General features: G+C 40.3%; 1 protein-coding gene and 1 long non-coding RNA gene across 14 annotated transcripts; one reads left to right on the top strand and one right to left on the bottom strand.

Annotated features, from left to right (window-relative positions):
- Positions 1 to 7,307: 7,307 nt before the first annotated feature.
- On the top strand, positions 7,308 to 8,461 carry LOC117594785. Its single transcript, XR_004576026.1, has 4 exons — positions 7,308 to 7,389; positions 7,798 to 7,881; positions 8,018 to 8,155; positions 8,352 to 8,461. It is a non-coding gene; the product is annotated as an uncharacterized LOC117594785 (long non-coding RNA).
- A 41,542-nt stretch (positions 8,462 to 50,003) lies between these two features.
- Positions 50,004 to 228,739, bottom strand: farp2 (FERM, RhoGEF and pleckstrin domain protein 2). Of its 13 annotated transcripts, XM_020044319.2 has the most exons (31): positions 228,617 to 228,739; positions 227,286 to 227,387; positions 217,623 to 217,882; positions 181,942 to 182,046; positions 181,624 to 181,666; positions 181,459 to 181,537; positions 180,677 to 180,774; positions 173,514 to 173,628; positions 159,790 to 159,937; positions 159,389 to 159,484; positions 156,712 to 156,875; positions 156,485 to 156,553; positions 154,987 to 155,044; positions 154,570 to 154,852; positions 135,214 to 135,404; positions 134,013 to 134,102; positions 133,658 to 133,791; positions 133,396 to 133,477; positions 129,220 to 129,457; positions 125,765 to 125,895; positions 108,491 to 108,559; positions 106,233 to 106,322; positions 96,997 to 97,017; positions 95,372 to 95,454; positions 85,763 to 85,881; positions 54,546 to 54,709; positions 53,172 to 53,205; positions 52,554 to 52,693; positions 51,546 to 51,653; positions 51,213 to 51,364; positions 50,004 to 50,980 (listed from the first exon to the last, which is right to left on the bottom strand). In XM_020044319.2, the coding sequence occupies exons 3-31, from the start codon at positions 217,821 to 217,823 to the stop codon at positions 50,890 to 50,892; spliced, it is 3,396 nt and encodes a 1,131-aa protein (XP_019899878.1). In that variant the 5' UTR covers positions 217,824 to 217,882; positions 227,286 to 227,387; positions 228,617 to 228,739; the 3' UTR covers positions 50,004 to 50,889. The 13 variants fall into 13 exon arrangements, with proteins under 13 accessions (XP_019899878.1, XP_019899879.1, XP_012988301.1 ...); XM_020044320.2 differs by lacking the exons at positions 96,997 to 97,017; positions 227,286 to 227,387; XM_013132847.3 differs by lacking the exons at positions 52,554 to 52,693; positions 53,172 to 53,205; positions 227,286 to 227,387.
- Between the last annotated feature and the right edge of the window lie 59,619 nt (positions 228,740 to 288,358).

The raw sequence follows: 288,358 nt of genomic DNA, 5'->3' as shown, positions 1-288,358 counted from the left end.
GAGACAGACAGATCAATTTGACCCGCAACATAACGTTAAAGGGATAGTTCATTTACAACACATTTAGGCTATAACATTAAGTCTATACATTATCATCAAATCAATTTTCCCGAAACATCTTTGTAGGTTATCTTAGCTTTTCTGCTCTGATTATCCCTACATGGTAGTTTTGGCCCATAGAGGACTACGGCACACTTCAGCTGGCCCTGGGTCTTGGTCGACTTCCACTAGTTCTGTGTCTTGGTCATCTTCATCTGATTCCTTATCTGGGTTCTCACCCTCTCCTGTCTTGCTCACTGGACTCTCATCTTCAGAGAACTCTATGTCTGAATCTCCCTGGAAAGTATTCTCTCTGACAAAGAGCTGTCTACTTAAAAAAGAGAAATAATCATGAGTACAAAGTCCCGATGTACACTACAGTGAACATGAATTAATTAGTGATTTTACTATGAAACTAAGTAAGTTCAGCTCCAAACAACGTACTAAAATTACTCCTTAGATGTTTACTTACTAAAAGCAATCAAAATATAACACTCAAAATCATGTTAAATTAAAATGTTATGCTTACATTTCTTTCTTCCATAAAATGTGCCAGTGCTGATGCCAGCCATTTTGAAAAGACAGGAGAAGGGAAGTTGGCAAGGCCACACCCCCACACATGGGGTATCAATTTAAAGCTACAGTTGTTCACTCTAAGGAACATCCGGACTTGGTATGTGGTATGTACACTATTAGAGTTATGTGCAAAACCTGAACATGCACTACAGTGTACAAAAATGAATTACCAGGTCTCAAGAGGATATATATCCAATTCATATTTTAATTTAATGAAACAACAAGTTTAGAATAAAACACACAGATTTATGAAAAGTCAGGGTCCTATAGGTACATGGGTTTCATTTCAACAAAGTAATAAAAAAAACTTGGTAGTTCTAGTGTACAAACAATGCAGTTATTCCATTATAACATGGTGTTGCTGCAAGAAAGCAAAGACCCATTATCTTTGGCACTGTTTAATTCATCTTTGGCAACTTTACTTTGTCTGGGATGAAAGTTAGCAAAATAAATCAGACATACCGCATTTGTTTCTATGTTGAAATCAAGACAGTCTCAAAATCGAACAAGAACTTATCCTTCTCAAACACTTCATTGGTAACGGACCATTAGCACAGCCTCGGGAAACAACCTGTACTGCTATTTCATCTCACTTACCCCAAACATCCAACAGTCTACATTGCCTGACCAAAAATGCGTCACCTTTTGGATTTAAACAAGGAGATACTTAATAGCCTATGATTGAATAATTAATGCAATGATTAATATGTTTCAGCTGGTTACCATTTTCCCCCTAACTTATGCAGTGAGTAGCTTCTAATTTCTTAAACGACCATGTCGGAAGAAATGCGGTGGTTGTGATAAATATGTTACTGTGTTTCAGAAGGTTGATATTATTGGCCTGCATCAAGCAAAGAAAACAACTAAGGAGATTACTGAAATGACTGGAATTGGGTTAAGAACTGTCAAATGCATTATTTAAACCTGGAAGAAAAGTGGTGAACCTTCAACTTTGAACTGTCAAGATTGGACTCCGGGGCAATGGAGAAAGGTCATGAGTCAAGACTTAGCCTATTCCAGAGCAATGGCTTTGTCGGGGTAAGAAGAAGAAATAAATCCCCTGATGCATATTGGCCACTGTACAAGCCTCTGGAGGCAGTGTCATGATCTGGGGTTGCTTCGATTGGTCAGGTTTAAACTCAGCAACGTTATTTGGCAGTAAAATGAAGTTAGCGGAGTACCTGAATGTACTGAATGACCAGGTTATCCTATCAATTCATTTTCTCTTCCCCGATGCCATGGGCATATTCCAGAACAACAATGCCAGAATTTCTCAGGCACAAATTGTGCTAGATATGTCCAAGGAGCATGAGGAATCATTTTAACACATTAATTGGCCACCACAGAATCCTGACCTTAGCCCAACTGAAAGTCTTTGGGATGTGCTGGAGAAGACTTTAGAGTGGTTTGCCTCTCCTGTTGTCAATACAAGATCTCATCCAAAAATGTATGCCACTCTGGACAGATATGTGAGATGTTGCACAAGTTTGTTGAAAAGATTTCACTGCGAATGCACACGGTCATCAAAGCTAAAGGCGGGCCAAGGAAATATTAGGGTGTGCAACTTTTTGGGGGGCCAGTCAGTGTATTTCTCAAGTCCACTCATGAAAGACATGTGAATAGCAGACACCCAATCTGGTCAACTGACATAAAAGTTCCTGTAAGTGCTAACAGCTACGCATTTAACATGATCAGATCAAGTTACAATGGTGACTCTGGACTGCTTCGCCCTGCACATAGGCCAATGCTTCTGACGCCACCTACCCGCCAAAGATTACATTTTCAAAAACCCATAACTTTTGCCCCAATTGTGGTACAGACATAAAACTGGTATAATATGATGAGGAAACAGGTGCTGTACAACTTTGCAAAAGGCCATTTTCATTTCTGCCAAAATACATTTTCCTCTATTTAGAATTTTCTGAAAAACTTACCTTTGAGAAGTAATCCTAAACAGTTCGTCCCATTTCCAAGAAACTTCACAAATAGAAACTGTGGATACTGCCCATCAGTAACTATTAACAATAGTACTAATTTCAAACACAGCAGATGTGATTTGTCAACAACTTCGTGAGTCCTAGAATTTTACAGGAAATTAAAGCATATCTCCCACAACTGTTTTTCAGATTCTCACCAAATTAGGTATTCATCATGACAAGTTAACCCTTAAATGGGCAAGCACATATAAATAATCAGGAACATTTATTAATGACCGTATAATGTGATTTTCTGGAACAGCGCCCCCAAATGGCCAATTGGCACCACACACTGCACATGTCCGAATCGGTTTCTGTATCTTGGGGGATACAGTCTATTGACAGGCTGTGGGGGGAGGGGCATAATGTGTGTGTACTTCATGAGATACACTGAAGGGGGGATGGGTCAAGTATTCAGGTTATGTGACTTTATGCCAACATTCCAAACATTTGTATCAAATTCCAAAATGGCAGGGTATGTGGACAAAGACACTGGCCATGTTATTTTTTCATGTTTATTGTACTGTGGAGTGATTTTGTTTAAGAGAATGTTGTTTTTTTAAAGATGGTTTGATATGTTCTTCTTGAAAAATAATGAATTACCTTTGATAATTAGGTATTGAATGTCTGTATCCTGGAGGATATATTGCCCAGATAAGGGTATCAAACAGGGATGATCATTCACATATATCTTTTTTTTTAGGCCTAAACTATACAGATTATCAATAAGATAAAGTTGTGAAATATTGATTACTGTTTATTTAACTCTTAAATGTGTATTCTTGATAAATTCACCAGTGTACACATGTTTTCAGGGAATTTCTGTCAGCAGTTTCTACAGTTCAAGAAAGCAAGAGGTGAAGTCTATAGTTTTGCCACCTGATGGTTCATCAGATTCAGAGGAGGGAACCAGTGAGGAAGACGAGGAAGTTGAGCTGTATAGGCCTACAGAGGGACAGTGTGAGGATGACAGCAGCAGTGACAATTTGATTGGTAGCTCTAGTGATGAGGCAGAGGAGGGACCAAAGCAGAATAAACGAGGGAAGATGTTTAGGTAATGATTAAAGTACTGCAAATTATGTGAAAGATTCTAGTGGTTTTGCAGTACACAGGGAAGTCTACATTTGATGGTGCTCCTCAAACTCTAGGCAAAGAGTTTGGGTTAGGTGCAAATGTTGTTCTGCAGCTGTGTAGAACCATCAGAAACCCCTGCGACTTTGTTGTCTACTTTGACAACTTTTTCACATCGTTGAGTTTGATAACTCATCTAAAAGAGTCTATGGGACTCAGAAGTTTGGGCACCATTCGAAAGAACCGCTAGATGGGTTGTAGTTGTCGTGGAAAACTCAAGTCCACAACGACTAAAACAAAGAGCACTTCAACTCAGAAACTTGTGAATCCAATAGACTTTAATGAAGATCATACAAGAATGACATCTTTGGAGAGTCCCCTGAGGTGCAGCCCTCTCCCTTGTTCTCTAGTTCTTCCTGCATGTTCTTAATTAAGATGTGCTTACTATTGACAACCTTATGGTTCCCTTTTCGGTCGCCCCTCCAATGAACTCATCATAGTCATACATTTTCAGGTTCGCAACTGTCCGTGTACAGGAAGATACTATATTTGGGAGTCTTCCTATGGTGACCCCTGGGTCAAGATGCACATATCATGGTGAGGGCTCACTGTTCAGCTGGGTGTGTGGGTGGAATACATCATGTGGGGAGTTGCTGCCGGTGTGTCTGGGCTTCGCATTAGTAATATTTCATAAACTTAAACATGCATAATGATATATTCATAATACATGGGATTATAAGCAATTTGCAGAAAATTCCCTCACATAGTTTGGAAGAAGATCGAGACCTCCTACCAAGAGGAAGAGGCAGCTTTGACTTCCATGTAGACAACAATGCAAAGCTCACTATTGTCAAATGGGCAGACAACAAAACAGTCACCTTGGTGAGCTCCTGTGCTTCTGTCAACCCTGTTGCCCAGGTAAGACGTTACTTTAAGGAGGAAAAGAGGAAGATAAATGTGCCATGTCCAAAGATTGTCTGATTACAACAGTCACATGGGTGGAGTGGATTTGGCTGATATGATGATTGCCCTGTATCGTACTCCAGCAAAGTCCTACCGGTGGTACCTGTGCATATTTTGGCAGATGGTTGACATTGCTGTCAATAATTCATGGTCAGAAGCACCAGTGTCTGAAGGACTTTAGGTTGGATGCTGCCACAGGACTTATCTACCCAGAAAAGCAGAAAAGAGGACGTCCCTCCAAAGGAAATGAAGACAATACACCACCAAGTGTAAACAAACAGCCAAAAGTACCCAGGCCTGTGGATGACTTGAGAAATGACAAGATTGACCACTTCCCTATCCTGTCAGTGAAAGGCCGATGCAGGATGTGCCAGGATGGACAGACATCCATCATGTGTCAGAAGTGCAAAGTGAGGCTTTGCATGGTCACGGGTCAAAACATTTTCTCAGCTTCCATTGCCGATAGGATATTGCTAGTGTGGGGGCACCACAGGGAAGATTTTAGTATAAAAACAGGAATAAGTTGGCGCATGAGCTGTTAAAAAAAAAGGTAAAATCGTTCAATTCTTATCCTACATATGCAATGTATCTTTGGAGACTTTTTTTGACTTTGTATACAAAAGATGAATGAAAGTAGGTAACTAATAGTTTATGATGTTTTTAAAGTTGGCACATGAACTATAAAAAAAGGGTAAAATGTATACCCTAAATGGGCAATGTCTCTCGGGAGATACAGAGTGTAATTTAGAAAATAAAGATCAGATTTTGAAAAAAAGCATGAACTTGTGTCATTTTAGCCTAGAAAATAGCATTTAATCCTGAACACAAACAGGCCTATAAAACCTATAAGGCCTATCCTCTTATGGCATTCTTATTGCTTGGACCCTTTAATTGCTGCTTGCGGCTACATTTGTTATTATTATTTTCCTTGAAATTGCTGAATAACTCAAAAAGTCCCTGGTAGAAAATGCTGTAACTTTGCACACTGAAAATATAGACCCAGAGTACCTACCATGCAGACACCCACCCCGATTCTTCCACCAGGGGTGCAACAGTACACAGCCCAATATGCTAATTTCAAAATGAGGGCATTTCCACCCTGGTTGACCTACAGTGCTGCAGCTTTGTGTCCATGCTTCATTTCCCATGAGGAACAAAAAAGCCTAAAATCCGCCAACTTGGATTTTCCTGTACAGTGAAAATGTGGCCATACCCCTCCTCCACTAAATGGGGCAAAAAAATCAATCAGTTCAATCAATCAGTTTAAACAATCAGTTCAAGTTAAAAACTCTAATATAATAATATAGTTGACTACTGACTTTTGACTATGACTTCCATTACTCTGGATGAAAATATGCTGTATTTCACAAAAGTTGGTATTTTTCCATATATACACAACACCCATGAATTCATGTTTTAAAAATATGAGAGGAAATATTGTCCCTCAAAATGTAATGGTGAAGTGATATTTTATGCTGAATTTAACATGCATTGACTTGTCCCACCTTTCTCAATACCATTGACCGTACATAGTCAACTATATTATTAGCATTATTCAATGATTTTTATGAGATTATGAAACAACACCCTAACACATTCTGCCAAAAAAATGCAATAGTACTCTACGGTTGAGCAGAAGTTCTACTTGACCATTATGACCTGTACTTTTTCCTTCCTTATACTTCTTCCCACCTTGGGGCACCATTCAGGTTAACTTTCAGCCCATCCTACTTGCTTATTTGTATACATTGTAGGCCTATACTTGTGCATGATTTAGTCCATGTTATTCCTTTTTTGATGATGAATAGATACCCTTTTTCTTTTTTTCTACATTAAGGATGCCTTTTCATCTAATTGAATTTCAAGCAAGCGAGGACATTGCTGTTGTGCCAGTTGACTGGTATGATGACGGGATGGTGTACTGGCCCAGCTTTAAGAGCACTGAACGTGTGAAACGGGCAGCTGCTAACGAGGAGAAGCATGAGCCAAACTGGCCAAGATATGACGTAAAGGTCGTCAGAACTTGTGGTATGCCAATTCATAAAATTATTGTTTAAAAATAATTTCATGGTTGCTTCTCCTTATGCATGGAATAACCTAACCTTCTAAAAATGCACATGAAATTGGCTTTGCCTTGCATTGTTTAAAATGTTCAATTTATATCTGTTGATGCTATTCTTGGCCAGGTCTCTCTTGTAAGAGATATTGTGTTCTCAACGAGACCAACCTGGTTAAGATAATAATAATAATAATAATAATAATAATAATGATGATACTGACAATTATCATCATCATCAATAATAATATTCTGTGCAGCTCTACAGCTAATTTGAAACTATACAATTTTAGACAACTACAAAGACGCCATCAGGCAAATGAATCAATATGAGACCGGCTGCAATATTTGGCAATTTTGGGATTGCAATAACCAAAATGATATGGTTACTTAACAGCCATCGTTTTGGGCACTCTGATGAGAGTGAAGAAGAAAATTGTGACTAAGCTTCTCTGAGGTCGCCACGACCTTCCAACTCGGCTGGTGTATCAGTTGGAGCCTCAAGCCCAAACCAATTACACTGGCAGAATAAGGAATAATCTCTTAACATCAAAATAACAAAATCATAATATTAATAATATAGATATGGTTTACCTTGTTAGTGCTAAAGATATTCCCCTCTCCTTGTATCCATTCCTCTGCCTCCACCATCTCGCCGAGTGCCAGGCAGCAGAGTCACTAATCCTCAACCTGGAGGAAACTGTCTAGGTAAAGTGGCCCCATCTAGATTAACACAGCAATGGTCACTCTGTTTCAAATCAACAGATTGCATCTGCATTACCATATCAGATTTTCTGCATACTTTCAAAAGATCAAAACCTCAGCCAAATATTTTGTCAGTTAAAAACATCTGCATTCATGCAATATTGCCTGAAAAGTCTCAGCATCCAGGATGCAATATTAAATTCATCATCATAAAATTGCATTGAAACATTGTTTTTCAATGGCAATCCATTCATGGGGTTGAAATAGATAGTTCATACCAAAATGTTGAAACATACAAATTTACGTTCCCCATGACCAGAGTTGTTGGTTTGTCATTGTTTGGCCCTGTAGCTCGCAGCATACCATTGGTTAACAGATCACAACCATTTAATAGCAATTTCTCTCCCTTAGCACCTGACCATGGGGCCGGACCGCAACACCCTTCACCACCTCAACTCCCTGCACCTGCATTTAACATGAGGAGAGTTACTCAAGGTAGGGACTGATTTCTGAAATATTAGTGAATTGGAAGGCCCCAAAGTGTATTATTAGTCATGGTTAACAGATGACTACCATTTAATAAAAAATAAAATTCCCACTCTCTCACACCGCCCAACTCACTATGGGCCAGGAACGGCAGTCCCTCCTCAACTCCCTCCACCCCCCGTACCAGCCCTCAACATGAGGCGAACAGAGGAGCCCTCTTCAAGCCTGGCCTACAGACCAACATAGCGAGGGGGAAGAATGACCGATACCATTCCCTGCTCTGGTGAGCACTAACTGACAAATCCTCAGACCATTGAAAACATCCCACAACCATTACATATTTTCTTTAAATTTTGTCAATAATTTGTCATTAACTATTGTCAATAACTAAGGTCAGTATTATGAGTAATGAGGATAAACACTGAAACGTGATATATTTTATACACTACATTTTAGCTATATTTCATGTGTGTCAACAGTGGCTGAGGTCCACATCCTTAGCCTGCTGGAGACCATTAAACAGCAACAAGACCAGCTTGTGGCAAAGGTGAACTACCTCAGCAGCAGGCTGAACAGCACTCCGTGGGCCAGATGTTGAGATGCCGGACAATATCCAGTTTCCCCTGGAACAATTGGAGGCAGTGGAGGTATTTGAAATGTTTTTAAAGGAACCGTATTGAACAGCCCTGAACAGGCCTGTCCTGATCCGCCTTTTCCCAGTGGTAAGATTCTGTCAGTGAGTGACAATCTCCCTCTTTTGACATTGTGTGTAAAGGTGGCACAGGTTCATGAGGGTGTGAGCCAAGTGCATGTTGAGACAAAAAATAATCCAAGAACAGGATTTTTAGCAAAGAAGTTTTCTATGTCTTTCTACATTTCTGGACGCTTTCAACAGGAACTAAAACATTTTAAATGCACCTTTAAATGCAACTTAAGGTTATAAATGTTTTTCCTTGCTGTCTATTTAAAACAAAAAGTCCTTCAGTAGGATGGCAACGAAGATCTTGCTTTTCAGTAAATATATACTTCAAAGTAATATTAAATTCGTTCAAAGTCAATAGTTTGTAAATGTTGGGGCAGCCTTAAAAATCGTAACAACCATCTGTCAATATGACCATGTAGCCTTTGTTAGACTGGCTACTATACCATAAACTTTTTTTTTACGTTTGATGTTTTTTTTATCTTGAAATGACTCCGTGAGCAGCTGATGGCTACTTTGCATACGCACATTTTCAATCAGGAAGGCATATGCCTGATTTTCTGTTTAACACAATGCAATAGGTAGTGCGTCTGTGAAAACCTGAGACGGTCATTTATTTAGATGGGGAAATAGGCTACTAAAAATATTCCTGTTAACAAAAAGGGCAGTGCAATAATGATAATAATTAAAAGCCTACCTTTCTGACATGTAGTACATTTTTTTAATTGCTGTGGGATCCCCTCTGCTGTGAGACTCCCTCCTTTTGATTCCTTCAATTTGTCGCTGGCACTGTAAACAGCGTTGACCATGGGTGCGCTTCTAGAAAGTGGAGATGCTAACTTCCGGCACAAACTTTGGCAAGACAGTGGCATACCTGTATTTGTGCGTAAAAGCGCAACTACAGTCGAAGTTCGGGGGTTGGAATCACAGTGGATTGTCATGTCAAGAGAAACACACCCCAGGTGTGGGCAACAGGCCCATCATGTTATCAAAGTAAACGCACGCAAATGTATTGGCTGCCTGGTGGTTGTGATAGCTTCGCTCGCGTACATTTGTCTTGGCTCTCCATAATATTAATAATAATAAACACTGATGGAATGCAGTTTTGTGTGGGTTGTAAATGACCATGTGAGTTGTATTTTAATTTAGTGTTGCTTTTGGAATGGTTAATCTAACACTAAGGTCTCTGTTGCAACATATAGCTTGAATGTTAAGTTGCTTTGGATAAACGTATCTGCTAACTGACTTAATGTAATGTTAACCAGGGCTGTAGTAGAGACTAAACGCAAGTAAATGGAGTTTACCCACCGCTCAAATGTCAGAAATAGAGTTTATCCATCTGTTAAGAGTTTACCTCCAAATAGAATCTATGTAGAACCCTACCAAACTTAAAACATTACACAACCACACTGATTTATCCACATACAATTGTACTCTGATCAAATAACCATTTAATACCACTGATATTGTTTGAACATTTTGGATGTCTTTTTTAAACATCCGATAGTGAAAGGTGCGGCAAACCTTACCCTGATCACAAATTCATAGTTTACCCACCTCTTATTTTAACCACCACAACCCTGTTTATAACTTTATAATAATTTATAGTTATTTTTTTTAATCTCTTTAATACCTATCTCATATATTGTATTGTGTAAGCATACTTGGCTTTGGATGCCACATACCATAAACATATCTGTCTGTTTGATTACAGGTGCTGTGAGGAAAAACACAGTGACACGGTCAGCCACGGACGCAGAGGTCACCAAGCACGCAATCAGGTGGTTCAACCTGGCAGCGGATCAGGCAACGAGGAGACGTGTCCCGCCTCAAGCCAGACAAACGGAGTAATAAGAGAAATAAACAATATTTTTATTGAACTTCTTGTCGTTCACCAGTTATTCATTTTCTGATATTTTAACTGTGCATTTCATTAAAGTTTTAGCCTAATGGATAAAATATTTTATGTCTGCACCGACCTAGGCATATAAAGCACTAAATTAGGTTTTGACCACAAAATGAATGTAAAGTAGCTTAGCCAACATAGGCTACTTAACAAAAACAGAATAGGAAGAGCTTATAACTTTCCATTAATGTAAATGACAATTTTATATTTATTACTTTTATATTACTTTTGTACAGTAAATTGATGTCTTGACTTGAACCATTTCTGTTAGGCCTATTGACAATATTGTTAGGTTAAAAATACAAGGCAATGCAGATTTAAGATTAGGCCTATATTGCTGGAGTAACCTAGACTAGGCCTAGTGATAGAAATCCTATGGTTTAGTTTATCCTATTTTATCCTACAGCAAGAACAGAGGGGATTTTGAGAAAAACAGGACCAAAACGGACCCGGGCCAGTCCATTGCGGAGGCAAGGTTTTAATCGTGGATGCGAAGCATGTTTTGTGAAATTTTAAGTTTCACAAAACATTGTTTGGTTTTATAAGATAAATAAAAACATGCACTGAAAAGTTATGTAGATGGTTGATTATTTGTCAAGCTAAGTATATTTTTTCATAGATTAAAATACCTTTAAAATTACGCAAACTGGCAATATTAAAGCGGTTTAAAACATTTCCCCTTAAAATGCTATTAGTCTCGACTATTTAAATAAAGTTCAGGGAATATGACTCGGCCTAAAAAACATTTTCAGTCAGAAGATTTGTTTTCACTTTAATCCCTGTGTACAATATAAGTATGCAAAATATTCATATTCGCATTGCCTTATGGAACAATAACCAATGAACTTCATATTCATTGTGCCTTCTGACATCACCCCCTTATAACGCCATGTGCATTTGTTTGTTGATATCTCAAAGGATGGCAAAACGGCAGCTGAACCGTACATCAGATTTACTTGCCAATACATTTCCAGACTCAAGGCCATAATTCTGATCAGGGTTGATAAGTTGCTATGTAAAAAGTCAACTGAACTATGATTTCACAAAGTTCTCCCTTTATGCTAACTCTAATGACCACTGTAAAAATTGCCTTAATAACAGCCGGTAGTCCGATTGACCTGAGTGTTGGTGTACACATGCCTCATATGTGCCTCCCTATAGGGTGGTAAGGAAAAAGAGATCAATTGCAAGATGGCGGAACAATGACCTCAGTAAAAAGGTGTTTAATATAAGTCCATTGGACCATACAAGGTTGGTGATATGATGAAGTATGCAACTTCTATGTTATATGTATCTCTTTGTCTCTCTCTCTCGCACACACACACAGACACACACAAAACAGACTGTCCTACAGGTACAAGTGGACTCTACCCAGGGGTGCCGCATGTCTACAGTAATGCCTGGTTCCTGACAGCTGGACTAATTCTAGTCCAGATGATTCTGCCATGAGATGAAGGCAACCTCCAACCGTGAGGTTGGGATCTAAGGAAAGCTCTGGTTCTGGACAACGTTTACTGGGGGACCAACTGCACGACATCATGCCACGCTGATTGGGTCCATACCAGGTACATCTCATCTGCTGTCCAGGTAGCTGAGAGAGGAACCTGGGGACGATGACACACGCTACAGGAGCGTTTCAGTGTTTAAAGATTAGGCACAATGAATATAGAGTTCTTAGATAAAACTGATCACCTTGGCATTCACAAAGGAGAGCACACAGATTCTCCTGACCTGGCTGATATAAAGCAGCTAGAATGGAGACAACTAGAGCTGTGTCATGGTAACCTGATTTTGAGCTATGAAGGACAACACCTTGGAATATATGTCTGACTTTCACGTTCTGTTACAATGGTCTGCCAAAAAATGGTTCACAACTGATTGTCTGACGTTTGGAGGAGCAGAACATTTGTGATGACTTTGGAAGTACATCTAATTGGAACCATGAGAGGACTTTTCAGTGAATTGAATAATTGGCATGAGAGGACTTTGTACCAGTGACAAACTGAAGGATGTATTCAGTGATAGGTGTTTACACACCTACTTGTCGATGTTACATACCCCATACTGTCAATATATGTGTCACTTGAATTAATTTCCTTTGACCAATGATTTTAACATAAAAAGGTTTTGCTGTGCTATGTTATAATTCTGTATAATGAAAATGTGTGGTCTTGGAGTTAATACGAAGGTAATGGTCTAGAAGCATGTAAATGAGGATGTCCCCATGTTTGGATAAGAAAAGGAATGTAGGAGAGGGGGATCTGGTGTTTAAGGTCATTATTGACTGGTATCAGCAGATTATAGGGTTACTAGTAAATCGCTAAATCTGTATACCCCATCAGTGTCTATCTGTTGTTTGTCCAGATGCTGTGAGTCTTCTCCTAGAGTTGAAGAGGTTACCCATGTGGGGGAGGATAGCTTGCCCCTTGTGTGAAGCCTAGGTAGTAATAGAACAAAGGGAATGTGTTCTGTTGAGTTAGGACAGCATCTTGCCACACCCCTTTTTCCACTATAACTACTGATGACTGTTTATATGTTAAGTTAGAGACTCCTCGGATGATTATGTTTGTATGCATTTGACACGTCTCTCTATTCGCAAATAAACTATTAAATTGTGCAAGAGAATTTTGTCTCTGTCCTTACTCCTTTAAAGGTTCTCATCGATGAAATTGCCATCACACAAAGCATGTAGAAGTCTGTAATTTTTATCATAGGTACTCTTCAACTATGAGTGATGGAATCTAAAACAAGAATCCAGGAAATCACATTTTATGACTTTTAAGTAATTCATTTGCATTGATGTGTCCACGTTTGATGTTTTACAACGATTGATAAACACCCTGGACAAGTGTTATAACAGGTGCCTTATGTTTGATGTTTAACAAATGGGTCTTAGGGTTCCCGGAATGTTAAATTCCCAGGCAATAAATAAGTGTTATATCAGGGGCAATATGTTTGGTGTTTAAAAAAAGTGCGCCAGGGTTCAGCATTGCTATAACATTGCTATAGCATTTTATGTTCTGATAATTGCTACAACAGATGTCTTACAACCGGTGGGTATTATCCTTCATGTTTTATGGTATGATTGGCGTGGTTAAACCATGGTCATTCAGTATTACCTGAGTAAACGTACCTACACATTACAAACCATGGCAGATTGTGCAGCGATCAGCGTTTTGGGTGAAACACCATTGAAAGCTAACAGCTTAACTGCAGCACAGCGATTCGGCAAGAGATTACAAATGGACAGCAGAAACGCAATCAACATGCCAGCCCCAAAGAAACCGATGCAGAGTTTAACCTGAATCCAACTACACCAGGATATGTTGGTACAGGATTGGAAGTTGGACAACGGACAGATCGGTGGATACAGTTTCAACCCAGAGATACCGGAGATTGCATTTTATGAATTACCCGAAGGCCAAGAGTTTAAGGCTGATGTGACTGATCAAATGGTTTTTAATGCCAGTTTATGGAACACCTTTCGGAAAGTGTTTTATTTGGAGCCAAAACATGGCACACATAATACGGTAGATATACTCTCTAAAGGTGTCGAAGGACTGAAACAGTATGACACTGTTAGATTGGAAGTTTTTCCAGAAAATGTCAGCAGGTTAGATTGTTACTGCGACTGCGGATTATTCGACTGACGTAAGACCCTGAAGCCCCGCCTCAACACAGCATAAAAACAGATGTGACTATCAAGCAGTCGGAAGAATTTATGAAACATGTATCAAGATTACAACCAACCGGAGATTGAAGGCCTGGCTCTGTGACACCTTGGATGACAACGCTAAAGCCTTCTATCAAATGCTGATAACAAAGACTTTAAAATTGGGCACCTGTTATGTTTGTTTACGTATGTAACAGATGTTTGTGTGGTAAAATTGTTGAGTAATAATGCTGTGGATGTAGAATGTATTTCTAAATTGTTTACAGATTTTCTAATCAGCAGAAATCTGAATGTTTGTAACTATTCTGAATTTCCCTGGATGACGTGTAATTTCCAAAACTCAAATAAAACATTGTTACACATGTATTACTTCTCATTGTTGCCTGAATGCTCTACGATGTCTGAACAGGTTATGAAAAGTATTTACTACGACCTGGCAAACCCTGGTGCTTATGTGGGTAGAGAGGGATTGAAAAGAACATACTTGGAGAAAACTGGGGAGATCCTCAAAAATGGCGAGGCAGATGATTGGCTACTCACCCAGAATACATACACGCTACACAGGCCTGTAGCTATACATTTTCAAAGAAATAGAGTTATCGTTCATGATATAAATTCACATTTCAGCTGGATTTTGGTTGACATGAGTGCTTACAGTGTGGAAAACGATAACATGAAATGTATATTAACATGCATAGATGTATTAAGCAAACACATATGGATTTGTGTGCTGAGAAATAAATGTGATATCGAAGTAAAGCAAGCTTTTGAAGACATTAAAAGAAGGAAGAACACCACAAAAAGTCCAAACGGACAAGGGGAAGGAGTTTTTTCATTCACATTTTAAAATGTAAATGAAGAAGTACATCATAAGACATTTTGCTACAGGAAATGATGTCAAAGCAGGTATTGTTTTTATGAACAGGAATTACTGAAAATAATCGTGGCTAAGGATAAAACTTTTAAAGTGGAAGCAGTTCTGGATGAGAAAGTACAGAAAGGGAAGAGTCTTGACTGTGAACAGCATGGGTGAGGGTGGTTTCTACATAACGCTGCCCAGTAACTCGTCAAGACATGTCTATCCAAACAATTTGAGTGAGCTATACCACAAAATTTGCCAAAGGCATAGATCTGAAATGTGATTGGGAAGTATCTTTGATATAATTCCAATACCCGCATACGTGGAAGACTTTTACATGGGGTGAAAACGCATTTGAACTACATGACCCGAAACACGACAAAACTTGGAAGTATAAATTCAACACCGGTTATTACAACGGCATAGGAAAACTAGTGGCAGAGATCAACATTTATATAAAGCCACATGGTGTATGGGCAGGGTATGATGAATTTTAAAATAGAATGTTTCTAAAAGGCGAGACCCATTTTAGTTTGAAATTTAGTGCAAAACTGGAACAGATATTAGGCTTAAAACCAGGCAACCGTTGGTACGCCCCATGGTACGGACCATTCCCCACAGATATTCAGGCAGGATTTAACACCCTATACATTTACACAGATATAATTCATTATCAAGGAGTTGGTGACAGTCATGTCTTGCTGTTGAGAACTGTACATATTGCAGGGAAAAAGAACGAAGTTGTCAGTGACATACGACAAGCCAAACTACGTACCTCTTAGTTAGAGTCAGTTTGATGATCTGTATTGAAGTAAAAGCTGATCAGAATCAGCAGGTTTCATTCATAGTGGGGAAGGTGATTGCAAAATTACACTTCAGACCCATCAAACAATATTTTAGACTATAAGATGCAGCCTCAGAAACACTACGATGACCTAGAAAGGTATGTTGAAAACTACACAACATAGGCCAATAACGATTTACCAGGGTGTCATGGTAGCGCTGCAATGTATGGGGCTGGTCTAGGGGGCCTTTTCCGAGGGCTTTTCCGGATGGCAATACCTTTGTTGAAGTGTGGGTTCTCAATAGCAAGAATGTAGCGAGGAATATAGTTGGCGATGTTGTCAGCAGTCTTAAACCTAAATCTTGTCAATGCGAGAAACAAGACAGTCGTCTGCAGCCAAACAACAAATTATGACGGAAGTAAACAAGCAGCTGGGTGAAACCAATGCGGCCTTGACTCAGGTCATGGATGATTTAATGGCCAAATATTTCAAAGAGGCCGACGTGAAAGCCGAATCACGCTTCAACAGGCTTGAGAAACGCATTGATAGTATGCATTTAACCTTATCCAAGCACACCGAGGAAATACGGAAAATACGTTCAGATACTATCCAGTTAAATGAGCATGTGAATGAGGCTGAACAAACTGTCTCACAGTGTGTGGAAACAATGCACAAATATCAAGCAAAACTCACAGAAATTGAGGATTGCGCACTAAGAGACAATCTGCTTAATTTTAATCTAAAAGAAGGAGTTGAAGGTGCAAATGTTCTGGATTACCTGCGAGAACACCTTCCCAAGTGGTTTCCTGCTCTCGTTGACACCTGCCCGGTGCTGATGCAATGTCACCGGCTTGGACGCTTGCCAGAGCGAGGCACTGGGAGTGAGCCGCGGAGACCACGGTCGCGGATCGTAAGATGTCTCCGGTATACTGGCAGGGATCGTATTCTCAAAGAATCCAGGAAAAATCGCTCAGAAGTGGCTAATATTCAACTTCAGTTTGCCGCGGACTAAAGCGAGGCCACTCTGAAGCGTCGTAAATTACGCTACAAGGTGATGCATGAAGCCCGTACAAAGGGGTTTCAGGCTTTCCTTCTGTACCCCGCGACAGTAAAACTCACCAAAGGGAATGTCAGGCATTTATTTCAGGACGCATGTAGTGCTGAGCTCTTTATTTCAACTATAGAGGATTAAAGTAACTCCTGTGCAGTGACTTGGTAAGACTGCTATAAGGCAACTTTTTTTTGTGACTTTTTTCTAGAGCTTATGAAATGTTTTTTTTATTTTTTGGTTTGTCATAATGACTGTTACTTTGATAAAAATCTTGGGAGATCGCTATTATGAGCGCTGACTTATTTTATGTATGGGGGGGTGAGTGGGGGGAGTGTGGGAAGGGAATGTTTGAATCACCAATATTTTGTTTTTGCCTGTCTTTCGAATACATCTATGGATATATGGATGATATTTTGAGTTGTTTTTATTTAAAACTAGATAAGTATAACCCTGACAAGATTTGATACAAGAGAACTAAGCATGTATGATTTTGATAAAGACCTGGACCCTGATAGCCATGGTTTGAATGAAATATGTGACACCTCTAAATATTATACTGACCATGAATTTAATTTAAATGTTAATTCAAGGGACAGTCCGTCGCTTGTTCATTTCAACATCAGAAGTCTTTATGAAAATTTCAACAAATTGAAGGATTATATTACTACATTTACAAGTCGATTCAAAATAATAGCACTTTCTGAAACATGGATTAGCAATGAAAAGGGTATGGACTTCGAAATAGAAGGATACAAGCTATACCGTGTAAATAGAATAGGAAAAAGAGGTGGTGGTGTGGCGTTGTATGTCGATAGTCATTTGAAAGGCAAACTTGTTGAAAAAAATTCTATTGCAATAGAGGGAATCTTTGAATGTGTAGCTGTTGAAATCGATATGGGGAAAAACAGGAATGTGATTGCTGCTTGCATTTACAGAGCTCAAGGATCTAAAATAGATGTTTTTCAGGACAAATTTGAACAATTACTTGACACACAGAATAACCACAAAACATTTTTAATAAGTGGTGATTTCAATATTGATTTTCTCAATCGATCTAAATGTAAGTTTACTTCAGATTTCTTAGATACATTGCAAACTAGATCTCTTTTTTCTCTAATTACACAGCCTAGCAGAATCACTAGCTTGTGTGCCACATTAATTGATAATATTGTCACAAACGATGTTCAAATGATTGTTCTAAGTGGATTATTGATAAATGACTTAAGCGATCACTTGCCTGTTTTTACCTTATATGGCATGCAACCTGAGATTTCCCAGAGTTCACATTAGCCTTCAAATTTTAGAGTGAGAACCGAGAAAACAATAAATGACTTTAGGAGTGAGCTTTCTCAACAGGACTGGTCAGGTGTCTATGTGACTGATGTGAATACAGCATATGAAACCTTTTTAAACATCTATATAACTGGCTACAATAAATGCTGCCCATTAAAGCTGTCAAAGAAACTCTCTAAAAGTGATAAACCTTGGATGACTTTAGGATTAATTAAAGCATGTAAAAAGAAAAATCGATTGTTTAAAGACATCTAATTGTGAGGCCAAATACAAAGCATACAAAAACAAATTGACGACAATTTTAAGAGAAACTAAAAGGGATTATTACAATAAACAATTGAAAGATAATAAAGGAAATATGAAAACAACATGGAAAATATTAAATAACATAATAAAACCAAATTCACAACATATTAAGTTACCTGAATATTTTGTGGACAATGAAATTGTTATTAACAATAGTATAGATGTGGCCAATGAATTTAATTCATTTTTCATTAATATTGGGGAGAATATTGCCAAATCAATTGATACATCTAACCAGAATCAAAATGATAAGTAGAATAATGCAGTCCATGTTCCTGGTTGAGGTTAAGGAGAATGAAATAGCGATTATTGTAAGCAAATGTGAAAATAAAACATCTACTGATAGTGACGGACTGGACATGACCATTGTAAAAAGGACCATGGACTGTATTATTAATCCTCTGACTTTTATTTTTAATTTATCTATACATTCGGGTGTCTTTCCTGAGAAGATGAAGATCGCTAAAGTTGTGCCACTTTTCAAAAATGGAGATGTGCATCATTTCAATAACTATAGACCAGTGTCGTTGCTCTCTCAGTTCTCTAAAATTCTTGAAAATGGTTTGCTCAAAAACTAAATATTTTTTTAGACAAACATGAATTAATTACTGAAAAGCAATATGGCTTCAGAGCAAAAAGATCAACATCTTTGGCTTTAATTGAATTCATAGAAAAAATTACATCTGCAACTGAGAACAAGCAACATACAATGGGGGTCTTCATCGACTTAAGTAAAGCATTCAACACCATAAATCACAGTTTTGGTGTATTTGTGTCAAGCTCCCCCTGTCTCACAACAGTCAAAAATCTTTTTAAAATGGCAGAGTATATTTTAGCTTTCTCATGTAAATCCATATCAGGCTTCAACAGTATATTACGAATTGAGTCCAAAACATTTTCAACACTTTCTTACGCCAGTGCTAGTCGTTTTGAATTCTCACCGTTTTTCTAACTGATGTTGTGGCACCAGAAACATTTTGTGAGCATGATCCATGTTGTTTAACTGTGTCTTGATGCAATTTGACTGGTTAGGAATGGAACTGCAACACTTAGTAACGGTAGTAGAAAACCTCCAGATTGGTAAATATTTTCTTTGCGACTGAAGTGTTCTTTCTTAACATGTATATCATTTGGTCTTTTTGTCTCTTTACTTTTTGGAGCTGCGATTCTGTTAGGGGTATATTTCCGTGCCTTAGATTAAGCGCTATTTCACAGAGAGACAGAATGAGGTCGGTGGATTCTAAAATGACTTTTCGTTGATTTAGACATGGTCAAACTTTCATAGGAATGTACACCACAGGCCAGTCCAATGAAAATAACCCTGTTCTGAGACGGTAGTCTTCTGGTGTTGTAGCTTTAAAGTCAATAAGTAAATATCCAAAAGGCGGATGTGTTGCATCTTTAAAACTCTCCATGAAGAATCAAGAAAGACCGGGGTATGTCTGTCTGCCTAAAATACTAACCTGCTGATTGTCACAGGGGTTTTTAAACAAAAAGAGGTAGTTTGTGTTCAAGTTGATAGTTCTACTAGATTTGACAAACATGTTTTGTGTGAAAACTCTCTCCATCTCCAAACTCTCTCATGCACTTTTCATTAAATCGTCAAATAATTAAAATGTTGTTTTTCTGAATTGGTAGCAGATTGTCAACACACAGCGATGTTGGTAGACCTATAAAAGTAATCTCCCTCACCTTCAACATTTTGTCATACAGCGATTGCCAACATGAGTAAACCCAGACGATATTCTGAATTTCTTTGGAAAAAACAACATCAGCATTATCCAACAACATCTCCACAGCTGAATGGGTGTTGAAGTCGCGGGTCAAAACTGCTATCCATCCTAGAATGTGATTTAGTACCCGTAAGGCCTTGTACTATAATCAGGGAGCAGTACACAACTCTGAAACGTTTAGACAATACTTGGTTTTTCAATGTGAATGTTCATTGATCTCTCACATTTGTGTCATCATCACCACCCTCCCCCCGTACAAAGTTATCAACCAGTCGTATTAGCGTCTCCAAGTTAACAATAGTTGTGTTGTAGCTGTTGAGTGGAATGCTTTTTGCTTTGAGACAGATCAAACCTTTAACGGTTTCGTAACCACATGTCTTTGGCCCACCACTAACAAATTGAGCAATGCTGTCACCATCTGGTAACTCATTGGTCAAGTCACCCAAGAATGGGCCCAATGGGGGCACCTAATTCCCATGGCGTGTGACAAAGATCACTGAATCAGTGTCTGTGTAGAGTACACGTCTATCCAACCTCTCCAAGAGTGAATACAACTCGAGCATAAGCGGTTGTGTACGCGGCAATACAATTTTTGCCGTTACGTGGTTTGATTGGTGTCTGTTTTGTTTAATGCCACTGTATCATTGAAACCGTGTCTGAGATGAAAGAGAAATAACCAACTTTTATATCACTGGAAAAAAGGTAGTGGCTAAACTCCTCCAGATCTGTAATTAGCATTGTGTTCATAAGGTTAGACCGCTCACCCATCTTACCCCAAAGACAATTCATTGCCAATTTAGCCAAAGATCGCCTAGCACTGTTCACAACAATGTTTTCCTTGTCAAGCTGCACACAATCCTTTTCATGAGGATCCCGAGCATCCTGAAGGTCAAGGTGCTCTGGAGCATCAAAGGTCTTCAAGAAAGCATTGACATCTGCGGATGTGTTTTTAAGCTGATTCCACTCACACTCTCATATGTATTGAACATGTATGTTGTGTTGTTCTTTTAAAGCCTCAAGCTAAGTCAGCCATTGTTGGTGCATCAACCTGTACTGAATCTTCGTCACCGGATTGGTGCTTCATAGACTGTGCACACCCCATCGCGTTCAGCATATCCATCAACATAGTAGGCCACGATTTTCACTTCACCCCTGTTCAGGGCGTGCTGTATTGATATATTCTCATCAGAGGCCACATATTCTAGCCATTGCATTGAGCTGTTTGAGAATGTCTTCTGACAACGGTTGTAGTTGTCTGAGGGGACCAATGCAATGGTGTCCTTGGTGAGGAATCTGTTGAAATAGACTTTCATGCAAGCCGAAGCAATCATAATTGACCGGAATGGGTCAACACCACCACATTCCAGGAACTCGAGTCTGTAGCGCATACAACCCTCTCTCAAGATGACCACATCATTCACACAGTAAGCCTTTATTTCATCTTGCATGACAAAGGGGTCTGTGGAAACAGTTGCATACCATTGCAAAACTCATCTTTTTCTTTAGCCATCATGGTATTCACACCGTAGTAATGCGGTTCCGGATGTGGTTCTCCTTGATGTTAAACTTGTATGGAAAGTAGCCTTTTTTCAAATCCTTAAAACCCATAGCACGTGGCAAGGCCGCCAGCTTCATCTATAGGAAGCAATGAATATCAATGTATCTCTGATTGAATGTGCTGTCTGTAAAAATCATGAGCTTGCTACCATTAGCAATAAGTGTAGTGCCAACACCATTGTTAGCAAGGAACTGCATTAAGATGTAACCAAGAAACCTTTAGAGTTGTGTGCTATAAATGTGTGTTGTCATTATATTTTGGTTGCCAAAATTTTTGGACAAAAGCAGCAACACAACCATCTCCGGCTGAACACCACGTCTCGTTATCAACACTTATTGCGCACACAAAATGTCCATTCACCGGATTGGCAATAGTCTCAAAATCATAAAATATGTAGCGCACGCTGGGGTCCTCAGGCTTAGACGGTTTTATGAAACACTGATGATTCATTTCAACCGACAGATCCACGTTACTGTTGGGACACATGTTAGCCATGCACATGTGCGCTTTATAGTTGTTAATAGCACCAGTATAGCACCGGTATAGCACCAGTCACAGACATATGACACACGCAGAAAACCCTTCAGATTCATGATGCCGTACAAATGTTTATTGTGTAAGTACATAAAGACGGTTCTAGGGTGGGTGTCCTCGCTGTTTTGAATCCTGTGTTCTATGAAAGACAACAATTTTCACCTTGTAATTTTTTCAAACCGAACAATATCTGTGAATGCCACATAATCATCTAACGCTAAACCAGCTCCCGTATGTAACTCACGACCACTAACCAGGGCTTCAGCATATGTGTACTGTGGGTTCAACATATCCATCAAACAAATGGAAAAACATGTAGAATAATTATTCATAGCCACATATGAATGCCTTCTTTTTTTATTGATAACCTGCTCTATCAACAGTGTTTAAGCTTTACGTCACGGGGCACCACCCTCACGGTTGTTGACAATTTGTACCACCAGTTCTAGTGACTCATCAATCATAATCTCAGCATTACTCTGCCTAACACTTTCAAATAAATTACCAAACGTGCGTTCATTATATTTATCTCCTCTCATGGTCACATGTACAGGGGATATCAGAGATTCACCAATCAACTCAATCTGCAGACGATCACCAAGCCCGGGTACAAAGTCTGAAGCTCTAACTATGAAAGTATCCAAGCCTGCCATAATGATTGCATAGAATGTGCCAAAATCACTTCACCAGTATTGTGATGGCAATTTATCGATCAGAACTCTTCAAATGAGGAAGTACAGAGACGAAATTCTCTTTGCACAATTTAACAGTTTTATGAATTATTTGCAAATAAGAGACACGCGTCAAACGGTTACAAACATAATCATCCGAGGAGTCTCTGAAGTAGATACATGAACAGACCGTATTTATTACAGTTAAAAGGGGTGTGGTAAGTTGTTGCCCATCTGTCTCGTGTCACAAACGTTTTTACCCAAAGGGCGTGCCGTCTCCCCACCTTATCCTTCCTGCCATAATGTTTACTACTGTGTTTACCTAAACAAGCCAATTGCTCTTACTTCCCCCCAAGGACCACATTCCTGAGGAACAAAAGGACTGACACCCTTCTTTGTCTAGGCAAGAGAACATGGTCAAAAGTACCTAATAATTCTCTGATATTATACAGACATGTGTGTCACAATCAAAGTAAAGATTTACACGCATTACGTTGTATACATCTAACATCGCCATCATTGCAATGAGTTTGCATCAGAGAGCTCAGAGGAGAGTCAACCAGATCATGTGAAAAATGGGGGCTACTAAGCTTGGTTAACAAACTTTGCATCTGAGGATTATTGTGTGCATCGCTGTGTAAGTAATGGCTGGTTCATTTGTATTACTTCAGCTTTCATGCATGAAACAAAACAATGAAACAAAAATCCCTTGATGCTGTGCAGCCACAAGGTGGGGTGTCTGTAACTGAAGCCATTATGGTGATGTACTCTGTATCTTCACAGAGGGTTCTCAATCTGTTGGTTGGTAAATGGAGTACAAAGGTTCAGCTGTATGCATATTGTCGTAATTGTTAATAACATTTTAGTACAAGACTAAAAATGTCTGTAAATAATTAGACTTACAAAAAAAGTATCTGTTCAGGTTGTGTAAGATCACAACCGCCCACTCCAACTGACACTGATGCTGGTCACTTGGTCTGAAATAATTACAAAGAGGGTTAACAAGCATATACAGGTAATTAAAGCTGATTAACAATAATGTCAAAAGTCTACTTACCAAGATTTGAAGGCCCAAACATGGCTGGGTTTAATTCCGCTCAACCTAAACCAGAGATATAAACAGACAATATGAAAGACAGATAAAAGCGCATGGATTGCTCAATCTTAAAATTGATTTACACATTCTTAAAAAGTTCAAATTAGTTGTTTTTTAGCATTTGTAATTGCAACACAATTCAAATCAATTACTTCAAATAAAATAACTTACTCTGCACTGGAAACAACAGCTGACTTCTGTGGAAGCCACAGATTTATTATTGTCTTTACATCGCAGCCGGGGCGCCTCTAGCAGGTCACGCCTCTTAACTTTGTCATTGGTTACATGTCATCGTTCTTCACCTTTGATTAAAATTGTGTATAAAGCTTAACTAGCTAGTTAAAATAGTTGTTGACGTTTGACAAAAACAATGTACCTAAATTATTGTTTTTATTTTTAACAACATTTTAAACCCAACCAAGGCCATGACTGTTCCTTCTAAATTATAGCATTGCTCATGTGATGTTTGTTTACTGTAGTATTGTGTTGGACTACAAACCTTGTGTGAAACACAGGATTTTTTTCAACCTGCATGTACTATAGTTTGTATTAGTGGTTATTTAGGGACCAATACTAAGGGAAGATCTGATCATAAGGCCCATCTCTTGTTAAAAGGAAAAATGGGCTGAAACTGTCCAAAATCGTAACTCTCCAAAAAGCATGTCTCCCACACGTAATTCTGTGCTTGCGCAAAAACACCATGCTACACGCACACTGTAAAATATGGAAGGTTACCACCAACTGGTTGTAGGATCTGTTGTAGCATTTGTTGGAACATAAAATGCCCGGGGGTTTTAGCATTGCTGAACCGTGGCACCCCATTTGTCTTGCCGCTGATATAAATAATAATAAACACTTATTTATTGCCTGGGAATTTAACATTCTGGAACCCTAAGACCCCCATTGTTAAGCATCCAACATATCGCACCTGTTATAACACTAGTCTGGGTTGCTCATCAGTCGTTGTAAAACATCAAACATGGACACATCAATGTAATCATGAGTTACAAAGTGACCGGATAGGCATACGTCATTCCAGAAGTCCCACCCTGACACACGTCAGACAAGAAGTCCATACGTCACACCGGAAGTCACACCCTGCAAACCTGATGTCCCGCCCACCTGTCAAATCAGTCTGGAAGCCCTGCCCACCAGGGTCATATATCACCAAAGTGACACAATAGGCTCTGTGCACCAGCATAGTAACAAACTTCCACTTTTGTCTAGAAGTCTTTACTTTCTAATACTCATCCGCATTTGTAAACACCTAAACTCACAACAAGATGAGTGATGCTGTTGTACGGGAAAAAAAAGAAATATAATGTACGTGAATTTTCAAGGTACAAGTGGGTCATTTTAATCAGGAGAATGTCCTCTTTTTAACAAAATATGGCTTGCGCAATTCAATTACTTCAAATGCTAGACTAGAAATAGTCAGAAAAGGCGCTTTTTCATATACTTCCACGTAACGCAGGTTTAAGCGCAATTAATATCATATATATAGGACCAGATGTTTACTCCCTATGCCAGTTATTTTTCAGTTTCGTTGTGAAATGAGGTTACAGTAGTAAAATAAAAGAGGAGACCTGTTTTGGTGCTTTTTTGGAGGCTATGAGATTTTAAGCTTAATTCAGGTTAGAAGAGGCTAAAAGAAGGTTTGTTTCAATCCACTTGCTATGGGGACGCGCTAGCGTTCCAGCTCAGCCAGCGTTCCAGCTCAAGTCAGCGTTCTTTGGTCGTTTTTGAGGCTAGGGTGAATTTTTATGCATTCTAGTGTCCTGCCTAATACTACACTAAACATGAACACATTGCTAACTAGCTTTCACCACAGTAAACTACTTACCCTCGTAGTTGTGCAGATAACTCGATACGTAGAGTTTGAATCCCTTGTTCCGCTTGCTTGTTGGAGCAGGGGACCAGGCATCAACAATTCGATTGACATCACTAATGCTTATTTTAGGCAGGTCTTGGGAGACATCTACTAAAAACTGACATTTTGGGCGACGCAGTTGATCGAAACACAAATATAGTATGATAATTGGGGCATTATTACATTCTGTTACACATTTATCATGTGGCTTAAAAATAATTTTCATTCAACTGATTGAACATTAGCCATTATGGTGTAAAAAAAACAAAAAACGGTTGAAGTATTCCCTTGGTCTGTAACATTGTGGGCAAAGAAAAATATCTGCTTTGTAAATAATGAATTTAGAATATGATTAATGTATCATCTTTAAGCTTCATATGAAAATTAAGAAGTTTCACATGGTTAATTTCAACAGCTGATTCTATGAAGCATTTGACAGACATGCAAGCTGATTGAACAGATAACTGTACGGTAGTAGGAAGTTTTAGTGAAATGTTCTATGGACAGTCTGTAATGTTTTCCCCTTTTTCTTGTGTTCTGCTCTGATTGGATGTGAATCCCTTGTTTAGGTAAGTAATAATGCAACACACCCTAAAGTGTTACCATGTACACTGTCTTACAGAAACACAACACACCACGCTCTAGTATATGCACAGGGTATAAAAGTTATGCTACTGTTATATTGTTCCGTAAGATGTATTTGTTATTGTTAACAGATTAGAATATGTTGATTTTATTCTCTTGAAACTTTATATGACAATTGCTGATAATTACAACATAACAAATGGGTTCAGCTTCTATTATTATAGTGTTAACAGACATGCACGTGTAATATGTGCTCACATTGTTTAATGATGTTTTCCCCCCTTTTCCATGTGTTCCATTAAATTGGATGTGGCTTTACTGGTCACCCCTCTGAGCCCGGGTCCTCTCTAGGTTTCTTCCTAAAATTCGACCTTCTTAGGGAGTTTTTCCTAGCCACTGAAATTCAACACTACTGTTGTTTGCTCCTTGGGGTTTAAGGCCGGGTGTCTCTGTAAAGCACTTTGTGACAACTGCTGTTGTAAAAAGCGCTTTATAAATACATTTTGATTGATTGATTGATTGATGGATTTCTTTTTCAAGTAAGTCATTATTCTACTCACAGTAAAGGGCCTTCATGGACACTTTCTATAAATACAAACCATCAGTTAATAATTGTTGTTATTATAGAGAATAAAATACAGTGAGGGAAAAAAGTATTTGATCCCCTGTGGATATTGTATGTTTGCCCACTGACAAAGAAAATGATCAGTCTATCATTTAAATGTAGGTTTATTTGAACAGTGAGAGACAGAATAACAACAAAAAAATCCAGATAAACGCATGTCAAAAATGATATAAATTGATTTGCATTTTAATGAGTGAAATAAGTATTCGACCCCTCAGCAAAACATGACTTAGTACTTGGTGGCAAAACCCTTGTTGGCAATCACAGAGGTCAGACGTTTCTTGTAGTTGGCCACCAAGTTTGCATACATCTCAGGAGGAATTATGTCCCACTCCTCTTTGCAGATCTTCTCCAAGTCATTAAGGTTTCGAGGCTGACGTTTGGCAACTCGAAACTTCAGCTCCCTCCACAGATTTTCTATGGGCTTAAGGTCTGGAGACTGGCTAGGCCACTCCAGGTGTGTGTTTTGGGTAATTTGCATGCTGGAATACCCATCCACAACCCATTTTCAATGCCCGGGCTGAGGGAAGGAGGTTCTCACCCAAGATTTGCCAGAATATGGCCCGTCCATTGTCCCTTTGATGCGGTGAAGTTGTCCTGTCCCTTTAGCAGAAAAACACCCCCAAAGCATAATGTTTTCACCTCCATGTTTGACGGTGGGGATGGTGTTCTTGGGGTCATAGGGGCCATGAGATTTTGCTTGGTCTGGACATCAGATAATTGACATGATACACTGCAAAATATTACCGTAATTCCCCGTGTATAAACCGCATTTATAAGTTTCTATGTATACAAACCTGATTATTAACCGCACCCATGTATAAATTACGTTAACTACTTCCCTGCATTTGACTCCTTTTATTGACACACGCAACGATGACACATTGTGACACTTCCGTTCAGCAGCTACCTTTTTACAAGATGTTTTGTACATGTTTGGCAGCGCAGTTTAGGGAAAATATGTTCCCGATGGCACAGTTTATCTTCTGTCGAGAGTTTTAACGAGGTATTTAAAACTACAGCCTCCACTGTAACTATGAGAGCCATGCCCTTCGCGATGTAATAACAAATGCATAGCATAGCATCATCTTCCGCTTATCCAGGGCCGGGTCGCGGGGGCAGCAGTCTAAGCAGGGATGCCCAGACTTCCCTCTCTCCAGACACTTCCTCCAGCTCTTCCGGGGGGACACCGAGGCGTTCCCAGGCCAGCCGGGAGACATAGTCCCTCCAGCGTGTCCTAGGTCTTCCCCGGGGTCTCTTCCCGGTGGGACGGGACCGGAACACCTTCCCAGGAAGGCGTTCCGGAGGCATCCGAAACAGATGCCCAAGCCACCTCAGCTGACCCCTCTCGATGTGGAGGAGCAGCGGCTCTACTCTGAGCTCCTCCCGGGTGACCGAGCTTCTCACCCTATCTCTAAGGGATCGCCCAGCCACCCTGCGGAGAAAGCTCATTTCGGCCGCCTGTATCCGGGATCTTGTCCTTTCGGTCATGACCCAAAGCTCATGACCATAGGTGAGAGTAGGAACGTAGATTGACCGGTAAATCGAGAGCTTCGCCTTGCGGCTCAGCTCTTTCTTCACCACGACAGACCGATACATCAACCGCATTACTGCAGAAGCTGCACCGATCCGTCTGTCAATCTCCCGTTCCATCCTTCCCTCACTCGTGAACAGGACCCCTAGATACTTAAACTCCTCCACTTGAGGCAGGCACTCTCCACCAACCTGAAGTGGGCAAGCCACCCTTTTCCGACTGAGGACCATGGCCTCGGATTTGGAGGTACTGATTTTCATCCCCACCGCTTCACACTCGGCTGCAAACCGTCCAAGTGCATGCTGAAGGTCCTGGCTTGAAGGGGCCAACACGACAACATCACCCGCAAAGAGCAGAGACGAAATCGTGTGGTCCCCAAACCTGACACCCTCCGGCCCCTGGCTGCGCCTAGAAATTCTGTCCATAAAAATTACGAACAGAACCGGTGACAAAGGGCAGCCCTGCCGGAGTCCAACATGCACAGGGAACAAGTCTGACTTACTGCCGGCAATGCGGACCAAGCTCCTGCTTCGGTCGTACAGGGACCTGACAGCCCTTAGCAAAGGACCCAGGACCCCATATTCCCGAAGCACTCTCCACAGGATGCCGCGAGTGACACAGTCGAATGCCTTCTCCAAATCCACAAAACACATGTGGACTGGTTGGGCAAACTCCCATGAACCCTCCATCACCCTGTAGAGGGTATAGAGCTGGTCCAGTGTTCCACGGCCTGGACGAAAACCACACTGTTCCTCCTGAATCCGAGGTTCTACTATCGGCCGTATTCTCCTCTCCAGAACCCTGGCATATACTTTCCCGGGGAGGCTGAGAAGTGTGATCCCCCTATAGTTGGAACACACCCTCCGGTCCCCCTTCTTATAAAGAGGGACCACCACCCCGGTCTGCCATCCCAGAGGCACTGTCCCCGACTGCCACGCGATGTTGCACAGGCGTGTCAGCCAAGACAGCCCCACAACATCCAGAGACTTGAGGTACTCAGGGCGGATCTACCTCTGAGCCCTCATCCTCTGCTTCCTCAATGGAAGACGTGACGGCGGGATTGAGGAGATCCTCGAAGTACTCCTTCCACCGCCCAACGACATCCCCAGTTGAGGTCAACAGCTGCCCACCTCTACTGTAAACAGCGTTGGTAGGGCACTGTTTCCCTCTCCTGAGGCGCCGGATGGTTTGCCAGAATCTCTTCGAGGCCAGCCGATAGTCCTTCTCCATGGCCTCACCGAACTCCTCCCAGGTCCGAGTTTTTGCCTCCACAACCACCCGGGCTGCAGTCCGCTTGGCCTGTCGGTACCCGTCAGCTGCCTCTGGAGTCCCACAAGCCAACCAGGCCTGATAGGACTCCTTCTTCAGCTTGACAGCATCCCTTACTTCCGGTGTCCACCACCGGGTTCGGGGATTGCCGCCTCGACAGGCACCGGAGACCTTACGGCCACAGCTCCGAGCGGCCGCTTCGACAATGGCGGTGGAGAACATGGTCCACTCGGACTCAATCTCTCCAGCCTCCCTCGGGATCCAGTCAAAGCTCTGCCGGAGGTGGGAGTTAAAGATCTCTCTGACAGGAGACTCGGCCAGACGTTCCCAGCAGACCCTTACAGTACGCTTGGGCCTGCCGAGTCTGTCCAGCTTCCTCCCCCGCCATCGGATCCAACTCACAACCAGGTGGTGATCAGTTGACAGCTCCGCCCCTCTCTTCACCCGAGTGTCCAAGACATGTGGCCGCAGGTCAGATGAAACAACAACAAAGTCGATCATCGACCTGCGGCCTAGGGTGTCCTGGTGCCACGTGCACTGATGGACACCCTTATGCTTGAACATGGTGTTCGTTATGGACAAACTGTGACTAGCACAGAAGTCCAATAACTGAACACCGCTCGGGTTCAGATCAGGGGGGCCGTTCCTCCCAATCACGCCCCTCCAGGTGTCACTGTCGTTGCCCACGTGGGCGTTGAAGTCCCCCAGTAGAACGATAGAGTCCCCAGTCGGAGCACTTTCCAGCACCCCTCCCAGAGACTACAAGAAGGTCGGGTACTCTGCACTGCCGTTCGGCCCGTAGGCACAAACAACAGTGAGAGACCTATCCCCGACCCGTAGGCGCAGGGAAACGACCCTCTCGTTCACCGGGGTAAACTCCAACACATGGCGGCAGAGCTGGGGAGCTATAAGCAAACCCACACCAGCCCGCCGCCTCTCACCATGGGCAACTCCAGAGTGGTGAAGAGTCCATCCTCTCTCAAGGAGTGTGGTTCCAGAGCCCAAGCCGTGCGTAGAGGTGATCCCGACTACCTCTAGTCGGAACCTCTCAACCTCACGCACCATCTCAGGCTCCTTCCCCGCCAGCGAGGTGACATTCCACGTCCCTAGAGCTAGTTTCCGTGTCCGGGGATCGGGTTGTCTAGGCCCCCGCCTTCGACTGCCGCCCGATCCTCTCTGCACCGGCCCCTTATGGTCCCTGCTGTGGGTGGTGAGCCCACGGGAGGGCGGCCCCATGTCGCTTGTTCGGGCTGGGCCCGGCCGGGCCCCATGGGGAAAGGCCCGGCCACCAGGCGCTCGCGAACGAGCCCCAAACCCGGGCCTGGCTCCAGGGTGGGGCCCCGGCTGCGCCATGCCGGGCGACGTCACAGAACACATGATTTTTTTCTTCATTAAGGGGTGTAATAACAAATGGCATCAGTTATTTCTTTCCATCTTATTGAATCCTTTTCATAATGTGTAACATTTGGAAATGCTTTTGTTATCGACACCTGCTTTGTGGAGGCACATCCCAGTGAACATGGCATTTTGCTGCTGGCGGGCCGCCAGCGGCTATAATGTTGTACAGCCAGCGGGCCACCAGCTTTTGCCGCTTATTTCCTGATCTCAATTTGCATAAGCTAATTTGCATCTCAGGCGGCTTTCCACCAGCGGCCCGACTGTGTTACGCTGGCGACTAGCCGCCGAAAAGAGGGCGTATGCTGTGATCTGCTGTATCTGCTTGTGTTGCCATTTTTTCGAGCAGAGATACTGTTGTACCCTTTTTATTCTTGTACTGATTATTTGATTTATTTTAATATTTTAAAATATTAAATGTACAGAATTTTGGTCAACATTGGTAGTTTATAAATAAAATAGACTTTGACTATTGCTTGTGTAAAGGACCTTTGTGTAGACATGTACAGTAAACACATCTTGCCATTGCTTACCATAATATTTTCCCGAACTAATGGCCATTTTCCACTGCATGGTACCGGCTCAACTCGTCTATAGCCTCGACTTTAATGATTCATGTTCTTTACTGTGTTTAAACACAGCCGTGTCCGTAGATGACGCTATAGCGAATTGCACATGTGTAAGGCAAGACCATATGCCTATGGGCAAGACAGTCGCCATTTGGATCCCACACTGGAAGGAACATTAATTTTAGCAACTTGGTTCTCTCGTCAACTCTTGTTCAAAGTGTATAAGGTATAAGCTCTGAATTGGACAATACAACATGTGGATTATCACATTGTTTTGCTACAATGTGATGAACTCCCGAAACAAACGAAGATCAAGGATTTTTTGGACATCAGACCGAAAATTGTTGAACGCCGAGTCACCACCATAGCTATGGTGAGTTCTGTTCTGCTATATTATGAATATATAAATATTATAAAAAGTGTTATTGAGTAAGAACGTAATGACGGTTTTGTATTAAACAATGACTGTTTTCAATATTATATTAACATTCAAATTCTTGACTTGACTTTAGTCAAGTTACTGGTAGCTGAACGCAAGTTCTAGATCATTGGCGGGAGCTGAGCTTGAAAAAAAAACAGCGTTGGCCTGAGATTAAATACCCACAGTAACCCTTGTTTCTTCGTGTGTCCACAAGTTTGGTTGCTTACTATTTTCTGTTTCTTCGTTTATCTTCAAATTTGGATGTTTTGTGCTTCTTCGCATATCAACAGTTGAACAGGTATGGTAACATCGTTAGCTAACTTGTCTAAATCGTGTTTCTTAGGGTATCAACAAGTTTGTATTTTATAACATGTGCGTACTCCTTTATCAACTGATACGTAACGTTGGCTAAATCGTGTTTCTTTGTGTAACGTTATCCACATCATGTGGATAACGTTACTCTTGGCAGTAAATTTAGATAGACTAGCTCAAGCTGGACCTGTTGAAATTCCGTTACTGAGGCGTCTGTGTATTCACATTGTTCTTAGCTAGCCTGTGTGTGTCTTATGCTGCCGGTTTTTTAGGTGCTTTCAGGTGTTGATGTTTTCTGTAGTTTTGTTCCCGGAGGAGGATGACTGTGTGGCGACAGTTCCACGCCAGGTATGGGAATTACTTGTTGATCTCGTAATTGCTGCAATGTTTATGTGGTTTCACCATATTTACCTGTTCACCAACTTTTATGTTTCTTTTTAGGATGGAGCAAGCACAGTACTCCAAGGCACCAGAGAGGTACTCCACACCACCAAGTAGAGGATTTGAGTTCTGATTGTAAAATAACCAGATATTTAGGTCTTTACTTTCAGAAGATTTGGAGAAGATCAAGTGGCTGACTGAAGAGAAGGTCAAGCTGAGGGCACAGCTGGCTCTACAATCAGGTAAAAACAAGACTATAGTTACACTAGCATCTTGTCTTAATGAAACTGCATTTGTCTGAACGTGAGCCCTTTACTGAAATACAATACTTGTACAGCCTTTCTGAAATTACATGTATATGGCAGTTTTGTTTATTTCACTATTAAGCTATTGACATTTCATTGTGCTTTTTAGCTTCTGATAAACGTCTGACTAAAAAGAATGTCAAGCCGAGGGCACAGCTGGCTCTACAATCAGGTAAAAACAAGACTATATTTACGCTAGCATGTTGTCTTCATGAAACATTTCATTTGTCTTGGGATGTCATGCAATTCTCAAAATCATGTCAGACCATTTAAGTACAATATCCGATTACTGTATTACAGGAGCCGTAAGGAAGAATCTTTCCAACCGTGATGCCACTGACAAGGCTGTCCAGAACCAGGTCCCCAGGTACCAGAAAGGGGCAGCTGACCGTGCAGGTGGGAGATGTCGCGGCGGTACAAGGGACCTGCCATGAATATGGATGACATCTCCAGCACAACCAATATTGCTGCTAAGCTGCAGTACTGTATTTCTTTTATTTCTTTATTTTAACTGCTGCTATGTACATTGTTATATAGATTGCATTATCCTCTTAATATATTTATAACTCTGTGTGAATGTTTTTAATTCTGACTGTAGTTGTAGTGTTATGCCACCATTCATAAGCTTATTGCACTGATGTATCTATGATTCAATAACTATTGAAGTCATACTTATGTATGTTTATGTATATGTATGTTTATGTATATATATATATATATATATATATATATATATATATGTATATATGTATATATATATATATATATATACTTATGTATATATATATACTTATGTATATATATATACTTATGTATATCTAGCCCTTGTTTATTTTGTATTGTATTATGTTTATCTTGTACTAATTTTACTATCTGTTGCTGGACATGCTTGCTGTATAATGCATTTTTTTTTGTATGCATTTTGCACTATTTGCAATAAATTGTTTAGATTTTATTCAGTTAATTGTCATTTGTGATTTGACCAAAATTATTATAAAGGATTATTATAAATAAAACCAAATATTGGGGCGTGAGGCATCCCGCTGGGTTTATTGCATAAAAGCAGCTAGCTGCCGTTGGGCCGCTGGTGAGCCGCTTATCAGGGTATTGTTAGATGGCATTGTCATGAAAGTGGCCCACCGGCGGCCCGACTGCGGCTAGCTGCTTTTTTAAAAAAACGGCTGCCACCCAGCGGAAGCTTTGCAGAAACCCTCGGGGATCGCAGCTGCAAAAAGTTAGTGGGCCGCCGCTGGGCCACTGGCGTGTTGCTTGCTGGGATGTTGCTACGCGCTTGTCAGTCTCTTTTATTGAGCCATGCATTGTTCATATTTGGTAACGTGGTTGTGCTAAAACAGATTGGTGGTATTACCTTTGGTCGCTGAAACAGTTTTTCTGCAGTGTTTACATTTGACCAAATTTTGTTAGGTGTTGTCTTTACTGAAGCCAAAATGTGTCCAAACGACAGACACTGCGTTTTTCTTTGGGTACAAGTTGCTCAGTTGACTCTTGTAGATATATTGATTGAATAAGTTGTTCAACTGATGTGCAAAATATTAAGTGTCTACACATTAGCTGAAACTGAAATGTTACAAGTAGAGAACAGGAAGTTTAGGAGAGCAGACAGCCTGTCTTTGACAAAACAGGAAACAGGTTAACGACACACACACATAGTCTGGAACAGGGCTGAGTTCAGAATAGACACAAGACAGATAACCACAAAGGGCAAGAGGATGCTTGTGCTGCATTTATACATATAGAACATAAATTGGACCAATGGCACACTTGCTTGGCTAGCTTAACGCCTCCACTTTTTAGGCGTGTTTGAAGTATAAATAATGCTGATGTGACTGTTGAATTTCAGACATTGTGCGGCGACACTTGTCTCCAAAAGCTTTTGTAATAAACGGAATATACGATACGGTAATTGACCTGACTCCTGTGTGTTATTCTCCTATCCATTGATAGATATTGGGCATGAAAAGTAGCTGAATTACACAATGTATGAGAGTATTAATGATCTCTGTACGAAGGACACTAAGTAGGAAATATGATGCCCCATTTCTGATGATTTCCACACATCCTGTCCATACCTCCTGATAGGAGTTTTCCATCTGACTGTCATAGACCCTATGAATAGACCCATGGACCGTAGGTTGGCACATACCATTGTGAGGAAACCTGTCTGTACCTGATGATATGCATGTATTTTAGTTCTATTCTCTTGTTAGAGGAGTGGTTCGTTATCTTGTGCTATATGAGGTACCGTATCACAAGCAGTTGGTATCTACTACTGAGGGGCCTCACACAACCTGATAAGCTGTGGAGCCAAGAAACTTAAGAAGGGACACTATTAGGCCATGTAAGGTTAGGATGTAGAATACACGTATGTGATTGGAAGACAGCCAGATATTGGTGGGGATGTGCTGGGACATAAATACTGTGTCCACTTTGTAATCATTGGAGAGAGAGAGAAATGAGAAACCGAAGGAAAACATCATAGACTCATGCTGAATAAAGATGGATCTCCCCTGACTTCTGGTTGCATTTATTTTGTTCATGGATCAAACTTGGACAGAATCTAACACCATCAAACCAACTCGGGGAAGTGTTAGACTTCAACACTCTGCATTTGAGTTCTCTTCCACGTTGCTTCCATGCCGCTGACCTGACGGTGCGAAGTCACGTGACTGCACACACGGTAGTATGTTTTTAAGGGGATAAAAAACAGGATAAAAAAACTGAAATAACCGATTTCATTAACCTTCGATTTATGTTCTGCTTGTTCAACAGTTGATAAATTGCTATTAAATACATTCAGAGAGGATTTCAATTCTTATCATTGTGGCGCTGGTGATTTTCCTTTGGCTCCCCTTAAAACCTCTTTGGGAGGGTGCCAAAAATTCCTCTATGCAGGAAAAACCCTGCTTAGTTCTGAGAAAAGAGGCTTGAAAGACTCACACTTTCCAGAGAGCTGGTCTTTGATTACGCCCATTCAGCGTAGTTCACACCCTCTTACCCAGATACCAAAAAATATCCGCACGGCTTCTTTTTGCCGCCGGCCCTAAGCTGTCGGCTATAGGTGCGTCCTGCTGGCAGGGATGAAACGTTTGCCGCCGAATACGTCACTCCCATTTCTTGCGAGATTTCTTGACTGCTTCATTTTCTCTGGCGGTTGCCTCGGTCTAAAGGACCGCGGTCGTCCGGCGGCAAGACGCTTTTAAATACAAGGCTACTCTCCAAATCGACCGGCCATGTTGGTTTGGACACACATTCGCATCAGTTCGTCGCTCAATCGCGAGATACAGCCTGCAGTTTGCTAGCTAGCAAAGTCATCGACTACCATCGTTTAAGTAAGTACATGTTTCCTTTTTGTGTAACGCAATATTATGTTTACATTGTTTTTAGTTTATATATTTAAAATGTGTAGTCATCTTTGTTATTGCCTAACTAGCTAAAGTAGCCTTGTTTACGCAATGTTGTTAGTACATGTAGAATTTTAACGAGCTATAATAGGTAGCAAAAGCTTTACATCTAGAAAGACTAAGTTTAACTTTTAGTGTTTTCTTACAAAAATAACGATGTATATATGTTGTTTAAATTATTTTGTTTGCCTGAACAAGTATGCTGCTAGTCCAGTAGCTAGTTAGCTAGCACATGCTGTTTTGCCTTTGTTACAGTACAAACTGTGGCTAGCAAGTTTTGTGCTGTGTTGCTACTGTACTGGATTTAAGGCGATTATGATTTCTAATTCTCTGAACTGCTGTACTTTTTATGTTTGAGGAAAATTCTGTGTTCACGTGAATCACAACACTCGGTGAATACATTTTATTTTTAACAATTTCACTGTTCCACATTTGGCTGATAATGTTTCCCCCCCCCCACAGCATAGCTACTGTATATTCCTAACGTTAACAATCCGGTTTTGTTCATGTTTTCTTGCAGATACCTTGGCCAGAACATAACTGGTTATCTTCACCCAAGAGACCTACTGTTGGTCAATCGTTTTGGTTTTAAAGGTAAATGCATTGTTAATCACAATGTCTAGTTACTGGGCCAAAAGGAAAATAATATTGAAAAGAGTTGAGAGGGACAAACAGGACATTCACTTGAATCACTACATGCTACAGAAGTTGCATCGATTCCAGAAAACCAGGAAAATGTTGAGCCATCTGTAGTTTTCAGAGCTGGTATGTAAAATGTATTGCTGTGATGCTTAATTTGTGATCCTGTAACTAAACTATACACTTTGTTAGATTTTCAAATTTCTGTTCCCTCTTTCTCAGAACCAGGTTTCTCCCCAGTAATCCACACTCCACTTCACAGAGCCAAGAGTTTGAGGACAAGTAAGTGATGTTATTTGTGAAGTTTTTTGTCTTGGAAACTATTGCTTCTATTTAAGATTAGTAATCCTTTTATCCATAATCTGTTTTTCATTAGGGCACTTGACTTTCTGGATAAAAGGTGTCGAGGTGTGTTGTACATATCATTAGCTTTGCACAGTTCAATTATTGTTTCATTACTGAATATGCAATCTCTGCAGTGAAATTAAAGCTGTTATGTTTGTTCCCCCAGCTCGTCAAGTACTAAGCTTTACACCACCAGCAGCAAATTTACCCTGGCAGCATATGGGTGAAAACGCTGGAGGTATGTAATACGTTGCGCTAAACTAAGTTTTACATTTAAGCCCAATTCATTAAATGTATGCAATTACTTCACACATTTTTACGTCAATGATTATCAATAGGAGAAAGTCATCGCTTTGTTATTGGCCCTTGGACGCCCCTGGCAAGTTTTCAGCTATGAAGGTATATTCTAGGCCTATGTCTTATTGTCCAGTGTTTTAACAGTATTGAAAATATTGCCTTTAGTAGCTGTTTTTTTTATTTTTTTTAAGTAGATTTCCAGTGACTCCAGAATGAAAACCAAGCTCTGAGGGAGGAGAACAAAGCCTTGAGGGAATGCAATGCACAAGCAGGTGAGAACGTGCACTCTTTCTTAAATTTTACTTTTTTGTGTGTGATGTAGGTTCAGAATTACCATATGCCTTTGATTTTGTAGCTTTGGATGACAGCGGCTCACTTCAAGAGCAGGTGAAACAAGTAGGGACAATGTTGAAGACGTTTGCTCTCACTGGGCAATCAGGTACAACTTGCAAACAACACCTTTGGTTGTTAGTTTAATACCTGTACATGTAGTAGACCTAGATATAAATGTCGTAGTTTAGTATTTGAGGGACCAGGACTGACTACTTTATTCTTTTATTCTGGGAACCCCTGTAGGTGCGTTACCTGAAAGGAGCATCTGACCGTGAAGGCAGAAAAAGCCGCACAGCTGAGAAGGACCCACAGCCGACCCCTTAAACCTAGGCTGACTACTGACACCCGAGCATCACTGAACTGGAACACTTTCTTTATCCTGCAGTCAGTAACATCAAGAAGCCAGAAGTGCCAGACTACACTCATCAAATCCACCCTGTTTTTTTTTGTATTTTAACTTTAGTATTGGCTTATTTCATTCCGTCTTAACGATTCTATTATAGTTTGTAAATCCTATTTCATACCTGTTACTTGATATTGCACATGAACTAGTACCAAAATTCTACTTTCATTTCATCAGTGTGCTTAACTGTTATTCTATTAATAATAGCTTGGAAGTACTATTTCGTACCTCTGATACTTGATATTGCACATTACCTGGTACCAAATATTCTACTTAACTCTGTTTTTAACATCAGCATTTTTCATTCCATCACAGTGCTTAACTGTTATTCTATTGTTAAATATAGCTTGTAAATCCTTGTGCCACAGGTCAGCATTGCAGTTATAATGGTCTGTTCTACTACTGTTTTTACCTCTGTATTTATATAAATATATATGTCAAGTTTTGTTTATCACAGATACAAGAGACACAGATATTATTGCAGCACGGAGTAAATCTTGTGCTCCAGGTCAGCAATGCCATTATAACGGTCTATTCTACTCTAGAGCTTTACTCTAAATTATTACCACTTTTCCTAATGTTAGAAATGGCTTGAAAATGTGATGTTATACCTCGATTTATTTGGTATCCTGCACATTCTTTGTTACCAAATATCCTCATTACTTATGTTTACTGGTAATTATTTTCATCCCAGAGCTGACCTCTTTATATTATTAACAATTATTGTGTTTGTGTTATAATTTGCTTGTATGGCTGTTTTTTTTAACCAAAATTTAATTGGAAACCTGCAGTGTGTATATGTATATTTTTTTCTGCCTGTTATTTATTTCAGTGATCTGACACATCTTGTTTGAATGACAGTTACTGTACTTTGAAATGTGGAATTAAAACACCAAATGGAAATTTGTCTGGTTTGATCAATCATTATTCTCGATAAATTGCATGCTGTAAATATTAAATATATATATATATATATATATATATATATATATATATAAAAGCGGCAGATCGCTCGAAAATAGCGTTTTCCGCGGAAGGTCCGCCTTCTGTATAATGGCGGGGGAACGGCGGTTGGCCCACGGGCCGGCCGCAGAACACAGGCGGTGAGCCAGCAAACGTGTTTGCGATTTAGACATTCTGACGCTTCTACTGTCTCTGGATGACCGCTTCCGGTCCGTCGACTCATTGCTATCTGGGTAGGCCTTAACCCCACCCAGCTATTTAAGTATTCAAATTGGGACACTCTAGCCTTGTGCTAAACTGGTCTAGCTGGTCTCTAATAAACACATAACTTTAATTGTATTTGGTTTGATATGGTTTCTTCACATGGACTTCATACATCACGTATAAACAGTACAATATAAGGTAAAGTAGTTTAGCAGCAGGACTCATTAAAAACAGTCGCAGCAATGTAAGTGCAGATAGTTTGAGTGCATGTGGACAGCCACTGAGCCGTTATAGGCTTATATATTATGCATAATCACACACACCTGGATCAATGAATCAATCAGATTATCACACTAAGTGACTTGTTCACTTTTGGGAAGACTATGCAAACTTAATAGCTAAGCATAATCACACACAAGCTAGAAACCAGGAATGTTAGCTAGCTGGTAAGTCAGTGTTGTTACTTAGCTAGCTAAAGTTAACAGTAATGTAATTTACTGTGCAAACATAATAGTTAAGCATAATAACACACAAGCTAGAAACCAAGAAATGTTAGCTAGCTGGTAAGTTGTTATTACATAGCTAGCTAACGTTAACAGTAACGTCAGCAGCTATAGCTAGATGACTAGCAATACAAACGACTTGGACAACCTTTTGAAAGGGAATTATCTGTAGCTATTTAGCAAATGTTACACTTACCCATATAAATGTAGGAATGTTTCGTGGCATAATTATATTCTTTGATTATATACAAAATCCTTTGTTGTTTGCGTTTAGTCGGATGACGTTGTTTACAATGCGTCTTTTCGCTACCTTTCAATACTCCAATATTCTATGTGTCTTTCATTGTCGCTATCATAACGGCCATGATTGTCCTTTTCTTGTAAATGTAATCTGTAGACAGCTGTTTTATACAAGAGGAGCTAGCGTTTTCATTCCACCATTGGCACTGCAATGAAATGCCTCAATTTTGCCTGAAAGTTTTGAACAGTATCAAATTCTGGGATTTCCTCATCGTTGTCGGATTCATCTTCTGAGTCAAGGCATCATTGTACTCCAGAAAGTAGTATCTCACAACTTCCTTGATAACACCAGCAAAATTCAGGGCAGCAATGTGATACACAGCTGCAGCAATGGGATCGCAGCTGTCCATTTTTGAAAATCCTGGGATCACAATGATTTATTGACCAAGCAGTTGTGTTATGACAAAACATTTTTACAAGATAGACCAATCAGAACTCAGTATGTCAGCATGTCAGCATGTCCAGCCCCTTCATTATCTCAGCCAATGGAAGGAAAAGTCCTGTATTTTCCACAGGTTAAACAAGGGTTTCAGTTTTACATTTTATTCGCATTTACACTTCGCATACTAGTTTGTTATTAATTCACATTAAAGTTCACATCTTCAAGAAGGCACTTCTGCAAAAAAGACAAAATGTCCCTGAACATGTTTTTCTTCTTACAACCGACTCTCCTGAAAAGTAGTGACATGCGACATAAGCCCAGTATCCCGAATTCTAAATAACAAAGAATATCTACAATTTGTCGAAGTTCATTAATTGAAATATTATGTGCACTTAACTCTCTTACTCAGGAACAACAGGGTCGAGCTAGCATGGTTGCAGCACCAGAGGGTTACATTGCTCTCCCCCATTAAAAAGATTTGATAGAAATTTGAAATAATTATCTAAGTGAAAAAAAAAAATATCACAGCCAAAACAACTGGGGAACCCAAAGGGATTGTGCTACATACCACTACATTACATTTTGTGATGAATTTCAGTTGCAGGTTTTAAAAGTTGACCTTTTCTAACATATCATCATATACTGCTTGAGGTATTTCAAGTAATGTTCTGCATTTTTGGACCTCCCCACAGTCACATGATCCAGTTTTGGACCTCCCCAGAGTAACAGAGTACAGGACGAAAATATTCTCTCTTTATACACTTCAGGAAAAAAAGTTGCATTTCTCTATTTTAATTAATAAGTACTTTGTAGAATTAGCACAATAAAGTAAGTAGAGACATTGAAATACAAAAGTTAACACTGGGAAATACATTATTTTATTACCAAAATACAGAACTCATTATATAATTAAGTTGTAAATGTTTTTACTGCATGTATAATGCTATTATATGAAAGGAAAGAGCAGCATATAGAAGTGCAATGCCACATTAAGGAAATTAAGGAGGCCTAGATTAAGGTCACCCCCAGAGCCTAGTTCCTCTCTAGGCTTCTTCCAAAATGTTGGCCATGTTTAGGAAGTTTTTCATAGCCACTGTGTTTCAACACTGTCGTGTCTTGCTCCTTGGGGTTTCAGGCTGGGTGTTTTGTAAAAGCACTTTGTGACAACAGCTGATGTAAAAAGGGCTTCATAAATCAATGGGATTGATTGATTAAGAGCTGCGAAAGACTGCCATTGTATTGTGAGGAAACAGCTTTCATTGTAAATGCTGCATGTGCCGGTTCAATGTTATATTTCCTTTAAATGTCAAGCTTGCAAAAGAAGATATGTGGTGCTTCTAATTTAGTCTACCTGCTAGCCTTTTTAAACCAGACAGATCTCATTCGGTTTCAGTCTGGGTTCAACAGGCTGAAGAAAACCTGGACCTTGGTTTTACATCATTTTTATTTGTTAAATGTTCAATGCAATAACATGAGACTACATGCAAAACAGAAGAGCAACAGTTACATGCTGTTTGCTAAATAATAAATACAAGTACAATTCTTCTACAATTAGACAGCGGGGGAACAGTACAGTTTTGGTTGGTTTGCAACCCTTGACATAGAAACTAGTCACAACTGGCAACCATTCCCTAAACACTGCCCTTCATTAGAGCTCTATAGACTTGTCATTAGAGCCATTCAGGCCTTTGTCAGAAATATAGTTATTTAAGGATCAGGGTGCCATTTGGGAAGCAGCCAAAGAGATTATATTCCAGTCCTTGTAGAAATTTCACTAATCTGCAGAGTCTCTGCCAATACTTCCACAGCCACCACCTATGTTGTCTTTGTAAACTTTGCTTATACCGATCAGCCATAACACTATGACCACCTGACATATATTTTTGTAGGTCCCCCTTTTGCCGCCAAAACAGCCCTGATCCATCATGGCATGGACTCCACTAGACCTCTGAAGGTGTGCTGTGGTATCTGGCACCACGACGTTAGCAGTAGATCCTTTAAGTCTTGTAAGTTGTGAGGTGGGGCCTCCATAGATTGGACCTGTTTGTCCAGCACATCCCATAGATGCTCGATTGGACTGAGATCTGGGGAATTTGGAGGCCATGGGAATTTGGAGGCCATCAAAGTAATATCCACATGAACAGGGTTGGGAAGGTTACTTTTTAAATGTAATTCATTACAGTTACAAGTTACCTGTCCACATTGGTAATCAGTAATGTAACTTTTTGATTACTTAAACTCAGTAGATTACTTTGATAATAAGAGGCATTGGAAAAGAAAAATAGGAATAGCCTACAACCAATTGAACATCTGGTTATGCGAGCCCACCTTTGCGTGCATGATGATCACACACATCTGAGGCGCGCAATGCTTATTTTGGTTCAGATAACGATGAATTTAAAAATAAAAAAGATAAACTCAAACATGCAAGACGTCATAATTATTTCACGCACCAATTATTTTTCAATTGAAGATAATTGGTGCGAAAGTATCTGTAATCCGATTACAATATTACCGATTGCCACACAGGCCAACCTTCACTCTCCATGTGCATCAATGGGCCTTGGCCCATGACCCTGTCCACTGCTTTTCCTTCCTTGGACCACTTATAGGTACTGACCACTGTAGACTGGGAACACCCCACAAGGGCTACAGTTTTGGAGATGCTCTTGTCAATGGATTTGGCCCTTGTTAAAGTCCCTAAGATCCTTAAACTTACACACTTACAATTTTTCCTGCTTCTAACACATCAACTTTGAGGACAGAATGTTCACTTGCTGCCTAATATATCCCACCCACAGACAGGTCCCATGATAATGAGATTATCAGTGTTATTCACTTGACCTGTTAGTGGTCATAATGTTATGACTGATCAGTGTATAAGGTAATATTTATTATTTGTACGGTGATAATCTGTTGATGATCAGGAGGGGCATTATACATGCAGTGTCTTTAAATAGGAGCACTGATCTAGCATCTGTTTCCCACTCTTATTATGATCAAAAAAAGTAAATGAAAAAAAACACTCCTACTCTTGAGACTCTGATTACAGACAATTATGTTGCATAGTTTTTTATTTTACTAAACAATGACAAGAACCATTAAGCCTCAGACAGAAACAGTTAGAATCACTTAATAGTTATAGCATTTACGAACATCAGCTCATAAGCTGGTATGTTTTCAGTTCCGACTCTAGACTTCTGGAGCCCCTAAGCTACATTTTATTTGGGGCCCCCTCTCAACTAGTGGCCCAAGGCCCCCTAGCAGTTGGTGCCCCCTAGCATTCAGGGGCACTAAGCGACTGCTTATGCCTGGAAACAGCCTTGTATGTATACCAAAATGCGTATTCTGTGCTCTTCAGCCATGAAGACATTTAAAAAAGCCATCTATGACTTTCATGGAATATTCTAAAATAAACACTGCATTGTACGTTTGCAAGTGATCATCCTCCCAATGTAGAAGAAAAATAATCTATCTTTCCAAAAAAGTTGGTACGCTGCGTAAAATGCAAATAAAAACAGAATCCAATGATGTGCAAATCATTTAATCCCTATATTTAAATGAAAATAGAAAAAGACAACATATTAAATGTTGAAACTGAGAAATAATATTGTTTTTGGAAAAATATGCCCATTTGGAATTTCATGCCAGAAACACATTTCAAAAAAGTTGAGACAGGGTTGTTTATTTCTGTGTTGCATCTCCAATTATTTTAACAACACTAAGTGTTTAGGGACTGAGGAGACCAATTGCTGTAGTTTAAGTGAATTGTTTTTCCATTCTTGCTTGACATAGGATTTCAGCAGCTCATTAGTTCAGGGTCTCCTTTGTCATATTTCTGGTTTCATAATGTGGCAAATGTTTTCAATGGGTGACAGGTCAGCACTGCATGCAGGCCAGTTTAGCACCCAGACTCTTACTACAGAGCCATGCTGTTGTAATACACCTCTGGAAAAAATTACCACAGCACCTTTTTCTTTCCTTTCCAAAAAAGTTGAACAGTTTTGAGTGAGGAACAAGAGGCGTTCAATTTGCTTAATTTTAACCCTTCTGTTCCTCACTCAAAACATTTATTTTCGACTTTTATGCAAAGGAAAGAAAATGATGCAGTGGTCAAAAAAATCTCCGGAGCTGTATGTGCAGAATGTGGTTTGGCATTTGTTTTAGGGAAATAAGCAAGGCATTCCCTGAAAAAGACGTTGTGTGGATGACAGCATATAGTGGGGAGAAGAAATATTTGATACACCGCCAATATTTCAGGTTTTCCCACTTACAAAGCATGTAGAAGTCTGTAATTTTTATCATGGGTACTCTTCAACTGTGAGTGACAGAAACTAAAATCCAGAAAATCACATTGTATGATTTTTAAGTAATTAATTAGCATTTTATTGCATGACATAAGTATTTGATACATCAGAAAAGCAGAACTTAATATTTGGTACAGAAACCTTTGTTTGCAATTACAGAGATCATATGTTTCCTGTAGTTCTTGACCAGGCTTGCACACACTGCAGCAGGGATTGTGGCCCACTCCTCCATACAGACCTTCTCCAGATCCTTCAGGTTTCGGGGCTGTCGATGGGCAATACGGACTTTCAGCACTCTCCAAAGATTTTCTATTGGGTTCGGGTCTGGAGGTTTTGCAATACATGGCCCCATCCATCCTCCCCTCAATATGGTGCAGTCGTCCTGTCCCCTTTGCAGAAAAGCACCCCAAAGAATGATGTTTCCACCTCCATGCTTCACGGTTGGGATGGTGTTCTTGGGGTTGTACTCAACCTTCTTCTTCCTTCAAACACGGTGAGTGGAGTTTAGACCAAAAAGCTACATTTTTGTCTCATCAGACCACATGACCTTCTCCCATTCCTCCTCTGGATCATCCAGATGGTCATTGGCAAACTTCAGACAGGCCTGGACATGCGCTGGCTTGAGCAGGGGGACTTTGCATGCGCTGCAGGATTTTAATCCATGACAGTGTAGTGTGTTACTAATGTTTTTTTTTGAGACTGTGGTCCCAGCTCTCTTCAGGTCATTGACCAGGTCCTGCTGTGTAGTTCTGGGCTGATCCCTCACCTTCCTCATGATCATTGATTCTCCACGAGGTGAGATCTTGCATGGAGCCCCAGACCAAGGGAGATTGACTGTAATCTTGAACATCTCTTCCATTTTCTAATAATTGCGCCAACAGTTGTTACCTTCTTACCAAGCTGCTTGCCTATTGTCCTGTAGCCCATTCCAGCCTTGTGCAGGTCTACAATTTTTTCCCTGATGTCCTTACACAGCTCTCTGATCTTGGCCATTGTGGAGAGGTTGGAGTCTGTTTGATTGAGTGTGTGGACAGGTGTCATTTATACAGGTAACAAGTGGAGAACAGGAGGGCTTCTTAAAGAAAAGCTAACAGGTCTGTGAGAGCCGGAATTTTTACTGGTTGGTAGGTGATCAAATACTTATGTCATGCAATAAAATGCTAATTAATTATTTAAAAATCATACAATGTGATTAGATTCTGTCTCTCACAGTTGAAGTGTACCTATGATAAAAAATTTCAGACCACTACATGCTTTGTAAGTAGGAAAACCTGAAAACTCCCCACTGTATTTTGCTCCAAAACCTGTATATATTGTTCAGCAATAATGGTGCCTTTACAGATGTGTAAAGGCACCCATGCCACGTGCGCTAATGCACCCCCATACCATCACAGTTGCTGGCTTTTGAACTGTGCACTGATAACAAACCAGATTGGTCCCTCCCCTCTTTAGCCCAGAGGATGTGGTGTCATGATTCCCCAAAATAATGTAGCGACCTTGGTAGGGCCGCTACTCACCCGGGATATCCCTATTTGGAGCAGTGACGCTACATTGGTGTCAGAAGCGCTTTCGAACCGCCGCCTTGGTCGGAGGGCTAGTTTAGTCGTCGGATAACGTACTCTGAGTCGCGTGAGGGAAGATGCTGGGCGCGAGACCTAAGGAAGAGCAGGCTGAGGTCAGAATCGACATGGGGGATTGCAGGGCGTCGGGCACATCGTGGTGCTCCGCAGGTGACACTGAACTGAGGGGGAGAGATAACTTCTTCATCGGTGCTTTACCCGCCAAGCTGGATCTGACGCAGCTACAGGGCGCCGCTCCGGACATGAAGGACCCAATGCGGACATCACGGCGGGACGATTAGCATCACTATGGCAATGTCAACAAAGATGGCGCAGTACCCGGTGGCTAACTGTAGCTTGAAGACACCCAAGTTCTCCGGTGATGCTGACTTTGAAGCTTTCATGGCCCAATTCGAACTCTTAGCAGACTCGATTGGCTGGAGGGAGGAGCAGAGAGCGCTGCAGTTAGCGATGTGCCTATCCGGAGAAGCAGTAGCTTGCCTGATATTGCTTAGCCCGGAGCAAAGACGTAATAATGGGGCGCTAGTCGGGGCACTTACTCCGAGATACGGTCGTGACAGACGTCCTGAACTAATTCTTCCGGCACTGGGCCGTAGAGTAAGGTTACCGGGAGAATCGCTCAGATCGTTGGTTAACAACATCGAGGGCCTGACCCGGCTAGCTTACGGTCACGTCACCGATCGTGTAGGATGAACTAGCCCGTGACAATTTCATCTTGGCTTTGGCTCCTCCGGAACTGCGAGCACAGACCCAGCTGGTGGGTCCACGTTCGCTGCAGGAGGTGTTCGAGGTAGCGAGGAGGAACGAGGTCATCTGGCAGGTAGTGGTCCCAAAAGCTTTGCAGCAGACAGTGTTAAGCCAGTTAAATGGGGGCCTAGGCTCTGGGCACTTTGGGGCAACGAAGACGCTAAGACGACTTAGGAAAGGGTTTTACTGGGGGCGACATAGACGTGACGTAGAAGACTATTGCAGACAGTGTGACAGCTGTGGAGCTAGGAAGGGCCCACCAGGCCAGTCACATGCCCAACTGCAACAGTTCCCTGTGGGGTCACCTTTGGAAAGGGTGGGGGTGGATGTAGTGGGCCCCTTCCCAATTTCAGACAAGGGAAATAGGTGGGTGTTGACTGCAATGGACTATTTTACAAAATGGCCTGAAGCATATGCCCTTCCTGACCAAGAGGCTGAGACAGTTGTTGACACGCTGCTGGGGGGTTTTATCAGCCGGTTTGGGGTACCTGAGGCGATCCACAGCGATCAGGGGAGGAACTTTGAGTCAAGGGTGTTCACCGAAATGTGCCAGCGACTGGGTGTGGAGAAGACCCGCACCACCCCTCTTCATCCTCAGAGTGACGGTCTGGTGGAGAGATTCAACCGCACCTTAGCTCAGCAGCTGGCTATGGTAACGGCAAAACACCAAAAAGATTGGGACACTCACCTTCCACTGGTCCTCATGGCTTGTCGGTCGGCTGTCCAGGACTCCACTGGCTGCTCACCAGCTCTCCTTATGCTGGGTAGGGAACTCCACACCCCAGCTGAAATGGTGTTCGGTCACCCGCCAGAGGGAACACCAGTGCTGGCCGGCCTAGACTATGCCCGGAGGCTACAGGACCGGCTCGAGTCTGCCCACGCCTTCGCCAGAGAGCATCTACTGAGTGCGGGCGCACGACATTCTTAAATTGTTGCAGTGCTGCCAGTGCGGTCTTTCACAGAGAGGTGAAACCCAACCCATCTTAACTTCTGAAAGACTCATCCTCTCGGGGATGCTCTTTTTATATCCAATCATGTTACTGACCTGTTGCCAATTAGCCTATTTAATTGGAAGATGTTCCACCAGGTACTTCTTCTTGTATTACACACCATTCCAGCCTTTTGTTGCCCCTGTCCCAGCTTTTTTGAAACGTTTTGCTGGCATCAAATTCAAATTGGGCATATAAAGGAACAGTAAACATTTTCAATTTCAACATTTGATATGTTGTTTTTGTACTATTTCTATTGAATATAGGGTTTGAATGATTTCACATCTTTGCATTCTGTTTTATTTAAATTTTACACATTTTTGGAAATGGTGCTGCACAGAGAGACACTGCTTTTATACCCATTTCAGTGACTTAAAAGGACATAATAAATGCAGTTGTACCGCCCTACTTAAAGTATTTGGGTCAACAAGTTATGCTTCCTTGTCTATCCATGCAAGCTCTGCACATTCCATGCATCTTCTTTGTCCTCATCCACCTTCCAGTTGATTTCTAAGCCTTTATCTTTGTGTCAGACAATACATAATACATTTGAAACATTTTACAGACTAAAGGAAACAATAATATTTAGACTAACCCTGTATTTTCCCTAGCTATTCCTCAAATGTACCCATGATCTGGTTTCTCAAACAGAGTTCAAGTCCTAAAAATCACTATGAACTAAGCTAAATCTTTGTCTGGAAAACCAACCCATGCCATCTTATGTAGATTTGTCATGGCTGCCTAGGGTGAGACGCTGAGTTGGTCTTACTTTAATATAGTTAGGTCTGGAAATATTTTGACACTTAAATTATTTTCATAATTTTTGAACTAGTCAAGATGCAATTGAAGTGCAGACCTTCAGCTTCAATTCAAGGGGTTGAACAAAAATATCTAAAGGAACATTTAGGAATTGTAAACATTTTCATACACAGTCCCTTTATTTCAGGGTTTCCAATGTAATTGGACAAGCACAATTAGCAAAATCATAAATAAAATGTTTATTTTTAATACTTTGTCAAGAATCCTTTGCAGGCAATGACTGCTTAAAGTTTGGAACGCATGGACATCAAACATTGGGTTTCCTCCTTTGTGACGCTTTGACAGGCCTTTACTGCAGCTGTCTCTAGCTGTTTGTTCGCAGAACTGGGCTGGCTTTTTTTTTTTAAAGTTTTTGGCAAAGTCTAATCTGGCCTTTCTATTCTTGAGACTTATGAATGGTTTTCACCTTGTGGTGAACCGTCTGTATTTGCTCTTGTGAAGTCTTCTCTTTATGATAGAATTGGCCCTCTTCTTCTATTTGCACTACTGGTTTGATGCTAACTGCATTGTGCTGTACTGTACTCGTACTGTTCAATGACAAAGTTGAATCTAATCTAATAATGATGTTCCTCCTAATGTTCCTACTATCTCTGATGGATTTTTTGTGCAGCCTAAGGATGGCCTGTTTCATTTGCATTGAGAGCTCCTTTGACCACATGTTGTGGGTTCACAGCAACAGCTTCCAAATGAGAATGCCACACCTGGAATCAACTCCAGTCCTTTTACCTTCTTAACTGACGAAGGAATACCCCACATAAGTCCACGAAACAGCTTTTGAGTCAAATGTCCAATTACATTTTGTCCCTTGGAAAAGAGGGGGCAACATATTAAAGAGATGTAATTCCTAAACCGTTCCTCCAATTTGGATGTGAATACCCTCACATCAAAGCTGAGAGGCACTTTAAGCCCATATTCATTATTTAACTGTAACTTGAATATGTTTTGGTTAACAGCCAAAATCACAAGACCTGTGTCAGTGTTATTTCAGGACCTAACAGTACATTTCCATAATAATAGTACTACATATACTTTCTTGAACTATATAATATGTTCACCGCTTTTTACATGAACAGATATACTGATGGTCGATGAAGCCTGGGGGCAAAAATTACTGTATGAACATAAAAAAAACATCTAATGAAAATTGTATTTTCAATAAAATTAATCCATGACTGTCACTTTAACATGACAATGAGAACCATAGTTTCAATATTAATTGACTGAAAAACTATGGGTCCCAGCCCCTAGCTCTCTAGGATTGTGTCCCACAAAGAACCATATTCCCAATTTAGTGCAAAATATAAAAATAGGCTGACTTTGGGAAGCACACAGTAGATTATAGGCAGGAGGAGCTTAGTTCCCGTTCCTCTCGAAAGGACCTTTAGGCATGAAGAGACATATTCGGCCTGTAGCACTGGCCGCACTCTTAATCACCTCCATCCATCTGAAAAGGAGAAAGGGAGGGAGGGCAGGATGAGAGACATAGGAAGAAGAAAGAAGGGGGGCGGAGTAAGAGAGGGGGCAGAAAAACGGAAATCATAGCAAAAGAGGGTACATCAGAGATGTAACAGCCACACGCAAATCTCCCCAACACTGACCTTCTATCCAAAAACAAGAAGCAGGTTTAAATGAAAAATGAGAATTATGGATAACTAAAGCAGATTTCTGAACTGTACCTCTCAAATGTGTACTCGCTCTCAGCCCGGAAGAAATAGACGTGGGACTTGAACTGCAATTTGAACACATATTCTTTGTGAATAGTGTCTGACTCTCCTGGAGTGCTCACAGTGTAGCCTAGTAGCGGGAGGCTGGCCAGTGGGAAGTCATCCTTCATGCAGGCAGATGAAAGGAAGCAAACTTTGAGTTTGCTGTGATTCTATACAATTAGTGTTCTTCTCAATAAAACTCAGTTTCCTGCATTGGGCTAAATATGCTGTGAATTTTATTGTAAAAAAAAAAACACTGCATTATTAAGATAATTAGTGACTTGTTTTGTGTGAGGCAAGTACCTGATGAGTCTTGTAGAAGAACAGGCAGAAGTTGGTGAAGACCACCCAAAGCTTCTGCCAGCCGTTGCTGTTCTTGAATTTCCGTAAGAGATACCCTGAAAGCTGGTTCTGAAGACAAGACAGAACAGGAGAAGGGAAATTATGGGTGGTTATTGAACTAACATCTTTTATAATTCATTCTTGAATCAATAGGTCAATCATATAATGCTGACCATAAATCAGTCGCAATTTGATTTGTTAAGATGGTTGCTACGTGTCAGATTTTCCGCAATCCAAATTCTGCTAAGATTAGAAAATGTATGAAATGTGTGACAATTTTATGTTTTTGGTTGTCTGTTTAACACATCCATGTGCTTTTACAGAGGTTGTACTTTATATACAGCATCTTGACAAGTGGTGCCTCTTTTCAAATAGCGATAACGTACAATGCGTCTTTGCATTCACTTAATTTAGCTGACACTCTTATCCAGAGTGACTTAGAGGAGCAATTAGAGTTAACGGTCTTTCTTGAGGGCAAACAAAAGACATTTTCATCTTGCTGTCTCTGGGTTACCTTCCAGTTACTAGTCATATATTCTATCTACTATGCTACCTGGCACCCCATTGGTGACAGACTTTTTTAAATGAGAAAATCTAATACTAGCCCTCAAGCCAAATAAACCATACAATGACAACATAGACCATTTTAATAATGTATGTATGATGTACAGTTAAATGTAAACATAATCCATGAGACATCAGATTACTTGGCCCATGAATTTGAGCCAATTAAATTCTATATTTATCCAAATATGTTTTAAATAAAATGGAATGCTAGTTAATTATCGCCAGCTCTGCCCTAATTCTGATTGGTTTGTTCTCAGCAACCCAAAGAACTGGACTAAGTTGGGGGAAACCCAAGTGTGTTTGATTCATCCAGACTAAACAAACTAGATGTGAACGCAAACCATATCTAGTACCTCGTTCTGGTCTAGCAAATTGTTCTACTACCCTGATTCTGTCTGGTACCTGGTTCATGCGCAGGTAATCAGTGAGTGAGAGGTTCTGGTTGCGGTACCAGCAGACATGTGTGATGGTGTTGGGTCTTTGGCCTTGACCGAGCAGGTAGCGAGGTGGGAGCTCTGGAGACACGGCAGGAGAACTGAACACTGATTGGAGGTTGGGTAAGCAGAGAGGGCAAGCCAGCAAGAGGCAAGCAGGTACAGATCGAGTGAAAGAAATGTGGGTAGAGAAGGAATAAAGGAAAGAAAAGTAGACATAATTTAGTAACAATTAAAATTGACAGAAACAGAATAGGAAGAAAAAGAGAAGTTTGATTATAAAGTGCTTCATTGAGGACTGTAGAGAAGCGGGCTGTTCCCAACAACTCGATGCATGCAGTTTTCTAAAAAAAATGGAAGAAACAGGGCTTAATGGGAAAATTTACCGATATTAATTTATATTTTTCTCTCTTTCCGCTTGTACTTGATCCCCCCAAAAGTGATCACTCAGCAAATGTTAAAACCAATTTTCTCTGTAACAAAAGCGCAAAGTAAAAACATTTTGGGGATCAACTATAAGTATAAAAGATGTAATTAATGCAACCTGTAAAAAAAATTGACCTGTGCTTAGGTGCTTGTTTCACACCTGTTACACCAATGCATGAAGAATCAGCAAAGGTCTGAAATCAAACAGAGAAATCATTGTTAGAGAAGGAGAGCGGTCAGAATGTTAACCATGGGAGATCATGGGCCAGAAAGAAGCAAGAAATATGTGATGGGATGAGGTGACGAGGACAAGTCATGTGTGTATCCGGAGCACAATGCTGTAATACTGCATACCTATCTGATTTATACAACTGAGAGATCAATTTGCCACTAACCACCACTAAATGTATATCTGTGTGTGTGTATCTGTGTGAGACACAGTTGTGGCCAGACGGATTGGCACCTTTGCTGTTTATATGGACATAAAGTATAATTTCCACTAGAGAACTGTAGAAATTCAATACATTTTTGGTATCCAATTATGTATTTAATTGGTTTGCAGTTGAACAAAATCAAAAAATCTGAATAATTAAATCCAAAGAAAGCTTGAAATGGTCGAGACAAGGACATAATTTTCCACAAATAGTAAGCAAGTGGTTCTCTTACTTTGCAATTGAAAATATCTGTGCTGAGTTGCAGGGGAGTGTAATATGAAAATAACTAATTTAACCAGTTTGAATTGATAAACATGTCACTGCAATGAGAATTAAGAAAACAAAGAAAACTAGAGATTTGTCTGACAAGATTATAGCCAATAATTAACATCAAGAGTACAAGTCCATCGGCAGTGACCTCGATGTTTCTGTTTCCACTATACATAATGGCATCAAAAACGTTATGACCCATACCACTGTAACGAACCTCTCTTGACGTGGCTGCAAAAAAAAGTGAAGGATTGTTTGAATGGTAGAGAACCACCTTGAATGGTAGAGAACCACCTGCCAGATTAAAGCTGACCTTCAGGCACAATGTATGATAGTGTAAGTTGAAACTACCTGTCACCAAGGTTTGGTAAAACACACCATCTTTATGCTTACAGAAAACAAAATGAAACCTTCAAAGTTTCCTTGCTGCTTCTGCCAGAGTGCCTTGAATGTGTACATGACATCAGGAGAATGCCAAGGCATTTTGAAGAACAATGTGGAACTTTCAGGAAAGGTTTTCCATTGTGGTTCCAGCAGGACAATGACCCCGAAGAGACTTCACATAGCACCCAGGAATTGTTCAAGACAAAACGCTGGACCGTTCTGAAGTGGCCAGCAATGAGGCCAGATTTCAATCTTTTTTCTAAATTACAGTTTTGTTCATTTTCTGAGTATGTTTAGGTTTTTAAAACAAAATGAAACAAATTTTGGAGACAATATACTCTGGCAAATTTGTACTTATTTTAGAGACAATTTTGATTTATTTGACATGCATAGGCGCCAATACTTTTGGCCACAACTGTATGTTCTCAACCCTGTGTGTTCTCTACCTCCACAGCCAGGCTGTGATCTGACATGGATACACTGGTGTTGCGGTGCCAGCAGACATGCATGGTGGTGTTGGCACGATGCTGGGTCTGCTTATCCAGCGAGTTATGAGACAATGACATGTCATCCTCCGACTCCGGTTCCAGAGAAACCTCATCCGATGACCCTAAGGAAAAGGGTTAGGGATAAATATATACATCCATTAATATCAGCAGTTGGAACAGTGCTGATATCAGATCCATTAAGACATACTGGAACAAGAGAAAAATTATGTTGTGGCCAAAAAGAAAAACCTTCATCCATGGAAGTTGTTGAAATTTGTCAATCCAAATTGTTCTTTAATTCAGAACCTTTTAATCCCAATGTAACCTAGCGGGCTTGGGACAGACAAAGATCAGGATAGGAGTCCAATGAGCCACACACTCCTTGCTAACTCGGAACTCAGATACACCAATGTGTTAGACAAAACTGTTCGATTTACAAGTTGGCTTGCAGGTGCCGTCCTACCAAAAGTAGATGCTAGAGCACGTCTTTTTTTCGGCCAGAGCTCAGTGTAATATCCAGTATGTAGACTAACAACCAAACATGCAGATGGATATTACATCTTTCTACCTTTGTATACATAGACTATACATAGAGGATACATCACCATGAGGAGAAAGACATTCATGATAATACAATGCCTTGCTAAATTATTCAGACCCCTGACTAATTATCCTATATTAATCAATAACAAATAGTATATTGATATTTTGTTTTTTTCACTTTAAAATACCGAAACTCAAAATCAATTATTTTAGGTGACATTGGTTTTATGTTCGTAAGTATTTTTAAGATAAATAACAAAATAATAAACACTGCAGTTCATAAGTATTTGAACAGTGGTTTTGACTGTACTGTGGGACATCAAATTTGAAATGAGACCGTAACAATGGAGTTGAAGTACAGACTGTCAGCTTTAACATGAGAGTATGTTAGTATTACATTAACCATTTAGAAATAACAGCATATGCAAAAATTATACATAAAAATATCCAAAACTTTAGGTGTGTCAAAGGTGTTGATCACACTTGGAAAGCACTGTACATAGTACAAATCAGGTACCCATGAGGTATTTCTGTTTTCATAGCTCTTTTATTGGTTGTTAATTCACTTCAGCAGCTGTAGAGCAACAGCCAAAACTGTTTTTTTTCAAACTCTGAAAGGTGACATACAGTTTAAGTCAGAGGTTTACATACACCTTAGCCAAATACACTTAAACTCTGTTGCTCACAATTTCCTGAAATTTAATCCTAGTAAAAATTCCCTGTCTTAGGTCAGTTAGAATCACCACTTTATTTTAAGAATTTCTGAATAATAGTAGAGAATGAATTTCTGCTTTTATGTCTTTCATCACATACCCAGTGGGTCAGAAGTTTACATACACTCAATTTTTATTTGGTAGTATTGCTTTTAAATTGTTTAACATGTGTTGAACACTTCGAGTAGCCTTCCACAAGCTTCTAATATGTTGGGTGAATTTTGGCCCATTCCTCCAGACAGAACTGGTGTAATTGAGTTAGCTTTTCAGTTCTGCCCACACATTTTCTATAGGATTGAGGTCAGGGCTTGGCCACTACAATACCTTGACTTTTTTGTCCTTAAGCAATTTTTATACAACTTTGGCAATATGCTTGTGGTCATTAATGATTTGGAAAACTCATTTTTGACCAAGCTTTAACTTCCTGACTGTTGTCCTGAGTTGTTGCTTCAATATATCCGCATGAGATTCCTTCCTTATGTTGCCATCTATTTTGCGAAGTGCACCAGTCCATCCTAAGCACCCCCATAACATGATGTTGCCACCCCTGTGATTCACAGTTGGGATGATGTTCTTTGGCTTGCAAGCCTCTCCTTTTTTCCTCCAAACATTTCAATTTACGTTTCACCAGAACAGAGTACATTTCTCCAAGAACTACGATCTTTGTCCTTATGTGCAGTTGCAAACTGTAGCCTGGCTTTTTTATGGCGGTTTTGGAGCTGTGGCTTCTTCCTTGCTGAGCGGACTTTAAGTTTATGTCCATATAGGATCTCGTTTTAATCGGGATACTAGGTCGTTTGCTGTTGTTCCATGACTGATTTGCGCTTTTCACACCAAAGTACGTTAACCAAAGTACATCTCTAGGAGACAGAATAACTTCAGCAAGATGGACGGAAAACTAATCATTTTAGCATGCATGGCTTAATAAAGCTATATAATAGCAAAATACACAGCTGTCCATCAAATTTGAAAGCTTTTACTAACTATATTTGTTACACATTCTTTGAACCTTAGTGCTAACATCATTTATCAAAGCATATGTTTGATAGTATTTGCAGATCAAGGCAAGATAACTAATAACCGTTGGGAATGTAGTGATGTACTACTGGGAAGCATTGAAAATGTAAATGTCTCTATAAAACCAGAACAGTACTTTATAGGCTATATGCCTGCCATACTGTGTTTGCGTTAATTATAATTTGTGACGTTTAGGCTACTGGTTCTTTTCAAAACAGACCTAGTAGAACCCCCATTAACAGCATAGCCAACAGCACTGTCAGTAGTTTTGAAATAAATCTTCTACTACAGAGTAATCATTTGATCAAGTCATCAATGTTTTGTGATTATTAGAGACATAAAAATGTTAACTAGCTGGTCATTTATTACCATTTCTGATACTTCTGTGACAATGTAAACATTTTCAGCAAGGTGGTTAGCAACGAATAGTACATAAAAAATACAACCACGTTCCCAATAATATGTCTACCTTACTACTTTGTTCAATTACATTATATTTAGTTTTTATTGGAATTGCAAATGACTGATCATAGTCTTCTCTGAAGTATCCACTAGAAAGATGTAGCTTCCTTCCTTTCCGGTAAAGAAAAATAAGACTGATCAACTTTACATTACATGATGTCTGGTCTGTCATGCAAGTGGAATTTCAAGATTTGTAACTTGCGTTGTACTACTCCAATGAATGTTTTTTAATTTAATAGGTCTAAACCCCTGTCAATCAAAAGTAGTGTATATATATTCAAAAAATATACAGTTAGGTCTGGAAATAATTGGACACTGACAGAATTTTTTTATTTTTGTCTTTTTATCAAAATATATTCAAGTTACATTTAAATAATATAGTGTATATGATAATAATAATAATATATATAATAATATGGGCTTAAGTGCAGTCTCTCAGAATTTATTTGAGGATGTTCAAATCCAAATTTGAAAGGGTTTAGGAATTACAGCACTTTTCTATGTAGCCCCTTCTTTTTCAAGGGACCAGAAGTAAGTGGACAATTCACTGAAAGCCTGTTTCATGGACAGGTGTGGGCTATTCCTTCATTATTTCTTCATCAATTAAGAAGGTAAAAGGTCTGGAGTTGATTCCAGGTGTGGCATTCGCATTTGGAAGCTGTTGCTGTGAACCCACAACATGCGGTCAAAGGAGCTCTCAATGCAAGTGAAACAAGTGAAAAAATAATCCACCAGAGAGATAGCAGGAACATAAGGATTGACCAAATCAACAGTTCGGTACATTCGGAGCTCAGCAACACAAAAAGGCCTGGACTTCCATGGAAGACAACAGTGATGGATGATCGTAGGATCCCCTCCATGGTACAGAAAAACGCCTTCATAACATCCAGCCTAGTGAAGAACACTCTCCAGGAGGTAGGGATATAATTATCCAAGTCTACCATAAAGAGAACACTACACAAGAGCAAATACAGAGGGTTCATCACATGGTGCAAACCATTCTTAAGCCTCAAGAAAAGAAAGGCCAGATTAAACTTTGCCAGAAAACAGAAGGATGGGAAGAAAAAAGTATGGAGAATGGCTTGGAATGGGTCAGATGATCCGAAACATACCACATGATCTGTAAAACACGGTGGAGGTAATGTGATGGCATGGGTATGCATGGCGTCCAATGGCACTGAATTTGTTCAGGATAGAAAAACACTTTGCTGGCTACAAACCTCAGTAGCTATGTTATAGTAAGCCTAAAATAAAACTGATTACGGTTATATTGCGAGTATTTCAGGTGGATTTTCAAAGTATGCATCATACTATCCAAAAGTAAGTTATCGTCACCAATATTGATAGTTATTGTATCAATGTCATTCATGAATGAAAGAAAAATGAACGTTGTTGTGCCATGAAATTAAATAGCTTTGGCAGTGTAAAGTTAATTTTCAGTCTCGCTAGCAATTGCTCAAATCTTATGACTATTCAAAGTATTAAGTAGATATTAGTAGGCCTATTACTGGCTAATAAGCTTTCAAAATGGCCAGGGGCAAAAGCCATTCAGTTCATAGATTCTATTTCTAGTTTAAGTAAACTTAACAAGAAACGTTAGTCAGTTTAACACAATGCTTAATGGGGTCTAGCTAAATATTCAAACTTAGCGTGATGTTAAACGCATGACAAAATGATCATATGTCAAGATGCAATTTTATGACGAGGTAGTATGTCCCAATAGGTCCCAATACTGGCATACTAGCTTACTACATTTGAAATTGTGAGATTTTGGCATTGATTTTGAAAATATGACTGATCATGCAAAAAACCTGTCTTTTATTTAAGGATAGTGATCATATAAAGCCATTTATTATCATAGTTATTTGGCGGCTTTTTAATTCATAATGATAACAGAAATCACCCAAATGGCCCGCATCAAAAGTTAACAGTCTTGAATGTTTAGCCTTGTTACAGACTCACAAGGTGACACACATAGGTGAAAATGTCAATTAAAGGTAAATTTCCCACACCTGTGGCTTTTCAAATTGCAATTAGTGTCTGTGTATAAACAGCACTGGGGAACACAATTTTCTTTGAGTTGATCTGGTTTTTGGTTTTTGACTAACATTTGGCATCTGAATCCAAAAATGATTTTTTCCTATCACATCAACTTTTGAGCTACAGGATACCCTTGCTTTGTCTCATGAATCAGGACTGTTTAGGCACTTGCGAAGAGAACTAACAAAGGCAGCCATGATCAAGTTTTCCTCCACCACAAATAGCATCTATGAACTTTATGGCTTTTGTCAGTGGCCGTTTTAACAGCTTATTAGCCATTCGTGAATGAAATTCATGCAATATCTACTGTATCAATATAGGTGACGATAACAGACTTTTTCATCAAGTGAAAAGACAAGAGAAACGTATAGTCAGCAAAGTTTTTGTCCATCTTGAACAAATCCTAATATCCACCAGAACCGTTTCATTTTAGGCTTCCGATTACGTAGCTACATAAAGTTGTAGCTATCGAAGCTTTTCTCTGTCCTGAACACATCCTGAGGCATAATATGTTTTGTCAGTAATGGGAGGCGAATGCAGGACCTGTTGTTCCGTAGTCTGCGACTCTAACCACTACGCTATTTAACAAGGGTACTCAGTCACTCAGTCAGGCACTCACACTGTAAGAGACATTCACTCTTCTAGGCCAGCTCCGCTTACGTGGTCCGGCAAAAACTTGACGTGTTCGAAGAAAACTGACTGTATTTTTAAAAATGCCAAATTTAAGTGAAAAATCCTACTCTACAGAAATTACGTTCAAAATTGTTTCCCAGTGTAGTCAATGAGTTTGTAAGCTCTCACATGGATCCACTGAGCAGGCTAGATACTGAGCCATGGGAAGCAGAAAATAATTGTCAAAAGACCTGCATAACAAGGTAATGGAACTTTATAAAGATGGAAAAGGATATAAAAAGATGTCCAAAGCCTTACAAATGCCAGGCAGTATTGGTTAATCACTAATAAAGAAGAGGAAAATTCGAGGATCTCTTGATACCAAGCCAAGGTCAGGTATACAAAGAAAAACCCTCAGGTAAAAATACGGTGTGGTTGTTTCTGTTAAAGATTAATTTATTACCCTATTCTAATTGTATCCATTATTCTGCAAATTAACTGTAATAGATGGACTGTTTTAGATTAGGCCTTAGATTGCTTTAGACTGTTCATGGTTGCCACATACAGAAGACGACCTAGGTCAAAAAAACTGTAAAAAACCTGCGTTACCCTTGACCCTGACATATATAAAATATGTCTCAAGAGTTGCTTATTTTCATCTTAGAAAGTTTCAGATTTTTGCAATGTTTCGATCAATAACGGATGCAAAAAAATGTATCCAGAAAAAGCTTCTAATCTAGAAGCTTTCGTTACTTCTAGACTAGATTACTGCAACGCTCTTCTTTCCGGTTACCGTGACAAATCAATAAATAAACTTCAATTAGTGCTGCACACGGCTGCTAGAATCATAACTAGAACACATTTTTTTGAACACATTACTCCTGTCCTAGCGTCCTTACACTGGCTGCCTGTTAGGGTTAGGGCTGATTACTGTTAACCTATAAATCCATACATGGACTAGCTCCTACTTACCTTGCTGAAATGATCCAGCCATACATACCTACAAGTAACCTACGATCGCAAGATGCAGGCCTTTAAATTGTACCTAGAATTTCTAAAGAAACAGCCGGATGCAGGGCCTTTTCTCATAGAGCTCCACTACTTACTCCGAAAGGCATTGGAGGGAGGGCATCCCAGTGGCGACGAGAGCCCACCTGGCAAGACAGCAAGGGTGGACAGTATCAAGCCTACCGGTCACCTTCACTCCCCTGGGCCAGGCTACAACTAATTATAAACCGTGCTGAGTTTTTAGTAGACACTTGAAAGTTTGCACTGAGTTTGCATTTCTAACCTTAATTGGCAGATCATTCCACAGGAGTGGAGCTCTATGAGAAAAGGCCCTGCCGCCAGCTGTTTGTTTAGAAATTCTAGGGACAATTAAAAGGCCTGCATCTTGCGATCTAAGGTTACTATAATTTTTACGGATTCTAAAACAAAAAGCCAGAAAATCTAATTGTATGATTTTTTAAGTTATTATTTTGCATTTTATTGCATGACATAAGTATTTGATACATCAGAAAAGCAGAACTTAATGTTTGGTACAGAAACCTTTGTTTGCAATTACAGAAATCACAAGTTTCCTGTAGTTCTTGACCAGGCTTGCACACACTGCAGCAGGGATTGTGGCCCACTCCTCCATACAGACCTTCCCCCATATCCTTCAGGCTTCGGGGCTGTCAATGGGCAATACGGACTTTCAGCTCCCTGAAAAAGATTTTCTATTGGGTTCACTCCTGGACCTTGAGATGCTTCTTACGGAGCCACTCCTTAGTTGCCCTGGCTGTGTGTTTCGGGTTGTTGTCATGCTGGAAGATCCAGCCACGACCCATCTTCAATGCTCTTAGTGAGGGAAGAAGATTGTTGGCCAAGATCTTGCCATACATGGCCCCATCCATCCTCCCCCCAATATGGTGCAATCGTCCTGTCCCCTTAGCAAAAAAGCATTCCCAAAGAATGATGTTTCCACCTCCAATGATTCACGGCTGGGATGGTGTTCTTGGGGTTGTACTTATCCTTCTTCTTCCTCCAAACGAGTGGAGTTTAGACCAAAATCTCTATGTTTGTCTCATCAGACCACATGACCTTCTCCCATTCCTCCACTGGATCATCCACATGGTCATTGGCAAACTTCAGACGGGCCTGGACATGCGCTGGCTTGAGCAGGGGGTCTTTGCATGCGCTGCAGGATTTTAATCCATGACAGCATAGTGTGTTACTAATGGTTTTCTTTGAGACTGTAGTCCCAGCTCTCTTCAGGTCATTGACCAGGTCATGTCGTGTAGTTCTGGGATGATCCCTCACCTTCCTCATGATCATTGATGCCCCACAAGGTGAGATCTTGCATGGAGCCCCAGACCGAGGGAGATTGACCGTCATCTTGAACTTCCATTTTCTAATAATTGCGCCAACAGTTGTAACCTTCTCACCAAGCTGCTTGCCTATTATCCTGTAGCCCATCCCAGACTTGGGCAGGTCTAAAATTTTAGCCCTGATGTCCTTACACAGTTCTCTGGTCCTCGGCCATTGTGGAGAGGTTGGAGTCTGTTTGCTTGAGTGTGTGGACAGGTGTCTTATATACAGGTAACAATTTCAAACAGGTGCAGTTAATACAGGTAATGAGTGGAGAACAGGAGGGCTTCTTAAAGAAAAACTAACAGGTCTGTGAGAGCCTGAATTCTTACTGGTTGGTAGGTGATCAAATACTTATGTCATGCAATAAAATGCAAGTTCATTATAAAAAATCATACAATGTGATTTTCTGGACTTTTGTTTAAGATTCGGTCTCTCACAGTTGAAGTGTACCTATGATGAAAATTACAGACCTCTACATGCTTTGTAAGTAGGCAAAATTGGCAGTGTATCAAATACTCCCCACTAAACTTTAATTGGCCAATTCTGTTATTTTAAGTGTTTCCCAAATATGTAAAAAAAAAAATATATATATATATTTAAGGTGTATTTGTTTTCCGTGATGAGAGGTGGTGGCAGTATACTAGTTCCCACCCAACATTGATTTGTTGATCTGCTTTATTTAATGCTTCTACGATTAAATTCTGTTTTTTATGAACAGCCCATGCAATTCTATGTTATTAAATCTCAAATTAATAAACACCATCTGTAGAATCCACACAGACCTTCTGATATACACCCACACCTGCACTGACATACCACGTACACAAGAGACTAATAACATCCAAGACTAAGTTCTAATAGAAGACCCTATGTTTGACAAGTTTCTTCTTTTCACCAGGGGGCCAACGCGCCAGACTGGTTATAAGTATAGGAGAGAGGTTTGCTGGTTTCCTGGCCTACCAAGAGAGACAAAGTATTGTTAGCAGTATGCGCCTCAGTAGCGCCTCCAATGTTGGATTGATAAGACCTCACCACAGAGATAACCATATACTGCTTCTTAAGACCATTTGTTTGTTCTAATAAGGCGATACGCTAATTCTCTCCCTTTACCTGGCACATAGTCCTGTTGCTGTCCATTGATATTGACCCAAAAGGCCTCTTTGCCTCAGTCTTGGTGCATTACACAACAGTCTCATCTTCTTCTGTAGTAAGCGACTCTGTGCCTCAGATCTGTTGCTGTTGGGCACAAGGTTCAATTTCAAGTAGCGCCTCCAAAACAGCTTCATGGGACCAGGAAAAGAAGGAAGCAGTTATAGGCAACAATTGCCCAGAGAGAGTAATGATAACCCATGTGCCAGTAAGATATGAAGTTAGAACGGTGTTCTACTGTATTTTCTACACCCCTGAAAGAACTCCAAAACAAGAGAACCGGGTGATTCGACCAGCCCACCAGGTGGTAGTGGTAAACTGTAACAGACCCAAGGTAACCGACACAAACCTTGATTCACCCAAGGAGGTTGGTCACACTCCGCCAGCCTCTCTTTTTGTTCAGGACCATGCCGTTAAAAGGCAGGACTAGTAATTTATATAGCCAACTTGCTCTCGCTCCTGCAAAAGCCATAAAGAAAGGAAAATGCGTAATATGTGGGCTAATACCACACAGTTCCACAGGGGTTGTGCCCCTTATGTCTGTTCCAATCTCTGACTGTGACACGTGTGCTTTATTGTTTCCCAAGAGTACCCAGCCGGGTAAATGTGGGCCAAGCCCAATGGTGAAAGATAACATAAGTCCTGGATAGTCTGGGTAGTCTTTGAATGGATTGGTATAGTCATTACAGCCATAGTGGCCATAGGCCTGTTAGTACTCCTCCTACGTGCCAGTTGTCGAGTAGCCCTGAGTGTATTGTGTTACAATAATAATCAATTTGGCATAGAGCTAAAAGACATGCATTAGTCTAAGACATCCCAATGTTTAGAAATGATCTACTGATACTGACTACCTCACAAGTCCATGGTGGTGTAAATGTTCACATAGTTAACCTGGAGTTGTCACAATGGTATACATCAAACCCAGAAGGGGCCTTGGCCCAGTGTGGTGAACCACAGGACGACTACGATGATGGACCCTCCCATTACAGAAGAACCAGATCCTCCTGCTTCAGTTCTTTGTATTTTGTATAATTTGTATAACCATAACAACTGTCTTGATTGACAGTGTTTGATTCATATGTAACTTATTTAAAGTAACTGACTTCCTGATCCTTAAGATCCAGGATGTTTTTGATATGTAATTCATCTGATATATGTAATTATTTTTAATAATTCTCTATAAGCATTCTTGTAATAAATTAATTTTGTTTATATTGTCCCTGTTGGGACAAAGGGGAGGAATTGTTAAAGATGAATTAATTACCCTATTCAATTTTATCCATTATTCTGCAAATTAACTGTAATAGATTGACTGTTTTAGATTAGGCCTTAGATTGCTTTAGACTGTTCATGGTTGCCACATATAGAAGACCTAGGTCAGCATGCCCTGTTCTTAGAAGTGATTAGGGCCACAACCAAGGCGCCAGGCCTCAACCCTATCTTATCTACAAACCGGTTCAGTTGGCTCCAAGGTAAAGTTGCCTGTGTCTTCTCTGTATTCTTCCGTTTGTGAAGGACACTAGGGGTAGCTCAAATAAGGAGGTCTGTTAACTCTGACCGAGAACTATGGTTGCCATGGCAGTATAGGGTTCTATCTTTTTTTCCTATTAGTATGACGACTTGTTTTGTATGTATTTCATAGCATTAGAGACAGGGGCGTAGTTTATGGGGGGGATGGGGGGGAGGTAACCCCCTCAATATTCAAATCCATCAGTTACAACCCCCCCCCAATATTTCGACATGAGAATTACAGTAGATCAAATGAAAAGTATGAAGAATTCATATATTTTGTAACAATAATTGTTCCTACTCAAATATGAGTTTGTCCTAATCAAATAGGAAAAAAAAATAATAATAATACTCCCCTCCATTGAACCGATTGGTAACGCCCAAGGCGCACTTTTTCCAAAACAACGCGAGTGGAGAGCACACGAGTCACGACGACGGGTAACGTTCAAAAATGAAGAGAAGCGCTGCACAGCGGACTTTATTTAACTGCTGGTCAGAGAGGGATGTAAAAAAACAACAACCATGTACTGAGAATGAGGTATGAGAATATTGTGTAATAGCTAAGTACACACCAGTGAAACCAGATATATTTTAGCTAGCTAATCTCCATTTCAATGTATTTAACTTATAGCTCACTTATCAGTATAACAAGTTACCAAATCAGCCGTCTGTTTTGCTAGTTCATTTTTCAATAGTGTCTGTAATTATCAATGACAAAAGTATTCACATCGGTGTTTGTTTTCTTCCTAAATTAATCTGACTTTTTAACGAATTGGATGGATGAACGATTTACTGGCGGTTTCTGTACTTAAGGCGAGACACGGCAGGCAAAAACATCGTTTTTTTCACTGGTCAATGTTGAGATTTGGGGCTCTATGGGGGCTATTTGTCTTCAATAACATGACTTCTTTCAGACTTGTGGTGTAAAAAAAGTCAAAAATACACATTAGGTCTTTATTTTACTACATTTCTAGTCTATTTGAGTCTCTTGATTTCGCCTAAATTCATCAAAAGTTGTCGTTCTAAATCAACTTGCTGCTCCGCGCTATCGCTGTTTGTACCCTGTCATATCATATATCACTGGAAAGGTCTCTCTCTCATGGTGAGTGCTGTCGGGTCTAAATATGCTAATTTCCTTTTTATCAGCAAGCAATCGTCAAATTAAAATTGGGCATTTTGCTCTAGGATCTCAAGAATTTGTTGTTGGTTGTGAGAGACGCAAGCAGATATTTGGAGCTTTCATTTAAACTGTGTAATCATAATCACTGTTCTGTGCCTTTGAGCAAGTGGTGTATCTAAATTTAATGTTTACAGTTGTTCAAGAGCCCATGTGTTTCCCTTTAAAAAAATTAAATGCATTAAAATGGAATGTAAAAATCTTAAAATAAATGTCTAAATTTTGTCTCTTTCATATTTGTATATGTTGATTTTGTAATCAGTTAAAGCATATAGAAAGAAAGAAAGATGATCCAATAACAATACACATGAAAAAAAAAACAGGCAGCACACAACTTTAAACCCCCCCAATGTTCAAACCAAATCTACGCCCTTGATTAGAGATAATATTTTGGGGGCTGATAAGGGGGAGTATAAAGAGCTAGAAGCCATAATAGGTCATCAGAACAATTGTTATGACACTACTCTGTTGGTCACTGTACTTATACTCTGTTTTGTGAAAGCAATTGTTCCAGTGGATCCACAAAATTAAACTTGAAATAATCAACTGTTATACCAGACTCTGAGAAGATTTTTTACAAAAATGATCTGCATGGTCGAGTTGCCAGAAAGAGGCCTTTACTGCGCCAATGCCACAAAAAAGCCTGGTTACAAAATGCCTGACAACACCTTGACACACCTCACAGCTTCTGGCACACTGTAATTTGGAGTGATGAGATCAAAATAGAGCTTTATGGTCACAACCATAATTCAATTCAATTAAATGTATTGCCATGTCAACAAGTTGATAGGAATTTGTCTTGGTACAACTCTCAGACATAAAAACAAAAACTTAAAAGACAAACATCATAAGTACAAATGGGACATTAGACCAAAACCCTGCATACAAAAGACAATACCCCACGGCAATGAAGAGCACAGTTGATAGAATGCTGCAAATAATCAGTGCAAATTCAGATGCCTAATAGCCAAAGGGTAAGTGCTGTCTCTAAAACGTGATGTAGAAGTCTTAATACTCCTATATCTTCTTCCTGATGGTAAGAGATTAAATAGATAGTGAGCAGGATGAGAGAAGTCCGCAATGATGTTTTTAGCCTTCCTGATTATTCTGGTGGAGAAAAGTGAAGAAAGTGAAGGGAGGCTACAACCTATGATTTTTGATACTCTGCGTACCACTTTTTTCATTCTGATTTTGTCCTGAGCGGTTGTGTGACCAAACCAGACAAGCATTGAAAAAGTTACCTCCTGCTCCCTTGATAAAGATTCCTGGATTGTGATCCCAAGGAACTGGAATGAAGTGACCCTCTCCACCTCCACTCCATTAATGGAGAGCATAGGGAGGGGACTAGGGGTCCTTCTAAAATCCACTACCAGTTCCTTGGTTTTAGAGATGTTAAGTGTCAAGTTAAAAGCTTTCGCACCATTTCACCAGCCCCTCCACTTCTCTGCGGTAGTCAGACTCATCTTCGTTAGTAATAAGACCAATTACAGAGGTATCATCAGCAAACTTAAACAAAAAAACTGAACTGGTGTGATTGACAAAATTGTGTGTATAAAGAATACAGTAGGGGGGAAAGGACACAGCCCTGATGGGCGCCAGTGTTCAAGATTTTTGACTGTGAGACGTAATCACCCATTTTAACCACTTGCTTCCTATTACATAGGAAGTTGAAAATCCATGTTCTAACACCTAGCTCCTGTAGAGTATGAATCAACTTTACAGGGACGATGGTGTTGAACGCAGAGCTAAAATCCACAAAGAGGACACGTACATATGTAGATCTTAACTCCAGATGTTGAAGAATAGAGTGCAAACAGAGTAAGTGTTATGTTTGGAGACATGGCCCCTCACCAAAGTTTTTTGGGTACCCTCAACATAGGGTTTCTTGGATAAACTAATTTGAATCAGTAACTGACCCTTCCTTTTAGGACCAGCCTTGGTATGGCATATAGGGATTCGTCAACCACTGCTATTGCAACCTACCAAGGGGAGTAATGTGACCCACACCTGTCTAATCGCCTGCAAGGGGACTCTAACCACTCAGCGGCAGTTAATAACCGGTCAGCTAGCTCCCTCACTTATACGTTTTTGGGAGTGTCGAAACAGTTATTCCCTCACATAACAGATTTTGGGAACCCCATATTGGCTATACTATACGTTTAGGATTTATCTTACTGATATCAAATAATCTGTTACATCTATTTTTTTGTTCTTTAACTTCTTTGATTACTTCATGTTTAATTACATAGCACCACAGGAACAACCGTCACAATACTGACAATAGTGTCATGATAGATTGTTCTGATTGTGCATTTCAAGTTTCAAGCTTATATTCTCTTCCAACAGTACAGATGACAGAATTAGAATTTGCAGAATGTACATACAAGGAATAGTAGCCACTATGAGGTAGTCTAAAAATACAAGGTTGCACAAATGGCTCCAGGAGACAGAAAATCATAGAATGTCGGTTGCCCAGACAGCCCGGTCAAAGGCTGAGATATATCTAATCTAGACAGATACTATATGGGGACTCAAGTTTACTATGCTCTTCCCCATAAGGAATAGAGCTCTGTTCACCTGTAGGATGTAAATAATAATAACCCCCTGCTGTTCATGAGCTTCCTCCTAGAGAAGAGTTTCTTATGGTGGTTTTATGGCACAGGCAGAGGTCTGTTTCTCTTACTGCTAAAAGGAGCCAAGGCCCTGCTCAGCCGACATTCCATTCATCACTGCCCCTGAACACAAGACACTGGCCTTATAAGTTGGAGAGAGAGACTAGCTTTTCAATATTTGTGTAATTGATCAAACATACAGAGTACAAAGGCCTATAGTGAAAATAATACCATCCCCACTGTGAAGCATGGTGGTGGCTCACTGATGTTTTGGGATGTGTGAGCGCTAAAGTCACAGGGATTCTTGTGAAAATTGATGGCAGGATGAATGCAGCATGTTATCATACAATACTGGCAATTTGACAATTTGCATTCTTCTGCACGAAAGCTGCGCATGGGACGATGTTGGACTTTCCAGCACGACAATGACCCTAAGCACAAGGCCAAGTTGACCCTCCAGTGGTTACAGCAGAAAGAGGTGAAGGTTCTAGAGTGGCCATCACATTTTCCTGACCTTAATATCATCGAGCAACTCTGGTGGGGATCTCAAACGTGCGGTTCATGCAAAACGACCAAAGACTTTGCATGACCTGGACGAATGGGCAGCTATACCACCTGCAAAAATGTGGGTCCTCATAGACAAACTTTACATCTGCCTATACTGTTCTTTGAGTAAGTGCGCTTCAGTAAAGTTAAAACGTGGAAATTGCAAAGATTAGTTGTGCATATCCAGTCTCAGATTACTGCCAAATGTCTTGTAGGTAAATAAAGCGAAGTGCACACCTGTAAATCACAATCCACCCGACTGTGAGGGCTGGGTTTGCCTTTTTGTTTTGTTATGTTGTTTCTGCGCTTTCTTGAACGTAGCCCGCTTTCCTGTATTAGTCTTCCTTAGTTTCACCTGTTTCTTTTCATCTGCCCCCTCTCTGTTCCTGTTTAGTTAAATCCTGTTTGTAGCGTCCTTTGTTATCTACTGAGCCTATCGTAGCTACTCTATTCCGGTGTTTTGCTCTGTGTACCAGGCCACCTGCTAGCCCATTTGTATTTAGACCTTAATTTTCTCTCTCGTCCTTCTGTGCCACTGCATGATTCTGACCGACCTGTGTACTGACCCTTGCCTGCCCTGTTTTGCCTGCCTTGTGTATTCTGGATTGTTATTAAATATAGCACTCTGCGCGTGGATCCTCTACCCTGTCGGTGTGTTCATGACAATGACGGTTTTGTATTTTGTAGTTGTATTTAAAGATCTGTGAATGCGTAATTTAAGACTTGGAAAAATTTAACATTTGAGTCTTTACACATTTTTCTTTGGCAAGTATTCACAAAATGTTTGGTAACACTTGAAGTGTAGTGTCATAACATGGTCATAACCATATCATAAGGTGTCATGTCTGCTGGAATAACATTTTGAAATATGAAAGTTTTTTTTATGACTGGTTATGATACCTATGCAAATCTATCAAAACATGACAAACCATTCTTTAAAACCAGTCTTCTTATAAAGAGTATTTTTATATTGCATTTCATTATAAATGATATATATTAATATAATTGTGTGTAACATGGTTAGAATATGACCCTTTATGTATGTTAAGTTTCTTCATAATTGAGCAGCCACAATTGTGCATTGTTAATAGGGAGCCACCTGGTGGTTTTTGCATCTGCACTTTGCACAGATATTCGCATGGTCACGTGAATCTTCAGCAAAACTAAGTTGCATTGTTGAAGGTCTGTATGGTGAACCATGCAATCTGATAAAGTTTTATATATTTTTCTAATTAAACAAAATACCACACACACATACACACACACACACAGACAAACACAGAGCAACTTGTCCTTGTCCAAGGGGGCCATCATGCAAATGTGAAACAGCCATAAACTGCCAAAAGACCAAACTGCCAGAAAGCAAAAAAAAAATTTAGTTTTTAAAGGAAGCACACAACTATGCCTCACTAAAAGATTTTCAAGCTGTGTAAATTAAGTTTACAGAAAACTAAAACAAATAAATGTATGCAAAAATACACACTCCTCTTTCAAAAAAATAATAAACACATTAAACAAATACACATCTCACTGCAACAGCTGCCCACCTCTACTGTAAACAGCGTTGGTAGGGCACTGTCCTCAACTGGGGATGTCGTTGGGCGGTGGAAGGAGTACTTCGAGGATCTCCTCAATCCCGCTTTCACATCTTCCATTGAGGAAGCAGAGGATGAGGGCTCAGAGGTGGACTCTTCCATCACCCAGGCTGAAGTCACAGAGGTCAAGAAACTCCTCGGTGGCAAGGCACCGGGGGTGGATGATATCCGCCCTGAGTACCTCAAGTCTCTGGATGTTGTGGGGCTGTCTTGGTTGACATGCCTGTGCAACATCGCGTGGTGGTCAGGGACAGTGCCTCTGGGATGGCAAACCGGGGAGGTGGTCCCTCTTTTTAAGAAGGGGGACCGGAGGGTGTGTTCCAACTATAGGGGGATCACACTTCTCAGCCTCCCCGGGAAAGTCTATGCCAGGGTTCTGGAGAGGAGAATACGGCCGATAGTAGAACCTCGGATTCAGGAGGAACAGTGTGGTTTTCGTCCGGGCCGTGGAACACTGGACCAGCTCTATACCCTCTACGGGGTGTTGGAGGGTTCATGGGAGTTTGCCCAACCAATCCACATGTGTTTTGTGGATTTGGAGAAAACATTCGACTGTGGCCCTCGCGGCATCCTGTGGAGAGTGCTTCGGGAATATGGGGTCCTGGGTCCTATTCTAAGGGCTGTAAGGTCCCTGTATGACCGAAGCAGGAGCTTGGTCCGCATTGCCGACAGTAAGTCAGACTTGTTCCCAGTGCATGTTGGACTCCGGCAGGGCTGCCCTTTGTCGCCGGTTCTGTTCGTGATTTTTATGGACAGAATTTCTAGGCGCAGCCAGGGGCCGGAGGGTGTCAGGTTTGGGGACCACACGATTCCGTCTCTGCTCTTTGTGGATGATGTTGTCGTGTTGGCCCCTTCAAACCAGGACCTTCAGCATGCACTGGGACAGTTTGCAGCCGAGTGTGAAGCAGTGGGGATGAGAATCAGTACCTCCAAAACCGATGCCATGGTCCTCAATCGGAAAAGGGTGGCTTGCCCACTTCAGGTTGGTGGAGAGTGCCTGCCTCAAGTGGAGGAGTTTAAGTATCTAGGGGTCTTGTTCACGAGTGAGGGAAGGATGGAACGGGAGATTGACAGACGGATCGGTGCAGCTTCTGCAGTAATGTATCAGTCTGTCGTGGTGAAGAAAGTGTGAGTTGAGCCGCAAGGCGAAGCTCTCGATTTACCGGTCAATTTACGTTCCTACTCTCACCTATGGTCATGAGCTTTGGGTCATGACCGAAAGGACAAGATCCCAGATACAGGCGGCCGAAATGAGCTTTCTCCGCATCGAGAGGGGTCAGCTGAGGTGGCTTGGGCATCTGTTTCGGATGCCTCTGGAACGCCTTCCTGGGAAGGTGTTCCGGTCCCGTCCCACCGGAAGAACTGGAGGAAGTGTCTGGGGAGAGGGAAGTCTGGGCATCTCTGCTTAGACTGCTGCCCCCGCGACCCGGCCCTGGATAAGCGGATGATGACGATGACATCTCACTGCTTATTAACAAGAATAATAAACTTATTTTATGTAATCCTGGGCACTTCAGGGCATTCGGCTTGTTTTATGTAAACCTGGGAACATTTAAATTCATCCTCAAATATGCATGTTGTTCTTTAGGAACAGGAACTGATCAGCATGCTCAGTGGTGAATGCACTCCTCTGAGCAGTGATCATGTCACCAGCAGTCGAAAAGATTCTTTCTGCAGATACACCAGTCCCCGGGACACACAGATACCTTTATGCCAACTTGGCAAGGGGTGGGTATACTGGTGCCTGAGACTTTCATCAATCCCAATGGGTTATCTGTCAGTGGTAGAGGTGGAGCATCTTGGTAATGTCTGATCTCTTTTTCAGCAATGGAAGTTGCCGAAACCAAAGGTGTCCTGGTGCTCTTGAATGTCTGCCTGAGGAGGTCAGGGAGTGCAGATTTCCTCTTCTTTGTGCAGTGGAAGGATCGGTCCCATTCCCACTGGTGTCCAGCCATTCAACAGCACTCGGCTCAGTGCTTCTTTCCTTGTCAGTAGAGCTCTCTTGGGAATTATTCTCCATTTCCAAGTCTGCATTCTGTTTTAAGAAAATGAACAGTGACACCATTAACATTATAATAAAAAAATATGTTCACATCAAGTCAAATGTTTTTATAAATTTAGAATTCACACATTACTTTTTGCATATGGATTGGATATACATGGATTATGACATATCTATCAGTAGTCTGGTGTAACGGCAATAGGCATGTCCAGAGAACCGATACTTCGGTACCAAGTCGATGCCACAATTCTGAAAACTGTTCAAAAATTCTCATTTTTGAACAGTACCGTAGGTACCGGGGATCCAATATGTGAAAGATGGCGGTAAGTGCAGCTGCAGCTCCACCTTGACTTGTCTAAAAGAAAGTCAGTAAGAGTCATGCATGGAAGTACTTCGCGTTCGAGGCGGATGGTCAGTGAGTAATACATTTGCAAAAAACAGTATGCAAACTGTGCCTTCGAACATTCACAACTAAAGGAAACACTCCTTAAACACTATTTAAATAATTCACGGGGCGTGAGTTTCAATTCATGTTACATTAACAACGTATCCAAAGTGTAATCGTTGTTATATTCTTATCCTGAAATACACTTTACCATTATTTTTGTTTGAGACAGCTGGCATTGCTGTGTAGCCTATCCAACTATGTTCCATACGACATTTGTAATGGCTAAACGCTAAAGCCTACCATGTTAAGGCAAACGTAATGTAACCATAACTCGTAGTAGTACGCTACCATTCTTACCATTCAGTCTGTCATCTGTAATCAAAATATAACGTTTTAAATAAATATTTCCAGACTAATGGTCTGTCACCATGTCAGTAAATTTTAACTACTGTTTGTACTCTGAGTAGAGGTGTGTGTGTGTAGCCTCTGCTGTTTTTTAAGTTATTCAGGCTGATCTCAATTTTCCTTTCACAGTATCATCCAGAGGCTACATGCCACTGTTGTTGTTTTTTGTAATGTTCAAATGTTTCTATTAAAAGGAATGTATGTTGAAGTACATGGGATTTATTTGTGTTTTTTACTGTGGTATCAAATTGAATTGTGGAACTTCACTGGTATTGGTATCGACTACTAAATTTCACATCAACACAAAACTGAAACTAAGAATTGAGATGATCTAATACTGTTCGTAGGATGTAATTACCTTCAGAGCAGCAGCATTTGACACCACTTTGGCATACGTCTCCTGTATATCTTGTGGCAATAGGAAGAGCAGAGATTTAAACCTGGGGTCAAAGGCAAATGTGATGTGCAGGTAGTTCTCCTCTGTAGAGTAATATCTCTTTGATAGGTCTTGATGGATGGTGCCTTTTATCTCTCTGACAAGAGGGGAATCCTCAATGGTGCTGATTGTGTCACTCAAAAGATGAGCATGAAGTGGAGCAATGAACGATATTGTTGGGCTCTTCTCCTCGCAAATGTTTGTTGCCACCAGCATTGGCTTGAGGGCTTGCACAACCTCATCAATATTTGAGACGTCGGTCTCAGTTAATGTGCAGTCAGTGACAATTTCTCACCTTTAATGAAAGAAGAGGGCAGAATGGAACTTTCATTGAAAACAATGTATATTTTGTGAATGACATATCCTAAAATATGAATTGATGATTTTTAATTAGTGTTATGCTGAATTAATAAAACTATATAAAATAAATGTATTTTGTTATATAATTCACAACCTAGTCATTACTAAAATGCTACTTACCTTAGGTTAAATGCAAGAACAGAGCAGCGTAGCACTTCAATAAAAAATCATGAATTAATATATTAACTAGATCTATAGAAATCTCATTATTTGTACACAATCTATATGATATACAAACAAATCAGATACATACAGATTTCTTTCTACACTATCAGTAACAATGCAAAATAAACAACTTACCTCAGGAGATAAGAAGGCAGCACAGATGACAGGCTGCTGCTCGAGAAACCGAGAGAGCATCTCATAGGCTCCGTTATAAGCTTATGTTGTGGAAGGTCCAGCATCCTCTGGTTTCTCTTCAGTGCATCGGCAGCTATGGTGCTTCTGTGGAAGAAAACGGAAATTCGCCGAACTTCCGCAAGCAGTCGAGCAACGGCTGTCGGTTTCAGGGCACGCTGTGATGCGAGGTTCTGTATATCATCGCTGTTGGGCAGAAAACTTGTTTCTCCAAAATCCAGGAAATGAAAGAAAACTGTATTTTTGAAATAATTGAACACAGCACATTCAAAGTTGTTATTGTGTCTTTATATATGGGCTGATACTGGCATCTATCATTAAAAAATTATTATTTTACCAAAATCAAGCTCAAATGGAGTTAAATGGTTTTTGAATAGCGAATGGGTAGATACGTGTTTTGACCATCATTGAATGGCCACACCTGAAGCAGTAAGTGAATCACATTGTCAATCTTCAACTTGCAGGTTACAAAGCTTATTATAGTTGCATGCTCTCAGTTTTCCTGTCGTTGAATACATTTGGCCAAAATCTCTTGTTATAATAGATTAAGTGCTATGAACATGCTAATGAAGACAGTATTGTGCATGAGTGGACAACAAATGCTAGACTAATCTGCACTCCAACCCAGTGTTGCCTGAAATTCCAAGAGAAACAAGCAATCGGCGAATACAAAGCTTATGGAAATGTGTTTGCCGTTGTTTGCAAACAAAAGTGAATTGAATGCACCTCTAGCCACTAAACTAATTTGGGGAAGGGAAACAATCGCAGTTAGTAGTAGCTAGTAGTTTAGATGTACATTAGGCAGCAGGACTAGAAAGTAGATGTTTCAGATATAATTTAATTAAAAAGGTCTCTGTTTTCATATGCCACACGGTTAAAACAATACACAAGCCCAATTAAGAAACATGAAATATGTTCAACTAGGTACAACATATCTTGGTTAGATCGAAGCATTTGTCAAAAACCTTTTTTTTCCCACCAGACTGTATGGGCGAAGGTCCTTGCAAATAAACACAGCGACAGATTCAGTAATACTGGTAGCCTTCTGGGATGTAAAAGGACATTTTGCTTCAAAAATGTTGTTATTGTAGGCTCCTGATTTCTAGTTGCTGTTTTCTCCACGACGAGATCAGGATGATGATGATCAAGGAGGCTGTGCATGTTCATTGTGTTACGTGTGTACTTTAATTTTATGAGACAGTGCTTGCAGATTGCTTTGTCTTAATCTGTTCCCAGTGTTGTAAAAGCCGAAGTGGGCCCAGACTTTTGACTTAAAAGATGACTGTGCCACTCTGATTTTACCCGATTTCTTTTTATAAACGTCACCCTTAGGATTAATGAAATAGTGACTGGTAAGTCAAATTGGCATAGGAGTCCGTTTAGAATGCCTGCAAATGTATTAAAACATTTATATTTGGCAACAGTGTATCGATAATGTATTGCAAAAGGATAAAATACGATATATTCCTGTATCTATATTTTGTCCCAACCCTAATACACTCACCTAAAGGATTATTAGGAACACCATACTAATACTGTGTTTGACCCCCTTTCGCCTTCAGAACTGCCTTAATTCTACGTGGCATTGATTCAACAAGGTGCTGAAAGCATTCTTTAGAAATGTTGGCCCATATTGATAGGATAGCATCTTGCAGTTGATGGAGATTTGTGTGATGCACATCCAGGGCACGAAGCTCCCGTTCCACCACATCCCAAAGATGCTTCTATTGGGTTGAGATCTGGTGACTGTGGGGGCCATTCCAGTACAATGAACTTTGTCATGTTCAAGAAACCAATTTGAAATGATTTGAACTTTGTGACATGGTGCATTATCCTGCTGGAAGTAGCCATCAGAGGATGGGTACATGGTGGTCATAAAGGGATGGACATGGTCAGAATCAATGCTCAGGTAGGCCGTGGCATTTAAACGATACGCAATTGGCACTAAGGGGCCTAAAGTGTGCCAAGAAAACATCCCCCACACCATTACACCACCACCACCAGCCTGCACAGTGGTAACAAGGCATGATGGATCCATGTTCTCATTCTGTTATCCCCAAATTCTGACTCTACCATCTGAATGTCTCAACAGAAATCGAGACTCATCAGACCAGGCAACATTCTTCCAGTCTTCAACTGTCCAATTTTGGTGAGCTCGTGCAAATTGTAGCCTCTTTTCCTATTTGTAGTGGATATGAGTGGTACCCAGTGGGGTCCTCTGCTGTTGTAGCCCATCCGCCTCAAGGTTTTTGCGTGTTGTGGCTTCATAAATGCTTTGCTGCATACCTCGGTTGTAACAAGTGGTTATTTCAGTCAAAGTTGCTCTTCTATCAGTTTGAATCAGTCGGACCATTCTCCTCTGACCTCTAGCATCAACAAGGCATTTCCTCCCACAGGACTGACGCATACTGGATGTTTTTCCCTTTTCACACCATTCTTTGTAAACCCTAGAAATGGTTGTGCGTGGAAATCCCAGTAACTGAGCAGATTGTGAAATACTCAGACCGGCCCGTCTGGCACCAACAACCATGCCACGCTCAAAATTGCTTAAATCACCTTTTCTTTCCCATTCTGACATTCAGTTTGGAGTTCAGGAGATTGTCTTGACCAGGACCACACCCCTAAATGCATTGAAGCAACTGCCATGTGATTGGTTGATTAGATAATTGCATTAAGAAGAAATTGAACAGGTGTTCCTAATAATCCTTTAGGTGAGTGTATACAAATATGTATATATATATAGCATGTTATGGAAATATTGAACTAAGGTGCATTTGAGAAATGTCTGTCTTTCTATTGGCTGATATGTAAATCTGTACTTTCATTGTGACACACGTCTGTATAATATCAGAGGATTATTAGGTATTTGGGCCATGTCCTCCTGCCTAGAAGAAGGATGTATTCTTTATCGTCCTATACATGTATGAATGAGTTACTAGTTACAGATACCGAGAGGGGTCTGGTGTTTGAATAGGAGACATCCTTGACCGGTACGGGTGGATTAGAGGGGTACTTGTAAATCTGTATAACCCTTTAGTGTCTCTGTTGACTATCCAGACATTGTGTCTCCCCAGGAGTTGAGAAGGATAAGGTGGGGGGACAGCCAGCCCTTTGGGTAAACTCTTGTGACAAGACCGATGGCAGCATCTTACCACACCCCTTTTCTATGTAATAAATACGGATTGTTCATGTCTGGAGTTAGAGACTCCTCAGACGATTATGTGTTGGTAAGCGGTTGACGCGTCTCTCATAATAGTCTCTGTGCATAATAATTAATAAAACGGTTATAATGTACAAAGAGAACTTTGGCTCTGTGTCCCTTACTCCGAGTGTCGATACATTGGAATTTCCATCACAAGCACTGGAAAAAATTAAGAGACCACTCCTAATAGGCTCTGTGCACAAGCGTATGGAAGAACTTCCGCTTTAGCCAGATGTCGGCATATCAGTTTCTGGTTTACTTAAGGCAATCACCTGTTTGGCCGAAAATTGCAGTTTTTAGTAGATGTCTCCAAGACCAACTACGAGGGTAAGTAGTTTACTGTGGTGTGCCCGCCAGCTATCAACTAAGCTAGTTAGCGACGTGTTTCTTTTTAGTGTAGTATTAGGCAGGACAACGGAACGCATAAAAATTCACCCTAGCCTCAAAAACGGCAAAAGAGCGCTGGCTGAGCTGGAACGCTAGCGCGTCCCCATAGTAAGTGAATTGAAACGAACCTTAAAATTCCATAGCCTCAAAAAAGCACCAAAACAGGTCTCCTCTTTTATTTTACTACTGTAACCTCATTTCACAACGAAACTGAAAAATAACAACTGGCATAAGAAGTAAACATCTGGTCTTATATGGTATTAAAGGAGCTTAAACCTGCGTTACGTGGAAGCATATTAAAAATTGAAGTCATTAAAAGAGCGTTTGAAGTCATTGAATGGCGCAAGCCATATTTTATTAAAAAGAGGACATTCTCCTGATTAAAATGATGCCCCACTTGTACTTTGAAACTTAAACGAGTCACGTACATTATATTTATTTTTTTCCCCGTACAACAGCATCACTCATCTTGTGAGTTTAGGTGTTTACTAATGCGGATGAGGACAGGAAGTAAACCGGAAACTGCAATACCGACTTCTAGACAAAAGCGGAAGTTCGTCACTACGCTGGTGCACAGAGCCTATTATTTTTAAAGCAGCCTCTCTATATGTATGGTAGCTGTTCCATTCCAGTGTTTATTAAATTCCAAAACAGGCACACCTCATTTTATGTAATGAGGTACTGATTAGGTGATTACCTGAACCAAATCAAATTTAATGAGGAAAAGCATAAAAACCACTGTTGTGGTCATCACTATGCTTATCAGACACAACAATGAAAAGTTAGGCCATCAAGGACGACATTTGACAGGAGCAGCGTTAAGGGCTGCAGAATTTTGGGTTGTTGGAAGTAAGCGGTCTGTTAGCAGCTTGGTCTACAATTGTGTGACGTCGGAGGCTGCGCGACAAACAGGAGGAGCAGAAGATGGAGAACCTGTGTTATAGAAATGTTTTGAACTAATGTGTTAGTGCCTTTTACAGATGTATAGGGGAGTAAAGAATAACTGGTTAAGTATTGGGCTAGAAACCTGTATTTAGCCAAGTAGGAAGTTTGCAAGATATGTTCTTGCTGTCGTAATTAAGAGAGGGACAAGACAAGGGTGGATAATTGAACTCAAGAAGTATTTGTAAAATGCAGGTGGCCTTTGGGTGAACCTTGGGTGGAGAGCGAAACTGATCACAGGAATAAACATAACTGGTTTAGACCAGATTAACATGTATTGATGAAATGTCAGTTATTTTGTGAGATGTTGTAATACTTTTCTTTCTGTCTCTATTTGCAACCAGTAAAAAATGTTATGTTCTAATTCAGTTTGTTTATATATGACAATCACATGAATGACCTGTATACACACTCATTTTCGGGTCATGATTTTTCCTTAGAATATAACATCAGCACCATTGTCAGACTGTGGCAGAACAATTAAAACTACTGGACTATGTCACTGCCTTGCAGTGTCTGATAAGGAAATTGTCAGTTGTTACAAGTACGTGTCTACCTCGATAATCTCACTGCTGCTATCCCTGCATTTCAGTTGCACATGCATCTTGCACAATCAATTTGCATTCATTGCACATTCAGAATTTCCATAGTACTTACATTCTTCAGTTGTTACATACATCTACCTCGGGGACCTCATTGCTGCTAATCTCTGCATCCCAGTTGCACATGCTACCTTACTCCTTCCATTTGCCTCAAATGCACATTTAAAACACCATAGAATTGCCATTTGTACCCGCACAAATATGTATCCCACTTGTACAATACACTATACTTAATACTTTTTCTGCCCTCCTCTATTTGTCTTAATAGCACATTTAGTATTGCCATTTGTACTCCATTTGCCTTCACTGCACATCTATACATTCCACTTGTAATATAAATATACTTAATATATTTTCTGCCCTCTGCTATTTGCACTTCTGGTTAGACCCTAACTGCATTTCATTGTACTGTACTTGTTCAATGACAATAAAAGTTAAATCTAATCTATATCAGTATCTGATGTAACTACTGTTACAAAATGTAATAAACACATTATTTATTGGTAGCTATGTTTGCCTTGATTAACTAACAAGATATATGTTACTAGCAGCATTTGTTATGACTAACGGTGAGGTATGAGATTAACTTAGAAAATATGAGGTTACTCTACTGTTATTTAGCAGAAACAATTGTTAACTCAACCCACACAAGTAGCTACATTCGGACACTATCTAACCTTTTGCTGTCACACAAGTCCATACAACGTCTCCCTATGCTAATTTGGTTTACATACAAAAACATCTAGACAGCTAACACATATAATACAACTGTAATGATGTTCACTTATAAAGCAACTTTACCTAAAGCTCTTACCAGAATCAAACAGATGTGCAAAGCAACCACGTCCTGCATGCTGACTGCATGGAATTCTTCTGAAGTATAGCTAAATGTCTGCACGTCCCGTAAATTCCCATTGATCATTTGTAGTAACCTGACATTTGGTGCTAAAATTTCGCAACAGTAGATTTGCAACCTGTATAAACAGCTTTGTATCTGCAGACAGTGGTTGGCATTCATAAACAGCAATTTGTATCCGTAGACAGCGATTTGTAACTGTATGCAGCGATTTGTATCAGTAGACAATAGGGGTGTGTCCATTTTGACTGTGGTGGCCAAGGTGGGGCTCCGTAGGGGGGCCATAAGACTTTAAACCATAATATATTTTTGACATTAGAATTTTAATGTTTCAACACATTCAAGGATTCAGCTTATAATTTGATCCTTTCCCTGTTCAAATGAAAAAATTCCAAATGTATTGTTAGGATTTGCATTCAAGGTCAGAACTGTATATCATTGTACCATATACTGTATCGTATCAGTTCACTTGAAAGAGTTATCACTACCAACTCAGCTATTTCAAGATTACTCAAGATGCAACATTCTACTTTCCACCCATCATAATTGTATGAAAGGAATTTTGCATTAAGTCAAATCTTACCTGGGAATACCCATCTGTCTAAAAAAATTCTACATTTTCTAGATTTTCTCAATTGCTCAGCTGAATCAAGCAGCCAATTTGTTGACAAGTTGATAGAGGTGCCCTAGCTCTGGAACACATCTAATAAATGGAATGGGGCTCCCCAGGAGATAACGGTGTAACGGTACACATATCCGTAGCATATGGTACAGGACGTTTGGTTCGGTACACGTTATGTTCCGAATGAATAGAGTCTATTTTTAACCACACACACACGTTACATTTTTGTGTGCAAAACTAACATTCTAAACTCAGAGTATCCCCCCAGAGAGGGATCTAGGAGCCGTAACTTAAGTAGCCTAGAATATGTAATGCAGCCTCGTAAATAAATACGGCAAACTCAAGCAGCAAGCCAAAGCTTGAGGACCCTCCCACATCCTTCAGGTCTCCTGTTTGGGAAAATGTATAAATGAATAAACTGAAAAGAAGCGAAAGAAGACAGACTAGCTCTCTATAACTAGCAACCAGGAACCCTAAGATGATGTTATCAAGGCTAACAATAACGTTGAACTTTGAGGTAGCGCTTTTCTTTTTGGAAAAAGTAATTATATTTTTCAAGTTATTATTCCGAACTTTATTCTCTATTGGGCATTGGTGTAGAACCGCTTTCTGACTAGTGAGTAATTGTAAAACGCTGTAATTTTTTCCCCTGAAAAAATCCTTTAACCCTTTAACTACAGTGGCAATGGGCAAAAGTTTATAACTTCCTAATAAATTAAAAGAAATGTTAGGTTTTGCATGTCTTTTTATTCTGTACCAAAATCATACTGAACCGTAACTTAAGATTTCCAGTAAGTACTGAACTGTGACTTTTGCGTACCATTAAACCCTTAGTACGTAATATGTGATTTGAGATTCAGCCCTAGGCAACTTCAGTTGCTAAGTTACAGCTCCTAGCTCCATCTCTGGGGGGAGTTTTGAATTTTAGTTCCGAACACAAAAAAGTAACGTGCATAGTTAAAATTTGACTGTATTCATCCGGATTACAGCGCATACCCGAAAACTTAACGTCCTGTACCAAACGGTATGGATATGTGTACCGTTATATCCCTACCAGAAGAGATTTGAAAACCACTGCATTAAGGTATTCAAGCAGATCTAGAGCTGCACTAATGGCCAGATGTAACAATGTCCATTTCCCTACTGGTATTACAGCTTACATCTCTTTGCAGGTCAGCTTGCCTTTTTTTTAGGTTCATCCTTAGACATGACGATATTAGCATCAGCAAAGTATTTATTTGTTTCACTTTATTAAATACATGTCAAAACTTAATAATCAAAGTCTAGTCTGCTTGTAGGTTTTTAGTGTTCTATGAGCAAGCTGAAATACAATCTGCAATCTGATGGAACAGAGTAAAAAATGTGTTCTGACTGTTGGCAAAGTAAGTAAAATAAAAAAAAATTCTGCCTTTAAAAGAGAAACAAGCCTTGTTCCAAAATAAATAAAAGTGGAGTTCAGCCTTTTGTAAAAAAAAATCTAGATCATTTATATAAATAGTGAACAATTGTGGACCCAGTACAGAGCCCTGGGGTACACCATTTCTAACAAACAATGAATCAGATGCAAGCCCATTAAATTGAGATTGATTTGATAAATAGTTGACGAACCATGAAACAGCATGCTGAGAAAGAAGAAATAAAAAAACTCAGCGAACCAACCACTTCGTATATTGAAGACATGTGGTTCAAAACATCTGCAAATGATACATTATCAAGATGATGTGGTGCTTATATGCTTTAGAACACCTGCAGGGAGAGTGGTTCTGTTGGGTGGCGTAATGTGTTTGGTAATTTGACTATTAGGTTCATTGTTTGTAACTGAATGCAAGCATTATCAAAAACAAGATATGATCTAGACATGCCTTTGGGTGATGTGAGATTGTTTCCATGGGTAAGAGGCTCCCTTTCACAGTTGCCACCCAACTGTTGTGCAAGCCCTGGAAAAGGGTTCCTGTTTTCAATGTCAGCATGTAGCTGGTCATAAAGCATCTAAAGACAAAAATGCAATCTGTTACTAGGACACCAGTAGGTGAACCTGAACATATTGTGTTCAAGTTAGTGTTAAAACTTTTGAAAGGTGAGATGAAAACAACAAAAATGGGAAAAGCCTAGTTATCATTCCTTAACCTACAATTTTCACAGCAGTCTGTGCTGGAAAATTGTATCATCTCGATGGCCAGATAAAGTGCCTTATGACCAAAATGGAAACTGTTATAATGACAGCAATAGGTGTGCTTAGAGCTAACACTTATATTTTGCTTAACATGTCAAATAAAGAACAGGTTGTGTAAAAGGGTGTTTAACATTTAATATTGTTGAAGTACTGTATTCTTGGTTAGATAATTCTGTGTGTGAAGAAAAGCTAATGTTGCCTTGGTATATCCAGTGCCCAACTCAAAACTAACTAGACAGCCGGTTAATTAACTTGAGGTTACTCACTAATATTAGTGTACTGCAGCTAGCTAGCTAAAATTGCTTTGTGTATACCATTACTGTTAGCACCAGAGAAGCAACACGTCATATTTCTGAAAAACTATGATCATGCCAAACGAGTTGCAAAGTCAACTTTAAGTCTGCTGGTTATCATTATTAGTTAAAACACCAACATTATACAGCATTGTGATGGCAGCATCATGCTTTGGGGCTGTTTTTCTTCAGCGGGAACCTTAGCCTTAGTCAGGCTTTGCTTCATATTGGTGTAAACAGCAATCGCTTGTATCAGCTCTCATGTCTCATATCACATACAAATCTGTAGCATTAATCAATATTCTGAAGTTACATTTACATACTCTGTACATAGATAATCTGTAAAATACTATTATTAGATTTTTTTTTTTATTCAGTTAAGGCCATTATAAATACCAGACCAACTGGCCCGAAAAAAAGTTAGCGTTGGAACCTGTAGCTAATGTAATTGAGAAAGCTGGACAAAACGTGATACTAAACAAAAGGGAACGGGGATGCTGCTTACCTCTGCTGGAATATGAATGAATATGTTACACTAAAAGCTATCTACATAGCTAACTACTGTGGCTGGGGACTCCCTAAAAACACGGCATTTCACCCTAGGGTAGAACCTTATGTCGTACATCACTTCGAGAGCAGTGTGCAGGATCCATGTTTCATGAAGTGGAAAATGTAGAAAAGATAGGGTTACAGTTTTTCAAAAACCTGTTAGAATTCCCAAAAGCGAGTAACTGTTGTTGAAGCTAGTGTCTCTGGATGAACCTATCAGCAGCTAAAGACCACCCACTTTTATTGATTGACATGTCCCTTGGGATCATGACATACGCAATTAAATATAACACTCAATGATGAAATATACCAGGAAATTATTAAATAAATCACAATATTATGAAAAAGGCCATGGTATAATGGAATACATATATTTATATATATACAAAGATTGGGAAGTACAATGTATTATTATGAAATACATACTTTTTAAAATTATTTCATAATAATGTGCCACTTAAAATGATAAATTAATTAATTTAATTATTAAATGTTTTATATATTTAGTTATTTCATTTTGACACTTGGGTCCTCCATATAAATAACCCCAAAATGTTGAACGGTGGGTTATTTTTAACTGATGGTGCCAATCTTGCTAAATCTTTTTATTGTCAATTAAATGTGTAGTTTGAACTGGGCCTAAAATGGAGAGTTTCTATTACAGAAACATTTCTAGCCTCTCTAAGTAGCATGAGGCAGGTTGACTGTACTGTCTTCCTACTTCACCAGGGTGATACAATTTATTTAAGTGCAGCTGCCATTATTATGAAACCTTTGCATGCTCTCTATTGTGATGCCCTTTGTTTTGTTACAGGCAACACTAATCAAAATATCCTGTATCAAAAGTGAGGTATGACCTAGTAAATCATTACTCTCTATTGGATCACAAAACCCTAGTGAATAAGCTTCTGAATTACCCAACTCTGCTGCTGAAGGATAGAAACTGGAGTTGCCAAGCCTGTTCAAAGTTCCCTAAGTGTCCACAAATTTGGGAAAATCCACATTAAGTACTAAATCATCAAATTGCAAGAATAAAGTAAAAAAACACTCTACATCTTTATGTTATTGTACTGCTCAGGAATGTGGCAACTTTCTTTTAGGTTGGAGGGGGGCAATGGACTAAAATGACTCCCTACCTAAATTAATGTTGAACAATTAAACATTTGTTGTGTTTGGGAATTTGGTTTACATAGGCTAGATTGAGGTAGATGCATAAGCACTGTACATCTGTATTATAAAAGCATATTATAGAGAGAAGAAATGCTATGTCTTACTGTTAGAGCGATCACACAGGCCTTGGTCCATAAAGATGTCAGATTTCTCCTGACATTTCTTGGCCATCTCGATTGCCATGTTGAGATCCTCTATCCACTTCCCCATCTCAACCTTGGAGCTGCAATTACACAGAAAACATTAAAGCTACAATCTCAAGCACACACAGAGGTTCATTGTAACATCGTTGCCAGGAAGGGTTAAAACATAACTCTCAAAGGCCAGATCAGAACTGATTTATACAGTTATGCTCATAAGTTTGCATACACTGGCAGAAATGTTGCCATTGATTTTGAAAATATGACTGATCAAGCAAAAAAACTACAAATCCGATTCCAAAAAAGTTGGGACACTTTACAATTGTGAATAAAAACAGAATGCAATGATGTGGAAGTTTCGAATTTCAATATTTTATTCAGAATTCAACATAGATGACATATCAAATGTTTAAACTGAGAAAATTTATCACTTTAAGGGAAAAATACGTTGATTTTAAATTTCATGCCATCAACACATCTCAAAAAAGTTAGGACAAGGCCATGTTTACCACTGTGTGGCATCCCCTCTTATTATAACAGACTGCAAACATCTGGGGACTGAGGAGACAAGTTGCTCAGTTTTATGAATAGGAATGCTGTCCCATTCTTGTCTAATACAGGCTTCTAGTTGCTCAACTGTCTTAGGTCTTCTATGTCGCACCTTCCTCTTTATGATGCGCCAAATGTTTTCTATGGGTGAAAGATCTGGACTGCAGGCTGGCCATTTCAGTACCAGGAACCTTCTTCTATGCAGCCATGACATTGTAATTGATGCAGTATGTGGTCTGGCATTGTCATGTTGGAAAATGCAAAGTCTTCCCTGAAAGAGACGACATCTGGATGGGAGCATATGTTGTTCTAGAACTTGGAACTGTCAGCATTGATGGTGCCTTTCCAGATGTGTAGGCTGCCCATGCCACACGCACTCATGCAACCCCATACCATCAGAGATGCAGGCTTCTGAACTGAGCGCTGATAACAACTTGGGTTGTCCTTGTCCTCTTTGGTCCGGATGACATGGCGTCCCAGTTTTCCAAACTTCAAATTTTGATTAGTCTGACCACAGAACACTTGTCCACTTTGCCACAGTCCATTTTAAATGATCCTTGGCCCAGAGAAAACACCTGCGCTTCTGGATCCTGTTTAGATACGGCTTCTTTTTTGACCTAAAGAGTTTTAGCCGGCAACGGCGAATAGCACGGTGGATTGTGTTCACTGACAATGTTTTCTGGAAGTATTCCTGAGCCCATGTTGTGATTTCCATTACAGTATCATTCCTTTATGTGATGCAGTGCCGTCTGAGGGCCCGAAGATCACGGACATCCAGTATTGTTGGCCTTGACCCTTACGCACAGAGATTGTTCCAGATTCTCTGAATCTATGGATGATATTATGCACTGTAGATGATGATGACTTCAAACTCTTTGCAATTTTTCTCTGAGAAACTCCTGATATTGCTCCACTATTTTTCGCCGCAGCATTGGGGGAATTGGTGAACCTCTGCTCATCTTGACTTCTGAGAGACACTGCCACTCTGAGAGGCTCTTTTTATACCCAATCATGTGACCAATTGACATAATAAGTAGCAAATTGGTCCTCCAGCTGTTCCTTATCTGTACATTTAACTTTTCCGGCCTCTTATTGCTTCCTGTCCCAACTTTTTTGGAATGTGTAGCTCTCATGAAATCCAAAATGAGCCAATATTTGGCATGACATTACAAAATGTCTCACTTTCAACATTCGATATGTTATCTGCATTCTATTGTGAATTAAATATAAGTTTGAGATTTGTAAATTATTCCATTCCTTTTTTACTCACAATTTGTACAGTGTCCCAACTTTTTTGGAATCAGGTTTGTATTTTATTTAAGGATAGTGATCACATTAAACCATTTCTCATCACATAGTTGTTTGGCTCCTTTTTAAATCATAATGATAAAAGAAATAACCCAAATGGCCCTGATCAAAAGTTTAAATACCCTTGAATGTTTGGCCTTGTTACAGACACATGGTGACATACACACTTTTTAAATTGCAATTAGTGTCTGTGTATAAACAGTAAATGAGTTTGTAAGCTCGCACGTGGATGCACTGAGCAGGCTAGATACTGTGCCATGGGGAGCAGAAAAGAACTGTGAAAAGACCTGCGTAACAAGGTAATGGAACTTTATAAAGATGGAAAAGGATATATCCAAAGACTTGAAAATACCAGTCAGTACAGTTCAATCACCTATTAAGAAGTGGAAAATTCAGGGATCTCTTGATACCAAGCCAAGGTCAGCTAGCTAGACAAAAGATATCTGTAAAAACTGCCAGAAAAACTGTTCGGGATACAAAGAAAAACCTGCAGGTAACCTTAGGAGAAATACAGACTTCTCTGGAAAAAGACGGGGTGGTTGTTTCAAGGAGCACAATACAACAATACTTTAACAAAAATGAGCTGCACGGACGAGTTGCCAGAAAGAAGCCTTTACTGCGCCAATGCCCTTAAAAATCATGGTTACAATATGATAGAAAACACCTTGACACACCTCACAGCTTCTGGTACACTGTAATTTGGAGTGACGAGACCAAAATAGAGCTTTAAGGTCACAACCCGTTGCTTAGTAGTGCAATTCAAACCAAAGAATCCAGCAAGGGCAGAAAGGTACTTTCAAAATATCTACTAGATGAAGTTGTGGAAAGGGGTCAGGGGATGGATGTAATAAGATATCAAAGGCTTTGTCTATTCCTTGGAGCACCGTTAACACAATTAAGAAGTTATATGGCTCCACTCAGACCCTGCTTAGATCAGGCTGTCCCTCCAAACTGGATGACAGAGCAAGGAGACTGATCAAAGAGGCTACTCAAAAGCCAATGGCAACTTTAAAGCAGCTTCAGGTTTTTATGGTCAATATTTGCATGTGACCACAATATCACAAGCCCGGTTGGCAAGAAAAACCTTCAAGCAACATCAAGTCTTGTTTAAGCTTTGCAAAAAAGCCCATTGTAGATTCTTAGGCCAAGTGGCAAAAAATGCTGTGGTCAGATGGGACCAAAATGTAACATCATTTCTGGGGATGTTTAAGCAAGGCTGGAATTGGGCAGTTTTGTCTTTCTGAATCAAGCCAAGGTTATCCTGGAAGAACACCTGCTTCCTTCTGCTCTGACAATGTTCCCCAACTCTGAGAATTGTTTTTTCCAGCAGGACAATGCTCCATGCCACACAGCCTGATCAATCAAGGTGTGGATGGAAGACCATCAGACCCTGTCATGGCCAGCCCAATCTCCAGACCTGAATCCCATTGGGTTATTCCACCAAATACTAATTTCTGAAACATTAGTATTTTGTTGTTCAAAAATTAATATGAATGTTTTCTTTGCATTATCTGAGTTCTGAAAACAATGCATACTTTTTGGGGTTATTTTGACAAGTTGTTATTTTCTACAAATAAATACTCTAAATGACAATATTTTTATTTTGAATTTGGGAGTAATGTTGTCAGTAGTTTATAGAAAAAAACAAAACTGTTTATTTTAGTATTTGATACACTGCCGATTTTGCAGGTTTTCCAACTTACTAAGCATGTAGATGTCTGTAATTTTTATCATAGGTAGTCTTCAACTGTGAGTGACGGAAAAACTAATTAGCATTTTAATGCATGACATAATTATGTTTGATTGATTGAGTTTGATTGAGTGTGTGGACAGGTGTCTTTTATACAGGTAACGAGTTCAAACAGGTGCAGTTAATACAGGCAATGAGTGGAGAACAGGAGGGCTTCTTAAAGAAAAACTAACATGTCTGTGAGAGACCGAATACTTACTGGTTGGTAGGTGATCAAATAATTATGTCATGCAATAAAATGCTAATTAATTGTTTAAAAATCATACAATGTGATTTTCTGGATTTTTGTTTTAGATACCGTCTCCCACAGTTTAAGTGTACCTAAGATAACAGACCTCTACATGCTTTGTAAGAAGGAAAACATGCAAAATTGGCAGTGTATCAAAAACCTGTTCTCCCCACTGTACCTATGAATAGTAAAACCAGAGAAACTGATCATTTTGCAGTGGACTCTAAATTTTTTCTAGAGCTGTATGTAGACTAATATATATATATATACACTCACCTAAAGGATTATTAGGAACACCATATTAATACTGTGTTTGACCCCCTTTCACCTTCAGAACTGCCTTAATTCTAAGTGGCATTGATTCAACAAGGTGCTGAAAGCATTCTTTAGAAATGTTGGCCCATATTGATAGGATAGCATCTTGCAGTTGATTGAGATTTGTGGGATGCACATCCAGGGAACAAAGCTCCCGTTCCACCACATCCCAAAGATGCTCTATTGGGTTGAGATCTGGTGACTGTGGGGGCCATTTCAGTACAGTGAACTCATTGTCATGTTCAAGAAACCAATTTGAAATGATTCGAGCTTTGTGACATGGTGCATTATGTTGCTTGAAGTAGCCATCAGAGGATGGGTACATGGTGGTCATAAAGGGATGGACATGGTCAGAATCAATGCTCAGGTAGGTCGTGGCATTTAAACGATGCCCAATTGGCACTAAGGGGCCTAAAGTGTGCCAAGAAAACATCCCCCACACCATTACACCACCACCACCAGCCTGCACAGTGGTAACAAGGCATGATGGATCCATGTTCTCATTCTGTTTACGCCAAATTCTGACTCTACCATCTGAATGTCTCAACAGAAATCAAGACTCATCAGACCAGGCAACATTCTTCCAGTCTTTAACTGTCCAATTTTAGTGAGCTCGTGCAAATTGTAGCCTCTTTTTCCTATTTGTAGTGGAGATGAGTGGTACCCGGTGGGGTCTTCTGCTGTTGTAGCCGATCTGCCTCAAGGTTGTGCGTGTTGTGGCTTCACAAATGCTTTGCTGCATACCTCGGTTGTAACGAGTGGTTATTTCAGTCAAAGTTGCTCTTCTATCAGCTTGAATCAGTCAGCCCATTCTCCTCTGACCTCTAGCATCAACAAGGCATTTTCGCCCACAGGACTGGCCCGCATACTGGATGTTTTTCCCTTTTCACACCATTCTTTGTAAACCCTAGAAATGGTTGTGCGTGAAAATCCCAGTAACTGAGCAGATTGTGAAATACTCAGACCGGCCCGTCTGGTACCAACAACCATGCCACGCTAAAAATTGCTTAAATCACCTTTCTTTCCCATTCTGACATTCAGTTTGGAGTTCAGGAGATTGTCTTGACCAGGACCACACCCCTAAATGCATTGAAGCAACTGCCATGTGATTGGATGATTAGATAATTGCATTAATGAGAAATTTAACAGGTGTTCCTAATAATCCTTAAGATGAGTGTATATAAACATATATAGTACCAGTCACCTATTCATTCAAGGGTATTTCTTTTTATTATTTTGAACATTGTATGAAATAACAAATATGAAATCATGTAATGACAAACATTTATTTATTTATTAACATTTTAGATTCTTCAAAGTAGACACTTTTGCCTAATGACACCTTTGCACACATTTGGCATCCACTCAACCAGCTTCATGAGGTAGTCAGGAATGCTGGAATGTTTTTCAAACAGTCTTGAAGGAGTTCCTACTAGGGCTGTCAAAATGTGTTAACGCTTGCAATTAATGAAAATGCTTAAGCCATAGAAGTTTTTTGTCACCATTAACACATTTTTCTTTTTTGGAGACTCAAAACCAGTTATTGCACATTGATCATCACACTGATTTGCAACAGTATACAGGTAACTTTATTTGCCACTTGACTTGTGCTAGAGTGGTCCACAGAGCTTCAAATTAACTTTTTGCAGGACCACGTAAGCGGAGCCAGCCTAGAAAAGTAAATGTCTCTTACTGAGTACGTCCATCTGTCCCTGACTGACTGACTACCCCTTGTTAAATAGTGTAGTGGTTAGACACGTGGGCTACGGTACAACAGGTCTCGTGTTCGACTCCAGTAGAAGTCAACACACATGATGCCTAAGGTTCAGGACAGACAAAAACTGCGCTGGCTATAACTTTTTAGGAAGCCTAAAATAAAACAGTTCTGGCGGACATGAGGATTTGTTCAGGAAAGACAAACACTTTGCTGCCTACACGATTCTCTCGTCTTTTCACTTGACAAAAAAGTCAGTCATAAATATACCGTCACCTATATCGATAGATACTCAATTTCATTCCCGGATGGCTAATTAGCTACTAAAACAGCCAGTGGTAAAAGAGGATTTGTTCAGAATAGACAAATACTTCGCTGGCTACAACCTTCTGTAAACAAACCTTCCTAAAATGTAACTCTTTACTGTAGTGAAACAAGGCTTCATTAGCATTATTTTAGCAGCAGGATATTATGCTGGCAGCACTCAGATTTTCATTATCACAATAAAAGCCATCATTGACATTTAGGTCATATAGTTAATCTAGTATGTAAAAAAAAGAACAGGCAAGAACAACATTGGAACAGACATTAAACATAAAATGACAGACTAGCTTGACAGAAAAGATTGTAAACTATATCACCTCATATAATTCAATGATGGCTTTTATTTTGCTAAAGAAAATCTGAGTTAGCGCTGGTAGCATAATATCCTGCCGCTAGTAGAACGGCCATCACTAGTTTACTGTTATATTGCGACTATGTCTGGTGGATTTTTTACATGTCTTAGCATTTCTTCAGGATAGTCAAACACTTCGCTGGCTACACGATTCTCTCGTCTTTTCACTTGACATGGAAGTCCGTTTTCGTCACCTATATTGATACAGTAGTTATTGTATCAATGTCATAGATACTATGCATACTAGTTCATAGATACTATATGTGGTGGAGGTAAACATAAGAAACGTTACTCAGTTTAACACTATGGTTAATTGTGTCTAATGAAATATTCAAACTTGACTTCATGTTAATGCATAAAAACATTATATAATGTCAATATGCTATACTGACACCCGGCAAATGGTCAGCTCTGTGGTGTTGTGGTTAAAGACACAGCCTTTCACGTGGGCGAACTAGATTATAATCTTGAGATTGCAGCAATGATCAACACTTTCTATTGCGGGCCGGCTAAACTAGGCTTGCCTTGTTTCAATATAACAATGCAGAGAAGCCTATGCATTCATGTCGTGAACCATGTTTACTCACCCCTCGTCTGTGAATCCTGCCGTTAAATGGAGGGCTTACACTTTCAATAACAGCATGCCGTTTGTGTTTCAACAGGGTGTATCAGCACGTTAGTTCTCATATTAGAACACAGTCTGTACTAAGTTGGAAATTGGAATATCTACAAGAACAGCCGTGCCTTTTTCTGAAATTGATCCCTGTATGCTGTGCATGCACAAATCAACCTAATGACCTTGTTAAACATGGTAAATAATTTTATGTTGTTGCTAGCCTAACTACACATTAATTTAGTCGCCAGTCACATTTCAACTAAAACTTATTATAATCGTGGAACTAACAACTTCCATGTTAAGCATAAACAAATTACATATCTGATCCTAATTAATGTTTGTGTATAAACATTTTTGCCTACCTTATGCATTTGCCTATTTAAGTAATCTACCTTATGGCATTTGGAAATCATTTAAAAAATACAAGTATTTGGTTGTGGCCAAACACCTATCAAAAAAGCTACTTTTTTGCAGGCAATGACCTGATCCTCATTCTAACCACGTTGCAGCCTAAAGTACAATACATCAAAAAGCATAGGTGTGTTTGAGCATTGGATAACATTCCAGCAGCTTACCAGACAGAGGGGCTGATGGGTGTTTCTAACTGAATCCTAACATAGTTATTAATGTACTTGGTTCCTTGATCAAGAGCACAATGGTAGAAGATGGTAGAACTTTTAGATCATAGACTAGCAAATTTCTATTTAGATTCACATGGGATACCAATAGATTCTGCCAGTCATTGTGATCTTTTGAGGGAAGACATTTAAGGGCCATGACATACCCTGTTCTAAAGGACCGACTTGGAAAAAGACAGCTCCTGCACTTATTTCCTTTAAAATCAAGCACTGTCCATAGTTTACAATAAAACAATGTCTTTAACATTATGCACTGCTTTTTAAACAGAAAATAGTATATTTGCCATTAACAACTTACATTTATGCAATCGATCGCGATTAATTATTTTAAGAATTTGACAGCACTAGTACTGAGCACTTGTTTATTACCTTTTCTTCACGTTGTGGTCCAAGTTATCCAAACCATCTCAACTGGGTTGAGGTTGGGTGATGGTGGAGGCCATTTCACCTGATACAGCAACATCACTCTCCTTCTTGGTTAAATGGCCCTTTATGTTGTCCATAAAAACATATGATGATCCCACAAAGTGCAAACCAGACAAAATGCCGTATACCAGCAGGATGCTGTGGTAGCCATTCTTGTTAAGTGTTATACAATTCTGAAATAAATCAGTGTCACCAGCAAAGCACCTGCACACTATCACACCTCTTCCATGCTTCACAATGGGAACCACAGATGCGGAGATCATCTGTTCACCCACTTCGCAACTCACAAAAACACAGCGGTCAGAACCAAAAATCCAAACCAAATTTGGAATCAGACCAAATGCCTGACTTCCACCGGTCTAATTTCTCGTGTTCCATCCAAGCAAGTCTCTTCTTCTTATTGGTAACCTTCAGTAGTAGTTTCTTGGCAGCAATTATGTCTGTTACTTGAACACTGTGAGGCATTTATGTAAGCTGTAATCTGAGGTGCAGATAATTGCCAAATTCTGGGTCAGGTAACACTAATGAACTTACCCTCTGCAGCAGCGGTAGTTCTGGGTTTTTTATTTACGGTGACGGGCATGAGAACCAGTTTCATGATTGCACATGATGGTTTTTGTGACTGCAGTTTCAAAGTTCTTGAAATGTTCAGAACTGACTGACCTTAATGTCTTAAAGTAATGATTGACTGTCGTTTGTCTTTGCTTACTTGAGCTGTTTATTAACATAATATGAACTACTACAGTACAGACATAATGGTCTTTTTTATGTCAACCCTAACTGGTCACAACAAGCTAAAATGCATGGTAAAAAACTCCACAAATTAACTTTTAACAAAGCACATCTGTTAACTGAAATGCATTCCAGGTGACTACCTCATGAAAGTGGTTAAGAGAATGCCAAAAGAGTACAAAGCCATTTCCAAGGAAAATGGTGGAAACTTTGAAAAATCTACAATATGAAATGAATTTTGATATATTTAACACTTTTTTGGTTACTATATGATTCCATGTGTTATTTCATAATTATGATGTTTTCATTATTATTCTACAATGTGGAAAATAAATAAAATAAATGATTGAGGGTAGGTCTGTCCATACGTTTGCTGGTAGCCTATACATATATATGTGTGTGGATACATGTGTGGCATTATATATATGCTATTTTAAGCTTTAATTGACAGGAAAGTAATGAAGGATAGAGTTTTCGCTGAAAAAGCAGAGAGTCAGATTTAAACCCATGCTGCAGCAGTGTATGTATTCAGGTGGTAGCAGCTTAGACCACTTGAACACCTTATGCTACAGAGACTGAATTTTTAAACCCTGGGCATGTGTGTTATGTCTCTGTCCTACCTGGCTGCCACCACGATAGTCCTCTGGGCAGAGTAGATTGTAAAACAGTGCGGGACAGACCATTCATTCTCACTCTCCTCCACCTCAGGATGGAAGGGAGGCATGAAAAAAAGGGAGAATTATGAGAGACACAGTAAGATGGGTAATAAAGTGCAAACATTTGCCTTTGCAGAGACTCTACTGGTAAAACATTTTTAAACAGTAATTACATTATAAAATCATGCAAATTTTAGCCACTATTAGCGCCTTTTTTGACTAAACGTGGGTGCCAGTAATCTTAGTGATAGTTCTGCTATAAATACATTGGAAAAAAGTGGAAAAGTTTTCTTTTCTTCTGTAATTCAAATCTAAAAGTGACACCATATATTCAAGAATCTTTACACAAAGTGAAACATTTCAAGCCTTTTTTGTTTCAATCTTAATGATTCCGGTTTTCAGATCATGGATTTTCAAATCCAGTAAACCAAAATATAAGAATAAAAAATGTAGAATACAGAAATGTCAACATGAGAAGAGCTCTAATAAGCTAATTAACTCAAAACACCTACAAAGTAGGTGAATTTATGTACTCAATATTTGGTCTGGGCTCCTTTTGCCTAATTAACAATAGCCTCTTTATCAAACTTTTGAATTTAGCAATTGCTAGATGTTAAGTTTATAAAAGCAAGTCTCTGTAGTTAACCTTTTGTGTAGGGAATTAAGAGACCAGTCCATCAGACACATCAATTACAAATGTATTTCTGTCACTGGGAGATAGCTATGACACATTTGCATAAGCATTTGCCAATGTGCACTGCAGTGTTGGAAATAAGGCTCCCACCAGCCCCATCAATGTTTTTTTTTTCTATAATCCTGGTAATTGCATATACCACAGAAATATTTTGGGATGCTACGATTGTAGGAAAAAATATATAACGCCCAGCCCTAACATGAACAGTCCCACATAGATGCTGGGACAAACTCAGAACTTTAGCTGTCAATGTGGGTATAACCCTATACCTAAAGCATTCCATAAAGTATTTATAACAGATTCTAAAATATTACACTTGTAGACCTGGATGTAATTAGGAAATAATTTTTGATCACGGAAATAAGTGTGTGTAATGAATTGTCTCATTTAAAAAGATGAGGAACAAGATATGAAGGAAAAAAAATGTGTTACAGCACACTGGAGTGAACAAAGTGTTGCTGTACTGTGAAAACAATACATTACAATAAATCTGAAAAATGTCCAACCAACGTCCAGCCAAGACACCCTAATTGTTCCTGTAAGTTGCTCTTAATGAAAGGGACAGGGGAGTAGATTTAGGGGTGGTGGGAGGTGGACGGTTATAACCGCCCCAATATTACACATTACAGACAGGTCCACCACCCAGAATTAAACGGAAAATCCCAGGATTCATTGAACCGGACCCCGCAAATATGCTATAAAAACTATAATATTAAATGCTGTTGGGAAAGATTTCTATGGATCAGTAGGACAGGACTCTTACCCATCTTGTCAGAGCCCAGTTATAAAGCACTGTTTTGTCTACATGAACACGATAAAGGGAAAATGGGGTGGGGCTAACTAGCCAACAGACCAAAGTACAGTAGAAGAGTAGGCTTTAACCATGAATACTCACCGGTGCATCCAGTACTATGAGCTGCAGCCATGGTGAAGTGAAGAAGCAAAGACTGAAGTTAGGAGAGCCTCATCGAAGACTAGTCAACTAGACTCAGCCCATCCCCCACACTGAACCTCCATCCCCAACTTCAAACATACAAGCTAAATGATATAGCCCCAACTCCCTCTAACCTCCCTGAACTAACTGCCACACACCCAACCTCTTGATCCCCAACTCAACACACTAACACAATTTATTACACAATTTCGCTAAACTCATAACCCTAACACAACCTCCCCAACGCACACTTCGGTTATGTAAATACAGATTTCGCTCATATATTTCCAGTGGCAAGGTGGCGGTCCGTGACAAGGCATGCCTCGTTATTGACCTTATTCACCGCGCCTCCATCTTGAAATCCAAAACGAGGCTAGGGGGTACACTCTAAACCGGAAGTTCATTGACAGAGCGCAGCAGCGGGCGTCTGTCATCATGGCGATACATGTGTGGACATCAAATCTTTCATGTCTTCCCGAAATAACAGTGGACTATGTCGAAAAATGGGCCAATAAGGACTGCATGATTCCCTGGGATGTTTTGCTGAAAGGATACAGCAACTGGTTTTAGGGATACGTGCACGACGTGGAAGGTAATGCACGTGACAACATTACAAGCTGATGCTAAGCATTGTTAAGATATATTAACCACACCAGACTGACTGTTATTTTGAGTGTTAACAAAAAATTATTTTACAGACAGTCAAGAGGAGCGAGACAGTCAGTGTGAGAGCTAAGTCTTTTCGCTCAATGCGAAAAAACGAGGCACCTTACAACATTCAGGTATCATGACTGTGGATAAACTGCTCAGTTTGCGGAGTGGTAGCACTGCTAGAACAAATACGCTAGCTAAACGTTCAAATGTTCATCTTGATCGTTCATATCAACAGTTCATCTTGATCGTTCATATCAGCAGTTCATCTTTCCATGCTAGACTAAAAATAACATGTTATGTGCAGTTGATGTGATCTTTAGCTAAAAGTCTATTGGACCCATCAGTCAAAATATCTTGTTTCCAATGTGTCACTACAAAGCAAGGCAGGGTGCTACTGTTGGTTATTAAAATTAATAAATATTAAGTATAAGTTAATTTGTTTACATGTTACGTAGGGTTGGAGAAGGTACTATTCAGGTCTAACAGGTAACACAGATGCTAAAAACGAATCAGTAATGTCGTCTACTGGGATGCAAAAACCCAGTAAAATGGATGTTACTGTTTATACGTAGTTGTGTGCTTAACATGGTCTAGATTAGCAATGGTTATTATCATAAACATGCACAGATCACGTCTTGTTTATATTTTGCTGTAAGTCACGGCGGAATGGACGTTAGCTGCCCAGGCTAGTAAAAAGAGCAACAACTTGCTTAACGTTACCCCCAAATCAGCCCTTTGCTTGTTATAACTTAAAAAGGACCGGTTCGTGGCTAATCAAGTCATGTCTATTTAGTCAGAAGGTTTAGCTAGCTATCTCTATGACAGTTAACGTAAATATGGCTAACGTTAGCATCGTAAACTAATGTTAATATCTTACCTTGAAATGGCGACCGGGATCTCTTCTTATTTTATAAATCCATTCACGGCAAAGTACATGATCTTTGGGGAAACGATGGAAGGTTTGACCTGTATAGGATTTCTTTCTCTTTGAAGACGTACATTTGGGAACACAGTCAGTCTGGTGTGGTTAATATATCTTAACAATGCTTAGCATCAGCTTGTAATATTGTCACGTCCTGTTGTTTTATCTAGCTAACAAGCTAACTTTAAAAGTAACGTTAACTAATGTTGATTTCAGAAAAAAAGCTGTGATCGTCTGTGCATTACCTTCCACGTCGTGCACATATCCCTTAAACCAGTTGCTGTATCCTTTCAGCAAAACATCCCGGGGAATCATGCAGTCCTTATTGGCCCATTTTTCGACATAGTCCACTGTTATTTCGGGAAGACATGAAAGATTTGATGTCCACACAGGTATCGCCATGATGACAGACGCCCGCTGCTGCGCTCTGTCAATGAACTTCCGGTTTAGAGTGTACCCCCTAGCCTCGCTTTGGATTTCAAGATGGAGGCGCCGTGAATAAGGTCAATACCACGGCATGTTCCAGTGCCATGCGGCAAAAACAAAAACATAAAATAAAAAATACAAATGGCCACCAGGGGGCCATCTATGAGACCGTCGACACCAACTTGAAACTGCTGTCATTAAAACAATGTGGTGTTTACTGCTTTTAATTCAAACCTGCGTCTGTTTTTAGATGGCCAGAAAAAAATTTCTAATAAGCTGAATATTGTGTACTATAATCCTATTCATGGATTGCTATGTTTGATTCCATAAACTCCCAACTGTCACACAACCTCTGACATTACTGAATCATATTTGTGTAAAGAAATACATAGTTTATTACACTTCACTTTGTTTTAAGTTTTAATGATTTAATTTAACTGTTATTTCTGAGAACGTAAATATAATAATAGGTTTACACACATAGCATAAATATTTTCTTTTATCACAATTATTTAAACTTTGACAGGGCCAAATGGAATTATAGCTGTCGATTACGACAGTCAGGGTCGGGAAGGTTACTTTTTAAATGTAATCCTTTACAGTTACAAGTCACCTGTCCACATTTGTAATCAGTAATGTAACTTTTTGATTACTCAAACTCAGTAACATAATCCGATTACTTTGAATTACTTTTAGATTACTTTAATATTAAGAGGCATTAGAAAACAAATAGGAACAGCCTATAACCAATTGAACATATTTTGCAGGATCAATCAATGTTAGAGTTTACCTAGCTGGCCAAAAACTGAAATTGCATAAACTTGTGTACACTAAATCTGCAGTAGTCAGATGTTTTTCTCCACAACCACAAACATTGTCAAAACGTAGCAAAATCCCCAGGTACGCGAACGCACATTTAAAATCTTGAACACCCGCACACAAATAAATTTTACCCACGTGAACGTAACCTGCGATTATTAAGCCCACCAGTGATGGATTTTCATAACAAATGAAATAAATAAACTGTGATTATATTCAATGTGGTCAGCAGCCAATGATAACCACAATTTTCTGAGATGCAAAGTAAAAGCAGGATCACATGGCCTACCTGTATGGACGGAGTTGAGGTGGCTGCGTCCAATGCAAATCATCATCCTTTGGCAAAGTGCTTCCCAACACATTTTCTCTCCAAATGTCGTGATAAATTCCTTATAATGTTTTATCTTGAAGGTAGCGCCATGTTACAGCTATCAAACAGTTGCCTAATCTTCTAAACAATTCCTGTCTTAGTTGTTTAGTGCAACGCTTCCTGGCTGTGTTTTTTGGTGCGTTTGACAAATAGACCTTGAAACACCAGGTAGGCCTATCGCCTATCATTGTTCTGAGAAAGATGCGTAGAGTGGATAACTAAATCACATTATATATGTGTAGGCTTATATTATCGTAGAAACACTGTTTTTACCAATTAAACTAGCGCTTCCTTGGTCACTAATCTGGTTATGCACGCCCACCTTTGAACGCATGATGATCACACCCAACAACTAAGGCGCGCAATTGTCATTTTGGTTCAAATAACGATGTTTTTAAAACATTATATAAAAAATGCTGCATGTCATAATTATTTTGCAGCATGTCATAAATATTATTTACAATTGAAGTAATCCAAAAGTAATCATATATTTTTTCAAAAGTATCTGTAATCTGATTACAATATTTGAGTTGGTAATGTAAGGGATTAGAGTTACTGTTTTTTGTAATCCGTTACATGTAACAGATTACCGTTACTCCCCAACTCTGACGACAATAAAAACATCAAAGTAATGAGAAATTACTTTTCACACCACATTTCTTTGATAAAGTACTATATGTCACAGTAGACCCAAACGAAAATATAATTCAAGTATTTAACACACCGCATTTATATGAATGACGTTTCGGTTGTTAAACGGAAGGACGTTTCGGTTATTAAATGGGCAACAGGCTACACATTCAACCCATCATTGTTTAATGAATATTTTCAGAGGTAAAGAATGATTGATTAAAAAACAATTCTAATAAAATGGCATTTGAACAGAGCATGTAATTAATTTTTTTAAAGATGACTAAAGTCGACACATTACTGTTAATCACTCATTAAACCAAGGAGAGAGAAGGGTGAGACAACGTGCTTGTTACAACATTTGTACTGTCACTTACCTAATCAGTTAACACTAGAACAGCCAGATAAATTATATGAAGAAGAATTTCATTGTTTTTTATTGAAGGTCTTATAAAACATTAGAAGAAAAAAAAAAGACTGCTTCAAAGAACACAGGCTATAGTATTTTAATTAGTTTAATAAGGCACAAAACATCTATAAAATTGAAAATCCACTACATTTAAATTCTTGATAGATAAATCCTTTAGAGTTTTTTTATTACTAGGCCCAATACAGATAAACCGATTTGCATAAAGCTAACCTAATGTCAAGGATATAATTTTTATTTAATTTGACAAAAAGTGTATTACTGTATAACCTTTGATGAATTACAGAGGAAGCTCGATCATCTTCATGGTTCTATAAAATATTTCGCAAAATTTCATATAATTAGATTATATGTTCCATATTTTTTTTCTCTCCTAATAAAAAAAGGAAATTCATGAATAAGACTGCAATAGAGGTGAAAAGGATTTTATCCTGCTGCATATGATCATTATTGATCAACTATGTCATCAATAATGTACATCTTCATTCTCATTGTTAAGTTACACATTCAACCAGAAAGAGTATTAACTTTTGCCCATTCAGAGTGATTAACGCCTGCCTGGTTACCAACATCTGCCCAGATCTACGCCAATAATGCCTACGCCAATAGGCATTTGAGTTTGTAATGAAAATAAAACTGCCATTTTGAAAGCTACACACTCCTCCTTGTTTGACTTTCCTTAATATAGGCATATATTACATTGTTCCGTTGTTCCGAATTCTAAATTCACAAATGGAAAACTATTTAAATAGTTTTTTAACCTGTTTTCTGACTAAATCTGCCATCAGAACTTGGCGTTGGTACACAGGCAGCCGCTTATAGTACCCAGTTGCTATTCACTCACTAAATGCATAAAGTCAATGGATGAATATGTGATACTCCCGGATAAATGATAGAACCTTGGTTGAATTTGAACGAACTTAAAAAGAAAACACAATAAGATTTCTAAGACCATTCAAAAATGTAATTTGGTTATTGAAGCATTATATAAACAATATAAGCACCTCGACAATTCAACATATGTATCACACTTTGTTTTTCAATAGGAGATTCAGCTTCTTGTGTAGGCTAACTCATCAAAAGTAAATCTAAAATGTAAATCTAAATAATTATTAATGAAATGAAATACCAGACATTCTTTACCAATCACCAATTAGCAATTCAACAAAGGTATAACACACACTACTGTTTTTATTAGAGAGAAACAAAATCACATACCTATCATCTCTCTTAGAATTTTCCCAGTTTTTTGCACATTCACACATCCCACACATCCCACATATATTGTTCTTAATTGTTTCACTTGTAAATGTTTTGCACTCTTCTATTTGCACTTCTGGTTGGATGCTAACTGCATTTCGTTATACTGTACTTGTTCAATGACAATAAACTGAACCTAATCCAATCTAATGAATAGCAATGAAATAGTAATGATGGCAAGGGATGAATGAGCGATAACCCTCTGATCAGCCTAGACACACTTATGCATGTGACTCAAGTGTAATAATGAAGAATGATGATGAGGTTAGAAATGGTATATAATCTGAACTCGGTGAGCAAGTCCAAACACTAAGGCAAAATTTAAAGCATTTAGTTCACAATCAACCCAATGATCCGATGCCCTGACAGTACTGCAGATGCTGCAAAATTTAGATGAGATGGAGTCGGTTGGAGGATCAGAAACAGATCCCGAAATCAATGGGTCGGATATTGGGTCTTCATCTAAAAAGGAGCCACCACCTCTAATGCCTGAGCCGCCTCACAAAAAAAAATAAACAAGTACCAACGATGACCGCAAATGCCACTGCCAGACAGTACTGTAAGTTACCCTTCGATCATCCTTTTACTCTGCTAATCGAATTTACATTAAAAAAAATGTTGTTATTCATGTATGCCATGGTCTGGTAAGCAAGGAGCCTAGGCGCAGGATGAATAGCAAAACAAGGGGTTTACAAAGCTGAAAAGTGTAATGCGTAATACAAACAATGAAGGCCAAAACATCTCTAACTGATACAAAAGAGCAAGTGCAATGGACGTGGGAAAACAACGGACAACTAGCAGACAATACTCCACTAAGACACTGACAAACACAAGGGCAGTTATAGGCTGTAGAAGCGAGGATCCGGTGTGCATAATCATGGGAAGTAATGTGCGTAATAGTGGGGAATCCGGGGTGTTCCATGAATGCGGTGCTAAAAGCTGGAAGAATGGACGATGGTAGCTAATAGGCCAGCGGCAGGGAGCAATGTATTCGAGCTTCCCCAGAGGGAGGTGTGATCACGGGAGGCACCGTGACAGTGTAGACTACTGTAAATCATCCTATGATCACCCTTTTACTCTAATTAAATAACAAATAAAATTCATTGAATAATACACTGCATTGTTTTTACTTGGAGAGAATGAAAATAGTAGTGGTTCCCAACTCCGGTCCTCGAGTACCCCCAACAGCACACATTTGTAATGCAGTCTTGGACAAGCACACCCAATTCAACTAAATGAGAGCCTGATAATTAGATGACGAGTGGAGTCAGCTTTGCTTGGCTGGGGCTACAATGAAAATGTGTACTTTTGGGGGTGTTTAAGGACCGTAGTTGGGAACCACTGGCATACAGTATAGCCTACTGTAGGTTTTAAAGTCAATTTGCGAATTGTAATAAGATGTGTTCTTCTACCATACTATACTCCAAAACCATGATCTAAGAAGCTGTGATTTGTATTATTTGTATTATTATTAAGATAATTCAAGTGTTTAAGCAAACAGTATTTATTTTTGTGTAGGCTATTAGTGGATTTCTTTATACAAATATTTTGTAATCATAGCAGTGATTATGCAACTGGAAACATTTCGCTTTAAAATGGAACCTGTTAAGTTAGGAGCTGTAATGTTAGTAACATTGAAGACATTGTGTGCTACTATTGTTAAGAAAATTATTTTCAAGAACTAATACTATTTTCAGCATTCTAGCTCCCCAATGAGTTTGGAATAGTGCAATCACAGTTTGACACAATCTAACGCATATTGACGCAATCTACCTGATCTTACCGCGGTAAGAAAACGCTGTAATTAGATGAGCGACATATGTAATGAAATGCTCCATGTCTCCTGATCTGCACCTGGTTTAAGTTACATTTAAGTTTCATGCTTAAACTTTTCAGAAACATTCCTAAGAGTAGTGAGTGAACCCTTGCTCAGAGATATCCCATTTTCATTGTGTAACTTGCTGAATGAAATAGTCCCTCAAACATTTGTCATAATGCAACCCAGATAAAAGTAAATACAACTGTAAACGTACAATAGGGCAGCTAATTCCCAGGTTTTCCAGATGTCTCAGTTGGAAGATTCACAGAATAAGGAGGATATACAGTGAGGGAAACAATTATTGTATACCCCTGTTTGCCCACTGACAAAGAAATTATCAGTCTATAATAATTTTAATGGTAGGTTTATTTGAACAGTGAGAGACAGAAAAACAACAAAAAATTCCAGAAAAACGCATGTCAAAAATTGTATACATTTATTTGCATTTTAATGAGTGAAATAAGTCTTTGACCCCTCTGCAAAACATGACTTAGTATTTAGTGGCAAAACCCTTGTTGGCAATCACAGACTTCATACTTTTCTTGTTGTAGGCCACCAGGTTTGCACACATCTCAGGAGGGATTTTGTCCCACTCTTCTTTGCAGATGTTCTCCAAGTCATTAAGGTTTCGAGGCTGATGTTTGGTTACTCGAACCTTCAGCTCCCTCTGCAGATTTTCTATGGGATTGGCCAGGCCACTCCAGGACCTTAATGTGCTTCTTCTTGATCTATTCTTTTGTTGCCTTGGCCATGTGTTTGGGTCATTGTCATTCTGGAATACCCATCCACAACCCATTTTCAATGCCCTGGCTGAGGGAAGGAGGTTCTCACCCAAGATTTGACGGTACATGGCCCAATCCATCGTCCCTTTGATGCAGTGAAGTTTTCCTGTCCCCTTAGCAGAAAAAGACCCCCAAACATAATGTTTCCATCTCCATGTTTGACGGTGGGGATGGTGTTCTTGGGGTCATAGGCAGCATTCCTCCTCCTCCAAACACGGCAAGTTGAGTTGATACCTAAGAGCTCAATTTAGGTCTCATCTGACCCCCACACTTTCACTCAGGTCTCCTCTGAATCATTCAGATATTAATTGGCAAACTTCAGACGGGCCTGTACATGTGCTTTCTTGAGCAGGGGACCTTGCGGGCACTGCAGGATTTCAGTCCTTCACGGCATAGTGTGTTACCAATTGTTTTCTTGGTGACAATGGTCCCAGCTGCCTTAAGATCATTGACAAGATCCTCCCATGTAGTTCTGGGCTGATTCCTCATCATTCTCATGATCATTGCAACTCCACGAGGTGAGATCTTTCATGGAGCCGCAGACTGAGGGAGATTGACAGTTCTTTTGTGTTTATTCCATTTGCCAATAATCGCACCAACTGTTGTCACTTTCTCACCAAGCTGCTTGGCAATGGTCTTGTTGCCCATTCCAGCCTTGTGTAAGTCTACAATCTTGCCCCTGACATCCTTAGACAGCTCTTTGGTCTTGGCCATGGTGGAGAGTTTGGAATCTGATTGATTGATTCTGTGGACAGGTATCTTTTATACAGGTAACAAGCTGAGATTAGGAGCACTCCCTTTAAGAGTGTGCTCCTAATTTTTGCTCGTTACCTGTATAAAAGACAACTGGGAGCCAGAAATCTTTCTGATTGAGGGCATCAAATACTTATTTCACTCATTAAAATGCAAATCAATTTATAACACTGTTATTCTGTCTCTGACTGTTCAAATAAACCTACCAATTCTGAAATCGGAAAAAAGTGATATTTTCTTCCCGCAGTAAAAAGTAGTTAGATAAGAGCTAGATCAGAGACGTAGTAACTTCAGGGGTCAATAAGGTTAACTAATGACAGTCAGATTGTACTCACAATCATGCCATGCAGTGGCAGCTGGCCATGGACCTTGAACTGGTTTGTGGCTGTCACTCCTTTACTGGTGTAAAGAAGCATGTCAGAGAACTAATAGGAAGGAAAGTAGACACCATGAGATACATTTTTCAGACATTATCCAGATGGGTTTCATTCATTTATCTACACTGCTCAAAAAAATTAAGGGAACTCATAAATCACACCGGGTCGTGATGAAGGAAATATATTAAAGATCTTTACTGTACATTGAGAACAAAATGACATAACAGTCAATGGAAACCAAAAACGAATGAGGGCTGGATTTAAACTCACACCGGTTGTTTCAACAACTCATAATGTGACTCAGTAGTGTGTATGGCCCCCATGTGCTGGTATGCACTCCAGACAATGTCTGGGCATGCTCCTGATGAGACGGTGGATGGTGTCCTGGGGGATCTCCTACCAGACCTGGATCATGGCATCAGTGAGCTCCTGGACAGTCTGTGGCATTACTTGGTGGCGTCGGATGCACCGATACATAATGTCCCAGAGGTTCTCAATTGGATTCAGGTCTGGGGAACGTGAGGCCCAGTCAATGGCATTGTCATCCAGGAACTGCCTACACACTCTGGCCAATCAATCAAATGTATTTATAAAGCCCTTTTTACAACAGCAGTTGTCACAAAGTGCTTTTACAGAAACACCCGGTCTTAAACCCCAAGGAGCAAACAACAGTAGTGTTGAATTTCAGTGGCTAGGAAAAACTCCCTAAGAAGGCCAAAATTTTGGAAGAAACCTAGAGAGGACCCAGGCAAAGAGGGGTGACCAGTCCTCTTCTGGCTGTGCCGGGTGAGATATTAAGGAATTGGAATAATTTATAAATGCATGTGGGCTAAATCCAGAGTCTATTTACATTTAGACTAGGTCAGTAGTATGACACTGTGGCCCTACACGGGGGAGGCCCCAGACAGGGCCCAACAGGCAGGAAATCAATCCACCCACATTGCCAGGCATCAACCAAAGGGACACCCACCAACCGCAACCACCCTGAATGAGGGCAGAGTATTGCCAGCAGAGTACATCCCAATTGCACAAGTGCGCAACAGAGAGTCAACAACAAGCCAGTGACTCTTCCCCCGAAAGGAAGGAGGGAGGGCATCCCAGTGGCAACGAGGGCCCACCTGGCAAGACAGCAAGGGTGGACAGTATCAAGCCTTTTGGTCACCTTCATGCCCCCGGGCCAGGCTACACCTAATCATAAACCGTGCTGTAGAGATTAGTTTTTAATAGACAAAAGTAAAACCTTAAAATCAGCCCTAACCCTAACAGGCAGCCAGTGTAAGGACGCTAGTACAGGAGTAATGTGTTAAAAAAATATATATTATAGTTAGGATTCTAGCAGCGTGTGCAGCACTTATTGAAGTTTATTGATTTGTCAGGGTAACCAGAAAGAAGAGCATTGCAGTAATCTAGTCTAGAAGTAATGAAAGCATGGATTAGTTTTTCTGCATCACTTTTTGATAGAAAGTTTCTGATTTTTGCAATGTTTCGAAGATGAAAATAAGCAACTCCAGACATATTTTATATGTTCATCAAAGGAGAGGTCAGGGTCAAGGGTAACGCAGAGGTTTCTTACAGTTTTTTGGGATACGACCATGCAGCCGTCAAGGTTCACATTGAGATCTGCTAACAACGCTCTTTGTTTCTTGGGTCCTAAAACAAGCATTTCTGTTTTTCTTTAGTTAAAAGCAAGACATTTTCTGTCATCCACTTCCTAATATCTGAAACGCATGCTTCCAAAGTAGCTAATTTTGGGGCTTCTCCAAGCTTCATCAGCATAACAGTATTTACATTGTGATTTCGGATTACATCGCCCAGAGGCAGCATATATAGTGAGAACAATAATGGGCCCAGAACCGAGCCTTGAGGAACACCAAGGCATACCTATGACTTGTTAGAGGATATGCCATCCACACTAACAAACTGGTCCAAACTGGAGATTGTCTTGCTGTTGCCTCTCCAGTGCACTTGCGTTCACTTTCATTTGCACCAAAACAGGTGATATGGATTCACAATCGCTTATGCTTCCTAACTGGACAGATTGAGATCCCTGAAGTTGAATTGACTTGGTGTTATTCTGTGATGATTGCATGTTCCCTTATTTTTTTTGAGCAGTGTATTTTACAGTGGACTTATATAAAGAATGATACAGGAGTCTCAACAAGTATGAACATACAAATGAACAATGAGTGGTGATTGGAACTGAAAAAGTTACTCACCAGGAAAAACATCCTTTGCTGCAGCCCTTTTTTGGTAAGCTTGTACAGACAGCCTTCTCGAATGAACTCCTGGGAAACAGCATCAGCAGTAGTTAACCATGAACCTAGACATCATCATCATCATCATTCGCTTTTGCAGCCTATATTATTTCCTATAACACTATCAATCTTTATGTCTTATGGTCTACAGCACTGTAACTCATTTACAGTACAAACATGTGGAATAATTAAAGTACACTTTACTTTCTGTGAGTAATGTGAATTGCAAGTATTCACCCCACTGGACCAAAAATATGATTTGGAAATGTTAATATTAAAATGTGTGATCTTTTTTATCACATTCATGTTTATTATCACAATTGAGCTGTGGCATGGCTATATTTTATAGGTTTATATATGTCAGCTAGCCAGTTTAATAGTTATAAAGGTACATATAAATTGTACAAATTGTTTCTAGCTACATAACCAGAGCTAGAGCATTGAAATAAGTCTGACTGACTGAAATATCAGCAACTACCATTTGACTATGCATTTTCTGACATTTTGTTTTTTTTGTTTCAAGTGCATCTCTCTTTTAAATGGACATTTAAAGAATTTAATGGACTTTTAATATTTTTGTCATCTCAGTCTAGCGCTTCTTGAAATAGTAACCAGCGCTGAGCTGAGCAACATATTTTTATTAACCACTACCTGGGCTGAGATAGTGTGATTGTCTTAAGTCTAAGGCATGCACACGGGTGTTTGGAATTTGTGGTTGGATAGAGTGGTAAAAGAACACACTTCTTTCATCTCCAGCATACACAGGCCAACATGATGAGTACATTTGTCATGATTGTAAACATTTGCAAAGATGCTGGCGAAATTTTAATATAAATCAATAAATGTTTTTATGTCGAAAAACGCTGGGAATGCAACAAACAGTCGGTTTCGTTCGAGAGAACAAATCTTTAAGCATGGTCAAGTTCGAGGATATTAAAAGAGACAACATTAGAGCAGGTCCGAGTCAGCACAATGTGTTTTGGAATTCAATAAAGACAGAAGGGAGACAGTTAAATCTTTAACATCAGAGGAGTCAAGTTTTTGTTTCTTGAGAAGGGCGTAACTCTAGCCATCTTCAAGTCATCGGGTCACTTTTTACGAGGCACAGAGGGGACAGTACAATTGGAGTGTATACATTTGGAGTAAAGATCAAATTGAGCCATTGCATCAGCTTTACACATTACTGTGCCTAAGTCTGAACAAAACAGAGAGGAAAACAGTAGATCGTATCCCATGCTTGCTAAACAATGTATATTAGGCCTAACGTGGAGTAATCTGACTAAATAGTTCAACATGACATGAGCAGTCCTGTTATTAAACTTTTATTGTTACCCATGCTGTATGGGTGAAGTTTTGATATATACAGCGATCAGCCGTAACATTATGACCACCTGTCTAATATTGTGTAGGTCCCCCTTTTGCCACCAAAACAGCCCTGACGCATCAAGGCATGGACTCCACTAGACCTCTGAAGGTATGCTGTGGCATCTGGCAGAATAACGTTAGCAGCAGATCTTTTAAGTTCTGTAAGTTCTGGGGTGGGGCCTCCATGGATTTGACTTGTTTGTCCAGCACATCCCACATATGCTTGATTGGATTCAGATCTGGGGAATATGGAGGCCAAGTTAACACCTTGAACTCATTGTGTTCCTCAAACCATTCCTGAACTCTTTTTGGTTTGTGGCAAGGCGTATTATCCTGCTGAAAGAGGCCAATGGCATCAGGGAATACTGTTGCCATGAAAGGGTGCATATGGTCTGCAACAATGCTCAGGTATGTGTTACATGTCAAAGAAACATCTACATAAATGGCAGGACCCAAGGTTTCCCAGCAGAACAAAGCATCACATGCCGGTTTGGCTTCTTCCCAAAGTGCATCCAGGGGCCATGTGTTCTCCAGGTAAGCGACGGACACACACACGGCCATCCACGTGATGTAGAAGTAAACATGATTCATCAGACCAGGCCACCTTCCATTACTCCGTGGTCCAGTTCTGATGCTCATACACATGTAGGCACTTTGGGCAGTAGTAACAGGGGTCAGCATGGGCACCAAGACTGGTCTGCGGCTTCACAACACCATACCCAACACTATGCACTGTGTGTTCTGACACCTTTCTATCAGTACCAGCATTCACTTTTTCAGCAATTTGAGCTACAGTGGCTTGGTTGTTGGATTGGACCACACAGGCCAGCCTTCACTCCCTACGTGCATCAATGAGCCTTGGCCACTCATGACCCTGTTGCCTGTTCACCACTTTTCCTTCCTTGGACCACTTTTGATAGGTACTGACCACTGCAGACCAGGAACACACACAATGGCTGCAGTTTTGGAGATGTTCAGATCCAGTCGTCTAGCCATCACAATGTGGCCCTTGTCAAAGTCACTTAGATCCTTATGCTTACCCATTGTTCCTGCTTTTAACACATCAACTTTGAGTACAGAATGTTCACTTGCTGCCTAATATGTCCCACCAACTGACAGGCACCATGATGATGAGATTATCAATGTTATTCACTTCACCTGTCAGTGGTCATAATGTTATGGCTGATCAGTGTATATACAGACACTTATTTTTTCACATTACTTTATACCCTTTTCCTAATTCACCTCTAACCTCTGGAGAATACCCTTCATTGTCATTTTTATTACATTTTTTTACATACAAGTGATGATATCAGTGACCACTGCCCTATCACATGTACCAAATACACTAGGCATAAGCAATCCTGACCCCCTTATAATTTTAAAGAGCAACTATAAAGACATTAGCCATGACCTTTGTCACTCAGAGCTTTTATTTACAAATTGCATAATGGACACAGTGTTAGCGTTCTCCTCTTAAATTTTTACCCCGATGGCTGATAAACACATCCCGCTAAAGAGACTTAGGATAAAACATTTGTAAAAATTCTAACTAATCCTTGGTTCTCTGATTTGTAAAACCTCTTCCTACTGTACAAAAGAGTCAAGCATATGGGCCTTGGCATGGAATACTGATGAAACAGCTGATTGGCTGCTTTTTAGACAAATAAATGGACCGGAGGAATAAAAAAGGATAAATCTAGATATTTTCTTAATACGATGTCGGAGACTGCCGGTGATAACTCTAAATGCTGGAAAACCATTAACTCACTTAAACGTGGTAACTCCTCGACCCTACCAAAGCAAATTATAACAGATGTTGAAATTTGTGATGCCTATAAAAAGCATGTTACCCCTGCTGGTTTTGATAGAAAAAGTAGCCAAAATTATCCTGGCTGGTATATTTCCTCAGCCCCTCTCTCCTCTGGAAAAGAGGAATACAATAACCTGTTTTTAATTTATTTACACAAGTGTGCCGATCTAGTCAGGGGCACCGTATTGGTATAGGTAAAGGTTAGGACAATTCCAAGGGCCCATAACTGACAGGGGCCCAAAATTCCTGGCGGCGCCCCTGGATATAGCCAATGTACAGTGACGCACATCCCCAATCAAAAACTAGACGTAGGAAATATTAATAAAGCTAGGAAAACAGCTTTTGTTTTACCGCTCCACAAGGCAGGTGATGGTAGTGAATTGGATAATGACTCATGGACATTTTGAACTAAGGTACATTTGGGAAATGTCTTTCTATTAAATCTTTACTTTGATTGTGACACAGGTCTGTATAAAATCAGAGTATTATTACGTACTTTGACCATGTTCTCCTGCCTAGACAAAGAAGGGTGTCAGTCCTTTTGTTCCTTAGGAATGTGGTATTTGGGGGAAAGTAAGTTCAGTTGGCCCCTTTAGGTAAACACAAAAGTAAACATTATGTCAGGAAGGATAAGGTGGGGGGACAGCCCACCCTTTGGGGGTATTAAGTTAGAGACTCCTAATTCTACGGTAATTGGTGAATAAGGAACTACAATCATTCTTAACAATACAATATTCTTTCCAGCATTTAATCTGGTTTCAGACCTAAACACAGTACCACAATGGCCACAGTATGTGTTGTAAATTATATTGCTAATGCCTTAGACAATAGCAAGAGCTGTGCGGCCATGTATCAAGATTTGTCTGAAGTCTTTGACACACTAGACCATGCGATACTGGATGCCTTTAATTGGTTTCATGACTATCTTAAGGAACAAAGTCAAGCTGTTAGAGTGGAGGGCATCCAGTCGGAGCCACCGTAGTTGGTTAAAGGGGTCCCATAAGGTCTGTAACTATTCATTCTCTACATAAATAATATTGGTGATAAGATAAGATTAAAATTAATCTATATGCTGATGACACTGTGATGTACACTATTGCTTCAATGGCTGACCAAGCATTATTGAAGCTGGAGACAGATTTTAAGATACTACTAGTGTATTTTTCACAACTTAAACTGATTTTGAATGCAAAGAAAACAAATGTAATGCCTTTTAATAGGACCAAAAAGATGGTTCAAAATACACTTGCACTCATGTGCTCTTAAATAAATCAAGTCTCTGCATATAATATGTATTTAGGGATATGGCTGGATGATGAACTGTCTTTTAAAATACATGTTTATGAACTCTGTAAAATGATAATGATCTAGCTAAGCTTCCTCTATAGAGACAGAACATGTTTGTCCACCACAAATGGAAAAATTGTACAAGCTACTTTATTGTTGATTATAGATAATCTGGATATAATCTGCATGCATGCTATGGCATCCACACTTAAACTGCTGGATGTTACTTCTTTGCACGCTCAGGTGTATTATGGGTGCTAGCTACCGAACTCACCACTGTAGTTTATATCAAGTGTGGGATGGACTTCGCTGTCCTTGAGACGAGAACAACATGGTCAAACTACTTTGTATCATCACTTATTAACATTAGAAATATAGAGTTGGGCTCATAAGTTTGAATACCCTGGCAGAAATTGTGAAATTTTGTCATTGATTTAAAAAAAAATACTGATCTTGCAAAAAATCTTTTATTTAAGGATAGTGATCATACAAAGCCATTTATTATCACATACAGTGGAGATGCGTTTTTGATACACTGCAGATTTTGCAGGTTTTCATACTTACAAAGCATTTAGAGATCTGTAATTTTATCAGGTACACTTTTCTAGGTACACTTCAACTGTGAGAGACTGAACCGAAGACAAAAATCCAGAAAATCACATTGTACAATTTTTTTATAATTAATTAGCATTCTATTGCATGACATAAGTATTGGATCACCTACCAACCAGTAAGAATTCCGGCTCTCACAGACCTGTTAGTTTTTCTTTAAGAAGCCCTCCTGTTCTCCACTCATTGTCTGTATTAACTGCACCTGTTTGAACTCGTTACCAGTATAAAAGACACCTATCCACACACTCAATCAAACAGACTCCAACCTATCCACAATGGCAAAGACCAGAGAGCTGTGTAAGGAAATCAGGGATAAAATTGTAGACTTACACAAGGCTGGGATGGGCTACAGGACAATAGGCAAGCAGCTTGGTGAGAAGGCAACAACTGTTGGCGCAATTATTAGAAAATGGAAGAAGTTCAAGATGACGGTCAATCTCCCTCGGTCTGGGGCTCCATGCAAGATCTCACCTGATGGGGCATCAATGATCATGAGGAAGGTGAGGGATCAGCCCAGAACTGCACGGCAGGACCTGGGCAATGACCTGAAGAGAGTTGGGACCACAGTCTCAAAGAAAACCATTAGTAACATACTATGCCGTCATGGATTAAAATCCTGCAGCGCACGCTCAAGCCAGCGCATGTCCAGGCCCATCTGAAGTTTGCCAATGATCATCTGGATGATCCAGAGGAGGAATGGGAGAAGGTCATGTGGTCTGAAGAGACAAGAATAGAGCTTTTTGCTCTAAACTCCACTCGCCGTGTTTGGAGGAAGAAGGATGAGTACAACCCCAAGAATACCATCCCAACCGTGAAGCATGGAGTTGGAAACATTCTTTTGGGATGCTTTTCTGCAAAGGGGACAGGACGACTGCACCATATTGAGGGGAGGATGGATGGGCCCATGTATCGCAAGATCTTGGCCAACAACCTCCTTCCCTCAGTAAGAGCATTGAAAATGGGTCGTGGCTGGGTCTTCCAGCGTGACAACGACTCGAAACACACAGCCAGGGCAACTAAGGAGTGGCTCCGTGAGAAGCATCTCAAGGTCCTGGAGTGGCCAAGCCAGTCTCCAGACCTGAACCCAATAAAAAATCTTTGGAGGGAGCTGAAAGTCCGTATTGCGCAGCGACAGCCTCAAAACTTGAAGGATCTGGAGAAGGTCTGTATGGAGGAGTGGGCCAAAAATCCCTGCTGAAGTGTGTGCAAACCTGGTCAAGATCTACAGGAAACGTATTATATCTGTAAATGCAAACAAAGGTTTCTGTACCAAATATTAAGTTCTGCTTTTCTGTTCTATCAAATACTTATTTCAAGCAATAAAATGCTAATTAATTACTTAAAAATCATACAATGTGATTTTCTGGATTTTCATTCACAGTTGAAGAGTACCTATGATAAAAATTACAGACTTCTAAATGCTTTGTAAGTGGGAAAACCTGCAAAATCAGCAGTGTATCAAATACTTCTCCCCACTGTAGTTTGGATCCTTTTTAATTCATCCTTCATTCATCTTCATCCAGGGCCGGGTCGCGGGGCAGCAGTCTAAGCAGAGATGCCCAGACTTCCCTATCCCCAGTCACTTCCTCCAGCTCTTCCGGGGGGACACCGAGGCGTTCCCAGGCCAGCTGGGAGACATAGTCTCTCCAGCATGTCCTAGGTCTTCCCCGGGGTCTCCTCCCGGTGGGACGGGCCCATAACACCTTCCCAGGAAGGCGTTCAGGAGGCATCCGGAACAGATGCCCAAGCCACCTCAGCTGACCCTTCTCGATGTGGAGGAGCGGCGGCTCTACTCTGAGCTCCTCCCGGGTGACCGAGCTTCTCACCCTAAGGGATCGCCCAGCCACCCTGCGGAGAAAGCTCATTTCGGCCGCCTGTATCCCGGGATCTTGTCCTTTCGGTCATGACCCAAAGCTCATGACCATAGGTGAGAGTAGGAACATAGATTGACCGGTGAATTCTTCACCACGACAGACCGAAACATCGACCGCATTACTGCAGAAGCTGCACCGATCTGTCTGTCAATCTCCCGTTCCATCCTTCCTTCACTCGTGAACAAGACCCCTAGATACTTAAACTCCTCCAATTGAGGCAGGCACTTCTGCCGCCCGATCCTCTCTGCACCGACCCCTTATGGTCCCTCCTGTGGGTGGTGAGCCCACGGGAAGGCGGCCCCACGTTGCTCGTTCGGGCTAAGCCCGGCCGGGCCTCATGGGGAAAGGCCCGGCCACCAGGCGCTCGCGTACAAGCCCCAACCCCGGGCCTGGCTCCAGGGTGGGGCCCCGGCTGCGCCATACCGGGCGACGTCACGGAACTCAAAAAAAATGTCATCATTAAGGGGTGTTTTGAACCGCTCTTAGTCTGACCTGTCGCCTAGGACCTGTTTGCCTTGGGAGACCCTACCATGGCATATAGCCCCAGACAACATAGCTCCTAGGGTCACTCGGGTACTCAAACCCCTCCACCACGTTAAGGTGGCAGTTCATGGGGGGGGGCTTTTTAAATTAATGATAAAAGAAATCACCCAAATTACCCTGGTCATAAGTTTACATACCCTTGAATGTTTGGCCTTGTTAAAAACACACAAGGTGACATACATAGGTGAAAATGGCAATTAAAGGTGTATCTCCAACACCTGTGGCTTTTGAAATTGCAATTAGTGTATGTGCATGAATAGTCAATGAGTTTGATAGCTCTCACATGGATGCACTGAGCAGACTAGATATTCATGCCCAGAGCAGGCTAGACAGTTCTTTTCTGCTGCCATGGGGATAAGAAAATAACTGTCAGAAGACCAGCACAACAAGGTAATGGAACTTAAAGAAATGGAAAAGGATATAAAAAGCGTTGCAAATGCCAGTCAGTACTGTTTAATCACTTAATAAGAAGTAGAAAATTCAGGGACTTCTTGATACCAAGCCATGGTCAGCTAGACCAAGAAAGATTTCAGCCACAACTGCTAGAAGAATTGTTCGAGATACAAAGAAAAACCCACAGGTAACCTCAGGTGAAATAGAGGTCGCTCTGGAAAAAGGTGGTATGGTTTTCACAAGGAGCACAACGACAATACTTGAACAGAAACGAGCTGCATGGTCGAGTTGCCAGAAAGAAGCCTTCACTGCGCCAATACCACAAAAACGCCTGGTTACAATATGCCCGACAACACCTTGACACGACTCACAGCTTCTGGCACACTAATTTGGAATGACGAGACAAAAATAGCGCTTTATGGTTACAACTAGGGTTGCACGATATTGGAAATAACTGTCATTGCGATATTTAGTTTTTCTGCGATATATATTGTATTACGAAAAAATACAGGAAGTCTTCAGAAAAAGCTTTGGCAATCAACCTGACAGTCTGTATCCTTCATTCTTCCCAAGCCCCATCCTCTACAATTAAAACCTATGAAACTTATTAAAAAATATATATTTCAGAACAGGTTGCTAGGTAATAATATGTAACAGTAATAGCATAGCAATAGCAACAGTAGTAAAATAGAATGCGCAATTTGGCCTAACTTACTAACTGCAAGATGCAGTCTGTGACCAAAGCACTGTGATCTGGTCCACTTGTTCAGGTGCAGCCTTCACCATGTTCGCGGCATTGTCTGTTGTTATACAGACTAGACGACTCTCATCTAGGCCCCAATCAGCTAAAGCTTCTCCCATCCCTGTCGCAATGTCCTCACTCGTAAGATCCTCTAGGAAAAATGCAGTTCGCAAACAGCAACTTGTCAGGCAGAGGTCCTCATTAATAAAGTGTACGGTCAGACTTAAAGATGCTGGTCATATAATTAGAATATCATCAAAAAGTTGATTTATTTCAGTAATTCCATTCAAAAAGTGAAACTTGTATAATGTACACATTCATTTCACACAGTGATATATTTCAAGTGTTTATTTCTTTTAATTTAGATGATTATAACTGACAACTTATGAAAACCCCAAATTCAATATCTCAGAAAATTTGAATATTGTGAATAGGTTCAATATTGAAGACACCTGGTGCCACACTTTAATCAGCTAATTAACTCAAAACACCTGCAAAGGCCTTTAAATGGTCTCTCAGTGTAGTTCTGTAGGCTAAACAATCATGGGTAAGACTGCTGACTTGACAGCTGTCCAAAAGACAACCATTGACACCTTGCACAAGGAGGGCAAGACACAAAAGGTCATTACTAAAGAGGCTGGCTGTTCACAGAGCTCTCTGTCCGAGCACATTAATAGAGAGGCGAAGGTAAGGAAAAGATGTGGTAGAAAAAAAGTGTACAAGCAATAGGGGTAACCGCACCCTGGAGAGGATTGTGAAACAAATGCCATTCAAAAATGTGGGGGAGATTCACAAAGAGTGGACTGCTGCTGGAGTCAGTGCTTCAAGAACCACCACACACAGACAAATGCAAGACATGGGTTTCAGCTGTTGCATTCCTTGTGTCAAGCCACTCTTGAACAAGACACAGCGTCAGAAGCGTCTCGCCTGGGCTAAAGACAAAAAGGACTGGACTGCTGCTGAGTGGTCCAAAGTTATGTTCTCTGATGAAAGTAAATTTCCTTTGGAAATCAATGTCCCGGAGTCTGGAGGAAGAGAGGAGAGGCACAGAATCCACGTTGCTTGAAGTCCAGTGTAAAGTTTCCACAGTCAGTGATGGTTTGGGGTGCCATGTCATCTGCTGGTGTTGGTCCACTGTGTTTTCTGAGGTCCAAGGTCAACGCAGCCGTCTACCATGGAGTTTTAGAGCACTTCATGCTTCCTGCTGCTGACCAACTTCATGGAGATGCAGATTTCATTTTCCAACAGGACTTGGCACCTGCACACAGTGCCAAAGCTACCAGTACCTGGTTTAACCCATCTGAGTCGGAATCCGCGATATCGCGGAAAATCGGACATTGTATATTTCTAATCGTAGAATCCGAATGGTTATAGCTATTAACTTGACGTTTTCTTTCCCGTGTGCTGCACATTCCAATGAAGCGATTGATATAAGATTTGTGTTCATGCGTTCATCACAGCCTTCGTAAGACGACCGCAAAGTTGCACCAAAAATGGGAGCCATTACGCACGTCACGAAATGTAGCCTAGTTATATCCGCTGTTTAGAAGGCTAATCTTTGTTGACTAGTCGCAAACGGTGTGTGTACTATGTCATCTGACGCCTGGCATTCAATAGCAATTCAAATTAGCATACCCCGCGAATCTCAGGTATAAGTCGCGAGCACCCATTCCAAGTGGCCTCTACTTACCCAGCGCATCAGTCGAGAGAGTATCTAGAGATAAATTGCTTCGCTTTTATTCCAACAAAGAACATTTTCAAAGAACAGCAACAAAAACTTTTGTATATGCAAGATGGCAAAAAGGTTTACAGCCCAGCAAGTCATGGAACAGATCTTCGAAAGTGATGAAGATGCTGCAGCAGATTCTGGCCCGGATGAGTTTTCTACAGACGAGGAACAAGATTTCATCGATGGAATTGATCGAATGGAGGATGAAATGTAAGTAGATTTCAGTCATGTTGGGATCACCATGATTATTTCATAATGCGTAAATTGGTTTCCATGGCCTATTGTTACATAGTAGGCTACCGTTCCGGTAAATAGAACACGTATTCTATACAGGGGCGTTCTTGATTTGTTGTTACAGTTAGTAACCTACTGTTCTGGTATATAGAACTTAGACTAGAATAAAATAAGTAATGGAACCCAGTCCGGGATAACATTGGATTTGCTCTAGGTTTTATTGAGGTTTGTACTCATACTGACTTAGTGATAAGTTCACAGGGTTGTTTGGTAGGGTATATGTTTTTGCAAGCCATGCTTGTAACACCTCGTGAATAGAGACAAAGGGGTTAGACTACCAACATGTTCTGTCTCTATGGGGGATGTGTCATTTACCATAGGGCTTTGTTATTTCAATGAGTGTAAATTACACTCCTGGCCATTCTTTTCACATTGTAAAGGTGTTAGACTAGCACCAGGTTCTGTCTCTATGGGGGATGTGTTATTGATCATAGGGCTTTGTTATTGCAATGAGTGTACACTACACTCCTAGACATTCTTTTCACATTGTAAAGGTGTTAGACTAGCACCAGGTTCTGTCTCTATGGGGGATGTGTTATTTATCATAGGGCTTTGTTATTGCAATGAGTGTACACTACACTCCTAGACATTCTTTTCACATTGTAAATGCTATTGAGCAATTTTCTAAACCTATCTAAACCTATCCTTCCTCTAGCCAAGTTGATGATACTGAAGAACAACCCAGTACATCTGCTGGATTGCTGCCACCCACAACCCCCACTGCACCCCTGCCGCAACTAGCCCCTGTATCAGCTCCTGCACAGCTTGCCACCTCCTCTGCAGTATCATCTCCTGCACGACCAGCCACCCATGCAACCACACCAGAGCCGAGGAGATCCCGTCCACGAAGGCCTCGATCAACCCGAGGAAGATCACGGTCAACCCGAGGAAGATCACGGTCACCGCATGGACCCACACCAGCTGTCCCACCTGCCCAAGCGTGGAAGTCGGAGAAGGAGCAGGATGTGCCACCCATTGTCCCCCGCTTCTTCCCGGCCAGGACACCTGGGGTTCAGCCTGGTGCATCAGTACAGGACAGTCCACTGAGCTTATTCAAGCTCTTCTTTAGTGACTCTGTGGTCAAAACTTTGTGTGAAAACACAAATAAATTGGCTGCAAGGAACATTGAAAGCGGGAAGAAATACAAGTGGACCCCCCTCACCCCCCTGTATTTTTTCAAGTACCTTGGACTTGTTGTTTACATGGCCATCCTCAAGTTGCCTGCTGTAGCGGACTATTGGAGACAGAAACACATGTTCAGTGTCCCTTTTCCAGGCTCACTGATGCCAAGGGACAGCTTCCGTGTCATCTCCTGGAATCTGCACGAGTGACCCTGCTGAGGATGTTATCAACGACCGTAAGAAGGGCACACCTGAGTATGACACGCTCTTCCGGGTGAGGCCACTCATGGATGACATCAAAATAGCATGCAAGTCATTCTACCAGCCCCGGCTGAACCTCTCCATTGATGAACGGATGGTTGCCACAAAGGCCAAAACAGGGATGACCCAATACATGAAGGCCAAACCTACAAAGTGGGGCTTCAAACTGTTTGTGTTGGCAGACTCCAGCAATGGGTACACTTGTGACTTCACAGTCTACACTGGGAAGAGCAAGTTTGCCACTGGCTGTGGACTGTCCTTTGACTCTGTGGTGGGGCTGATGAAGCCAGCATTCCTTGGTTCAGGGTACCACTTGTATTGTGACAATTTTTACACCAGCCCACATCTGTTCAGACACCTCAGGTCCTTGAAGTTTGGAGCCTGTGGGACCATCCGTGAAGGAAGGAAGGAGGCTCCAAAAACCAAGGTCAATGCCCTGACCAGGAAGTCCCCAAGAGGATCCCTGAGGTGGATTAGAGACGGCGACCTCCTCTTCACAAAATGGATGGACAACAGGGAAGTGTCAATGTGCTCCACCATTCATCCTGCATACTCAGGTGACACAGTACAGAGAAGGCAGAAGAGCAGGGAAGGACACTGGGAGACAAGTCACATTCCAATCCCAACCCCAATCATAGAGTACAATAAGTACATGGGAGGTGTTGACTTGTCTGACCAACTCATCCAGTACTACTCAGTGCACCACACAACCAAGAGGTGGTACAGGACCCTCTTCCTCCATTTCCTGGACATTGCTATTACCAATAGCTACATCCTACACAAGGAGCTGTGCCAGAGTGCACAGAGTCGGCCCCTGACACATAAGGCGTTTGTTGAGCAACTTGCAGCTGAGTTGTGTGGGGTGACATTGGATGTTGCTGCCACACCAAAACTAACCGGACATACCCCTTTGCCTACCAGAGAGACAACTGACCAAAGCTCGAGGGCCACAGCTGGACGCCTCAGGTGTGAGCTCTGCAAGAGAAAAGGTTTAAAGAAAGACACTCCCTGGAAATGCGGTGAATGTGATGTCCCACTCTGTTTGCTTGCAGACAGGAACTGCTTCCATCTGTGGCACAGCTAAAAAGACAATTTGTGGGTGCTCATTTATTTTTGAGTAAGACCTGATTCATTGTAACTGAATCATGTAAATAGTTTTTTTTTTTTTTCACAGAACATTTAGGAACTGCTTCCACCTGTGGCACAGCTTCAAATAACTTTTTCTGTTTACCTATTTATTTTTGGGTAAAACAATTTTTCCCAGTAAATGTGCATAGTTCTATTTTTTTTATTGTTATTTGTGTTAGAATCAAAACCCCATGGTGATTTTCAGTTCTTGTATTTATGGATAATAAAAACCACAAAAAGATGCACGTGTGTTTTGCATTCATTGCATATATACCGTATAATGAGTTTCTCAGAAGGCTGTTATGATGTAGTTTTTTTGGGGGATTATATCTAGACATATTCGTGAAGCAATCCGTTTGTGGATAAACAAAAGAAACGTTTATCCCTATGGGAATAAACAGCCAAACAGACTCCGCAGAATGGTCGCCAACCAAAGCGCATTGCGTAGGTTACAATTCCCTAATTATCTACAGGATCTTACGGCAGGCTTTTGCTAATATCTAGGCATCCTAACGAAGCGACTGGAAAATAGTTTGTATACATATGGATAATAGAGTCCGCCTGGTTGATTTGGACCAAACCGGTCATCTTTACGCATTGAATTAGCCAAGTCTTCCTATGTTTATTTGTCGCCCGAATCACAAATAGCCCTTGTACCATACTTGTTCTAGGGGAAACATGATCTCTGCAACCTAGGAAAGATGTTACGTCATAGAAGTCACTTCCATAGAGACGATAAACAAAATAGAGGATCTCAACGATCACTGATCAATAATGGCGATTAGTAGTTTTCGTTCCGCTTATGCAAGATAGCTCTTTGTTTTCATCCAAAACGTTTTATAACATATTTGAACGTAATCAAGAGGCCGAGGAAGGTTATTCTGTCCAGGAACACTTTCTACCAGGCACGCGCAATCACCAACCAGCTGAGACAGCTCAGACAGGTGACGCATCCAGATTATAAGTGAGTACATCGCTATTTCTGATAAATGGCACCCTATTATGTCGTTTGTATTATAAAAATGATATGAAAAAGTTTTTTTGTCAACATAGTATGAGGATGTTCATGGGTTTTTGAGAAAAAGTTGTAATATTTCTGATTTTATAAAGTCGCAACTATCTAACGGTCTCGTGCTTCCATCTGGTGGCCGTTTGGCGTAATCACAGGGAAAAAATAAAAAAAAGTTTTTATTTCTAAGTTGTTTTATAAGGTTTTATTTCTAGGTACAAGAACCAACTTTTTTGGGGTGCCTATATTTTTGAACTTCTATTATTTGTTTTATTTATTAGTTTCAACTCAATGCAATGTAATATGACAGTAAAGGCATGAAACTATCAGGGAATACCATTGACACAAAATTTCATAAGGGTTTCAATAACATTTTATCATCCTGAATGGCAGAAATGTTTTCCCCGAAAAATGTCTTTTGCCTTTCCAACAGATGAGTTTTCTAAATGGTGATTCAAAAGTCTGTTTTTATGTGTTATTATTGTAGCTGAGGGTGTGGTGAATACCACAATATGCAATACTCCATGGTATCTGTTGCAGAAATGAATCTAGGACCCAAAATGTCCAAGTAGTGACATCCAGCCTGGAATGCCCATAGGGTGCCAAGGGTTAAGGACCATGGTATCCCTGTTCTTAATTGGCCAGCAAACTCGCCTGACCTTAACCCTATAGAAAATCTATGGGGTATTGTGAAGAGGAAGATGCAATACGCCAGACCCAACAATGCAGAAGAGCTGAAGGCCACTATCAGAGCAACCTGGGCTCTCATAACACCTGAGCAGTGCCACAGACTGATCGACTCCATGCCACGCCGCATTGCTGCAGTAATTCAGGCAAAAGGAGCCCCAACTAAATATTGAGTGCTGTACATGTTCATACTTTTCAGTTGGCCAACATTCCTAAAAATCCATTTTTTTTATTGGTCTTAAGTAATATTCAAATTTTCAGAGATACTGAATTTGGGATTTTCATTATTTGTCAGTTATAATCATCACAATTAAAATAAATAAAAATTAAAAAATATATCAGTCTGTGTGTAATAAATGAATATAATATACAACTTTCACTTTTTGAATGGAATTACTGACATAAATCAACTTTTTGATGATATTCTAATTATATGACCAGCACCTGTATGTAGGGCTCTGTTGCCCAGCTGGACCACAAGTCTGTTGGTGCTGTATAATATTCCACTTGTGACAGCTCTGTTTCAACTTGTGTCTTGCATTTCTCGTACAGCTCTGGGATGGCAACTTGAGAAAAATAGTTGTGTGATGGCATTACATACCGCTTGTCAAGTGACCGGATCATGTTTTTAAAACCCACTTTGGTAACCATGTTAATTGGTACCATGTCTTTGGCGACGTGAAATGTTATCCCATCTCTGATTTCTCTCTGCCGTTTGGAACCTTTCTTGTATGGTGTAATATTGGCAAATGCATCCGAAATAGATTTTTGCTTTGGGCGGCAATGAGATGCTTTGCATGCGTCATATGAAGATTTTTGGTGCCGCCTTAAATGATCTAACAAATTGATCGTGTTGGCTGGTGTTGTGATAACAATTGCAAGGCACTCTGGAAAAAGTACCTGTTTTTGGTCAACATTCTGCCTGTATCCGAAATCCCAAATTCTCCATTTCGGCCATTTTTGCCTGTTCCTTGCTCATCATTTTGTTTACGTGCAAGTAGAGCCTGCATGTCAACCAAGAGCAGCAATGAAAATAAAAATAATGTGTATCCAATAACCTATAAATCAGAGTAAATTACCTTATATCATACAGATATAATGCTCGTTTTCCATTTGAAGAGGCCTCATTTAGGACAGTAAAATCATCAGGCTTTAACCATGTTTCACGCAGGCCAAAAACATCCAGTATATGATCAGTGATTAACTAATTTGCTGCAACTGCCTTTGAAGTAAGGGATCTAACATTAAGGAGTCCCATTATAAGATGGGATACAATACACTCATCTTTATCAATGACTGAGGTGAAGGAAGACTTTATTTTAATAAGGTTGCTATTTTCAGCACTACCTTGTTTAACTTTTCTCAGCCTGGAACAAGTCACAATCTCAATAGGCAGAACTATGTTATCTGCTCTGGCTAAACTATCGACAGACACTGTACTAGCAGGCTGGCTAGCAGCCTACAGCCTGATCTGCACGCTATTTCATGGTGAGGCTATAGGAGTAAGAGCCCTGTCTATGTTCCTAGATAAAAGAAGAGCACCATTCCAGCTAAGATAAGGATATGGCGATAGGGCAAAATGGTACCAATAATTAGAATTGAATTAATTGAATTCCTCTTGATCAAATTCCAGAGGTTTTCAATGGGGTTCAGGTCTGGAGATTGGGCTGGCCATTACAGGGTTTTAATCTGGTGGTCCACGCCATTACATTACATAAGGATATGGCGATAGGGCAAAATGGTACCAATAATTAGAATTGAATTAATTTATCCACTGAAAGTCTAATGAAACCATGGTATGAAAGCTGTTATGAAAATTGTGCACAGAAATGTACATTGTGCGTTTATAGTAGCACTTGACTTGGGATGAAATAAGCGCAGGAACTGAATGTGGTAGAAATGTTCTTATTCCATAGTACAATGAAATCAGATTGCTAGTAAAATCCAGTCATTTACCAAAGACACTGTGTGTTTCGACTCTGCTCACTTGTACAGGATGTGCCTACAACAGATAGTTATAGTTTTGGGTAAACTTCTCAAGGGCTGTAGACATCTTGTTATCTTTGTAAGCCAAAGTTTGCAGAGAAGCTGGAAAGACATGTAGACTAGGCATACAAGGTAGGGGGACATAGTGGGCTGTACAGAATGTAGTATATAGACCTGAGCTCAACCTTCAACAGAGAGCTCTTGACCTGACTCTGCTGAGTGTTGTTAACTGCTACCCAAAATATCCCAAAATAAATCCCAAATAAAGCTGTACATGTGAAAATGAATAAATCTGGTTTCATTCAGTGGGACAATTTCATCAGAGATATGCCATGGACAGGAAGCAGATGTGGCTTTAAACAAACACTGGTCTAGGTGGTACTACACTCACCCTGCCAGGTACGGTGAGGTTCTCGATGCCAATAAGGTCTCTCTGCAATTCTGTTAGTTTCTGGAAGTTTTCCAGGCGGATGAGGCTAGTGTGGAGCTGAGTGGCAATCTCAGCCACCTCCTTTAGAGCTTCTACAGGCAAAGAGGGATATACAGTAGATATTAAATCAAATAATTTATAACAAATCTTTCTATGTATGTATAATCAACAAACTTAGTACATTTTGTATAATTCACTAACTCAGTTCATAAAAAATAAAGTTTGAGTTAAAAATTACTTTTAGGCAGATGGGTTGAATATACAGATCTGGAAGAATTTAAGAGAACACTACAAAATCATCAGTTTCTCTGGTATTACTATTCATTGGTATGTGTTTAAGCAAAATTAACAGTTTTGTTTTACTCTATAAACTATTGACAACATTACTCCCAAATAAAAATAGTCATTTAGAGTATTTATTTGTAGAAAATATCAACCAAAAAAATATGCATTGTTTTCAGACCTGAAATAATGCAAAGAAAACAAATTCATATTAATTTATCAACCACAAAATACTAATGGTGTAACTCAGGAAGTTCAGAAATCAATATTTGGTAGAATAACACAGTTTTTTTTTATCACAGCGGTCATGGGTCTTGGCATGCTCTCCACCAGTCTGTCACATTGCTCTTAGGTTACTTTATGCCACTCCTGGCACAAAAATTTAAGTAGCTTGGCTTAGTTTGTTAGCTTGTGACCATCCATCTTCCTCTTGATCAAATTCCAGAGGTTTTCAATGGGGTTCAGGTCTGGAGATTGGGCTGGCCATTACAGGGTTTTAATCTGGTGGTCCACGCCATTCACACCCTGACTGACCTGGCTGTGTGGCATGGATCATTGTCCTGCTGGAAAAAAACACTCTCAGAGTTGGGGAACATTGTCAGAGCAGAAGGAAGCAGGTGTTCTTCCAGGATAACCTTGTGTTTGGCTTGATTAATGCGTCCTTCACAAAGACAAATCTGCCCGATTCCAGCCTTGGTTAAGCATCCCCAGATCATCACCGATCCTCCACCAAGTTTCACAGTGGGTGCGAGACACTGTGGCTTGTAGGCCTCTCCAGGTCTCCGTCTAACCATTAGATGACCAGGTGTTGGGCAAAGCTGAACATTTGATGACCTAGAGATGACCTTACTTCATTCCTCTACGGTCCAATCCTTATGGTCTTTTGCAAACTTCAGCCTGGCTGTTCTTTGCTTCTCATTGATGAAGGGCTTTTTTCTAGCTTTGCACGACTTCAGCCCTGCCCCTAGGAGCCTGTTTCAAACCGTCCTTGCCGCGCTCCTCAGCTGCTGTTTGCCATTCTTTTTGTAGGTCACTTGACGTCATTCTACGGATGTTGAGTGGCATTTGAATGTGTTGTGGACAGTAGTTTTCTCCCTTTGCCAGTCTGTAGCTTTGTTGTCCCCAATAACTGTTGCTTGACCTTGTTCTTATGAACCGCCGTCTTTGAAATTTCAGGATGGAAGCAACCTGACGCTCACTGTATCCCCTGACAGTAAAGCCAGAATCGAACCCTTCTTTTCCTCCCTCAAAGCTTTTCTTTTCAACTATTTTGTCATGCTGAATAGTTATTTTTAAATTCAAATTACCTTTGAGGCACTACTTGCAGTTTTTGCCATCCAGCTGGTCTGACTGCAAGAGGATAGTCATGACCACAGCAGTGATTTTTATACATTTGGTTCAGGTAATCACCTAATAAGTACCTCATTAAGTAAAATTAGGTGAGTCTGGGTGGGAATTTAACAGACACTGGAATGGAATGGCGGCCATACATGTAGAGATACTGATTTAAGAATAATTAGAAGAGGTCTATACATTTTTTCCAGAGCTATATATTGGTTGAATATACAGTGAGGAGAACAAGTATTTGATACACTGCTGATTTTGCAGATTTTCCTACTTACAAAGCATGTAGAGGTCTGTAATTTTTATCATAAGTACACTTCAAATGTGAGAGACGGAATCTAAAACAAAAATCCAGAAAGTCTGTATGATTTTTAAATAATTAATTTGCATTTTATTGCATGACATAAGTATTTGATCACCTACCAACCAGTAAATTGTAGACCAGGTCATGTGGTCTGATGAGACAAAAATAGAGCTTTTTGCTCTAAACTCCACTCGCCGTGTTTGGAGGAAGAAGGATGAGTACAACCCCAAGAACACCATCCCAACCGTGAAGCATGGAGGTAGAAACATCCTTCTTTGGGGATGCTTTTCTGCAAAGGGGACAGGACGACTGCACCGTATTGAGGGGAGGATGGATGGGGCCATGTATCGGGAGATCTTGGCCAACAACCTCCTTCTCTCAGTAAGAGCATTGAAGATGGGTCATGGCTGGGTCTTCCAGCATGACCCAAAACACACAGCCAGGGCAACTAAGGAGTGGCTCCGTAAGAACCGTCTCAAGGTCCTGGAGTGGCCTAGCCATTCACCAGACCTGAACCCAATAGAACATCTTTGGAGGGAGCTGAAAGTCCGTATTGCCCAGCAACAGCCTCAAAACCTGAAGGATCTGGAGAAGGTCTGTATGGAGGAGTGGGCCAAAAACCATGCTGCAGTGTGTGCAAACCTGGTCAAGAACTACAGAAAACGTATGATCTCTGTAATTGCAAACATATGTTTCTGTACCAAATATTAAGTTCTGCTTTTATGATGTATCAAATACTTATGTCATGCAATAAAATGCAAATTAATTACTTAAAAATCATACAATGTGATTTTCTGGATTTTTGTTTTCTGGATTTTTAGATTCCATCACTCACAGTTGAAGAGTACCAATAATAAAAATTACAGACTTCTACATGCTTTGTAAGTGGGAAAACCAGCAAAATCGGCAGTGTATCAAATACTTGTTCTGCCCACTGTATATCACATGTGCAAACTTGAAGGCAATAAAAATAACTCTTTGGTTGGTGGTAATAATGTTGGTCAACCATTCAGTCAAGTTGTCAATTGGGCTAAAATAATTATAGATATTTATCATCAGCAAAACTGAAAATTAAAATACAAAACATCAGGAAATCTTCAACAGCATGACTAACACATCCAAGTTAGTGGTAAGGTCATGTGTTTGTCTAAATAAAATTACAAATTATTTAAATAATAGATACTGAAGACATCCAACATTAGCATCCTGTTATTCAATATTGTCCTAAAAAATCATTTTTATAAAATAAAAAAATAAACAATTTAAATAAATTGGTATCTGTTCCTGAATTGTCAACATTGTAAAAACTAACTGTATTTTTGAAAATCTAAGTTTTCTAAATAAGGACACAAATGGCAGGCAAATGGGAGCTAGTATATTGAACAGCCTTTAGCCAAGATAATGGCCAACAAATCCTTCTTGTTGCTATCAATGAGCTTCCTTTACATTTGTACTGGCTATTAGGTCCACTTTTCAGCGTTCTCACCTGTGCAGTTGTTGTAGTCCGGATGGTCTGGAGTGTAGTGTTTACACAACCTCTCCAGGATGAGTTTGTAGTGCATGAGGCGCTGAATGGGCTTCAGCAGGAATGTGTTGAGGGGCAGGTAACACACCTTCTGAAGTTCAAACTCCTTATACACGGTCTCCAACTTCTTCAAACGCTTGGTGGCCTTCTCTAGCTCAGCCAGCACCTCATCATGTTTCTGCAGATAGCTAGTAAACTCCTGGGATAAATAAACAGGATATGAAAAACATGTATATTTAAAGGTAATTATTTACCAATTTAAATAAAAATGGACATGCTACATGAGATAGAACAGTAATTAAAAATATATATTCATTGAAGTTACAGTTATACATTACATTATTCAAACTGTTATTCCTTACTAAGTTAATAATAAAACAATTACGTTTACAGTTCAACCTCTTATTAATTTCTTTGTCAAATGACTACATTTAGAAGTCAAAATGTTATGTCATAAAAGAAAAGTTTATATTTGGGGTTGTTACAGAACATAATATACTTGCTAGACATTTTTATGTTTTGTATTTTGAATTATACAAGTAAACACATTCATCAATGCTCTTAATCGTCAACCTTACAATCACCAATGTACAATTTTTTTTTTTTATGTAACCTTCCTTTTTCTGGAGCACAAAAATGATAAACTAATTCAACCTGACTTATTCTGACTATTGTTGCCAGATTCATGGGAAGCAAACATCCAAGGTAAACCATTATCTATAAAAAAAATACTCAGTATGTCACTCACATATGATTCTAAGGTAACTGCCATTAAAGCCAAATAAGATGTTATGATATTCTATAGCCTGGAAGTGACGGTGTAAAGTACACTTCAAGTCTGCAATACTCAGGATCTTGCATAGCTTCTACTTCCAGGGCATAAAAATTTAAAACAAAATGTGAATAAAAGATGGTTATTGATAATCAAATGTGTACCCTTTTGAACAAGAGAAATGCAACCCATAGAGGGAGAACAAGTATTTGATACACTGCCAATTTTGAAGGTTTTCCTACTTACAAAGCATGTAGAGGTCTGTAATTGTACACTTCAACTGTGAGAGACAGAATCTAAAACCAAAATCCAGAAAATCACACCTACCAACCAGTAAGAATTCCGGCTCTCACAGACCTGTTCGTTTTTCTTTAAGAAGCCCTCCTGTTCTCCATTCATTACCTGTATTAACTGCACCTATTTGAACTTGCTACCTGTATAAAAGACACCTGTCCACCCACTCAATCAAACAGACACCAACCTCTCCACAATGGCCAAGACCAGAGAGCTGTATAAAGACATAAGGGATAAAATTGTAGACTTGCACAAGGCTGGGATGGGCTACAGGACAATAGGCAAGTAGTTTGGTGAGAAGGCAACAACTGTTGGCGCATTATTAGAAAATGGAAGAAGATGATGGTCAATCTCCCTCGGTCTGGGGCTCCATGCAAGATCTCACCTCGTGGGGCGTCAATGATCATGAGGAAGGTGAAGGATCAGCCCAGATCTACACGACAGAACCCGGTCAATGACCTGAAGAGAACTGGGACAACTGTCTCAAAGAAAACCATTAGTAACACACTACGCCGTCATGGATAAAAATCTTGCAGCGCACGCATGGTCCCCCTGCTCAAGCCAGCGCATGTCCATGACGGCGCATGTCTGGATGATCCAGAGAAGGAATGGGAGAAGGTTATGTGGTCTGATAAGACAAAAATAGAGCTTTTTGCTTTAAACTCCACTCGCCGTGTTTGGAGGAAGAAGGAGGACGAGTACAACCCCAAGAACACCACCCCAACCGTGAAGCATGGAGGTGGAAACATCATTCTTTGGGGATGCTTTACTGCAAAGGGGACAGGACGACTGCGCCGTATTGAGGGGAGGATGGATGGGGCCATGTATAGCGAGATCTTGGCCAACAACCTCCTTCCCTCAGTAAGAGCATTGAAGATGGGTCGTGGCTGGGTCTTCCAGCATGACAACGACTCGAAGCACACAGCCAGGGCAACTAAGGAGTGGCTCCGTAAGAAGCATCTCAAGGTCCTGGAGTGGCCAAGCCAGTCTCCAGACCTGAACCCAATAAAAAATCTTTGGAGGGAGCTGAAAGTCCGTATTGCCCAGCGACAGCCTCAAAACCCTGAAGGATCTGGAGAAGGTCTGTATGGAGGAGTGGGCCAAAAATCCCTGCTCAAGTGTGTGCAAACCTGGTCAAGATCTACAGGAAACGTATTATATCTGTAAATGCAAACAAAGGTTTCTGTACCAAATATTAAGTTCTGCTTTTCTGATGTATCAAATACTTATGTCATGCAATAAAATGCAAATAAATTACTTAAAAATCATACAATGTGATTTTCTGGATTTTTGTTTTAGATTCCGTCACTCACAGTTGAAGAGTACCAATGATAAAAATTACATGCTTTGTAAGTGGGAAAACCTACAAAATCGGCAGGGTATCAAATACTTATTCTCCCCACTGTAACTTAACTTCAACCTAACCCAAACCTTAATCACAAAAAACGAAAATCGATGCCTTAACTTAACCTAGTCCTAACGCCTAACCGATAATGCTAAAACCTAAAAGTATACCTGAATCTAGCACCATTCCCCATTGTATGTTTTTCCATACTTAGAGTTGTGCTCATAAGTTTGCATAACCTGGCAGAAATTGTCACATTGATTTTGAAAATATGACTGATCATGCAAAACATCTGTCTTTTATTTAAGGATAGTGATTATATGAAGCCATGTATTATCACATAGTTGTTTGGCTCCTTTTGAAATCATAATCATAACAGAAATCACCCAAATGGCCCAAATATACATACCCTAGAATGTTTGGCCTTGTTACAAACAATGACCCTAAGCACAAGGCCAAGTTCACCCTCCAGTGGTTACAGCAGACAAAGGTAAAGTTTCTGGCCATCACAGTTTCCTGACATTAATATCATCAAGCCACTCTGGGGAGATCTCAAATGCGCGATTCATGCAAGACGACCAAAGACTTTGCATGACCTGGAGGCATTTTGCCAAGAAGAATGCGCAGCTATACCACATGCAAGGAGTCAGGGCCTCATAGACAACCATTACAAAAGACTGAACGCTGTCATTGATGCTAGAGGGGGCAATACACAGTATTAAGAACTAAGGGTGTGCAGACCTTTGAACAGGAGTCAGTTCATTTTGTTCTTTGTTGCCATGTTTTGTTTGATTATTGTGCCATTCTGTTATGACTGTGGAATCTGAGCATTAAGAATTACAAGGTGAATGTACGTTTCATTGGAAGTAAATGTACATAGATAATGAGTACAACAGAAACCTCTCTGTTTAGATGATCTCTCTGTAGGTTGCGCTCTGATAACCACAGGAATGTTTACATTGACCATTTGGCATGGGGTTTACTGTCTTGGAAACCTGATCTTTGCTAGGTAGACACCCTTTAATGTATATATCAGCTTGTAACCAACATTAATGAAAGAAGAGGTTGAGCCTGTAATAGCATGAGCTAATAGACTATCAAATGCTGCAATAAATAATTGGATTACTCTCTCCCTTGACAACCGGGTACGAAACGGCCAATTTCTAACATGACCTACAGTTTAATGTGAATCCCATAAGAAATAAAAGACGTGTTTTGCCTGCTCACTCATGTTTTCTTTACCAATGGTAGTTACTACTAATTCCCCAAGGGTACGCAATCTTTTGAGCACAACTGTAACAACTAAGCCAGAATTTATATTTTCCCTAAGGAGGAACTGTCAAAAAACATTATGGAGACAAATGTATCAGGTTTTACTGCCTTTATAGGGACTTCAAGACAACACGTACACAAAGATGTGGATCTCACACACTTGCACTCCACACACACAATCACTTGTAACATGAACAGCATTCAGACACCTTCAAATTCTCCATCTTTTTTTGTGTTATAGACCTAATTGATAATTGAGGAAATATATATTTCTGCCATCAATCTACACATAATACCTTATAATGATTAAGTGAAAACGTTTTTTAGAGCAAATGTGACATTACATTTGATGATAGGCCTATATAAGCACTGCACAATAGCCTAGGGTGGTTATTACAGAACACTAACATAGTAAAAAGCTTTATAAACAGCAATGAGGTGACAGAAATCTCACCTTTAGAGCACACATGTTCCTCAGCATAACATCTCCAATCTTCTGGTAGTCTCCCTTCACATGAGCGTTAGAGCGCCCCTCCCTGGTCATATAACAGAGAGACAGCATTCTGAGTACATTACTCCGGCAGACGGCAGTAAAAAAAAGGGTCGTTTTTGTATCCTTTCTCAATGTGGGATTTGATATTCTGAAAGACTAAGTATAACATGGATCTGAGGCAACTGTTTCATATGTAAACAAATGGAATGAAAAGAGAACTGACCATAGAGCCAGCCTCTGGTCGATCTCTTTGAGAAAGGTACGGTGAAACTCATAGATGGGGTCAATGTTGGAGAAAAGCAGGGTCATCAGACACTCTGGCATTACATTCTCTTTGATCACAGCACTGCGGAACCACTGACGGGAGAGTGAAAGGGATATACAGATTTTACCACTAGAACAACAGCCCAGTCCCAAAGGGTTTGTACCGTACAGACAACACTCATGGCAAAACTGCACAAACCTCACCAATTAGGGGGTGAATGGGGACAGAGAGAAAAGAGAGAAAAGGTTAACCTGCAATTGGAAAAGTGGTGAGTCTCAAACAATCACAGACACCGACAGGGTGTAATGCTCACCACTGTAATAACCTCCAGGTCTTTCAGATAGGTTCTCTCTGTGGTCAGTATTTCTTTAGCAATGAAGTATGCCTTGTCGGTGGGGTATCTCTGAGGATTGAGACAATCACATCAACACTTGATACAAACAGCATTAAGGTTATAGTCCATCCATCCATCTTCTTCCGCTTATCAGGGGCCGGGTCGCGGGGGCAGCAGTCTAAGCAGAGATGCCCAGACTTCCCTCTCCCTAGACACTTCCTCCAGCTCTTCCGGGGGGACACCGAGGCGTTCCCAGGCCAGCCGGGAGACATAGTCCCTCCAGCGTGTCCTAGGTCTTCCCCGGGGTCTCCTCCCGGTGGGACGGGACCGGAACACCTTCCCGGGAAGGCGTTCAGGAGGCCTCCGGAACAGATGCCCAAGCCACCTCAGCTGACCCCTCTCGATGTGGAGGAGCAGCGGCTCTACTCTGAGCTCCTCCCGGGTGACCCAGCATCTCTAAGGGATCGCCCAGCCACCCTGTGGAGAAAGCTCATTTCGGCCGCCTGTTTCCGGGATCTTGTCCTTTCGGTCATGACCCAAAGCTCATGACCATAGGTGAGAGTAGGAGCATAGATTGACCGGTAAATTGAGAGCTTCGCCTTGCGGCTCAGCTCTTTCTTCACCACGACAGACTGATACATCGACCACATTACTGCAGAAGCTGCACCGATCCATCTGTCAATCTCCCGTTCCATCCTTCCCTCACTCGTGAACAAGACCCCTAGATCTAAGGTTATAGTCACTGGATTATAACCTAAACACAAGACATATGATTTGAATAATTCATATTTTTACTGCAACTAGTGTACTAGTGTTATGAATAGTGTTGATTTATTTTATTATTTTTTGCTTATATATCCCTCTTCTTAACTCACTGCGTAGTTGTCAGGTGCCATGTCAAAATAATTTAATTGTGCTGGATGATGTGATGTTCAGGGCATTTGAGAAATAAACCTTGAAACTTATCCAAATATCATATTTTAGTTTTATATTTCTTTTTATAAGTTGACTGACAACAAGATGTGGAGGGTCTACAATTTCTAAAGGCATGAGGAAATAATCGTATATCACTTACAATTATGATAGGACAAATAGTGCACACTCAATCAGCATGCAGGAAAGTATCAACAACTAATAGGATGAAATAATAGATTAATATTAATAGAGGCAGGCAGTGTACCTTCCTCCTGCCCTCCTCCTCCTCCTCTAGCCTGCTGTTGCCCACCTCGTTCAAGATAGGACTCTGTAGAGGCGAGGGGACCTGCCCTGCCCCTGGGAGACTGAGGGTAGACATCTGGAAGGAAGGAGACAAGCAGAGGGGAGAGCTCTTGGAGTTGAATCTGGAGAGCTGGGGGCTGTCCATTGAGGAATCTGGTTGGAATGAGGGACAAAAATCACAACTATTAATTACATTTTAATACAAATACATAATTACTGCATACAAATTTTAAGTTCACCCTAATTACAAGATAGTACATTAGTGTCTTTCCCCTGTAAGTAGTCTATGGACAAAGTATGACAGAAAAATATTCTGCTTACAGGGTATAGACACTGATGTGCCATATTGTTATTTGGGTCAAGCATCCCTTCGATCCTATATTGGTACAAATTTCTCTTAACAAAAAAAATATTAAAGAGACAGCAGGCAATCATATTGAGCATCATAACATAAAATGTCCTAGGATACCTTTATGCAGGCAATAAAAACCTACACAATAGCAATGAAACAGGAGAGAGAAAGAGGAGAGGTCAATCTATTCAGAAGACAACTGACAATACAACAAAAAATATATTAATGCTCAAATTAAATACATTGTCTGAGGAAAACAAGTTAAATAACTGGTTCACATTTTGTAATTATTCATTGTTTTCAGAGCTTTAACCATATACTATGACTTATCACGGGCTTTATATAAATATAAAGCTCTGGAAAAAATTAGGAGACCACTGCAACATTTTCAGTTTCTCTGGTTTTACTACTCATGGGTATGTGTTTTAATCCCAAATTCCAAAATACATTTTTTGTCATTTAGTGACTCAGCCCTCCATGGTGTCCAAACAGTTCCATGGAGGGCTGAGTGTCTGCAGGTTTTTGTTTTTTCCTATAAATTGGTTCTAAACAACTAAACAATAAGTAACCTAATCAGTCAATCAAGGTGAGAGCGAAAACCTGCAGACACTCGGCCCTCCAAGGAACTGTTTGGACACTCCTGATTTAGAGACACTCCTGATGGTCAAAATAACCCAAAAAATATACATTGTTTTCAGGCCTGAAATAATGCAAGGAAAACAGATTCATATTCACTTTTCAATGACAAAATACTAATGTTTTAACTTAGGAAGATTTCAGAAATCAATATTTGGTAGAATAACCCAGATTTTTAACCACATCTTGGCCTGCTCTCCACCAGTCTGTCATACTGCTGTTCAGTGACTTTATGCCACACCTTGATTGACCTAGTGTGCGGCATGGAGCATTGTCCTGCTGGAAAAAACTATTCTCAGAGTTGGGGAACATTGTCAGAGCAGAAGGAAGCAAGTGTTCTTCCAGGATAATCTCGTGCTTGGCTTGAGTCATGCGTCCTTCACAAAGATAAATCTACCCGATTCCAGCCTTGCTGAAGCATCCCCAGATAATCACTGATCCTCCACCAAATTGCACAGTGGGTGTGAGACACTGTGGCTTGTTGGCATTTCTAGGTCTCCGTCTAACCATTAGATGACCAGGTGTTGGGCAAAGCTGAACATTTGACTCATCAGAGAAGAGGAACGTACTCCATTCCTCCACAGTCCAATCCTTATGGTCTTTGCAAACTTCAGCCTGGCTCTTCTTTGATTCTCATTGATGAAGGATTTTTTCCAGCTTTGCACAAATTCAGTCCAGCCTCTAGGAGCCTGTTTTGAACCGTCCTCGCCGTGTACTTCACCCCAGCTGCTGTTTGTCATTCTTGACCTTGTTCTTTTGAACTGCCATCTTTTAAATCATCAGGATGGAAGCAACCTAACGCTCACTGTATCCCTCTACCAGTAAAGCCAGAATAGAACCCTTATTTTCACAGCAGTGGTTTTTATACTTTTCCTTGTTAAATTAGATTTAGTTCAGGGAATCACCTAATTAGTACCTCATTCAGGAAAATTAGGTGTGCCTGTGTTGGAATTTAACAGACACTGGAATGGAATGGCTGCTATGCATGTAGAGATGCTTATTTAAGAAGAATGTGGTCTCTTAATTTTTTCCAGAGCTGTATAAGTACCATATATACAGTTGTGCTCAAAAGTTTGCATACCCTTGGAGAATTGGTAATATATGTACCATTTGTCAAGAAAACATGAGTGATCATGAAAAACACATGGATTTTATTTCTTATGGGATTCACATTCAAATGTAGGTCATAACAGAAAAGCACAATCATAAAACAAAACATGGCAACAAACCCTGTTCAAAGGTCTGCATACCCTTAGTTCTTAATACTGTGTATTGCCCCCTATAGCATCAATGACAGCGTGAAGTCTTTTGTAATTGTAGTTGTCCATGAGGACCTGAATTCTTGCAAGTAGTATAGCTGCCTATTCGTCTTGGCAAAATGCCTCCAGGTCTTTGGTTGTCTTTCATGAACCGCACACTTGAGATCTCCCCGGAGTGGCTTGAGTCTGTGATGGCCACTCCAGAACCTTCACCTCTTTCTGCTGGAACCACTGAGGGTGAACTTGGCCTTGTGCTTAGGATCATTGTTTTGTTGGAAAGTCCAAGAGCATCCCATGCGCAGCTTTCATGCAGAAGAATGCAAATTGTCTGCCAGTATTTTCTGATAAAATATTGTATTCATCTTGCCATCAATTTTCACAAGATCCCCCGTGCCTTTAGAGCTCACACACCCCCAAAACATCAACAAGCCACCACCATGCTTCACAGTGGGGATGGTATTCTGGTTGACCTCTCTCCAAACATAGTGCTTTTGGTTGCGACCATAAAGCTCTATTTTGGTCTCGTCATTTCAAATTAGTGTGCCAGAAGCTGAGACATGTCAAGGTGTTGTCGGGCATATTGTAACCAGGCTTTTTTGTGGCATTGACACAGTAAAGGCTTCTTTCTGGCAACTCAATCATGCAGTTCATTTTGGTTCAAATATCGTTGTATTAGGCTCCTTGAAACAACCACACCGTCTTATTCCAGAGCAGCCTGTATTTCTCCAGAGGTTACCTGTGGGGTTTTCTTTGTATCCCTAACAATTATTCTGGCAGTTTTGGCTGAAATCTTTTTTGGTCTACCTGACCTTGGCATTGTCTCAAGAGATCCCAGAATTTTCCACTTCTAATAAGTGATTAAACAGTACTCACTGGCATTTGCAACGCTTTGGATGTCTTTTTATATCCTTTTCCATCTTTATATAGTTCCATTACCTTGTTACGCAGGTCTTTTGACAGTTCTTTTCTGCTCCCCATGGCACAGTATCTAGCCGGCTGAGTGCATCCACGTGAGAGAGCTAACAAGATCATTGACTATTTATACACAGACTAAGTGCAATTTAAAAAGCTACAGGGGTGGGAAAGTCATCCTTAATCACAATTTTCACCTTGTGTGTCTGTAACTAGACCAAACATTCAAGGGTATGTAAACTTTTTATTAGGACCATTTGGGTCATTTCTGTTATCATTATGATTTAAAAAGGAGCCAAACAATTATGTGATAATAAATAGCTTCATATGATTGCTATGCTTAAATAAAAAAAATTAATTTTAATTTACGTAATGAAAAAATTAATCTATGCCAAATTTTCACAATTTCTGCCAGGGCATGCAAACTTATGACCTCAACTGTAAGATTAGGAAATCTATGTTATTCAGAGAACTGACTGAGAACGCATCACAAATGGCAATCTTTTCCCCATGGTTTATGGTACAAAAGAAATACAAACTTAAATTTAAATTAAAAGCTAGATTGTACTCTTCCTGACAGACCCATGAGACATCACAGCATAGTTCACAAAAGGGAGAAAGAAAGAGTAAAAAAACAAGACGAAATGCAAACAGAAAGAAAGGGAACTCTTCAACCCGGAAATAATTCAAGGTCAGGACAGCCTTGGGATGCTTTATCGCCTAGTTGATAGGCAGCAGCTTATAGCTTAACTGTCATGAAGCTCTTTCCGAACACGGGACATTTAGAAAACAGAGTGGACAGATACATAGCCATACAGTCTCTCTATGAAACAGGGGAAGCAACATTCCAGTAGCCAGTAGATACAGTTTGGGGCAGTGGGGACGACAACAACAGTCCGTAAACTAAGGAGGGGGAAATAAGAGAGTGGAGTGAGACAGCCCAGTCTACACATTGCGGAAAACATTGGAGATTGGGTTTGCGGTGGAATGACTTGGCAGAGAGCCTGTCTAAACAGGGAGCACATACTCATATTCAGCTGGAATTAGGCTGTGGAAGTAAATATTTGAAGAGCTCTGACTACCCACATAACTACCATTTCAACTCCACCACAGGGTCAGGCCAGCCTCCCTGCCTAAAGAAAGGAGATATGAGCCAAGCACTATCGTCTGACTGAGAAACTGATAGTGGACACCTTTCCTACATAGGAAATAAAGTAGCATTTAAAAAACAGACAAACATTTTTGCATTCTGATACAAAACAAAGCAGACAGATCCAGCAGTTACCGCTTTAGTTACGCTATTATTTACATGCACTAGCTGGAACTATGGAGCATGGTACAGTATGTTACTGAGAATATGCAGTTACCAAAGAAAACAGATTAGGAGATCAAATGTCTTCCCAGGATGGACTGTTATTAATGTAGTTACAATGACTTTATCACATCAAAGTGAAGGTGTTACAGAACAGTGATCCATTATGTATAAGCTGCAGTTTTCCCCAGAGTTACAGAGTGTGGTTGGGATGAAACCTCACCTTTTAAGAGTCCCGGTGACTTATACACACTGCTACATTAAATTTACTGGGTCAGGTTCTAAATAGAGGGTTAGAGTGTGAATAGCCCTGGGGTCGCTTCAAGTCTGTAGCATGCAGTTGCCACTTTTAGCATTCCTGCTCCATTCCTGGTGTAGGGTAAGTCAGTCTCAATCATATAGTTCCTTGGGGAATAATACCATTTCGAAGGGTGATGTATTAGTTGGGTTAGCTGTAGCCTCCGTCCCTAATATCAAGAAATGTCCTCACTTTAAACAGTACCAGATCAACACTAGTCATTAAAGTGAGGCATAATTTTTTTTGTTCTTCAATGATTTTCATGGAAAACTTAAAAAGGTGATAAAACATGGATTATGTTCAATTTCAACAAAAAAATATATTCCAAAGGAACATAATTCACCAAAACCAATATGTGCAAAGATCTTCTCTACTTCTTTAACAGTAATCCACAAACGTCTAAAATGAATTTTAAGTCTGGCATTCAAGGTACCCAGAAGTGATTACTTTATTCTTAACAGGAAAACATACAAGCATGAGTACACTTTGTTTAAAATCATTAACCATACATGTTCATTAAGAGTGTGTGTTGCATTATTAAATGCCAGGAAAAGCACAAGTTGTAAGACCGGTGCATAATTGACTAATAGCGCATCATTCACTTGATTCTGAAGAGGAAGGGTTGAATCTACAGGAAATTATCAAAGTAAAGGAGAATGCATGTCAGGGAATAGGAATTGTGTTGTGTGGTCAGGGTATGGACCTAACCCATTTTGAAGGGATCTGCAGATTTCCTCACTTGGGGTGGCAGAGAGCAAGGCAAAGCAGACTTAATGTAAAAAAGTGTATTCATCTGCCTTCAATCAAAATGACAAAGATAACAGAACATGTATTTTCTGGTTTAATCAGGAAATAATATTATATATTCACTTGACTGCCAAGTTAAAAAAATAAAGTATACACTCACCTAAAGGATTATTAGGAACACCTGTTCAATTTCTCATTAATGCAATTATCTAATCAACCAATCACATGGCAGTTGCTTCAATGCATTTAGGGGTGTGGTCCTGGTCAAGACAATCTCCTGAACCAACAACGTGGCATGGTTGTTGGTGCCAGACGGGCCGGTCTGAGTATTTCACAATCTGCTAAGTTACTGGGATTTTCACACACAAACATTTCTAGGGTTTACAAAGAATTGTGTGAAAAGGGAAAAACATCCAGTATGCGGCAGTCCTGTGGGAGAAAATGCCTTGTTGATGCTAGAGGTCAGAGGAGAATGGTCCGACTGATTCAAGCTGATAGAAGAGCAACTTTGACTGAAATAACCACTCGTTACAACCGAGGTATGCAGCAAAGCATTTGTGAAGCCACAACACGCACAACCTTGAGGCAGATCGGCTACAACAGCAGAAGACCCCACCGGGTACCACTCATCTCCACTACAAATAGGAAAAAGAGGCTACAATTTGCACGAGCTCGCCAAAATTGGACAGTTGAAGACTGGAAGAATGTTGCCTGTTGTCTGATGAGTCTCGATTTCTGTTGAGACATTCAGATGGTAGAGTCAGAATTTGGCGTAAACAGAATGAGAACATGGATCCATCATGCCTTGTTACTACTGTGCAGGCTGGTGGTGGTGGTGTAATGGTGTGGGGGATGTTTTCTTGGGACACTTTAGGCCCCTTAGTGCCAATTGCGTATCGTTTAAATGCCACGGCCTACCTGAGCATTGTTTCTGACCATGTCCATCCCTTTATGACCACCATGTACCCATCCTCTGATGGCTACTTCCAGCATGATAATGCACCATGTCACAAAGCTCGAATCATTTCAAATTGGTTTCTTGAACATGACAATGAGTTCACTGTACTGAAATGGCCCCCACAGTCACCAGATCTCAACCCAATAGAGCATTTTTGGGATGTGGTGGAACGGGAGCTTCGTGCCCTGGATGTGCATCCCACAAATCTCCATCAACTGCAAGATGCTATCCTATCTATATGGGCCAACATTTCTAAAGAATGCTTTCAGCACCTTTTGAATCAATGCCACGTAGAATTAAGGCAGTTCTGAAGGCGAAAGGGGGTCAAACACAGTATTAGTATGGTGTTCCTAATAATCCTTTAGGAGAGTGTATCATCTCTACTCATTGATATTATAAAAGGAAGAACTCCAAATATTACAAACAACCCTAAAAAACACCTCAGCATCACTAATCCATTAAATTAATACATTTTATTAAAATACAATAATTAGGCTTTAAGAACTGAGCAGCATTAGAGTCAAAACTATTGATAGTTCTTTGAACTCCGTAACCTTCCCAGCGAGACACTGAGTGAATGTCGTGGACAAAAAAGAAATCTAAATAGTTTATGCAATTATGTGGAAACAAAATACTTAGCACTACAGAATACCTAGTTGAAAGCCTGTGGGCATATTATTGGTAGCCATTTTAAATGACAGCCAATTAAATTGGACCTGTGGAGTTTCTATTGTTATGAGGACACAAAGATCATGTTTGTGGGTCCAGGTCAAAAGTAGAGCACTGGGTAGAGAATTGTGTAATTTGGAAATTAAGCTAGGTTGAGAGAGAAAAAAATAAAAATAAGACTCCATGCGCCATGGCGCCAAGTCAAATGTCTCCCCCACTCAGACACAAACTGGAACCCAACAGATCTGTGGCTTGGATGTCATCAACCATTGCTACGGACTAACATTATGAAAATAGCTATGGCTGCATAGTTGATTCATCCAGAGATAAACTGTTAAGAATCTGAAAATGACAGGCAATATAAAAAGGGCAAGATTTAGGACCAAAGTGTAAAAGTCCCTGTCCAGGCAACAGTTGTTTTTCTCTTTCAGTCGTAGTCACAGTTCCAAGTCTTACCATGATGCATTTGCAAAAACATTGTAAATCAAAATATTAATACATTATTGCTATATGTCTTACTTTTTTTTCTCTCCAAATAACTAAAGTTCATCTCAATTAAAATGTTGTCATTTTTATTGAAAAAAACATTTTACTTTATAAAAACTAAAATGTTGTGGTTTGTAAATATGGCCTAAAAATGGTATACAAGTATACATTATGGACAGCGTCAGGGCACATCTCATTAGCATAAAACTTTAATTTGTGTTTTAAAAAAAGGTTTTATTCATGAACTAAATTATTAAAAAGCTAAAATAATGATGATTTAAATATGAGAAATACAATATTACATAATAGATTACAGATAGATAGACTGCAACTGGCAAGGTTTACAAACTGTAGCACAGCCTATCTGTGTATTCAGCTTAGTGCTGCATGCTGTTAAAATGAGAATGGCATATGTACAGAAGATTTGGGAAGATCCTGAAAAGTTAAGCTCCACAGCTACAGATCTTAAACAGTTTCTAACATTTAACTTATGGCATACTACCCTATGTTATTTCAATACTACTGTTTTAATGAAGCAGAAAAGTTATATTTGTTACATGAGTTTGTTACATTAACATTGACTGTGGTGTGAAAAACCATGTACTTATAACCATATACTAATCAGCTCAACAGTAAGCAGACTACATTAATTGAAATTGTTCTGGTGTCAAATTTCATATATGCACAGAAAATTCTACATCCTGATTCATCATGACTTAAAACTGTACAATCGTAGCATCGGACAATCGTAGCCAAAACTCTGCCAACACCATATCGAACATGAACCTCAGAATTAGACTGTGTGTGTAACAGACTGTTCAAGACCAGCAGATACATATCTTGATGGTGTAACATCTCACTGAAAGCATCCTGAAATATGTTCTATAAAAACCACTTTGCGATGTGTAACAATCTTCAGCACCATGCCGTTACAGGTCTGTATCAGAATGCCAGTTTAAACCATTTCAGACAGAACCGTTCAGTCTGTTAAACTGGTTAAGAATTAGCATTGGTTTATTTAATACCCCTGAGATCAGAATGGTATGAGAACTACTTATTACTTCACCAAAGTCTGGTGACAATCCCAGAGCAATTAATGTGTAGTACTTATTTCAAAATAGTCTACTTTTTTTCTATACTATTTGTATTAAAAAAATCTTGTATAAAATATTTCTGGGAGGGGTGTAACATTCAGACAAAAAACATATTCAAGTCAAAGACATAGTCCACAGACAGAATCACCTGAATCAACAGTTCTTTTAATTTCCTTAAATCTATTGGATTAATGAAAAGAAAATAATCCAAGTGTACACTATTATAAACTTGATAGAACTTTTAGCTTAGTGGTGTGTATATATACAGTGGGGAGAACAAGTATTTGATACACTGCCGATTTTGCAAGTTTTCCTACTTACAAAGCATGCAGAGGTCTGTCATTTTTATCATAGGTACAATTCAACTGTGAAAGACGGAATCTAACCTCTCACAGACCTGTTAGACTTTCTTTAAGAAGCCCTCCTGTTCTCCACTCATTACCTGTATTAACTGCACCTGTTTGAACTCGTTACCTGTATAAAAGACAGCTGTCCACACACTCAATCAAACAGACTCCAACCTCTCCACAATGGCCAAGACTAGAGAGCTGTGTAAGGACATCAGGGCTAAAATTGTAGACCTGCACAAGGCTGGGATGGGCTACAGGACAATGGGCAAGCAGCTTGGTGAGAAGGCAACAACTGTTGGTGCAATTATTAGAAAATGTATGATAGTTCAAGATGACGGTCACGCTCCCTCGGTCTGGGGCTCCATGCAAGATCTCACCTCATGGGGCATCAATGATCATGAGGAAGGTGAGGGATCATCCCAGAACTACACGGCAGGACCTGGTCAATGACCTGAAGAGAGCTGGGACCACAGTCTCAAAGAAAACCATTAGTAACACACTACGCCGTTATTGATTGAAATCCTGCAGCGCACGCACGATCCCCCTGCTCAAGCCAGCGCATGTCCAGGCCCGTCTGAGGTTTGCCAATGACCATCTGGATGATCCAAAGGAATGGGAGAAGGTCATGTGGTCTGATGAGACGAATATAGAGCTTTTTGCTCTAAACTCCACTCGCCGTGTTTGGAGGAAGAAGGATGAGTACAACCCCAAGAACACCATCCCAACCGTGAATCATGGAGGTGGAAACATCATTCTTTGGGGATGCTTTTCTGCAAAGGGGACAGGGGCCATGACGACTCATACAATGTGATATTCTGGATTTTTGTTTTAGATTCCATCACTCACAGTTGAAGAGTACCTATGATAAAAAATGACAGACTTCTACATGCTTTGTAAATGGGAAAACCTGCAAAATCGGCAGTGTATCAAATACTTGTTTTCCCCACTGTATATCCATGCATAGGTTATACTATGACATTTTTTACATGAAGATAACTGTACATTTCTCAGTATGGTCATAAATGTAGCCACTACTAAGTTTGTCTTGAATTATGTTATGAAAAAAAGTCCTTCAACAAGAAAAAATTATGGCAAAGCAACAGTAGAAAGTACAAAAATACAGCTGTGCCTCCATGCAAAATCAAAACAACAACACACAATCAAAGATGGACTAAACTGTTATGGAAGCATTGTGGAAAAAAAATACCGAAATTTTAATTTATAACCACAAATCATTTAATGTAATGAAGAACTGATGCATGCAAGAGATACAACAGAAACCATGTTCCAAGAAATATCTTTACAATCATTAATGAAAAATGCCACATACAACAAATCGAATTTGATACGCTCTCTTTGCATTTGACAACAGACCACAAGACTGCATTGCAATTGTTATTAAGGCCTATGGTTAGATCCATGAACTGACTACCATAATGTAGTCCATTCTACAAGGTCACAAATTTTCAAATTTTATTAGAAGCTTTGCCAGCACCCAAGAACACAATGGAGAACACTCAATGTCAATGACATGAGTATGTGCTGAGATTTTTTCCTTTGAGTCATGACTATTTTGTACACAGAATAATTTAATCAAACTAAAACAAAAATTCAGCAAAACTAAATCAGCCTGAGAAATATAGTACAAAAGTGCTTAATTTGCGCCGGATTCATCCGGGACATCACAACTCTAATCCAGTACCTACAGTATTGGTACCTGCACATCATTTGACAAGTGGTCAAAAACAAACTCAAATGTAATGAAAACGCAAAACTCCCTATTGTATAGTCACATCATCGTGTATGTGGCAACAGGGCTGCCAAAAGGGCATGTGTTTATCAGCTGTGGTGGAATACTGATAGTTAGCTAACATTAGAAAATGTCTAAAAGACAATCACATTTATTTTCACTTTTTAAACCAGTGGGTCAGTCATTACCTAAACAGCCCAGGGAGGAGAGCTCCATGGCTGTTATATAGAGCGTTTTTGAATATTAAACGAAAATATATGAATTTTCCATAATCTGTGGTAGCGTTTATTTTAGCACTGCATTGCTGTTATAACTCGTTCAATCCGATGTTGTGCCAAAATCAGTCCCCCTGCCATAATCTGTCCCCACTTGGCGTGAACGCCCACACTATGTTCTCCATTGCTGCCATTTGTCTGCTTGTCTGGAGATGTTTCAGCCAGCTTCACACTTCACTTCGTTGTCATTTTAGCCAACATTTTTCTGATCTTAGTTGAACAAACAATGTGTCCTTAACACTAGAAGCACAGGGCATTGCACACCTACTACAAGGGCCATCAGGGGTCATTTTGACCTTGTTTTGAATGGGAGGGTGTTGCTGACACAATGATCGGTAGATCTCGCATCTGGGTGTATATCCAATGCCAATGACACTATTAGTGCCGGAAGAGGGACATTTGACCAAGAGGCATTAAATTAAATTGTGTGGTGTGTATGCGCATGTTTCTACAGTCTAAGGTCCACAGTCTACAGGTTAAGGACCAAACAACAGTTGAAAATCGTGAAGTGAATAATAGCCTTGCAAATATAGAGATATTTTCAAGGCTATTAGGCCTAAAAGATTAAATAAGATGTCCACACTATTGTGGATTTATCAACAAAAGGTTAGGCCAAAAAACAAAATAAATTGTAGGGATGAACATAAAATATTTTCTAATATCGCGGTAAACCTAGTAGCACGCTCCAAAAGTCAGGGTGTCAACATAAGCTATCCAGGCATTATGATAAATCATAATTATTACACACCACACCACGTAAGGATACAGTGATGAGGCAAGGATGGTACCAATAATTAGAATTTAATTAATTGAACTGACATTTCAATTAATCCACATAAAGTCTACTGAAAGTCTACAAAAAGCATGTTAATGAAAATTGTGTTTATGTGGGTACAGAGATTTACATTGTGCATTTATAGCGGCACTTGACTTGGGACGAAATAAGCGCAGGAACTGACAAATCGCACATTAGACTATGTTCATCAATATAGCCTATGCCAATTACAGTAAGGCTTGTTACTTAAAAAGTAACCGTAACATATTCACAATAAAAGTTATTTAGTGTTTAGTGCTATAAAGTAGTGAGTGTGTTGCTGGAGTTCACTGTGTAAACAGGCAGCTACACAATAGGAGCAGTTGCACAGTTTTAGAATGATGAGGAGGGCTGAGATGACATTCAAATTTAATCTGATTCAGTCAGAAATGGTGTCTGCTTGTGACTTATTGCAACACCCTGCAAGAGATGGTAAAGTATGGGTTCAACAAACTGCTGGGAAACAGCGGGGAAAAAATAAACAATGCAATAATCATTAGAGAAACCCCCGGACCTACTCCATATGCAAGGGGAAATATTAAACGTCCTTTCAGTAGTTTCCTGTATTTGATTGACACAGAAATTTTGAAAAAGATTCAAACCCACAGTCTTGCTGAAGCTAACCAAAACAGTGTGGAAAGATTTGAACTGACAGATGAGGAATTAAAAGCGTTCATAGGCTTGCTTTATTTAAAAGGAATTACAGGAGGCAAAAGCATGAATCTTGAAGACTATTGGTCTGCTGATTTGGGCAATACGATTTTCAAAGATACAATGTCCAGACAAAAATTCAGAGGTATCATGCACTTTGCGTTTTGATGACAAAAGCACAAGAGTTGCCTATATTGAGACAGACAAGTTTGCCATGATATCTGAGATCTTTGATACATTTGTGAAAAATGTTTCTTGCAAGCCCAGTGCAAACATAACTGTTGATGAACAGCTATTCCCTACCAAAGCACGCTGTTGATTCACACTGTACATGGCTAATAAACAAGATTTTGGATAAAGTTGCCACTGAGGTCGAAACTAAATATATGTTGAACTTCCCTATCAGGGAAAAGACAATAGTAGGCCGGCTGGGCAGCGTTTATCCGACAGTGTCGTTATGCGTGAGATGGAACTTTTCTTGGGGAAAGAAACGTAGCCACAGAAAATTACTTCACATCCTTGTCACGTGCAAGCAATCTTTCAGCAAACAAAACCACAATTGTTGGTACAATGAATAAAATCAGATGAGAGATGACACCCTGTACACAGGCACAGGCACAACTTTTGTTGAAAAATATTCAACAAAAGTTCTGAAGGCTGGGAACACTACACTTTTGACTTACCAAGCAAAAGCAAAGAAAAATGTATGCATGTTGAGCACAATGTATCAGACAGTTGGAATTGACAGTGGCCCAAAGAAACTGCCTGAAACTATTACCCACTACAACAGCACTGTGGTGTTGATGTTATGGACCAGATGGCACGGTTGTATTCGGTAAAGACAATAAGTCGCAGATGGCCTGTTACAGTGTTTTACAACGTCTTAGACCTGGCTGGCATCAATGCACATCCAAACAGTGCATGAATACAACTATCAGCAGAAAGCGGTTCATTGTTGAGTTGGCTAAGGAGCTTTGTGCGATTCACAATGGCCAAGACTACCGGTCCAGCAGCGCATAAGTGACTTTTGGCGAACACTCGTTCCCCACCAATGAAAAGACGACATTGTCAAGTTTGCAGATGTGCAGGGAACCAAAAAAAATTATATCTTCCAAATATGTAAGTGACTTATTTGTGGGAAATGCACTCGAACTGCCATTACATTTAGCATTGTATGTGGGCATTGATAATGAAACATGCAGACCACATTTGTCTTTCATGCATGTGACGCAGACAAGGGCTTATGATATTGTGGTTATGCCAAAAGAGAAATTTAGCTTAAAGACTAAAAATGTCTTCTCCTCATTGACACTGGACCGTGGTATTTGGGGGTCGGGATTGTTTACGAGCTTTACTTGAAACAAACCAAAAGTCTGCATTGAGTGTGGACATGTGACATCGTAATTAGTAGGTTGGTGGGGGTTACGGCCAATTTGGATTGTATGGCAGTACAATGTGAATTGTTTCCTAATGTGTGGCTCGAACGTCTCTTCCCATTGTCTGTAAAGACTATTTGCTGATATGAAATTTGAAGCATGTGATTTTCCCATTATATCTGACATGTTGATAAAGGGTTAGATTGGAATTAAAGATATTTTTCAAAGCTTGAAAAGCTTTATATTCAATTTCAATTTATTTATATATAACAATTTACATTTAATATATGGTCAAATTCAACAACTCCTGCGTATTCATTGTATTGTGTTTACATGAATTGCTCATAATGAACTATGGAATTTTGAGAGATGAGACTGTTTACAAGTCTCTTGATGCCTTCGTCCCACAGATAAGCGACAGGGCGATATTTATGGAAGCAAACAGAGCAACACTTGCTGAAATTAACTCCCTTTACTGAATACAGCCATACATTTTAACAGATGGTTTAATTTTATTTTTGTGACAATTATTTAATGAAATGTACCTTTGCTACTCAACAATACTATAATATTACATCTTATGTCTCACGCTTTGTTTACCAAAGGATTACAAATGTAATTTAATGAACTGATCTTGTTATTGCCACATTTGAAAATATTTTAAGGTTACCCATAAAATGTATTTCACTTACACATAGTTTTTTAGGCCTCTCTCTATATGCACTAATTACATGATAGTTTAAACACTACTTTTAGGCCATCTATATGCATTTGCAAGGCTATAATTCGTCTTTCACTTTTTGGTTTCACTTTTCAGCGGTGTTCACTAACCTGTCATACTAGCAGTGCATGTTTCTACATGTGCACACACACAAAGACACATTCAGACTAATCAATATTACCAAAACGTTGCGCTATCTGGTGGCAAATAAGCCATTTTCATGCACCACCTGGTGACAGAAGGGCAATTAAAGCTTTTAAAAATGGCTTTTCCAGTGGTTATTTTATCATTAAAAAACTGGGGGGATAAAGCATTCCTATGTAGGAGAATTCCTAAAGGAGTTTCTCTGGGTCGAATTGACTGCTTCCAGTGCTTCTAGAGTTAAAGACTGTAAAATTATAAAAATGTTTGCACTGTACTGTAGAATAAATTGCTATTTGTTTGCATGGAAGATGCCCTTTAATGTGTAGTTTTCTCATCGCCGACTTCTCTCTCATCTAATTTGATTACATATTTGGATGTGTGTAAGTTTAAATCTTGCCATAGCTGTTCAGACAAAAAGAAAATGAGTCAATTGTAGCCAACCCTCGATACATTTTGTGGCACACTTGTCAACATACTGGTCAATATGATTAAAGTGTTTGTCAGACCTTCCAGTCTCAAGATGGGGGACAATTTTTGGCAGGCAAGTAAGGGGCTTGTGGATACAATGACATACAGTAACAAATAATTTGTGGGGGTAATACGTCATTATGCAACAAACACTACAGTGATATGAAGCAATCTAAATTCCAATAATTTCAGGTGGGTTGGCAATAATTGGCTAATTTTCACGTCACAGTGTTTTTTGTCAATAATAAAAAGCGGAAAATGTAAAATGTTACATTTAATAATGTTTTGTTTCCACTGAGATCAGAGAAACTCAGGCTAAACTGACAATGGAATGAAGGGCAAACAACTTCACACAAGCAAGCAAGTCCCAGCAATGGAGAAGTGTGCACGTTCATGCAAAGGGACATCAGATTCTGACGGGGGGTGGTTTTAGGCACAACACCGGCACCTCGTTCTATCCAAAGATTTACAGGATACGCCTTGATTTTTTAGTCCGGGACCACAACATTTTTAAATTAAGGACTGCAAAACGTCTGGTCAAACAAAGAAACTGGAATAGAATTTTCCCTAAAGAAATTATTTTGCAACTCAAACATTTTGTTTTGGTGGTGAGCAAGGTTTACTTTCAACAAATGGTTAACAGTCATCTGAGTAAGTGAATATAGCCTAGTTTTAGAAGTGCCTGATATTCGGCAATGCACAATGAAACGAAAAAAACTGTGGTGTTAAATAGCCATCTTTTAAAATGAAGCCCTTTTCACAGAGAAAGACTTGCCAGAATCTGGAAACATGATAAGGTGGGTGAGATGCGAGAGCATTGATAGTTGTTGCAGCCAACTATTAAAGTCGATGCAATTAGTTTAAATTTTCTATTTTAATAATCTGTTTCTTAATCAGACAGTTAAACAGACTAAAGGGTAGTTAACTAGATTAAAGGAGCATTGTATTCCTCCTGTGAAAGCTATGTAAACTTCAAAGTCAAAGCAACTCCCCTCAAAGCTAGAAGAAATATGAATTTTCTACATTTTAAACATATTTCATGATAATTAAGATGAGAAAATAATTCCCTACATTAATCCAAGGTTGTTTTCTTAGCAGGAATTGAGTGAACTGCATAGAATTTTAGGACCAGAGAAATTATGGATTTCGCTTGGCCCAAAACTAAAATTTTTCATTGATGTGCTTGGCAAGGAGAAGGCAAGTTTACAATTTAGGATGTGCATTTTTGGCACCTAAAATAATTTGTGGGATAAAATAAATATTAAAACACTATTATTCCACTATTATTGCAGATATATTACAGACAATTTCAGATACTATATGCAAGAAATTTGATATAGTGCTCATTTAAGTATAGTAAATGGTTAACTACAGGGAGCAAGTATTATGTGTTTGATCGGAAGTGGAGGCTGCCTACCTGTCTTCCACAATCCCTGTTACTCTCAAGCTCTGTGTGGGAGGTCTGGTGCAAATTCCAAGAGATGAACAGGACTTGTCTGTGCATCGAGTGCCACAAATATTAATTCTGCATGTCAGAAGTCCAAGTCTGAGTCAACAATGTCTGATTCGGTAGGAGTGGGAGTCAGTCAAAAAAAACTGGGACTTATGTTGGATTTAAGGCCTACCACAGAACTGCCTAGCAATGATCAGTGTACTTTTACAGTGATGGTTTACAAAATCATTTTTTTAATGTGAAATCAATTACCTTTTCTCAACTCTCCAATACACATGACATTTTCTGTGCAATACCATTCTATTTAGATTTTCATAAGATTGTGGGTTTGATAAACGTGGAATGCCAAATGCACAGCCAATACTATGCCCCTAACAATCGGCTTTATCACCCTTTGAATCTCCTTAATATTTAAAATACATATTCATGATTTGAATAATAACTGATTTAATTGAAGATTCCTCCAATTCCTTTTTCCATTTACATTCTAGTTTAACATACTGTTTTGACCAGCCTACCCCTGATTTTGTGATTGTTGTTACTAATCAGTAACAACGGCTGTTATAGAATAGCTTATAGATGTAGCCTACCTCCATAATGAGGGTAGCTCTAATGGTGTTACTATTCTGTCTGTTGTAGGCATGGGCTATGGAAAGGAAGAGTTTTAAGTCTGAGTATGACTTCAGTCAGTAATGACAAGATATGAATATATTTGTGCCCCATCTCCTACCTAAAAAAACATACAAAACTTACATTCAGAGAAGATCATAGCTTGTGTATCGGAGTAGCATTGTCCCCCTGGTCCAGGATGCAGCTGTTAATTCATCACTATATAGCCCTGATGAGTAGTCCCCTCTTTGAGTTATCATTATAGGAAAGGGCCTATTGAATACATGTGAGATTATGTCAGAAATGGTCACAATTGATAGGAATGGTTCAAATTCTAGATTCCTATCTTCGTTTTCTTGATATACACACTACCAATGGTAAACTATTACACAAGGACAGAGGTCAGAAACCCTTTGACAACAAAATAATGCTGTTAAGGGGGCCAAAAAATTATTGTGACTACTTTGAAGCACCATAGTGCTCCTACCTGATATTCACCACCATGGATAGGAATCAGATCATATTGTCCACTCACACACTGGACTGGACACATCAGCTCGCTGGTGAAGTTGCAAGGACAATCAAATCTGGTGAATTACATTCAATATGCTCTTAAAGTGACAATTCACAACTGTCTAATTTAAATGTGATCCTTATAGTTTATATTGTAATTTTGTACAAAATAGTGAACCCTTGAGTTAGAATGTGTAAGTTAGTAAACCATGAGTTTTGCATAGCAATACTTTCTGAATCAAGTTTTCATGCTTTCCCATATTTAAGGAAGCTAAAATAGAAATTTCCCTTTCATTTGGCATTATTTAAATAAATTAACAGCTATTCAAATCATCCTTAGTAGACAGTAAATTAAAGTAAAATAATTTTGAAGGGTATGAAGTTTTGACTGTGCATTTGGCCAGGGACACAAACTACACATTTAACCCCACACATTGGTGAATACAGAATGTATAGTTTTTCATTCGAGAAACACAAAACAAAAAATTCTGAGCTGATCTCTAACAAAACCAAATAATATATAAATACATTATTATCATTACATTTTAATGTGGGATACCAACAGAGGATTCCCCCAGGGCTAAGGTCTGGAGGTTATGACACTGCAGAAGAAAACCCTCGACACCCCCTGGCCCTTCTGCTAAGGGGTTACTATAGAAAAGGTTTTGCTCTTGGGGCAGGCCAATGTCAAAACCCCACTCTGAGTCAGAGCTACCATTAGCAGACCCCTCTGTGGCTGTAGGATAGCTAAGCTGCTCTAGCTGCTCCACTAGGTCACTAAACTGCACCGTGGAACTCGCCTCTGAGCGGACTGAGTATGCAGGGAAGTTAACCAGGGAGCTAGCCTCGGAAGGGTTGTCTGAACCCGGGAGGCGGAGAGAAGAGGATGAATCCGGCCCCCCGAAGCCCAGAGACAGGGAATCACCAGCCGAGCTGGGCCCCAGGTTGTCAAGGGAACTACACTCTGAGCGGTTGTTGACCAGCGAGCTAGTGTCGGATTCACCAACAATGCTGTGGAGGTTAGAGAAGGGATTGTTCCCATTTAGGTCCTCTAGACCCAGACTGTAGCACCTGGTTTTACTGAGGTCCCCACCACCATCCCCCTCCTCATAACCAGCATACTGTCTTCCCTTCTCCTCATAGCTATAATAGGCCTCGGCCCTGCCACCGTAGAACAGTATCTCAGTTGGGTCGTCATCTATGAACTCCTCAGTGACATGGAGCTGGTTATCAGCCAATGAGTACATGGACTTCTGGCTAGCGTGCAGAAGATCCACTTCAAATGCCTCAGCTGAACATAAAACTCTCATCTCCCCACTTCCTCTACCCAAGCACCCCATCCCCCGACTCCCACCTTGGCCCTTTTCACTATCCTTATAGCCATTTTGGGAGAGCTGTAGCTGGGATGCTCTATTCTCTACACAAAGAAATGAAGGACTGTGGTCTCCTGCTGTTTGGCTACTAGGGGCACCTTGTGAGAAAGCGTGGTGATATGGGGGGGCACCAGTAGCCTTGTAGGGGTCCTCCTTTGCTGGGGGGCTGGGAGGCCTGGCCGGCTGTGGGGCCTGGAGCTTGGTCTGCTGCTGTTGGAGAGGAGGCAGGGGAGACTGGGCCAGGCTCTGGAGGGGAGTGCTCTGGAGGTGGGTTTGTTGCTCGGTTGGTGGAGGAGAGCTAGAGATGTGTAAGAAGTGGAATGACATGGTCGCAGAGGAGGGCGAACATGGCACCTGCAAGCTGTCATTAAATGAGAAACTCTGAAAAATCATGACAGATACAGAGAACACATGGGAAGAGTGGGGGAGAGAGAGATTTCTATTAGTTTCTAATGACAGCACTTTACAAAAATTTTGTGCCCCGTCCAAGTGATCGGTCTTGTAATCCCACTGACCTGTTTTGGCATGTCAGTGGCCAGAGAGCGACTGGACATCCTCACCTTACTGTTCCTCCTGACAAGACCACATGAGCGTTAATCAATTGTATACATGCCTGTTTTGTATACAACTCTGCTCATATGCCTCGTTGCCACTGGTGCCAAACACTGGTGTTTTACCCCAAAGTCCAGACTATGTTCTGTTTCCATTGACCCGGACCGGTGCCAGTCGGCCCGTAGGCCGTGTCTGAGCAGCCCTGCTCTAACTTGGTGCCAAGTCCCGGACTTTAGGACTTCTGGCGGAGTTTGCGGGATGACTTGCTGTGAAAATGCTGCATGTTGAGCTATTTGAATAGCAATGTGTATCATTTGCTTAGTCTTAGGCTTCTCGTGATGGGTTTCATTCAATCTAACAAACAGATTCTTGTTAAAAATAAGATGATAAATATAATTAAGAAAGAAAATTAAGCAACAGGACAGGGAAGCAAAAACTCACCAAAAGTTGGAACGACCAAAAGTGGTACGATGTCACCGACTCAATGGAAGTACGGAGCGGTGAGACTCCGTATTGTAAACAAACTGAACATGGCGTTATCTTTATTTTACTACCAGAATAATGTCACCTTTTATTTGTCCTAACTGGAAAGCCAAATCACGATGATAGTTTACTCTTCCCTCTCCATCTGAGCCCCTCCTTAAGTCCTTGGTACCAAACATATAGTAGAAACAGGAAAGTCTAGAGCCGACATTAGCATAAATCACCGGTCTAGCCCTGGTACGGGGTAAAGCACCAGTGGAAATGCGGCATTAGTGAGTCAGAGAGGACAAGAGAAAAACCTTAAGCAAGTAACAGCAAACTGTACACAACACTAACCATACACATCTGCCCACCACTTTGTACTGCCTCTCAGGGACCTTGTTGCACTACTCTCCTTGAACTTCTGGACTCTGACACTGCTTTACAAAGTCTGATAAGGACGTTTTTTTACACATCTAACTCGGGAACCTCATTGCTGCTATCCCTGCACTTCAGTTGCATATGGACCTTCAATCTGCCTTCTACACATTTAGAATTGTCATTTGTACCTGTATTTGCCAACATTTACATCCCATTTGTAACCTACATTATACTTAATACTTGTGCAAATTGAAGAGGGCAGCAATGCACTTCTGGTTAGATGCTAACTGTATTTCGTTGTACTGTGCTTGTACTGTTCAATGACAATAAAGTTAAATCTAATCTAAAAGAGCAAATAGCATGTAGAAGTCGGTAATTTTTATCATAGGTACTCTTCAACTGTGATTGACGGAATCCAAAACAAAAATCCAGAAAATCACATTGTATGATTTTAAAAAAGTTATTTACATTTTATTGCATGCAACAATAAAATGCAAATTAATTACTTAAAAATCATAATCATTAGATTCCGTCACTCTAAGATGAAGTGTACCTATGATAAAAATTGCAGACTTCTACATGCTTTGTAAGAATGCATGCACATACACAGCAACACACCTCTGATATGGTGTCCTCCGTGCGCCATTGTCCCTGACATACTCAACCAGTTGCTTCTGGGTCCTTCCACTAAAACAGATAGTTTAAGTAGTCAGGAAAATGGCATTGAATACAAATGACGCGCACTTATCTGCGGTCAGTTTGAATCTTACATGGTACACATAACATCAATATTTGCCTTTACATGATCACGTCCACATTTTAACCAAAATATATCTCAGACATACCTATATCTGAATGAGGAGCCTCTGCTGAAGAATATGGCTTTGGATTTGGGTTGTGGCTGATCAAAAAGGCGGAAGAACGAGTGGTGTTCCACACAGTTCTTCCAAAACACCTTACACAGGTCCCGACTGGCCATCAGGAACTCCAGGGTATCCTGATGAGGGCCCTAAAATAATATAATGTAAACAAGAACAGTTATGATACATCACAGTGCTGTGAAAATGTAGGCTTTCTTTTTGCTTACGTCTATTCAAAAATAGTCTGTTCTCACCAGACATTATGGGGCCCATGTTTTCCACAAAGTTCCACTTTTGACTGATCTATCCATACATTAAAATACGTGGAGTCTTGACTGATGTGTTTTGATGAACATAAGTACACATTTTATACAACATGGGTCCCGTTATATCTGGCAAAAAACAAACACTGCACTCCACAGTCTTGAAACTATATCAAAGTAAGCATTATTGTGGTAGTGAGATGGTGTCGGCATGAAATCAAAACTCCCAAAATATATATACTAAAATTCAGACTGAGCATGGCATAATCTTTTAATTAATTGCGTGTCAAAATAATTTGATTAACCATTAAGGTGTTAGAGAGGTTCTTAAGTATGTAAAATTAAACTCTATTTAAAGGGGCAATATGTACGATTGTTACTACCGACAAAAATCTGCAGGTAATGTTAATGTTTCAAATTTTTCTACAAAATGGATCCTATGATATTCCCCATTTAAACTTTCATGCTGGTCTGTCTATCAGTTTACATTGACTTGTAATCTCTTTATATTCGTTTTAGACACTCTGTAGCCAGTAGTCTATAGCCAGTATGTAGTATGTAGTACTATAACTATCCTTTTCACACTAAACCACCATGGACTGGCAAATACTATTCCAGTCGTGTTCGGTGAGGGAAGACAAGGAGGATTATTGTTTAGAGGCAAGATTCTACACATTGCAATTTACAGTGGGTTATTACCACTAAATTAATTGGTGCATTTTGGATGTACCACAGAATTGTAAAGCACTTAGTATCTCAATGGCAATGTAGGCTCATATCTGTAAAGCGTCACAGAGTAAGTTGGCTAAAGAGATTACCTACACATTTGTGTAGGTGGGTGGATGGTTGGAGCCCTGTAGCAGCTAATAATGTAATGACTACCGTTAATGTAATGACTGCCAATAACGAAATACATTTTCCATTCTTAATGTACTAAAAGTCAATAATGTAATGACATTTCTGAACCAATAATGCAATAGCCTTTTGCACATAACAAATTAAGTCTTTTTCATTATTGGCTGGCTATTACATTATTGTCTCAGTTAATAAAAAATAATCAACATTTTAATAAATGTAATAATATACTTATATCACTGTTTGTTTAAGTTCAAGACTTCCATAACACTTTCTGTTGCTACTTTCAAATACCTGCTCAAAAACCATACAATAATTTGCGGGGTCAGTAACTAATGAATTCCACAGTAAAATTGTCTGATCTTGTTACAACCTATCGATATTTGTGTGAAGTTGCCTACTTGAACGTTCCCATAATGTTACCTATTGTTATTTTTGCATAGTAGCATTTTTAGTGCAGTCACGAAAAGTCAACATTGTATGCCAATTTTGATTATAATTTCATAAATCTTGGGTTTGGAAAAAGATACAGGTAAGCTGCTTCACCCATTACTTCAGATGTAGACCCCAGTTGACATATCCAAAGCACAAGTATCAACTTAGGGTTAAGAGAGGTTTCTTGGAGGCCCTATTGGAATGTAAATGCATGATTATCTGAAAACATTAAAATGATGTAGTTGACATTTACACTTCATTTGATGTGTGACAGCATGTCCTAAATCATATAATATCCAGCTGGAATAATACAGTTCAGATATTGTTTTAGTTCATTTTATGAAATATGGTTAGAGTTCAGAGAGCTCTCAAAGAGGCCCTATTGGGATGTAAATGGAAGAATGAATATGGATTGTGTCTATTAATTTCCTTCATTTTTGGTCCATCCGATAGGGCCTCTCTGCTACTTACAGCGTATAGTTTGAAATGGTCATTAATCCCAAAATAAATGTCAACATTTTGCAACTAAAAGAAGGGTGTGTTTTGTGTGTATTCTCAGAGTTAGGACTGATTTCAGAGGTCAGGATTGGTCAGGTTTTTGAGCAGCTATTTGAAAGAAGCAACAGTAAGGGTAAGTGTTATGAAATGGAAGTCTGACACTTAACAAATAAAACTTAAACACACAGTGATACAAGTATATATATATATATATATATATATATATATATATATATATATATTACATTATTGGCTCAAATTATTACAAATTTAATATTTTTTTATTTACCCAGCCAATAACATCATAGCCAGCCAATAATGTAATAACGTATTACGTTATGGGGAAAAAGTTATGTTATTGGTTCAGAAATGTTATTACATTATTGGTAAATTATTACATTACTGACTTTTATTACATTAAGAATGGAAAATGCATTACGTTATTGGCAGTTACTACATTAATGGTTGTTATTACATTATTGGCTGCTAGAAGGCCATATCAGGAATACAGGTCGTGGTTTAATAATAAATCCCATTGTTTGTTTAAAGTAGCATCTGTTATGCCTGAACAGATAAATGAAACATTATTCAGATACGTTTAAAGTACTTACATGAACATCTGGGTGTAGCTTGATCAGGAAGCGTTTCCTCTTGAAGCTCAGTTTGCGGATCTTGGACCAATTGAACGTGTTTATTTTTGTGTTACCCTGGGAACAAATAAGAAGGTAAGACAAATTCTGAAACCCCTTGCGAGGGATTTTGATACATACTGAAAAGTAGATGGAGGCTATGGTGTGCATCTCTCAACGCACGTGTGTGTCTCTCAACGCATTTGTGCATTTGTGTGTACACTTGCACCTCCATGTGCAGCTCCATGTGCAACTCCATGCTCCACATGCATTTCAAAGTGCCATGTGCAACTGCGAATGTGCACCTCCCTATGCATGCATCCGTTTGTATGCACACATTTGCAACTTTGTGTGCGTGTGATAGTAGCGGCACTACTAGTCACCTGGAAGACCTGCAGGCCTATGTGAGCCACAGCCAGGTTGATCTTAGTTCCCTCACGATCAGCTGCTGGGTGGAAGCGAACGCCATACATATCCAGTTTACGGGCAATCTCCAAGACATGAAAGTCTGACTCAGCAGGAGTCTGGCCCCTGGGAAAAAGAAAAGGGGGAACTAAATCAGGGGACTGATGTTGGACACTTGCCAATGAGAATTCAATCCAGTTAATTGGTCATTCGTGAATGACATTGATACAATTAAACTGACTAATATCTCTTCCTAAGTTTACCTCCACCACAAAGTGTCTATGTATGCAGTTTGCCACTTGTCGTTTTAAAAGCTTATTAGCCAGTAATAAGCTTTACTGGTATCTTATAACTTACTGGAATAGTAATAAGAATTGAGCAATTGCTAGCGAGTCTGCCAAAGCTATTTCATTGCATAAAAACTTTTTTTTTTCATGGCAAAACAACATACATTTTTCTTTCATTCATGAATGACATTTATACAGTAACTATCAATAAAGGTGACGATAACTAACTTTTTCATCAAGTGAAAAGAAGAGAGAATTGTGGAATCTACCAGAAATAATGAATAAAAGATGTTGCTCTCAATAGGTTCGAACTTAGGTCTTCCACATGAGAGGCACTGTCTTTAACCACTACGCCACGGCATTACACATTGCAGTTTCAGTCTCACTATAAGGCTTACTATAACGCAACTACTGTATGTTACGCCAGCAAATGTGTTTAATACGGAATAATTAATAATGCGTGCATCACTTCGCCTGCAAGGTGATACGAACTTGGGACCTATAGTTCACAAGTCCGCTTCTCTAACCACTACGCTATTTAACAAGGGGTCACTCACTTGTTTAATCAGTCAGTCACTCACTCACTAAGAGACATTCACTCTTCTTAGCCGGTAAAAACAGGCACAAAACATTACCGATACACCACCATACCTAACAATAGGAATTAGGTTATTTTCTGCATGACTATGGCCGATATACCTCCAAATTCTCCACAGGTTTGTAGCCAAAAAGTTAAATGTTTGTGTCATCAGACCATAGCATTCATGGTTCCAATGCATGATTCAATGAACACTCCAAGGGCTTACATTTCTGGTTTGGTGACAGCAGAGGCTTCCTTCTGGCAGCCCTTTGTCATGGAATTTCTTTAACTGTAAATTTTAGAAAGGTCTGCTTTTATTTTCCTTGGTATGTAACTCTGGTCTTTGTTTGTGACGTCTGAATGATATCAGTGGACCATTGGGTCCTCTGACCATCTGTTAATCTGCCTAAACCAAAAAGGATATCTGTCCTTTGTTCTTCATGAATGTGGCTAGCTGTCTGAGTGACATTTATGATGTTCCCCTACCCCCTTGAGAGTAAACACCTAAGACAGATAGAGGAAGACAAGTGGGGGCAGGAAGGATAAGGAACAAATGTTGTCTCTAGAGAATGAATGAGCAGTCTTGCCACACCCCTTTTAACTGTAATAAAAACTGACTGTTCTGTGTTTTCCTCAGAGATTCCTCACAGGTTTATGTGAAAGCTTTTGACGCTTCTCTCCTTGCAAGTAAATGAAACCACTAATTGTGCCAAGATTATTTGGTCTCTGTACTTCCATTAAAAGTTTTTATTGATGGAATTACCATAACACCTTCCAAATAACTTGTTAGCATGGAGATGCCGTCTAATCGTACTTTTGACTTTTTTGACACTTGAACCATCCTTTTCACGGTGCGTGGGAGCAAAGTAGGCAGGTCCATCAGAGCTTCAAAGGGTTTACTAATAGTTATTTCATAATAATTGCCCTAAAAAAGAAGATGGGTTTTTTCAGGTGTGTAGCCATCTTTTCACAGCCATTGTCTCATCTGTGAAGGTCAGCCTTTTGTCTCTTTAGATTTGTGTGATGTCTGGCCCTTCATACGTTGACGGATGACTAAGGGAGTTCAGTCTGAATGCCACCACATATGTATATATGAAACAGGATGTCGGGAATGACAACTTGACGTTCCCAAAGACTCCAAAACTTTTAAAAGTACATTACCAGTCAAAGGTTTGGACACACTTGATAAGTCTGGAGGGCACTGTACATAAATGTCAACTGAGTAAAAGCCAGTGAAGTTGTAAAAAATAAGTGTCAAACAAATCTGAGATTGGCTTACTGGTGAACAAATAGCTAAAGTATACAAATGTGGATAGTCATTTTTGAAATAACAAACAGTGTAAATCCACCTAAATCTCCTCTCCCAGCTCTAACCTCTTAAAGCATTACAGTAACATCTCAAACTGTGTGTGATTAGCAAAGTGCGCATGTCAGATCGTCACCCAGCAGTATTCTAATTGTGTTCATCCTTTAAGCAGTAAAATCCCCTTATGGCACTCCCGTCCTTCTTTGCTCTAAAAGCAGTCTGGTTTATCAACTACCGTGGCCTGATAAACCATAGTGCTAAGGGGACTCTGGTCGGCTTCCCAAATGGAAGGCAATACTATGAATAGTGTACTACCAATGGCTGCACCACCAACCAGATTTAGTGCAGGGAATAGGCGGCCACAATATGGAGGGAAAACAGAGCAGCCTTCCTGTCACTAGTTTCTAATAAACCACTTTCAGGCTGTCAGCATGACATAGCTGCTAAGTCACTGTTGGTCTGAGATGACTGTCTGCATCTCATAGCACTACATCACTTGTTATACAGGGAATGGGTGCCATTTGGTCAGTAAACACATTCTATAGTAAAGGAGGGAATAGGCAATACAAGAGGATGTTGTGTGTGAATTGTTCTCATTCCCAGACACTTATGCCCAAATTTATGGAAGGTCTGGTGGAACAATGTGCCAACATGGTCTCCATAGCAAACACAAAATGCAAGAAGTTGACAGCCTTTGGCTCAATCAGCATTATCCAACAACCAAATGTCGTTCATTTGATTAAGTAACACCCAGGGCACACAGGACCCGTTTTCTGGTGAAGGACGAACTGAAAACTTAGAAGAAGCATAACTTGACCAAATTGTTTACAAACTGCAGAACAGCAGACTGTACACAATTATTTACAAACATGTTAGTCTCGTGTAGCACCTGGGTTATGTGTTTCTAATCATGGTCCATCAATAGAATTCCATAATCAATACATTGCATTCACTACAGCTTGAACAACTTTCTTTCACCCACATCTGATTGTTTTTTGGCACCAGACACTGTTGTTGAATTCCATTGCCAACTGTTTGAATGAATGCTACAACTGAAACTTTAATTAAGCAAACTTTAATTGAAAGAACAACTGTTCTCGAGTTTAAGCTAGACATTTACTTTTACAATTTCCCTATGTATTTTTTGCCAACTAATTAATTTAAGAGTTTTAACCTAGTCATAGAATATTATAATCAATCAATTTAATTTCCTATTTCAAGGCACATTTGGCTTTTAGGCTACTCCACCCCCAAAGCATAATGTTTCCACCTCCATGTTTGATCGTGGGGATGGTAATAATAATAATACATTTTATTTATATAGCGCTTTTCTTAGACTCAGTCACTTTACAATACAGGTAGATTATAAAAACAAAACAAACAAAACAAGATTCAGACACAGATGAGAAGGGAGGGGGGCGTGGGGCTACGGATAAGCAGAGGTGAAAAGATGGGTCTTGAGGTGGGACTAGAAGATGGTGAGGGACTCAGAGGTGCGGATCTCTTGGGGGAGGGAGTTCCAGAGCCTGGGAGCTGCCCTGGAGAAGGCTTGATGGATGTGAGGCTCAAGGGAGAGGGTAGAATCAAAGATAACACCAAGGTTGCGGGCCTGGGGAGATGGGGAGACAATGGTGCCGTCGATGGTGAGAGTGGGGTTATTGGTTTTGCTGAGTGTGGATTTGAGGAGAAATTCTGTTTTGTCGCTGTTGAGTTTGAGAAAGTTGTGTTGCATCCAGGTTTTATTAGCTGACAGACAGGAGTTGATGAGGGAGAGGGGAGGATTGTGGGGGGATGTGGTGCTGAGGTTGATTTGGGTATCATTGGCATAGCAGTGGAAGTCCAGGTTAAAGTGGCGGAGTATCTGACCAAGAGGGAGGATGTAGATGAAGAGGAGTGGGCCGAGTACGGAGCCTTGGGGAACACCTTGAGTGACTGTGGCTGTAGCAGAGGTGTGGTTATGGAGAGAGATGAAGTGGAATCTGTTGGATAGGTAGGAGTGGAGCCAGCTGAGTGCAGTACCTTCGATACCAAGGTCTTTGAGTCTGGTGAGCAGGATGTTATGGCTCACGGTATCGAAGGTTGCACTCAGGTCGAGGAGGATGAGGATGTTGAGGGAACCGGTGTCAGCAGGGGTGAGGAGGTCGTTTAGGAGAAAATCTATAATGGTATGTGTTCTTAGAGTCAAAGGCAGCATTCTTCCTCCTCCAAACACGGCGAGCTGATTGATTGATTGCTTCTGTGGACAGGTGTCTTTCATACAGGTAAGTACTGTAAATAAAGTAAGTAAAAACATTTAAAATTAAAGGCTCAAAACAATCTAACAATTAAATTCAGTGGAGAACCCAGGAATCTTAGCTTACTTTATGCATCTAAAATCTATATGGTGAAATGAAAAATAGAACCAAGGGTTTAGCTCCTAATTATGTGCCTTCTTTAGAAATGACATTGTGCTTTTTAAGCCCGCCTCCGTCTCCCTCCTTGAAACGTGACATACGGTTACTTTAGGGGTAAATCTATAGTTTATATATAGAGCTGCTTGAAAATATGCAAACCCCTTTTGCCGTTATAGATTTTTGTTGTGTTCAACGAGAAATCTTTATCTATTTATCTCACATTAAAGGTTTATAGTTACTAATTCCATATGCTGGTTTTAAAGAAATCATGCGTGTAGTAGAAAACGAACTTAAAAAGGAATTAGCGCAGGTCCAACAATGCAACCCTAAGTTGCCTTGGTTAAATCAACTGCGTAAGCAGAGTCAGGTGGATAATTAATTAGGTACCAAATGAATCAATCAAAAGAGGGATCTTTAGGAAATAATCTGTGTTGGATAAATAGAGAATCCTGGTCAGTTTAATGTTACACAAAAAGGTAAATGGAAAACACACCATTCCAAGAGGACATCAGGAATAGGGTAGTGAGAGCACATCTGTCTAGGTAAGGCTGGTACGAAACGGTTTCCACATACACCTTTGTCACAAAGGATGAAATAAAGGCTTACTGCGTGAATGCGGTGGTCATCATGAGAGAGGGCTGTATGTGTTACAAACTTGAGTTCCTGGAATGTGGTGGTGTTGACCCATTCTGATCAACTATGAATGCTTCGGCTTGCATGAAAGACTTTTGCAACAGATTCCTCACCAAGGACACAATCGCACTGGTCCTCTCAGACAACTACAATCGTTGTCAGAAGTCATTCTCAAACAGTTCAATCCAATGGCTTGAGTATCTGGTCTCCAATGAGAATATATCGATACAGCATGCCCTGAACCAGGGTGAAATGAAAATTGGGGCATACTATGTTGATGGAGACTAGGAATTTCTAGGCTGTTTCTGGCACAGTCACAAGTGTCCTTGTTCAAAAAGCACCAACCCATTGACAAAGATTCAGTACGAGTTGATGCAACAGCAATGGCTGGCCAAGCTTGAAGCTTTAAAACAACACAATGTACATGTTCAGTACATATGGGAGTGTGAGTGGAATCAGCTTAAAAAACTCATCCGCAGATGCTCAAGCTATCTTGAAGACCTTTGATGCTCCAGAGCACCTTGACCCTAGGGGTGCTCTTTTCAGTGGTCGTACCAACACAATATTTGAAGTTTATGGCTCAAGAAGGGGAGACCATTCAGTATAACGATGTCTGTAGTCTTTACCCAGCGTGGCTTGTCGTACATCACTGTGACAACGTTTTTTGTCCTGGTAATATGTACAGTTCTCAACAGCGGGACTTGACTCTCCCCAATTCTTTGATAATCAATTATATCTGTGTAGATGTAGGGTGTAGAGATATAGGGGGTTAAACCCTGCCAGAATATCTGCAGAGAATGGGGCGTACCACCATTCGCCTGGTTTTAAGCCTAATATCTGTTCCAACTTACACTAACTTTTTAACTAACTTTTTTTTTTTTCAATCTTTGCCACTAGTTTTCCTATGCCAGTGTAACAACAGGGTGAGAATAAAGTAAGCACTGGAGTTTGACGGGTCATAGTAAATACTTTTCTTAAACAGTTCAGACATCATAGAGCACTGGGTTAGTAATGACAAGTAATACGTGTTTACATTTTTTTTATTCAAGTCTTTGGAGTTACACAATGTCCAGGAATTTCAGAAAAGAGACACAAACATTCAGATTTCTGTAGAAAGTGTCTCTTTGGTTTTGTTGCACCATGACTCAACTGCTTTTCAAACAGCTTCCACGTGATATACGGCTCCAACTTGAGTTTGTGCAGAAAGTTCTTAGCTGCCACACGAATCAGTCAGCCGCCCTTGAAAACTACATGCATCTAAAGCCTTGACCAGCACGTTTCAGTCGCGGTGTTAAAACTGTCTCCACAATGACATCATAATGGGTCTCAATTATCAGGCAGGTCGAGACAAGAATGTCTTCTCTGGCTCAGGTGGTGCACTTCACATCTGATGAATGCTTTGTGGAGAATTGCCGCAACAAAGTTTCCCAGGATCATAACCAATTTTGCTTTGACAATTTTTTTAACCTGTGGTGCAAGGCATAACTCTTGTCAACATTTGACAGGTATGATAGATTAAGAGGTCCTTGCTGAGCACCATGTTTTGTAATATACACGTAGGTTAGTCTGAATGACCAACATCTAGGGTCTGTGATGTTTAAATGCACAGACCACGACAGCCACCTATGGCGTCATAAAACACGAAAGGTAACACCCAATGGCTATGGACCATCTGTTGGACACACTTAGAACTTATTGTAAAATCGACTGGCCATGGGATAAAACATTTCTGAACACTGGCACCCTATATTTAAACAACAGACTTATAGTTACTTATCTTAACATCGAACGTCTGGTGAATTTAACATTCCCAGAACCCTGAAGCCCAATTGTTAAACATCAGTTACAAACTGCACACCCCCATACCATATTTTATCCCCCTGGACAGGCACATATCATACAGGAAGTTAAAACCCCTAACATACGTCACACAGGAAGTACCACCCCGGCAAACACACGTCACACCGGAGGACCCACCCCTGTATTTGTCACACCGGAAGTCCCATCCCTGCATATGTCACACAGGAAGTCCCACCTACCAAACCAGAAACCCTGCCCCAAAACCGAGAAGTCACACCTACTGTCAATCAATCATCCAATAGTGACAGAAGCCAACCTATATTAACTACTCCCGCCCTTCCAAAATATTCCAAGACACACAAGAAAAATTATGAAACATGTAATTGTCAACCCAAACACACTATCAGGAGATTTGCAGACCTCCTTGCAAACATGCTCTAATAATAAATAGGACAATCAAAATGGCATTCATAAGAGGGTTGAAAGGAAGAAGCCTCTGTGGTCAGAAAACAACCAAACTCCACAACTTTATCAGAGTCCTGGATAAACCTGACCGTTTCTGGACGTCAATTCTCTGGATAGAGGAGTCCAAAATGCACCTTTTTGGACACAATCAAAAACAGCTGTGTGTGGCTAAAACTCAACACCGCCACCAAAACAACCTTATCTCAACAGTCAACCATGACAGTGAGAATATTAAGATCTGGGGTTGATTTTCCTGCTCTGGACCAGGCCAACTGCCTATCAAGCGAACCATGAATTATGAAGTTTACCAGTAGATTCTTGAACAGAACATGAGGCCATCAGTCAAGGAGCTAAAGCTGGGCTGAAAAAGATCCTTCCAACAAGACAATGACCCAAACCATTCAAGCAAATCTATCAAAGAAAGGCTCAGGAGAAAGAAGATTTGTGTTTTGGATTGGCCAAGTCAAAGTCCTGACCTTAATCCAATATTGATGCAGTGTCTGGACTTAGCAGGCAGTATGTCAGACACCTCTCAAACCTCATTCAATTCGCTGGGTCCTGTAAGGAGAAGTGGGCAAAAATCCTACAAATAAGATTTCAGACACTGGTTAGTGGCGAGTGTACGAGACATTAACTCCAAGTTATCACTGCTAATGGAGGTGGCACAAGCTATTCAATGAAGGCATTCACATATTTCTGCATGTTTGTTTAATAAGAAAATATATCCCTGTAGGGTTGTAAGTACAGAGGACTGTAAGTGCGCTTATTTTATTGTGGCAATTTAGTGTTGTATTAACTACTACTAAAACACAAACAGTGTTGAAGTTTTAATCCTCACCGACAACCAGTTAATAAAATCCTTCATCTACAGTAAATTTTTTATGTAATTCCAAGAAGCAAAAAACTGGAATGGTTTATATCAAAGAAGTATCAGATCATGGGCTCCAGAACATCTCAGCAGTGAAGTAACTGCTCCGTAATGAGGAGTGTGTGATGGCAATTTCAGAACTCTTAAAGGAGGAAGTACAGAGACATAATTCTCTTGCACAATTGAAAGAGAGAGAAGCCTCAAATGCTTACAAACACAATCATCCGAGGAGTCTCTAAAGTAGATACATGAACAGTCCATATTTATTACTGTTAAAAGGGCTGTAGTAAGTTGCTGCCCATCTGTCTTGTCAATAAAACACATTCCTTTTGTTCTAACAATACCTAGGCTTCACACAAGGGGAAAGCTGTCCTCCCTCACATGGGTAACCTCTTGAACTCTAAAGAGCTCTAACAGAATCCAGACTGACAATAGATAGAGTTACACAGATGGGCAGATTTATAAGTAACCCTTTAATCTGATGATACCAGTCAATGATGCCCCCTAGTCAAATACCAGATCCCCCTCTCCTACTCCTACTCTCTCTACATTCCTTTTCCCATCCAAACATGGAGACTCAGTACCTTTAACTAGTAACCCATTTATACACGTATAGGACCAAGTATACATCAGTTCAAGAATTTCCACATCAAATGTCACTGCGATATCTGTGTTTGAGGATCTTGCTTGCGGATTAGCCCAGCGGTCCCAAGGTGGTAATACAATCAGGAACCATTAAATAACTATTTTAGGTAACACTTCAAATTACAGCCTGTTACTTACAGGGTAGGTCCCACGTAACTACTTAGTAACAAGAATGTAATTATGTGATAAGAATGGGTAGTAATGTAGGAACAATGCAGGTGTTACAAGTAATTATATGAACGAAGAACAATACTACTCCAAAACAACTTAGTAAACAGACAAGTGACCAAAAAGCAATTTTGAAAGTATATATTGTCATTCTTATTCGTGCTTATGAATTTACCATATAAATTTGACTTCACAAAATATTTTATTGCAAGTTCACACGGAATCAAGAACTTAATAGAAAATAAAAGATGATGCACATTTCTCCACTTTGCACCAACTTTTCACCATGCCAACATGCGCTTTGGACAATCGATTCTTGCCAAACCAAAAGCTGCATTGACATAAATCACCAATGTATGAATTGATTATAGGTGTGTTAGGAATCAAGCCACAGAAAACCCTTATCTGTTGGGTGTCCTACAGTCCCCACTGCCTCTCCTCAGAAATAGGCACCCACATGAAAGTTTTATTCTCCACTATGCCGGTTCCAAAGTGCTCCAATGTAGGCTATTATTTAGGGGAATTTGGAGGCCAAGTCAACACCTTGAATTCGTTGTTGTGTTCCACAAAGCATTCCTGAACCATTTTGCTTGTGGCAGGGCGCCTTATCTGTCTGAAAGAGGCCAATGCCATCAGGGAATACCATTGCCAGGAAAGGTGCATATGGTCTGCAACAATGCTCAGGTAAGAGGTACATGTCAGAGTAACATCCACATGAATTGCAGGACCCAAGGTTTCCCAATAGAACATTGCCCAAAGCATCACACTGCCTCCGCCGGCTTGCCTTCTTCCCATAGTGCATCAATGAGCCATGGCCACCCATGACCCTGTCACCCGTTCATCGAGACCCGATGTGTGACTTCAGTGTTCCAATAACTTTTTTGAGCAGTGTAGAATGCCACTCGCCAAAGTGGCTAGTAAGAGTGACTGCTTTACACGGCACAGACATATTCTACCTGCATTCCGTGGGTAAGCTGGTGCTAATGTCAAGCCCTGATTATGACATACCATATCAGTCTATTGATCACCGGTGACTTTACTAGCGGTTGACTTGACAAGAGCTTCACAGGCATTCTTTTCAATATAGCATTGGAGAGTAGGCATTCATGTCGTGAATCATGTTCACTCAGCATTAGTTTAACATCAACAGCCTAAAAACACATTAGTTAGGCTACACATTGGTACTCTAATAAAATGGATGTACATTTTTTTCATTCCGCAGTCCAGGCTCACTCCAAAAACCCATCAAATGAGATTGCTAGCCGTGTTTCCCCAAACCCAAGGAGTTGTGTTGCGTGAATCCACCGGCTAACACTTTGGTTGCTAACATCTGTGTTCTGCTTGAATTACAGATGTTCCCTGATTGTCTGTAGATAACATTCCTAGCCACCATGACAACCTTATGCCACTGTCTATTCAAGCCGTTATTGTCCTTGGCATGTTAATCAAGAGAACAATATGAGATGGTAGAACTATGGGATCATAGACCAGCAACCTTCTATCTAGATTTACGTGCTACATTTAGATGGGGCCAGTTATAGTGGTAATTAATAGACTGACATTTACCATAATTTCCTGTTTCCTGTTCATTACCTTCTCCTTTTAGAGTGAGACAGAGGGGGCCACGCCCCGCTACTGAGACTGGGGAGATGGATACGTCTCCAGTTGGCAGCTTAAACACATTTAAAAGCGGTTAATTCATGGGTGCAGCTAATACACAAGTTTATTTTTTAAAACTGTTTCCACCTGAAACTTTTTCACAAATGATTGCTTGATGACATAGAGGTCTCAGAAGCTCATGTAGCATGTGATACAAATGGCATTACAGGGTTTGCAAAAACATTTTATACTTCAACAAAATAATTATGGTAGCACCCTATGACAAACGTATAATATTAATGTACAATGCATGTACGAGTCATAACTGACATTCCGTAAAAGCCCCGACTTTCTTAGTTACTACGTTCGTCAAGCTGCGCTTCTTTGCAAGTGACAACTACTGAACAGCCAAGCCCGGAGGGGAAAAGTAGCATATTACCGGTCAGTGTAAGAAAATCTTTTTGGAGTTATTCCTCCACCAAATACTCCAGATTGTGGCAATGAAATATGCAATTGCGGGATTGCAAAATACAGGGGAAGGATATGTTAATATTCAGATAAACAAGGAAGGGGACACAATAATTGAAACACATATACAGATCTCAATCAATGAGAAACCGCATGAACTCAAATGCGACCAGCACAGCCTTGTGGACCAGTAATGCTTTTGCACTGCCAGGTAAGTTCTGTATATATATATATATATATATATATATATATATATATATATATATATATATATATATATATATATATATATATATATATATATATATATATATATATATATAGCAGAAAATGTATATAGCAACATTTTTATTATTTTATCAGTCAACATCATCCTATCAACTATCAACAGCAGAAAGTCACCTGCTAAAATTAAGCGTACGAGTGCCCCAATGTAACAAGCTAATATTAGCTAGCTAGCCGAAAAAGTAGTAGCAATTAAGTCATTTTAACGGTCACGTTACCACAAATAATTATAACGTCAGTGTTAGATAATATTGTTGTCTAATGAATAATCCTTTATAAAATGTTGACAAAAGCATTTAACATCCTACAAGAAGTCACTGTAAATGCTAGGGGTGAGAACAAATAGTCGAAGTGTCGACATTTCGACAAGGATGGTATATATCGACAAGTTAATCAAAAGTAAAATAAATCTGTACTAACAATTGACTCACTTTGCGGTACAGAGTTATTTCTTATAGGCTAAACAAATCTGGCTAACGGCCAAGTATAGGAAATTATCACCGCTAGTGAAAGCTTACTTGTGCATCCTGGAAATGATCATAACAATATGGATAGGCCTAATGATTCTTAACATTTTTGCTAAGATCCTGTATACGCTAGCCAGATTATGTTTGGTTTTGGTTCATATATATTTTATATAATTTATTCCTAATTAATCTTCCTTCCAAGAACACATTGGTAGGTTTGTTTGATTTAATTCAGACTTTGTTATTCTATATATTAAATGTAGTTTAGTTTGGAAAGTATACTTTTAAAGAACTGTATATAAAAGAAAATGCTGGCTAGATGGTCTAATACATTTGGTATGTTGCTGTTTCAGCCAGAAAACACTTACAAAGATGTTAGCTAATGTTAGGCAATAAATTAATATCTGCGCTAATTCATGGGAGACAACGCATGTTTTTAGTTCACATTTATAGTTTATTTGCAATTGTAATGAATGGAAAAGCTAACAATAATTTGAAATCTAGCCAAATTGTTTATACTAAAACATTATTGAGGTTGTTAACTACGTTTTTTAAGCAAAATGTTGAATTATTTCATTACATATTACATTCATTTTATTTCATTTAGAACCTCGTTTTGGCACGAGTGGGTGAGGTCGACTATTGTACTATTCGATGACAAAAGCTGAGGAATTATCAATAACGAAAATATTTGTTATGCACATCCCTAGTAAATTACTCCCCTTCTAAACTTTTCGGGTACCTGTTGTCACATTTGCAGCAGGTGCCATAGCGAAGGCACACCATTTTCAGCCTTAACAACGAAAGCTTGACGGACCTTCTTCAAGTAGTGACCAGTTGCTAAGGTAGGATTGGAAAAGGACCATTTGGGGGAGGGGTTTTGCGAAATGTAAACTCTCTGGGCAAATATGGTTTATATATGGGTGCGGTTAATACTCCAGTTTGTATACACACAAAACTATAAAATAAATTGGTGTGGCTTATACACAGCGCAGGTTATAAACGGGGAATTACGGTAAGGGCTATGACAACTTGCATTTATTTAAGTCAAGTACTGTCCATAGTTTGCAATAAAACACATTGTCTTTAACATAACACACTGATTTTTGTTTCACAATCCTCTCCAGGTTGCGGTTATCCCTATTGCTTGTACACTTTTTTCTACCACATCTTTTCCTTACCTTCGCCTCTCTATTAATGTGCTTGGACACAGAGCTCTGTGAACAGCCAGCCTCTTTCGCAATTACCTTTTGTGTCTTACCCTCCTTGTGCAAGGTGTCAATGGTCGAAGTCTGTACTGAGGGCAAGATTTTTATACATTCTAAAATTACAATTAATCACGATTAACTACAGAAAATTATGCGACTAATCATGATTAATTATTTTAATTGCAATACCACTACTTTAATAACAAACTTAATTAATTGCACGGATCATTGTGTTTTGCAAAAGTGTGGGCCAATGAAGTCAAAATCATGTTAAAACCATACAAATGAACACGAAAAACATCCAAGTAGTCAGGGCAATGTGGTGATAGTATAAAAGGAAATTAACATTCACCACATAGTTCTTGAAATGTAGCAAGGTCTCAGTTCTGTTTCTTACTCCTATAATCAATGTAATTCCAAGAAACATTAAGTTCTCTTAAACAGCCCAATAAGATCAGCAAGTACAGGGGTGTAATTAGGGTAACTGTACTAGACGAAGACGAAAGGAAGACCGGGTGTTTCCAACTCACAGGTGTCTTCGGTGCAGTTCCATGATCCTCTCCTGTACCCTCTCCTGATTGGGAAGCAGTTTGTTCAGCTTAAGGAAATCCCTGTCTGCCACGTCATCATAGTCACCTATTTCAGCTGCGGAAAAGAGACGGGACACACCATAGAATTACATGCATGACAAATAACATTATTAATGATCCCTTTCTTGTGAACAATATGGGTACAGAGAGTACCAAAGTAGTAATTCTGAGTGGCATTAAAATCTTATATAATCAGTCATCAGGGATGCAAACTGTACAGGGCTTGAAAAGGTGAGATTTTTGCTGAGCAAATCTGGTAAACTGACAGAAAAACCCACCTACACATTACAACAAACATTACTACAAAATGTGTACTGTACAACAGAATAGGTGACTATGAATAAACTCAGATTTTCAAATATCCAAAGGCTTGCCTGTGATTTGCCAGGAAAAAACTCTGCCATTCTGGTAAGAATGTTTTTTTTTAGATAACTTGACACACCCTCATGCCTCACTCCCCCTCTCACGCACCATACTCCCTCCCATACATACACCCTCTCTCATACACACACATACACCAACAGTTTTTTCTCAAATACAAACATACACGCACACACCCCTAAACTCACTCCCCAGGAACACCAGGAAACCATTTTTGGTTCAAATAAACAGTATCTCACAAAAGTGAGTACACTCCTCACATTTGTGCAAATATTTGATTATATCTTTTCATGTGACAACACTTAAGAAATGACACTTTGCTACAATGTAAAGTAGCAAGTGTACAGCTTGTATAACAATGTAATTTACATTAATGTCTAAACCGCTGGCAAGAAAAGAGAGTACATCCCTAAGTGAAAATGTCCAAAATGGGCCCAAAGTGTCAATATTTTGTGTGGTCACGATTATTTTCTAGCACTGCCTAAACCCTCTTGGGCATGGGGTTCACCAGCGCTTCACAGGTTGCCAATGGAGTCCTGCCCACTCCTCCATGACGACATCATGGAGCTGGTGTATGTTAGAGACCTTGCACTCCTCCACCTTACGTTTGAGGATGCCCCACAGATGCTCAATAGGGTTTAGGTCTGGAGACATTCTTGGCCAGTCCATCACCTTTACCCTTAGCTTCTTTAGCAAGGCAGTGGTCGTCTTGGAGGTGTGTTTTGGGTTATCATCATGTTGGAATACTGCCCTGCGGCCCAGTCTCCAAAGGGAGGGGATCATGCTCTACAGTATGTCACAGTACTGTAGCTCCCCAGTGCTGGCAGCACTCATGCAGCCCCAGACCAAGATACTCCCACCACTATGCTTGACTGTAGGCAAGACACACTTGTCTTTATACTCCTCACCTGGCGGCTGCCACACACGCTTGACACCATCTGAACCAAATACGTTTATCTTGGTCTCCTCAGACCACAGGACATGGTTCCAGTAATCCATGTCCTTAGCCTGCTTGACTTCAGCAAACTGTTTGTGGACTTTCTTGTGCATCATCTTAAGAAGAGGCTTCCTTCTGGGACGACAGCCATGCAGACCAATTTGATGCAGTGTGCGGCGTAGTGTCTGAGCACTGACAGGCCGACCCCCCACCCCTTCAACCTCTGCAGCAATGCTGGCAGCACTCATACGTCAATTTCCCAAAGAAAATCTCTGGATATGACGCTGTGCATGTGCACTCAACTTCTTTGGTCGACCATGGCGAAGCCTGTTCTGAGTGGAACCTGTCCCGTTAAACCGCTGTATGGTCTTGGCCACCATGCTGCTGCTCAGTTTCAGGGTCTTGGCAATCTTCATATAGCCTAGGCCATCTTTATGTAGAACAACAATTATCTTGTTCAGATCCTCTAGAGAGGATCTGCCATGAGGTGCCATGTTGAACTTCCAGTGACCAGTATGAGGGAGTATGAGAGCGATAACACCAAATTTAATACAACTGCACCCCATTCACACCTGAGACCTTGTAACACTAATGAGACACATGAGACCGGGGTGGGAAAATGGCTAATTGGGCCCAATTTGGAAATTTTCACTTAGGGGTGTACTGCCCTTTTAATAGATTCTAAACAGCCCTAGAATCTTTTGACATCTGCTGCAGGAGGACAGCATAGTTCGTCTTTTCTTCCTTTGCTCAACAAATGTGTGCTTGGTCAATGGTACTCTATTTAAATGAACAATCTAGTTAGCTAGCTTCATTCTCGTTGGGTAACTTCCATGACAAAATGTCACTTGCTATACAAAAAGTAGTCTCATCAGTAATTTCAAACTGACTCAAAATGTATCTACCCTTTTCAGACCTATGTGTACACCAATCAGCCATAACATTATGACCACTGACAGATGAAGTGAATAACACTGAGTGGGTGAGATATATTAGGCAGCAAGCGAACATTTAGTCCTCAAAGTTGATGTGTTAGAAGCAGGAAAAATTGGCAAGCAAAAGGATTTGAGACTTTGACAAGGGCCAACTTGTGATGGCTAGATGACTCCAAAACTGCAGCCCTTGTAGGGTGTTCCCGTACTGCAGTGGTCAGTACCTATACAAAACTGGTTCCAGGAAGGAAAAGCGGTGTCACTACACATCTGTTTTTGTTGGATAAAGTGGTTAACAGTGCTCAATGGTCGCCATGGAGATCGGAGGTAAACAATACTACTGCTCAAGAAAACTGAGGTGATCTTTATGTTTGAGGTGATCTTTCTGTGTTGGGTATGTATTATTACACTTTTCTATCATATCTGTAGTTGCGTCTCTGTATACTTTTTATCATAAGTCATTTAAGTCATATTTATAGGTATTTGGTGCTCATTACATCTAGCTAACGTTAGCAAGCAACAGTTTGCTAACCACAGTTGGCTATCTATGTTAGCTAAGCTATTAAGCTTAACATCAACAGTATTCTAGAGTGGACAATGTCATATTCAGAGTATAGATGTTTCATGTTTATTGAGAGTAGCATTGTAGTTGTCATAGTAAATTTACATTTTAAATACAAGTATATTTGCAAGCACAGCTAGCTACTCTGGTAGTGATGTAACGGTACGTTATGATGAAGTTAGACTATGTACAGCTAAAATTGGATGCTTATGCAAGAATGTTTTATCATAATTGAGTGATATTAAGTATGGTAAGATATGATTTTAAACACTATCCTTGAATCCTTTTCATTCTCAGGCACTGCACAACACAACCCAACCCAGGATCCAGCTCTCCTAAGATGCTGCCCTCACCAACTGGTCCCTGCCAGACTAGCAGTCGCAGCCTGGTCTTTGGTCTGGGTCCCAGCATCACCAGTGAGGATGCCATCATCACCGGCCCCAAACTGCAAACTGGTTGTCAGATCTTATGCTGCATGCTTGCCAAGAAACCTGGTGTAAATGGAGTGTTGTCGCATTTCGAGGCAGCCAAGGGTCCTGGAGCAGGTGTGGCCATTTTACAAGAAAGCCAACATCCCAATTGTGGGTGAAAAGCATGCGTGCCCCAAGGTGGTAGACTTAGTCAATGCTAACAACAAGCTGTGGAAAGTCTCCCAGGCCAAGCGCTCCGGTGAGACTACAACAAAACAATTGGAGAAAATGAGTGCAGACTTGATGCCAAATTTCCGCTGTGGCCTCCAAATGTTGAAAAGCTAATTGATAACCCAGAAGACTTAGCTTTCTTGGCCAGCATGAAGACTGACAGTGTGGCCACATTTGGTGTATTGGACAAAAAGCTGCAGCTCAAGGTGAAGCGGCGAGAGGAGCGTCAAGCTGCCGCAGCAGCAAAGAAGTCCCGCTGTGAAAAGGAGCTGGAGGAGATAACGGCCATGTCCAGCTTGGAGTCGGAGAGTGATGAGGAGTCAGAGGAGGATACTAACACAGTCTGAGGGCGAACCATCCAACAAGCATAAGAAGACTGGAAGCCACTAGAAAGGGTTTGTTCTTTTAAGTGTGTCAGTATCTCCTCCTGTTTAACAATAAAGTAAATTAAACTTTGTGTGTGTGTCCAACATCCATCACTGCCGCACAAAATTCAGGGTAAGGCCCCATTGACCTCCATTCATTTTGTCTTTAGGACCCCTGTTCCCTGCTGAAAGTGCCTACAATGGGCATGTGAGCATCAGAACTGGACCACGGAGCAATGGAAGAAAGCGGTCTGGTCTGATGATTCACATTTTCTTTAACATCACATGGATGGCCGGGTGCATGTGTATCGCTTATCTGGAGAACACATGGCCCAGGATACACTATGGGAAGAGGGCAAGACAGCAGAGGTGGTGTGATGCGTTCTTCTGGGAAAACCTGGGTCCTGCCATTCATGTAGATTTTACTTTGACACGTACCACCTAACTGAGCATTGTTGTAGACCATGTGCACCCTTTCATGGCAATGGTATTCCCTGATGGCATTGGTATTCCCTGATGGCATTGGCCTCTTTCAGCAGGATGACACGCCCTGCCACAAAGCAAAAATGGTTCGGGAATGGTTTAAGGAACACAACGAGTTCAGGGTGTTGACTTGCCCTCCAAAATTCCCCAGATCTCAATCCAATAGAGCATCTATGGGACGTGCTGGACAAACAGGGCCGATCCATGGAGGCCCCACCTCGCAACTTAAAGAAGTCCATGCCTCGATGGGAAAGAATTACATTATTGTGCCATGAAATTAAATAGCTTTGTCAGTGTAACCTTTACCTTCAGTATCGCTAGAAATTGCTGAAAAGTCATTCTTATAACTTTTCCAAGTAGTAAGATAGTAGTAGGCCAATTTCAGGCTAATAAGCTATTAAAACTGCCAGTGTAAAAAGCCATAGAGTTCATAGGCCCAATTCGTGGTGGAAGTAAACGTCATACGGCGTGGTGTGTTACTAATGGTTTTCTTTGAGACTGTGGTCCCAGCTCTCTTCAGATCAATGACCACATCCTGCCGTGCAGTTCTTGGCTTATCCCTCACCTTCCTCATGATCATTGATGCCCCAAGAGGTGAGATTTTGCATGAAGCCCCAGACCGAGGGAGATTGACCGTCATCTTGAACTTCCATTTTCTAATAACTGCGCCAACAGTTGTTGCCTTCTTTCCAAGCTGCTTGCCTATTGTCCTGTAGCCCATCCCAGCCTTGTGCAGGTCTACTATTTTATCCCTGATGTCCTTATACAGCTCTCTGGTCCTGGCCATTGTGGAGAGGTTGGAGTCTGCTTGATTGAGTGTGTGGACAGGTGTCTTTTATACAGGTAACAAGTTCAAAGAGGAGCAGTTAATACACGTAATGAGTGGAGAACAGGAGGGCTTCTTAAAGAAAAACTAACAGGTCTGTGAGAGCCGGAATACTTACTGGTTGGTAGGTGATCAAATACTTATGTCATGCAATAAAATGCAAATTAATTATTTAAAAATCATACAATGTGATTTTATGGATTTTTGTTTCAGAATCTGTCTCTCACAGTTGAGGTGTACCTATGATAAAAAATGACAGACCTCTACATGCTTTGTAAGTAGGAAAACCTGCAAAATCTGCAGTGTATCAAATACTTGTTCTCCCCACTGTATTTGTAGTATGCGAATTGAGATTTGTTATATTTATATATATTTATATATATATATATATATATATATATATATATATATATATATATATATATATATATATATATATATATATATATATATATATATATATATATATATAGATATATAGATATATAGCATTAGTTTGCAATTGGGAGCAGCTACAGACCAAGATGACACACTGCCAATTCCACCTTCGTCTACTACAGCATACACTAAGAACACTGCAAAAGACAAACTAGCTCTTTATAGCTAGCAACCAGGAACACAAAGCTAAAATTAGCAAGGCTAAGCATAACGTTGAACTCTGAGGTAGCGCTATTATTTATGGAACTGTTAATTCTGTTTTTCATATTATTATTCTGAACTCTGGCTTTGTTGAGGAAACGCTTTCTGACCGGTGAGTTATTGCAAAATGCTGTCAGAGTTTTTATACAGACAAAATCCTAACTAGTGCAGCTTTAACAGGGCAGTATTCCCCCATAAAAATGTATATTACCACAAAAATCCCACATTATCAACAACCGACAATGACTGGTGGTCAAGTGCAATGAACTCAGCAAGAGCCTCTGCTCTTTCATTTTTTCTGCCCGCAGATTTTTTTTTCTCTCTGGACATTTTATTTAGCTTCACGAATGTTTGCTGCAAAGACAGCTATTATTGTGGTTCTGTGCTGCTAGCATCTGCATACTCCTTGAACTCTGCGCGGTGTTGTGTCCAAAGTTTCATCAAATTGCTTGTGTTAAATTGGTGTTTTCCTTTCCTCCTCTTGACAATTTAGAAGAGCATAGCTTGCACTCTGCTTTACTTGTGTCGTTGCTGACATCGGTCTTCCCGCTCTACCAACCTTAGTTCTATATTCTATACTTATGTGCCCAAAGGCAACACAACCATCAAGTTTCACTTAATGTTTCCATGATGAGGTATCGGCGCGTGGTATCAGCATATTTCTATGATATACTGGTATCGGTGCATCCCTATCACTAACCAACCAGAAGTTTCAAAATAATTATCCTCATAAAGCACATGGTGTTTATTAAAGCCTTGACTTACCAAGATATTAAGCATAAATAATGTCTGAAGTACATGCAAATCCCAAGAAATTAGCTTAGGTAAGTGTTTGTCTTTCAGCTAAAGATATACACATGATATTCAGTGAAGCAGTGCTGCCCCAAGTGGATGGCATATTTTGCGATAAAAATGATAAATGTCTGGGCAAATGACATACAACAATACTTGAGCTTTAAGTTTTAGAACACCAACATTGTTCCAGTTTTTACAGAAAATCTTAATGTACTCTAAAATTAAAGAATAAAACAAAACCAGTTTAATATTAAACTGGATAAACAATTGAGGGCTGGATTCAAAATTTCATATTTTTGTTAAAAGAAAATAATTTGTTACTCAAAGTAGTAGGGATGCAACAGTAACGGTGCAGTCTTCAGTAGTCCACTTTGGTGCCTCATGGTACCACCAGTGGACTACTGAAGACTGCACCGCTAACCTTTGTACCATTTCAGGTAATTCAATATACTTGAACTGCTAAATTTAAACAAAAACTGGAAAATTGGGCTGATTGTGTATATTTGTGCATTTGGCAAATACTTTATTTGAAGTGTACATACACTGCACAAGATGTGAGGCCAGCAGAGTAGCAGTGTTTTCTGTGCAGGCCAACCTGCCTTCTATCAGGTCCCTCTTCATCTGCAGGGAAAACAGGTACCTGGAGAAACGAAAAAGGTCAAAACAAACAGCCAGTGCTTGGAATGAAGCTCTATGACATTTCTATTAGTCCCCTAATACACCTTTAGAACACTTGGTGTTGTGTTTATCAATTCTATCCACATAATATCCATTTCTTTTATAGTTAGATAGGAACTCCATATTTTCAGTGGTTTAGAAGTAGCACTATCGAGCCAAATCCGGTCCCTAAAAATCATAAACTATGCTACGCATGTGCCGCATGTCATCAAAATCATTCCCTTTCATACCTAATGATGGGCACCATCATTAGGTATCATGGTGCCCATCATACACTTATGGGCACCATTAGGAGCCCTGCCCAAGCAAGGCATTTAGTTGGGTTAACATGTTGCGAGGCGTCACTGATTTTCCAAATTTCTTAATCACATGGTTTCAAGGTAAGTTTGCCAGGTCTAGTGTAGCATGGCTGAGAAGGGACATGTGGAGAAACAAAGAATATTGTTTCATACATATTATGAATATGCAAAGCATGACCCTGATAGGACAAATATGAGAATATACTATTGATTAGCAAGACACACAATGTGACCCACATGGAAGCCTAGTTCACAAAAAGCACACTACTTTTACCAGACACCTGGGTCCTGGTGCACTAATAAGGGAATAGGGTTCCATTTGGGATATAACCAGAACGAACAAAGACCTAGTGTGCTCCTCCTGTAGTTGACCAGGGTCTGGGGGAAAGAACTTCACTGACAGCCTGAAGAGTGTATTCTTGGGTCCTGAAACAAATAAATACTCACATAAGCAATAATCCCTTAAAATGCAGGAATACAGTTGGAGTAGAAATTATATTCTGTAAACTTACGTCTCACTTGTTTCACTATTAATTTTGTGGGTTCCAGCCAAACCTAAGAAGCATAGTGAATACATGAGTGTAAATGATCTGTTGCATTTGAGTGAAAATCATCTGTTACATGCACAGAAAAGGAATTCTACAGATATATGCATTCAAAGTCCAGGGTGGTAGTTTTTATTCTATAAGCCATGCACAAGACATTCTGAATACACATTACACTTTCTGATACATTTTGTTGCACATTTGCTTTCCATCATTCTTTTATGCATAATCAAATTGGCCATTGCCCAATGAATTTCAATATGCTCAACTAATAAGAGTACCTACCCAGTTCATTTGTGTGTTCTGGAACTCTAAGCCAAAGTAATCGCTCTCAATCAGGTTGGATCTCGTAAACACTTCAGTGAGAAGTGTCTCTCCATCCGCTCTGGGCTACAGGGAAAGAGCGTTCTTATTAATGTAACTGATCACAAAGTCAGTGAATAAAATGAAGGTCAGCCAATTCGGGAAAATGTCAAGAACTTTTAACGTTTATTCAAGTGCAGTTGCAAAAATCATGAAGTCCTATGAAGAAACTGTCTCTCAGAACAGGAAAGGGAGACCCAGAGTTACCTCTGCTACAGAGAATAAATACATTAGAGTTACCATCCTCAGAAATCGTCAATTAACTGCACTTCCAATTGCAGGCCAAATAAATGTTTCACAGATTTCAAGTAATTGACAAATCTCAACATCAACTGAGACTGTGTGAATTAGGTCTTTATACTCAGATCGCTGGAAGGAAACCACTACTGAAGGACAACAATAAGAAGGGGTATGTTTGGGCCAACACGAGAAATGTATATTAGACCGGTGGAAAACTGCACTTTGGCCTCCAAATGTGAGATGTTTGGTTCCAACCCCCATGTCTTTGTAAGACGTGGACTGGGTGAACGGATGACCTCTGCATGTGTGGTTCACATGGTGAAACATGGAGGAAGTGGTGTGATGGTTTTCTGTAAATATTTACTTCTGTATTTAATTCTGCATTCTTTTATTTCTATTTGTATTAATTTCCCTATTCTTTTATTTCTGTATTTCATTATTTCCATACGGTTTGTTTTATTTCTGTATTTCCTTTCCTTAAGCTAATGAGGGGGCGGTACTAACAGTCAGATGTAGCAATCAAGCCCAGAGCAGCAGAAACACAGAGGAGTATTCAGAAAAACAACGTCATAGACAACAAGTGTCTCCATGAACAGATGACCTCTGTATGTGAGGTTCACATCATGAACCATGGAGGAGGTGGTGTAATGGCGCTTTACCGGTGACACTGTCTGTGATTTATGTTGAATTCAAGGCGCACTCAACCAATATGTCTACCAGAGCATCATGCGGCGATAGGCCATCCCATCTGGTTTGAACTTAGTGGGAATATCATTTGCTTTTCAACAGGACAACCATCAAGGGCTATTTGACCAAGAAGGAGAGTGATAAAGAGCTGCATCAGATGACCTGATCAGATTACTCCTCAGTCACCCAACCTCCACCCAATGGAGATGGTTTGGGATGAGTTAGACCACAGAGTGAAGAAAAAGCAGCCACCACATGGAAAACTTGTGGAAACTTCTTCAAGACTGTTGGAAAAGCCTTCCCGGTGACTACCTCTAGGAGCTTGTTGAGAGAATGCCAAGGGTGTTTACTATAAATTTACTATATGATTCCATATGTTATCCCATAGAACTGATGCCTTCACTTTTATTTTACAATGTGGAAAACAGCACAAATAAAGAAACACCCTTGAAAGAGTACACGTCCTCAAACTTTTGAATGGTACAGTACATAATATACACAATAAATTGCTCAAAAACATTATGGGAACACTTAAATCACAGATTGGGTCTCAATCAACGACATACATTAAAGATCACATACTTGACTGCACATTGTGTAATTTTTTAAGAACAAAATGTTACAACGGTAAATGGAAACAAAAATCACAAACCAATTTGCACAAGTTGGAACAGGCTGAATTTAAACTTGCACCAAAAATCTGAGTTAGATAATTTAAATCACAGACTGTTCCAACTTGTGCAAATTTCATCACGGCAACTCAATGTGCCTCAGGAGTGTATATGGCCACCACGTGCCTGTATGCACACCCGAAAATGCCTGGATAGGCTCCTGATGAGACAGTGGATGGTGTCCTGGGGGATCCCCTCCTAGACCTGGATTAGGGCATCAGGGAGCTCCTGGACAGTCTGTGGTGCCACCTGGTGGTGTCGGACACACCAATACATAACTTTCCAGAGGTTGTCAAATGGATTCAGGTCAGGGAAAGATGAGGTCCAGTCAAAGGCATCAATGACATCCAGAAACTGACTACACACTCTGACCACATGAAGCTAAGAATTGTCCTGCACCAGGAGGAACCCAGGGCACACTGCACTAGCGTAAGGTCTGACGATGGGTCTGAAGAGTTCATCCAAGTACCTAACAGCAATCAGGGTACCGTTGGCTAGCACATGGAGTTCTATGCAAACCTCCAAGGATATCCCTCCCGAGACCATCAATGACTCACCGCCAAACCGGTCATGCTGGATGATGTTGCAGGCAGCATAGCTTTCCCCATGCCGTCTCCAGACTCTATCACGTCTGTCACGTGCTCAGTGTGAACCTGCTCTGTGAACAGAACGGGGAGCCAATGGCGGACCTGCTGATTCTGGTGTTCTCTGGCGAATGCCAACCAAGCTGCATGGTGCTGGGCTATGAACAAAGGTCCCATTTGAGGATGCCACACTCATGGAGTCTGTTTCTGACAATTTGGTAAGAAACATGCACACCAGTAACCCGCTGGAAGTCATTTTGTAGGGCTCTGACAGTGCTCCCCCGGTTGTTCCTCGCACTCTATGGCCCTGTCCAGCTCCCCCTCGTCAAACATCCTGGTATCTCCTCCATCCTCTTGAGAATGTACTAGGAGACACAGAAAAACCTCTTGTGACGGTACTTATAGCCGCCAGAACAGCGTCAATGCACCTTGGCATTGTCTCTGGTACTCTACTAGAGGGATTGAACACAACAGATATTCCCTCATTTACTGTCCAAAACCTCCCATAGGTGTTCAATTGGGTTGAGATCTGGTAAATGCGAAAGCCATAACACATGATTCACATCATTTTCATACTCATCAAGACATTGTGCCATCCAGGCCCCAATAATAACCCTCTTTCAAAGTCACTTAGATCCTTGCGTCTAGATCAACTGGGCCTGCTCAGCATTTTTATACATTCCATAGAGTATGATAGGATGTTAATTGTTTAATCTTATCATGCAGTACACCTGTTTGGAACCATCTGCATTGGTTGTGTTCCTCTGCTCATTTATTCAGGTATTTCCTTTGTCACCCGTTTGTATATTTCAATAGAAAACAAGTGACTTCATTAATGTCAGACTGGTTGCACTGGCACCACTCCCTACATTCTTTCCAAAGTGTGCATGGACCCCTAACTGACAAGTGTGACATTGACTGGAAAACTGTATACAGCAGTGTTACTCACTATTTTTTGTAAGTGGACCGCTTTGGTAGAGACTATCATTTAGTGGGCAGCACAGATCTTTAATTTGTTGTTTACGTTTTCTTCCAATATTTTCAATTATCAACTGAGAGCAAATACAGAGCAATAGAGCACAGGCAACAGATTTGATGTAAAGCACATCACCATCATACATACACACATCAAATAGTCTACATCACATGTATAAGAACCATATTAACATTTATCTCAGTAGTTGGATGTGCGAAAATGTCCCTTCTGCTCCTTGATTATTATTTTTTATTTAGCCTGTTGTTGCTATCCTTGTGAGGCAATTTAGGTGTGCATTGGTCAGTCTGTTTCTCTGCTTTTGTTTCACAATGTTCATTGTTGAAAATGTTGCTTCAAATGAATAAGTGCTGATGAAAAATTGTCACCTTTTGCATGCACTACTTGAGAAGTGGACATTCTGTATCTGACACAAGGCTTCAAAAATGGGTAACACCTGATCTTAATTCACCTTGTAATGATTCATTTGCCTGCAGCTCTACTATATGGAGGGCCAAACCTGCCAAAATAAACAGAAATAAATGAATAGATAAATATAAATATATTTATACATAAAACTACAATAAATGTATTAATATAATTTCCCCATTTATTTAATTCCTTGATCATCATTTCTGATTCTTTTTTAAATTAATTTCCATAATCTTATATTTGTGTATATATTTACTTCTGTATTTATGTATTCTTTTATTTATTTCTGTATTCTTTCATTTCTGTATTTATTAAAATTCTGTATTTCCTTGTCCTTAAGCTAATGAGGCCAGTCAGGTGTAGCAATCAAGCCCAGAGCAGCAGAAAAACAGAGAGGAGTTTCGGAAAGAAATGTCATTTGAATAGACTACTAAAACGGCACATCTTTGCGGGTCGTTGCCAGGAGTCCTTGCATTGAAATTGGTTTAATTCAGTGCCAGTGCATAGGACCAGACTCGTAATTTAAGCAATCGTATTTTCTCCAAACCCCTCGTTTTGGACCTATGCACTGGGGTTGAAATCAAAACGTTATCCCCATCAGACCTCAATCAATCAATCAATCAAATGTATTTATAAAGCCCTTTTTACAACAGCAGTTGTCACAAAGTGCTTTACAGAGACACCCGACCTTAAACCCCAAGGAGCAAACAACAGTAGTGTTGAATTTCAGTGGCTAGGAAAAACTCCCTAAGGTCGAATTTTAGGAAGAAACCTAGAGAGGACCCAGGCTCAGAGGGGTGACCTCTTCTGGCTGTGCCGGGTGAGATATTAAGAGTCCAATTGGAATAATAAATAGACTCTGGATTTAGCCCAGAGAAATGTATTTGATTTTAGACTAGGTCAGAAGTACGACAAGGTGGACAAGGACAGGGACAGCAACGGGGCCCCCAAACCAGGTAATCCGCAGGTGTGGACCAGGACCTCATCTCCTTCTAAAATTTAAAACTGGAGGAAACTGAGAAAAGTTAGTAGTACATCCCTCATACCCCCCAGCACAAGAATATAGCAGCGTAACACCTTGGAACTGAGACGGGGGGGGTCCGGTGACACTGTGGCCCTACCCGGGGGAGGCCCCGGACAGGGCCCAACAGGCAGGAAATCAATCCAACCACATTGCCAGGCATCAACCAAAGGGACACCCACCAACCGCAACCCCCCTGAATGAGGGCCGAGTATTGCTAGCGGCGTACAGCCCAATTGCACAAGTGCGCAACAGAGAGTCAACAACAAGCCAGTGACTCTTCCCCCGAAAGGCATTGGAGGGAGGGCATCCCAGTGGCGACGAGAGCCCACCTGGCAAGACAGCAAGGGTGGACAGTATCAAGCCTACTGGTCACCTTCACACCCCCGGGCCAGGCTACACCTAATTATAAACTGTGCTGTAGAGATGAGTTTTTAGTAGACACTTGAAAGTTTGCACTGAGTTTGCATTTCTAACCTTAATTGGCAGATCATTCCACAGGAGTGGAGCTCTATGAGAAAAGGCCCTGCCGCCAACTGTTTGTTTAGAAGTTCTAGGTACAATTAAAAGGCCTGCATCTTGCGATCTAAGGTTACGTGTAGGTATGTATGGCTGGATCATTTCAGCCAGGTAAGTAGGAGCAAGTCCATGTATTGATTTATAGGTTAAGAGCAAACCTTAAAATCAGCCCTAACCCTAACAGGCAGCCAATGTAAGGACGCCAGGACAGGAGTAATGTGTTCAAACTGTTTTGTTCTAGTTAGGATTCTAGCAGCCGTGTGCAGCACTAATTGAAGTTTATTTATTAATTTGTCTGGATAACCAGAGAGAAGAGTATTGCAGTAATCTAATCTAGAAGTAACGAAAGCATGGATTAATTTTTCTGCATTAATTTTTCTGCATCAATTTTCTAATTTTTGCGATGTTTCGAAGATGAAAATAAGCAACTCTTGAGACATATTTTATATGACCTCCCATGAGAGACCCTCAAAGACACCCTGTTTTTGTAGCCTATTCACTTTACCAGTGGTTAGAGTACTTTTACCAGTGCTCATTGCTATCTGGGATTGTTGTTATTTAATAATTGAATTCTAAATACTATATAATATCCATGCATCAGTCCCAGTATAAGGCGCAATCTATATTAATGTCAAAAATTTGATTTCATCCAGTTACCTTTTTAATAAATGTGACCATGTCAGTTCATAGACAAACACCTTCACATTTTTCTGTACATAAGACTATACAGTTATACTTCGCAGTGCGAAGTGTGGGTGATACATTTTAAACAAGATATCTATCTGTTTGCGCTTGCCTTTTCATTAGGCTTAGCTCTTCTTAGGCTGAGATGACATTGCCAACTAAGCTACAATATTGGAAGACTTTACACTAATTATGCTATTACATTCTACATCAAAACCAAATAATTTAGCTATCAGTTTAAACGTCAGGCTAAATGTCATCCATCATAACTAAGCCACGGAAGTATAGACTAGCCTACTTAAAAAACATTTGAAATAGCTTTCAAATGTCGGTTCAGCCCAATATGGTTAGCCTATATATTAGTTTACACTAGACTTTTAAAGGCCAATATGACCTTTAAAATTCCGGCCATAAAGAACCATATATGTTTTAAAGCCATATAATAGCCTACATTTAAACAGCAATAAAACACAAACTATATGATCCAACAAATGTTTTTAATTTAAATTAGTCAGCAGAATGAACTCTTCACCATCTTTGCGAACTGAGCAGATATATATATTGGATACACCAGGGCTGTCACAATTATTACATAATTGCCCGATTGAAATAATTTGAGCCGGATCACAATTTTTATAGTAATTTTTATAGTAATTCCAAAATAATGTTTCCAATCTGAATAAGGGATTTTGAAGCCTATGAATATGTCTACCATGTGAATTATGTCATATGTCATAGGAGCGTTTGACAGCTCTGCGGAAAGATATATGCACAGATCATTTACTGAAACTCGTTTGTAACTAAATTTCAGTAGGCTATGTATAAATCTCGTTTGTAATTGTTTTGCAATGCACCATAATGTAGCCCAAAGTCGCAACATTTATTTAATAGACAAAAATTTTTCAGTCGCTTATTCGTCACATCAACTCTGATATACCAAAGGAAAAAAACACTCAAGAGTGTAACATATTTTTACTAATATTCTAAGTCGAATTTTGACTTGAGTGGATGTTTAAGTGGACAGACGGGCGCTGAGTGACATTGAGCGTGATGGTGAGCAGGGTGGACGGGCGACGAGTGATGTTGAGTAGGATGGTCATGCGATAAGTGTTGTTGTGCGGGATGTTTAGCAGGACGGATGGGCAATGAGGATGGAGGATACGGTCCAGGCAGACAGGAAAGTGTCCTGGATGCAGAGGCTTTTCTGGGCAATCTGGCGCCCTAGGCGAGATCTCTAAATGTTGCCCCCAAAAAAGCCAACTTCAGGGGAAATAACTCTTCTTAATTTTAAGTGCGATAGCAGGTGTACAAAACCTTTTAACAATAAAGGAGAATCAACATAGTGTACTGTTAGAAAATATATAAATAAATAAAGACAAAAAAATATATATTTACTAATATTTATATATGTAACGACAGGTGCATTAACTGGGTAAACAAAAAAGACACTCAAAATCGTATTCTGTGTGCTATTACAGCAGATGAAGGGCAGTTTCTGTCTTAAAACAGGACATGCCTCGATTTGCTTGCTGCACAACTATCAATGATATCGTCATAGGATATCTTGAGAGCATCTGTCGTATTTGATTGCAAAATAATACATTCTAAAGTTCAAACTTTCAAAGATACATCTGACGGCCAGTTCAGATCAATGATTTGCAACAAGATTAGATACAACTTGCAAAAGAACTCCCAACGTTCTAAAACCACTAGTGCACTTGACTTGGCAATAAGGCAGGTCCCCAGGGGCCTCAAACGGTCTGCAACTAATCAGTTCACTGCTGCAAATTTCTCTGCCAAATTCTAAAAACAGCCTGAATTATGACCTGAACTGGCCTTTAAGTTTCCACATCCACCCTTTGCTCACTGTCTGAGCAAATGTTATGTATGTACTGCTAGTCTTTGGTACTACGTTAGCTTGTTACTACCTTAGCTAGTTAGCTAGGTTAGTGAGCTACATTTCCAATAGCGTAAACCAGAGACAGACTCTTTTTAAAACAATCCATAAAAACATACCACTATACTTTATTCTCCTTTCTTCCTCATCTTTTCTCTTCTTTCTATAATGTGCCCCCAATGGCTTTGATCTTTTCATATTAGAATAGCAGTCAGAAAATGTCTACGGACCGTATGAACGTCAACTGGCACACTTACTGACCCACAGTCAACAGCTGGCACCGCCCTGCCTCATCATCTCTCGAAACATCAATATCATCTCACTCATAACAAATAAACAAGTCTTGACTTAAGGTATAATTTGTTTTATTGGTAAATTATGGTGGAAAATAAGTATTTGGTCAATAACAAAAGTTCTCAATACTTTGTTATATACCCTCTGTTGGCAATGACAGAGGCTGAACGTTTTCTTTACGTCACAAGGTTTTCACACACTGTTGCTGATATTTTGGCCCATTCCTCCATGCAGATCTCCTCTAGAGCAGCAATGTTTTGGGGCTGTCGCTGGGCAACACAGACTTTCAACTCCCTCCAAAGACTTTCAATGGGGTTGAGATCTGGTGACTGGCTAGGCCACTCCAGGACCTTGAAATGCTTCTTACGAAGCCACTCCTTCGTTGCCTGGGCGGTGTGTTTGGGATCATTGTCATGCTGAAAGAGCCAGCCACGTTTCATCTTCAATGCCCTTGCTGATGGAAGGAGGTTTTCACTCAAAATCTCACGATACATGGCCCCCTTCATTCTTTCCTTTACACGGATCAGTCGTCCTGGACCCTTTGCAGAAAAACAGCCCCAAAGCATGATGTTTCCACCCCCATGCTTCACAGTAGGTATGGCGTTCTTTGGATGCAACTCAGCATTCTTTCTCCTCCAAACACGACGAGTTGAGTTTTTACCAAAAAGTTCTATTTTGGTTTCATCTGACCATATGACATTCTCCCAATCCTCTTCTGGACCATCCAAATTCCCTCTAGCAAACCACAGACGGGCCTGGACATGTACTGGCTTAAGCAGGGGGACACGTCTGGCACTGCAGGATTTGAGTCCCTGGCGGCGTAGTGTGTTACTGAGGGTAGCCTTTGTTACTTTGGTCCCAGCTCTCTGCAGGTCATTCACTAGGTCTCCCTGTGTGGTTCTGGGATTTTTGCTCACCGTTCTTGTGATAATTTTGACCCCACGGGGGGAGATCTTGTGTGGAGCCCCGGATCAAGGGAGATTATCAGTGGTCTTGTAAGTCTTCCATTTTCTTATAATTGCTTCCACAGTTGATTTCTTCACACCAAGCTGCTTACCTATTGCAGATTCAGTCTTCCCAGCCTGGTGCAGGTCTACAATTTTGTTTCTGGTGTCCTTTGACAGCTCTTTGGTCTTGGCCATAGTGGAGTTTGGAGTGTGACGGTTTGAGGTTGTGGAGAGGTGTCTTTTATACTAAGTTCAAACAGGTGCCATTAATACAGGTAACGAGTGGAGTACAGAGGAGCCTCTTAAAGAAGTAGTAACAGGTCTGTGAGAGCCAGAAATCTTGCTTATTTGTAGGTGACCAAATACTTATTTTACAGAGGAATTTACCAATAAATTCATAAAAAATCCTACAATGTGATTTTCTTTTCTCCTTTGGTGTATTTTTGTAAAGTGTACCTATGATTAAAATTGCAGGCCTCTCTCATCTTTTTAAGTGGGAGGACTTGCACAATTGGTGGCTGACTAAATACTTTGTTTCCCCACTGTACATAGTGAAATAATGTTGATTAATACATTTATATATTTTTTTATCAATATATTTATTGATACATTTATTTCAAATTTTGGCAGTTATAATAATACTACAGTATCTCACTCTTTTCCAGCGCGGTCAGGACAGAGAGCTGTGATGACTGGGTTCAGAGATGTCGGTCATCACAGCTGGGGTTCTCAATGATATTGATAATACTCCATGATAATCTGGATTCAAACTCCCTCTTCAACTCTTCCAAAACACGCACAAATGCATCACAGGAAAATGTTGCAGTATGTCTGGGTTGGATCTAGTGACTGCTCTGAGTGAACAGTCTGTCAGGTATGAACAGAGTGGTCAGTTTATTTTGAAATGCTGTGTCTAAGCTTTCCCTTGGAGATCCAGCTTGATCAAGTGATGTCAGGCTAAAAAGCCATCATTTATATCCACTGTGTATCATCCAACTCTTATGGAAGCCCTGAAGCCCAAGCAGGATTTTTTACTACTAATAGTTATTTTGTTGTTCAAACGAGATAATCATTAGTATGTCTAATTAGGCCAAATTCATTATGCAGCAGCATTACAAGGACATGAAATGGTTGCTACAGCCCATCGTTCTTTGATTCCGTCCAGTGATGGGCCTATTATTGTTCATTAATAGTTATTTGAAACTCTAAAGCAAGGCAACTTTGAATGCCAAAGCGTTAAGTCAGAACAGGGAGCCATCGGCTGAATAGTGGCACGTTGGCAAGGTGAGGATGCATCATGTGTGCCATGACATTTTGCTCAAACACTGTAATACAAAACAGGATTGTCCAATAAACATTAAATCCAGGCAACATTACAACGAATAGAAGTTGTAGTCTTGTTTAAGTTTAAGATGAACTTCTTGCATTGTAAAAATAGAAAGCATTGCTCACAATTTGTGACCAATAGCAGCTAGTATACTAACTCACAAAAAAAACTATTAGTAGTAAAATAAAACATCATTTATTTATTTTCTAAATGTTTTTATTTTTTTAACTAAGTCGTTCAAACGAGATAAACTTAGTCTATGGGCCCAATAATTTTTTTTTTAGTACTTGGGCTTCAGGGCTTTTGTAAGCTCTGGCTCCTCTCTCCCCTTGCTTGAAACAAATGTATAGATTTGAGGGAGGAGAGAATTCTTTCAAAAATCCTGCCATGAGACAGCCATCCCACCTCTTTGTGAAATATCAAGTTGCCATACTCAGTCCAGCATTCCTCTAACAACTCGCAGAATTGGCAGTGATTCAGGGTCCTCGCAACAATAATGTTCACCACGCACACGACTTGCTGCATTCTGTAAGTCAGTCTTTGAGTTTAGCCACAAGTGCTTCCTGATGAATGACACATTTAAACCTAACAAATTCGGGAATATAATAATAATAATAATTTTATTTTTATAGCGCTTTTCTTGGACTCAGTCACTTTACAATGCAGATAGATAAAAACAGAACAAAACAAAACAAAACAAACAAAACAGAACAAGATTAGACACAGGTGAGAAGGGAGGGGGGCTACGGGTAGGCAGAGGTGAAGAGATGTGTCTTGAGGTGGGACTGGAAGATGGTGAGGGACTCAGAGGTGCGGATCTCTTGGGGGAGGGAGTTCCAGAGCCTGGGAGCCGCCCTGGAGAAGGCTCTGTCCCCAAAACTGCGGAGGTGGGATTTACGGATGGAGAGGAGACCAGCTGAGGAGGATCTGAGGGACCGTGAGGGTTGGTATGGGGAGAGGAGGTCAGTGAGGTATGAGGGGGCCAGATTGTGGAGGGCTTTGTAGGTGAGGACCAGGATTTTGTAGGTGATCCGGTGGGAGATAGGAAGCCAGTGAAGTTGTCTTAGGACTGGAGTGATGTGGTGCCAGGATTTGGAGCGGGTAATGAGTCGGGCTACTGCGTTTTGGACCAGTTGGAGTCGGTTGATGTTGGTAGAGCTGATGCCGAGGAGGAGTGAGTTGCAGTAGTCCAGTCGGGAGGAGATGAAGGCGTGAATGAGTCTTTCAGCAGCGGGGGGTGTGAGAGAGGGTCTGATTTTGGCGATGTTGCGGAGGTGAAAGAAGGATGTTTTAATGACTTGACGGATGTGAGGCTCAAGGGAGAGGGTAGAATCAAAGATAACACCAAGGTTGCGGGCCTGGGGAGATGGGGAGACAATGGTGCCATCGATGGTGAAAGTGGGGTTATTGGTTTTGCTGAGTGTGGATTTGGAGCCTATGAGGAGGAATTCTGTTTAATCGCTGTTGAGTTTGAGGAAGTTGTGTTGCATCAAGGTTTTAATAGCTGACAGACAGGAGTTGATGTGGGAGAGGGGAGGATTGTGGGGGGATTTGGTGCTGAGGTAGATTTGGGTGTCATCGGCATTGCAGTGGAAGTCCAGGTTAAAGTGGCGGAGTATCTGACCAAGAGGGAGGATGTAGATGATGAAGAGGAGGGGGCCGAGTACAGAGCCTTGGGGAACACCTTGAGTGACTGTGGCTGTGGCAGAGGTGTGGTTATGGAGAGAGATGAAGTGGGATCTGTTGGATAGATAGGAGTGGAGCCAGCTGAGTGCAGTACCTTCGATACCGAGGTCTTTGAGTCTGGTGAGCAGGATGTTATGGCTCACGGTATCGAAGGCTGCACTCAGGTCGAGGAGGATGAGGATGTTGAGGGAACCGGTGTCAGCAGAGGTGAGGAGGTCGTTTAGGACTTTGAGGAGAGCGGTTTCAGTGCTGTGGAGGGGGCGAAAGCCAGATTGGAGGGGATCTAATTGGTTATTAGCATGAAGATGGGTTTGTAGTTGTGTCGCGACTATGCGTTCCAGGGTTTTGGACAGAAAGGGGAGGTTGGATATTGGGCGGTAGTTGTTGAGGGAGGAGGGATCCAGACCAGGTTTTTTAAGGATTGGGGTGACGGCGGCAGTTTTGAAGGCAGAGGGGACAGTTCCAAGGGACAGTGAGGAGTTGAAGAGGTTAGTGAGGTAGGGGCATAGGACGGGGAGGCAGGACTTCATGAGTGGAGTAGGGAGGGGGTCAAGGGAGCAGGTAGTGGGTTTGGCAGAGCTGATGAGTTTGGAGATTTCAGAAGGAGTGACCGGGTCAAACTGGGAGAGGAGGCAATGAGGAGGAGGGGTCGAGAGGTCAGGAGAGATGGGGAGTGGAGGGTCCATGGTGGGTGCTGGAGTAGATACTGAGAGATGAGATTCAGGGGATAGAGATTGGTAGATGATGTTGATTTTGTCAGCGAAAAAGTGGAGGAATGAGTTGCAGAGATCCGGAGTAGAGGTCGGTAGGGTGTTGGTCCGAGGCTTGATGAGGTTATTCATTGTGGAGAAAAGGGTTCTGGGGTTTTGGCAGGGGTCGGTGAAGATGGTGGAAAGGTAGGCAGATTTGGCAGCAATGAGGGCGTCTTTGTAGGCAGTGAGATGGAGTTTATAGGCTTCATGATGGACTGTGAGGGATGATTTCTTTGTCAGGCGTTCAAGTTGGCGGCCAGTTTGTTTCATTTTCCGGAGTGCAGGTGTGTACCAGGGTGAAGATGTGTTAAAAGTGACAGTTTCTGTTTTGAGGGTGGCCAGAGTGTTGAGGGAGGTAGACAAGGTGGAGTTGAGGTGGTTCGTGAGATCATCAGGTGAGGTGAGGGTTGAGTCCAGGTGGAGAGTGGTGGAGAGCAGGTCAGAGAGATGGTGGGGATCGATTGATTTAAGGTTGCGCAAGGTGATTTCTCTGAGGAGGCGGGGGCGTGGGGTTGGAGAAGGGATGGTGAAACGTATCAGTTTGTGATCAGAGAGGGGAAAGAGGCATGGATGGAGGTCGAGCACTGGTTGGTTACTGGAGCAAACCAGGTCGAGGATGTGTCCTTTTTCATGGGTGGGGAATGTGACATGTTGGGTGAGAGAGAAGTTATCCAGTAAAATGGTGAATTCTGATGAGAGCTTGCAGGTGGGGGAGTCCATGTGGATGTTTAAGTCACCGAGTAGCAGCAGACGTGGAGAGAGAGATGAGGCTAGTGTGAGGAGTAAAATCAGAGAGAAAGGAGGGATTTGGTTTAGGTGGCCGGTAAATGAGGATGACTGTTGTGGAGGAGAGAGCTTTGAAGGCTAGATATTCAAACGATGATACTGAGGGGAGGGTAAGTTCTGTGATCCGAAAGTTTTGATTGAAGATAACAGCGAGCCCACCTCCACGGCGGGAGGGGCGGGGTTTGCAGATGTAGTTGTAGCCAGGGGGGGATGCTTGGTTGAGGGAGAAGAAATCATTAGGTTGTTGCCAGGTTTCAGTGAGCAGAAGGAAGTCCAGAGTGTTGTCTAGGATCAGTTCATGGAGGGCAGGGGCTTTATTGTTGAGCGATCGGGTGTTGAGGAGGGCAAAGTTGGCATTGTGAGAGGGTGGTGGGAGGGGGGCAGGCTGGAGAGATCTGAGGTTGTCCTGGTTAGCAGTGCGTGTGGTCGGTGGGGTGTAGTCCAGTCCGGGTTTTCTGTGCAGCCAGACGGTGCGTTCAGCCCTATGTGATCCAGTGGGTGCAGTATTCTGATGACGTGAGACAGGTGCGACAGAGCGTGCAGGTGACCAGATGGATGGAATGGATTGTCCGTGGTGGAAGAAAACAAACTTGCGGCGAGAACTTCTGTGGATGTAACGGGGTCGACGTAGAAGTCCGAGCTGTTTGATGACTGGGATACAGGATGGAATGGAGTAGTTGACGAGTTCGACCAGTTGCAGAGTTGAATATTTGAACATGATACCGGGCGGAGGGATTGAGAGCTCCGTGGTAGCGGTTAGCCGTGGGATAGGGACACATAGGTGGATAAATTATGTGAGTGCCAGAATGATCCACGGCATGACAGAAGGAGATGAAAGTCTCGGTCACGGCTCGCATCTGGTGGAGGTTGCCTGTGAGAAGGAGGTCAGGAGTCGGGTTAGCCGCTGTAACAGCTAGAATTAGCCGCCACGCGTTTGGTGAACGGGGGAAGCCAGCTAGCGGCTAACTGACGAGGCGACGGTCCGGTCGAGGAGCCCAGGCGGCTTCAGGAACCAGCTGAGAGGCTGTCCAGAGGTACAGAGGCTGTCCAGAGGTAGGGGTACAGCGAACACAAGAGTAGCAGACGGAGAAGCGGCGAATAAGCAGCGCCAGCGTCCTCTCACGTCGAACGATGATATCTAATACAACTGCCTATGTGCTGGAGGCTGATATCCTCTCTGTCATCAGGCCTATGAGTCTATTCTTCTTACCTCGCATGTTTGGGGCCAGATTTGACCAATCAATATTATTATCAGCAAAAAAAGGCCTTACAGAATATCCTCTCCTCGTGTTTGTCCCAGAAGAGGCAGTAATCATAAAAGTTCCTCTGACTTGTTTAGACTCAGGAAGCAGGTCAAAACACGCCATCACGGATGTCTGTGATCAGTTGCTTACCAATGTCCTCGACGATGTCTTGTTATAGGCGAGTCAGAGAGTTGCAACCCCTTAATTTGCATTAAAATAGCTATGTTGTTTGTGAAGTCAGCATAATATATTTCTGCTGAGGCCAAAAAATATTCTTTGACAATTTCTGCATCTGTGAAGGCCTTCTTGTTTCTCCAAGTATCCAAGCAATCTCATATGTTGCCTCTGTCATTTTCTCTGCAACAGTGCTACTACATCTGTCCATTTTTTACCTTTGATTTGCGCAATTTTTTTGTTTGTGGTTGCTTTGTGGAGGATATGCATCACAGTTGGCAGCATGATGGGACTGGAAATGGCACTCTAAATTTGCAAAACAAATGATTGCCTTCTGGCAAATAAGACTAACTGAGCTAGTCCCATCATGCAGTACAAAATAATACTTGCCTACAGAATTAAGGGAATCGGCTTCCGGTTATGACGTGCAGCTGATAGGTTGCAAGAGTTGGGCTCGCAGCTAAATATTTACAAAAATCCTCAGAAAGACCACCAGAACTCGTATAAAAGTATTACAAAAAAAATCACTTACGTTTTGCGAGACGAGATGCCACCAAAAACCATCAAATCTGGACAGCATTCAAAGCTGTCTGTGCTGATGGAGGAGGAAAACTTGGCGCGAGCAAGCAAAAAGCTATCCGAGGCACAGGTCGAATTTAATACGGCTACAAACGATGAAATCCTCAGCAGTCCAGTCTCTGAAAGCTGAATTTACAAGACAATCTACTGACATGCTCGATGCAATAAATAGCATGAAAACAGACTTACTGTCACAATCGCAAAGAATAGGAGAGGCAGAAGAGAGAATCGCACAAACTGAAGACGATGTCTAAGCCCATCAACACAAAGTTAAAAAACTTGAAGAAACAACTGATTTTCTACGGAACAAAGTGCAAGATCTGGAGGACCGCGGAAGGCGTTCTAACCTGAGATTAGTAGGCCTGCCCGAGAAATCAGAAGGATCTAACGTGTGCTTTCATGGAAGATCTGCTCTCCAAGGTTTTAAACGACAAGTTCAGTTCCACACCAGTCATCGAACGAGTGCATCGGGTTGGACAAGTTAACCCAAATCGCCCGACGGCTTCAAGAGCGATCGTCATGAAGTTCTTGAACTACCAGGCATAAGGAAAAAGCTTTGAGAGCAGCTAGGAAAATGAAGGAACTACGATATGAAGGACAACGGATCAGCTTGCTCCCAGATCTATCAGCCGAAATGCGTCAGCGCCAGTTTGATGTGGTGAAGGCTCAACTTAGAGGCATGGAAATCCGCTACGGTATGCTCTACCCAGCGCACCTGATAGTTACGCACTCCAACCAACGCCACATTTTTTTAATCGGTCTTGGAGGCAGAGGACTTCATTCGGTCATTGCGTAGGCCTACCACAGCTTAAACGCTGTAGATAAGAGGGGACTTGTTAACAGGACTTAAATTCCTGTGTTTATTAAGCAAAGGTAAAGTCTTGAGTTCTCCTAATTTATTTGACAACGTGATCCATGGTAGCTTATTGTCAACTTCATTATATGTTTGTGGGTAGCCTACTTAAGTTTAAAAATAACTGGACATGAGTCAAACTTAAGTTTTGCCTATGTTCTATTAGGGTTGAAATTACATTTGAATAATGTTAGTGGTCCAGTTTTGTTAGCCCTGAGTGGTGAATAATGATTGGTCCAAAATGTTGCTCCATGTTATATGGATCAAAGGTGTTTCGTAACCAAAGTTGGTGATTGGGGGGTATTCTCATGCTTTCCGTTTGGGGGAATGCATGGTGGGTGGGGGTGGAAATGGGAGGTTGTTCAGGAATCACACCCTTTTTTTTTCTCTCTCTCTTTCTTTTTTTTTCCTTTTACTATTGAATTTTTTTCTATTTGCTTGGACACAGCAATGTCTACATGGTAACACAAGATAGCAAATGATCAATAAATCATAGATAAATATCTGTAGCTGGAATATAAGGGGACTAAATAGTTTGGTAAAACTTAAACAAGTATTGGGTCGACTGAAACAATTGGGATCAAGTATAATTTTTCTGCAGGAAACTCATTTAATAAAAGAAGATACTAGCAGGGTCACGAAGAGATGGCCAGGTCAGGTTTTTGATGCCTCTTTCACCTCTAGAGCTAGAGGAGTCATGATCCTCATACACAAAGAGGCAACATATATATCCGTCAGGAAGGTACATAGTTCTTAATAGTGTTGTCAAAAATATCGATATTTCGATAAATATCGATACTGAAAAATGTGAACGGTACCAATACTAATTTCCCGAAGTATCGATACTAGCCGCGCTTTCACTTTCACTTCTCTCCAAAGGCGCGTTGACAACCACCACACGCGCACGCGCACGCGCACTCGCACTCGCACTCCCACTCGTCTCATTCGCTCTGGTTAGCAAAGGTGAAGTGAATGGAAAGATGGCGAGTGCAGCGCCCGTGCGACCGGCTTTGGTTGATAAGGAACACAGCAGGAGTGCTATCTGGAAATATTTTGCATATGAGGCAAATGAACATGGAAAGCCGAAGGACACAAGCAAGCCAATATGCAAGAGATGCTACAGAACAGTGCTAACAAAAGGCGCTAACACCACTAATATAGCAAAGCACTTGAGAGACCGACACCCGGATCTGTATAAAGAATTTCTCGAGGTTGGTATTATTATTATACATTACTGACACTCTATCCTCCAATTTGATACTGTTAAGAGCTTTGACACAATCTGTATTGTTAAAAGAACTATATAAATAAAGGTGACTTGACGACTTCATGTCGATCCAGTGAGCACTGTTTTCACGTGTGATGCACGCACGTTTGCGTTTAAATCTGTTCATCAAATAACGTTAATGTATTAACCAGCTTTTATGACCGATGAGCAATGCATTTGTTACAGTATATTTTAATCTTTGATAACAGTAGGTATTAGGTAATAAAAATATAACGGATCATGTTAGCTCTGGTCCAATGAAAAAATATTAACAAATAGAACTTTGGATTTTAATCAGTACATGTATTAGTGAATGTTAGTTTAAATCAACTTTTAACTTTGATTAACAAATGTTTTGTAAGTATTTTTCATTGCTTATTCATGTTAACAAATATCTATTACCATTAACCTAAGTTCTTAGATTAGTTCATTCAGTTCATTTTAAAAGTGTGGTCTAAAAAAAAAATGTTTATTAAAGTTTGGCATTCTCTTGTAGCACCAGAAAAAAGATGAGACTCGACCTGCAACAAAAACAACACAATCACAACCTACACTACCAGCTGTATTTGAACAGCAAAGAAAGTATGAAGCAAACTCAAATGAAGCCAAGAAGTTGAACAGGGCTGTAGCAGTGTACATATGCATGGATCAGGTTCCTGTGTATACTGTTGAGAAACCTGGCTTCAAACAACTTCTTGAACATTTGAACAACAGGTATGCCCTTCCTTCACGCAACTTTTTCATGCACACTGAAATCCCAGCCCTATATAACGAAACAAAAGAAATAGTCATGAACCATCTTGGAAGGAAAACCTTTTTTTCATGCACCACTGATCTGTGGACAAGCAGAGCCACTTCCACGTTCATGGCAGTAACTCTGCAATTTGTCACTGAAACCTGGGACATGCAGAGCTGGTGTTTGGGCTGTGTTGGGCTCAACACTGAGCACACAGCAGAATGCTTGAGGGAAGCATTGGAAGAGATGATACAAGAAGCATGGAAGCTGGACATGTCATACATGGCTGGTATCACTACTGATAATGCTTCAGCAAACAAGAAAGCATTTCAGCAAGACTTCACATGGGTCCCCTGCTTTGGGCATAACTTGCACCTTGCCATTAACAAGGGCCTGGATATAGACCGTGTGTCTGGATCACTGTCTAGGTTGAGAAAGACAGTGTCTGCCTTCAGCAGGTCACCAAAGATGTTGCGACAGCTGAAGAAAAAACAAAAGGATTTGCAACTGCCTGAACACAGAATGATCCATGATGAGCCCACACGCTGGGACTCAGCTTATCAGATGGTGGAGAGATTTCTAGAACAGCAGCAAGCTGTCTGTTCCGTTCTAGCTGATGATCGGAAGAAATGGCACCTCATGCCAAAAGATTCCGATATTACAGTTCTTGAGACTGTAAAAGAGGTATTGAGCCCCGTCAGCTCTTTCACGGATGCCCTTAGTGGTGAAAAACACACCACTCTCTCTGCAGTCCTGCCTCTGAGTTGGAAGATCTTCTCTACTTTGACAGTTGAGGAAGGTGACAGCAACCTAAAACGTCAACTTAAAGACAACATCAGAGAAGATCTCAGACAGAGATATGAGAAGACACATCTGCAGCTGATATTAAACACTGCCACATTTCTTGACCCAAGGTTCAAGGACAGTTTTGTAACCTTAAGAGAGGAGGTTAAACAGAATCTGATGATCAGTGTCGATTTGCTAAAAGCAGGGGGCCAAAGTCAGCAAACATCATCTCCAGATGACAAGCAGCAACCAGCAAAAAAAACTAAATCAAATCTGAAGAGTCTGTTAGCAAACATACAGGGGGAAAAAAAGAGTGAACATGGAGAGGGTTCATCATCCAGAGAAGATGAGGGTGCAGAAACACAACTCAAAAATGAGTTTTCCGTATATGAAAAGATGCCTGAAATCAGTGCAGGAGAGGACCCACTCACATGGTGGAGGACACATGAGACAACTTTACCTCACCTTGCCCAGTTTGCTAAGAAGTATCTGTGTATCTCTGCTTCAAGTTCAGCTTCAGAGCGTGTATTTAGTACATCAGGGCTCATTTGCAGTGCAAGAAGGGCACGACTTACAGAGGAGCACATTGACATGCTGGTGTTCCTAGCTCAAAATCTGAAAGTTGCAAAACATCTGTAGGATACAGTAATGGGTGTCAATCTCACACACCTCTGTAGAGAAAATCTGCATAAAACTGCAGCAACAGATTCCATTTAATTATTTTGTTTACTAATTTGATACTTGATGCATAAGATTGCACTGATTTTGTTTTTGCTTGAAGTTTAAGTATCTTTTGTTGACATTGTGATTTGATTTTACTTGGAAATACAAAAGATTGCACTTTTTTTTTTACTTGCACTTTATTGGTTTTTGAATGTAATGCAATCTGAGAGGCTTTTGAACAAGTGCACTACCTCAGGACATTTCTGTTAATGTAAAATATATGTTCTAGACTTGTTATATTTAGCTTTAAATAAAAAAATAACCCCTTAATATTGTGGCAGTTTTTTTCTCTGTGGTATCGAAAATGGTATCGAATATCGATATTTTTCAAGGTATCGTATCGAAGTTAGAAATTCTAGTATCGTGACAACACTAGTTCTTAATGGTACGATCTTGACAACACAAATTAATCTAATAAGTATATACGCTCCTAATAAAGACGACCCTTCCTTTTTACCAGAACTTTATCTTACAATATCATCATATTCCAGACATTATGTAATTGGAGATTTTAATTTGTGTATTGCCTCCAGTGCATGATCGCTCTTCAGGAATAGATAATACCCATCAACAGTCTAAAAAAATTATATAAAATTATATAAGTATATAACTGATCTGAATTTAATAGAGATTTGGAGGCATCTTAACCCTAGCAAAAAAGAATATTTGTGCTTTTCAAGCACACACAAAACATATTCTAGAATAGATTTTGCAATCTCTAATAGCCTAATTTCAAAAGTAGGTAAATGCTGGTATGACAGTATACTATTATCTGATCATCCCCCTATTACGTTTACACTCCAAATGGACAATCTTGTATTTTCCCCTCCCAGATTTCGATTTCAAGCAAGATGGCTTATGGACCCTGACTTTATTAAATTCCTGGATAACAAAATAGACCTATAATTTCTGTTTAATATAAATCAGACTAGCGCTTCAGTCAAATGGGACTCTGCTTCCTCCATGGAAGACGTGTATCCCGGGATACACGTCTTGGGCATCTGTTGGCTTGGGCATCTGTTCCGGATTCCTCCTGAACGCCTTCCCGGGAAGGTGTTCCGGGCCTGTCCCACCGGGAGGAGACCCCGGGGAAGACCTAGGACACGCTGGAGGGACTATGTCTCCCGGCTGGCCTGGGAACGCCTCGGTGTCCCCCCGGAAGAGCTGGAGGAAGTGTCTAGGGAGAGGGAAGTCTTTGGCATCTCTGCTTAGACTGCTGGCCCCGGATAAGCGGAAGAAGATGGATGGATGGATGGAGCGATGGAGGGATCAAAAGATTTTTTGTCTTATTTAACAGCATGGAAGAATGATCTTCAGGAAGACATTTCCAAAGAAGAATGGATGGAATCTTGTTTATTTGCCCAAAATCACAGCATCAATAATAGGTGTAAATTGCTGCAATATAAATGGCTTATGCGGACCTACATTACCCCAGTCAAACTACATAAAGTTAATCCAAATATTCCAGATAACTGTTTAAAATGCAAACAAGAACTTGGTACCCTTTATCATTGTATATGGGAGTGTAATGAGATTCAAGGATTTTGGAAGGAGATTATTTTTATGATTGGTAAATTGGTTGAGGAGAATGTCCCTCTTGCACCTAAATTGTGTTTGTTTCATATATACCCATTAAATCTTGAGGTGAATACAAGAAAGCGAAAATTAGTTGATTTTAGTTTGCTTCAGGCCAAGCGTGCTATTGCTTTAAAATGGAAAGAGACCCAAGGACCCACCCCTAGTCAGTGGTTCAAAGAAATGACCAGCAACCTTGCCTTGGAAAAACTGACTTATGTTGTTAAAGTGAAAATAAAAGACTTTTACAAAATTTGGACTCCCTTTTTGCACTACTGTAACCAAATTAATCAGACAACATGGGATGACTGAAATGGCTAATTAAACTACATGTATGGCTGTGGACTGTGATATAAAAAAAATGTATTTACTTATTTTATGGTAGTTTTGTTCTGGATGTCCTGTGCCACCATCTTCCTGATTTTCCTGGATCCCCAGAGGTTGTTTATTCATAGATGTCACGCTGTTCTCAAGCTCTTCCTACTCATTTGCATATTTTTTATTTATTTTTATAAATCAATCCATGATGACCAGACTGCAAAAGTATCTAGTAGAAAACTGATATGGGTCGGTCGCAGTAGCGGAGTAGTTAGTTACCATTTCCGGCAACCGTTCAACAACTGCACTATACTGCCATCTATCTGTTGTCCAGGGAACAATAGACACATTCAATGATGTGATTACCACCTGCAAATTAAATTGAAATTGTATTTTTGTTATTTATAATCAAGGGCAAATAGAAAAAGCACTGCAAGCCACAAATTTAGGGCTTGCAGGCCATAAGCAGCACCAGGCCGTGCAATGAGTACCACTGGTTTACAGTCATAGAATTTGAAGTGTTCCTAAAAATTCAAAATGCAAAAAAACATGCGAAAAACCATGTGAAAAACCAACCTCGTGGATTTAATGGGTCCCAGAGGCTAATATGTTCCTTGTGAGTAGATAGAAAGACAGTGCGTTGGGGAAGTATTCAGACCCCTTCACTTTTCCACATACTGTTACGTTATAGCCTTATTCAAAAATGGATGAAAATGTTTTTTCCCCTCATCAATCCACACACAATACCCCACAATGACCAAGCATAAACAGGATTTCAAAAAGGACATTTACATAAAAACTCAGACCCCTTCACTAATTTGTTCAAGCACCTTTGGCAGCGATTACAGCAGAGTCCTCTCAGGTATGACGCAACAACTTCAGCACACCTATATTTAGGGAGTTTCTCCTATTCATTTCTACAGATCCTCTCAAGCTCAGAGAGGTTGGATTGAAGAACGTTGCTGGACAGACATTTTCAGGTCACTGCAAAGATTTTTGACCAGGGATTTCTGGCTGGGCCACTCAACTACATTCACAGACTCGCCCCAAAGCCACTCCTGCATTGTCTTGGCTGTATGTTGAGGGTCATTCTCCTGATGGAAGATTAAGTTTATAAACAGGTGTGCCTTTCCAAATCATGTCCAATCAACTGAATTTGCCAAAAGAGGACTCTAATCAACTTACAGAAACATCAAGGATGATCAATGGAAACAGGATGCATTGGAAATTCAAATCATCCTTTTCATAGCAAAGGGTCTAAATATTTGTAAATGTGATATTTCTGATAATTACAAACAAAAGTTGATTAAAGCAAAATAGTTTTTATTCTCTTTTTTGACAATAACCTGGCCTTGCCCTCACTGACTTTTTTGTGATTCACAATTCTCACCAGTATGAAAATGCTTTTATGTAAATTTTTGCTAACACTGTGCAAGCAGTCTTCTCCTCAACCCCTTTCTCTCCCTTTATCATGCATTGCCATATTGCTTAGTTTCAACACCCAACCTGTGACCACCCCCTGCTTGCAAGGTTAGTGCTGAAAGAGAGAAGAGAATTGGAGAAACCTAGTAGAATGAGGGGCAGGCTGTGGCTGAGTGGAGGTTGGGTAGATAAAAGAGGCCTGTGTTCCTTGCCCTGTCTTCCAGGCCAGGACCAACAAGGCATTTTCCTGCTGCTCTGGGTATAGGAGGAAGCTGGAACCAGTGGAAGAGAGCTACAGGTTGTATTTATTTATTTATGACTTCGCAGACACTGATTTCACAAGGCTGTCAGCTACCTGAAGCGAAGAACAATTCAGGCCAGATTCAGTCTAAATACACCAGCTCTCTGGTTGGAGCTGTACCGAGACCTTAACTTAAAGCTGTCAGTCAAGAAGATACCAGTTTTCTTGAATGACACAGTAATTACAAACACTGACATTTTGTATAAATTTCTTTGTACAATGTGCACAATTATGAACAAGTTTGAATGACAAGCAAGAGTTGAAATAAACAATATTACATCAAGTCATCCAATCCCATTTGTTATTTTTCAAAAAAGAATAGGCATAAATCATTCGCTGTATGACATACTACAGTCCCTGACAAAAGTCTTGTCGCTTGTGTACAAATTGACCTGAGGTGCCGCTGAAATATATTTCTAATCAAGATGTTTTTACAAGAAATGGCTCATTTTAATCCCAACAGCTTTTGTAATAATGTTTCAGTGCAAAACGAAACTGTCAAAAAGTATTCTAATATTCACAGCTTGGTAAAGCCCATTGAGTCAATTTTTGCAAAGACATAAGTGTTGTCGCCTTGTCATATGAGCTTCACCCGTGACTAATAATGGATCAATTAGGTCTCAGGTGTGTATAAAAACATCCCCAGTACACCAGACCTTCACATCAACTGCAACTAGACCTCTGCAAACATGCCTAAGATTCACCCTGAGACTAAAGTTTTGATTATCAAGAGGCTGAAGATCAGATCCACTACTGATGTGGCAGACACCTTCAATGTGTCTAAAAAAACATTTGAAGACACTGGAGACGTTTTTGACAAGCCCAGGTCAGGCAGACCCCGCAAGACAACTGCTCGAGAGGACCGTTGGTTGGCTCGAAAATCCAAGGGCAGCCCTTTTTCCACTGCAGCAGAGCTCCACGAGACCTGGTGACCTGAAGTCCCTGTGTCAACCAGAACAGTTTGTCGAATTCTGTGCTGAAATAGCCTCCATGGTCGAATCAGTGCCCAGAAGCCAGCACTAAACAAAAGACAATTGAAAAACCGTGTGGCATTTGCCAAGGCCCACAGCCTGCTAAAAGGATGGATTCTGGAAAAGAGGAAGAAGGTGGATTTTTCAGATGAATCTTCTGTTGAATTACACCACAGTCGCCGCAAATATTGCAGGAGACCTACTGGAGCCCGCATGGATCCGAGATTCACCCAGAAAACAGTGAAGTTTGGTGGCGGAAAAATCATGGTCTGGGGTTACATCCAGTATGGGGGTGTGCGAGAGATCTGCAGGGTGGAGGGCAACATCAATAGTCTAAAATACCAAGAAATCTTAGCTACTTCTTATATTCCCAACCATAAAAGAGGCCAAATTCTGCAGCAGGATGATGCTCCATCGCATCGCAAACAAGATATTAAATTTGGATCTCACAGCACCACTACTTAATTTGCCGACATATTTTTGTATTTACAGTAAATTTGTCTTGCCAAAATTTGACCTTTGTCTTGATTAAATGATAAATCTTTTTTCAGTGAAACTAATTTATTTCAGTGCATTAAACATCATTTGGAAGGGTTTTAGCTTTTCATATGAGCTATTTCTAACACCAATTGATTAATTAAAAGTCAGGTTAATAGCAGGTGTTTCTACAAAATAGATAAGCGACAAGACTTTTGTCAGGGACTGTAGTAGTAGTTGTGCTCCACCTATCTAAATAGTGAGCAAAAGTGTTCAGTAAATACATTCCTTGGACATACAGAATGTGAGAATATGGGCTATTGTGTATATTAATGGGGAAAAAATATTAAAGAATTCAATAAGTAAATGTGGAGGCATGTCTGAATACTTTCCGCATACACTAATGATTATTGCCACTATAAAATTGGTATTAGGTATTTATGTTACTAACAAAAGTGAAGGAACTCGCAGGTGTCAGACAGGAATTGCCAATGGCTTGGTGACCGGGGCCTGAAAACATTTCAGGTAAGTGGATCTTGTCTATCCCTTGCTAATCTTATCAGCAACGATTTTCCACTAAAAGTCTACCGTGCTACCCATTTCTGACCACAGCGTTGTTGCACCTGGTTTTTTGACAGACACATGGGTTGGGACCTGATACTCGACATACATTGTGCACTTCCCTTCAGGTCTTTGCACTCTGTACACATTAAAGTTCTCCAGCTTAAATCAATTAAAAATGTGTTTGTAATACCTTGTATCAAATCTGTGTCCAGGCTGAGACAACATATGGTGCAAAGGATTATAAAGTGTCTGCCTCAGCAGTGTCCCCAAGCTACAGCTGCCGGGTTTTTGGTATGGCTGCAGCAGTAAGATTTAGGACAGCCCAAGAGTGTCCAAAATGGAACCCAATTCTCGACTGTAGATAGTGTGCTACATTTAATTAACACCTTAACAGGGCAGCTGGTCATAAGTAGAGCACAAAAAGGAATAGGTAGCACTATAAGCCAGGGTAGACTGTAATCCATACCTCAAAAGTCCAGCTGTAATAATGCAACCAAACGGTGCTATGTTGTAAAACAAAAACCAGCATGTAAACTATAAAAAATATATATAGATTATATGGTGACCAAAAATGAAACTTCATGATTTTAGGGACAATGCCACTTGGCCATAAGGTAACCTCATTTGCCAGGGCTTCAAGGTCATTTTTAGGGCACTAAGTGCATCAAGCAAGGCAATTCAACTGATTGTGAATCCAAAAAACACTTCAGTTAGGAAAAACATGAGCAATTACTATGAAAAACTATTGGTAAGATAGTCTGTGGCCCCAAGCTGTAATAACTAGTGATTAAAAATGTATAATCGACAGACATGTTTCAATTTTACACTGCTCCTCTCGGTCTACCCTTCTAAGCTGTGTGTGTGTGTGTGTGTGTGTGTGTGTGTGTGTGTGTGTGTGTGTGTGTGTGTGTGTGTGTGTGTGTGTGTGTGTGTGTGTGTGTGTGGGCACAAACTACAACCCTGTTTCCAAAAAACTTGGGACACTGCGTAAAAAGCAAATACAATAGGAATGCTATGATGTGCAAATCATTTGCCCCTAAATTTAATAGAAAATAGTACAAAGACAACACATCAAAGATGGTTATTGTTTTTGCAAAAATACATGCACATTTTCAATCTGACGCCAGCAACACATTTCAAAAAAGTTGGGACAGGGCATGTTTACCACGGTCTTGCATCACTTCTTAAAAATACTCTGTAAGCATTTGGGAACTGAGGAGACCAATTGCTGTAGTTTTGAAAGTGAAATGTTTTCTTCATTTTGGTTTGAGATAAGATTGCACCTGCTCAACAGTTCGGGTCCGTTGTCGTATTCTTTGTTTCATAATGTGCCAAATGTACGGTTATCCCCTCCCCGGGGCAGTTTAGTTACTAAACCAAAATAATCAATAACACCCATTTACAAACAAATCAAATAGCAATCAAACCAAGACACAATAGAGACAATAGGGAAAGAAGGAGAAGGGAATTTATAGTAATGACAACAATAAAAAGATCCCTACACTTCTACACACCTAATCCTTCCTAACCTTATCTAATCCCTAACCAGCTTTCCTATCAGTTACCAAAATACAAGGGGGACTCCCGCTCGGCTATCCTAGTGTGTAAAACAGAGGGATATCTATGTGCAAAGGTAGACCCATGGGCAGGACTGTCTTTCCCTTCTCCAGGAACCACTGTGGTATATAAGAGGTAGAGTGGTATATAAGACTGGCTGGAACGCAAAGCAAAACAGAATATAGCAAACCACAACCAAAACTCCCCCAATGAGATAAACAAAAATCTTCCGGAGCTCATAAGGAAAACATTATATGTACTGGGGTCAATTAGGCCCTCAATCAACCCCACCTGCTCGTACTCCAGAAAAACCACACCCCTGCTCGTCAATAGAAACGCAGCGCAGCTGGGAATACCAGACAACTCTCACACAAACAGAACATCAGTTTACCACACACACTACACAAGAAAGGCAGGAAGAAAAACATGGCACACTCTCCACTTCAGTACTGAGGATGCAGCGCCCCTGTTTTCAAAGAATTTCTAATTTTGATTAGTCAGACCATCATTCAAATATGAAAAACGCCATTGCTAACAAGACAACTAATTGTCCAGTTTGTTTCATCTGTCAGACTAAAATAAAGTTGTCTGCCCGCAAATGTTCTGCTTGTGCAGCAACAAACTCTTACTTTCACTGGGTAACCAAGAAGCAGGAATGTTGTGCTTGGGTGACGATGCTGTCACTTGATCGCGATAATGTCCGGCATCTGGCAAAAGATGTACGTCAGACTTCCCCTTATCATTTATAAAAACGTGAATGTCTTGTGCTTACTTTATTATGATCATAGCTGTACAGCTGTACGGATCTCGTCGCTATATTGTTTTATGCAAACTTAGACGTTCGTTCATTCTTGTTTGTTAATGGGAGAATAATTATATTATTCCAAGTTACGTTGTGTTGTCAAATTACAGTATGTGCACTACAAGTTAACTTGTATTTGTAATTTGGTTTTGGTGCTGTCTGTTTAATTGAAATGTGTGAGGAAATATTATTTCTTTTGAGAATTTTCAGTCATCAACAGCAGCATTCTAGAATTATATTGGCGTCTATAGGGTTACAGTTAGAAGTTCTAAGTAATTTTAAATGGAGTGGTTCTTTCTTTTATAAGGGGTTGCTAATAGGGATTAGCTAAAGATTGCCCTTTGAAGTATATAACCTAATATTATTTGAGGTGCTCTTCAGCACTTAAGTATCGTGATTCAGCTGAGATATTGTGAATAATCGTGAGGTACTCAATCGTAACATGCTCATTGTGATAGATATCGCATCGCAACGTACTTGCCAATTTCCACCTCTAGTGTTTGGGCCAGGATGTATGAGGGGCCTAATTGGGATCTTTGTCTAGTAGATATGGCAGTGTGCTGTGACCTGACTACGATCCATTAAAGAGGCAAGGTCCTGAACCAAACAACTCCCAGGGACAATACAATCAAATACAGGGGTTTTGGTCAAGACCCAAAGTAGCCATCTGGATATCATGAACAAGGCTATTCTGCACTTCAGGCAGGACAGTATTATTATGAAATCAATGACTCCAATCAAGGAAAAATTACAGTACTACACCTTCCATGCAGATCATTATAGGTTGGTTTGTCTTTCTCTGTATGCGGTGCAGTTATAGTTTCTTTTTCCACAAACTGAATTTAGATTTATATTGTTCATGCAGTTCTTAACCTACCACAATCAAGGAGAAAATAAAAGAGCAGTGACAGCTGTCACACACCAAAACTACACCAAAACACAGAGCAGGTAAGTAGTCATACATCACAGCCACAGTTACTGCTGAATAACAGTTAAAAGAAGCAATAAGTATACAGCTTAACTTTGTTCTGTTTGGCCCTAAATTAAACAACATAAACACCAGTCTGTCCCAGCTATAAGCGGTCTTAAAAAAGGAAGGGATTTGTGGGCCAAAGCCCAGCTGTCACCACACGCATACAGAGCATGAACAGAACACAAGACAGGGCTGCTCAGTGCAGGGACCTTAAGACAAAGGAAAGCAATGTGCTTTGCTCAGGCCCTCAAACTAACATGTTGGCCAACCACGCTCTGTGAAAGGGAAATACTTAGCAAGGTATTTAAAGACAAAGCAAGAAATCAGTCACCCAATCATCAAGCTTGAAACAAAATAGTCGCAACATTTCACTGTGTAATTAACCTACAATATATGGGGTCACTTTTTCACAATATTAAATTTTTTTGAGATTCACCTGTATATATGGTTTCGTCTTTGCATGGTAGAGTTTTAACATTCATTTGTGGATGCAGCGACATATTGTGTTCACAGACAATGGATTTCAGAAATGTTCCTGAGCCCATGCAGTGATTCCCATTAGAGAAAAGTGTCGGTTTTTAAGGCAGTGCCGCCTCAGGGCCTGAAGATCACAGCCATCCAACATTGGTTTCAGCCTTGCATACAAATATTTCTCCGTATTCTCTGAATAATTTAATAATGTTATGTACTGTAGATGAGATCCCTTACCTCTTTGCCATTTTATGCTGAGAAACGTTATTCTTGAATTGTTTTGCTATTTTCCCGTAGTCGTTCAGAGTGGTGAAACCCTCCCCATCCACACTTCGGACAGAGCCATCCTCTCTGGAATGATCTTTTGAAACCCAATCACATTACTGACTTGTGGCCAATTAACCAAATAAGTTGTGAGATATTCCACCAGTTTTGTTATTTTAGCATTACACAACTGTTTCAGTCTTTGTTGCCTCTGTCCCAACTGTACTGAAACATGTTGCTGGCATTAAATTCAAATGCCACAGTTTCAACATTAGATGTGTTGTCTATATACAACTCTCTATTGAATATAAGATTAGAAGGGAAAGTTTTGTCCAAAATATTTCGGTGACAGTCGCCTTAGGTCCTTCAGGCACATAGTCATTTTTTAAAACAGTCCATTATTCAGTTCTGTCTCAGTAAGTAATTTGCATTATTAGCATTGTACAAATTCATGAATAGAACCTGGACATGCCCCTATCGCAAAACTGCACTGCAAGCAGAAAGACACTCTAAAACACTCCAAAATAAGTGGGGTTGTTTACCTCAAAGAACATGATGATGTTGTATTCCTTAAGTTTTACATTTTCGCTCTCATTTCAAATAAACAGGACTTAATGTGTTTATCAGTCAGTTTTGTTCACAATTGTATCCACCCACATGTTCGTTAGGGAAGAGTAAGTACAGAGTAAACGCAAGTAAGTATTCGCTAGCTAGAAAGCAAGTTACCCATTTCGTTTTATATATTCACTTCAGACAGTCAAATTTTATTTGCGTGAGAAAGAAAGGAAACTACATAGTTAGGTCTGTAAATATTTGGACACTGAACATTTTCATGAATTTGGATCTGTACACCACCATAATGGATTTGAAACGAAACAATAAATGTGCAACTTTCAGGTTTGAAGTGCAGACTTTCCGATTAAATTCAAGGGGTTGAACAAAAATATAATAGGAAACATTGAGGAATAGAAACCATTTTCATACACAGTACCCTAATTTCAGGGGCTCAAATGTAATTGGACAAATTAACACAACCAAATAAAATATTTTCGTATACTTTGTTAAGAATCCTTCGCAGGCAATGATTGCTTGTAGTCTGGAACTCATGAACATCACCAAAAGCTGGGTTTCCTCCTTTGTGATGCTTTACCAGGCCTTTACTGCAGCTGTCTGCAGGTGTTGTTTGTTTGTGGGTATTACTGTCCTAATTTTGTCTTCAGCAAGTGAAATGCATGCTCATTCGGGTTGAGATCAGGTTATACATCAAACCAGAATATCTGGGAACTTTGGCTTGCAACATGTTCCTGCCCCTTTTTGGGGGAAAGCAAACAACACTTGCCATAGATTTCATGTAAAATAGCAGTATAAAACAACACTATTAGAGAAACACCAGAATTAAATTCATTCATTCATCTTCTTCCGCTTATCCGGGGCCGGGTAGTGGGGGCAGCAGTCTAAGCAGAGATGCCCTGACTTCCCTCTCCCTAGACACTTCCTCCAGCTCTTCCGGGGGGGACACCAAGGCGTTCCCAGGCCAGCCGGGAGACATAGTCCCTGCAGCGTGTCCTAGGTCTTCCCCGGGGTCTCCTCTCCTCCTCCCCCATTATTAAACAGAGGGACCACCACCCCGGCCCAGAGGCACCGTCCCCGACCGCCACACGATGCTGGTACTCAGGGCAGAACTCATCCACCCCCGGTGCCTTGCCACCGAGCAGTTTCTTGTCTACCTCAGTGACTTCAGCCCAGGTGATGGACGAGTCCACCTCTGAGCCCTCAGCCTCTGCTTCCTCCATGGAAGACGTGACGGCGGGATTGAGGAGATCCTTGAAATACTCCTTCCACCGCCCGACAACATCCCCAGTTGAGGTCAACAGCTGCCCACCTGAACTGTAAACAGCGTTGGTAAGGCACCGTTTCCCTCTCCTGAGGCGATGGACGGTTTACCAGAATCTCTTCGAGGCCAGCCGATAGTCCTTCTCCATGGCCTCACCGAACTCCTCCCAGGCCCGAGTTTTTGCCTCCACAACCACCCGGGCTGCAGTCCGCTTGGCCTGCCGGTACCCGTCAGCTGCCTCAGGAGTCCCACAAGCCAACCAGGCCTTCAGCTTGACGGCATCCCTTACTTCCGGTGTCAACCACCGGGTTCGGGGATTGCCGCCTCGACAGGCACCGGAGACCTTTCGGCCACAGCTCCGCTTCGACAATGGAGGTGGAGAACATGGTCCACTCGGAGTCAATATCTCCAGCCTCCCTCGGGATCCAGTCGAAGCTCTGCCCGGAGGTGGGAGTTAAAGATCTCTCTGACAGGAGTCTGTCCAGCTTCCTCCCCCGTCATCGGATCCAACTCACCACCAGGGGGTGATCAGTTGACAGCTCCGCCCCTCTCTTTACCCGAGTTTCCAATACATACGGCAGCAGGTCAGATGAAACGACAACAAAGTCGATCATCGACCTGCGGCCTAGGGTGTCCTGGCGCCACGTGCACTGATGGACACCCTTATGCTTGAACATGGTGTTCGTTATGGACAAACGGTGACTAGCACAGAAGTCCAATAACTGAACACCGCTCAGGTTCAGATCAGGGGGACCGTTCCTCCCAATCACGGCCCTCCAGGTGTCACTGTCGTTGCCCACGTGGGCATTGAAGTCCTCCAGTAGAACGATGGAGTCCCCAGTTGGAGCACTTTCCAGCACCCCTCCCAGAGACTCCAAGAAGGTCAAGTACTCTGCACTGCCATTCGGACCATAGGCGCAGGGAAATTACCCTCTCGTTCACCGGGGTAAACCCCAACACATGGCGGCAGAGCTGGGGGGCTATAAGCAAACCCACACCAGCCTGCAACTCCAGAGTGGTGAAGAGTCCATCCTCTCTCAAGGAATGTGGTTCCAGAGCCCAAGCAGTGCGTAGAGGTGATCTACGCAAAATCGGCAGTGTATCAAATACTTGTTTTTTGTTTTATTGTTGATGCAACAAACTACACAGCCAGGGCCGCCTTAATGCAAAGGCTTAAGGGGGTTAAGCCTAGGGGCCTACGAAGACAAGTGGCCTATCGTGAGCCAATAAAAAAATCACATTACTATGTAATTTTGTTTTGTACATTTTCGGTGCATCACTTGATATTCATGATTCTGGCAGCTGATTGATAACATTTTGACATTACCAATGACGCTACGTTACCATACGTTAGCATTAGGCCGTTGTCATGGAACCGTATAATGCTAGTGTGAAGTTGTGGCTAGCTATGTCAAAATGTCAGAAAGGAAAATGTTTGAGAGCAGTTCTCAGAAACGAAAAATATTCTGGCAAAAAGAAAACCGTGAGAAGGAATTGTTTAAGCACATTAAAAGCTAACAGGATTATTTACGCCAATATAAAACACCAGAGAAGATTCTTCTCAAAGACCATTTGGATGGTCCAGAAGAGGATTTGGGAGAATGTCATATGGTCAGATGAAACCAAAATAGAACTTTTTGGTAAAAACTTGTTGTGTTTGGAGGAGAAAGAATGCTGAGTTGCATCCAAAGAACACCATAACTACTGTGAAGCATGGGGTGGAAACGTCATGCTTTGGGGCTGTTTTTCTGCAAAGGGACCAGGACGACACAATTGGTGGCTGACTAAAGAGTTTTTTGCCCCACTGTATATTCTACACTGACTTTTGCATTTATGGTCAAGTAGGCTCAAGTGATTTGGTCATCTCATATAGGGACAAGTCACTGTTGTATCCCCCTAAAGAAGCTAACACATTTTGCGCTGTATAGACAAGCGTGGATTTTACAAATTTTATTATTTTTAGTGAGTTGGGGGGCCCTACAAAAACCTTTCAGCTCCGGGGCCTAATGGCAGGTTAATGTGGGCCTTTACACAGCAACTCTTTGGCAAAATAAGCATTATTAATTTAAACTGTCTGATTTGTCTTGTTTAGCTGTTGTCTGTAAGCGGGATCTGGGTTTGTTTTCCCCCTCAATGGGGCATGGATGAGAGCTTACCCTGGATGACATATTACCGGTCTAACATAAAGATTCAGCCATTGCAGAATATTCCACTTTGCCTTAAAAAAACACTCCTGGGTTGCCTTCGCAGTATGTTTTAGTGCATCTGTAAAGTGACACGTCATCCAATCAACTTCACTGAATTTGGCTGAATCGGAGCAGACAATATATCCCTATACACTTCAGAATTCATCCGGCTACTTCTGTCTTCTGTCACATCATCAATAAACACTAGTTTGAATTTAATGAATTTCCATGCCATCACACTGCCTCCACCATGTTTTACAGATGATGTAGTATGCTTCGGATCAAGACTTCTCCATACTTTTTTCTTCCAATCATTCTGGTACAGGTTAATCTTAGTGTCGTTTGTCCAAACAATTTCTAATCTGCCCTTTCTATTCTTGAGGCTTAAGAATGGTTTGCACCTTGTTGTGAACCCTCTGTATTTGCTCTCATCATGACTTCTCTTTTTGATGGATGTGAATAATGCTATGCCTACCCACCATCCCTGCCAACATTTGATTTTCAAAATCTGGGAGATTTTGGGGGGGGGGGGGGGGGGGGGGTGTAAGCATTATGTGCCCCTTCACAGCGCGATGGTGCCACTGTGTTTTAATCTTCTGGGTAATGTTATTTTGACCACTGTGCGCTACATTAAAATCAATGCGACAAACCTTACGAAAACCGTGGAGGTTGTCGATATGACTCAGCAAGATGCATGTAAATTGCTGCATCCAACACTGTTGTTGGATGCAGCCAAAATAAAACCTGTGTCAGTATCCAAATATTTCCAGACTTAACTCAACATATGTTAATGTTGACTCTGAAGACAAGCAGGAAGAATAATTTTCGGGGGATATAGCCTTATTTCTTCTAACCATAATACACAATTAATGAATTGACCGAACAGAGGCTTGGAGAGCAGCTAAAAGGGGGGCGATGGTGGCTTGTGTACTTTGAGGCAATGTGCACTTTGTGTATTATCACACAATAATATACCTGACTGTAAACTAGAAGCAATTTTAAAAAGCAAGGCGAAGCAACCCATCTTCACATAGCTTGTTAGGGTTGAAGTTCCCACTCACCTTGATGACATCACTGCCGTAGAACAGAAGCTGAGTATGGTGGGTATAGGAAAAAGTTTGCTAGTGCAAGTTTGTCAGGGTCCAATCATGAATATGGACAATGCTAATGATGCTAATTACAGACTGGGGCAGAGCTGAATAATGGATTGTTTGAAAAAAATTACTATGAGCCTTCTGGAATATAACTTTGAGAAATATAATTTCGGACAAACTATCGCTTTAAATAGTTTGCCCATCACTGCATTCTGTTTTGATTTACATTTTATGCAGTTGCACAACTTTTTTGGAAATGAGGTTGTACTAGTATTGTCACAATAATAACTCTGAAATGATATCCGATACCTAAAATGATACCACCAAAACACAAAAAATTCTATTCAATAGACCCATTGCATTACAGCTGATAACTGTATGTACATGAATAGTTTATTTCCAAATAGACAGATTAGTATTTTAAAAAAAGACTGGCTCTAACATAAACATAAACACATCCAGGTATGGAAATTATGACTGAGAACATACTACTTTTTCCATTGCACAGGGGTCAAGGTTTTATGCTCCTTACACATTACAAGATATGAGTCTTTCTGCATTGGCGGTTTCCAAATAGTGGCCATGACAAAAATTCCAGATTTTTTAGGCTCAAAATGCACAGTTTTTATTTTTCTGGTGACGGAGTTGCAGAGTCAGTTTTTAGGTAATTTTTGTGGCTGAATTTCTTCTGATGTGTCCGTCTACCCCTGTTGGCCGTCTTTGACTTGGAACTACAGATTCTCTTGAAGATGTAATTGGCCTATATTCAGCACATGGTGTCATGATTTGCTGTTTGCATTTGCATTTGTAATTCTGATTTAATTACTTCAAAGTAACAATCGTTTTCCATGTGGAGCTTCTGTTATTTTGTCCAGACCCTCTATATACAAAAACAAACAGACAGTGTGAATAAAATCTATGGGAGAACTTACATCTAAGTCATAGAACTCCTGGGATTCATCCAGGCTCTGCACTCTGAGCTGTAGTCCTCTGCTTGGACCTTTACCCCCAGGGCCCATAGCTGCAGTGAGGCTCTGACCTGGCTCCAAGGTACTGATCCCAGCATTGAACTGGGCCCCCAGCCGGGTGCCAGGGGTCTGTATGGCCCTATAAGAGCCCTCATTCTCACCCATGGCTTCTGCGCACCCTTGTCAACAACCAGTGTCACAGCAGCGCTATGGGTCACTCAGTCCTGCAAACACAGACATTTAGGAGAGATATCAAAATAGGTAAGTAAACAACATACAGCATGGCAAAAGCTGGAACTAATCAACAATCAATGATTTACTGCACTCTGCACTCAATACTGAGGTTAAGACAAGAGGAGACTAAGGGCTTACAGTATGCTACATTTTCCGAGACATGAAGACAACTGGAGACACTAGTATTTTATTTGCGTTAACTTGCTGATATCGATAGTTCGAGAGGCCATCTTGCCATAAGGCGCACATACAGCGGGGAGAACAAGTATTTTCCCACTTACAAAGCATGTATAAAGTCTATAATTTTTATCATATGTACTCTTCAACTGTGAGTGACGGAAACTAAAACAAAAATCCAGGAAATCACATTGTAGGATTTTTAAGTAATTAATTAGCATTTTATTGCATGACATAAGTATAGATTCCGTCTCTCACTGCTGAAGTGTACCTATGATAAAAAATACAGACCTCTACATGATTTGTAAGTAAAAAAAAACCTGCAAAATAGGCAGGGCATCAAATACTTGTTCTCCCCACTGTATTTTTGATCAAGCCCCCCCAAAGGTTGAATTCGTAACTGTTGCTTCGTAACTGTATCAACTTTCTGTGCAGGTCCAACACACAGTTGATTTCCCCTTGATTGATGAGCCCAATCCTAGGTAATACTTCTTGAACATGCAAGAGTAAATTCAAACACCATGGAAATTGTGCAAATAAGTCTATATAGTGTTATTTCTCTTGTAATCGAAATAAGCCCTAACATGCCATATCACAGTGCACTGCTTAAGAAATCTAATCAATGGGACCAGCACAGCACGAATATTTCTTTACACTCCAGCATAGTTTTGCTAGTTGCTGAGGATTATAGTCTTGCTAAAATGTAAACCTCTTTTCAAGTCCAAGGTCTCTTGTAGATAAATAATTGGACAGTTTTGTTATTTTGGCTGTTTACCGATATATATTCAAGTTACAATTATATGAATATGGGCATAAAGTGCAGTCGCTCTGCTTTAACACTCAAATGCCTACGCCAATAGGCGTTTGAGTTTGTAATTAAAATAAAACTGCCATTTTGAAAGCTACACCATCCTACTTCCATGACTTTTCCTAAATAGGTGTATATTAAATTGTTCCGTTGTTAGAATTCTAAACTGACAAACAGAAAACAAATTAAAGACGATTTACCTGTTTTTTTTACCCTGTTTTCCTACTTACTCTGCCAACAGCCCACGCCACCCAAATGGAACCCAGACGCTAATCAACCCACACTGAATGCCTGACGTTCATGGTTTCATTTCAAATCCATTGTGGTGGTATACAGAACAAAAATTGTGAAAATTGTGTCAGTGTCCAAATATTTCCAGACCTAACTAACCCTAACTATAGATGCAGAATCCTAGATTTGACTCCAGCCATCTTGCTATTAACACTGACAAATGATTTCCAGTAAAGATATTGTTCTCATTGAGATGAGCAATGTTGGCTTTGGAACTATTACAACCTAAGATAATTTTGGTAACACAATTTAATTTAATGTGCAATTTAAATAATATATACATATGTAAACACAATGAAAAGGTGTAGCTTTAAGAAAGGTTTAACAATAAAACTGGTCAGAAAGGTAGGCAGAGCGAGGGAGATAGAGGCCACAAACCGACAGGTAAATTAGTGAGAAGTATTAATACAAGACAAATCTTAATACAAGACAAATCAAACTTAAATCTGGACTAACATGCCTGACTGAGATGTCATCAACATCATTGTAGTATTAGACATTTTAAAAGATGTACTCTGGTTATATTATTATCGATCTGAAATGCCTTTCCAACTGAAAAGTCCCACCATGGAAAAAATTTACAAACAGTATAATTTACCAATGTTAGTTAGAACTATTGCATGTTCAGAAATCAGTACTTTCTTAGTCTAACTGGAATTTTAACACTGAACACTGGAGTCCTAACAACTGGTGCAGAAAGACAACATTGTTTGGGGTAAGTTTCTATTTGCTACAACCTTTCCAGACATAATGAGTATTGCAAGCCAGCGTTGTGGAAACATTTATCGCCCTTAGTATTTTTAACCAGACTACCTCCTATCAAAACTGTCAGTCGCACTGGTCCTTTCGCACTTCATTGGTCAATAATGCCAATGTCTTTTTTAACCACAGCATGGCTATATCACACGTAGTCATGGAAAAAGATAATCGAACTAGAAGTGGATTATAGAAGTGGACAAACACATAGAACTATATATTAAATAAACATTCACACTATTCAAATGTCCCCCCCCCCAATATCAGAGTCACTCCTACGCCCTTGGTATCACTGAATTCTCTAGCACTATCGCTCAACTGTTCACCTAAACGAGTGGCTAACATTTTGGTAATACGAGCTTCAAGTAGTAAATCACATATTTTACTTGCAGTATGCCTGGATGGATGCACCTTTTGATTTCACTGTGGAAGTTCCCTTTAACTGGATACAATCTAGTCTAATTGTGGCCATGATTAGTAAAAACAGATTAATTCTACAATTACTTCCCAAAGGATGATATGCCGGCTCTAAGAAAATGGTGGTGCTTGTCCTAATGGAAAACCTGGAGTTGGAAGGGTAAAATAAACCATTAGCATTTACATAGAATGATAAAATACAGGCAGCTTCATAAATTGAAAATATTTGCAGGTGATTGGCAATTGTGCTTTGATTTACAGGTATGGAAAAAGGTTTTCCAAAGGAAGTGCCTATGCTGAGGCGGTGTTGTGTGGGGAATGAACCAATCTTCCGTCTAAAAAGGACAGTGCAGTGAAGTATGTAAGATGCAATCCTTTAAGGCTGGTCTTGCAGACACAGATTAAGCCTAGCCTAGGACAAAAAATAATAATCTAGTTCAATGGAAAACTCCACTGACCTTGTTGTTTTAGTCCTAGACTAGGCTTAATCTGTATCTGTGAAACCAGCCCTAAGTGATTTAGTTTTAACTGTGTGTTTAACTAGTAAAATAAATAACAGTCATTCATTATTTAAAAAGGCATGAGCCTTGTTGAACAGTATTAATATTAAACAATTACTACATCATAATAGCCAGCAGTCCAGCGTCTGAACCATGAGTGTGGACCCAATCTATAAAAAACCAAAACAAAGGAGGAAGCGTGCTTCGGAACTGTTAAAACCTGGATGATCAGAGGCTCAAACTCAACAGCTGACGCAGTACCTAAAATCCTGTTTCCAAAGCCAAATTAGCTAATGTAGTTTTAATGTACAACCAAATAAAAGGTTCCATCTGAGTGCGACTACTTCTGGCTTAGCCTCCGGTTGACATATCCAAAGGACAAGTCCCAAGCTATCATATTTTTCACAGAGGTCTGGGATTGCATGTTTAGTGCGGTCTCAAATAGTCAACATTGCATATACATTTTTATAAGAATTTAATGAAATTCTGGCCATATCTTGAGCTTGGGGAAAGATACAGCTTAGCCACTTCACCCATTTCTTCACCAATAGCCCCCATTTCTTCACCAATAGCATCAAAATTCCACAGTAATACTGACCCATACTGTAATATCTTATAGACACAGGTGTCTAGTAGCTAAGTTACCAGGTTGGAAATGTTACCTATTACTGTTTTTGCTGCATTGTCTGCATTTAGGGTAATTTTATGGTTAGGGTTAAGAGGTCTCTTAGATGCCCTATTAGGATGTAAAGTTATGATTATATGAGAACATTAAAATAATGTTGTTGACATTTACACTTCTCATGCTATGTCATAGCCTGTTGTAAATCATCCATCAATATACAGCTGGAAAAAATACAGTTAAGATATTGTTTTACATAATTTTGTGAAATAGAGTAAGGATTAGAATTTAGTCAGGTCTCAAAGAGGCCATATTGGGATGTAAACTGATGATTACCGGACAACAAAACAAAAAAGGTAACCGTTATTCATACTTGAAAAGTATGAATAACGGTTACCTTTTTTGTTGTCTGGTAATCATAAAGAAACACACACACACACACACACACACACACACACACACACACACACACACACACACACACACACACACACACACAGCTTAGAAGGGTAGACCGAGAGGAGCAGTGTAAAATTGAAACATGTCTGTCGATTATACATTTTTAATCACTAGTTATTACAGCTTGGGGCCACAGACTATCTTACCAATAGTTTTTCATAGTAATTGCTCATGTTTTTCCTAACTGAAGTGTTTTTTGGATTCACAATCAGTTGAATTGCCTTGCTTGATGCACTTAGTGCCCTAAAAATGACCTTGAAGCCCTGGCAAATGAGGTTACCTTATGGCCAAGTGGCATTGTCCCTAAAATCATGAAGTTTCATTTTTGGTCACCATATAATCTATATATATTTTTTATAGTTTACATGCTGGTTTTTGTTTTACAACATAGCACCGTTTGGTTGCATTATTACAGCTGGACTTTTGAGGTATGGGTCAAAGGTTTGGACACCTTCTCATTCAATGCGTTTTCTTTATTTTCATGACTATTTACATTGTAGATTCTCACTGAAGGCATCAAAACTATGAATGAACACATGGAATTATGTACTCCTCATGCCACCCTCCTGTTCCTTCATGAGGGTGGCATGAGGGCCCGAGGTCCTCTAGTGGGACCTGTGCTCACAGCCCAGCACCGTGCAGCTCGATGGGCATTCTCCTGAGAACACCAGAATTGGCAGGTCCGCCACTGGCGCGCTGTTCTCTTCACAGACGAGAGCAGGTTCACACTGAGCATGTGACAGATGTAATTTACCTAATGGATTGCCATTGCAATCATGGTTTCAAATATCTGCATTAAACATAGCACAGAAACATTTAAAAACAGAAATGCAAGGATGTGGAGTAAACATTTAGGGAAAAGTAAAAAAAAAGGAATACAATTAATATATGTGGTAACAAAACAGTAAATAACACTAGATGAATATCCCTTTACCAGTTTCATCAACCCACAACCCAGGTTTACCCCTTCCCCAATCCCATCAAATCAAATCAAATGTCCCCCCTCCACAACTCTAAACCCAAACAACTGACTTGACTGTTGGTCTGTCAACATGTAAATCAGAGTCATTAAATAAGATCTCTGACACCAGGACAGCTTCACAGTAGGTATGGTGTTCTTTGGATGCAACTCAGCATTCTTTCTCCTCCAAACACAACGAGTTGAGTTTTTACCAAAAAGTTCTATTTTGGTTTCATCTGACCATATCAGTCTCCCAATCCTCTTCTGGACCATCCAAATGCCCTCTAGCAAACCTCAGACAGGACATGTACTGGCTTAAGCAGGGGGACACGTCTGGCACTGCAGGATTTGAGTCCCTGGTGGCGTAGTGTTACTGATGGTAGCCTTTGTTACAGAAATCTTGCTTGTTTGTAGGTGACCAAATACTTATTTTACCGAGGAATTTACCAATAAATTCATTAAAAATCCTACAATGTGATTTTCTGGATATTTCTTCTCATTTTGTATCTCATAGTTGAAGTGTACCTATGATGGAAATTACAGGCCTCTCTCATCTTTTTAAGTGTGAGAACATGCACAGGTAATGACTAAATACTTTTTTGCCCCACTGTAATTATTTGATCATGTACCAACCAGTAAGAAATCCGGCTCTCACAGACCTGTTAGTTTTTCTTTAAGAAGCCCTCCTATTCTCCACTCATTACCTGTATTAACGGCACCTATTTGAACTTGTTACCTGTACAAAAGACACCTGTCCACACACTATCAAACAGACTCCAACCTCTCCACAATGGTCAAGACCAGAGAGCTGTGTAAGGACATCAGGGATAAAATGGTAGACATGCACAAGGCTGGGATGGGCTACAGGACAATAGGCAAGCAGCTTGGTGAGAAGGCAACAACTGCTGGCGCAATGATTAGAAAATGGAGTTCAAGATGACTGTCAATCTCCCTCAGTCTGGGGCTCCATGCAAGATCTCACCTCGTGGGGCATCAATGATCATGAGGAAGGTGAGGGATCAGCCTAGAACTACAGCCAGGACCTGGTCAATGACCTGAAGAGAGCTGGGACCACAGTCTCAAAGAAAACCCTTAGTAACACACTACACCGTCATGGATTAAAATCCTGCAGCGCACGCAAGGTCCCCCTGCTCAAGCCAGCGCATGTCCAGGCCTGTCTGAAGTTTGCCAATGACCACCTGGATGATTATGAACTAAGGAGTGGCATCTTAAGGTCCTGAAGTGGCCTAGCCAGTACCCAATAGAAAAGCCCTGAAAAGCCCAGCGACAGCCCTGAAACCTGAAGGATCTGGAGAAGGTCTGTACACACAGGGCAACTAAGGAGTGGCTCCGTAAGAAGCCTCTCAAGGTCCTGGAGTGGCCTAGCCAGTCGCCAGACCTGAACCCAATAGAAAATCTTTGGAGGGAGCTGAAAGTCCGTATTGCCCAGCGACAGCCCCGAAACCTGGAGGAGTGGGCCAAAATCCCTGCTGCAGTGTGTGCAAACCTGGTCAAGAACTACAGGAAACGTATGATCTAGGTAATTGCAAACAAACGTTTCTGTACCAAATATTAAGTTCTGCTTTTCTGATGTATCAAATACTTATGTCATGCAATAAAATGCAAATTAATTGCTTAAAAAATTTGATTTTCTGGATTTTTGTTTTGGATTCCATCACTCACAGTTGACAGACTTCTACACTGCAAAATCGGCAGTGTATAAAATACTTGTTCTCCACACTATATCTAATTGCTACAACCTTTACTGACATAATGAGTATTGCAAGTTACCGTTGTGGAAACAATTATCGCCCCCAATATTTTCAAACAGACTACCTCTGAGCAAAACTGTGTTGGTTGCACTGGTTCTATTCGCACTTCATTGGTAAATAATGCCAACGCCTTTTTGTTTTACCAGAGCGTGTCTATATCTAATGTAGTCATGGACTAAGAGAATCAAACTAGAAGTGGATTCTAGAAGTGGAAAAACACAGAACTACAACCAGGTTATTCTGAGTTTTTTTATATTTCCCCCTCAAAGATTTCAGTTTGTGTTTTAAATTGAGTTGTTCACGTTATAAGTCACATTAAAGGTGGGAAAAGTTCTGACATGATTTATCTTTGTCTCATTCTTTTACATCACAAGAACCTGGCATTTTAACAGGGGTGTGTAGACTTTTTATATACATTTTTTTTTTATTATTAAAATTCACATTATGTCAAATGTGTCCCCTCAAATATTGACTTCAGCAAAATAAGCTCAAATGTTTGTGGTCCATTTTTGCTGTTAACACTTTCATTTGTGCTGCTGTCATTTTTTAGATAAATAAAATTGTATAGGTCATTCTGAGGTCATTCAACCCCCCAACATCCTCCAAAATCAATCAAAATAATCTCATTGGTTGTGCTTCATTGGTGCCAGTTTGTGTTGTTAAAATTTTTGTTTGTGCTGCTTCAGTGTTTTATATATTAGACATTTAATTATTGGTGATGACATCACTCAGCCCCCCAACATGCTCCAAATTGAGTCAAAATAGGCTCATTCGTTTGTCTCATTTGTGGTGGTTTGTGCTGTTAAAATTTTCGTTTGTGCTTGATCTGTGTTTTTAATATTAGAAATGTCATTAAAATGTAACCAAAATCTACTCCTTTGTTTGTAATTCTCTTGTGCTGGTTTGTGCCGTTAACAGTTTTTTGATGATGCAGAATTTATATTAGACATTTAATTTTAGGTGTCACCAGCCCCCCAACCTGCTCCCAACTGCCTCAAAATAGGCTCTATTGTTCGTGCCGCTAAAAGGTTTGTGCTGCTACTGTTTTTGGTACATAGTCTACATTCCTACTGGACAGTGCATGGCTTTACTCTTTCCACTAGCCCCATAGCTCTGTCATTATCCGTAAGAAAGGCAGTCGCAAAAACAAAAACCTTTTACAGACCCAACGGAGCACAAATTATTGAGCCTATTGAGTGAATATGACCTATAAAATATTCTTAAATATCTTAAAGATGAAAGCAGCACAAACATTTCAACGGCACAAATGATTAAGCCTATTTGTAGTTTTGCTTTGGGTGGAGACCATTTTTACGCAGGTAAAATACCTTTAATCATTTGTGTGCCATTTGTGCTGCTGTCATTTTTCAGATACTAAGGAATATTTTTTAGATCATTCCAAGGTCACTCAGCCCTCCAACATGCTACAAATTCACTCAAAATATGCTCAAATGTGAGTGTTCTGTTTGTGCGGGTTAAAATATAGTTCACGACTTTCTTACCAAAACAGTTGAAGAAGTAATGACAGAGCTATAGTGGAAAGAGAGTAAAGCCAATGCACTCTCCAGTAGAAAAAGTAGGTTATGTAACAAAAACTGTAACAGCACAAACAACTAAGTCTTTCCTTTGGGTGGCTGGCCCAAACAAAATTTAACAGCACAAACAAAGCATACATTACAATTTCTGAGCGAGGAAGAGAGGCCACAAACCAACAGGTAAGATAGTGAGAAGTATTAATCCAAGGCAGTCAATAAGAGCAGATTGAAAAACATAAAGCTGGACTAACCTGCCTAACTGAGATGTCACCAACATCATTGTAGTATTTGTTATATAAAAAGACATGCTCTGGTTACATTATCATCTATCAGAAATGACTTTCCGGCTGAAAGGTCCCAGCATGCAAAAGGATCACAAAGTATAATTTACCAGTGCTAGTTAGGACTATTGCAATGTTCAGAAATCACTACTTTCTTAAAGTCAAACTGGAAATCTCACACTGAACACTTGAGTCCTAACAACACCATTGGTGCAGAAAGACAACATTGTTTGGGGTAACCATTTGCTACACCCATTCAGACATAGAGTATTGCAAGCCAGTGTTGTGGAAACAATTATCGCCCTAGTATTTTCAACCAGACTACCTCAGAGCAAAACTGTGTCGGTTGCACTGGGCATATTCACTCTTCATTGGTCAATAATGCCATGCCTTTTTTAACCAGAGCATGTCTATATCTAACATAGTCATGTACAAAGCAACTCAAACTAGAAGTGGAAAAACACAAAGAACTACATCATAAAACATTCTGGTGAATATATTTTCATTCTCACTGTAGTAAAATGTGTTCCCCCCCAATATCAGTCACTCCTACACCCATGACAACAAACAAAAAGATAATGTTGAATTGAATAACAGTCAAGACAGTGACAGCAGACAAAATGCATAGACAGACTGCACACAACAGCAGTACAACAGACTCAGATTAACAGCCATTGTTTTTTTACATAATGCACTGTAGGTATACATTTCTTATTGAGGCTTATTAAAAATCTGAGCATCGTCAAACAGTCACTTATAGATTAAAGGTACTGCTTATATATTATTTCAGTAGCACTACCATCTGTACACAAACCTAAGTTGCGAATGCGTGTCCATGGGTGGGGATGTGCCTGCGTGGTAATGTGAGCTGGTCTAGCTAGTGCCAAGTCTGAATTTTTGTCCCAGTCCGCCCCTGCTGAAACCATAAAGAGGGAGAGATACTTTTTTTTTTTATGGTAACAAAAGTCGATGTTTTTTCATTGTTCTCAAATCTGATTATGGCGTATTAAGACGGAACTACTTAGAAATGCATTTACTCAACTAAAATCAGACACTTTGCTGGTGATTTATCTCACCATACCGATTGTTTTTCAAATGTACAAACAAAATCCAGCGGAAAGGAACCCTGCGTACACTAGAATACATCCAAAGGTTTTAGAAAGTATCTTTACGAAAGCTTCAAAACCATTTCACCAAGCCGTTTGTTTTAGTGGCATTCTATTTCTGATGTAACTATTTCCGTTGAGCCATTTTTGTGGGAAGGCACAGGGTTTGGCACACCGAGTCTATCCCAAACTTAAAACCACATCCCAGTCAGAACACGTCGACACATAGGCGAATGTAGGGCAGTAGTCTACCTCACAACAGAATGCAATGCGTATCAGAACCTGAACTTTTGCCTGGGCATACATATTTATACAATCGATTAGCTATTACGTAGGATATTTAGAACACAATGTGGCATTTATTAAGTAAATCAACTAAATTATAAGAAATGCAACAGGTAGTGCCACTGCATGCGACCTTGCAACATGGTATTCGGCCACAGATTGTTTTGCTTTAGTGTTTCAATGCTACCTATTTATACATTTATTTTTAAGAATATTATAGATTTCAGCATTTTCTGTGATAATATATCAAACAGGACAACCCCTGTCCGACACCCACGCTGCTAGTGCTGTTTTCGTGAAACAATCGGACATTTTGACTGCAAAAAATATATCATTCGACATAGCAGGCCTAATCGATAAATGAATGAACTTCAACCAAGCATAATTAATGGAGGTCTAGCGTGGAAAAACCTACGGGAACGTACTGAATTGCAGCTTTTGTAATCAAAGTAACTTTGTAAGTGGCCTGATCGATTGTAGCGAAAGGAGGTTAGGATTATCAACGAAACAATTACTGATAAACACTCCAACGTTTTGAAAATATAGCCTTAGTAACAGTTTGTCTAAACATTTTGGAACAACTTGAACACTATACCGTAAAAGTTCGAGGTATATTTACAAAAAAATAACATGCATCACCTCGTAATGACTTTCGAGGGCTACTTTGTAAATTTCAGAAATACATCGGGTGAATCAATATTTTATAGTCACAACAGTTACATTTTATTATATAAAACGATTAATCCTAACTTACCTCCGTCGTGTGGAAAACGTGAAACTCTTAAATGATCATACAACACACAATTGGTCTCAGTGAAAAGCTTCTTCTTCTATCACTTAGAGGTTATGGCCAACTCCGTCGATGAGGTGAATTGCCGCCACCTACTGTGATTGGGGTAAAACTGCAAGAAAAATGGATCTTCCTTATAAACAAGACCTTTCGCCCGATTTAGTGAGCAGGGTATGTCTGCAGACCGCAAGTCGGGGGCATAACTTAATATGGGGGTTCCTTAATATTAACATACGCACATTGAAGGTTTCCATTGATGTTATGTTTTCGATTAAGTGCATACATTTTTAAATCCAGGTTAAAATCACTTCTCTTTTCACGTGCCTATGACTGAGCTCCTAAACTTAACCACACTGTTTAGCCTTATAGCTTCCTACGTTTTTATCCCACTTTTTATATTTTCTATTTTTATTATGATGTTTTGATGTTTTCATTTGAGTATTTGTTTTATGTTATTGTATATATATATATATATTATTATTATTTAAAATTTATTTGTGAAGCACATTGAATTGCGTTGATGAATTGTGCTATATAAAAAAACTTGCTTGCTTTACCTGGTTACTTAGATCTTAATTAGATACTTCCCTAAAGTGGTGAACACAGCCGAACCCAGTTGAGTACTTATTTTTTTTCCCAACAATATGTTTATTTGTCTTTTCAGAGTTTTAAATGACATACAATAGAACCCTCTCTCAGACACAAAATACAATGTTACCATATATGAAATGATATATCCATAATGCCCTTTGACACAGGATAACAGAGACCAACCATCTCCCTACGGTCAGATCACTGACTGTAAAATTATTCATGACCGTCTTCCTCCTCTTGATCTTTTATTAAGTCTGTGCTTTCTGCAAAAAGCATGAAAGGTCTCCAAATACTTTCAAACAAGTCCTTTTTTCCAAGTATGTGATGTGTTCCAATGGAAGAGTAGCCAACATCTGCTTAACCCATTGTCCAATACTTGGTCTTCTTATGCTTTTCCAGTGCAGTGCAATCAACATTTTAGCTTGTAATAAACATAAACTCACCTAAAGGATTATTAGGAACACCATACTAATACTGTGTTTGACCCCCTTTCGCTTTCAGAACTGCCTTAATTCTATGTGGCATTGATTCAACAAGATGCTGAAAGCATTCTTTATAAATGTTGGCCCATATTGATAGGATAGCATCTTGCAGTTGATGGAGATTTGTGGGATGCACATCCAGGGCACGAAGCTCCCGTTCCACCACATCCCAAAGATGCTCTATTGGGTTGAGATCTGGTGACTGTGGGGGCCATTTCAGTACAGTGAACTCATTGTCATGTTCAAGAAACCAATTTGAAATGATTCGAGCTTTGTGACATGGTGCATTATCATGCTGGAAGTAGCCATCAGAGGATGGGTACATGGTGGTCATAAAGGGATGGACATGGTCGGAAACAATGTTCAGGTAGGCCGTGGCATTTAAACGATGCCCAATTGGCACTAAGGGGCCTAAAGTGTGCCAAGAAAACATCCCCCACACCATTACACCACCACCACCAGCCTGCACAGTGGTAACAAGGCATGATGGATCCATGTTCTCATTCTGTTTACGCCAAATTCTGACTCTACCATCTGAATGTCTCAACAGAAATCAAGACTCATCAGACCAGGCAACATTCTTCCAGTCTTCAACTGTCCAATTTTGGTGAGCTCTTGCAAATTGTAGCCTCTTTTTCCTATTTGTAGTGGAGATGAGTGGTACCCGGTGGGGTCACCTGCTGTTGTAGCCCATCCGCCTCAAGGTTGTGTGTGTTGTGGCGTCACAAATGCTTTGCTGCATACCTCGGTTGTAACGAGTGGTTATTTCAGTCAAAGTTGCTCTTCTATCAGCTTGAATAAGTCGGCCCATTCTCCTCTGACCTCTAGCATCAACAAGGCATCTTCGCCCCCACAGGACTGCCACATACTGGATGTTTTTCCATTTTCACACCATTCTTTGTAAACCCTAGAAATGGTTGTGCGTGAAAATCCAAGTAACTGAGCAGATTGTGAAATACTCAGACCGGCCCGTCTGGCACCAACAACCATGCCACGCTCAAAATTGCTTAAATCACCTTTCTTTCCCATTCTGACATTCAGTTTGGAGTTCAGGAGATTGTCTTGACCAGGACCACAACCCTAAATGAATTGAAGCAACTGCCATGTGATTGGTTGATTAGATAATTGCATTAATGAGGAATTGGACAGGTGTTCCTAATAATCCTTTAGGTGAGTGTATGTTGTCAGTACATGCTCATTGAAGGTATTCTGTATAAAATACACCTGGGAGATTATGAGGAATTAATCAGAACATAGATTGGAAGAAAAGTGTTTTTCATGCACAAGCATGAAAAACACACACACAAACAAATATGTTTTTACTTTTTCTATTCTTTCATGTACAGGCTAAAACTCAAATATTGATAAATGCCGCTATAAACACATCTTATGGTTACCCAAACATTATCAGAAAATTATTGGGGATTGATAGATACATAAGAGCTCCATCAGCACAGCTATTTTAGTATCCAAGTGGCCATCAACCTCAAATCTGGAAATTACATAATTCCACTATTTGATTTACATCTGTAATGTTTTAATATTAGGAAGTGCTAACAGAAATTCTAACAGGAACCTTCACCAATTTACCACATCCAAAACGTAAATAGGCATCCGGACTCCCTGGACAATCGATACGTTTTATCAGTCATACATGATCGGATAACATTGCCAATGCGCTGGTTAAGGTCCTAAGAACTTAAAAATTCATTTGGTACCGAAAATGAAGCTTTAGCTCCCACAGATCAAACCAGAGCTTACCTTGTAAGAGGAAAGTGTTCAACAACATTTTCCAATAAAGATGTCGCCTCTCGGATGTCTGGATTTTGTTTGTTAGCTAACTGCATGGCTATCGTAATGGATTGGTAATCATCCTTCCCGCTAACTAGTTTACATACTATGCATCCCAAATAGCACTGCATTCCAATTTAGGCACCCTTTGGAGTGGACTGCTTATGACAACGCTCATTTTAGGTATAAGCCCAAGACTTGTTTTACATATAGTTCCATTAATTCTCTTCAGCATCCTTTGCTATGTATATTGTCCAGTATATCAAAGCCTGCATTTTGCTGTCCTCAGGTGCCGTTCTTAGACATTTAGTATGAGTACAGTGATACAGGGCTGCTCGTCTCTCTCTCTCACAATCCTTATTTTAAACATCACCGGAGCTCTGTTTCTGTGTGGTTCATATTTAGATAGAAAGATACTGGGACTATGAGGGGAGATGGAAAAGCACACAATCTGAACATAGTGTTAAGGATTATATGAAAGTTGTCATATGCTTGAAATGATCTATGAAGTTTTTTTGTTTTGTTTGTTTCCATTTCTTTCTTCCCTCTGTCAACCCTCAAAAACATCAGTCTTCATAATCAATACAGAAGTAGACACATTTCATCCACTATAACTAGTCCCCTCAGATCTAGCTAAGCCTTATCGATGCCTTCTTGCTCGTCACTCACAAAACTGAGAAAATGCATCCTAGTATATACACTACCAATAAAAGCATCCAACCTTTCAATGTAATCAACTGGGTGGGACTCCCAGTTTCATTGCTTGATCTCTCCCGTTGACCTGGTTGATCAAGTGATCACAACTCTCAGTCATCAGGAGGGATCAGCCACTGTATTACACCGAAATGTACTTTTTTAAGATTTCCTCAATGTCTCTGCCCAAGCTGGAACAGATACTTATATATAATCGCAATGAAACACAGACTAGAAACTTTACCAGCTGATCCTTTCTGATGATTCGATTTATTTTGGTCAAACCAGGTTATTAGGATAGATGAAGTTGGAAGACCCACCTACTTTATAAAACTACAATTATTTCCTTGCCTGCATTATCTTTTACAACCCGCCTGAGATGTTGCTAAATTGCAGTTTCACAAGAAAATACCATATGCTGACTGTATCCCCCTTCCCCAAACGAACTTAGCCTAATACACACCACTCAATGGGAGCCCCCTCAGCCACAACCACCAACTGCACGAACAGGTCTCAAATCAACGACCATAGTGATGCAGTTGCACTGATAAGTGCAACAGTATAAAGCCCTTTTTACAAAAGCAGTTGTCACAAAGTGCTTTTACAGAAACACCTGGCCTTAAACCCAAAGGAGTAAACAACAGCAGTGTTGAATTTCAGTGGCTAGGAAAAACTCCCTAAGAAGGCCGAATTTTAGGAAGAAACCTAGAGAGGACCCAGGCTCAGAGGGGTGACCAGTCCTCTTCTGGCTGTGCCGGGTTAGATATTAAGAGTCCAATTGGAATAATTAATAAATGCATGTCGGCTAAATCCAGAGTCTATTTAAATTTAGACTAGGTCAGAAGTATGACCAGATGGACAAGGACAGGGACAGCAATGGGCCCCCCAAACCAGGTACTCCGCAGGTTTGGACCAGGACCTCATGTCCTCCTAACAACAAGCCAGTGACTCTTCCCCCGAAAGGCATTGGAGGGAGGGCATCCCAGTGGCGACGAGAGCCCACCTGGCAAGACAGCAAGGGTGTACAGTATCAAGCCTTCTGGTCCCCTTCACGCCCCTGAGCCAGGCTACACCTAATCATAAAACGTGCTGTAGAGATTCGTTTTTAGTAGACACTTGAAAGTTTGCACTGAATTTGCATTTCTAAACTTAATTGGCAGATCATTCCACAGTAGTGGAGCTCTATGAGAAAATGTCGAGCCTCCGGCTGTTTGTTTATAAATTCTAGGGACAATTAAAAGGCCTGCATCTTGCGATCGTAAGTTACATGTAGGTATGTATGGCCGGATCATTTCAACAAGGTAAGTAGGAGCATGTCCATGTATTGATTTATAGGTTAACAGTAAAACCTTAAAATCAGCCCTAACCCTAACAGGCAGCGTAAGGTAGCTAGTACAGGAGTAATGTGTTTAAAAAAAAAAGTATAGTTAGGATTCTAGCAGCTGTGTGCAGCACTTTGCCGAAGGAGGGTGTGGGTTAAGGACACAGTCCATAGGAACTGGGGTGACAGCTACACTCAGTTTTAACTCCAAAACTGGCCATGTGGAGCTGGGAGTGGAAGGTAGACAGTATTATGGTTGTAGGGATGCCAGTGCTGGGTTAGCAGTATGAGTATGACCCAACTTTTCTACACCGGGACTCTTTTTGGACATGGTTAACGGAATTACTCACCCCTGAACACCCAACTGTAAGTATCATTGTTATGCCTTATCATTGTAATTGTTGTAGCTACAACACGGAGGAGAACTAATCTTCAGGCAAAGATAGCAGAGCTAGAGGCTCGGCTTCAGACGCAATTGCCAGGCAAGGATTATGTTAGACATGAGAAACTGCGTCTGTGCCACCAGGAAGAAACAATAGTTTTGTTAGCCCTCCGGCACAGCTCCTGCAGCCGGGCAAGAACTTTCTCTTGGTCACTGGGAAGAAATGCCTGAAATCTTTAGTCATCGGCGATTCCATTACCCTCAGTATTAGACTAAAGAATCAGCCGGCGATCGTACACTGTTTACCGGGGGTCAGAGCCACCAACGTAGCCGCAAATCTGGGGTTGGTGCTAGCGAAGTCTGAAACTGGCAAGTATAAAGAGTACCGAGATATTGTTATTCACGTTGGCACCAATGACATTAGGATGAAACAGTCAGAGGTTACAAAGCAGAACATAGCATAAGTGTGTAAACTAGCTAGAAAGATGTGTTGACATCGAGTAATTGTCTCTGGTCCCCTCCCAGCTAGGGGTAGTGACGAGCTCTACAGCAGACTTGCGCAGCTCAATCACTGGCTGAAAACTGAGTAGGGCCAGGCCTGATCTGTTGAGGAGCGATGGACTCCATCCTAGCTGGAGTGGTGCTCTTCTTTTATCTAGGAACATTGACAGGAGTCTCACTCCTATAGCCTCACTATGAGATAGGGTGCAGGTCAGGCCGCAGGCTGTTAGCCAGCCTGCTAGCCAGGGACGTGCGGTCAGGGTAGGCAGTGCCTCACCAAAGGAAATGTTGACATTACATTTATTAATTCCAAGACCTTTATTAATTCACCGCATTATTAATTGCATTTATTTTATTCCAAATATAAATGTTTGTAACAAAAGTTTTCAGGAATACATATTATATACTCATTTTGCCATTGTTTGCAGGAAATTCAAGGCTATGACCATTGAGGCAGAGGTTAGCAATGCTTCTTTGGTCCATAGAACGTAGTTAACGTAGATTTGCGCATGCGCAGTCAGTTCTCATGCTGTCTTGAATTATCAACATTGAGGCAGAGACCGAGTTTGCTTCATGTCACGTGATCCACTCACTCTCAATCCGCGCTCCCGATAATTAGCAATAGCTTCTAGCGGCGCCTAGCGTTGGCTGTCAACATAGTTCAACGGCTGTGAACCGTCAGGTAAATTTGATGATCAAAAATTAGAGAGCCTGTCCACATATGCAAAATTCTTTGATCTGTTAAAGTCTGATTTGGAGGGGCCTATACTGTTCGCAAACCGTCCAAGGAAAAACTCCTGTGCAGCTGCTAACTTTTTTGACCGAGCATGATGGAGAGGAGCTTTTCTGCGTTAAAGCGCATAAAAACCTACAGCCGTAACAGAATGGAGCAGAACAGACTTTCCCCCTTGGCTCTTATTTCCATTGAAAAAGAGAGACTCATGAAATTGAGAAATGCACCCAACAAAGAGGACTTTTACAACAAAGTAATTTACATATTTGTCCAGAGGGATAGACGCATGGACTTCGTCTACAAATAAAAGCAAGCACCCCCTTTAAAATGTAAACTATTCATTTATTTATTATTTTTAAAAACGCTTATATTGGCTTGTGTGTGTTGTCTGATGGTGGGCTAGGCCTGCTGTGCGCTGACACCAAAATGTTCTCTCTTCCATACCCTGGTGCGCCGTCACCTCTGCCACATTTGTAATGTATGTCTATCTGCGATTAGGGTGCATTTTGTGAGTTAAAATGCTGTTTTGTAGTTCTCTTTTTTTAATCCTGGTGCGCCGTCGCCAGACCAATAGTGTGTGTGTGTGGCTGTCTGTGTGCGTTTGCGCATTTTGAAGGAGTGACTAGGCTGCTTGTCCGTTCGCTGACACTGCGCCGCCTCCCTCTCTTACCGCAAAAAACATTTGTTTGTTGTATAAGTCATAAGATAGATGTGTCCATTAATTTGATTATTAGATTTGATTGTGCATTAGCCTCACATGTGACTGACTTTGCTGTATGCAGGCGCCAGGCAGCGATGTGATGATGCCTGATATGAACTTGGGTCGCTACATTAACTGAATGAATATATTAACATATATGCCACATTGATAGGTCACAGCCTACCCATGACAAGATTTCACCGCACGTTACTGCTGCTAGCATAGTGTGGTCTGTTGATAGCATAGCCAGAGTATTTAGTACAGTTTTACCTATTGCCACTGTGACTCGTACCAGGCTGAGAAAAGTTAAACAAGGTAGTGCTAACAAAAACAACCTTTTATAAGATAAAGCCTTCCTCCACCTCGGTCACAAATAAAAATTACTGTATCACCTTGCATCTGCAAACGATCAAATCGAGGATCAAAACTCAACACTGCGAAATACTTTAGATACGGTTGCACCACTAAAAACAAAAGAAATACCCAACAAGAAACTTGCTCCCTGGTACACAGACAATACTAGAGCACTCAAGTAAGCCTCCACTAAATTTTAGCAAAAGTGGCGCTCCACCAAGTAGGAAGTATTCAGATTAGCCTGGATAGACAGGAAGCTACAATACCGAAAATCACTCACATTTGGTCAATCAGCCTATTTCTCCAACCTGATTGAGGCGAACAAAAACAATCAAAAATGTCTCTTCGATAAAGTTGCAAAGTTAACAAAAAAACAAAGCTCAATAAGTGAAGTGGGTCTTCACTTTAGCTGTAATGAATACATTAACTACTTTGATGAAAAGATCATCAACATTAGAAAACAAATAACTGACTCCCACTTAAATAGTTATAGTCCCCAAAATCTCAGTTGTCCTGAGAATGTCCTGAACCTTCCTGACCAGGTGTCAATGGGGACACTTGAATTTTTTGATACCGTATCATTTCGACACATTCACTAAATTTTTTATGAGTTCCAAACCTACAACTTGTCAGCTAGACCCGATTCCAACAAAATTACTTAAGGAGCTATTTCCTGTGCTAGGTCTGCCAATGTTGAACATAATAAATTGCTCCCTTTCCTCCGGATGTGTACCAAAATCACTAAAAATAGTGGAAATTATGCCTCTTCTATAAAAATCGAATCTGGATCCCAACATATTAAACAATTAGATTAGACAAAGTTTCCACATCCGTCCTGTTGCTTCTTGATCTTAGTGCTGCTTTTGACACTATTGATCACTCACTTCTCTTAGAGAGACTGGACGTGGACATGTTCTAGCCTGGTTTAAATCTTATTTATCTGAAAGAAATCAGTTTGTTAATGTAGATGGCATATCCTCTGACAAGTCAAAGGTATGTTTTGGTGTTCCTCAAGGCTCGGTTCTGGGCACATTATTGTTCTCCCTATATATGCTCCCTCTGGGTGATGTAATCCGGAATCACAATGTCAACTTTCATTGTTATGCTGATGAGACACTGTTATACATTTCAATGAAGCATGGAGAAGCCCCAAAAAAGCTACTTTGGAAGCATGCGTTTCAGATATTAGGAAGTGGATGACAGAGAATTTCTTGCTTTTAAACTCAAGAAAAACCAAAATGCTCATTTTAGGACCCAAGAAACTAAGAGCTTTGTTAGCAGATCTCACTGTGAACCCCGACGGCTGCATGGTCGTATCCCAAAAAATTGTAAGAAACCTTGGCGTTACCCTTGACCCTGACCTCTCCTTTGAAGAACATATAAAATATGTCTCAAGAGTTTCTTATTTTCATCTTTGAAACATTGCAAAATTAAGAAACTTTTCATTAAAAACTAATGCAGAAAAATGAATCCATGCTTTTGTTACTTCTAGATTAGATTACTGCAATGCTCTACTTTCCATGTACCCTGACAAATCAATAAATAAACTTCAATTAGTGCTGCACACGGCTGCTAGAATCCTAACTAGAACAAAAAAAAATTGACACATTACTCCCGTACTAGCCTCTTTACACTGGCTGCCTGTTAGGGTTAGGGCTGATTTTAAGGTTTGCTCTTAACCTATAAATCAATACATGGACTTGCCCCTACTTACCTACTTATGCAGCCATACATACCTACACGTAACCTACGATTGCAAGATGCAGGCCTTTTAATTGTCCCTAGAATTTATAAACAAACAGCCGGAGGCAGGACATTTTCTCATAGAGCTCCACTACTGTGGAATGATCTGCCAATTAAGTTTAGAATTGCAAACTCAGTGCAAACTTTCAAGTGTCTACTAAAAACGAATCTCTACAGCACGTTTTATGATTAGGTGTAGCCTGGTTCAGGGGCGTGAAGGTGACCAGAAGGCTTGATACTGTCCACCCTTGCTGTCTTGCCAGGTGGGCTCTCGTCGCCTGATCGATGGAATTGCCATCACAGGTCCTGTAGTTTGCTCCTTGGGGTTTAAGGCCAGGTGTTTTGTAAAAGCACTTTGTGACATCTGCTGATATAAAAAGGGCTTTATAAATACATTTGATTGATTGATTGATTGAGTACCACACATGGGTTTTAATAGGAAATGGGCATGACTTAATACAAACTTATATATGTGCTGACTAATGCTGAACAACGGACAATGGATAAGATGTGGTGGCCATTACTGATAGGCCCCACACACCCTGTCCACACCTCCTGCTAGGAACTGTCCATATGACTGTCATAGATTCTATCGATAGACCCATGGACCATAGGGGAGGTTGGAACATACAATACAAGCATACCATGTAGGATAAACCTTTCTTATTGGAGGATAATATACTGTATAATGGTTGGCTACAATCATTGACCACCTACTATGTGTATTAGCATAAAAGACTGTGTTAACTTTGTAATTATTGGAGAACATGTAAGAACTATGGATGGACAACATCTTGGACTCAAGCTAAATAAAGATTCTCCTCTGACTACCGGTTGCACTAGGGGTAGTGACAAGCTCTACAGCAGACTTGACCAACTCAATCGCTGACTGAAAACGGAGTTCTGCCCGTCGCAGGAGGTAGAGTTTGTAGATAACTGGCTCTCATTTTGGGACTCTCCCAGAAATAGGGCCAGGCCTGATCTGCTGAGGAGCGACGGACTCCATCCTAGCTGGAGTGGTGCTCTTCTTTTATCTAGGAACATTGACAGGAGGCTCAATCCTATAGCCTCACCATAAGATAGGGTGCAGGTCAGGCCGCAGGCTGTTAGCCAGCCTGCTAGCATAGTGGAGTCTATCGATAGCACAGCCAGAGTAGTTAGTACAGCTTTACCTATTGACACTGTGACTGAGAAAAGTTAAACAAGGTAGTGCTAACAAAAACAACCTTATTAAGATAAAGCTTTCCTCCACCTCGATCACAAATAAAAATAAAAATGACTGTATCACCTCGCATCTCAAAATGGGACCCCTAAATGTTAGATCCATTGCTCCAAAGGCAGTTGCAGTAAATGAAATAATCTCTGATCATAAACTAGATGGCTACAGCCTAATGAATTCATTGCCTTAAATGAGGCCTCTCCTCCTGGTTATACTAGTGATCATATCCCTCATGCATCCCGAAAAGGAGGGGGTGTTGCTAATATTTATGACAGTAAATATACATTTACTCTCAAACATATCACTGAGTTTAATTCTTATGAAGTTTTACTCATGAAAGTTAACCAGGCCGATAAATCGTTTTACATAGCTACTATTTATAGGCCCCCCGGGCCATACACAACGTTCCTCAATGAGTTTCCAGAATTCTTGTCTAACCTTGTAGTCATGGCAGATAGTATTCAAATGTTTGCCGATTTCAATATTCATATGGAAAAGTCCAATGATCCTCTTCAAAAAGCCTTTGAAGCCATAATTGACAGCATGGGTTTTATCCAACATGTCTCAGGTCCAACACTGTAATGGTACGGTGAGCAGCAGCGCCACCGTTCCGTACATTCTCAGTTTCCATCACCACACGAACACATCCCGGACACATCCCCTGCTGTCCGGGAGCTGCAGCCAGCGACCCCTGCTGCAAGAAGCGGCAGCCAGCGCCCGCACCTGCCAGAAGCGGCAGCCAGCACCCCGTACCTGCCAGAAGCGGCAGCCAGCGCCCCGTACCTGCCAGAAGCGGCAGCCAGCGCCTCCTGAGCCTGAGGAGGAGTGGCCTCAGCCGCCTGAGCCTGAGGAGGAGTGGCTTCAGCCGCCTGAGCCTGAGGAGGAGTGGCCGCAGCCGCCTGAGCTTGAAGAGGAATAGCCTGAGCCGCCTGAGCCCGATGAGGAGGGGCCTGCACCGCCTGAGCTTGCCGGGGTCTGGTCGCCGCCGGGGTCTGGTCGAGGGTCAGGAGCCGGGAGAGCCGAAGGAGGGTCGGTGGCCGGAAGAGCCAATGGAGCGGCCCGGCCAGTAGAGGGCGCTGGGGCGACCGGGACAGGAGCCCCGGCGCCCTCTACCGGCCCGACCGCCCCGGCACCCTCTCCAGTCCCGGTCGCCAAGGGGTCCTCTACTGGCCCGGCCGCTCCGTCGGCTCTTCCGGCCACCGACCCTCCTTCGGCTCTCCCGGCTCCTGACCCTCCGCCGGCTACCCAGCCATCGTCGGCTCCCCCGGCTGCCGGCTCCTGGTCTTCCAACGTCTCCGCCTCCCCGGCCTGTCCCGTCAGCTCCACCGCTCTGGATAGTCTCGGCTGTTCCGCCCCCTCGGCGGGTTTATTCTGGTGGGAGTTCTGCGCTGCCCCGCCCCCCCACTCCCTTGGGCTGGTGTTTGTGTTGGCCCGTCCGGGGGGGTACTGTAATGGTACGGTGAGCAGCAGCGCCACCGGTCTGTACATTCTCAGTTTCCATCACCACACGAACGCATCCCGGACTTGTTGTGTCATATGTCGTCAATCATCGTTCACACCAGGTCCCCATCTACTAATTTGTATGTGTTTAAATGTTTCCCCTCTGCTCCCCACAGTGTGGATCATTGTTATTGTCATGTTTGCTGTTGTGTGTGTTGCTGTCAATGTAAGTACCTTTGGAGCTTTGTGTACTTCCGTTTTGCTGCTGAAGTCAGCCTTTTCTTTCCTTGTTTTGTGCTCTGTGTTTGTTTGTTTACTTAAAATATCTACACCGACTACCTCTGGCTGCACCTGGTTCCTTGCTCTCGCAACACCCGCATTCGTTACAAACACATTGCCACAATCACACCTTAGATTTAGTCCTGTCACGAGAAATAGATATTGTAGATCTAATCATTTCCCCCCCAAATCCTGGATTATCGGATCACTGTCTTATTACATTTACCGTTAAAACAAGAAATCCACTTGCTCCACAAACAATGAGTTTCAAAAGCCGTACTATAAATTCTCAGACTACAAATAAATTCCTTGATATTCTTACAAGTTTGCTCATTAACGACAGAGTAAATCAATCTGTAAACGATCAAATCGAGGATCTAAAGTCAACACTTGCAATACTAGAGCACTTAAGCAAGCCTCCAGAAAATTGGAGCGAAAGTTGGAAGTATTCAGATTAGCCTGAATAGACAGCACACTACAATACCAAAAATCACTCACGTCTGCTCGATCAGCTAATTTCTCCAACCTGATTGAGGTGAACAAAAACAATCCCAAATTTATCTTTGATACAGTTGCAAAGTTAACAAAAAAGCAAAAGCTTAGCAAGTGAAGTAGGTCTTCACTTTAGTTGTAATGAATACATGAACTACTTCGATGAAAAGATCATCACCATTAGAAAAAAAATAACTGACTCCTCCTTAAATGGTTAAGCTCCTCAAAATCTCAGTTGTCCTAAAAATGTCCTGAACCTCCCTGACCAGGTATCAATGGGGACACTAGAATTTTTTGATACCGTATCAGTCGACACATTCACTAAATTTGTAATGAGTTCTATACCCACAAACTCTCAGCTAGACCCGATTCCAACAAAATTACTGTGCTAGGTCAGACAATGCTGAACATAATAAATTGCTCCCTTTCCTCCGGATGTGTACCAAACTCACTAAAAATAGCAGAAATTAAGCCTCTTCAAAAAAAATCTAATCTGGATCCCGACATATTAAACAATTATAGGCCAATATCGAACCTCCCATTCCTCTCAAAAATCTTAGAAAAATGTGTTTCCCAACAACTGAATGCCTTCCTGAAGACAAATAACATTTATGAAATACTATAGTCTGGTTTCAGATCCCATCATTGTACTGAGACTGCACTCTCAGAGACTGCACTGAAGGTAACAAATGACCTTCTAATGGCCTCAGACAAAGGTTCCGCATCCGTCCTGTTGCTTCTTGATCTTAGTGCTGCTTTTGACACTATTGATCACTCCCTTCTCTTAGAGAGACTGGAAAACCAATATTGGGCTACGTGGATATGTTCTAGCCTGGTTTAAATCTTATTTATCTGAAAGATATCAGTTTGTTAGTGTGGATGGCATATCCTCTGACAAGTCAACAGGTATGCTTTGGAGTTCCTCAAGGCTCGGTTCTGGGCCCATTATTGTTCTCACTATATATGCTCCCTCTGGGCGATGTAATCCGAAATCACAATATTAACTTTCACTGTTATGCTGATGACACACCGTTATACATTTCAATGAAGCATGGAGAAGCCCCTAAATTAGCTACTTTGGAAGCATGCGTTTCAGATATTAGGAAGTGGATGACAGAGAATAGAGCTCCACTACTGTGGAATGATCTGCCAATTAAGGTTAGAAATGCAAACTCAGTGCAAACTTTCAAGTGTCTACTAAAAACTAATCTCTACAGCACGGTTTATAATTAGGTGTTGCCAGGCCCGGGGTCGTGAAGGTGACCAGTAGGATTGATACTGTCCACCCTTGCTGTCTTGCCAAGTGGGCTCTCGTCGCCACTGGGATGCCCTCCTTCCAATGCCTTTCGGGGGAAGAGTCACTGGCTTGTTGTTGACTCTCTGTTGCACTTGGGCTATAGGCTGCTGGCAATACTCGGCCCTCATTCAGGGGGTTGCGGTTGGTGGGTGTCCCTTTGGTTGATGCCTGGCAATGTGGGTGGATTAATTTCCTGCCTGTTGGGTCCTGTCCAGGGCCTCCCCCGGGTAGGGCCACAGTGTCGCCGGAACCCCCCATCTCAGTTCCAAGGTGTTACGCTGCTATATTATTGTGCTGGGGGATATGAGGAATGCACTTCTAACCTTTCTCAGTCTCCTCCAGTTTAAAATTTTAGGAGGAGATGAGGTCCTGGTCCACACCTGCGGAGTATCTGGTTTGGGGGGTCTGTTGTCCTTGTCCACCTGGTCATACTTTTGACCTAGTCTAAAATCAAATAGGCTCTGGATTTAGCCCAGAGAAATGTATTAATAATTCCCATTGGACTCTTAATATCTCACCCGGCACAGCCAGAAGAGGACTGGTCCCCCCTCTGAGCCTTCTTAGGGAGTTTTTCCTAGCCACTGAAATTCAACACTACTGTTGTTTGCTCCTTGGGGTTTAAGGCTGGGTGTCTCTGTAAAGCACTTTGTGACAACTGCTGTTGTAAAAAGGGCTTTATTAATACATTTGATTGATTGATTGATTGAACTGTGGTAATTTCTTCAACATAAGCATATTCAGTTATGGGACAATCAAACATTAAGTGAAGGTTTGACACATTTTCCAATCAATAGGTTTGGAAAATGTTTTTATGTCAATAGAACCACAGACGTGAACAAAATATTCGTTGTGATTTAGTGTTTGGCTGACCGCCCCTATTTGGAATAAAAATGAATCAAAGTTGGAGAATTTTACTTAAATGTAGAAGGTTAATCAAGACATTGTTTGTAACAAGGTAGTTTGGTCATTGTCTGTAAAAACGCTACATTTGGGTGCTGTATATGCTAATACAATCGCCTTGGTGGTTGCAGTAAGTACACCACTGGAACTTGGGCTGGAGTTTTTCTCCTACAATTTAGTTACGCAGCTAATCCCCTAGTGGGCAAACCAATTTAGTTAGGCATGTGCCAACAAACTACAGGAATTTATAAATACATGATTAGTGTCAATAGGTTATATGGTTTAAAATTCCTTCGCACAAGCGACTGTGTTGCACATTGATGTCTTTGATTATGTTTGTGAATGTGTTTGGAAATGTATAACATTTCCACTTTGTTGTTTTGATGATTATTCAGTATGCAATTCCATATCGAATGGATTCCAGATCCATCCCTATTACCAATTTTAAATTTTTCATGTCCGTCCTGTAATGATGGCCAGTGCGGGTTCAGGATGACGCCTCCTGTGGCCGTATTTGTCATTGTTCTGCATTCACTCATGGTGTCACTTTCCACTGACTTCATGAAGTGAAAGCAGGGGGGATTATGATTATGATTGGAAAGAGTTGAGCTTAGGGCTCAAAGCAAATAAAAATTGGTACTTATAAAGAGTTACATGAATAAAAATAGCTTGTTTCTGTTTGCATAGTTATTATGGAGCATTGGCATCTGATATTCCATTCTTAGGATTTGTTTTTAATTTGTTTATTTGGAAACTGTTTGTTTGACGTAAGGTCTAACATTTTAATGGTGGAATAGCATAGATGTAACCATTTTGATTTGGCACAGCAACGTCAAGTGTGATCAGACAATGGAATGTAATTCCACTGCCATGTGCTATCGTGCATAAATATAGCACATTGAATGAAACATCAACCAAGCCAGTTCGGGGTGGAAAATGAACTTTCCTTTAACATAGACTTTTATGGAAACTTGTCTAAATAGGGTGTAAGCATCACTCTAATGATGGAACTTCAGAGGTCCACAAGTTTTCAGGACTATTGTGTTCATTGTTGGGAGTTGACGGAACAATACCCAGTGGATGAAAGTCCAATGGACTTTTGAACCACACTAATTGTTTTGCAGTTATACTTTTAACAGATCAGGACATCACAACCCCTTTTCTGATGATACATCATGTTACTGACTGGATACATACAACTGTGTGTATGAACCATTGACAGCAAGATGAGAAGAGAGTTCTGAAGGACTCCACATACTACAGGTCAGAGCACCACGGCCCAGTTGACTGGAAAGGTCACATGGTCCTATCACAGTGGAAGACACTGTTGTGGTATTTATCTTGAATTAGTGAAGTGTTGGAAACTCACTACTCCACTTCACACCTACACTGACTTGTTTGGATAACCAGGCAATTTGCTGTGTGTTCATCACACTGACTGCAATACCTGATAATGGAACATTACATCACTGAAATAAGAGAGAGAAGACTGAAGACAAGAACTACAGGACACTTGATTGGAAACTAACTTCATTCCTTACAATCCACTGTATTCCTAAATTAACTGATACAGTGATTTCATATGTATGAAGGTTTGTTTCTTGCAAGACAGGTGGGAAACTCTGTATGATGAAAATCCCAATATTGGACTTTGAAGTTTCTTGTGATGTTGCCTAATGATCGATATTATGACGGCTATCCTGGTATGTTTGAATAGAATTGTTCCCTATTCAAAGGTAGACTCTTTCCCTGTTTAAAGGTTTAATTTTTCACAGGTACAACAGTATATGAAATCAACAGCATAGATCATGATATGGACAAGGGGGTGGTGGGGTTGATTGTTCATGATGTTTTGGTCCGATTTTCTGCTGAACACTGATAGTAGCCTGTTGATGTCAATGTGTTTCTCAACCCTTCTGAGGTGGAGGAGGGATGGATGACTTGCTAACACTGAGTTATGTGTCAGTTGTCTTGTATACATTCATTTTCATTTGAGGAACAAAAGACCTCATTGGTCAGATACTTGTTTTTGTTGTTTTGTCTTTATCATTTGTAACAAGTGTAAGAAATCGGCGGTTTCGTATAGTGGTCAAATAATGTAGAACCTGTATCAAATCGAGGGAGAAGTTCGCTCAAGTTTATTGGAAAATTACAGCACAGATGTCATTCAGTGAACGTTCCATTATCTTCTCACTGCAATGTTGGTTACCAGCTAGCCTATACATTAAGGGCGTTTCTAACTAAGACCATGTCTTTAGAAGTCAACCCCCCATGCCATATGACCATCGTAAACATTCCTACAGAGAGATAATCTAAACAGAGAGGTTTCTGTTGTTCTCATTATCTAGGCACATGCACTTCCAATGAAATGTACATTCATATTGTAATTGTTAATGCTCAGATTCCACAGTCCCCCCTATCAAACATTTAAAGAAAAACATTACATGTTTGATAAAACATTACAATTCAATTCCTAATGAAAAGAAAAGGCCCATACGCATATGTTACAAATGACTAAAATGAAAGAACAAAAGGAGTATCCGACCAATCAGGTCTTATTGTTCCTCAAATGAAAATGAATTTAAACAAGACAATTGACACTCCCCAGTCCAACACCTAACTCAATGTATGACAGTCATCAATCCAGTCCCCAGCCAAGATCATAAAGGTCAAGAAACATTATGACATCAACAGGTTATTATCAGTGTTAACGGTGTTCAGCAGAAAATCAGACTCAACATGACATCATGATTAAAACATTTCCCCCAAAGTCCATTGAACAATCAAAACCCCCCTTGTCCGTATCATGATCCATGCGACCAAATCATACAAAAGACTTATGCATATCCTGTTGTACCTGTGACAGATTTCTACCTTTAAAATAGGAAAAACATCTACCTTTGACAGGGACCACCTATAATAGGGAACAATTCACTGTCCAAACAAACCATGATAGCCATCATAATGTAGATCATTAAGCATCATCACAAATACGCTGAAGTCCAATACTGGGATTTTCATCGTACAGTTTCCCACCTGTCTTGCGAGAAACAAACCTTCATACATATGAAATCACCATATCAGTTTATTTAGAAAAATCTTAGATTGTAAGGAAATAAGTAAATTTTCAATCAAGTGTCCTTCAGTTCTTGTCTTCAGTTTCTTTGTCTTACATCAGTGATGAAAGTTCCAAAATCAGTTATTGCAGTCAGTGTGATGTGGACCCAGCAATTTGCCTGGCTGTCCTAACAAGTCAGTGTAGGTGTATAATGAAACAGTGAGTCTCCAACACGTCACTTAATCAAGAATAACACCACAACAGTGTCTTCCACTGTGTTGGGACCATGTGACCTTTCCAGTCAACTGGCCCGTGGTACTCTGACCTGTAGTATGTGGAGTCCTTCAGGACTCAGGTGGATTCTCCTCTCATCTCGCTGTCGATGATTCATCTAGAAATGGAGTGTGAAGCCAAGTGATCTGACCCTGGCATCGTTCTGCCATGTGAGTGGTCAGGAAAATTCTAAACAGATTCAACCAATGTGGTTGTAGAGGTCCTTCTTGAACATGTTGCTGGTACTCACACTCAGTTGTCTGTGTCCAGTCAGTGACGTGATGTATCATCAGAAAAGGGGTTGTGATGTCCTGATCTGTTGAAAGTATAACTGCAAAACGACGATTAGTGTGGTTCAACAGTCCATCGGACTTTCATCCACTGGGTATGGTTCCGTCAACTCCCAACAATGAAGACAATAGATCAGTCCTGAAACTTGTGGATCTCAGAAGTTCCATCAGAGTGAAGCTTACACCCTATTCAGACAAGTTTCCATAAAAGTCTATGTCAAAGTTCTTTTCCCATCCAGAACTGGCTTGGTTGTTTTATGACTCCTTGTGCTATATTAATGCCCGATAGCAGCTAGCAGTGGAATAAAATTGTCAGACTTGACTTTGCTTAGCCAAATCAGAAATGGTTAGATCTATACTATTCAACCATTAAAATGTTAGACCTTACATCAAACAAAACAATTTCCAAATAAACCAATTAAAAACATCCTGTAAATGGAAAATGTAAAACATAACAGATGCCAATGCTCCGTTATAACTATGCAAACAGGAAAAACTCTTTTTGTTCACAAAACTCCTTATAAATACCAATTTGATTTGCCTTGGGCCCTAAGCTCAACTCTTTCCAATCATAATCATTTATCATATCATACATCCCCCCTGCCTTCACTTCATTAAGTCAATGGAAAATGACACCATGAGTGAATGCAGAACAATGACAAATAGGGCTACAGGAGGCGCCATCCTGAACTCACACTGGCCATCTTTTCAGGACAGACATGAAAAATAGAGAATTGGTGGTAGGGATGGATCTATAATCCATTCGATAAGGAGTTGCCTCCTGTATATTCATCAAGACAAAGTGAACAAGTTAAAAACATGAACATTCACTAACACCAACAAAGACATCAATGTGCAACACGGTCGCTTGTGCGAAGGAATTATAAACCACATAACCATTAACAAATTTTACATCATAGCTAAACAGCTCTCAAATTTGACATTACCACAGTACCATCACACAGGTCTGTCAAATTGGCTATTAAGCATTTATAATATCCTGTAGTTTCTTGGCACATGCCTAACTAAATTGTTTGGCCCCCAGGGGATAAGCTATGCACCTAAATTGTAGGAGTGAGAAACTCCAGCCCATGTGCAGTGGTTTACCTGTTGCAACCACCAGGGCAATTGTATTAGCATAGCGACAGCATACAACTTTAGAATTTTTACAGGCAACGGCCAAACTACCTCATGAAAAACACAGTGTCTGGAGTAACCTCCTAAAATGTAGGGAATTCGCAAAGTTAGATTCATTTTTATTCCAAATAGTGGCGGTCAGCTAAACCCTAAATCACAACTTTAATGCTTTATCTTTGTTCTATCATCAACAATGGGGGATGACTTTTGGTCTCTACCCTCACTTCAGTTGGTTTCAAAATCGTACATTTCAACATTAAAGCCATTGATTGGAAAATATATTTAACTTTCACTTCATGTTTGTTTTTTATCTCAAAACTGAATATGCTTTTGTTGATAAAATTACCATAGATGAGACCAGACTGAACACTTGAATTTAACCCTTAGTAATAGGCTACTCTGATGTAATGGGAAAGGTTGCTACTCTGAGCTCCACCCATTTATGGTAATCCATTAAAAAGGCCAAATGTTTGTTTATGGTCCTCAGACTATCCTATCAATTTAGCTGACATCCTTTGTTAACTGGAGATTTTGATTTAGTGTCCAACCCATCTAATATTTTTGCAGTTTGTAAAAATGTGCTTATCATTATCTATACAACAACTAAACATTAGGGTGGAAATTAAGAAACTCTTAAGAATGGCAATCCAGACAGAAAACAGATGTATGACATCACTAAAATCAAGGTACAATAAGTAATCCAAAGGAAACTCAATGTAGGCCCTAAAATTGTTACATCAATAACCTATTTGTTCATTAGACAATTTACCATTTTAGAATTTGAACTCCATTAACGAGTATCAGGTGTTGGTTTTAAAAACAAGCATTATCCCAGTTATCGTTGGTAAATACAAATAAGAGAAACTATATTATTTAACCAAACTCAATTCAGCATTTAAAAAATAGGTCATTTAATTTTGTATGGAGTAAACTCGCTTTAACTGTATTACCCCTTTTTTTAGGCTATGACTATTTCGGATTCAAATTCAGTCCTCATGGGACACAGCGTGTCTCCTTAATGTTAAACTATCACCATGTGGATTCTTCATTATACCACTTATACAATATATAATGAGAGCGAAAACACAATACGTTAACCTTTTTTAAGACCACCATGAGACTATTTTACCAGATTAGAAAATCATTATACCAAATTCTAATTCATCATAGGTTTCAGACGTACTCACTTGTGCTAGCGAACAGCGCAGCAGGCAACAGGCAAGTACCACGTGGTGGGCCTTGATTAAGGCCTACCTACATTGTCGTGAGACCCCCCTTGAGGCCTTACGGTTTTAAACATTATCATCAACGCAATAAATACGTTCGACTCAAAATTACATACTTACATATGACAAAGCACAACAAAACAGGTTATTTCTTGAATACCTATTAAAACATGTTCAAGCATGACAGAACAAAACAGGCTATTTCGAATACCTATTAAAACATGCTATATAACATTCAAGTGCTTCTCAAAATACATGTAATATTTAATTAAATAAGCTTGGCTATTACCGAGGAAGGTGATCAGGTTTCCTTGATAAGTTCCAGCTTCAATTAATGGTTAGGTACAATACATTTTAGAAAATGAACATTTAAGAACTCTGAATCAATGATTATAAAAGCTCACGTCAGTTTCTAGTATCGTCCATGATTCCAGGATCCCATAAGAGAGACTCCATCTTGAGACTACTGTCGGTCAGCCAGGTGGTCAAACAGAATGAATCTTCGTCCATTTCGATTGGCTCCTTTACCGCCTTTCGACTGTTGTCCATTCTCGGCCATCTTAACTTTCCTCTGTCTTCTCTCTTCGTCTGTACCACACGCTCCATCTGTCCATATACAACTTCCTCGGAATCCATCTTGTTTAGCCGGAAAACATTCTTTTTCTTTCTGTCCATTTCGAGTCCAGGCATCGTTGTTAATGATCCTTTTCGTTCTTGATGGTATCCTATTCGCGCCATTCTATTTAAATATGAACGCGTCATGCCAGAGGCTGCACTCCTTTTCCCGTCGTATTTGTACAACTGGATGGCATTATATTTTACTTGTACAAGTCACTGTATAATCGCCTAAAGCAATTCGCATTGTCAACGAAATACAGTTTAGCGCTAATCTCCAATTTATCCACCCCTAGAGATTTTTGCACGTTACACAATGTAATTCGTGGCCCAGTCAGGGAGTAACTAGGTCTTCTCTCCAATTTATCCACCCCTAGAGATATTGTACACGATTGCAATTCGTGGCCTAGTCAGGGAGTAACTAGGTCTCCTATCACTACCTGTGCTTTTGAAATACTCGATTTGTTCGTTAAATGGTGTGGATTTCAGACTCACCAACCATTCAGCTGTTCGCAAGAAACAGGAACAAAGACCGACTCCGTTGCGGGTGCGCGCAGCCAGCTTCGTCTCAGGACAACAAACATTTTTTTTTTGGTAAAATCTAAATCTCCAACCATACGGCTCACGGCACCAAAGTGTAAGAAATCGGCGGTTTCGTATAGTGGTCAAATAATGTAGAACCCGTATCAAATCGAGGGAGAAGTTTGCTCAAGTTTATTGGAAAATTACAGCACAGATGTCATTCAGTGAACGTTCCATTATCTTCTCACTGCAATGTTGGTTACCACCTAGCCTATACATTAAGGGCGTTTCTAACTAAGACCATGTCTTTAGAAGTCAACCCCCCATGCCATATAACCATCATAAACATTCCTACAGAGAGATAATCTAAACAGAGAGGTTTCTGTTGTTCTCATTATCTAGGCACATGCACTTCCAATGAAATGTACATTCATATTGTAATTGTTAATGCTCAGATTCCACACAAGTGTAGGTGCCTTTTCTTTTCATTAAGAATTGAATTGTACTTTTAATGTTTAATGTCAATCAAACATGTACTGTTTTGGTTACATGTGTGATAGGGGGAAGTGTGGAATTGTATGAATGCATGCTTGTTCAGTCAAAGCGCAAAAGTAATCATCCAATGAGCTTACAGTACTGTTTTGTGTATTCTGGATTGCGATGTCTATATCAAGTTGAGGACGACCAATTATAATGGTCTCATGACAACCACTGCAAAACCACCCACATATGACAGTTGTATTTAATGCTAAACCATAAAGCTAAATAGTTTCTTCAAGTTTGATAATCAGGCCTGCTATGACATGTTTATAACAGGTTATGTTTCTGACTAACTAGTGCCACAGCATGGTTTGGCGGTTGCTCCATAACCAACTGAAAGGCCCTGCAACGGGTGGACACTTTCTTTCCATCTGCTGTAACCCTGCTGAACTAGGTGACCCATCACTAACCATATCCACCCTTTGTACTACTGGACTCTGACACTGCCTTGCAAAGTCTGAATGTTTCAATTGTTACAGGTACTTGTCTACCTTGGAAACCTCATTGCTGCTATCCCTACATTTCAATGACAATGTCATGTCACTCTTATGCGCACCCCTTCAAATAAAGTGTAACCCATTTCCTTGAGTACAAGGTCCTGTCACAGGGTGGTGGAGGTCCAATGACTGCAACCACCTCCAAATAGGGTATTGGGGACACAGTTCCTTTCTGTACATTTGCAATGTTTTTAAATGAGGTTGAAATACCCACGCAATGGATGGAACTTTACCCACAATATGGTCACCCATGTCCATGTACAATTGGTGGGTATTTCAACCCCATTCAAATACATTGGGAATGTACACCATCCACTGATAATGCATACAAATGGGTAGGATGAGCCCCACACACCCTACCCACACACCCTGTCCATACCTTCTGATAGGAGTTTTCCATGTGACTGTCATAGACTCTATGAATAGACCCATGGACCGTGAGTTGGCACATACCATTGTGAGAAAGCCTGTCTTTACCTGATGATACACATGTATTTTAGTTCTATTCTCTTATTAGAGGAGTGCTACTTCGTTATCATGTGCTATATGAGGTACTGTATCACAAGCAGTTGGCATCCACTATTGAGGGGCCCCACAGAACCTGAAGTGTGTGGAGCCAGGAACTCAAGAGGGGACACTACCATTTAAAGTAGTGTAAGGTTAGGATATAGGATACACATATGTGATTGGAAGACAGACAGATATTGGAGGGGATGTGCTGGAGGATAATGGACTGTGTAATGATTGGCTATGACCACTGACCGCCTCCTATGTGTCCTGGCATAAAAGACTGTGTTAACTTTGTAATTAATGGACAATGGAGAACATGTAAGAACTATGGAAGATCAACATATTGGACTCATGCTAACAGCTAAAATGGTTTATGATAGGGACAATTGAAAAGGCCTCTTACTGATTGCTTAAAAAAAGTAAACTCCTGTGTTTCTAGGTGATCTATTTCCTGAAAACAATTAGGCAGTATTTCCTTCCCAATCATATACATTGCTAGTTTACATGAGTCACTTTACCACACTTGAGCCATTTGTAATGTATATTAATGTTTAGTAAATACTTCCCAATTTTACAATAGTAAAATGGCTTAAAAGGTTTCATTTTAGAGACAATTAAAAGAGCCTGTTCCTCATTGCTTGACGAATTAAACACCCATGTCTCTAGGAGGTTGAATTTTTTTTTGACAATTGGGCAGTATTAGTGTACATGAGTCACCTTACCACAATTGTGCCATTTGCAATGTATATGAATAGGTAGCAAATACATCCCAATTGTACAGGGTAATATGTTTTATTTTAAGGCCTATTGACCGGGCTTCATGCTGTATGCTTGGCAAATTCAACTCCCATGTCTCTAAGAGGTCTAGTTCTTTTGTATAATTGGGCAGTATTTCTTACCTATTCATATACATTGCTCCTGTCAAAGGCGTAGGTTTTTGTCTGGACATAGGTGGGGACACTTTTTTACTATTGTATATGCTATGGTATAGGATCGATGATCCTGTCCTGATGGAAATGTTTGTGCGCACACCCACATAACACACTAAATAGTATTAGGCAGAGGTGTCAAAAAAAGATTTAGGTTTATTCAGAGTTCAATTACAGAAAGAGTCTTATATTCGACATGTACTTAATTAAAAAAAAATCTTAGTCTACTAGCTAATGTTTTAGCTGTTTCTTCAAGTGTGCAGATGCAGTGACACCAGTGTGTATATATGTTTTTTGTGACAATAGGCTATATTACTTTGCAAATAACAGAGTGTATATATTATACAGACAAGTACAGGTTTACATTGTGCTTTTGTTGTTATCATTAACTTGCTTGCATGTTACATTTACTTCCACCTGCTGGAAACAGCAATCTTCTACTTCTTGTGATATGAAAGACCCAAATACATGTATACATCTGTTATTGACTGACAAATTGTTGGCAGGTCGCTTTGAGATCAATGAGGCCAGTTTTACCCTATGGATATGGCACAATGCAGTGTGGTTCAGGCACATTTGTGACAATTGTACAACTGTACAGTGCAGTGGCTACTTACGCTTTGGCATTTTGTGAAGAATGGTTTGACAATGCATTAAAAAAAACTTTCTCCAGTCAACATGTTTGCAGCAACAGTCGAACTACGGAATTATCTTCATCCAATAGTTTTACATCTAGCATGCTAGCAGTGGCTCGTGGCAATAATTTACATTTTGAAAAAAAACACAATATAATTTGATTTTATAGTTTATAATTCACATGTTAACGACGAACTTAGCGTATAAGGTATAGCTTACCAAAAAGTCAGACAAACTTCTTTTAGCGCATTGACTCACTCCCTTATTTACACAGCAATTACTGCTGTGAGTGGCATGCATATTGGCAGTTACCATTCTCCTGCCAAATTGCCAATCAGGCGAAACTCTGATCTAAAGAGAACAATAACTCAATGTGGAGCAGAAAAAAGTAAAAAATATACTTTCAGATCCATCGCAATTATTGGTGGGGAAACTTAAATTGTCTCTTAACAATGGTGGGGGCATGTCCGAATTTGTAGCTATTTTGGATGAATTTCTGCCAGACGCGCTAAGACCAATACAAAAAAAGGATTTTTAGAAATGTTGGTCAATTGAAAAGTATGAACATGAAAAGTATGAACATGTACAGCACTCAGTACTTAGTTGGGGCTCCTTTTGCCTGAAGTACTGCAGCAATGCGGCGTGGCATGGAGTCGATCAGTCTGTGGCACTGCTCAGATGTTATGAGAGCCCAGGTTGCTCTGATAATGGCCTTCAGCTCTTCTGCATTGTTGGGTCTGGCGAATCGCATCTTCCTCTTCACAATACCCCATAGATTTTCTATAGGGTTAAGGTCAGGCGAGTTTGCTGGCCAATTAAGAACAGGGATACCATGGTCCTTAAACCAGGTACTGGTAGCTTTGGCACTGTGTACAGGTGCCTAGTCCTGTTGGAAAATGAAATCTGCATCTCCATAAAGTTGATGAGCAGCAGGAAGCATGAAGTGCTCTAAAACTTCCTGGTAGACGGCTGCGTTGACCTTGGACTTCAGAAAACACAGTGGACCAACACCAGCAGATGACATGGCACCCCAAACCATCACTGACTGTGGAAACCTTACACTGGACTTCAAGCAACGTGGTCTCTTTGCCTCTCCTCTCTTCCTCCAGACTCTGGGATCATACGTCTGTGCGTGGTGGTTCGTGAAGCACTGACTCCAACTGCAGTCCACTATTTGTGAATCTCCCCCACATTTTTGAATGGGTTTTGTTTCACAATCCTCTCCAGGGTGCGGTTATCCCTATTGCTTGTACACTTTATTCTACCACATCTTTTCCTTCCCTTCGCCTCTCTATTAATATGCTTGGACACAGAGCTCTGTGAACAGCCAGCCTCTTTAGCAATGACCTTTTGTGTCTTGCCTTCCTTGTGCATGGTGTCAGTGGTCGTCTTTTGGACAGCTGTCAAGTCAGCAGTCTTCCCCATGATTGTGTTGCCTACAGAACTAGACTTAGAGACCATTTAAAGGCCTTTGCAGGTGTTTTGGGTTAATTAGCTGATTAGAGTGTGGCACCAGGTGTCTTAAATATTGAACCTATTCACAATATTCTAATTTTCTGAGATACTGAATTTGGGGTTTTCATTAGTTGTCAGTTATAATTGAATAGCCTAATATTGTGTGACCTATATGATATGTTGCCAAGAAAACATCCAGCCACGCTCATTCATAGAGTAAAAAATTACTGAGTGTTTGGTCATGTGACTAAGCAAAACATGTTTCATCATTTAATATGCAGTGGGACAACATACATTTTTATCCACACAATTTAATGGATAATGTCTAATTAGGAAATATGGTTGAAAATGAAAATTAGAGTTATTAGCCAAAATAATTAGTCAAAATATTTTACACATGCTTGAGTGTTTTTCTTTTGTTGATCAGAGTTGAAGGCACAAATAACCGACAGAATCATGTTTGTCTAATAATGATGTTGCAAAATTAGGTTACATTACGGTGCATAGCAAAACAATTCTAAACTAGGTTGAAACATAACAAAATTAAGAACCAAATAAAAACTCTTCTGCACGCATGGGCTAGATTTTGGAATCAAAATATTGTACAAGATCATTGTGTAGGGTATAAAAATAATTGCGATCTGGCTCAAATAACTGCGATCAGGCAGTTATGTAATAATTGCGACAGCCCTAGAGCCTATTATGCTCACCAAGAAAAGATTGTGAAGAGTTCATTCTACTGACTAATTTATAATAAATAATATTTCTTGGAAATGTGAAAGATGAATTATAGCCTTGCAAATGCATATAGATGGCCTAAAAGTAATGTGTTTACAATACAATTTACACCAGGGGTCAGCAGGCATCTGGCCAAACATAGTTAAAGGATTATTTAGGAAATTAATTGATAAAAAATCAATTAATCACACTGTTACAGTGTCATTTGTAACTGCGTAGTCAGCTGTGGTTACCTTGTGGTTAAATCCTGTAGGACAGTCAGAAACAAAAAGGCACAGTTGTGTGACGGTGTCCAGGTTTTGTACTGGAATAATTAATACAGTACTACTGCCATGTAGGCCTAACCCGGCAAGTGAGTTAATTCACCAACTTGCAACACAGACCGCCTTTCTAACACACACAGGTGGGAAATGTGTAATGGATACAAATATTTCAAGAAATAAAAGAGAACTTAATAAGCCCATTATTTGGCCTGTTTGAGTCATGGTTTAACGACCTATGTTTTATTTCCCCTTTCCATATTGTGAATAATAAATGTGCATCATTTTAATATGCTTATTTGTTACACTTCGGAGCCTAACTTACTGTAATAATTATTTGATGTAGCTTACTTTTACTCTCAGAATTATTCCTTTGCATCCTCACGTACTACATTGCATTTTTGTTTTCGTGCTGGAGGTAGGCTACACTATTATGTTGTGTGCAGAGCTAAACATTTAAGCTAGTTGTATACACAAAATGTCACTATCAAAGAGTCTAAAGAGAAAAGCTGACTGCGAAAAGGCATTCAAAGACGAATGGAAAGACAACTATGCCTACCTCCCACCTAGTTTTGTGAATGCAAAGCCGGTGTGTCTTATTTGCACTGAAGTTGTCACTGCAAAGAGTATTTCAGAAGTGTGTCAAGTGTTGAGGAAGTTTCTGAAGCCTGTTGCATTCTTACTGATTAAAGGACTTGAGTCCCATTGTTTAGATAGGTAGAGGAATGTGGGGGATTTGGTATTTGCCAAGGGGGTATCATTGACTGGTATCAGCTGATGAAATGGTTACTCTTTATCTCCTCATCTATACAACTCATCAGGACATCTATTGTCTGTTCGGGTTCGGTTGGAACTCTTAGAATTGAAGAAGTTACTTATGGCAGGAAGGATAAGGTGGGGGAAGATAGCATTTGACTTGTGTGATAGAACAAAGGGAATGTGTTTGATTGACATGACACAGATGGCAGCATCTTACCACACCCCTTTTTCCTATGTGATATATATGGTTGAATGAGCTATATTGAGTTAGAGACTATTCACTGTTACTTTGTAATCTGCGTACTCTCTCCTTGCAAGTAAATTAAAACCGTTTATTGCGCAATTGATTTCTCCTGTCTTACCTACCATTTTCATAGACCTATTTGGACTTTAGAAATTACCATCACACAAGCAAGCCACAACTGAATACACTTCAGAACTTTTCAATGTAAAAACTCTCAGTTCAACTCCAAATGAATCATTGTTGCAAAAATCTCTCACACTTTTATTTTGTAGGCAACATCACTAAAGAGGAAATGTTTATGTGAGCAAATGTTGCTGTCATGACTGAGATCTATTTCAGCACCAGCCATGTCAAAATAACTGTATGTACACTATCATGAATATAGCCTACAATTAACCACCGGTATGTTGTTCATAGATATTCTTGAAAATGTGAAACACATAAGTCTATCAGCATTTTTACTGTTACTGTAACTAGGCTAAATTAAATAGTTAAAAAAATTGGCACTTCCGAACAGTTTTGCATTACAAAGACGCGTGTTGTGCCGTTTCCTTCCTTAAATATCGCCCTGTTGCTTATTTGTGGGACAAAGCTATCAACTTGTGAATGATCGCATCTCCCAAAATTCCACGGCACATTGTGAGCAATTTATGTAAGCACAATAGAATAAAAACACAAGAGTTGTTGAATTTGACCGTTTATTAAAAGGGAATTATATATAAATAAAAAATGGAAAAAAAGCTTTTCAATCTTGAATTCCAATCAAAACCTTTATCAAGATCTCAGATATAAATGGAACCAGAAAAGGAACAAGGAAAGCCTAGTTCAGTACAAGGAAAGCCTAGTAAAATTAATGAATACTGTTGCCTTCACCAGATTTGGACCTGGGTCACCCACATTAGAGGCACAGTCTTTAACCACTACGCCACAGCACTACATGCTTAGCCACTGGCTAGACACCATTAAGCATTGTGTTAAACTGACTAACTTTTCTTACTAATTTTACCTCCACCACAAGCGTTTATGAACTGTATAGTGTTTTTACAGCATATTAGCCAGTTATAGGCTTTAGAAATAGTCGCAATATAACTGTAAACCGCAATAATTCCTTGTTCTCACTACACTTGAACTTCCACATGAGAGGCACTGTTTTTAACCACTACGCCATGGCACCACGTTTCAGCTGTTGCTAGACACCATTGAGAATTGTGTTAAACTGAATAACGTTTCTTATTAAGTTTACCTCTACCACACCACTGTTTTATTTCAGGCTTTCTATAATGTAGATACTGAAGGTTATAGCCAGCGAAGTTTTCATCTATACGGAATAACGCATACTTTGTTCAGACAGGAAGGAGATAAGATCGCGGGACTAATAGTTTGCAGATCCTATTCTCTAACAACTACGCTATTTAACAAGGGTTACTCAGTCAGTCAGTCACTCTGTAAGAGACATTCGTTCTTGTTGGCCAGCTCAGCTTACACGTTCTGCCAAAAATGCATGCTTCAAGTTTCATATCAGCAAACTAAAAGCCCTTACTGAGAATGTGACGAGGCGATCGAGCCACACATTAAGGAAACATCAGATTACTGTCAGTAATTGGCCGTAACCCCCAGCCTCCTACTAATTACCATGCCACATCCACACTCAATGCAGACTTTTGGTAAGTTTCAATAAAAACTGGTGAACAATCCCAACCCCCAAAATATCACAGTCCAATGTCAGTGAGGAGAAGACTTTTTGAGTCTTTAGGCTACAGTTCTATTTTCGCATAAACACAATATCAAAAGTCCCATGTGTGAGTCACATGAATGAAAGACAAATGTGGTCTGCATGTTTCATTATCAATGCCCACATACAATGCAAAATATAATGGCCGTTTGTGTGCATTTACCACAAACAAGTCGCTTACTTGCTTGGCAGATATCATTCGTTTTGTTCCCAGCACATCTGCCAACTAGACGTGTGCCTTTCGTTGGTGGGGAAGGAGGGTCTGTCAAAAGTCGCTTATGTGCTGATGGACCGGCAGCCTTGCCCATTATTTGATTCACAACTCAAGATTGAACCGCCTTCTGCATATAGTTGTATTCACGCACTGTTTGTACAAAATATATGCATTTATGCCAGCCAGGTCTAAGACGTTGTAAACATCGCAACACGCCATAGCAACTCCCTTTACCGAATACAAGTTTCAGGCAGTTTCTTTGTGCTATTGTCAATTCCAACTCTGATGCATTATGCTCAAAATGCATACATTTTTCTATGCTTTTTTTGTTGTTGATTAGACTCAACTTTGTCGTCACGGAACAGTTGTTATGGAAATTGTGAACTAAGGTGCATTTGAGAAATGTCTGCCTTTCTATTGGCTGGTATGTAAATCTGTACTTTGATTGTGACACACGTCTGTATAATATCAGAGGATTATTAGGTATTTCTGCCTAGAAGAAGGATGTATTCTTTGTCGTCCTATACATGTATGAATGAGTTACTAGTTAAAGATACCGAGAGGGGTCTGGTGTTTGAATAGGAGACATCCTTGACTGGCCCGGGTGGATTAGAGGGGCACTCGTAAATCTGTATAACCCTTTAGTGTCTCTGTTGACTATCCAGACATTGTGTCTCCTCAGGAGTTGAGAAGGATAAGGTGGGGGGACAGCCCGCCCTTTGGGGTAAACAGATGGCAGCATCTTAACACACCCCTTTTCTATGTAATACATACAGATTGTTCATGTATGGAGTTAGAGACTCCTCAGACGATTATTTGTGTATCGGTTGACGCGTCTCTCATATGTGCATAATAGTTAATAAAACTGTTCGAATGTACAAAGAGAACTTTGTCTCTGTGTCCCTTACTCAGAGTGTCGATACATGGAATTTCCATCACACAGTACATTGCTTGATAAATCAGAAGTATAGAGTTCCCAGCATTCAGAACTTGAATATTTTTGAGTGTGCCTGTGTACAGGGTGGCATTCCTCGTCTGATTTTATTAATTGAGCCAGAAATTATGGTTTTGTTTTCCAAAAGATTGTTTGCCAGTGTCTGACTGTCTGTGGTTACATTTCATCCTTTCCCCAAGACGCATAGCAACAATGTCGGATGACGTGTCGGCCATCCAGAACCTAATCCCGAATGTGTCTGGTTTATTAGCCATGTACTGTGTGAATCAACAGCGTTCTTTGGGAGGGAATAGCTGTCCATCAACAGTTATGTTCGCACTGAGCTTGTAAGAAGCAACAATTATTTTCACAAATGAATGGAAGATCTCAGATATCATGGCAAATATTGAACCCTTCGGATCATTAAAGAAACACTTCCGGGTCACAAAAATTAGGACATTTCAAAATAAAAGATGCCAATGAATTACTTCAAAACTGCTATACATTTAATTTATTAATTGTTCAAGAAGATGTACTTTTCAAAACATTGACAATTCATATTTAATCATATTTAAGAGTCATTTCAATAGAAAGTGGGTATTAAAACGTGTTCCACGGTCAAAATTCAGACAATGCAAATGACTGAATATGGAATACATATTACCTCATAGCTCAAAAACTACTGAATGTTCCACAGAGAAAGCAATGTAGGTAATGTTCAGGACAGTGTGTAGAGTAAGTCAAACCTGTCTATTTACGGGGAATGGTGTGCTACATCTAGCAACACTATTTTCCACACCCCTTTTAGCCCCCAATGCAAAACACTGTAAACAAAACACTATAATAGACTGTATAGAGTGATTATATGCTAAGAAAATCATGGGGCACTATGTATTTGCAATTGTTGCTTGCATTTTCCTCCACCCATATCATTGGCCTCAATATAACTCAATGGAAAAGTGTAAATGTGGAAATTGGGAAATAAAAAAATGCATAAACTGTGTTTAAGACTGAGAAAATAGTAAATGTGATGTGCTGAAAAATAAAAAGGGCCAGTAATTATTATTTTTTTTATTTTCTATTGACGGATCAGAGCCAAAGGAAATTAGTAAATGCTTTTTTGTCTTTTACAATACATTGAAATTATTTTACTCATCCAATAACCTTATACTGACTTTTGTCATTTCTGGGATACCACAGTTTCCAGCCCATGCGTGCAGAAGCATGTTTGATATGCTCTACGGAAAGATATAGCCTCAGATCATTTACTGAAACTCACTTGGTTTTTAACTTCAATATGTTAAAACCAGGTTTAGAATTGTTTTGCAATGCACCATAATGTAGCCTAATTTCGCAAAATTATTATTCTAAAAACATGTTTCAGTCGCTTATTTGTTGTATCAACTCTGATCGAGTTGAAAAACATCCAAGAAAAACATCCAAGCATATGAAAAATATTTTGGCTAATATTGGAAGTCGAATCTTGTCATTTCCAAACATATTCTTAATTATATAATGCCCATTAAAATGTATGGATATAAATACAGTGGATATTAAAAGTCACACCTGTTAAATTGTCAGGATCTTGTGATGTAAAAGAATTAGACAAAGATAAATCATGTCAGAACTTTTTCTTCCTTTAATTTGACCTATAACGTGAACAATTCAGTTGAAAAACAAACTCTTTGAGAAAAAATTAAATAAAAACCTGGTTGCATAACTGTGCACACCCTTAAACTAATACTTTGTTGAAGCACCTTTTGATTTTATTACAGGAATCTATTAGCATGGCACATTTTGAAGTGGCAATATTTGCCCACTATTCTTTGCAAAAATGCTCCAAATCTGTTATATTTGAACAATCTGAACAGGCTATGGAGACGGGACCGCCGGAAACAGGCTAGGGAGACGGGACCGCCGGAAACAGGCTAGGGAGACGGGACCGCCGGAAACAGACTGGGCCGAACAGATGACGGAGCACCCAGCATGGGCAGAGGAGGCGTAGCGGCCGGGACGGGTCAGGGTGGCATAGTGGCCAGGAGGGGCCAGGGCGGCGTAGCAGCCGGGAAGGACCAGGGCGTAGCAGCTGGGAAGGGCCAGGGCGGCGGAGCGGCTGGGACAGAAGACGGCGGCGAAGCGACCGGGACATGAGAGGGCATCACTGCGGCTGAGACAGGAGAGGGCACCGCGGCCTCAGGCAGCGGCTCCTGGGCAGGAGAGGTCGCCACGGGCTCAGGAGGCGGCTCCTGGGCAGGAGAGGTCGCCACGGGCTCAGGCGGCGGCTCCTGGGCAGGAGAGGGCGCCGTGGGCTCAGGCACTCGTTCCATCCAAGACATCCCCTCCACACCCAAAGCTTTCAACATTTCAGGATGGATCTCGTCAATCCCCGGAGCTTTGCCACTGTGGAGTTGTTTGACTACCACAGTGACTTCTGCCATGGAGATTGACAATGCTTCCCCATCAGCCTCCAGCTTTGCCTCCACTAAAGAGCCCTTCGGGTCTGTCGGTACACTGCAACCGTCTCCGGAGTCTTCCAGGATAATATATCCCGGAAGGCCTCCTTCTTCAGTCGGACGGCTTCCCTGACCACCGGTGTCCACCAGGGTGTTCGAGGCTTACCGCCCCTCGATGCACCTAAGACCTTTAAACCGCAGCTCCCCGCCGCAGCTTCGGCAATGGAGGCTTTGAACATCGACCACTCAGGTTCAATGCCCCCAACCTCCACAGGGATGACAGAAAAGCTCCGCCGGAGGTGTAAGTTGAAGATCTTTCTGACAGGTGCCTCCTCCAGACGTTCCCAGTTCACCCGCACTACCCGTTTGGGTTTTCCCGGTCTGTCCAGAGTCTTCCCCCACCCCCTGACCCAACTCACCACCAGATGGTGATCGGTTTACAGCTCCGCCCCTCTCTTTACCCGAGTGTCCAAAACATGCGGTCTCAGATCCGATGACACGATCACAAAATCAATCATCGACATTCGGCCTAGGGGTGCTCTGGTACGTGCACTTATGAGCATCCTTATGTTCGAACATGGTGTTCGTTATAGATAATCCATGACTAGCACATAACTCTAACAACAAACGACCACTCAAGTTCAGATTAGGGAGGCCGTTCCTCCCTATCACGCCTCTCCAGGTGTCTCCATCATTGCCCACGTGTGCGTTGAAGTCCCCCAGCAGAATTATGGAGCCTCATACAGGACTCCATTCAGGGTATCCAAGAAGGCCAAGTACTCTGAACTGCTGTTCGGAGCATATGCACAAACAACAGTCAGAGATTCCCCCCCCACAACCCGTAGGCGTAGGGAGGCGACCCTCTCATCCACTGGGGTAAACTCCAACATAGCGGCACTCAGCCGGGGGCTTGTGAGTATCCCAACCCCCGCCCGGCGCCTCACACCCTGGGCAACTCCAGAAAAGAATGAAGTCCATCCCCTATCCAGGAGTACGGTTCCAGAACCGAGACTGTGAGTGGATCTAAGCCCGACCAGATCTAACTGATAGCGCTCCACCTCCCTCACAAGTTCCGGCTCCTTCCCCCACAGAGAGGTGACGTTCCATGTCCCCAGAGCCAGCCCCTGCCGCCTGGGTCCGTCGAGGCCCCCTGGCCTTCACTGCCACCCATATGGCAGTGCACCCGACCCCAGCGGTTCCTCCCATGAGTGGTGGGTCCATAGGATGGAGAGGGGGGTGCCACGTTGCTTGAGCTCTGTAAATTGATCAGTTACACACATGTATACTCGATCTATTAAGCTGTCAACAGCGTCAAGATAAACTTTCTGGAAAAACAAGCTTCCAAAGCTCATAGACAAACATCTGAAAAATGTATCCAACGCCAGATCCAAAAACTGGCATTGATTGATCAAATTAGATCATTAAATTCTGCTTCTAACATAACACCATCACAACATTTAGATACAGAACAATTAGACGTTGATCATTCAGCGCTGTTTGAACAAATGAATGAGTTAATCTCAGAGCCACCAGCTTCGAGTCCAGAAGCATTACACATAAACCCTGACTATTATGCTCTGATAAGTCAAATAAAAGAGTTAAATCCTGAACCAGCTTCTCACATGACACAGCCAACTCCTTTAGAACCACAGGCTTCCCATTCAAGTGTTCAAATTACGGAGTTAAATCCTGAATCATCAACTCCTTTTGAACCACAGGTCTCCCATTCAGGTGTGAATCAACCAGTTAGAGGTGTTGATAGAAATGTGAATATTGTTTATCGCAATAAATTCAGCAACATTGAAATCCGACAGAATTTTAATTTTGCTCACATGAATGCAATGTATGATTATTCAGCATTCTATGTAAATATGTTAACCACTTTAACAGAACTGTTAGAAAGAGCTACAGCCTACGCTGAGCCTAGAGATGCAATTCCAATTAGAAACTAGGGGTGATTCTATATGAAACAATGTACTCTATATTATGGAGAATGTTGATGCAAACTTGGATCAATTTCTGAATATGGTTGAAAGGCTTGTACAGTCCAATATATCAACTCCTCAGGGTGCGGGCGGACAGAGGAAGAAAGCTGAAACCAACAAAAAGGAATATCTTATTATTCCTCAGAATGCTGACTACAAATTATGTTTTGCCTTTGTCTGGTGCATTTACTGAATCCTGGCATTAGTGATATAGAAAGTCTAAAGATAGTTACTGAACTTCAGAGAGCAGTGGGCTTGTCCTTTTATGAAACTGAAGCGTTTTCTGATATAACCAAATTTGACAGCTTACTCGACATCAAAGTGGTGGTTCTCTATCACAGCAGGCATGATTTGGCTATCTTGAAATTCGAAAACACGTTACACCCTCATCCTCAAATGCTGTATTTGTTTGTAAAAGACAATCATTATTATGGTATTAACAACATTAAGGCATTTTTGGGAGTTCCCTACGTCTGTCAGTCATGTCATACCGGCTTTACGCGATAAGGAGGGCACTCCTGTCAGAATAACTATTCAGTATGCATTGATGCGGACTGCCCGTATCGACCCCTGCAGCTCAGTGTTGTGACTGTAACCGTACATGTTGTTCAGCTTACTGTTATGAAAAACACAAGTTGGCCTTATGGCATCCTGGGGCAGGTAATTTTGCCAGCTGGTGTGACATCAATAAGAGATGTCCCCTATGCCAGGGTAATTATAATCAAAAAAGTAATAACACCGAACCACACACGTAGCAGAAAACGTTGTCCAATATGTAAAGGGCTTTTGGATGACGTTGGTGTATTTGAAAAGGTCCACAAATGTTATATTCAATCTTTGAATGAAGAGAAGCCCTCAGAATTTTTTTTCTTTTATGACTTTGAAAGCTGACAGAATTACTCAACAGGTTTACACATACCTGTATTTGTGTCTAGCATGACTTTTGTGGGTAAAACATGGAAGGCTAAGGGACAGAATTGTGCCATGCTCTTTTTAAAGCACTTTCGGGAAAAATAATATAGAAAGTACACTTTCATAGCCCATAATTCAAGAGGACTCCTACCTTCTTTTAAACCCCCTGGCAAGGCGTAATACCCCAAAACTTTTTTAAGGCAACGGTTTTCCCTCCTCTGGGTTTGTTTCTTCCAGTGTTACCAACCCATTTTATTTTTATCTTTGTCACACATGCAGTGACAACAATAATCAGCAACATCCCTGTGATTATTCTGATGAAGAGAGAGCTCTGACAGGTGTATGGGTTACTGAGGAGTTTAATAATGCTCTAAAGAAGGATTACATTGTGGCTAAAATATATCAAGTGTGGAACTTTATAAGTCATTTTAAAGAATATATCAAGACTTTTCTTGAGAGGCAAGTAGGTGGCTTCGGGTTATCCTGCAACTGCCACAGATCAAGAGCAAAGACGGGTACATTCAGGATTATTATGATAAAGAAGGCATACGTTTGGATCCTGAAATAATTTGAGTCAATAAGGCTACGAGAGGTGTTTCAAAACTTTTTTTTAACAATTTGTGGGGAAGGTATTTGGACAACATCCATTGTTAGAGAAGCCCAGCAATTTACAGAGTTCATCTTTCAAACTTTCAAATTTTTTTAATCAGGAGGTTGCTCTGGTGCAGTGGCAGGATAAAAATAATTACTTTATATGTCCTGGAAATGTCAATGTAATCATTGCAGCTTTCACGACACCTTATGGCTATCTTGAATTGTACAATCTTATGGAACAGCTAAAGAGGAGAGTTCTATACCACGACACCGATTCTGTGGTTTATGTGAGCAAGCGGGGTGACTGGAAGCCCCCTCTGAGCAATTATTTGGGAGGTTAAACAAATGAACTTGAAGATGGTGATCATATCACAGAATGGTCATCGTGTGGTCCCAAGAGTTATGGGTTTAGGACTAAAAACAATTGCGTAGTCTTGAAGGTCAAAGGCATCACACAAAACTATTAAAACGCCCCAAAGGTAAACCTGGAATCACTCACATGTTTTGTCAAGGGTTTCATGAAAGACAAAACTAGTGAGGAAATCTTTACCTCCTATAAAATGATTGTCAGGGATTAAAAAGTTTTCCATCAGAGCAATGCATCACTCATCAAAATGTTCACGATGGTGTATGACAGAGTACTTCTAGCAGACAGTACCATATTACCATTTGGCTTCTGATTAGATAAGATGGAGTTTGTAGAAGGTTTTGATTCAAGATTGCATTTACCTTTCTCAGCTCTGATCATAGGACCATCCAGTAGTGGAAAAATGTGTTTTGTCAAAATGAATTGTATTAACTCAGAACTTTGACAAAATAGTGTGGTGTTACAGTTGCTATCACCCGAAATATGATGAAATGTTGAAGAAAAAATAAATGAACATTGTTTAACGAATACCTGAATGATGATCAACTCTTTCCTCCTAACAGAAATAATATTTTAGTTTTGGATGATATGCTGGCTGCAGGTAGTGAACATCCTGACATTGCCAGAGGTTTTACTCAATATACTCATCATCGAAACTTATCTGTGCTCTATTTGGTACACAACTGCACCATTAGCTTGTACTCCAATTACATGGATTTGTTTAAAAGTCCTAGAGACAAACCACAAATTAACACTTAGTCTCAGCAAATGGATCCAGGGAGACGAGCATTTTTCATGGAAATTTCAAAGATGCAACAAAAGAAGCATTTTCCTATTTACTGGTAGACCTTAAAGCTTCTACATTAGAACATTTAAGACTCAGAACAGGTTTGTTCCTGTTGGAATGTCCCAAAGAAAAAGTAAACATGTCTGCACATTTAAAAAGACATTTGCCCTTCTTGAGAGCCCTAGTCGTACCCAGCCCTAAAGAACGCAAGTTTGCTTTGGTCCATTGTTCTTCAGATCTTGATTTGGCCCTCTGCGTGATTGCTTTGAATGTTCTCAAAGGGTGCATCAGCAATAAATGTAGGGTATAATGTGTCAAAATTGTGATTAATGACCCTGGGGGGCGGGACTTCCAGATTGATGTGACCGGTGGGTGGGACATCCGGTTTGTAGGATGGGTGACGTATGCATATCTGGTGACTTTGTAATTTATGATTACATTTATGTGTCCATGTTTGATGTTTTACAACGACTGATGAGCAACCAAGACTAGTGGTGGGTTATGTTGGATGATTAACAAATGGGTCTTAGGGTTCCGGAATGTAAAATTCCCAGGCAACGAATAAGTGTTGTGTCAGCAGCAAGGCGTTTGGTGTTCAACAAAAGGGTGACCGGGTCCAGCAATTCTATAAACCCCCCAGGGTTGTAAACCTGTTTTATGGGATGATTGGTGTGGTCTGTGTATTTAAACCATGCAGACACTGGTGATTGTCATTCAGTCTTGCCTGAGTAAACTTACCTACACAATAGAAAACATGGCGGGTACTTTATGCGACGCAGTGGCGTCATGGTGTGAAGAAAGCAAAGAGTCTAAGGACTTCTGAATATCTTGGATGTGTAATTTCAACACGGGCTGCCGCTTCTGGCAGTTAGGAAGCTCGGGCTGCCGCTTCTGGCAGGTAGGAGCTGATGGCGGGGATGACTGACGTCTTGGGTGCATCTTCCTTCGGCCTCCTCTCCTACGTCTCGTCCTCTCTGTCTCCTCCAGGAGCCCTTTTACCAGCTCCTCCTCCTCCTTAGTGAGGGGCTTGACCACTCCCCATTGGTCCAAGCCCAATAGCGACCCCCCAAACATTTCATGAGGCGATCTCCAGCCTTGCTCCATCAGGGAGTCTTCCTTCACTCTCCCATAAACCACCTCTTCATCATCTGAGGAGGGAGTCAGACCCCCAATCACCCCTCCAGGTGTAACTTCTTCTTGGAGGGGCTGCCTGCTGGTTCCTTTGGTGGATCATTCTGTCACGACGGTTGTGGAGTCATGTCTCACGCATGTCTCACGTTCGTGGATTTATTGAAAAATGAAAGCAACAACGAACGGAAAACTATAACTATTAACTGATAGAAATAAAAGTGTGCGACACTGCGTCTTATACAGACAACTTTCAACACAGTTAAAACAATAGTAAACACTCACCAAACAAACTCAGTGACATGAAATAATGATCCACACAACACACACGAAGGAAGCAAACTAAATAAACAGATAACGAGACTAACAAGACAGCTTGGAGTGAAGCACCGGTGTTAGACATCCACCTAATTAACTAGGGTATGGAGAAAACCAGAGAGATCCTCAAAAATGGTATGGCCGATGACTGGCCTCTCGCCCAGGATACATACACGCTACACAGGCCTGTAGCTACACATTTTCAAAGAAATAGAGTTATTGTTCATGGTATAAATTCACAATTTCAGCTGGATTTGGTTGACATGAGTGCTTACAGTGGTGAAAATTATAACATGAAATACATGAAAGATGTACTAAGCAAATACGCATGGATACGTCTGCTGAGAAATAAAAGCGCTATCGAGGTTTTGAAGACATTATAAAAAGGGAGAACACCACAAAAAGTCCAAACGGACAAGGGGAAAGAGTTTTTTAATTCACATTTTTAAATATTAATGAAGAAGTACAACATAAAACATTTAGCTACAGGAAATGATGTCAAAGCGAGTATTGTTGAGAGATTTAATAAAACAATTAAATCACAAATGTGGAGGTATCTCACAGCTGCTAACACTCATCGCTATGAGGTTATTCAAGATTTAGTTCATGGATACAACCATAGTTACCATCGGTCTATTAAGATGAAGCCTGCTGACGTTTGTGAAGAAAATGTTAGATTAGTTCTCAAGAACCTGTATGGTACAACAATAATGAGAAATATTAATCAAAGCTACAAGTTCCGGGTTGGAGATATTGTGAGACTCTCAAAGTTGAGAGGAGCGTTTACAAAAGGCTATGAAAAAGGGTACACAGATGAATATTTTACAATGACAGAACGCATTCCTCCTGTATATAGAATAAAATATTACCATGGTGATGTGATAGTTGGGACCTTTTATGAACAGGAATTACTGAAAATAATCATGACTAAGGATAAAACTTTTAAAGTGGAAGCATTTCTGGATGAGAAAGTACAGAAAGAGAAGAAAATGAGTCTTGTGAAACTGGATAAAACTGGATTTTCAGGATTACGTCATTTACATTGACTGCGATCAGCATGGGTGACGGTGGCTTCTATATAACGCTGCCCAGTAACTCATCGAGACATGTCTATCCAAACAATATGAGAATGAGACAAAAAACGCAAGACTGGTGTGGTGAACCAATTTTCATCTAGGACTCTTTTCTATGATATGCTTGGATGCGACCAACTACCTAGTGGACCAGTCTGAGATGTTGCATCAATGATGATTGTTAATACAAACCCGAGCAATCACCCCGGGGAGACTGGCGAGCTATTTACATAACAGACGATGGCATTGGAAGGTTTTATGACAGTTTTGGAAACCCCAGGATTTTACATATTTTCCAAAGTCAATCAGTGCCTCTCTGCAAACCTGTGAGAATGTGGAATACAGTTCAAAACAAGTACAGGACATGGTTTCAGCCACGTGTGGACAACATTGTGTGTTCTTTCTCTATCTAATGACAAGAGGTCTGAGTTATAAAGATGCTATGTCTTATTATATTGATGATTTACGAGAAAATGATGCCCTAGTCTCAAAGTTTGTAGCTAAGATGTACCAGAGTAAGCATGATAAGCAAATGTTTAATTGCATACAACATGCTCAATCTTGTGAATCGTTTAATTAGTGTAATTGTTGTTAAAGAAATAGAAAAGTAAATCATGTGTATGTCAACTTAATTATTAAAAAATAAAACCATTTGTAAAACCACATCAATGTTTACATAGTATTTTTCATACAACAATTATTCAAGGTAAAACATACACTTTGACAATGAATCACAAATGATAAAAAAGCATAAAATAAAAACATTAAAATGGAAGCAATTTTGTGGGGTCCGAGGTAGGGGGTACAAAGAAAGCTTTGGTTGGTTGATAACCAGTTGCTGGGGGAGTGGCTAAATCATCCATTGTTTCGCCAAACATTTTACGCCTTACAAGTGCATTTGGAATAGCTGTAAAAGGCATGTTGAGACATGCCATGGCCTCTAAAACATCCCCACCCCAACGGCCTTCTATCGTAAGCAATTTTACTGGTTGCTGTCACACTATAACCAGATCCAACAGGTGCAAGCCCTTGATTATCTCTCCTTTGAAAAAATGAATTCACCATTTTAATTCCATGAAGCCAAATCTTTAGACCTGTGCATTCTATTAAGAATATATTCAAAATTCTTCCTACACCTCACAGGCACATTATCCAAAATGTCATCTACAAGGCTAACATTTCGGTCAACAGTTTGCTTAGTCTCAGTCATATTTACTACATCAGCCCCAGTCTCAGACACAGGTAGACTTAAAGTCAGTGTATTTGTATCAAGATCCCCCTGTCTCTCAACAGTCAAAAATCGTTGTAAAATGACAGAGTATCTTTTAACTTTCTCAGGGAAATCCATATCAGGCTTCAAGAGTATATTGCAAATCGATGAGTCCAAATCTTTTTCAACAGATTGTCTTACATCGTTGCTAGTCGTTTTGGATTCTCATAGTTTTTCTAACTGATGTTGTGGAACCAGAAACATTTTCAGAGCATGATCCATGTTGTTTAACCCTGTCTCGATGCAATTAGACTAGTTAGGAATGGAACTGCAACGCTTAGTAACGGTATTAGAAAACCTCCAGATTGGTTGATGGTTTTTCTTTTCCTTGCGACTCTAGACATGTATATCGTTTTGGCTTTTTGTCTCTTTACTTTTCAGAGCTGCGATTCTGTTAAGGGTATATTTCCACGCCTTAGATTAAGCGCTATTTCACAGAGTGATAGAATGAGGTCTGTGGATGCTGATTCTAAAATAACATTTCGTTGACTTGCCGGTGCCTTAAATAACATCTTCAAATGTGGTAGATTTCTACGAATGTCTTTAGACATGATCAAACTTTCTTTATGAACTTACACAACAGGCCAATCCCCTGAAAATATCCCCGTTCTCAGACGGTAGTCTTCTGGTGTTGTAGCTTTAAAGTCAATAAGTAAATATCAAAAAGGCAGATGTGTTGCATCTTTAATACTCTCCATGAAGAATTAAGAAAGACCGGGGTATATCTGTCTGCCTAAAATACTAATCTGCTGATTGTAATGGGGGTTTTTAAACAAGATGAGGTAGTTTGTGTTCAAGTTAATAGTTTTCCTACTAGATTTCCCTTTAACAAACATGTTTTGGACCAGGTAAATTGCACTCACATTACGGTGGTTTCAGTATTGTGTGAATAAAGACGATATTCTGAATTTCTTTGGAGAAAACAACGTCAGCTTTATCCAACAACATCTTCACAAAATGTTTTACCAGAGTTACTGGGGCCCCTAATGACACCGCTGAATGGGTGTTAAAGTCGCGGGTCAAAACCACTATCCATCCTAGAATGTGATGTAATACCCGTAAGGCCTTGTGCTGTCATCAGGGAGCAGTACACGCTTGTTGTACACAACTCTGAAACGCTTAGACACCACTCGGTTTTTCAATGTGAATGTTCTTTTCTCTCTCACAATTGTGTCTGCATTAGCAAGGACGTGGTCATCATCACCACCCTCGCCTCGTACAAAGATATCAACTAGACGTGTTAGCGTCACCAAGTTAACAATGGTTGTGTTGTAACTTTTCAGCATAATGCCTTTTGCTTTGAGACAGGTCAGACCTTTAACGGTTACCGTATGTCTTTGGGCTGCCACTAACAAATTAAGTGATGCTGTCACCATCTGGTAACTCATCCGTCAAGTCACCCAAGAATGGCCCCAGTGGGGGCACCCAATCCCCATGGCGTGTGACATAGATCACTGAATCAGTGTCTGTGTAGAATACACGTCTATCCAACTTCTCCAAGAGTGAATACAACTCGAGTCTACCATAACCGGTTGTGAAAGCGGCAATAAAAATGTTGCCATTACGTGGTTTGACTGGGGTCTGTTTTGTGTAATGCCACTGTACCATCGCAATTGTGTCTGAGATGAAAGAGAAATTACCAACTTCTATTTCACTAGAAAAAATGGAAGTGGCAAAACTCCTCCAGATCTGTAATTAGCATTGTGTTCATAAGGTTAGACCGCTCACCCATCTTACCCCAAAGACTATTCATTGCCAATTTATCCAAAGATCGCCTAGCACTATTTACAACAATGTTTTCCTTGTCAAGCTGCACACCCTCCTTTTAAAGATATTTGTGGATATACAGGTCTTTAGCATCATCGTCAACCACAGATGGCGGGAAGCCGCTAGCTTCCTGCTTGGGCTTCAGGAATGTTCTCATGTTGTAATCAAAATGATCATCTGATGTCCTGGTGAAATCCTAGACTAAATATTTTCACAGTACGATAACCTTACTCAGTATGTGTCAGTATGTGAACAAGCAGTTACCTAGTTTTCAGACTCTGCACATAATCTACACAAGGGAAAGAACAGCTTAAAGCCGACCCTGAGCAGTAAAATGGGGGTGATGAAGGCCTTTCGGTGGACACACAGTAGCCGTAACACTACCAAAGTAGATGTCTAGCTGTTTGAAATCTCAATAGATTAAGTCTGGATGCCCAATCTGATAAGTCTTTGTCTTGTTGCAGAATGGTTAAAGACTACAGACATCGTTATACTAAATAGTCTCCCCTTCTCAAGCCAAGAACTTCAAATGAATTGCGTTGGTACGACCGCCAAAAAGAGCATCCCGAGGGTCAAGGCGCTCTGGAGCATCAAAGGTCTTCAAGAAAGCTTTGACATCTGCGGATGGGTTTTTAAGCTGATTCCACTCACACTCCCATATGTATTGAAGATGTATGTTGTGTTGTTCTTTTAAAGCCTCTACCTTTGTCAGCCATTGCTGGTGCATCAACCCGTACTGAATCTTTATCACCGGATTGATGCTTGCTGAACAATGCAAAAACTCATCTTTTTCTTTAGCCATCATGGTATTCACACCATAGTAATGCGGTTCCGGGTGGGGGCCAACATATTTCTCATTCTCCTTGATGTTAATCTTGTAAGGAAAGTAGCCTTTTTTCGAATCCTTAAAACCCATAGCACGTGGCAAGGCCGACAGCTTCAAAGGTAGGAAGCAATGACAATCAATGCATCTCTGATTGAATGTGCTGTCTGTAAAAATCATTAGCTTCCTACCATTAGCAATAAGTGTCATGCCAATACCATTGTTAGCAAGTTATTGCATCAAGATGTAACCATCGAAACCTTTAGAGTTGTGTGCTATAAATGTTTAGTCATTATATTTCGGTTGCCTAAACTTTTGGAAAAAAGCAGCGACACAACCATCTCCGGCTGAACACCACGTCTTGTTATTCAAGCTTATCGCGCACACAAAACTTGCAGTGTGTACACCATTGGCAATTGTCTCAAAATCATAAAAATGTAGTGCTCACTGGGGTCCTCGGGCTTAGAGGGCTTTATAAACCACTGATGATTCATTTCAACCGCCAGATCCATGTTACAATTGGGACACGTTAGCCGTGTGTTTATAGTTTGTAATACTAACATTGTAATAACGGCGGCAATCGAGACAGTATTTCTTCTGGTCACACCTACTAAGCCAACGATCCATACTTTATTGGTGCTTCAAGCGTTTATGCTGTCTATAACAAAAGTCAGAATAACATACCTGCTTACAGTCCGGGTACTGCTTTGTATTACGGGGTTGGGTATTACAATCTTCATGAAGAAGACACAGACACTTGTGATAGTAATTTTGTCGATCGACACTCTTAAATAAGGAAGTACAGAGACAAAATTCTCTGGGCACAATTAACAAATGTATTAATCATTTGCAAATAAGAGAGACGCGTCAATCGCATACAAACAATCATCCGAGGAGTCTCTAACTCAATACATGCACAATCCGTATATATTACATAGAAAAAGTGGTGTGGTAAGTTGTTGCCCATCTGTCCTGTCAATGAAACACATTCCCTCTGTTCTATCACATGTCCTAGGCATCAAACAAGTCACATGTTGTCATCCCCCCATCTGGGTAACCTTCTCAACCCTTGAGGAGGACTCATAGCGTCTGGACAAACAACAGAGACACTAAAGGGTTATACAGATCTACTGATTTACGAGTAACCCTCTAATCCGCTGGTGCCGGTCAAGGATGCCCCCCTAGGACAAATACCAGATCCCCTCTCTGCATCTTTAACTAGTAACTCATTCATACATGTATAGGACCAAGAATACATCAGTTCAATAATTTCTACAACACACTACAGCTATGTTTACAGCCATGATCATCACAGATGTTAAAACCTGTATAACACCATTCACAAGCATATGACACACCCAGAAAACCCTTCAGATTCATGATGCCATAGAAATGGTTATCGTGTAAGGACTTAAAGATGGTTCTAGGGTGGGTGTCCTCGCTGTTTTGAAACTTGGTAAAGTGACCATCCCGTGTTCGATGAAAGACAACAATTTTACACCCTGTCATTTCTTCAAACCAAACAATATCTGTGAATGCCACACAATCATCTAACGCTAAACCAGCACCCGTATGTAACTCACGACCACTAACCAGCGCCTCGACATGTGTACTGCGGGTTCAACATACCCATCAAACAAACAGAAAAACATGTAGAATCATTATTCACAGCCACATATAAATGCCTTCTTTTTTTATTGATAATCTGCTGTATCAACAGTGTTTGAGCTTTACGTCGTGGGGCACCACCCTCACAGTTTTTGACAATTTGTACCACCAGCTTTAGTGATTCATCAATCATAATCTCAGCATTAATCTGCATAACACTTTCAAGTAAATTACCAACAGTGCGTTCATTATATTCATCATGGTCACATGTACGGGGGCTATCAGAGATTCACCAATCAACTCAATCTGCGGACGATCACCAGGCCTGTGTATAAAGTCTGAAGCTCTAACAATCAAAGTATCCAAGCCTGCCATAATAATTGCATAGAATGTGCCAAAATCACCAACTTGACCAGTACTTTGTAAATTTATCAACTGTCGTAATTCAACATTTTCAAACGCATTACGCTGTATAACATCGCCATCATTGCACTGAGTTTGCATCAGAGATTTTGGAGGAGTGTCAACTAGATCATTTAAAAAATGGGGGCTGCTATGCTCGGTTAACAAACCTTGCATCTGAGGATTATTGTGTGCATCGCTGTGTAACAAAGTAATGGTTGGTTCATTTGTATTTTGGGGTGAGTTCGATTGATTATGTGTAAAGGTTGTTGGTTGTTACGTATCTGGTCTGTTGTCAGCATTATCTTTTGCCATTTCTCTAGCTTAACATGTAAATACCGATCCACTTACAGGTTAAAATATTCTAACTCAAACATACATCACAGTTTTGATGAGTTGATAGTAAAATATGTATTACATTCAGCTTACAAGCATGAAAGAAAACAATGAAACAAAAATCCCCTGACGATGTGCAGCCACAAGGTGGGGTGTCCATAACTGAAGCCATTATGGTGATGTACTCATCAACAGGGTTTCCTCAATCTGTTGGTTGTTAAAGAGAGTACAAAGGGTTCAGCTGTATGCATATTGTTGTAATTGTTAATTACATTTCAGTACAAGTCTAAACATTTCTGTAAATAATTAGACTTACACAAAACGTATCTGCTCAGGTTGTGTAAGATCACAACCTCCCAGTCCAACTGACACTGATGCTGATCACTTGGTCTGAAATAAATACAAAGTGTGTTAACAAGGGTCAGGGGCGTAGTTTATGGGGGGGATGGGGGGGAGGTAACCCCCTCAATATTCAAATCCATCAGTTACAACCCCCCCAATATTTCGACATGAGAATTACAGTAGATCAAATGAAAAGTATGAAGAATTCATATATTTTGTAACAATAATTGTTCCTACTCAAATATGAGTTTGTCCTAATCAAATAGGAAAAAAAATAATAATAATACTCCCCTCCATTGAACCGATTGGTAACGCCCAAGGCGCACTTTTTCCAAAACAACGCGAGTGGAGAGCACACGAGTCACGACGACGGGTAACGTTAAAAAATGAAGAGAAGCGCTGCACAGCGGACTTTATTTAACTGCTGGTCAGAGAGGGATGTAAAAAAACAACAACCATGTACTGAGAATGAGGTATGAGAATATTGTGTAATAGCTAAGTACACACCAGTGAAACCAGATATATTTTAGCTAGCTAATCTCCATTTCAATGTATTTAACTTATAGCTCACTTATCAGTATAACAAGTTACCAAATCAGCCGTCTGTTTTGCTAGTTCATTTTTCAATAGTGTCTGTAATTATCAATGACAAAAGTATTCACATCGGTGTTTGTTTTCTTCCTAAATTAATCTGACTTTTTAACGAATTGGATGAATGAACGATTTACTGGCGGTTTCTGTACTTAAGGCGAGACACGGCAGGCAAAAACATCGTTTTTTTCACTGGTCAATGTTGAGATTTGGGGCTCTATGGGGGCTATTTGTGTTCAATAACATGACTTCCTTCAGTCCTGTGGTGTAAAAAAAGTCAAAAATACACATTAGGTCTTTATTTTACTACATTTCTAGTCTATTTGAGTCTCCTGATTTCGCCTAAATTCATCAAAAGTTGTCGTTCTAAATCAACTTGCTGCTCCGCGCTATCGCTGTTTGTACCCTGTCATATCATATATCACTGGAAAGGTCTCTCTCTCATGGTGAGTGCTGTCGGGTCTAAATATGCTAATTTCCTTTTTATCAGCAAGCAATCGTCAAATTAAAATTGGGCATTTTACTCTAGGATCTCAAGAATTTGTTGTTGGTTGTGAGAGACGCAAGCAGATATTTGGAGCTTTCATTTAAACTGTGTAATCATAATCACTGTTCTGTGCCTTTGAGCAAGTGGTGTATCTAAATTTAAGGTTTACAGTTGTTCAAGAGCCCATGTGTTTCCCTTTAAAAAAATTAAATGCATTAAAATGGAATGTAAAAATCTTAAAATAAATGTCTAAATTTTGTCTCTTTCATATTTATATATGTTGATTTTGTAATCAGTTAAAGCATATAGAAAGAAAGAAAGATGATCCAATAACAATACACATGAAAAAAAAAACAGGCAGCACACAACTTTAAACCCCCCCAATGTTCAAACCAAATCTACGCCCTTGACAAGGGTATACGGTAATTAAAGTTGATTAACAATAATGACAAAAGTCTTCTCACCAGGATTTGAAGGCCCAAAAATATGTTTACTAAATACGGCTGGGTTTAATTCCGCTCAACCTAAACCAGAGATTTAAATGGACAAAATGAACGACAGATAAAAGCGCATTGATTGCTCAATCGTAAAATTGCTTTAAGCATTCTTAAAAAGTTGACATGTTGTTTGTTAGCGTTTGTAATTGCGACACAATTAAAATCTATTACTTCAAATAAAATAACTTGTACTTACAATGTAAACGGCATACTCTGCGCTGGAAAACAACAGCGGGCTTCTTGTTCTTCTTCTGTGGGGTTTAACGGCGGTTGGGACCCAATGCGATTGGTGCATTACCGCCAAACAGATGACTTCTGTGGATGCAGCGGGGTTTAATATTGTCTTTACATCGCATCCGGGGCGCCTCCAACAGGTCACGCCTCTTAACTTTGTCATTGGTTACATGTCATCGTTCTTCACGTTAGATTCAAATTGTCTTAGAACTATACAGGCTGCAATGATAAAAATTCAGGATAAAACTTAACTATTTAGTTCTGATTATTGTTGACGTTTGACAACCAAATATATTGATACTTCCTGTCCAGTAGAAATGCAGTTCTCAGGATTTAATTTGATCTATTAAAGACAAACTCATCCCCTTATATATAAACGCTGGCTATTGTTACCATATTGCTATTAATCTCTTCAACATTTAACAACCACAAGGCCATAATACAGCAATCAAAAATAGGTTTTCACGAGTTGGTCATTACGAGATTGCAGCACATCTTACCCGTAAGTCACAGCATCCGCCCACACTAACACAGACCGGTATTCTCAAATACTAGTTTGTAAGAGTCGTTGCAAGTAAAAAGTGTCTACCAATGTGAAGAAAACAATCTTGCGTTGATCCCCATTGTACAATTTCAAAAGATGCCTTTAGGAATGTTTTGATTACCTGAAATAGTATATCTTGACCTGTCAACGATTCACCGTTGTTCATGCAAAGTTATACGTTACCTTCCGGGTAACTTTGTAACGTTTTGTCATATACAGTGGGGAGAACAAGTATTTGATACACTGACGATTTTGCAGGTTTTCCTGCTTACATAGGATGTAGAGGTCAGTAATTTTATCATAGGTACTCTTCGACTGTGAGTGACGGAATCTAAAACAAAAATCCAGAAAAACACATTGTATGATTTTTAAGTAATTAATTAGCATTTTATTGCATGACATAAGTATTTGATACATCAGAAAAGCAGAACTTAATATTTGGTACAGAAACCTTTGTTTGCAATTACAGAGATCATACATTTCCTGTAGTTCTTGACCAGGTTTGCACACACTGCAGCAGGGATTTTGGCCAACCCCTCCATACAGACCTTCTCTAGATCCTTCAGGTTTCGGGGCTGTCACTGGGCAATACAGACTTTCAGCTCCCTCCAAAGATTTTCTATTGGGTTCAGGTCTGGAGACTGGCTAGGCCACTCCAGGACCTTGAGATGCTTCTCACTCCTTAGTTGCCCTGGCTGTGTGTTTCGGGTCGTTGCCATGCTGGAAGACCCAGCCACGACCCATCTTCAATGCTCTTCCTTAGGGAAGGAGGTTGCTGGTCAAGATCTCGCGATACATGGCCCCATCCATCCTCCCTTTAATACGGTGCAGTCGTCCTGTCCCCTTTGCTGAAAAGCATCCCCAAAGAATGATGTTCCCCCCTCCATGCTTCATGGTTGGGATGGTGTTCTTGGGGTACTCATCCTTCTTCTTCCTCCTAACACGGCGAGTGGAGTTTAAACCAAATAGCTCTATTTTTGTCTCATCAGACCACATGACCTTCTCCCATTCCTCCTTTGGTTTATACAGATGGTCATTGGCAATCTTCAGATGGGGCTGGACATGCGCTGGCTTGAGCAGGGGGACCTTTGGTGCGCTGCAGGATTTTAATCCATGACAGCGTAGTGCGTTACAAATGGTTCTCTTTGAGACTGTGGTCCCAGCTCTCTTCAGGTCATTGATCAGGTCCTGCCGTGTAGTTCTGGGCTGATCGCTCACATTCCTCATGATCATTGATGCCCCATGAGGTGAGATCTTACATGGAGCCCCAGACCGAGGGAGATTGACCGTCATCTTGAACTTCTTCCATTTTCTAATAACTGCACCAACAGTTGTTGCCTTCTCACCAAGCTGCTTGCCTATTGTCCTGTAGCCCATCCCAGCTTTGTGCAGGTCTACAATTTTATCCCTGATTTCCTTACACAGCTCTCTGGTCTTAGCCATTGTGGAGAGGTTGGAGTCTGTTTGATTGTTTGGACAGGTGTCTTTTATACAGGTAACGAGTTCAAACAGGTGCAGTTAATACAAGTAATGAGTGGAGAACAGGAGGGCTTCTTAAAGAAAAACTAACAGGTTTGTGAGAGCCTGAATTCTTACTAGTTGGTAGGTGATCAAATACGTCATGCAATAAAATGCAAATTAATTATTCATACAATGTTATTCTCTGGATTTTTGTTTTAGATTCCGCCACTCACAGTTGAAGTGTACATATGATCAAAATGACAGACCTCTACATGCTTTGTAATTAGGAAAACCTGCAAATATGCAGTGTATGAAATACTTGTTCTCCCCACTGTATGTCATCAACATTACGCTTCATTTTCATTGTTAAGTTTATTTGCATTCACGCAGGGAGCATGTTCCTTTATCTGGGGGTATCGCCCATTAAGAGTGCTCTGCGTCTGCCTTTGGTACTATCTGGCCACCTAAATAATTTTAGCCACATCGCAATAATTTTAATAGGCAATGATCTTTTTGCACAGTGTTTCCAATCTGAATAAGGGTTTTTGAGGCCAATGTTAGAAACGTCTCAACACATACGCTACTATGTGAATTACCTCCATTTCCACAGAATGTCAGAGTGTTTAAGAGCTCGGCAGAAAGTAAAGAGCATTTAAGTGCTCTGTGAATTATGTCCATTTTCATAGGATGTTAGCGTGTTCCTCCAAAAAGAGTAGAACTAATTAATTTGATCCGGTTTATTTTTATTTTAAAAACAATTGCCTTTAATACATATTTTTAATTACAATATATATATGTAATTATATTTACTGTAGACCTGAATTAATTAATACATGTTGTTAAAAATAGTTCATGTGTCTAATAGTTCATTTTAATCATAATATAGTGTCCCACTTTACCCAAGAAAGTTTCCCACTACATAGAAGGATTATTCGTAAGAACACAAGCAATACTATTTTCATTCATTTCATCTGTTGCCAAGAAAACAGCGAGCCTCTACTCACTCTCAGAAGAAGACATTACTGAGTCATGTGATTAAGCTGTCACGGCTGGGTGTAGTGGAGTATCGAAAGAACTTGGAGCCAAACGCAGGGAGGCGATAAACAAAACTGTATTCTCAAAATTAACAATCCAACAACAAAGGCACGCTATCACACGGCGAAATAAAACGCTCAAACGAACGTGCCTCTCTCCACAATATAAAGACATAGAACAATACCACACAAAGACACCCAGAAACACAGGAACTAATATAGGCAACCTAATGAGGGAATGGACACCAGGTGTGTGCAATAACAAGACATGACAGTGCCGTGGGAGGAGGAGCGGCGTGGCTAGAAGACCGGCGACGACGCGCGCCGAATACCACGTCGGGGGGGATGGCGCGCGTCCTCCACGCGCGTCCTCGTTACATAAGCTTGGCACAATAATCAATATTCACACAAATAAAGGCATTATTAACACACAAACTGTTATCTGAAAATTAGAATATGTTTTATTGATACATGATTGATGCTTAGTAAACTGTTTAACAGTACAACTGCCCTTAACCAGTCAAAAATCTGAATTCTGCTCCATATGTAATAAGCAATATGGTGTTTATGGGCTGCTGTGGTGGCAACGTTTGTTGTGTCATAATATACAATTCTGCAATTGTTAGCACATACTGAAATTCAGTGATATTTTAAAACTTACTTGTGTAAAGGTTTAAATCTTTAATTTCATGCTAAAGAAGTGGCGTTTGAAGCTTTTTTCACAAATTCAGAATTGACGAAAAACCAATGCACCTGACTTTATGGGTCTCAATTGCAAATATGTTCCTTGGGAAGAAATGGACTTACAGTGAATATAAAAAGTCTTCACACCCCTGTTAAAATGCCAGGTTCTTGTGATGTAAAACAATGAGTCAAAGATAAATCATGTCAGAACTTTTTCCACCTTTAATGTGACCTATGACATGAACAATTCAATTGAAAAACAAACTAATGTCTTTGAGGTGAAAAGAATAATCAATAAAAAACTCACAATAACCTGGTTGCATAAGTGTGCACACCCTTAAACTAATACTTTGTTGAAGCACCTTTTGATTTTATTACAGAACTCTATTACAGCACTCTTTTTGGGTAGGAGTCTATTAGCATGGCACATCTTGACATGACAATATTTGCCCAATCTTCTTTGCAAATCTGTCAGATTGCAAGGACATTTCCTGTGCACAGCCCTCTTCAGATCACCCCACAGATGTTCAATTGGATTCAGGTCTGGGCTCCAAAACATTAATCTTCTTCTGGTGAACCCATGCTTTTGTTGATTTGGATGTGTGCTTTGAATTGTTGTCGTGCTAAAAGGTGTCGTGCTGAAACTTCCTCTTCAGCTTTCTAACGGACGCCTGAAGGTTCTGTGCCAAAATTGCCTGGTATTTGGAACTGTTCATAATTCCCTCCACCCTGACTAAGGCCCCAGGTTCCAGCTGAAGAAAAACAGCCCCAAAGCATGATGCTGCCAACACCATGCTTCACTGTGAGTATGGTGGTATGGTGTTCTTTTGGTGATGTGCAGTGTTGTTTTTGCGCCAAACATACCTTTTGGATTTATGGCCAAAAAGTTCAACCTTGGTTGCATCAGACCATAACACATTTTCCCACGTGCTTTTGGGGGACTTGATGTTTGTTTTTGCAAAAAGCCTCTTTTCATCAATTTTGGATGGACGTCTAGTTCTTGGTAATGTCTCTGTTCTGCCATATTTTCTCCACTTGTCGATGACTGTCTTCACTGTGTTCCATGGTATATCTGATGCTTTGGAAATTCTTACCCTGAGATGCAACTAAAAAAATATCAGGAAAACTGAACTTTATTTGTGATTAATCATTCACTTTAAATGATGGCAGGTGTGTAATGACTTCAATTTAATGTGATTGGTTAATTCTGAACATAGCCACATGACTTTTGAGGACCTTCGTCCCTAGATGTGAAGATCGGACATTTTGTGACAGGAGTAATTTTTTGTGTTTTTCACAAATTCAAAATGGCCGTCAAACCATTAAAGCAAAGTTAATGAGTCTTAATGAGCCTTAGCTACCTCTTTTTAAGGCCGTATCTCTAACGGGGTGAGTATGGTGACCTTGCTAATGTGAAAAACCTGAATAGCGCCACCGTGTGGTTAACGATAAAATCTGTTCAGTAATTTTTTCCGTATCCTACTTGCGAACATATGTACCAAGTAAACTTATTATACCATTATCCGTGTAGGAGATGTACGCATCAATGTGCAAAACCACGCTCCCTCACATGTTCATTGGTCAAGAGCATCCATGTTTTTTGACATAATGGTCTGTCTGATATAAAATTTGAAGAACATGGTCCCTAGGTCATAAATATCAAAGTACGTGAAGATCGGACATTTGGTGCCAGAGGAGTTACTTTTTTTGTGTGTAACCCTCTCACCAATAGCTCATAATATGAAAACACGTTATGAAGCAATCACAGTGTTAAACCACTGAACTACTTGGTAAAATGGCTGCGTGGAGAATGAGAACAGTTCCTACCGCGTCCTCCTTTCCAGTCTCGTTTCAGTCTGCACAGAAGCAATGAACAGCAGTCCACCCGTAGCAACAGAAAAAACTATTCTATACGCTGCAGTCAATGTATTGTAGGAAATGTCAAGGAGACTCTATACAGTGATTATATGCAAAACAATCAAGGGGCGCTGTGTATTTGCAAATGTTGCTGGCATTTTACTCCACCCATCCCAATGGCCACAATGTAACTCAATGGATACATATTGTCCTATAAAAAAAAAACAAGATTCTATACGCCTCAGTGAATGTATTGTAGGAAATGTTTAGGAGACTCTATACAGTGATTATATGGGAAAAAAATCAAGGGGCACTGCATATTAGCAAATGTTGCTGGCATTTTACCCCACCCATACCATTGGCCGCATTCCAAATTGCCAAATCACCTTCAATTTAGATCCATTATTCCTTTTGTTAATGGAGGTGATAATCACCACTTGGTGATTACTTAACAATTCAGCCGACAATCTAATGTAGTTTTCAATGACATATATTAACTGGTCATTAGCCTGTTGTACCACCTTTAGAGATGTGAGTCCAAAAGACCATTTACAGTTTTATACATTTTAGATTAGCAAAATAATGTTTACAACAATATCACATAATAACCAATGTCCTACTATTACATACTAGAATAAGTTCAACTTCATCAACTGTATTAGACGTATGAAGGCTTGTATTGTACAGTGAGGGAAAAAATATTTGATCCACTGCTGACTTTGTATAAAACACACCTGTCCACAGAAGCAATCAATCAATCAGATTCCAACATCTCCACCATGGCCAAGACCAAAGAGCTGTCCAAGGATGTCAGGGACAAGACCTATAGACCTACACAAGGCTGGAATGGTCTACAAGACCATCGCCAAGCAGCTTTGTGAGAAGGGGACATGCACAGGCCCATCTGAAGTTTGCCAATGAACATTTGAATGATTCAGAGGAGAACTGGGTAAAAGTGTTGGGGTCAGATAAGACCAAAATCAAGCTATTTGGCATCAACTCAACTTGCCATGTTTGGAGGAGGAGGAATGCTGCCTATGACCCCAAGAACACCATCCCTACCGTCAAACATGGAGTTGGAAACATTAAGCTTTGGAGGTGTTTTTCTGCTAAGGGGACAGGACAACTTCACCGCATCAAAGGGACAATGGACGGGGTCTATGTACCATCAAATCTTTGGTGAGAACCTCCGTCCCTCAGCCAGGGCATTGAAAATGGGTCGTGGATGTGTATTCCAGCATGACAATGACCCAAAACACACGGCCAAGGCAACAAAGGAGTGGCTCAAGAAGAAGCACATTAAGGTCCTGGAGTGGCCTAGCCAGTCTCCAGACCTTAATCCCATAGAAAATCTGTGGAAGGAGCTGAAGGTTCAAATTGCCAAATGTCAGCCTCGAAACCTTAATGACTTGGAGAAGATCTGCAAAGAAGAGTGGGACAAAAACCCTCCTGAGATGTGAGCAAACCTGGTGGCCAACTAGAAGAAACATCTGACCTCTGTGATTGCCAACAAGGGTTTTGCCACCAAGTACCAAGTCATGTTTTACAGGGGGGTCGAATACTTATTTCACTCATTAAAATGCAAATAAATGTATAACATTTTTGACATGCGTTTTTATGGATTTATTTTGTTGTTATTCTGTCTCTCACTGTAAAAACTTTATTTTCAGTAACATTATTGCATGATCACATTATTGCAGCCTATCCTTCTTGTAATAATGTACATGGGAGAATTTTTTCATGGCGTTCTCCATCTGCTGAATATGTTCTAACATTAATGCAATAACCTTTTTTCTGATAATTCATATAAAATAGAACATCTGATGTTGTTTTGAATAAATAAATTAATGTTATCTCCAAATAGGAATGCTTTAGTGAACAAACGCACATAAGGACCACAACTACTTCCATCTTCCTGAGCTTTGAAATTCCCACAATGATGATAAAATTCATATTTCAGAACAATGTCCACAACATTTGCATGTTAAGCCAAATACTGTAATGCCAGATACTTACTAGTGGGTGAAGTATACCCTGCAGTTTTTTCTCATACTGTTTTAAGGAATCCATGTCAGGCTGACCATTGACGGGGATCTGGGTGTTGCTGATGACACCACCATTGACCCACCAGCACCTTGTAAATGATTTGAATATTTGAGGTTAAACAGTGGATATTTGTAACAGTGGGTAATATTGAACTTGCATTACTAGTAAAGAAATTACCTTAAATTATGAGATTTGAACCCCAGCACAATGGTAAAGATTCATTTATTACCCTATTCTTATTTTATCCATTATTCTGCAAATGAACTGTAATAAATGGACTGTTTTAGATTAGGCCTTAGATTGCTTTAGACTGTTCATGGTTGCCACATATAGAAGAGGACCTAGGTCAGCATGCCCTGTACTTAGAAGTGATTATGGCCACAACCAAGGCGCCGGGCCTCAACCCTATCTCATCTATGACCCTGTTCAGTTGGCGCCAAGGTAAGCTGCCTGTGTCTCCTCTGTATTCTTCCTTTTGTGTAGGACACTAGGGGTAGCTCAGATCAGGAGGTCTGGTAACTATGACCTAGAACTATGGTTGCCATGGCAGTATAGGGTTCTATCTTGTTTTCCTATTAGTAAGACGACTTGTTTTGTATGTATTTCATAGCCTTCGAGAGAATATTTTGGGGGCTGATAAGGGGGAGTATAAAGAGCTAGAAGCCATAATATGTAATCAGAACAATTGTTATGACACTACTCTGTTGGTCTCTGTACTTATACTCGGTTTTGTGAAAGCAATTGTTTCCGTGGATCCACATAATTTAACTTGAAATAATCAACTGTAATACCAGACTCTGAAAAGTTTTTACTTGTATAAATCGCGAACATTTTCCACAATTTGGCACCCCAGATAGGACTTAAATATCTTCACAATGATGGTGTTTTCTTTTCGACCCTCCCCAGCTGACTGAACTGGGTCACATCTTAAATAGGTAAGCGAAACCTACTTGAAAAAAATGTTGCGTCTGTTTTGAGAGTTGAATTGTTTGCACCGGAGCTGGGAGCTGAAGTCCGATTTATGTGAAATAAAAGTTGATTATTGATGATACATGTTTTTCACTGTTATAATGCTCTGCATAATGCTGTGATTGTCATTGTCATAATGTTGTGATTGTACTGAGTGTAAAAAAAATATCTATAGAAAAGCCCTTAGTTGATTGGACGATGTATAGAAGATCTTCAAAGAAAGTTGAATGGACTATATATCAGAGATTTTTTAATAAGAAGAAACAGAAAATAGTCTAAACATTTAATAACAAAAAATTCTCAAATTATTAACGTATAGTATAGCCAATTATAACTAATTCAACACTCCCAAGAGCAGAGAGGTGAGGCAGTTAGCTGACTGGATATCACTGATGCTGTAGCCAGTGATAAGATCGATGTGTGGTGCAAAACGTTTTGGGTCACACAATCCCCTTGATCCGGTTGCGCTGGGACCATGGTGGTTGACGAACCCCTAAGTGCCAAGACAAGGCCAGTCCGAAAAGGAGTGTAAATTAAACAATTGAATTCGATAACATTACTGAATGTGAGGGGCTACAAAGCTGTATTATCCAAAGATACGCTATGTTGAGGATACGCAATAACTTTAAGTGAGGGGCCATATCTAAAGATACGCTAGGTTGAGGATACCCAATAACGTTCTGTAATTATCCAAAGATACGTTAGGTTGAGGATATCCAATAACGTTAGGTGAGGGGCAATATCCAAAGATATGCTATGTTGAGGATACGCAATAACTTTAGGTGAGGGGCAATATCCAAAGATGTGCTAGATTGAGGATATCCAACAACGTTAGGTTTGACAGAAGTACGAATGGTCGACCTTGAATGAGTGTTTGAAATTGAGTGAGTGAGCTAAAGTTTTGTGTGTGCATGATTGGAGACCGGATGTGTGTGTGAATGACAACGCATACTCAATAAAACAAATGATTGGGTTGCATTCCTTACTATTGCACTACTACACTTGTGTTCTCCATTTTTGGTTTTTGGTATGTAATGATATGTGTTCTGATGAAAATTATAGCAGGAGATGTATGCTACAAATTTTTATGAAGATAAGCCATTTAAGGCCTGTAATAGTATAGCCGGACATTTAAAAAATACCTCACGATTCTCTATTCTTCTTTGGTGCCACCTGGTGGCTATTTGAAGGAGGTTCAGCATAAACAACAAACACATTGAATATGATAGTGTAAAATATTGGGTATGCGTTGTAGTTTTCAAGGTTCCCTGTAATCTGCAACTGGACAACGGAGTGGCAATTGCCATATTCAAACCATATGTGCTGGTTAGTTCTCATGCAGGCACAGATCACTTAAAATGTTTCTATGGTTTGTTTTAACATATTTAACATATTTAAACACAGGTCCATACGCTTAACTATCCTGGTACACGTATGGTACTCTACAGGTGAAGAAAGATCTGTGCCAAGCACTACTACTTTTTAAAAATACAGCCAATACAAATGAACTGAATATATGTATCTTGGGACTGTCTCAGTCCTCTGACCTGGTCTAAATTTAAATAGACTCTGGATTTAGCCCAGATAAATGTATTAATTATTCCAATTGGACTTTTAATATCTCACCCGGCACAGCCGGAATAGGAC

This window comes from Esox lucius, chromosome 8 (genome assembly GCF_011004845.1).
Source record: "Esox lucius isolate fEsoLuc1 chromosome 8, fEsoLuc1.pri, whole genome shotgun sequence".
NCBI classification, from domain to species: Eukaryota; Metazoa; Chordata; class Actinopteri; order Esociformes; family Esocidae; genus Esox; species Esox lucius.
Note: the sequence above shows the minus strand (reverse complement) of the source record. Positions and strands in the feature narration are given on the sequence as shown.

Excerpts from the sequence above, each read along its gene's own strand:
- farp2 (XM_020044319.2), bottom strand. The coding sequence starts at position 217,823 with ATGGGTGAGAATGAGGGCTCTTATAGGGCCATACAGACCCCTGGCACC. Across the intron at positions 182,047-217,622 it reads AGGAGTTCTATGACTTAGAT|CCCAGAGCGGATGGAGAGAC; the intron begins GTAAGTTCTCCC and ends CTTTCCCTGTAG. Across the intron at positions 159,485-159,789 it reads TAGGCCTGCAGGTCTTCCAG|GGTAACACAAAAATAAACAC; the intron begins GTGACTAGTAGT and ends ATTTGTTCCCAG.